At 37.1% G+C, this 288,358-nt stretch overlaps 6 protein-coding genes and 2 pseudogenes across 13 annotated transcripts in view; 4 read left to right on the forward strand and 4 right to left on the reverse strand.

Annotated features, from left to right (window-relative positions):
- The window catches only part of LOC140148520 (solute carrier family 23 member 1-like), a 13,857-nt gene extending 9,355 nt beyond the window's left edge, over positions 1 to 4,502 (forward strand). The window contains exons 9-12 of the mRNA XM_072170504.1: positions 1 to 103; positions 423 to 566; positions 1,715 to 1,810; positions 3,806 to 4,502. The exon at positions 1 to 103 is cut by the window's left edge and continues 27 nt beyond it. Coding sequence (XP_072026605.1) covers positions 1 to 103; positions 423 to 566; positions 1,715 to 1,810; positions 3,806 to 4,083 — 621 coding nt within the window. The 3' untranslated portion in view covers positions 4,084 to 4,502. The remainder of the gene's footprint in view (positions 104 to 422; positions 567 to 1,714; positions 1,811 to 3,805) is intronic.
- Positions 4,503 to 16,141: 11,639 nt separating this feature from the next.
- On the forward strand, positions 16,142 to 26,051 carry LOC140147694 (solute carrier family 23 member 2-like). The gene is made up of 9 exons (XM_072169461.1): positions 16,142 to 16,366; positions 16,845 to 17,026; positions 17,660 to 17,777; positions 18,528 to 18,684; positions 21,852 to 22,105; positions 23,129 to 23,258; positions 23,621 to 23,764; positions 24,418 to 24,513; positions 25,165 to 26,051. Exons 1-9 carry the CDS (start codon positions 16,184 to 16,186, stop codon positions 25,440 to 25,442), a joined length of 1,542 nt encoding a protein of 513 aa, XP_072025562.1. The 5' UTR covers positions 16,142 to 16,183; the 3' UTR covers positions 25,443 to 26,051.
- Positions 26,052 to 27,919: 1,868 nt separating this feature from the next.
- LOC140147264 (solute carrier family 23 member 1-like) lies at positions 27,920 to 40,844 on the reverse strand (annotated as a pseudogene).
- A 3,303-nt stretch (positions 40,845 to 44,147) lies between these two features.
- Positions 44,148 to 59,397, forward strand: LOC140147265 (solute carrier family 23 member 1-like; annotated as a pseudogene).
- Positions 59,398 to 72,047: 12,650 nt separating this feature from the next.
- On the reverse strand, positions 72,048 to 77,741 carry LOC140147695 (U6 snRNA-associated Sm-like protein LSm8). The gene is made up of 4 exons (XM_072169462.1): positions 77,602 to 77,741; positions 74,885 to 74,925; positions 73,714 to 73,841; positions 72,048 to 72,781 (listed from the first exon to the last, which is right to left on the reverse strand). The coding sequence occupies exons 1-4, from the start codon at positions 77,630 to 77,632 to the stop codon at positions 72,691 to 72,693; spliced, it is 291 nt and encodes a 96-aa protein (XP_072025563.1). The 5' UTR covers positions 77,633 to 77,741; the 3' UTR covers positions 72,048 to 72,690.
- A 4,320-nt stretch (positions 77,742 to 82,061) lies between these two features.
- Positions 82,062 to 179,179, forward strand: LOC140148521 (membrane-associated guanylate kinase, WW and PDZ domain-containing protein 2-like). Of its 8 annotated transcripts, XR_011858493.1 has the most exons (27): positions 82,062 to 82,261; positions 89,170 to 89,604; positions 109,393 to 109,509; positions 124,983 to 125,102; positions 126,320 to 126,632; positions 128,031 to 128,113; positions 129,554 to 129,611; positions 130,650 to 130,837; positions 133,800 to 133,991; positions 135,304 to 135,899; positions 136,805 to 136,970; positions 142,491 to 142,546; positions 151,531 to 151,624; positions 154,005 to 154,793; positions 157,156 to 157,307; positions 159,614 to 159,646; positions 160,461 to 160,656; positions 162,501 to 162,944; positions 165,416 to 165,580; positions 166,870 to 166,901; positions 167,212 to 167,348; positions 168,912 to 169,080; positions 169,658 to 169,816; positions 170,479 to 170,614; positions 170,939 to 171,035; positions 174,335 to 174,372; positions 178,538 to 178,612. XR_011858493.1 is itself a non-coding variant. In XM_072170509.1 (26 exons), exons 2-26 carry the CDS (start codon positions 89,277 to 89,279, stop codon positions 178,541 to 178,543), a joined length of 4,767 nt encoding a protein of 1,588 aa, XP_072026610.1. In that variant the 5' UTR covers positions 82,062 to 82,261; positions 89,170 to 89,276; the 3' UTR covers positions 178,544 to 178,667. The 8 variants fall into 8 exon arrangements, 7 of the variants coding, with proteins under 7 accessions (XP_072026610.1, XP_072026606.1, XP_072026607.1 ...); XM_072170509.1 differs by lacking the exon at positions 170,939 to 171,035 and having other exon boundaries at positions 178,538 to 178,667; XM_072170505.1 differs by lacking the exons at positions 170,939 to 171,035; positions 174,335 to 174,372 and having other exon boundaries at positions 178,538 to 179,179.
- Positions 179,180 to 200,062: 20,883 nt separating this feature from the next.
- On the reverse strand, positions 200,063 to 218,745 carry LOC140148524 (uncharacterized). Its single transcript, XM_072170512.1, has 7 exons — positions 218,633 to 218,745; positions 212,072 to 212,279; positions 209,859 to 209,998; positions 207,853 to 208,034; positions 205,964 to 206,065; positions 204,938 to 205,010; positions 200,063 to 202,712 (listed from the first exon to the last, which is right to left on the reverse strand). Exons 2-7 carry the CDS (start codon positions 212,257 to 212,259, stop codon positions 201,886 to 201,888), a joined length of 1,512 nt encoding a protein of 503 aa, XP_072026613.1. The 5' UTR covers positions 212,260 to 212,279; positions 218,633 to 218,745; the 3' UTR covers positions 200,063 to 201,885.
- An 11,255-nt stretch (positions 218,746 to 230,000) lies between these two features.
- Positions 230,001 to 238,342, reverse strand: LOC140148525 (ubiquitin-like protein 4A). Its single transcript, XM_072170513.1, has 4 exons — positions 238,152 to 238,342; positions 232,944 to 233,049; positions 231,901 to 232,100; positions 230,001 to 231,029 (listed from the first exon to the last, which is right to left on the reverse strand). Exons 1-4 carry the CDS (start codon positions 238,203 to 238,205, stop codon positions 230,919 to 230,921), a joined length of 471 nt encoding a protein of 156 aa, XP_072026614.1. The 5' UTR covers positions 238,206 to 238,342; the 3' UTR covers positions 230,001 to 230,918.
- Positions 238,343 to 288,358: the final 50,016 nt, after the last annotated feature.

The raw sequence follows: 288,358 nt of genomic DNA on the forward strand, positions 1-288,358 counted from the left end.
GCAGGTGTAACAATGGTTCTGCTTGGTTTATTTACAAAGTTCTCTGCTGTTTTTACTACAATTCCTATACCAGTCGTAGGTGGTGTGATGTGCTGTACATTTGGTAAAACTTACTTTTATAACAATTAAGAGAATAAATATCTCACAAAAACTCTCATTGGGAACTTGAAGTTATATACAATTAGCTAGAATAAGCCAACCATATTATTATGATTACTGCGTGATACTTTGAAAGTTGATTCAACGTGCAAGCCGTTTTTTCATGGTTCATATAGTTTGATATGTTCCATACTTTATGTTCTTATTTTTTATTTACACTAACTCTGGTCATGAAAAAACGAAAAAACTTTCTTGAAGTCTGTCATTTCGTATAAACTGTTTGGGGAATACATTATAATTGTTGCTGATTCTGTCTTTTACAGGTATGCTCACCGCAGTTGGTATATCTAACCTTCAGTTCGTGAATCTCAGGTCATCTAGGAATCTATTCGTTCTGGGTTTCTCAACACTCATGGGTTTAGTAGTACCACATTGGATTAAACGAAATCCAGGAGCCATATCTACAAGTGAGTCCGTCAATCTTATATCTGGATCTGTATTATTTTATTTTTATTTTTATTTGTTTTATTGTTCTCCTGGTCTGTATCTTCAGGTAGAATACTTGCTTCTTGTGAAGCATATATTCTCACAATACTGTTCCATCTTGCTTTGATCTCTTTCTCCTCTGTAAGGATGTTGCTAAATACGCCCTTCACAACATTTAACCGGCGAGTTGGTTTGTTGGTCAGTAACTTGATGTTTCTGTACATGTCCCTGGTGTTATTATGGTGTCTTATGTGATGAATCTTTTACTGCATGCCTGATTTTTCCCACAGTTCCTCTAGTGAGGACTCTTCAAGATCATCTCCTAATAGTTTTGGGAACTTGTTTCTACTCTATAGCTTTCACTGATCTTGCTTACATGATACATCATATCCTGTTGGCTTTTTTAAATGCTTGATTCTTCTCAGCTTCAACTGCGTGGTTGATACCAGTAGTTGGTGGTATGATCCACAATTTCCTCTTGAGTAGGTATTTGCAGCCATGAAGCTGGATCGCCATTTGGTTCCGTATGCTATTATTTCCTAATTACTAGGTGTAAAACCTCCTTGGACATGTTGGATGTTTCTTGAAAAAAACAGTGGCTTTTTTGAACGGGAATAAACAAACTATGATGCAATTTTATCAGTTTCGCCGTCGAGAATGATTGTTGCTTGATTCCTTGCATGTTGGATGTTGCTTGATCATTCCTTGCAGTGCAGAAATCAACTGGTATTTCTTCTCTTTCATTCTTCTCTCCTAAGTCAAAGTTTAACATTAAGACATCAATGATCTTAGTATAGGCCTCGTCTTGTACCTGACGTATTAAACATGGGAGACTAATAGCTGTCGATAATGTATTAAAACTAAACCCATTTTTCATGGTTCACTGAAACGCTCATAAAAGCGCGCAAATAGCTCGGGCTAATCCTAACCATCCTTTGTGCTCAGTGTTTTTTCTTTTTTTGAGCTGCCACCTTATACACACGGGGGTATAGTGGTCGGATTATTGAGGCCCAGTGGCTTTTATTTTTGTCTTACAAATTTTTAATTTATATAATTTATATAAAAAAAGTGATTTCTACTCTTTTTTTATGATTTTTTACGATTTACTTTTATTTTTATATTTGTATAGCCATTCCTGAACTGAATCAAATAATAACCGTTCTGCTGTCAACTGGCATGTTTGTTGGTGGTGTTATAGCATTTAGTTTAGACAACACAATACCAGGTACGTTGCGTGAGGATTGTACAAATCACAACTATATTATGTTGCCTAAGGCTGAGATTTCTATTCCTATTCCAGAAAAATACAGCATTAATTTACTGCATCAGACATCAGTAATCTCAGTACAGGCCTTTTCCAAAAATTAGAATGCATAAATTGAAGTACGCGTCTTTAGACTTGATCATGTTGATTGTCACAACATTTTTTGGCCCTTAATTCATAATTTTGGCCAAATAGTGAAATTTAACTTTTGTTGTCCGTTAGAACTAAGTGAATGATTAGGATTCAGTTATGTTTCACCTTGCTTATATTATTTTAATCCCAAAAATAGTGCTGCCGGAATGGGGAATAGTTCGATGCTTTAATACGGGCGTTTTTAGTTCGCATGGGAGAAGCTAACATCTCTGCGGAGAACCGAATGTCTGTCGCAGTTGAAAAACGCCCGGAAAACGTCGGAATGACCTTTATAATCGTCACAATATAATACAACCAAGAAATGTCAATCGCGTCAATCCCCACTTTCATCGACTAATAATATGTGCCGGTCCGATCAAATTTCTTCAGAACAAAGTGCCCGTCGAGCATGGTTCCAAAATCAAAACAAGAAATCCGAAATATAAATAAATGGCAAATGTAGAGCTAAAGCTTAGCCAATTTCTTGAATGAAGTATCTATAGAAAAAGTCTAAAAAGTAATTATGCTGAAAAAATGTGGAAGGTAGTATATGAACAGGGTGTATCAAATGATTGATACCCATCAATGTTGATTTTTACTAAAAAGTCTGTCTCCCCAAAGACAACATTGGATACTCTTGACATGTCCAAAAAGTATAGTTACAATCACAAATTTCCAATTTGCGAGTGTTCTGTTTTTGGTCAGTTCTTCTTTCTTTCTTTCTTTCTTTCTTTCTTTCTTTCTTCTGTCAAACTTTTAACGAGCCATTGTAGCCATATGCTTTAGGCCAATGTAACCATATTTGGTCACAAGGACCATTGGGTAGGGGCACAAATATTACATGACCAACTCGAGGTCAAAGGTCATCCAAAGGTCATTATGGCCAAAATGCTTCTTCTTCCACAAATTACATAATACAATGACGTCACTTGCATACCTGCATCGCCTTTAGCCAGTGTCTAAAAGTTGTACAAAGAATTGGTGTCAACGGTCATTAAGGGGGTAAAATCTTACAATTGCATTATCTCGACATCCATAAGGGGTATGGGGCTCAAACTCGTTAACAACAAATCTCATGACCATGGGGAACATTTTACAGGGGTCAGGTCAAAGGTCATGCAGAGGTCATATTTTAGAAATGCATTTTCTGTACATCTGTAAGGGGTACGGGACTCACACTCTGTGACAACAAACTTGATGACCAGGGGAATATTATATTTGAACACTTTGCAGGCAGGTTAAAGGTAATCTGGGGTCAAATCTTATAATTTCTTTTTCTGGACATCTGTAAGGGGTATGGGGCTCAAACTCAGTGATAACAGATCTCATGACCAGGGGAACATTTTGCAGGGGTCAGGTCAAAGGTCATGCAGAGGTCAAATTTTAGAAATGCATTGTTTGGACATCTGTAATGGGTACAAGGCTCAATTTTGATGACAACAAACCTCGTGACCTGGGAAACATTAAGGTCAAAGGTCAGATCAAAAGGTCATTAAAGGGTTACATGCCTGGCGATTGTCTGCGCTCTGTGAGCGCAAATTATCTTTAGTTTATGACTTGTTATACAAATACAATTAATCTTCAAATTATCAGGATCTTATCATGTGATGAATTTTGATGAGACGCATCCATTAATAAAAAACTAATGAGTACCAATCATTTTGATGATTGTATCCAGAATGAGCGGTGATTGAATGCCGGGATTGAATGCAACAGATTCTTAGCCATTTGAATACGAATAAAATGTATGCAACCAGAGAGAGCTTTTATTTATAACATTATGTGTGTAATCTTACATTACCCTATCGTTAACAATCATTACAGGAACCCCTGAAGATCGAGGACTTCTCGTGTGGCGAAAGCAATTCGAAGAGAATAAAGGTGAAAGGTCAACAGATGACCTAGATGACGAGCAGAATGACCAAATACCAAGGGAGGCTAACAAGCCAACCTTTGGCAGTTATGATCTGCCATTTATTTCCAAATATATATTTGCGTGGAAATGGACCAAATATCTGCCATTCTGTCCGACCTATCAGGAAATTAAGTTTAAAACAAACAGGTGCTTTGTTTGTAGGAAAAATAACCATTATGATGCGTGAGACAAAATAAACTTATTGAACCTGCATAACTGAACAAATTTGTGTAAAAATTATATGCCGAAGGTCAACCAATGGGATTTTTTAAGCCTTTTGCTTAAAACTTACAATGATGTAAAAATTCAGGTCGTATTAATTTTCATGTTTTTATCAGGTTTTTATCCATTGTGTCAGGGAACAACATTTTTAAATTTTTGTATAATATTTCAGGTCTTTGTACGAACATGTTATCTCAATTATCTGGATCTAAACATAAGATTTTCATCATGCAGTTATGGCTGGAAAAATCACGGTGAATTTGCCGTGGACGTAACTGCACTATGTCAAGTTAGTCGTTTGTAACATAATTTCTTTAACTCATTTACTGTTTACTGTAAATAATCCATACAATGTGTAGCTTTTAGACAAATTAAATAAAGAATGTCGAGTTCATTATATAATGTTCAAACATTGTCAAGTTTTTAATACTCGTGATAATTCTATATATTTATCCACATTTCTCTAATGGTTTCAGTCGTGGCTTTATGAGATCACACCACTAAATCAGGTCCAACCCTATCTGACTGAAGAAAAAACAACCATTGTTTTTATACGCTGACCATACTAGGTGCATTTTAATGGAGAAAAGGTTTGAAATGAAGGCTGATGTGTCCTTTTTTTGGTGATAGTTGTGCTCTGTGGATGTTTTTCTTATCATCAGAGCATAAAATAATAAAAAATATTACAATTCTGACATTTTAGGTCAAAAAGTTTTGTCTGTCGAAAGAGGGGGGTCAAAAAAGTTTAGCGGTCTATTGAGGGGGTCAAAAGTTTTCGAGCGAAATTTTGAGGAAGACCAGCCCCCTACCAAAGTATTAATGAACACTCCCTTAGAAGCATAGTATGGTCCCTAATGTTCGTTAAATCGGTTCGCGAAACTATGTCGTAGATATTCGTATGTCATGCATGAATAGACTATTAAAGCAGTATGCAGACTCCGAGTATTAGACGTACAATATTGTATGTAACATATCTACGTTATTTAATCTATTGCCATTCTATTTTCAGTAATGTTTAAATTATAACGAATGTTTGATGACGTAAAATCGATAATATGTTACGTATAATATCTGGTAGAAATATATTATCGATTTTACGTCATCAAACATTCGTTAGAACTTAAACATTACTGGAAGAAATAGAATGGAAATAGATTAAATAACGTAGATATGTTACATACAAATTGTACGTCTAATAAAAAGTCTGCATACTGCTTTACAATAAACATCTACCAAAAAGTAATCACCCCCGTAATGAATGAATATTATTACAAAACGGTTGGTCGTATGCCAAAATATGGAATATGCATTCGAAGCATAATTTATTTCTGCGCATTATGACACCTCATTTGTTGCAATGGTCCTAATATTAAACTATATCGAAATAAATCAATTCAATGGTCAACGATGAGCAAGATTAGATAATGTGGTCTAATTAATGAAATTGCTGACAGTAATTACACGACTTCTTACTCTTACAGATCTTTTTTCTCACATTCTGGTCACTATTGATGCCGTGTACAATCTTCCGTGAATCAATTAAATCAGTCATCAAGCAATCAATCAAGCATTTGTATAACGTCAACAACAAGCGGTTTGCTCTAAGGAGGACGAAGACAAACAAAAAATATTACTGACAGTCATCTAAGTCATTTATGGCCACCTAATCGCCGCGCTGGCCAGGGAAATCCCCGTGGCATGAGGTCGGTGATCGTGTGCGTGGCACCCGAGGGGTCCCAGGGTCAATTCCCGGGGGTGCCAAGTGAAATCTTTCTTCATCTTCTCTCCTTTTTCGTTCCTTCTCAGCCTTCCGATAGCAAAAAAGCATGTTCCTTGTTAGGGTTAATCAAGACGAATTTTCCATTATAAGGCCTATATAATAATAAACATCTACCCAAAAGTAATCACTATAACCACCCCACCCCCTTTAATAAATGACTATTATTACAAAACAGTTGGTCGTATGTCAAAACGTGGGATATGCATTCGAAGCAATATTTATTCCTGCGCATTATGACACCTCATTTGTTGCAATGGTCCCAATATTGAAGTCGCAGCGTACATTTAAATGAAAGTAACCTGGATCCGGATTTGAAAGTTATAGCAACCTCCTATTTGCCTTGTATTTGTGCCCATGGAAGGAAAACAAAAAGGTGCATTTGTCTTCATCTAACAAATGTTGATATATTAAAATGATTTTTCGAGGAAATGATACATATAATCCTTTTCAAGTTATTCTTTATTATATGCCTACCTTAGGCCTGCAATAAATTCGCGAATTTTGAGGCCAAACTGTTGATAAATAATATGGGTTCATTTCTTTCGAGGTCGTCGCTAATTCCTTTCGTAGAAAGTATTCCGGAAGACCGACCTTAAGGTATTATTATTATATATTATGTAACATTTATAAAGCTTTAAAAAAAGATTACTAATAATCAGAGTACATGCATTCATAAATGCAAATGAAGCGAACAAAATTAAGCATTATTATTTTGGCAGAAATTAGGCTTATTGTTATGATAAATAAGTTTCAACTATACTCTTCACGTGTCCGGGCACGGTTCTTTTAATGTTTCTTTTACTCGTGACATTGTTAGCCATTAGTCTTGTATATTGTTACTGCAATATGCTGGCTGGTATGATAGTCATTTGATACTTTTCTTTATATACATAACCCGGAATACATGATGGCTGACACCACTACAAACAACGGAAGCGTAGAATACAAGAAGGTACCAAAGAATGCTAACGCGCTGACCCCCGATGATGACGACGAAGAAGATGCAATTAGTTTGGATATAAGCAAGAACTTGAAACAAGTTAGTGCAGCGAGACAAGACGCCAGTGTGTTGTATTCCATAGATGAAGTACCCCCATTCCAGCTCACCGTTTTACTTGGGATACAGGTAAAATTATTACATGAAGGATTGGTCAGGTTCGGGAGAATCTGTTTATAGTTAGACTTCTTGTATGAAACGTAACTTTAATGAAATAATAAATGGCAATTGAAGACATTAATTGCTGGCTTGGTATGACTTTCTGTGTGCGGAAGATATTCATGTTATGGCTTTTTTGATATCGTAGAGTATTTTCGCTCGCTACCACAGAATTTCTGCTAATCTAGTAAGGAATTTGTAAAAGACTCACTTCAACCATTACTCTGAAAACTTTCACAGCGCATTGAAAACATTGTGCGAATTAAGGGTATACGAGGTGTTGGTCGAAGCAGACAAAGAAATCGATTTTCATTATCTGAATCAATATATTATTGAAAAATAATACTTTGGTGTTTTGCAAAAGTTCATTCTACAAATCATATACTTTGAAAACTTACTTAATTTATTGTTGTATAATGAGTTATGTACGTTTTACAAAAGTGTTTTTGTGTCAGCCCTATTTACAACATAACTCAAGAACCACAGGACCTACAAAAGTATATCTGTGATATTTCAATTCTTCTACACGCTCGCTATGAATTGAGCAATGCAATTTTTGCTAAAGCTCACTACCATTCGCAAGATGCTGTGAACTACTTTTTTCTGCTGCTTCGACCAACAATACATCGTATAACCTTAAATGAACAAAAACTATAAACCTGGATTAATATTCCTTGTAATTGTGTTGAATAATCATGATAAATCCATTGACATTTTCTTGGCTGATATAACAAAAGAACGTACCCACATTGGGCTATTCCATTTGAAATCCATACTACCATTTAAGGGTAGACGAGGTATTGTTGGTCGAAGCAACCTAAAAATTTATTTTCATTATCTAGATCAATATATTATTGAAAATTAACACATTGATGTTTTGCAAAAGTTCATTCGACAAATCGTATACTCTGCAAATTTGCTTAATTTATTGTTGTTAATTAGTTATGTACGTCTTACAAAATAGTTCAATTATTTTCTTACGATCCGTGACCATTCATAGCATACCTTTGTTTCTCTGTGGATTTGACTAGACGGACATATTCTAAGAAAAAGTAGCTCCTATGTCCCTCCCAAAAATGGCGGGAAAATCTATTTACAGCTCATTTTTCAAAATGGCCGCCGGTGACATTTTGAAAAACATGAATATCTATATACCATGTTCTGGATAGGCTATAATGACAAATAATATGTCCTTTTCCACTATCTTTGGCATGCCCAACCTTTTAAGATAAAATTCAAAGTGTTGAGAGGTCATCTTGACCCCTAAATCCAAGATGGCCGCCAGTTCCATATTGAAAAACATGAAAATCGCTATATCATGAAGTGGATAGGCTATAATAACAAACGATGTGTCGTTTTCAACTATATTTGGCATGAAAACCCGTTTAAGATCATATTCAAAGAGTTTGGGGTCACATTGACCCCTATATCCAAGATGGCCGCCAGCGCCATATTGACAAAAACATGAAAATCTATATACCATGAAGTGGATAGGCTATACTGACAAACAATGTGTCGTTTTCCACAATTTTGGCATGCCAAATCTTTTTTTACACTCATTCACTGTGTTTGGGGGTCCCCTTAAACCCTAAATACAAGATGGCCGCCAGCGCCATATTGAAAAACATGTAAATCGATATATCATGACGGGCATTGACTATAATAACCAACAAATTGTCGTCTTCAACTATTTTGGGCATACAAAACCATTTAAGATCATATTCAAAGAGTTTGGGGTCACCTGACTCCTAAATCCAAGATGTCAAAATTCTAATGAAGGTTCAGCTGATGACTAAACATGTCTAAAGGTCTGATCAAATTTCATGTCATGAAATCTTAGAGAGCAATCGTTATTTACGACAGAAAAAGTTGCACGTTGGGAATGGGCATTTTGAAAAATACAGGTTCAGGGAACCTGATCAATCTTAGAGAGCAAATCGTTATTTACGACAGGGGAATGGGCATTTTGAAGGGGAACCTGATTTTTTTATCTTGAAGGGGGGTCTTGAAATTTTTGTTGAACCAGGAGGGGGGATTGTTAAATTTTAAATGGAGAAATTCGTGAAAACAAGGGCGGAATTTGAAACTTTGCTTTCCCCCCTCGCGTCCACTCAAAATTGTCAGATTCCCCCTTTTAAACTTAACAAGCCCCCACCTGGTTCAACAAACGATTTTTCGTTTCCACCTCAAGAAAAAAAAGGGTTCCCCTCAAAATGCCCATCTTGGCCCCTGTCGTAAATAACGATCTCTCCCTAAGATTGACGCAATCGATCGGACCTTTGGGTTGTCATCAGTTAGACCTGTGTTAGGTTTTTTCAACCAGGTAATGAACTTTAGTTGGAGCTCACTCAAGTTTTCAGCTTGCTCCACCTCATGTATTTACGGGGGCCAAGGAACAGTGGTTGTTTTGATTACCTGTTCTCTAAGTCGTGTTGCGACATTGTTGACCAACTGGTCATCCGTTACTCCCAGTGATAACAGCGGGGCCTCGATGTATGTATCGGAAGTGCTTGTATCATACACAAGCTCACTAACTTTTTTCACGTACGTGAAATCCTATGTCTTTTCCAAATTCTTTGATCAGAAGTTCCCTGAGGTAGCTGGACCTTACTTGGGAAAAGTGCCCGTAGTTTGAAGTAATGCGAATGTAATCTTGGAGCAGTCCTTCAAGGGTGCGTATTTCACGATCTTTAAATATGACTTGTTGGATATGTTGAAAGAACAAAGCTTGAGCCTCCCGAAGGTTAACATGCTGTAGATGCTCTGCATTTTTACTGAGATTATCTCTCGCTTGATTGCTGACATATTGACGCCAGCAATGACCGTGGTATCTGATTTCCAAGCCAAAGGCTGTTTGCCTGTCTGGGATTGACGTTATAAACGTATCTAACCGCTCTCTTGTATCCTCATCTGCAGTGTGTGCCTTGAATCTTCTCCATGCATCTTGTGTCAAAAGTAACAACAGTATTTTTGTCCCGGTTACCAGACTTTTGTGGACGCACAATGCCTTATCATGCAGAACACCTATACTTGAACGAAGTTTCTTGGGAGGAGGTCCTGAGAAAGATGATTGCTGACCGGACATCCCAGCCTTTTTTTTTTTTTTTTTTTTATTTCTCAGATTTTTGCTTGCGTTTTGTGGCTTGGCAGTGAGCGTGTGTGTTAGACATCGTGGTACAAGTAGCATGCATATGATAACCCTTAGGTCCTTTATCCCATTCAACTGTTGTATTGACATGTTGAAATTTATCAAGGCCCTTCCATTGTAAAAATTTGTCCTTAATGTTCTCCCATTTCTTTACTTTTTCTAAACTATCTTTTACAGGGCAATGATCTTTCAGCATGCATTCTATTTTATCAGTCTCTTGGTTGCTCTGTAGCTCTTCAGTGTCTGTTCTGTTCTCCATCACATGCTCTTAACGTGCAACTTTCCTGAAAGAACAAAGGTAACACTTTCAAAATCTATAGTATAAGTAATTGAGTAAAAATAAGTATTGGCCTCATGTGTGTCACATCTTAAATATCGTTCGATCATGTTTTTCGACATGGCTTAGACAGTCATCTTGGATTCAGGGGTCAAGCTGCCCCAAACACTTTGAATACGACATGAAAAGGTTTGGCATGCCAAAAATAGTGGAATATTTGTCAGTATAGCCTATCCACTTCATGTTTTTGTCAATATGGTGCTGGCGGCCAACTTGGATTTAGGGGTCAAGGTGACCCCAAACTCTTTGAATATGATCTTAAATGGTTTTGCATGCCAAAAATAGTTGAAAACGACACATTGTTGGTTATTATAGTCAATCCACTTCATGATATATCGATTTTTCATGTTTTTCAATATGGCGCTGGCGGCCATCTTGGATTTAGGGTTCACGATGACCCCCAAACACTTTGAATATGATAAAAAAAGATTTGGCATGCCAAAAATAGTGGAAAACGACACACTGTTTGTCAGTATAGCCTATCCACTTCATGGTATATAGATTTTCATGTTTTTGTCAATATGGCGCTGGCGGCCATCTTGGATTTAGGGGTCAATGTGACCCCAAACTCTTTGAATATGATCTTAAACGAGTTTTCATGCCAAATATAGTTGAAAACGACACATTGTTTGTTATTATAGCCTATCCCCTTCATGATATATCGATTTTCATGTTTTTCAATATGGAACTGGCAGCCATCTTGGATTTAGGGGTCAAAATGACCTCTCAACACTTAGAATTTTATCTTAAAAGGTTGGGCATGCCAAAGATAGTCGAAAAGGACATATTATTTGTCATTATAGCCTATCAAGAACATGGTATATAGATATTCATGTTTTTTCAAAATGTCACTGGCGGCCATTTTGAAAAATGAGCTATAAATAGATTTTCCCGCCATTTTGGGAGGGACATAGGAGCTATTTTTTCTTAGAATATGTCCATCTAGTCAAATCCACAGAGAAACAAAGGTATGCTATGAATGGTCACGGATCGTAAGAAAATGATTCAACTAAAAGTGTTGTTGTTTCAGCCCTTTTCACAACGTAAATCAAGAACCGCAGCACCTATAAAAGTATATCTGTGATATTTTAATTCTTCTACACGCTCGCTATGAATTGAGCAATGCAATTTTTGCCAAAGCTCACTACCATTCGTAAGATGCTGTGAACTACAAATCACAACAGTTTAAAATAATTATTAACCTTAATGAAGACATTATCTTAATATCCCACACAGGGAGTGTGCATTTCAAATAGAGTCATCCATTCAGGTAACCCCATGTGAAATTCACACTCCCTGTGAGATTATGGTCACCCTTAGGGGGGTATATGGACAACTTTATTGAGGAATAAATATCAAGGCTAATAATCAGAACCACCATAAGAATTGGTCAACCCTTTATGTCTCATACTCCAGCTTGACAAAGGTGGTTTTATAAGCTGGAAAGTTTGTGTTCTACTACGATTCCAAACGGCAACACTCTCCATACAAGGGGCGGTCAAAAAGTTCGTAGAACTCGGTATGCTACTTTGTCGCACGGTATTTAATTTGGTCTCATTTGAAAGCTTGTTCCTTCAAAACATTACTGCAAAGATATTAGAGTTTTGCATCACTGTATGTGGGCAGGACACTCTTCAGAGGAAGCCTACCTCCATGAATTTCACAGGTACTACCAGAAGTGAATACAGGGTCATTATGGAAATTTCTCCGGACGGCGGTGAAAACTCAAATGAAATTTAACAATGTACGATTGCTGTAAATGGTAATAAAGTCCTTGGTATTCAACAGCAACGAAATTGTTCTTAGAGTTCAAGAATGGAATGAGCGTCCTTGAAGATCATCCAAAGTCCAAAAGACTTGCTGACATCACCACTAATGATATACGTGCTGGTACAGTGGCATTGATAATGAATAAAGAGCCAAATAAAAAAGATGAGAAAGCCACAAAATATGACAACTTTGATGAATGTGCTTTTAACATTAATCCATTAACATTGGGTATTTCAGGGTGTCTTCTAGATGGGGTCCCAGAATCTTCATGTACAAAATTGATACTAATTGACATATTCAGGTCTACACCTTCTATACACTTAGAATGAGGACCGAGGCAAGTTTAATCTATATGTGGCTAAAGGTGACAAGACATACATTAATCACTGGAACTACGAGTGCATTTAGTGGAAGCATCTGGATCTCCCACCACTCAGAAAATCATCACTCGGTCACCATAGTGCAAGGTCTTCATCGCTGTTTCTGAGATCCAGGGAGAGTCTTGATGACAGATTATTTGCCAAATAAAAGTACAATCATAGGCATATATCATACAATTTTGATAGCAAAATTGAGGCAAGCCATCATGTGAAGAAAGTTGATGGTAGGAATGTGAATGTTCTCGGAGTGTGTCCTGTATGCTATTCTTTAGTTTGTCAAGCTGTCATTCACGACAGAGGGGTCATTTAACTAAAGTAACCACATTGTGGTTCGGGCATGGCCTCCAGTTAGTGAAACCTATTTTAGAATTTTAAGTCCTACCTTCATAATATCAGGTTTGCTGGTGGTCAATGCTGGTGAGCCTTCACTGAAGAGTGGCTCAAGGAGCTATCGGAAGACTTCCATTTTGTTGACATAGAAGGTTTCAAGAAAAATTGCGACGGGTGCATTAAGGTTTGTAGTGACCATGCTCAAGAGTGAGATAGAAATAATTTGGCTATTTTTCAAGTACCTTGTTCTACGAACTTATTGACCGCACCTCGTACTTTAATTCCCGAGAAAATCTAAAATACACATTTTTAGCCAGTGACTGTAGACCATTGGATTTATGCTAATAATATTACCATGATTACATAATTAAGTGTGTGATATCATTTTTACCACATGTATTGTTTGAAAGACAAAGCTCATCATGGTCCTTGTTTATGTGATCGTAGAGAAATGCCATGAAAATAATCCATATATGGGGTCATAAGTCAGCTTTCATTACATACTGATCGACCCTCGTATTTCAATACAGCATTTTCTGACTATGTTCGGCGGAGTGGTATCCCTGTCACTTCTTGTTGCCCAAAACTTATGCATGGAGGAAAACCCAGTGGCGATAAGTCGGCTTCTAGCAACATCTTTCTTTGTGTATGGCCTGGTTACATTGCTGCAAACTACATTTGGTGTCAGGTAAACTTAACTTTCGTTCCTTGTGTTCGATCCGTCTAATTCTATAAGCATGCAAGGTTCATGATCAGAGGATGATTTAAGTACTACCAACCACCCCACTGGGTTTACTGTGCAGCAGGCCAGCAGTGTGAATAACATGACACCACTGCTTTGCTATGCTGCATAGAAGTGCATGGTTAAATTTGAATTTGTACAGTTATATTTACATAAAAAACGATGTGAAGATGCTAGTCGATTTCACATTTTATGTTATCTACAGAAGGTGTGAATTATCCTTTAAACACATATCACTTTTGTTCTGAAATCGACCAAGTAATAATGACACACGCACAATTCTAAAACAACATCTTTTGCACAGAGTTCAATGGGATTTGACAAGTAAAGTGTAGTTGAAACTCTAGTGATAACACATTCGCAGTGCATGATGGGGCTTTCTTAAATCATCCTCTGATGGTATAAGCATGGAACAGATAACTGATAAATCATCATAAATATTTCATATTTCATAAAGCAGCTAAAAAAGTAATCTCTAACATGTTTGGTTTAAACTAAAGTGAATTTTCGAAATATGTTTGCTGATATTTCATACTAATGTGATACTTGAGTGATATCCTTAATGCAAGCTGCGCTGCATAAGTTCAACATAATTTGTTATGAAAAATATTAATGCACTTGCTTGTTTTTGTTTGGTGAAATTTAGTGTTTCAAAACTTTTTTAGTTTAGGTAAAAAGCCACGACTGACATATGCCTTATTCCAATGTTTGTTTTCTACCATTTTCCTTCACATATTTTGCCAAAGATATACTTTAAGAATACCGTTGGATATAATTATAAATTTGTGTTAACAGTAGCTTCTAAAATAGTGTAAAACGAGCTTAGCACCCTTTAGGCATACTGGTATATATATACGGTTGTTTATTATCTACAAATGTTTGTGCATTTCATAGGCTTCCAATTATTCAAGGTGGTTCCTTTACGTTTGTTGTACCAATCTTTGCTATCAGTAATATCCGAGGAGAGTGTCCTAAAGCAACTGGTGCTAATGGTAAGAAAATAATCCATGTTCACAACTCTATTTGCAACCATATTGAAGTGTCTCGTACTTCTACGTTGCAACGTTGCAACGAAACGAAGCATACCATTCACTTTGCTCTCACGTTAAACGTAAGATTAGTGCAAATAATCTTGGAACCAGCAGAAAGGCAGAGCCGTATAAACTTTAGTACACGACAAGATTGTATTTACCATATCAATTGCAATTATTGGAGGGTTATTGTTAAAGATGTTGTATGATTTTAAAATCTGACAATTTTTCACTTTTTTGAATATTTTGGTGTAATTGGATGCCCACCGGTGCTGGAAGTTTAGGTCAGGGCAATTTCTTTACACTACATGTAGGTTTGGTCGTTTTTGGTTTGTTTTGTCTTTTTAGTTTTGTTCTTAAATTTTGCAGTATTTTTGTATGCACAATTATGTGGGTCATTTTTGTGGTAATTGTATGCAAAGTTGTTTTTGTTTGTTTGTTGTTGTTATTTGATGGTTTTTACTGGTTTTTACGTGTTTTTTTTTTTTTGGGGGGTTTTTTGCTCATCTAGTGGTGATTATGTTTTCAGCCCCATCTTGACAATCTAATGTATAATCTGATGTATAATGGTGCGTCCCTATACTACAGGGTGTCCCAGAAAAAAAATTACCTAGTGAATAAAATTGAACGTAAGTTGAGAAATAGACATCAGAATCAAACAATCTAAAATGTAGCGCATAGCCTATTTTGTTGTGCATCACATATGAAAATTCTATTTGATTCGGTTGACTGGATGCGAACAAATTACCGATTACATAATGCGCGCATCAATGCAGTTCATTCCAAGTTTGATCAACAGGCGCTCACCGCTTCCTAAAGTTTGTGTTTCTTGCCAAGAAGCAAGAATGACAATGATCAAGTGCTTACAACTTTGTGTGTGAATTTTGATACCATGCAACATAAATGTTGAAGTTTTAAAAGTTTTGCAAAACAATTTCTTGGAAACATTCTAAAACATTCATGTGTGTGAGATTTTTTAAGCCAGCTGGAATTCTTTATGCGATAATTTTTGTGCAACATTTATATCAACACTAACGAAAAAGGATATTTACAAGTACCGAGCATCATCTTACATGCAAGCTTTCATTTTCATTATAGGCATGCAGATTTTCTAATTTGAACACAACCTAATTAAATGTTTTGCAAGAAACAGATTGTTTAAAAAGAACGAAAAAGATTTCACCGAACAAAATATGAAGCCCATTGACAGTTAACCACTAGTGCGCATTGTGTGGAATGATCTTTCTTTAAAACTTGGAATGAAGTGGATTGACGCATGCGTTATGTAATCGCTCATTTCTTCGCAATCAGTCAACCGATTCCAATAAAATTGGCATATAAGATGCAGAATGAGATGGGCTACACGCTGAATTTTAGATTTTTGGATTCTGATGTCTATTTCTCGACTTCCGTCCAAATCCATTCGCCCGGTAATTTTTCTGGGACACCCGGTACTTTTGATATTGTTCTTTTTAGAAACGCTACCTTTGGAAACAACGACTGAAATGTATTCTGCAGAAACTATGACTTCAAACATATCTTCACCAAGAGAGTACGAGATACGAATTCGTGAGGTAATAAATAATTGTAGGGACATTTTGTCTGTCGGTGTAGGGTGCACTAGTGCGTGGTTTGTGTCTGGTGTGAGTCCAGGGGTGTGCGCGAGTCGTGTAATTAGGCCAATTCATCATTTCATGATTGTTTACATTGTTTGAGTGTATGCCTGATTGAATGTCTGTTCATTATGTGAGAGCCAGAATTATCTAATTATGAAATACCAAGCATTTTTAATATAAAAAAATTAATGATAATCTAAATCACCTTTTAATCTAGGACACATTGTACGATTAAAGACGTATCTAGTCCGGAAACACGCACTGGTATAATTGAATACCGAATTAAAAAGACTAGTTTGCGTCTGACGTCAGGGCAATGGTGCGTTGTGATTGGTTGCTGACCTGCGCAGTACGGCATTTTTGGTCTGGTTGACAGTACGTCAGACGCAAACTAGTGCTGTTGATAATATTGCAATGATGTTTGTTCCTTTTTCAGATCCAAGGGGCACTTATGATAGCTTCTATTGTCCAGGTCGTTGTTGGTTTTACAGGCATCATGGGATATTTTCTTCGCTTCATTGGGCCCCTATCCATTGCTCCAATAACAGCGCTGATTGGCTTATCTCTCTTTGAGGCTGCTGCCTATGAATCTGGACTTCATTGGGGTATAGCTGTTCTGTAAGAAATTTTTTATCCGTTAACACTATCAAATCCATGTTACATTTCCACGTAACTTCATAAACTCTTTATACCGAGAGGGGGTAGGTGTAAAAGACAGCAAATAAAAATGACATAGAAGACAAACAGGTTTAGAGTTCTGAATTAGAGAGTTGAGAAGTTGTAGAAACTACTGTGGTTACGGTTTTATTGTTTAAGGGCATTCTCATCAATGCATGGTCTGTTGGAATATCATATTCCCGTATGAATATCAACACACAACTTACACCATATAAGAGGGGTCTTGTAGCAAAAAAAAACAAGAACGAAAATCGGAATAAACCCGGTGTTTTTCAAAAACGCGCAATTTGGTCACAATTGGCTCCTGAAATTGGCTGTAGAGTTTAACAACATACGTGAACAAAATTCAGGTTTAAAAAAGACCTGAACTAGCCATTGTACTATAACAATTAACATAATTTTAACATAATCTTTTTCATAGACTTATATTTTTCCTAAGGTATAAAGATAACCACTGGTTCTTCCATAGAATTACACAAGTTCGCCAAACAGGTGTTCAAAATAATATTGTAAATACAAACACTCTGTTCAGCATTATCATTTTATTTTTCCGTTATTACATTCTCATTTCAGAACAATCGGATTAATCATACTATTTTCACAATATTTGTCCAATGTGCCCATTCCATTTATTGCCTATTCGCAGAGGAAATTTCACAAGATAAAGTTTCCGATATTTAAACTATTTCCGGTAAGTGTTTATGGCGATGGCCCATTGTCACGCTGATTGTATTTTCATATATTATACACCCTTTATATGAACCAGCTTTGTTGATTTCAAGCCTTCTTAAATCAAAATATAAGATGAATATTTTACATTGTTTTCAAATGAATCAGAAGAACAACTCACCAAGAACGAAGAAAAACATTGCTCATACATGAATATAAATTCGTAATTATCGCATACGGACAAATGCCTGATTTAACTAAAAACCGATAGGTAAAAACCGTTACCGACGTTGTAACGTGTAGAATCGGGTTTTTTGTTTGTTTTTGTTTTTTGCCATTGTCGCTGTCGCTGTCCGCGCTCGGCGAATCGCGCAGGGTAACATTTTGTCGTTTTTAAAATTTTGACCCGAACAGATAAGGCAAAATGAGGAAAGTCGTTATTTAATACCAGCGCATAATGTCGCCAATGCTTGTCACTCTGTGTACGTACAGTGTTATGGACATCGCGTACGCGTTTTACTAATATTTCTATTGTAATAATTATTCAAAATCTCGGATTTTGCTACAAGAACAGCACCAAAAGCCTTTATTTTTGCTGGGTATGTTAGCTGACTAATGTAAATTACAATTGCGTAAGAATGTTGACAAATATTGAGGGCGACCTCCTCAGTGTTATGGCTTTAACGGTTTATGGTTATCTGGTATTATGGTATGCATAAATATTTTGATGCATTTATTCGGTTTTGATCAACAACACTATTTCATGTTGCAGATTATCCTTGCCATCATGACAGCATGGTTAATAAGTTTAATCTTAACCGCTGCCGATGTTTTCCCGAATGATCCTAATCAATATGGTTATGCAGCACGGACAGATATAAATGCGCATGTGTTACGAGAAGCTCCTTGGTTTGCTGTGCCTTACCCTGGTAAGTAGCCACTATACTACATCTAAGCCTTTCACCATCACACACCCAATAAATTAACATGTATTTGGTATTATCTTTAGTGTGTTATTAGGCAATATGTTACCTTGGACACGAGAGTAATGCCTCTGTCACACATGGACTGGGTCAACTAACAGCGCTGTATATCTGGTGATCTGGTGGCGAAGTCCGGCAGAAGATTTGGAGTAGGGGCCTCCCAGGAACGTATTTGCAAAGAACATGACCGTTTCTCCCTATTTCCGTTCGTTTCTCTATGCGTTGTGGCCGGTAATAATCCTGTAGGCATCCTATGTATGTCCGATATGTATTCGTTTAACCTCCGGCAAATGATCCGGGGCAAATGACCGACGAATCCTTCCCATGACATGCAGCATGTAAACGAAAGAATATGGAACAGACAATGACAGAAGGAAATATACAGGATAATACCATCACACATCTGACAACTATCGAACATGTGTATTCGGCCCAGAACGGCCCAAATGAGATTCCCCCATCCCAGGAACCGCCTCTGGACTTGAACCCATCCAGCTGGATCAACCCTTGCACAGTTAGATCACATTCTAATAAACAGCAAGTGGGTAAATTCTTTCCGTCGAACATACAACTCAGTAAAACCTTGCAAGAGACCAAAATTTAAATGGAAGAAGTTGCAAGATTTGATGCAAAGGAGGAATTTTAGCTGGAGCTATCAAACAGATTCCAGGTCTTGAGCATGGATGACGCCAAACCCATCTCTGATAGGTATGAGACAAGCTTGCTACCCTCAATAAGCAAATGGAAGACCTGAAGCTGGCCGACGAGATGGAAAATAACACCACCACCTGGAAAATCTTACACCAGCTTTCTGGGAAGAACTCAAGGAAAGGGGTGAAAGTCAAAAAGCGGGATGGAACAGCCCCAACCAGTGACCATGAACTGCTTGAGGAATGGAAGAAATATTTTAGCTCACTCCTTAACAACGACAATGACACGGCAGCTTCAGAACTTCCTGCACCGGCTGTTGAAGATCTTCCTAGCAACACTGAGCCCCCAACTCGTGAAGAAGTAGTCGAAGCAATAGCAGCCATGAAGACCAACAAGGCAGCAGTATTGGACTGTGCTATAACTTCTGAAGCACTTCAGGGAGGAGGGGATAGCATGATTAATATCATTCTCGAATTCTGTATGGAAGTATTCTCAACGCTGACACCGCCACGTCAATGGGTCAATGTAATCATTCCTCTACCAAAGAAAGGCGACCTCTATCTCTCTCATGACACACTACCGTGGTATTTCGCTCATGTCCATTGTCGCAAAAGTGTACAACAAGATCCGACCTCATCCGATCCTTTACTGAGAAGCAACCAGGCTGGCTTTAGATCAGATCGCAGCTGTGCTCGGCAAATACACATTTTGAGGAGGATCATGGAAGGCTTCAAGGAGTACCAACTTCCCTTGACAGTCACTTTTGTGGACTTCAAAAAAGCCTTCGACTCCACCAACAGGTCCGTCATGTTTTCAGTGCTGCGGTATTATGGAATATCAAAGGTTGTGGTGAATGCCATCAAGGACGGAAGATGGAAGTATATCAGAGCCTTTCCAAGTAACTGGAGTGCTTCAGGGTAATGTGTTGGCATTCCTGTTCATTATCCTGGTAGACTACTTTCTGAATAAATCAACTTCTGGAATTGACGCTGGAATTGTTACCTACCCACGTCGGTCAAGCAGATACCCTGCTAGGATGCTGAACGACCTGGATTTTGCTGATGATATTGCCCTATCGGAATCTTCCATAGCCCGACCCGGGCCCAGTCGCAGATCTAGGTCTTGTCATCAACGCACCTAAGACAGAATATAATAACTGCAAACTGTAACGCCTAACCAGCTCTTAAAGTCTATGGTAGTACCATCAACCATGTCACAGACGTCAGGTACTTGGGTTCCAAACTTCCAAGATGGTGCTGGAGACCTAAAAAGAAGAAAAGCACTAGCCTGGACAGCATTCTGGAAACTGGAACGCCTTTGGAGAAGCCTCCATGCCAATTGAAACAAAAATCAAGCTGTTTGAGACAACTTGTGTTACTGTCTTTCTGAATGGGTATGTGTCGTGGGTAATCACAAGGACATGGAAAACAAGATCAATGCCTTTGTAACATCTTGCTTAAACACCAACCGTGTGGATCGGATTCCAAATGAAACCATTTACAATCTGACCAACACCACTCCACTGGTTGCCAGAGTCAAGATTCATCAACTCAAATTTCTCGGCATATACTGCGTCTTGAAGATGACGAGCCTGTGAAGAATATGCCTTTTATATTCCACCACATGGGAAATGGAAACCGGGACCGCCGCGCACACTGTACTTACAGTATGTCCAGCACCTCCTGGCAGATACTGAAGGGATGCTGCAGTCAAACAAAATTGTTTCGCTTGCCCAAGATCGCAATAGTTGGAGAAAGCTTGTAGTCGCCTGCCCCGCAGCCGACTGATGATGATGATGATGATGATGATTCGGCACACTCCGTCTTAATTTTGTGCATGCACAAAACTTGCCGACAGACTTTACGAACATCACCTGACACGAAACGCATTTGGCAGATGATAGCAGGACATAAAAAGAACACTACGAACATTGAAGAACAACAACGGATTTATTTTAATACCACCCGTTTCTTGTACGTAGGGCTGATATGGCGCTGTGTGACAGGGGTATTATAATCAATCCTTAAGAACCAAATGTTATTCACACAATGGACAACAATATAGAAGATGGAAGACCAATGGAAATTTAATATTGTGTATTATCCATAGGCCTTTTTCACATGCTAAAATCAAATCTTCTTGTGTTGAGCCAAAACTTACACATACAGTACTAAACCCGTTACAATATTTTGTCATTTGAAAATAACAGATCCAGTTGACCATACCAGATTTCTTGAAAAGTGTCACAAAAGATAACGCTTTGTCTTTTATAAAATACTGTGTTTTAGTTACAGTTAACAGAATCGGTTAGTAGAACAACCGATCCATGGATTTCCCATGGATTAGCATGTGTCCCTCACGGACCAAACTGGGTAAACAAACAAACAAACAAACAAACAAACAAACAAACAAACAATAGAAAACAATATACGCATTTCGTCACTTTTTTCAAATATCAATAGGTCAGTGGGGTCGTCCTACCATTTCGGTAGGTAGCGTATTTGGCATTATTGCAGGGGTATTTGCATCTATGGTAGAGTCTGTTGGTGATTACTACGCATGCGCACGTTTATGTGGTGCTCCTCCTCCTCCTCAACATGCTGTGAATAGAGGAATAGGAATAGAGGGAATAGGATGTATCCTTTGTGGAGCCTTTGGAACGTCATCAGGGAGTACTTCATATAGTGAAAACATTGGTGCCATTGGTATTACTAAGGTATGTACTATGTTATTTTGATTAACATAGTTAAATATTCTCCCCATTCCGAAATTTGCCTTTAGATCTTCATTGTTTTGTCCCTATGTTTTTAAAAGGATACCTGATAACAGGGAGGGCGAGTTGGCGCAGCGGTTATTCCCTCGCCTTGCACCACTGAGGTCCCGGGTTCAAGCTCCGGCGCGGCCCAAGGACTCATGTGCACTTGGTTTATCCCGATTCCATGCTCGCTCTCGCAGGTGTTCTCCGGGAACTCCGGTTTCCTCCTGCTTTAAAAATGGAATTTGGGGATCTGCATAGATAATTGGTGGATGTTACAATCTAAGTGCGGATAGGTTTGCGCCAAGTTCGGCTGCAACCAGCCTAGTTGATGCGATCTGATTGTGATGATCCAGCATGGCAGCGGAATTACAGCGCTTTGATCCCTCTAAGATCCGGAAAATTAATAAATCAGCATTGTTTACACAATATTAATTTTTAGCCGGGCCAGCATTGTTCAATATTTACTGGCCGGCGAAATATCTACTGGCATGGAGCCACCGCTTAAATCCGACCGTCACTCTGTAGCTTTGTATTACCCCAATCTCCTTCCTCTCTTTCTTGATCAAATCTTCAAACATACATTGTCTTTCCCGGTTCCACATTTCTAATGAATCCTCCATAGCTAAACCTTTTGGGTAGTGTACAGCCTACTTCATTCTCTGTGTGCACACTCTATGTTTATTTTTCTTTATCCCCTTTACCTTCTCCTTGGTAATTGTCATCATTTACTTCGTTATCATCATCATGTTTTGTATTACTGTCGTCTTTTTTTGTTCCATCTCCTCTTGACTTACCAACAAAAGGTTTAACAAACCGTATTGCATTTAATGTGCATTTCCCATGATCAGTTATCCCATTCGTCTGTGTTGTGTTCGTTTTTATACATGTTATACCTTCCTTCGTAATTTACCTGTTCACCTTCTCTTTACGAATTCATACCAAGTGGGAAATATTATTAAGATACACTCGTTTATTCTTCAGGTCGGTAGTCGTGTTGTCGTACAAGTTGCAGGCTTAACAATGGTTCTGCTTGGGTTATTTACAAAGTTTTCAGCTGTTTTTACTACAATTCCTATACCAGTTGTGGGTGGTGTGCTCTGCTGTACATTTGGTAAACTTATTTTATAACAATTGCGATAATAAATATCAAACAAAAAACATTCATTTAGAATGTAGCGTTAAATGCAATTAGTAGCCATAATAAGTCATCCATATTACCATGATTAGTGCAATTATTGCGTGATACCTTGAAGGAATGCTTCAATGTGCATCACGCCGTATTTTCATGTTTCATGATGTTCAACATCTTTCAAACACTGCATACTTTATGTTTTATCAAATTCACAACAATTTTTGGGATGAAGAAAACTCAGATACACGTCTTTGCTTTCTTGAAGTCGGTCATTTCGTATGAAGTTATTTAGGGGAAAGCATTATCATTCTTGCTGTGATTCTGTGTATTTTCTGTTACAGGTATGGTTACCGCAGTTGGTATATCTAATCTTCAGTTCGTGAATCTCAACTCATCTAGGAATCTATTCATTCTGGGTTTCTCAACACTCATGGGTTTAGTAGTACCACATTGGATTAAACAACATCCAGAAGCTATATCTACAAGTGAGTTCGTCAATCTTGGGCTTGCACCTGACGTAACATGGAGATTAATAACTAACAAGATTTTTCCTGATGAACTAAAACGCTTGACTCCAAAAAGTGCTAAAAGAATACTTGTCCATGATATAATACTGTTAATACCGCACTGAGGGAGGGCGGGTTAGTGTAGTGGTCTTCTCACTCGCTTCTCACCGCTGTGGCCGGGGTTCAATTCCCCGCGGTGCCACATGTGAGTTTGGTTACCGACCCATGCTCGTCCTCGCAGGTTTTTCTACTGGTGCTCCGGTTTTCCTCCTGCATCTAAAATCGGGCCTCTTCCCATATCCCTGTCCCGTCATATCCGGATGGCATCGCTTAAATTTAGTAGCCTATGAGCACTATTGGGTTAAATGAATAAATAAATAAATACATAAATAATTCGACAAGAAACATAACACATGCCTACATCCTTTGTGCTAATTTTAAAGATTTTTATGACCTGCCAACTTACACGGACTTAGGGTGGTCGGTTTGTTGAGGTGATTTTTATATTTGTTCTCACAACTGAACAATATTCCAAGTGATATTGATTTCAAACTTAATATTTAAATTACAATAGTAATTTCCGTTCTAATGATTTTTACGATTTACTTCTCTTTATTTTTATATTTATATAGCCATTCCTGAATTGGATCAAATAATAACCGTTCTGCTGTCAACTGCCATGTTTGTTGGTGGTATCCTAGCATTTTGTTTAGACAACACAATACCAGGTACGTTACCTTATAAGGGTGAAGGCTGAGATATTCTAGTAGGACGTCTCGTGGGCGTTTTTGCCGTTGAGAACCTAAGTTTGCGGTGGCGATCCAAAAATCGCTTTGAAAAACCGAGAACACAACGTCTTCCGCAGTGAAAAACGCTCAGCAAACCGTTGGACTCTATAGACCATTCCTACGATTGGCACTTTCCTGCCGATCAGGTGAACATCGATACCACGTTTTACAAAATAACGAAAGCTTTATAAGTGATATCGATGTTTACCACCTGAACGGCAAGAAAGTGCCAATTGTAGGAATTGGCTGTGGCAATCACTGAAATGTCAATCCTCTAATCCTCCAAGACAGGTGCTTGACGAGCCGATTCATGCAGGTTGCCGAGCATGGTTCCAAACACAAAACACAAGTTACAAAATATAATTGAAATGGCAAATAATGCAGGTCAATTGCAATATCTTAATTGCAGTATATCGAATAAACCGGGCGAATAAACAGAAACAATATCGTTGATTGAATGTAACAGATAACCATTTGAACGGGAAAATGCATGTTTAAAGTATATCAACCAGAGATAACATGTATTTTAAAGTGTAACATATGTAATCGAGAGATTTTTTACCCCATCGTAACGATCATTTCTAATTGCAGGAACACCAGAAGACAGAGGACTTCTCATGTGGCGAAAGCAATTCGAAGAGGATGACGGTGAAAGGTCAACAGATGACCTAGATGAGGAGCAGAATGATCAAATACCAAGGGAGGCTAACAAGCCAACCTTAGGCAGTTATGATCTGCCATTTATTTCCAAATATATATTTGCGTGGAAATGGACCAGATATCTGCCATTCTGTCCTACCTATCAGGAAATTAAGTTTAAAACAAACAGGTGCTTGGTTTGTAGAAAAAATAACCATCATGATGCGTGAGACAAAATAAACTTATTAATTTGAACCTGCATGCAGAACTGAGCTAATTTGTGCAAAAATTATGATGCAGAAGGTCACCTTCTTCTGCTTAAGTACTCCTGAACGGTACAATTGTAACCAGACGAGGAGGGGTCTAAAGGGATGTTTTAAGCTTTTGTTTAAAACTTACAATGATGTAAAAATTCAGGTCGTATTCATTTTCAGGTTTTTATTATCCATTCTGTCAGGGTATAACAGTTTTTATTTTTGTATATTTCGGGTGTTATTTCAATAGTGTATATAAATCATGGTGTAGATTTGTCTATTCCTTATATTGCAGGGAAGGTATAAGGTGTTTAAGTAACTTAAAAAATTAAATAAAGAATGTCGAGGACATTAATAATGATGTTGAATTTTTCAGTCGAAATGAATACTACCACAACGGGTTTTCGAGACACGTAATGATTCCGATATAATCCATATTAATGGTTTCAGCAGTGTTTTTACAAATAACATTTAGCGAAACCAATCGAATGTGCAATTCAGCAATTATTGTTCACCAAAATAAGAACAATTCTAATGGCAATGGTAGAGTTGATATAATAGGCGGCGAGACAGTTTAAGGTGGTACTACACCCCTGCAAATTTTGTGCCTATTTGTGCATTTTTCTCACAAATTATAGCGCGTTGGTGACAAGTAAGATATGTATATTATAGGGGCAAGGACTACAACTACTGCACTGGAAATTCAGCAACTCAAGGCAAGTAGTTATTGATTTATTGATCAAATATTGGTTTTCCCTCATTTTTGACTGTAACTCCACAACTGTTGTCTGTGCTGAAATAAAATTTCCAGTGCAGTAGTCGTAGTCCTTGCCCCTATAATATACATATCTTACTTGTCACCAATACGCTATAATTTTGGAGAAAAATGCAAGGGGTGTAGTACCACCTTAAGATCAAGAGCTATCAGGTTATTAACTTTTAAGGTTTAGGGTATGGATTCTGAATTCAGGTACGTTACAACCATCTAAATTTGCTCCAAACAGACAAAACACACCACTTTATGGTTTATGGTTATAGTTAGGTGAAAAAGTTCAATTTGGTGACCACTCTCTGGCTAGTAAGGTTTGACGATTGATTCGACTTCTATGGACCATAGCCAAATGTCAAAGTAATGTCAAATTTGAAATCCTTGTGGTCGACTTATCCAAAAAAGTGTCTTTGTACACGATTTTAGGTCCTCTTGTTCAAAACTAAATTTTTCAAGATGGTGCCGGCCACCATCTTGGATTTCTGGGTGAAAATGATGCCGTAATGTCAAACTAATGTCAGAATCGGAATCCTTGTACTCGACATATCCGAAAAAGTGTCTTTGTGCATGATTATAGGTGCTCTGGTTCAAAACTTAAATTTTCAAAATGGTGGCGGCGGCCATTTTGGATTTTGGCCTCTAACGAAAAATGCCGGGATTTTCGCGAGGGACATGGTGGCTATTTTTTTCTAAATGGTCCATAGAAGTCGAATCAATCGTCAAACCTTACTAGCCAGAGAGTGGTCACCAACTTGAACTTTTTCACCTAACTATTAAGAATACGAGAATTCCATTACTGGTTCTGATGGATTTTGGGCAAAGTTTAAAATTAGTTTGGCCACAGTCGTTCTCCTTCGTAAAGCTGCATGTATTGATCAACACTGGTACTTTTTTCCAAACGTTTTCTTTGTTTTAGTTTTCAGTCTTCGTGAATGTTGTCCATTGCATTTTCCACATCATGTTCTGAAATTTAAACCAAAAATATATATACAGAAGTCCTTGTTATAATGTCAATTTTGTTGTGATTGAAAGTCTATAAAAGAGTGCATTCATGAAGATTAATTAAGTTGCACTTGAATATACTGTGACCTATTGAGTTTGAATAATTATGGGCTGTCAAGAAATACCTACATGAAAAGAAGTGACTTTAAATACCCTCGAATTTATTTACCTCCTGACCGCTGTTTGGTCCGATGGTAATGCCCGTCATTATCAACTGAATTGGAACATTGAGGGTGCTCTTTATTTTAAGACTAATTTGCTTACAGGTGGTAAAGACTTGTAAACTGCACATTTACTAAAGGAAATGAAGAAAATGAACAAATGGCTAAATCATGAAACAAGTGAACAACAATAATAAGATTATTCAATCAAAATAATTAGCGCCCTCAAATTCTATACAATTTAATTTGTGAATAAATAAGTAGATTAATATAAATGAAGAAAATTAGCATCATAAATAACACAAAAAATATTATCATTAGCCAAGACTGAAGTTGACAATTAAATAGTGATTTTTAAATCATATCACCTGGTTATAACCAAACAGCAGTACCTACCTTCTTTTTTCTTTTTACGGCATCCCTCTCTAGATTGACAAAGTTGAAATCCTGTATATGTCGGACTAAATGGCAAGTACTGAGTCCACTTGTGTTTTCTAATGGTATCCATACCAAATGGGAAGTCATATACGCTTAATAAAGGGGGCATCAACTGAATCCTCGGAGCTGTACTCCTCACGCCACTTGAGTATGCCTCTTTCTTTTGGTGTGCCTGAATTTATAAGAGAGCAGGAATTAATACAGGTACTACTAGTACTTAAAGCCATAATGTAACATTTCCATAAGAAATAGAATTGTAATTCTTTTCCACAGAAAGTTAATTTTGGCACGAACAAATGAGGCACTACAAAAAACGCTATTTTTATACCAGCGCATAATGTCGGCAATGTGAGCCACTCCTTCGAACATGACTGACGTCGGTCCTTTGATGTGCATATGCTTCCCTAACGCCATGTACCGGCTAATGTACGTAAAGTGTTCTCTTTTGAACATCGTATACGCATTCGACTGATATTTCGATCGTAATAACGTCTTGCATGTCTTGTTCAGACGTTTTATTCAAAATCTTGGATTTTGTCAAAACTACAGCACCTAGTTTTGATTTTTGCAGGGTATGTTAGTACATTACAAAATTGGGTAAAAAATTTTACAATATGGCTTTAAAACCATATTGTATCATTTTCTCACGAACCCGTCCTAGATATCTAGATCATTAATTTATTTATTTCGATGAAGTAAGAACCCCTACAAAATCAAGACTAATATGCTGTTTTTTGACCAAATCTAATATTTAATAATAAACCGTCGTATTCCGTCGGTTTATTATTTTAATTCGAGGCTTTGGGACCAGAAGGTCCTATCTCCAATAGCTGCCAGGTGTCAAAATGTCAAAAGATATAGAATGCAAAAATTGTCAAAATGTTTTTATAGCGAACCCTCGTCCTGCCTCGTCCTTGGTGAGCCATGAAATGGGAGAGGGATGCCATACGTCGTTACATTTGGTAAAAATATGTAGCTATGTGTGTCCTCTATCTAGTGATACCAAAATAAGTACAAACATTACCCACATGATATCGCTATGACGCAGGGCTGTCAACTCTCACGCATTCGGCGTGTGTCTCACGCTTTTAAGCTTTCTCACGCTCTCACGTCAGGGTAGTGAAATCGTACCATCGTCAAAATATAGTTTTCCCCCCCCCCCCCCCCACACACACACATACACATTTTAAATTATTGAGCGTCATTGTAAAAAATAGGGGTTACTTAAAAGGCAATGTAAAACATAAAGGCAATTAGCGTGTGACCTACCAGGCATGGTGTTGTCCAAGATCAAAGCAAACACACCACCTACAAACATTCCCGACGATAACAGTACGGTTATGAGCTGATCAAGTTCAGCAACACCTATTGGTGAACAAAAAAAGGTCAATAAGTCAGCATAACCAAAATTGTATTCATTATGTCTGTAAGAAAAGTATCTCGTTTTAGTTTAGGTGCAACATTGTTTCAGCGGACTGAACTGGTAGAAAAGCATCACTGAATAAGGCTAAATGATATAGATATTATGCCGTCGCGACCTAAGCCAACCTATCACAATCAAACCTGACTTCTTTAGCTTAACTTCTTGACGTGATCTAACTTATTCCATGGGTACGTCAGAAAAATAAGTCCGGAACGTCGTATAATGATGGTGGGATGGTTGTATATGACAGTTGATTGGTTACGTCAATGTTGTAATAACATAAACAATTAAACAACGTTCCGACGTTCCGACGTTGTATTCGCCAGCGAAGTGGTTACATAACTCCCTGGTAACCATGGTAACTGGATCACGCACCTTTTGGAATTGATAGTACATGCCATAGACTTTGTGCTGCGATCATTTCGATCGTGGTGCAGAACTCAAAAGCGTGATCCAGTTGACATAGTGATAATCGGATTACACGTAACACTTCGCCGGCGAATTGACGCAATTTTTCCTTACATGCCGACCTGGAAGTAACTCTACAATACTTACTGTTTGGCTTACTAGTGTACTATTCCACGGTACGTATTCTGTCGGTCGGTATGACTCATTTGCGATAGATCGCTTCTTCCCATTGGTTGCTTTTGCCGATATTTGGCTGTTCCATCTCGCCCCACCCCCACCCCGGGCACGCAGGGGACACTTACAGTTTCACTCAATGGGGAAATCACGAAACATGCCATACCTCTTGATGAAATCAACTTTAAATATTACGAAAGACAAGACAAACTGGTATTTTCCATGAGAAAATTTACTTGACCTGAAAGGCCCTGTACAAACCAGTAGAGATTGCGCGAGGGTGTCTCCTTTTACAGACGTGAGAAGTGGGCAATTAAGTGCAATAGATGGAACAACCGGCAACCTCGACCGAGAGAAAATTCCACAGATTATTGCTTGAAACCAAAAATAGCAGCAAAAGAATATCAAAATATACAAATTATAATCATGGTACCATCTCCATTCACATGAAATAACCTCAAATGCATACGTCAATAGGATCTCAAACATGCTCATCTATCGCGACACAGTTCGTAACCCACTTTGCTTGCACGGTCATAGAGCAACCTTATGTGTTGGGTACGCGAACTTCCTCCACAACTTGATGTCAAATTTTAAGCTATCGGTGTTGAATGAAAGTCAATGAACTGTGCCGTTTGAACAGATCATTTTGACTACCAGCAGACTAGTAAGAGACAGTGTGTGTTTACCTGTTGAAAGGATACCAGGGTTTTCTCCCATCCAATAGGGAAGCACTAAACCCATGAACAACGAGAAGCCAAGAACACAGAGATTACGAGTTGAATTCATGTCAACAAATTGGAGATTTGATAGTCCAACTGCTGCAACAATACCTGAAAAGTTACAATATATAAAGCAAAAAAATGTAACAGTTCTGCAGGAAAGGTGTTATAATTTAAGTATTGTATTGTAATAAATTGCAGAAGTTCTTTAAATCTGAATTATTACATTCACAAGTGTATGCACTGAGCAAAGCCAACTCATCAAGACGCGTTGATGGAGTAGATATTTTGCACTTTTCAAATCATTGTTTCAAAGAGCTCGCGTATTTTGGTGCTACCCGAACATGTTCTATATTTTCCCGTTTCTTTATCATGTTTATATACTTACCAAACATGACACAGAACAACCCACCGACTATAGGATCAGGAAGAGTCGTGAAGATGGCACTAAACTTGCCGAAAACTCCGAATATGAGCATTAAGCAACCTGCAATTTGAACGACGAGTCGACTTCCGACCTGACAGAGGAACAATGACGCATGAGTTGTATTGTTATTTCTAAAGGGTGCATACATGCACGTGCGGTGATATCGATTTACTAGATTGAAGGCCAGAAGACTATCGCTACTTTCCTAAAGTTATTTAGAGACTCAATTCTATTTCGTATAAAGTTTGAGTTTTGCCTTCATCATGTTACCGTTGTCTCCTTGAAGAACAACAAAGTCTCACTGGAATATCAATTAAAGCAAGTTTTAATTCTTTTTTTAGAAGCATATTTGTGTTACTGTAACTGATTACATGTTAACATGAAGTTCCCAATTTAATATTTCACGGTTTCAACTATATAAGGTGATAGATTTTAAAATAATGGTCAAAGAGAGAGGAGTCAGGAGACAAAAAAGTGAGATTGCCCAATGTTAAGGTTATTACAGTAACAACTTCACAAACACAAACTAGTTCTAAGATTGAAGTGCCAAGGGTTTTCATGTAATAAACCGGTATTATTCAGTCGGAGGGAGTTAAACAAAATGTGGGCTCTTCCAAATTACGGTCCCTTTTCAGCTTGGGTTTGAATACGTGAATACCTTTGTGATTCCAATGACTCCGATATTCTCACTAAAAGAAGTACAGCCGTTCCCAGTACCCCAAACGCCTGCAAGAAGACATCCTATCCCCTCCATTCCAACTCCCCGATTAATGGCGTGCGCTGGCGGAGGAGGTGCTCCTGATAAACGTGCACATGCGTAATAGTCTCCTAATGATTCAATCATCGAAGCAAGTACTCCAGTCATCATCCCTAGGGCACTTGCTATGGATCCCGGGGGGGGGGGCACTTCAATTTGAAATGGATATAGGTGTAGGGCTGGCGCTTTCGCACTAAGGGGCATTCGGTGAGAGCAACATGTAAAAAATATAGGGTCATTGGGTGAGAGCATGATTTTTGGCATTCGGTGAGAGCAAAATGTAAAAAATATGGGGTCATTGGGTGAGAACATGACCTTTTTAAATGGAATCTTTGGGTGAGAACCAAAACAGCGCCACAAAAACCTCGAAAATCGAATTTCTAGTTCTAAATGGCTTCAAATTTCTTTCTTTTTTCGAAATAAGTAACAAAATCAGTGATAAATGAAAGTTGCTGTTCAAATTGAACTTGTAAGGGTCTTTGGGTGACAGATCAAATGGAAAAATAGGGGGTCTTTGGGTGACAGAGCGCGGAGCGGCATGTATTCGTAAAAAATATGGGGTCTTTGGGTGACAGCGATGCTGAAAAGGGGGTCTTAACAGCCCTACATACGCGTCACCTCCAAAGTTGGAGTGCCCCCGGGCTATGGATACAGTCGGTAAAGCCCTGCAAATAAGACAAATGAAAGTGTTACCTTTGACACGCTCTTTCGACTAAATTTGCCATGCCCACTGCTGGGTGCACTGAGGCCATTGCTCATAGGCACAGGTATACAAAAGATGCAACAGCTTTTTATTAAATCACTCTTGAATATAAACTTTTCATTAACGTTAAATGCAAGAATTTGATTCAAAATATAATGATAATCAGACTGGAGTACGTTTTATAACCCTTTGAGCCCATTAAGTTTTAGGCCTATCTATGTTCCATTCAAGAGTCTGTGTCTCATTTCATACATACATACAAACATAAATAAATAAATGTAGACATTTATATAGCGCTTTATGCCGTAAACAGCCTCTAAGCGCTTTACATTTATTCCGCCGTCATTAGAATATGTCGGAACCACGTTTGCAGCCTACAAGTGGCGCAGGGTCCATCAGTACAACGACTGTGACTACCCCTAACAGCTTCCCATTGCACCTGGGTGGGGTGAGGCAAGCGAGGCAAAGCGCCTTGCCCAAGGGCGCAACACGGTGGTGGGACGGGGAATCGAACCCACGCACGTCGAGCAAGCTCTCAGATTATGAGTCCAAGGCCGTAACCACTGAGCCACCGTGCCCTGCAACATGAGAGCTTTTGTTACACGCCATTTCAAAAGATCACAGCGGGAAAAACCAAAACATATGCAAATTATATACAAGAAACAATTGAAAAACAAAAGAAAAATGAAGCAAGCAAAATTATGTTTGCGGAAACAGGTGGGTTTTGAGGCCTTTTTTAAAGGCAGAGACTGTTTCAGCACTTCGCACAGATGACGGTAAATTGTTCCAGATCAGAGGTGCATTGTAGGTAAATGCCTTGTCGGCAGCGGATTTGAAAGTCCAACTGCGTATGATCGGCACATTCAAACGAGTGCGATCTGAGGCGGATCTAAGGCCCTCGCGAGGATTCTTAAGTTCCAGACATGATGACAGGTATTCTGGTCCAATGCCGGCAAGGCATTTAAAAACATACAGCATGGCTTTGAATGTTATTCTATCCTCTACAGACAACCAGTGGAGCTGATGTAAAAGCGGCGATACATGGTCCCTTTTCTTCGCACAAAAGATGATTTTAGCAGCCCAGTTTTGGAGGGTCTGAAGGCGAGCGATATCAGTAGTGTTGGCACCCATGAGGAGAACATTGCCATAATCAAGCCTAGATAAGATAAGTGAGCGGATAATGTCATTACTAGTATCAAAGTCCAAGAATCGTCTAATGCGAGAGATATTGCGAAGGTGGAATGAAACACTGCGTGTGAGTGAAGAAATTTGGTTACGCATGGTCATGCAGTTATCGAAGATAACTCCAAGATTTCGGACTGTTTCCGATGGTTCAATGGCCTCATTTCCAATTTGGAGTGTGACAGCAGGCATCTGGTTCTTAACATGAGATGAAGCGGCGATGAAGAATTCAGTCTTCTCACGATTGAGTTGAAGCATATTGCACGTCATCCATGATTGAATGTCACCAATGCATGATGTAAGAGAGGAGAGTGCACGATCAATGGACGACTGACATGCCGGGTCAAAGTTGGTATACAGTTGCACATCATCTGCATAAAGATGGTAAGAAAGGCGGTGTTCGCGTATGATTCTTCCAATTGGGATGGTGTAGATGCTGAAAGATATGGGACCAACAATTGACCCCTGAGGGCAGACCGTAGTCGAGGGCACACTTCGCTGATTGGCAACCATTTACACATACACTGGTGGTTCGTCCGCTGAAATATGATTTCATCCACTGAAGGGCTATGCCACTGATACCAAGTTCTTGATGCATTCGCTGAAAAAGGATGTTATGGTTGACCGTGTCAAAGGCGGCACTCAAGTCTAATAACACAAGAAAGACCCCTTGTCGATGATGAAGAGATGTCATAATATCATCTTTGACCTTTAATAATGCCGTCTCTGTGCTATGTGCTGCACGATACGCCGATTGCAGTGGCTCGCCCAAATTATTATCTTGCATATGTTTGGTAATGCTGTTTACAACAATTCTCTCAATAACCTTAGATAGGAACTTAATGTTTGATACAGGTCTATAGTTCTTTAAAATGTTCCTCAGGACAAATTTCAACAGGACAAATGCATAATACATAATTACCTGGATATGGAAATCTAAACCATGGCGCTTCTTTCAAAGTCTCAGAGCTCAGATCTGTTCTAGCATAGTAGCCATATGTGTCTGGGTTACTTGGGAAGACACCGGTAATGGTAAAGATATAGGCTATCAACCACGCGGTAAGTATACCCAATATTATCTGCAATTATCATGTGAATAAAGGAAGTTACAACTAGTTTTATGCTGCTAATATACGGAAAATAGTAAACGATTACGGATAGACTAGGTATTGTTGGTCAAAGCAGTCAAACAATCGATATTCATTATCTAAATCAATATATTATTAAAAAATAACACTTTGATGTTTTACAAAAGTTCATTCTACAAATCATATACTCAAGAACCATAGGACCTACAAAAGTATAGGTCTATTAGTGATACTTGAATTCTTCTACACACTCGCTATGAATTGATCAATGCAATTTGTGCCAAAGCTCACTACCATTCGCAAGATGCTGTGAACTACTAAATCGCAACAGTTTAAAATAGTTGCTAAACTTAAAGATTTATCCTTATAGTAATAGAAAAAGTTGATTATGTTTGGCGATTATTGAATCTTTTATTCCTCAGACCCCTGCTGTTGAATTAAGATTTACAAATGTTATAGTTTAGTATATAAAAATAGTGAATATTCTCAGTCATCCAGTCGTTAGAATCACAAGGTTTTGAATTAAATCAAATACTGCAACTTACATTTTTTGCAACTTGCTACGTTGCGTCTGAAACCATCAGACTTCATCAGGCAACTGACCCGCTGGGCTGGTCATTTGACACCTTGAGTTATAGTTTAGTATGTTCAGTGTTCAATATTCAGCATACAACCTCTTAAGGGGCTGTCATTTTCTTCGGAATGGGGGTCATGAATATATTGGGGGTCATAGAATTTTTAGACCAAAATAAGGGGGTTATAGTTTTCTAACACCCAAAATAGGGGGGGGTTATAGAATTATTAAGGGCTGGCGACTCACAATTTTTGCGTGCGAGCTTTCCTTAACTTAAAAATCAAAATGTGCGCACAATCTTTAGTTACATAACGCAAAATTTGTGCGCGCTCCGCTCGCCTTCTTTGCACTTGCGATCGAAATTTCAACGCGCTCCGCACACTTCGCTCTAAAGTTTTAGCCCGCTCCGCGCCTTAGTTCCGGCAATAAATAGTAAGTCTGTGTTGGCGGAAAGAATTTTTAAAAAATCGACCCAAGATAGGGGGGTCGTAAAACTAGCCCGCGATAGGGGGTCATAAAAATTGAATCGACCCCCCCCTTCCAAATAAAATGACATCCCCCTAAACCGTTAATTGCACGTCATTCTAATAAACGGGTACGGCCGGCTATTATATTTTCCCTATACATTATCTAAACCACTATGCCTAGATTTATAATTAGCAAGGGCGGCCTATCTGCTGTGTCCTGGCAGAACATCAGTCAATATAAGACATTAAATATTAAATGCGAGGATCCAGAGGATACATGCCGTGAGACATTTACGAGAGAATAAAATCATTACATGTTCAATTCGCCGGCAGATCCGCGATGAGCTGTTGTGGCGTGTGGTGGTGAGCTGAACGACATCCGGTTCGAATCCGAACGGTTCTGATTTTTTCTCTCCTTTATTATAATGCCAGTTTATCTGAGCTCCATTTCTTTAATGGCTAGATCTAGTTAAATAGCAACATAACTTACTGGAAATAATTTGAAGATAGGAAATTTCTTGTTCCATTTCCACTTTCCTGATAGCTCGTCGCGCCCACAATATGGAATTTGTACACTGGGTAGATACTGCGAAAATCCTAGGATTAATGCTATGGTTCTGTAAAACAAAATGTCATTGTGGTTTCACAAGGATTTTAAAGAGGTATTTAGGAGCTAATATGCGATTTCATGAACGAAATGGTAGCCCATGTCGTCCTAGATTTAACATAATTATAAACATAGGTATTCAGTTTGTCCACGAGACTAACTTAAAAGTCTTCGAAAGAGCATCACAAAGCCTACCTCAATCCCTGTTCCATAGACCCATAGATCTTATATATAGGTCTACGGTATTGTTGTTCCCATGTTTAAATAAATTAGGGAATGCGGGAATAAAGAAGTAGTTTGTGAAACTTTGCGTGAGCCGCTCCGTTGAAATGGAGACACCCGGGCTGTGGTCCCGGGCTGTGGTATGAGTAATGCAATCTATTTACTGAATTCGAGTGAAGTGTTCAGAAATTGTTGGGTGAACCTGAAATGCTTCACAAACTTACATTGCAGCCATTCCCCAATGGAGTCCAGCTCGATCAGCAGCAGCATGAAATAAAGTAACCCCAATGAGAGCAATTGTTGGGGCTATGGTAAGAGGGCCAATGAATTGTAGTAACCACCCAACTGTACCGGTAAAACCAATGAGAATTTGGAGGCACGAAGCGATCATCACAGCACCCTGGATCTAATGAAACAAAAACAATAATGATACAGTGTTGTAAGTTTTAGTTCATTGAGGATATATGTCAATGAATCGTTTGAGATGTTGGCAAATTGTAGCTAGCAATAGCCTACGACGTTGGGCCTACTGGTAGTCAAGCTAGCAGTCGATTAGCTCAGTCGATAAGGCGTTCGACTATTGTGCGAGAGGTTGCGGGTCCGAACCCTGGCGGTGGTTAGTACGCTCTCGTTTAGGAATTGAGTTAGCTTGAAATTCCCTTGGACAAGGAACTTACTGCTGATTGTCTCGTTGCAACCGTACGGAACTCGGGGAGCTGATCCTAGCTGCGAAGGTCAATTGTGGAATGTCTAGGGTGTGCGCTTGTGAGCTGAAAGTCTTGTTTTGTTGTTTAATAGTTTGTGGAACTATATGGGGCCATAGTGGTCAGCGACAACCTTAAAGTGTGCTGGGGCTTGTGGATCAACGTCTATTGTGCCTGCTCGTAGCGCTCTAAAATCACTTTTAATATTGAGATTTTGTTTTTAAAATAATATGTCACAAGAAACTCAAGTACTTATAAGTACTTATCTACTTGTTGCTCTCTATGGTATAGCTAATTTAATCGGCGAAGTCCGTGGAACTGATGGAAGCACTCAAGACTTGCAGATTAATGTACAGATTGCTTTAAAAAGGACAGACCAAAATTATGAGGAGTCTCGTCCTCCTCGCTCGTTCTTACCTCTCGCATTCTTATCTCAAACGCTTCAGTTGCATTTGACCGTTCTTCTTGCGTTGAATTTACTAGAAAGAAGAAGAAAAGAAGGGAAATGTGGATGCAGGTAGTGTGTGTGCTACGGTCACTGTGTGTTCTGGTGAAATAATTGAACTAACTCCTGGACAAGGGACTAATGCTGGTTTCATACTTTCCTGCCGCTTGCCGCTTTGCCGCTCTGAAGATGATTTTACTTCACTGCGCAGTCGCCCCAGAAACGCAAGCGGTGACCAGCGGCAAGCCTATATATCGATCACCCCCATCGCTTTGCCGCAGCGGCAGCACCGCTGAGAGTTGAATTCAAATCAACTCAACTCAGATCGGTGCCGCTCTGACGTGTGAGAACAAAATACGATTTTGGAGCAGTGCTGACCGCCAAGAGTGGATTTCAGAGTCATACCGCTGCCACTCAGCGGTGTGTCGCTCCGCTTGCAGTTAAGTGCAAGCGGTATGACTTGATGAAGCGTCATGCCGCTCAGCGGAAAGCGGTAGAAAGTATGAAACCAGCATGACTGCGTGTTTTCTCGGTTACCGAATGAGAACTCGTGGAGCTGACCCTAGCTGCAATTATTTGTGGTATAAATAGATATCTAAAATCCAGCAAAATATATGGCTATAAATAATGAAAAGGGGGATTTTTGGATTAAACATATGGTAGGAAATTTTGAGTAAAGTAGTGTTCTCAATATTATGTCGTAAATATCGTAAATTTACATATGAATTTATGTAATGTTAATAAATTAAATGTTTCTTTAGAAAAATAGGGGAAAATAATTAAACATAATGAGCTAACGACTGATATTTCAGAATTTAGTTGTCGCTCGTATTGCGTACCTATTTATTTACCTACCTGTTATTGGTGAAGGACAGTCCCCTTTCAGGTCTAAAATTACAAAAGTCGGCAACAGAAAGGCAAATGATCCGCCTTGTATTATCGGTAATCTGAAAAATTATGATGTCGGACCAACAGAAAATCATCCCGTTTTACTACAAATAGGGCGAATTTGACAGTTTGCTCATAGATTTAAGTTGGAACATGTGTAAGTATTACAAATATGCCAAAAAATCGGGTATGAAAAAAAAAGGTATATTCCGAAAAAAGATTGTACATTAAGGCTTTAAGTTTGTCGTCTACAGATGTATCTAAGTTGAACGAAATTACCCACCACATACCTGACACCAAATGTTGACTGAATGATTGTTACCAGACCCATGACAAAAATGTTGTACCAATAAGCTGACTCAGCAGTAGTATATCGTTGCCAATACAAAGTTCTGGCGCTAACAGAAGTGGTATGGATACACATCCACCGAACACAGTCAGAAAATGCTGCAATTTGAGTAACACGTGAATGGTTATGTAATATTTCACTTTTGTTTCCTTAATCGTTTCATTCCGTTTGAAAATGAAGAGCTTATTCCAAACCGTGTTAAGTCCATGGCACAAACCCATGTATCTGATTTCCCTGTGTGATATTGCAATGCTATAGGTATTTATATAGTTTCAGTTGAATGCACCATTACAAAGCAAACGCACAGTAACAATACTGTGCGGGCCGTTGTTTCCCAAATAAGAACAATCGTCTGCATATTGTTATGCAGCATTATGGTAAATAAAAGCTTGTAGAGGGTACAACTCATTGTTGCTAATATCAAGGTAATTGTGATTGTATCACACAAGTAAATGAGACACATGGGGTTGTGGACTTAACACGGTTTGGAAATAATATAGTCGTATGTGTTCATAAAGGCCAGTATTATAGTCGAACGTCTGACGTGCGGTTTGCTGTACTGTTTTGAACAATGTTGAGGGCGTCCTCCTCAGCAAATATTACAATATAGCTTTAATCAAATGGTATAAAAATATTACCTGAAAACCCAGCACAAATGATGTGTGCCATGGGGTCTATCGTTAACCCCATACGTTACGAAGCCTTTCTTTCTCTTGCTTAGAAGTGGTCCATCTGATACATCGGGGATTTCATGATTACTTTTTGGGGTTACTCCATCGTCAGTTGGTTTCTCATCTCCTTCATCATGACCCTCTTCTACACCAAATGCACCGTTTCTTGCTCCGTCAAGTTCATCACCTTTTTGAGATATCTCCTGATGAAAACAAAATATTATGATAATAGCTGATAATTGAGTAAAATTATCAGCTCTTATCTACTATCCTTTTCCTTTTCCATAGAACTTGAGGAACAGTTTGCATCAACTTTTACGAGAATCGGAGCAACTTTAATTTTTCACCCTGAAGGGGTTGTGGGTCTTTTTATTGTCACGGGGTTCAAATAGAACTTGGCAGAATTTTCAGCATACTCGAATTAACAAAAATAATTTGGTTGCAAGCTTTTACGCGAACTTGTGCCTCATGCTTAAATAACCACGCATTTCCAAAATAGAACCAGTCTATATTGATTGAATCACAAGATATTCAAATTAATAAAGGGGTGGGTGTAATATAGTCCTAACCCTCCCCTTTTTTCGGTGCACTTGTTACTGGTTTCAAATCAGTTACAGTTAAAAATATATAGATTGGACAACTACTTAATCCATTTTTATAAAAAGTAATCCTTATATTGTACTTATTAAAATAATGTGTCATTTTTGCACCAATATGAACTTATTGGCATGATTACAGCTGTTATGTTCCCTGTTTTTCTTCAAAAAAGAAATGTGGGTTAGCACTATTATTGCTACCGACTTTAAAGCTGGGGTCCTAGATTTTCTATGAACAACAATTTTGATCTGGAATCATTGAGAATGTATTTCTTACATCAACAACGACTAGATTCGATATTTTTTCAAAGAAATATCCATCTCATAAATAGTTCTAGAAACTAGTGTGGAATTCTTTCAACAAAACAGTTAGTCTGTTGAAGAAATCCTATACTTTATGCTTGTATACTTTATTTATGGAAATTCTCATGTACTTGGTCAAAAAACAACTTATCGCGCAACCAGTAACATGTGTTTTAGGTGGGTTAGGACTTTATTATACCCACTCCTTATTATTGAATCAATCCTATAATCATAATTTGTTAACAATTGTACGAACCTCCAGAGGTAGATTGGTCGCATTACCGTTGTCGGTAGACATGACTATTATGGTAACGTTGATCTTTCAGTACGACATTCTACATGCACAGTGGATTTTGATACACTATAAAGCAAGTAAACGACTTTGTATTGATAAACATGATACAAATCGCATGTTAACATAATACTTCTCTTAGATGAACATATTATTTGCAACGGCGTATCATAAACGATAAAATCATTTGTTTTAAATGATGGGATAGTTACATACTTCAATTACCACAATTCACCCCGTTTATGTTAAAAGAATCATATCTCTTTTGATACCAAAATCTCAGTTTTGATGAGGAAAACCGAAGATGAGGCTGTCGATTGGGTCACACCCCTTTAATTGCTGCATTGATTCTTTAAGGTTCAATATCTTATATTTAAACGCTGTCAGTTTAATTACCTGGTATGCTGCTATGTCGGGATTGTTCATAGTTCAGAGTTATTTTTTTTCTATCATTAAAAAACATACAAAATAATAGAAAATAACAAAATACAATAAGATGGATGATAATCAATCACTGCATCGAAGTATATCAATGGTTACCGTATTGAAAGACATCAAAATACACGTTTCTACTTAAAGTAGTATTTCTAGAATTTGAGTGTATACTTACTCCCCCTCTTCGAAGCTCCGAATAATATCTAAAACATAGAGGTTATTTCCAAAAAAGAGTAAATACACTTTTGTCGGAATTGAGTTTTGTGCAGAACATGAAAGATGGTTACAAAATACACATATTTTAACCTTTGTTCCACATCTGTAGCATGTTCGGTTCCGAAGTTCGAAGTACGGTTCGTAAATTTGAATATAACACACTATTTCTAAACCAAAATTGTACATAGAAATGTGCTTCATTTTTCGTGTAAAACATTGATAGGAATGTTCTTAATGAAATGAAATCAAGAAAACGTAACATCTACGGGATTATTTTTTTAAGAATTGCACACGAATGAAATTTGTGTTGTTTCAAGAAATATGCACAATTGTCAAAATTGCCAGTTTTCTCACAAAATAATACAAAACTATAGTACAAAAGTTTCAGAGGTATTTAAATGCAGTTTGCTGGTTTCGGCGTGATTTGAAACTGTCTTCAAGTGCACCTTATTTTTTAAATAAACATATTTTGGTCAAGGGAAGGGGTATGAACGTTTGGACAGTATTTATTGTGGGACATTGGAGCACATCAGACATATCGAATTGCATTCTGAAAACGAAGAATGGCCTTCTGATTTCAAATAATTTTGATTTTTGAAATTCGCAATGTAATACACATTTTATGGCAAATCATTAAAGATTGATATTTTTGATATTTAACAGTACTCGAAGTAAACTTTATAAATCTGATGATTTCTACCTAAAGTGTATGTAGGTGGGATGAAAAGCCGACGATCCATTGAAAATTTTGACCTTTCGTTTTGAAGATATGGATTTTTTTCCTAAAACACCAAAAAAATTAGGTCTTTTGGGAAAAAATCCATATCTTCAATATGAAAGGTCAAAATTTTCAATTGATCGTCGGCTTTTCCTCCCAGCTACATACACTTTAAGACTATATCATAGTCATATCAAAGTTATAAAATTTACTTCGAGGACTGTTATATCTCCAAAATGTCAAAAATATCAAATTTTAATAATTTGTCATAAAATTTGTATTATATCGTGAATTTCAAAAAATGAATATTATTTGATATCAGAAAGACATTCTTCGTATTCAGAATGTAATTCGATATGTCTGATGTGCTCTCATGTCCCACAAATCTGTTTGTTCCCAAAAGGGATTAGATCCACTTTGTCGGAAAATAAAGAAATACATAGAAAATACAGTGAAAATAAAAGAATGAAACCAAACCAGTTTATATGCTTTAACATATGATAGGCTTATCTTTCATTGGACATAATAAAATAAAATTGATCAAAGACATGCAATATCCATATTTTAAACAACGTTGATTTTCTCAGAACTCTACAAAACCAGAACCAGTATTATAATAGCATCGCTATATAGGGTAGTTCATAAAATTTGTAAAATAAATTCGTGGTCATAGAAGGATCCAAAAGCTAACCTCTGCCCAATAATCCGAAGCTATTGTCTGAAACTGCTCCACGGCGGATGTGTGATTCCGGTAAATACCGTTTGAATCAAGTTTTTTATAACTGTTAAAAAGTTCCTATTATTTTGTATGTCTATAGTCCATCATCTGTCACTCGGTAGACATGTAACATGTCTAATGAGTTGTCTAATAGCGCTGCTTAATTCGATATTATAGACTAAAAATTGGAATCATATCATTTTAATGGTAAGCCTAAATGTTTACAAGATAACAGATATGGAAAAATCTTACCACACCACTTTAATTTCCTACTGCTATATTATAACCGATGCACTCATAAGTATATGATGGATAACGAAGCTCGTGCAAAATTAATGTATTTGTCCAGATAATCGCACCGGGAATCGCACTTGTCATGGAGTTACTGTATAGCTCTGCATTTAGGTCAATAATTAATAACATTTTATGGAATGATGAATCAATTTATATTGCCAATTTCAGAATGTTCTTTTGTTGTTGCGTCGCGTAGTCGAAAGGTTCCCGTCTTGTTGGCTTTTAATCAGGCAATTTTGTTTTCAGTTCGTCATAGGTGCGATAGGTCATCGTATTGGATTTTAAACAAATGATTTTATCGTTTAATATACGCCGTTGTAAATAGTATGTTTATCTAAGAGAAGTATTATATTTACATACACGATTTGTATCATATTTGTCAATACAAAGCCGTTATTTGCTTTATAGTGTATCAAAATCCACTGTGCATGTAAAGTGTAGAACTAAAAGATCAACGTTACCATAATAGCCATGTCTACCGATAACAGTAATGCGACCAATCTACCTCTGGAGGTACGTACAGTCGTTAACAAATCATGATTAGGCCTGATTCAGTAACTGAATATGTTGTGATTCTATCGATTTAATAACAATATATTTTCGAAATTATGACGACAATTAATGGCTCTGATATGGGCAAACTAAAAGTGCTGGTACATGGAGAGTTGAAGACACGACCTACCCCAAATCACAGCGCCAGATAATGGTCAGGCCACCAAGTGCGAATGTATCGTGTATGCTCGTGTTTGTTTTAAATTTTGTAGCATTTCCCCCTAATTTGATATTTTTGGGGATATTTCAAGAAAGCGACATCCCAAAGACAAATCTTTGGGCACATTTCTTGTTATTTGACGTATTGGAAGAAGAAAGCAGAGTTGATGATGGCAAGAAACGCCTAGATATCTTGGATAGAGAGGTAATAGCGACAATGGTGATAGAAGAAAGCAGAAGGGGCAGGAGGTATACCAGCAAAGATGGTAAAGAACATTTTAGGAATGGACGGTAGTCTGGAAGCAAGGTTACCCATTAGGAGACTGGCCATGGTTTATTCCACGGCAAAAGAAAGTAATGCCACAGTGTACAAAGTCCACAGAACCATCAGCCTGATTCCGCATACATCAAAGATTATTCTAAAAAGCCTTACCCAAATGGAACCAGGTTTAGAGAAAACGAGTTCGGCTTAAGACAAGGCTGTTTCACCGGGGAAGCAACTGAAGTGATGAGGATGCACCGAGAGAACCCTGGAACATGACAATGAATTGTGTGTTTGCTTTTTAATAGACTTTGAGAACGCTTTTGACACAATGGAGCTGTTAGGCTCCTGAAGATGATTGGGGATGAGTAGTGGAGAGACAGAAGATTGATAATTCAACTGTGTACACGGGGCAAGTGGCATAGGTAAATGTTGCATATAGCTGGTGAGGGAGATAGATTTCCAAATCAAAATGTAGTTGGGAGTTGAGTGCGTCAAGGATGTCTACTGTCACCGGTGATCTTTTCAATTATATGTGGTGGTGCTGATGATAGCATGATAGAAGCTATGGAAAGAATAAGTAATGGTGGCAAGTACTGAAGTAAGTTTACAAAGATTAATGGACACTTGAATGAAAGAGTAGAATAATATGATATGAAAATTCGTAAAGGAGACCAAAGTGATGAAGATTATGATCAAGAAAGGAGGGTTAGTTTTTTAACAATTACCATAGATGGACAAAATGAGGAGCAGGTCAGCACATTATTTGAATGAAGATGATTGGGATGAGTAGTGGAGAGACAGAAGATTGATAATCCAACTTTGTACACGGGGCAAGTGGCATAGGTGAGTGTGGCATATCACTGGTTTGGCAGATAGATTTCCAAACCAAAATGTAGTTGGGAGATGAGTGCGTCAAGGATGTCTACTCTCACCGGTGATCTTTTCAACTATATGTGGTGGTGCTGATGATAGAATGCTAGAAGCTATGGAAAGAATAAGCAATGGTGGCAAGTACTGAAGTAAGTTTACAAAGATTAATGGACAGCTTGAATGAAGGAGTAGAATAATATGATATGAAAATTCGTAAAGGAGAACAAAGTGATGAAGATATGATCAAGAAAGGAGGGTCAGTTTTTACAGGTTTTAACAATCACCATTGATGGACAAAATTTGGAGCAGGTCAGCATATTATTTGAATAAAGCTATAAATAAATGTTATTTGCATGATTTGTAAGAGGTTGATTGGTGAATTTTACTCAATTAACACAACATTTTGTTTTTATCAGGATATACCTCAAAAAGGTGATGAACTTGACGGAGCAAGAAACGATGCATTTAGTAACGAGGAGGGACATGATGAACGAAATGAGAAACCAGCTGATGGAGTTATCCTAAAAGCAAACTTGAAAATACCGATGTACCTGATGGACTACTTCGACATGTTCTGAGGAACAGAAAGAAAGCCTTCATAACGTATGGGGTTAACGATAGACCTCCATGGCACATGTCATGTTTGCTTGGGTTTCAGGTAACATTTTATACCATTTTGGGATTAACATCTTTATCATTTTTGTTGGGTGGGATTTCCCACCGTCCCATCACCTTTGAACGATTCTAGGTATCGTATCATTTGCGAGGTTCTCCCACCATGTTGAACCATTACCCGGGACCATTACTTATCACCATCATTCCCTCCACCTTATGGAACGATTCTACGTGTCATGTCACTATCATTTGAGAGGTGTCCCACCACATTGTGGAACGATACTATTTATCACCATAAATTTCGAGGTTTCACCATCATTTGCAAGGTTAAACTCAGGGAACAATATTATTAATGTCATGATTTGTTCGTAGAATCGCAAGATGTCACAAGTTTCACAACTGGGCAGTTGGAGTGAGGATTTCTTTTATGACAAAGATTGCAACATTTCCAAATCGTCCCACCGACCCACTATAAAATTATTTTACTGGGAAAAATGCGCACTAAAATGTGCAACTTCAGTGTTAAATTAGCCAAAATAAGGATAAATATAAATGGCTTAAAAGCCCCCCTTTTCCAGGCGATTCTCAACAAGAAACTAAGTAACACCACAAAATTCCGAGGGAGACTCACCAAAATGGATGATGTTTCCCCGTCCGGATTGTTCTCCTTCTAGTTCTCGACGTTTTTCGTCGCAAAACTGCCTCTGTCGTAACAGTAAAACGCACGCAAGACGTCCAACTATAGTTCTGACCTTTATAATGTACACGTATACGACCATGTTTAGTCCAAACGTAATGAAACAATGAAGAAAACAAAACTTGGGAATAATACCTGACAATTTATTCTCTTGTGTCCTTTCAATTTGCAGCATTTTTTAACTATGTTCGGTGCCAATGTATCCATACCACTTCTGTTAGCGCCAGAACTTTGTGTAGGAAACGATTTACTACTGCTGAGTCAGCTCATTGGTACAACATTTTTTGTCTCGGGTCTGGTAACAATCATTCAGTCAACATTTGGTGTCAGGTATGTGGACAGATCTAGAGTTTTAAAAGTTAAAAGTTCTATCGCATCACATTTGCATCTCAAAATATGCGATACGCTTTTTCACTTATCTTTGAACAAGCTCATTAGGAATGCTAATTTCAACTTTGGATTTTGTTAATTTCTGTGATAAATGCAGCTGTTTTACTCACATTTTCCGTTTCACCACTACCTTTTATGGGCAATAGGAGCCATCGTAGAGGGCTTGATAAGTTAGTTATGTAGGGCTATAACCAAGATAACTCAATATATCTAAAAGACACTATAGTCCTTGCAGAAGATGAGATCCTTACTTCGCACGATGTAGTGGCGCTTTTACCCCTATTGATATCACTCTTCGGGTACTCCGTCAGTCCATGAAAGATTTTAGTGAGGATAAAGACCTCAAAAACAGAACACTCCTCACCATCAATGACATTACTGAACTTACCAAGAGCTGAATATTTGGTTATGTCAATGCCTTATGTTTGGTTCTCAGATTACCGATAATACAAGGCGGATCATTTGCCTTTCTGTCGCCAACGTTTGCCATTTTAGCACTGAAAGGGACTGTCCTCCACCAATATCAGGTAGGTAGATAAGTAGGTATGTCAAGTTAACTTTGTGGAGAGGTACATTAAGTATTTCCATCCCAATACCCTGGATCAAAGCATCACCAGCTGAACTATCCTCATTAAAGGGCAAAGTTCCTTCCAGAATCATAGACCGTGCACAACACGTATCTCGCACAATCTTAATGGGCTTTGGACTACTATTCTCAGCAAGTGATACTACTCCCTCTAACACAAATGGTTCAAATTCTTCACACACCTTGTCTGTCTCACCTCCCTTTTGTGGGAATTCTTGTTTCTTGATTTGACTGACATTTTTCTTTGACTCAAGTGACACTGCACATCCCACAGTATTACTAGCAGTTTGCTGCTGTTTTTGTGCGTCTTGTCTGCCTTTTAAGAAATAACACTGGGTCATTGTATGCCCTGGTCTCTTACAATGAGTACAAGTTACTTTGGATTTAAATTCATTCCCAAATTTTGCTCTGTTACCTGAACTCCCTGGGGTCCCTCTACCACCAGCACTATGCTGTAAATTAGACTGAGATCTCCCTTCTTGTGTACCACCCTGATGTGCTCTAGGCTGATTATGGCTGAACCTGTTTGAATAACTTCTGTTATGACTAAATTTACTTGAATTCAACTTGTGTGTCAAGCCATAGTCATCCGCCATTGTCGCCGCCTCGTTTAGGGTCTTAATTTTGCTAGCGCTTTCATCCAAATGGGTTTTAATGTCAACGTGGACACATCTCTTGAACTCTTCTATAAGAACCAATTGAATACATGAATACAAAAGCCACCTAAGTCCATGCGAAGTTATTTTGAGAGAAAAACCCGTGTATCATTTTAATTCCTTCAGTTAGATTTACCTGGTCAATATGGTAAGTTTTACGTGCAAATGAGTGGATTAACCTGTATTAGGTATGACGATTAGCATTTCAGGGACTTCGTGGGGTTCATTTTAAATTTTGGACTTAGGTGGTTTTTGAATCATATACAAAGACAACAATGTTAGAATGAGATTACCACTAGTAAGATAATACAAAATAAAGCACACAGGTATGTATAATGTTGATAAGCATTCTGCCATGTAATATAAACCACACACTTTCCTTTATTAAACCCATTTTTTTTTCAAATGTCATTCTCTAGCAATGAATGTGTTACAAGTGGACTTTTGTACATACTGGATTTCAATCAATGTGTTACAAGGCTCAAATCATGGAATTGGGTGATTCTTTCATACATGCTATTTTTCACATGCCCAATAGACACAGAGAATGAATTTGAGTTGTTCTTTCATGCATATGACAGGCCTATGTATAGCAACAATTTCCCATGCTTAACTCAATTTGGCCAAAGTATGGACTTAGGTGGCTTTTGTATTCATATATTCAATTGCTTAAGTTGGCCAAAATCATCTTTGACTTCTTTTGAACCAAGCCACCTGTCAAACATTTGTTCTTTTACTCTAGCAAATTCTACATGGGTTTGATCTGCTTGCTTTCTTGAATCTCTGAACTTTTGTCTGTAAGCTTCAGGCACCAGTTCATAGGCCTTAAGGACTGCTTGTTTGACTTCTTCATAATTATTACACTTCTCTATTGGTAGAGCTGAGTAAGTTTCCTGGCCTTCCCCACAAAACTACTTTGTAACAGTAGGGTCCAATGCTCTGGAGGCCATTTCAAATTTGTAGCTACCTTTTCAAAATGATGAAAATACTCGTCAACTTCTTTTTCTTTGAATTTAGGCACAAGCTTTACATACTTTGTAACATCAAACCCTGACTTTGAGGAGAAACTTGATGAGTATTTGTCACCTAGCTTTGCCAACTTCTATTGTTCAAACTTGTACTTTTCCTCAATTTCTTTTTCTTTCATATGTGCTTCTATTTGCAGCTTTGTTTGTTTTTCCTTTTCTTCAAGTTCCAACTTTTGGTGTTCAAGCGCCATCTTGTCTTGGCGAGCTTTGTCTTCCATTGCTAGTTTTTGTTTTTCAATGTCTAGCCTTTCTTGTTTTTCTTTATTTTCATTCTCTAACTTGATCATTTCCAGTTTTTCTTTTTGGTCCATTTCTATTTTCTTTTGGTCCATTTCCATTTTCCTCAGTTCTAATTGAATTTCCAACTCTTTCAATTTAAATGCTGAGTCCCCACCGATTTCAGTTTCTACTTCAAGTTTCTCTTGACCAAAACATCAATCAAGGCATTTTTGATTGCCTGCTTTCTTGTAGCTTGCTTTACTTTCAAGTTATAATGTTTGGCAAATGCCAATAAATCAGGCTTCTTCAACTCATCAAACTTCTCCCAATTTATAGTTTCAAGAAACTCTTCTGCTTTGAACTCTGCCATACTGTACTTTCACTTTCAAGACTTAGTAAATGAATGTTAACTTTTTTCACAGTGTATTTCCCGGACGAGCCCCCAATTTTGTTACGAGTGGTACTGACTCAAGGCCAAAATCACCTTTTACCCGAACTCACACGAATGCACAACACAAATACACTGTTTGATTACGCTAACATAATCTAAGTCTTTAATTGAAAATAAAGTATGCTTGGTACATATAACAACAATATACACTAAAATCACACAATCACAGTTTTATTCTATCAGTACTTAACCAGCGGTCTTCTTGTTGGTGATCCTAGAGTTCTTGCAATGTTAATGTTCTGGACGACTGATGTAATATATCCTTATTCACTTGTCCTGCGAAAATCTGCGAAGTCCAGTGTACTCTTGCATTTATAAATATCCTTGCGTATGAAATCCTCACACGAAAATGATGCTGCTTGCTCCTATTACTTGTCTTCTTGCGCTGCTTTCTCCGCAATATATCTCCTTGCGCTGCTTTCTCCAATAATGGTGTTTCTTTCACCAATCACTCTTTTCCAGGGAACAGGTTTCTTTAACACAGCTCCACTGTTTTTTGACAGATGCGTGGCCTTCACAAACCCAGCAAACTCCAGCAATTCGACAGAAGAACTTTAATCCTTTGATGAGGAAGAGCACATTTGTTTGCTCGCTATCTCCTTCGTTGCTGTATTAAAATAGCTCAATTATTGGCTACATAAACTGGTTAAAATGTGCTTCTTTTTTGAAGCACGAAGACCATCACACACATGTGGAGTTTTTCAATCTCCCATGGCATTCTGTAAAGTCCAAACAAAAGCCTCCAGCTTTTATATCAGTACTCATGCAAAAAAAACCATCATCTATTAATAACCCATTACTTCAATCACATTTTCACAACATTGCTGCAATCTTGGGATTTCCCAAGATTAATTATACACATTCACCTTTCACATTACATCACTTCCTGGGGTTTTTTTTCTGATGGTGCAATAATGCTGAACTGGGGATTTCCAAGTTCCAAACATAGATCTGACTTTGTTTACAATAATTTTGGGGGAATTCCAAAATTACTTTCCATACCATTATCTTGCACGTACAAGGGGGTTTCCCATCTCATGAAATACTTTCAGCTTGTAAACAAAGTTAAATAATTAAATCAAATCAAATTACACATCACAATGCCTATTCTTTTACAAACAATGGTGCAATACAGAGCGTACGTCTAGTGCACTAGTGCAGGGCAATGCATTCAAAATTAATTTCACCTATCACTATGGGAATTAACCCAGTTACATCACTACTTCTACAGCGAATAACTGCAAAGAAGGACTGTACATACTACGACCATATTTTATTACCTTTTTCTAGTGAATTCAACGCAAGAAGAACGGTCTAATGCAACTGAAGCATTTGAGATAAGAATGAGAGAGGTAAGTCGATAAGATGACGACTTTACTCCTACACCAGGCATCTGTACACCAAGTATAGTTTTATAATCTTGAGTGCTTCCATTGCTATTGAGTAAGTTTGCATTAATGAAGTAGGCTACTATGGCGCGCTAGCCAGGAATTTAGTATTGGTGGGCCAAGCATTTGTAGTGAATCGACAAAATATTAGCGTTTAACGGGTGAGGTCTAGGGTCCGCCTTAGGGACCCAAGTGGAAACTCTGGGGTTTCGCCTTTTTTCTATGATTCAGGAGGGTCAATTCTTTGTCATTTTGTACATTATTTGTCAACTAGCAAAGCTAATACATGACATGTAAAATGATATAAACAGTAGGCTTACTTTTATTTGTGTACCTTCATGTTAAACTTAGGTATACCAAAGGTCTACTATACCCCAAGGACATTCAGTGTGATTATATTATAATTATGAATTAGGTGTTAAGGTTAGCAATGATTAGGAACTATTTTGAACTGCTGTGATTTGGTAGATCTCAGCATCTTGCGAATGGTAATGAGCTTTGGCAAAAATTGCATTGATTATTTCAGAGAGAGAGTGTATAGCTAAGAATTCAAATATCACAGATGTACTTTTATAGGTCCTGTGGTTATTGAGTTATGTTGTAAAGAGGGCTAAAACAACAACATTTTTGTAAAACGTGCATAAGTCATTAACAACAATAAATCAAGCACGTTTTCAAAGTTTGTACTTGTCCTTTTAAGTTCTTAGTGAAATGAGATCAAAGTCAAATCAATCTAAATGAATCAGCAGTACCAATCTCAACAAAATATTGGTGGGGCAACCACCCCCTTGCCCTCTTCTGAGTCGGAGTGAGTTTCTTGTTATCTATTACCAGTAAGCCTATAAAGCAATCAGTTACCATCAGTTTATGGGGTTCTAATAGATTATCATATCCTCACTTTACTGGAATTGAAAATATTGTCTCATTGTTTATTCCCATTTATATTAATATTGTTTTGTTTCATTAGATCCAGGGTGCTGTGATGACCGCCTCGTGCATCCAGATTCTCATTGGTTTTACCGGAATAGTTGGGTGGTTACTACAATTAATTGGCCCTCTTACCATAGCTCCAACTATTGCTCTCATTGGGGTTAGTTTATTTCAAGCTGCTGCTGATCGAGCTGGACTCCATTGGGGGATGGCGGCACTGTAAGTTTGTGAAGTACTTCAGTTTCACCCGAACTGTTTCTGTACACTTCACCACTTAAATTCAATGGAGTGCATTACCCATACCACAGGATGTGTGTCTCCATTCAGCAGAGCGGCCCACACAGGGTCAAAAAATAACAACGCGAAGAGCACAGCTGAAGGTACCCCCGGGAAGGTACCTGGTTGAATAGAACCTCGCAATCAAGAGTTCTTCTGCTGAAAATATTTTAATCATAAACATACTGACAAAATTCTGTTATCTAACCGCTTATTGAAACAAGTGCGAGAAAGCGATAGCGACGAGCGCAGAAGCTTGGTAAAGACTTGCTTGTGATGTAAGTGTAATTCTAGAAAAGCCCCGCAGGGCTAGTAAGCCCAAATGACATTATAAAAAACACTTGGCAGTGTTAGGATTAAGGGAGAACATGAATATAAATGTACAAGGCCATCTTAATTTAATAGTTTCCCTCAAAACCCTTGCGCCCAAATGTAAAATCCCGTCACACCGTCAATTAATCTTCCCGGATTTTGCAATTGCCAGAGAGTTGGCGACAGACTCGCCGTGGCATGATCCTGGTTGCGCTCGTGAAGTTTTTTCTTCTTCCTCCTCCCCTTTGTACCTTTCCCGCTACGACCGCAGGCACTCCTGGATGGGTAAATGAAACTCACTAACTTTTTCCCGCACCCCTAATACTTGCCACATGGTAACAACCTTGGACCTTATACGGTCTATCGCTCTATCATGTCTATGGAACAAGGCAACGCCACTACGGGGATCAAGCTACCTCGTGATGTTGTTTCCAAGACTTTTTTTTCAAGTTAATTTAGTCATGGTAGCGGACAAACTGAATACCTATGTTTATAATGATGTTAAATCTAAGACGTAATGGGGGCACTATTTCGTGAAATTACACTCCTAAATATCTCTCTAATTTCCTTGTGAACCACAATGACATATTTCTTTCACAGAACCATAGCATTAATCATAGGATTTTCGCAGTATCTACCCGGTGTTCAAATTCCATGTTTTGGGCGCGACGAGCTATCAGGAAAGTGGAAATGGAACAAAAAATTTCCTATCTTCAAATTATTTCCAGTAAGTTGTGTTGTTAAACTAAATCTAGCCATACTGGTTTAGATAATGTATAGGGAAAATATATAGAGGTCTTACCCGTTAGAATAACGTTAACAGGTTATATACATTGAACACTGAATATGAGCATAATAAACTGTAACATTTATCAATCGCAATTCAACTGCTGGGACCTGAGGAATGAAGATGTAATAATTGTCATAAATAAATAAATGCCATCTCTCTATTTTCTCCAACATGGGTCAATTCAATTTCAATTTCTTGCTTTATGACCTTCCATGGCTTACATTTTTATATTTTTGCATGTGTAATTTATATATTTATGTGTAATTTTGATATTGTGCAATATTTTATATGTATATGTGTCTTTTTGCTGGCAAATAAAATGATATGATAAAAAAAAATGATATCAACTTTCTATTACTATAGGGATAAATCTTGAAACCGTTTACTACCGGTATCCTCCGTATATTAGCAGCATAAACCGAGTTGTAACTTCCTTTATTCACATAATAATTGCAGATAATATTGGGTATACTTACCGCGTGGTTGATAGCATATATCTTTACCATTACCGATGTCTTCCCCAGTAACCCAGACACATATGGCTACTATGCTAGAACAGATTTGAGTTCTGAGACTTTGACAAAAGCGCCATGGTTTAGATTTCCATATCCAGGTAATTATGTACATTTGTCCTGTTGATATGACACACAGACCCTTAAACGGAACCCAGATAGGCCTAGAACTTAAAGGGCTCAAATGATTATTCCGTCAGTGAAAAAACCCTCCATAATGTGACCTTTTAGCTTTGGATTTTGAATTGTTCAAGAGTGATTTTTTTGTTTTATGTTTTGTACCTCACATTGAGGCCTGTACCAAAATAATCCAATTCCCAAGTTTTGAGGTAAATTTTACTAGCCGTTTTGATATTAGAAGTAAGAACGTGTTTCACAATGGCCCAAAGAACAAGAACGGTATGTGCACCACAATTGGGGATGATGCTATCACTTTTTCGTTCATAACATCTAAACGGAATGAGGCCTAAGATATCACTGGGATTATAAGAAATCTTCCCATGCCAAAATCTCTAATTTGGTAGGAAAAAGCGGATAGATGAGGCTGTCATGTCGATCAGGACACTTAATGAGAAGCCGTTGCGTCTTTTGCAAATTTGTGCCAATGAGCAATGGCATCAGTGCACCCGGCATTGGCATTAAGTAGTAAAAGCTTGTCAAAAGTAACACTTTCATTTGTCTTATCTGCAGGCCAGTGGGGTTTACCGACGGTATCCATAGCAAGTGCCCTAGGGATGATGGCAGGAGTACTTGCTTCGATGATTGAATCATTAGGAGACTATTACGCATGTGCACGTTTATCAGGAGCACCTCCTCCACCAGCCCACGCCATTAATCGGGGAATTGGAATGGAGGGGATAGGATGTCTTCTTGCAGGCGCTTGGGGTACTGGGAACGGATCTACTTCTTTTAGTGAGAATATCGGAGCCATTGGGATCACAAAGGTATTCACGTATTCAGACATGCAAATCTAAGCTGAAAAGGCACGGACATTGGGCATCTTGGGAAGAGCCCACTTTTTGTTTAACTTCTTCCGACTGAAAAACACTGGCTCGGTGTCTTTTTTTCTCTTATCTAATAACCCACTTCAATTCTTAAACTTGAAAAATTTCAATATTAGACCTAGTTCAAAGTTTGTCAAGTTGTTACTGTAATACCCTCAACATAGGTCAATTCTCACTTACTGTTCTTTTGACTTCTTGCTCTTTGACCATTCTTTTCAAATCTCTCACCGACCTAAGTTGAAACCGTACATCATCGTTACGTGCACAGTAGAATGCACCCTAATATTAAATTGGGATATACAATAATTGTTCATGTTAACATGTAATCAGTTACAGTGACACAAAAATGCTTCCTAAACTGTTAAAGAACACAAACTTGCTTATTGATATCCCAATGAGATGTGGTTTTGTTACTTTTTTTGTTGTTCAAGAAGACAACGACAATTTATCACGGCAAACTCAAATTTTACACAAACTTTGAAGAAAATTGAGTCTCTAAATGACTTCAGGAAAGTAGTGATAGTCTTCAAGCTGGTAAATCAATATCGCCACATTTCAAATACCATTTATTTACTCCCAATGACTCTTCATTATTCTTCAATCAGGTTGGAAGTCGGCTCGTCGTTCAAATTGCAGGTTGCTTGATGCTCATATTCGGAGTTTTCGCTAAGTTTAGTGCCCTATTCACTACTCTTCCTGATCCTATAGTTGGAGGGTTGTTCTGTGTCATGTTTGGTAAGTATAAAGAAACGGACACTGTGTCGACCATAGTCCACTTAGCCAGAAAACTCTTAAAGATCAGTCTTACCATTGAGGAGGGTAAGGCTATTGTTATATAAAACGTGATTATTTGGGGTCCCAAAGCTAAGAAACACTAAATATGGTGAGGATTTGAAACAATCAATTGGCAATTGAAAAGCGCAAACAAATCTACTTTCTCAACGTCTAGTTGTTGATTTGGCGTTTCTCAGTGCATACGTACACTTGTGAATGTAATAAATCAGATTCAAGGAACTTGTGCCATTTACACAATACTATACCCGAACCATTTAAAAGCCCTTTCCAGCAGAACCATTATTGAGTTTGGCTTTATACATTTTAAATTTCAGGTATTGTTGCAGCAGTTGGATTATCAAATCTCCAATTTGTTGACATGAATTCCACTCGTAATCTCTGTGTTCTTGGCTTCTCGTTGTTCATGGGTTTAGTGCTTCCTTATTGGATGGGAGCAAACCCTGGTATCATTTCAACAGGTAAACACACACAGTATCTTAAGCTGAAATTTATGATATCACACCACCAAATAAATCCCCATAGAGATATGTACTAAATTCGCCTCAAGAAAACGTCATTTTTTCTTCGCAAGAGCGACTCAGTTCTTAGCGACAGATATTTTTTTTTTTTTTGTATCTTTGACAAATAAATTGTCTAGCTCACGCCTTTATTACTGAAATTCTATATTCTTTCTTTCTCTATTTCTTTCTTTGTACCATTATTTTAAATATAGTGTCATCATTTAATATTCCAATATATTTTGCTATAATTCCATTTTTCTTTATCTATAGCGACAGATATGACGGTTGATCCCTCTGACTGGATTAAAATATAAGTTGACCGTCATTATTTTTTACGACTGCCCTTGAAGTCTATGATGTCCGAGAATTACCTAATTTACCCCCAAAATCATGCCAGTGTTTCTGTACAGAAACGACTGCTTAAAATCATTAAAAAAATACTCGATCTCTCCCATCTGTGGTACACTTGTAGGAAGGATTTGATATTACTAATCATGACCAATCCAAATTTAGCCAAAGTTATGCAAATATCTGCTCATTTTAATGCTTACTTTAGACTTTTTCTGAGAAATGCATTCAGTGCATACGACCGTATAATACTATTTGGTGGTGTGAAATCTGAAACTCCATCGCTACGTGAAAAGCGATTGGTATTTAACCAATGATGTAGCGGGCTTTTCCCGACGCAAAAAAAAATGCGCGCTACCTCATTGGATAGAAATCAATCGCTCATCGCTCACCGATGGAGTATAAACTTTACTAGGAGTCAAAATGGTCTCAGTTCAAATTGCGCAGTTCATTAATCTTCATTCAACTGATAGCTCAGCATTTGACATTATGATGTGGAGTTCGCATACCCAACACATAAGGTCATTCTAAGATTGTTAAACGCCAAATAATTAAACAACGCTCCACATAGGTTGGCCTGAGACTTTTATGGCAGCGTACCTTCGAAACTAAAAGTTACATTAAGGTTGGGTGAATATAAAAACCGATGCCGTGTGGATGAATTTTGGTAATATTTCAACAAAAATATCACATAATGAGAGAACATATACCATTTCGAGGCATCAAAATGTACTTTTTGGCTATTACCTTCGTCAAGTTCAGTAGTTTTAAAGTAGCCTTTTCAGATGGCCCACAAACAAATAGTTCCTGTCGTATTTATATGCATCGCTCATGCCTTTTAGTGGTATATAACCTAGGGACGCAAGCATCTTTAAGGATGAGGTTATTTCATCTCTACGGACCATCTCTACGGTACGATGATAATAAGTTTGTAATCGTTTGATATTCTTTTGCTATTATTTTCACTGATATATGAGTTTCAAAAAATAATCTTTGGAATAGACATATCGTGAAAGTTAATGAAGAATATAAGCACTTTCGAAAATACTACTGTTATATACGACAATATACCTATATTTTAGCCCTATTTTTTTTCTACCAGTCCGTTGAACAATGTTGCATCTAAACTAAAATGAGGAATGCTTATCACTGCGTCATGTACCTTGAATGAATACACTGTTGATTATGGTGACTTGTTGCCTTTTTTGATCACTAATAGGTATTGCTGAAATTGATCAGCTTATAACCGTGATGTTATCAACGGGAATGTTTGTAGGTGGTATGTTTGCTTTGATCTTGGACAACACCATGCCTGGTAAGTCACACAATTCCAATTGGCTTTATGTTTTACCCTGCTTTTAAAGTAAAAATAACAAAGGCATTATAAGCATAGTATTGGATTGTGACCGTCCGTGGCCGTTTGGATAACATTAAATCCTCATCATGATGATTTATGGAAATACTGTTGATGTACGGCGGAAAATCGAATGTGTGTACTTACATCCTCTTGAATCGTGCATGCCATTTTCAAGTCTGCATCTTTAACCCTAGCACTGAGGGGTAGTGTACAACCCCCGTAAGTCTTTTCATCCGGCATAAATCAAAACGCTCGTGTTTACACCTAAACGACTTAAGCTAACCGTTGATCATCCTTTGCGCTCATTTTATTGATGATTTCTTTACTCTTGCGCTTTACCCAGGGTAGGACCGACCATCACAAATTAGTAGGGTGTGGTGAGGCCCACCATATGTTGCTACAGTAAATGGTCATTTTTTTCACATTCAAGAGAACATTTTTTATCAATAGTTTTGCTATACTTCTGTACAATTTTTCCCAAATTTGCGAGAGCGCGCTCACATTATGACATCATACTGGGCTGGCAACCTTTTGGAATTGCTTGGCGTGAGGTATTTTCGAACAGGAGCGTACTACGATGGAAATATTGTTTGTCAACTAAAATGCTACATTTTCGCACATCGCTCGAGAATTTAAAAAATGTGTGTTGGCGGCGGTGGAAAACTTTTCTCAAACTATATTTTAACGATGCGTGATATATTAACTACCTTGGCCAGCGAGCGTGAGAAAGCCCAAAAGCGTGAGACTCGCGCCGAAAGCGTGAGAGTTGAAAGCCCTGCATAGCGACATTATTATGGGAATTTCTGTACTTGACTGGATAGAGGACACCTATATAGCTATACATTTACCAAATATAACGGCGTATGACGCGTTCCAAAAATGGCTCAGTAGAACGAGGCAGGATGTCGAGGGTTAAAGCTGGGTAACTTAAAAGTGCCAGTCGTCCGAATCATCTTACCAGTCTGGATTACAGAGAATTATAGCTAATGATAGCGGAATTTAAAAGAACGTAAATTCGTGTGCTCACGCTATGACTACCGTTAATTCTTGTTCTCAGGCACACCAAAAGAAAGAGGCATCTTAAAGTGGCGTGAGGAGTACAGCTCTGAGGATTCAGTCGATGCACCCTTATTAAGCGTATATGACTTCCCATTTGGTATGGACACCATTAGAAAACACAGGTGGACTCAATACTTGCCATTTAGTCCAACATATACAGGATTTCAACTTTGTCAGTCCAGAGAGGGATGTTGTAAAAAGAAAAAAGGTAGGTATGTACCCCAGCAAAACACAAAAAAAAAAATTTATATTTTGGGTTTGGTAAAAACGTTTTAATAACATTTAATGTCGGATTATATAAAAGTCATGGAAATGTTTTTAAAAAAATTTAAGATAAAACAAAACACACTCTACAACAACATTTTTTAAATGTTGTTCAAAATGTTATTGTAGAATATTTTTCAATACCGATCTGGTGATTTGGTATTGCGATTGTTTCTTTTGTCTCAAAGTTTGTCATAAACTGTGTTTTCTTTTGTGCATTTGCAGGCCAACGTGTATACTTTCATTGCATAATCTGTTCAGTTGATCTTCCATATCCTTCACCGATGTTGTTGTTCGGGAGCTTTAAGGCAACAACGTCATCTGCAAATCTAAGATCCGTTAACATCTCCCCGTCAATGTTGATTCCTTTTATGTTGGCCTTTTTAAAATCCTCTAACAGTGCTGTTGTGAAAATCTTTGGTGATAATGTATCTCTCTGTCTCACTCCTCTCTCTATTCTCACCTCCTTGGAAACATCATTATCTATGTGTATTTTGACGATGGCATCTGTGTATATATCTTCTAGGATGCAGATGTAACTTTCATTTATTCCGATCTTCCTCAGTGCATCAAACGTATCCTTATGCTCTATGGAGTCAAATGCTTTCTGGTAGTCTATAAAACCAAGACATAAATCGAGCTGGTATTCGTTTGATTTTTCAATCAGTTGATTTACTGCATGTATTCTGTGGTTGCGAATCTTTCCCTAAAACCTGCTTGCTCTCTAGGCTAATTTGGTCCAACATAGCTTTTAATCTGCTCTGGATGATTTTCGGGAATATCTTATACACGTGTGAAAGAAGGCTGATTGGGCGGTAGTTTTTAATGTCTGCCTTGTCCTCCTTTTTGTGAAGTAAAATCATTTTTGCTTCTTTCCATTTCTTTGGTTTTTTCTATGTTTCCACTAAGTATTTGATTGTAAAGTTTTGTGAGCTGTAGTATTAAGTGAAGGATAAATCACATTGTCATTTGAAACAGCAGTATTTACGAAGCTGAAGCCCCATTCAAATACATGTAGCTAATTTATATACTGACGTTTATTACAGATGCCATGTAAATGCCTTATTTTGTCTTAAACAGAGGACCGCTTCGGCTGAACCACTAGCAGGCTATGTTAGCACATCTATGACAATGACAAAGGTACCAACATCTGAATTTTGATGATTTTTACGATCGTCCGGTTGAGCAAATCACTGAATGGGCCTTTAAGGCCTCTTCTACCTCATTCTGTAGTATTGGAGGTACATCTGTTGCTTCAACGCTTGTATTAATGTCTTTTGGTTTGTCTTTCTGTTGAGTTCTTGTTCAAGTTAGGGCTTGGTAAAACTCTGCACATAAGTTGCAGAATTTCTGACCTGTTTGATGTAACAGTTCCATTTTTGTGTCATTTATATTTATTGACTTTTTGCGCACTTGTTTTATGATAGTTTTTAGGCCTTTTCCACTTTGCAAAATCTTGAGTATGCTTGCATGCTTTTTCTTTCTTGTTCTTTGTCGTTTCTTCTTCCTTACTGGTTTTACAAGCTTTTACAATTTCAGTGTACTCAGCTCTTGATTTGGTTGTTATTTTTCTGAGAGCTTTCCTTCTTGTACAAGGTCTTCAATTTATTGCAAAGCGGTTCTTCAACTTCAGTTGGAATTCCTCTTTCCTCTCTTTCAACTTTAGAATGTCAATTCTTTTCTTCTTTTTATTTATTATTGATAAATTTAAGCCTTGCAAGCTTAGTGTTGATGCATATTGTTGCCCTGACCATTCTATGGTCACTAGCAATGTCTACCTTGGTGATAACTTCAGTTATTCACAATTCCTTTTTGGCTGCATAATATGTAGTCTATCTGCTTCCTGGTTATTCCAATTCAACTTTCTCATGTTCAATACCTCTTTTTGTCTTTTTTGGAAAATATGTTGCCTATCATGAGTTTCTGTTCTACGGCAAACTCGAGCATTTCTCCACGTCTATTCCATTCTCCAACTCCGAATTTGAAATCAGTTGATTCTTCTCCATTTTTACATTCTCCAAAATTGGCGTTAAGATCACCCATAACAATGATGTATTTGCCTCCTCTATTTCTACTTCTGGAAATAGTGTCAAAAACTTTTTGTGTTTGCTGGATGGCATTGTTTGTTTATACAATTATTTAATTTGAAAAGCAAAACACTATTTTATTTTCAACTTTTGTTTCATGATTTAGCCATTTGTTCATCATTTCATTTCTGATTTTGTCCTTCAATGGGCAGTTTGCAAGTCTTTTAGAAAATAAAGAGCGCCCTTAATATTCTAATTTAGTTAATAATTACATACATTACCATCGGACCAAACAGCGGACAGGAGATAAAATCCAGTGTATTTTTAAAAGTCACTACTTTTCATGTTTGTATTCCTAGACAGCCCATAATTATTCACACTCAACAGGTTAGATTGTATTCAAATGCAACTATTTGAACTATCTTCGTGAATGCGCTCCTCTTTTACAGACCTTCGATCACGCCAAACTTCACATAAATTATGACAAGGCCATTTGTATTTTTTTCCATTTCAGAACATGATGTTGAAAATGCAATGGACGGCATTTGTGAAGATTGAAAACTTGTCAAGATTGACAAAGATATATGAATGACAAAGATATAGTCGGGAATAACTTGCTTGTGAGTGTAAAGTTGGGTATGACTAACATGTTTTGCTTTAATATTGACATCTGAGGTGTGCTCTGAGGACCAGACTGAGGTGTATCATAGAATATACCTTTGAGCATTCCGAGAAATGCAGGTTCACATACTCAAAATTGTTCCGATTATTTGGCTTTTCCAAAATATTCCTTAGGACAAAAGGATTCAGAAAATTATAAAGTTTTATACGATTAAGCAGTTTGGAGTTATTGGCGAAAAGGTCAAAGGTTGAATTTTGTCAAACATAGACGAATTACCCAATTTTGCTGAAAATGGTCTCAGAATGTTTGTCTTGTTATAATAATTCAGAAAAGAAACAGTTTGCACTATCTATGATGTTCAGTTTCGTTACCATGGGAACACATCAAAAGTCTTTTTCTAAATTATTATACCAAGACAATTTAATACCATCAAAATCGGATATATGTCCTGTGTTTCAACCTTTGATACCTTATTGCTGATAATTCCAGACTATATTGGTCGTAGTTAAGTCAAACTATATATAAACCCATCCCAAAACGAAAGTTTCCAAGAAGGGGTATTAAATCAAGATCTACCAAAAGTATGTTATAGATAAATTTATTCCGCGCAGTTTGATACCTCATTTTGTCCAAATCGATGCAGAATTGATGACACAAATTACCTTTTGAATGCAATCACCTCAATTCTAAAAGTTGCGGTAATTGCTATTGATTTGGTTCTGCTGCTCAATATTCATTTTGTTTCACTGAGAGCATGCACCGCAGATGTCTGGCAGTCATAGATGCAGCAGGAGGACATGCCAGATATTGACTGTGAAGAGAGAAGGGTAAAATATTGAGGAAGGAGTAAAAGAGTATCTGTATTCAACAAAACACATGGAAGTGAAGTCAAACAGTCGAAGTCCGTCTCTCATGGTATACCTTTACGAAGAATCTTGAGAAGCAGGAAAATAACATCAATAGGAATTACTGCAACTTTAAAATCCTGGGTGCATGCAAAAGGTCATTGTGTCATCAATTCTGCATCGATTTGGACAAATGAGGTATCCAACTGTACGGAATATATTTATCTGTAGCATACTTTTGGTAGGTCTTGATTTAAGATCCCATCTTTGACCAAAATCAAACTGGATACTTTATTTTTGGGATGGATTTATATTCTGAATCCTTGCGCAGTTGTGACATGAAGAATATTTTGGTAATGCCGTTTCCACAAGCATCAGCTTTTTTACTTGGTAATTTTCCGTAATATATCCTGCTGCTCATTTATGTTCATATAAAAATCTTAATGGCCATGAAATGGTCAATAAATATTTAAACATTAAATTTATTTTGTAAGATGTAATGTTATTACCTTACCCTTCCATCCTTATTTAAAGGACTTCTAGAATAAAGAGTGGTTACTGTTTTTGTGTATGGTTTGCATATCCGATATTATATAATGAAATATCCCTGTAATATCAATCTCTGTCAAGGTATTTGTTTCTAGGAACAAGATAATGTTACATAGATAATAATTCAATTCAATTGAATAATGTGTTTGTAGGTTCATTTTGTGTTATTAGTACTTTATTTGGGTGTGCATATTTGTATGTTTAGATAATATTGTGTAATGTTAACTCTAGTGTTTGATCAAATATATGGACATAATGGTTGTTAATAATTGATTTTTGCAGCTCAATCCGCACATCCACATCAAAAAAATATCATTCCCCAGTCCCCAGCTGCGAGTTCCCTTCATCTTCAGTAGCAATTAGGGGTGAAGAGAGTTCCTCTCGCTAGGTTCAGGTTCAAAATATCAGTGTATTCTCATAACAGAAAGTTTTCATGGAGTTAAAATTTTGATTTGTTGTTCCGCAAGGTTCAATGCTTGGTCCCTCTTGTTTGTTATTTATATTTACTGCTTGGAGAGCTTGTTTGATCTGAAACTGCATAATTATATATACCTGCATGCTTGTATGTATACTTTTTTTAAAGACAAGAATAGTGTTAACTTTCCATTTCCTGGTTTTACAATATATAATTAGTTGTTAATTACAAATCAATTTTGTCCATTGTGGGTGTGACTGACTAATGCATGTATATGTGAGGGTATGGGTGGTAGCACATGTGGGGAGGTGGGTGGGGCACATATGCACATGTATATGTGTGATATTGTGAACACAGTTGTTGTACTGTTGTTTTCTGGCATGAAACTTAATTACTGAATCCTGGGTTCTGAGCATTTTAAGAAAACTTTTGTATTTGATCACAGAAATACTACTGTATATTGATATGCTACACTTAAAATAAAAGATAACCAACAGACAAATTATTTCTTTAAAAACAACTTTATTGTAAAAATTATATACAATCTATTTACTCATTTCTACATTATGTATGAATGTACATAATGTTGTAGGTTTATCAATCAGAGCTGCCACAAATGTTCAGACCAAGAACAATGTCAACGCAGTTGCAAAGTGGCACCCAAGTAGCTCAATTTCCATTTTATTTGGACGTTTTACTGAACACAGATCAGTGAGCTGGCATGGTAATGAGATTATGATATTTCATTATTTTGTGAAACAAACCATGATCTGTACCTTATGAAATGGCTCATTTTCATAAATATTTGAGTAACTTTACATTTCTAGATTTCACAAAATGTTAATGATCCTGACAGTCTTTACGGGTTCCTCAGCCCTCAGTCATTATAACATACACCAACATTTTAATAAATGTGTACAAAAAGTATTATCACACCTTTAGAAGCAACAATCTCCTGATGTAATTATCAGGAAATGTGAAAATTATTAAGGTCCATGGCGGGTCTCACTCATATGTGGCATTGCCCTAAAAAGGTAGGATTTCAAAAATGACAACATTTAAGCTAATCGCTTCTCCCGTCCCACTTGAAACAGATTCTCAATCACATTAGTTTAACAGACTTTGCGCTGTCATTTATTATTCAGACATTAAAAACTGGTCATAACACAAAATACTGAAAAACCAGAAATAGACAAGATTTTCACCATTTTCTGTTAATTTGTGATGAAATGAAAAGTCAATGAAAATGTTGTCATGTTTGAAACTCTGACCATTTGTCAATCAAATAAATCATATCGCATTGCCAATAAGTTAAATCAAAATGTACAGAACACATTTATCTGTTCAAAAAATTCAAAAATTGTCTCACTGAGAGTTAATTTCATCAAGAAATTGATCTATTTTAAGTGTAACAATATTTGTGTGCAGTTTATAAATGAAATATTTCATGATTTTTCATTCACAAAAGCATTCAATTTTATACTTATTATCAAATAAAACAGTACAATTATGGTATTCCCTCTGCACTGAGAACCATAAGGGTGTGATGCCTCGTTGTAATTAAGATATAAATTCCACACACCGGGTATGCTGTGTAATGTGTATAGGGTATAACATAATTATTCCAGTAAAACACTGTGTAATGTTCCAACATTTGCATACATGTAGCAATAATTGCTATACAATCTGTAGACTGTTTTGTATAGCAATTCCCAAATAAACTGACCACAGCTTTTGATTTCCAGCTTTTTTTGATAATTTGTTCTGTATAGCAATTCCCACTGTTTGCAAAGCATTTTGATATGATACTCCAGATAAATCAAACACTGATTCTTATTTCATACACATACATTGTACAAGTACAATGTACAATGTACATGTATGATACATGTACATATGTATGAAAAATTTAAAAACAGAAAAATCAATGTACAAAATATTCCCCACATAAAATAAATACATATATGTGTACAACATCCATATCAAAAGGATGCACTTGTCGGCTGCTACATGCGTCTCATTTCAAATAATAGCTACATGAATAAATACCAGACTCAACTCAAGTGGAGGTCACTTCAAATCATCCCAAGTCACATGGTTTGCAAAATACAAAGAACATTCCTTAACAATGTGACTTGAGATGAGTCTGGTATATATTCCTAGCTATTATTTGAAATGAGACACATGTAGCAGCCGACAAGTGCATCGTTTTGATATGGATGTACACATATGTCCCTACATTTTGTCTGTACAACCAGTTTGAATCACCTAAATTACCAATTGAGTGTGTTGGGTGATGCCAATAAGCCCAATCGGCATTGTAAATTCTGGTTTTTGAAAGCAGTTTTGGGACACTTTGACCTCTGAAAATGTTTGTAATTATTAATTTATTAATTTGTTATTGTAATAGTGTTATCAATTAATTTATAAAATAAACATGTTTTTTTTTTTGTTTGTTTTCATTCTTCTGAAACAATTTAAATTATATTTTGTATGCACAAAACCCAATTTTTCTGAATTTTCCTGATAGGTCAGAGGGCAAAGTGTCCCAAAACTGCAAAAACTATCCCACGATGCACTGCAAACTTCCAATGCCGATTTGACTTATATACCCCTTAAAAGTTGTGTATCTGGATTCAATACCACCCAAGGTGAAAACAATGCCACCAGGTACAATATTCTCCCAGTATAAAGGGAACAAACCAAAAGATCAAGAAGCCTTGTATACATGTACGTATAAAATTGTTTCAATATGGAGGGAGGGTTCAAAATATTGATTTTGTATGAAAAATATGGCACTTTTAAATCCATTGTTACAGTCTTTTGACTTGCTTACAGTTGTCAGGGGTGTGAGTGACCACAGATAAAAAAATCTGAAAAGTCTGAAATTTGGAAAGCTCCCATACTTTTGTACAGAGGATGTGCAGAAAAAGAGACAAAAATCAAGATCAAAAAATCTGAATTCAGATTTTAATCTGAACTCTCACACCCTTGAGTTGTTACAGATGGGAAGGCAATGGGTTAATTCTGTAGTCTGAAACAACGTTTATGTTAATATGTGACCATACATGACGAATGAGCTGTAAATTCCTCCGCCATTCAATTTTGTTTTATTTTGTGTTTAAAAAATTTATATCATAAGCTTTAAAATGGTATATAATTTGACTTCAAACGATATCCAGAAGCGGGGTTATGGTTTGTTGAACTTTGCTCCTTCAACAAAATGGTACCTTTTTTCGTTTCTACATGTGTCTCTGTTTCATAATCGGCAGTCATTGAACCCACCACTTGAACAGGATTTAGCCAAAGCAAACAAAGACCAGAGCTATTAAGAATTCTATAGACATCTAAGGTAGAAGCTTATTATCCTCTTCAACAATAGGATTATTGACTGTTTTAAAAGGTGCTTGACTATCTAAATGAGATATTTGTTGAAGCAACTTGAGGTACCAATGAATACGACCTTCGTGCACATTTTACACTGTCATGCCAGGAAAAAGTGAGTAATTCGGTAATCTCATTCCCGGGAAATGTGTACTGCTCGTATATCTCGGAATATAATTTAGGACATTTATGGCTCATTTGTGCTGTACGGTCACATATGGTTTCAGCAATCTTTTGGTTTTTCCCTTAAAGTTAATCAATTCTTTGTTGAACATTGTTGAATATCACAATTCACACAGTCGATATTTTTAACTTTTTCAATACACATAGCAGCACATTGTCTTAAAAGTAGCAAAAACTAATTCCCAATTTTAGGTATACAACAAACACAATACAAAAAGAAAACATTCTTCAACATTTACTATAAAACAAGTTTTTGAAGGCAATTAATGTTGCAAAAAGACTTTACACAATTATATGTAAAGGTATTTCATGTTGGAACGACAAAATTCACACAAAAATCACTCGCTGCAGCATTTGCACAATTTTGTACAGATTGCCTCAAGAATTTGTTTTACAATTTACAATAATGAAGGGGCAGACATTGTCTTGCAACATAGAGCAATTACAGTAATTCACTTTTCACTATTTTTGGGAACAAGCACACCAAATTATTCCTCTCATTGCAAGGATTCGGAAAAAAAGTATAGTTTAACCTAACTGTGACATACCGTTCTTGAGTTATAAGCAAAAAGGTCAAATTTTGGAAGGTTGGTCAGTTGTTGTTTTTTGGCCACACAGGGGCCAAATATTAAAAATGCTCCGATTTCAATGCAAATGGTCTCAAATTGCTCGACATGTAAAAACAAGTCTTTGAGCAAAACTACATGAATGTGATCACATGCTAATGTCCTCAACCAAACAACGAATCAATTGATCTTTTTGGAAAATTCCATAAACCTTTGCGTGTAGAAATGAGATGTTGTCATGCCGATGCGCACATCATTGCTGTGCAATTCACAGCTTGCAATGCGCAGTAACAATGTGCACATTGGCATGACGTCAAATGACAACATCTCAGGTCTAATTGCAAATAATTATGGGAATTACCGAAAAAGTCAATTGTGTCACTGTCAGTTTGCTGGTTTCTAATGTTAGATGCATTTTCATTACAATTGCATGCAGAGAAGAGCACTTTTTGGCCACGTTACCATGTACACAGGCCTAACACAGTGCAAACATCAGTCCTCGAATTAAGGATCTGAAGGGGCACGGCAACTTTTTTAGGGCAAGTTGATAATTGCCTTGGATTTTCACTAAAAAGGCAAGGCAGCACCGCAGTTTGTGATATTTCAAGAGGGCATCATGGCAACTGTTGAAAATTTGAGAAGGGCACCAAGGCAATTTCTCAAAAGTGAAGAAAACACACACAAACATAGATAGATGATTTTATAATGAAGGGGCAGGGCTGGGGCACCGACGGCAACTTCATTAGAGGGCACGGCAAATGACTGCCTTGGGTAAAGGACATATTTTGAGGGCATTACGGTAGTAGATGGGCACCCACGGCAAAATGCCATGGGTGCCATGGGTTAATTCGAGGGCTGGCAAACATGGAAGTTGGGTTCTGATTGGCTGATTGAATCACATCATGAAAAGATTTAAAACATTGATACCTCATTTGCTAACCAAGCTGAGTAACATCAGTTGATCAGCTGTGATCAATTTTTTAATGCGAAAAACAATGTGCGACATTGGCCAGTGTCATTCTCCCATGGAAGCAATTGCACTCTATGGATGCTATAACATAATCATTGTCAAATGTTCTTGTTCAGAGCAGTTTACAAGCTAGGACAGCAAAATATAGTGATTTGCCTGATTGATTTGTCATTAAGTAAAAGGCACCTATCATGCAAACTTTAAGCTCGCAGCATGCGATGGACCCATTTTCCATGCTGAAATGGCTGTAAATAGAGAAACGTGCACATGGCAGCTATTATTATGACTTCAAATTATGTCTGAAAATAGCTGCCTTTTTGCTTAGTTCAAATGGATTTGCATTTTATTGAGTATTGTCTGAGATATGAGGTACTATAAAAACATTCACTAAAGGCAGCTATTAATATGTATGTATAACTGTATATATAATTCAATAGCTGCCGGCCGGACTTTTACTGGTTGCCTCTGTCCGAACTTTAAGCTCACGGTGAACCCCCTTCCCGACCTCTGATTGAATTTAAATTTGGAGGGGATGATTTTCTAGTTAAGTGGCACAGTTTGACACTAGGTACAAAAAATATGGTTGACATGAGGGGCGTTTGATGCACCCTACCAGCTCCTTTATCTTAGTCTTAGAGTTGTACAGTGCCAATGGAACAAGTTTGTTTGTGAATTGCACCGTACCAATAATTTTGGATTTTGGTGTTTTTTATGACTTTTAATCGTTAGGTAATTTGAAAATTCAACCTGTATTCAAAGTTCAAAGTAGCACTACTTTTGGGCTCTGTTACTTTTATATACTATCTAGAGAGGTTGCGTCGCGCTAAAGCGCTTCGGTTGAACGTCACGCGCTACACGCTCGCTAAGTCTCTGTCGAGGAATTAAATCAAGGACTATTGTCTGGAATCAAAGAAACAGTTTTGGTCCTTTGTGAAGAGCATGAAGAAAGACTCATCTGGTATACCAGCGTTGAAGGAGCATGGAAACTTAGTGTCGAACTCATAATATGGTCGGAATTTGTACTTCAGCGCCTGTGACTGTTTCCGGTTAAAAGTAAGCAAATACTTCAGCTAAGATACATAAATGTTAGCCAAGCTAAATTGAAGCCAAATTGGACAATCTAAAAAATTGTTTTAATGCGTTTTAAAACTGAAGACGATATGATGACTGACAGTGTTATACTAGCACTCTCTATCTTCTATCCACACAGTAACTATCGTGTCGTCGTGGATAGTAGATAGATTTCTCGATCAAGTCCGACTGGACGCAACAGGTTGATGAAATTTGTTGAACATTGCGTCCAGCAATACAAAAATGTGTCTGGACGCAAGAATTCGCGTCCAGCGGGAGCCTTGGCATACGCAATAATCCTGCTTGTTTGTCTTCCACCTGGAATGTATTTACTTAAGCAGTATCCAGAAGTAGAAGAGGGCCGGCCACAAACTGTGGCTAGTTCAAAGGCAAGCAGTAGGTATGAGAGGGAAACGTCAGTTAACACATTTGCTAGTCAGCCAAAATGGCCTAAACCGGCAATACAAATTTACTTTGAAATTTAAAAGAACCGCTTGCTTAGTTCACCACGTAAACTTGTATGGCTCAAAATTCAGACCGCTCAAGTTTACTGCTTTCTGTGTTTTGAAATTTGTTGACGTTTTAATGATCCCCGATTTCCGGTCGATTATTTTAGCTGTGTCGCGTCACATGCATGACGCTAGTGGGTACCAGCCAAAAAATCACGATCGCCGATAACGATGTGATACGGGACTTACATAGGATTACACAGAGATATTTCTTGCCAAAATTTGACCATTTCTAGGTAGCTTGGCCCTACTTTGTCTGCGTTATATGAAAAAGGACAGTCTTAAGTAAGTAAATGTGCAAGAACCGCTTGCTTAGTTCACCACGTAAACTTGTATGGCTCAAAATTCAGACCGCTAAAGTTTACTGCTTTCTGTGTTTTGAAATTTGTTGACGTTTTAATGATCCCCGATTTCCGGTCGATTATTTTAGCTGTGTCACGTCACATGCATGACGCTAGTGGGTACCAGCCAAAAAATCACGATCGCCGATAACGATGTGATACGGGACTTACATAGGATTACACAGAGATATTTCTTGCCAAAATTTGACCATTTCTAGGTAGCTTGGCCCTACTTTGTCTGGCGTTATATGAAAAGGACAGTCTTAAGTAAGTAAATGTGCAAGAACCGCTTGCTTAGTTCACCACGTAAACTTGTATGGCTCAAAATTCAGACCGCTCGCCAAGTTCACTACTTTCTTTGATTTGAAATTTGTTGACGCTTTTAATGATCCCCGATTTCGGTCGATTATTTTAGCTGTGCGTCACGTCACATGCATGACGCTAGTGGGTACCAACTTCAGCAGAAATCACGATCGCCGATAACGATGTGATACGGGACTTACATAGGATTACACAGAGATATTTCTTGCCAAAATTTGACCATTTCTAGGTAGCTTGGCCCTACTTTGTCTGCGTTATATGAAAAAGGACAGTCTTAAGTAAGTAAATGTGCAACGCTTTTGATGTTTTGGGCTGAAACGTGTGATTTATCATTTGGACTTGATGGGGGCAGACTAGTGTTCAAACTGATATCAGCAGGGTTGTAGCTACAGTGGGCGGTGGTGGGCAGCAAATCTTGCAATGCGCAGTAACAATGTGCACATTGGCATGACGTCAAATGACAACATCTCGGGTCTAATTGCAAATAATTATGGGAATTACCGAAAAAGTCAATTGTGTCACTGTCAGTTTGCTGGTTTCTAATGTTAGATGTATTTTCATTACAATTGCATGCAGAGAAGAGCACTTTTTGGCCACGTTACCATGTACACAGGCCTAACACAGTGCAAACATCAGTCCTCAATTAAGGATCTGAAGGGCACGGCAACTTTTTAGGGCAAGTTGATAATTGCCTTGGATTTTCACTGAAAAGGCAAGGCAGCACCGCAGTTTGTGATATTTCAAGAGGGCATCATGGCAACTGTTGAAAATTTGAGAAGGGCACCAAGGCAATTTCTCAAAAGTGAAGAAAACACACACAAACATAGATAGATGATTTTATAATGAAGGGCAGGGCTGGGGCACCGACGGCAACTTCATTAGAGGGCACGGCAAATGACTGCCTTGGGTAAAGGACATATTTTGAGGGCATTACGGCAGTGGGGATGGGCACCCACGGCAAAATGCCATGGGTGCCATGGGTTAATTCGAGGGCTGGCAAACATGGAAGTTGGGTTCTGATTGGCTGATTGAATCACATCATGAAAAGATTTAAAACATTGATACCTCATTTGCTAACCAAGCTGAGTAACATCAGTTGATCAGCTGTGATCAATTTTTTTAATGCGAAAAACAATGTGCGCACATTGGCCAGTGTCATTCTCCCATGGAAGCAATTGCACTCTATGGATGCTATAACATAATCATTGTCAAATGTTCTTGTTCAGAGCAGTTTACAAGCTAGGACAGCAAAATATAGTGAACTCAAATTCAAAATATCAGCTTAAGTGATATGATATGAAGAATCTTTTCTTCTTTACTCTCTGGACAACCATTGACAATTCCAAGTTAGGCTCTACACTGCAGTTACAATACATTCTACACAGTGTGTACTTATTCTCTTCATATCACCTTACATGATTCCTGAGTATAATAGATGTGTACTCTTGGCAGCTTTGATGTTGACAGACACAATGTAATGTGTCCAACACACATCACACTCATTGTCTGCACGCGTCGAAGGGCATCTCCCATGAACCACCTTATGACAAACTAGTCAGTCATCTCAGTACAAATGGAATGTATTTTTGGATACCCTTTTTAACCTGGCAGGTTTACTTTGATCTTTAAGAGTACTTGGTTATCATCAATGTGTAACAGGATTGAGGGGCTCTGCTTTTATATTAGCTAAATCCAATGCGCTATCTGTATCTTCATCTACTTCTCCAATAATTGCTCTGTAAATAAAAACAAATGAAAATAAGAAATAATTATTTTGTTAGTGGTACTTATTGTTTTTGATGAATGAGGACAATGTGAATTTGGAGCAGTGAATGCTTGTAATTTGTTATATTTTGGCTGATGTGATACAATGGAAGGAATACAGGAATATGTGGAATGTCTCTTGACTCTTCTGAGCATAATGTTAGACAATTTATAACCCTTTACCAGTAAACTGAAATAAAAGTTGTACTTATTTTTAAAATAACTATTTCTTATGATCTACCATCAATTGGCTACCAGAATCTACTATTGCAAGCAACTAATTCTTTCCTAACATTCTTGCCAATTGGCTTGTGGACAGGCTAAGTAGTACTTTCATTAAAAATTCCCATGAGGACAGGCTCTACACACTCAAAATATTGGTAAGAATGTCTTCCAAACACCACAAATTCTTTTAATCTTTGTAAATGGGTCATGAATCACATCAAAACACACACAAAGCAGAATTGGTTGAAAGGAGCTGCTACTCGAAGTCTACCAGAAGCTTGATACAATCTAATTATGGTGAAAACTTGTAAAAAGATCTAGTTGGCGACAAACCTGTTCTACGGGCGGACAGTCCTTTCAAGTAGGGTCGGTCGGGAATTACCCTAAGATTTTTTTGCAAACATATTTTCTAAACATTTTCAGCCAAAATTAATCAATTTTGGCCCCAAAATGCCTGATTTTACATGATTTTAGCAAAATTAAAACAAATAAAATTCTCAAAAATCCAATTTCTGGGTCGGTATGTGTAAAAGCCACACTTGTTATTGCTTTATCATCAGTAAACAATGGTGAGAAAGGAACTAATGGCAAATTGTTTTCTATCAAATGCTTATTTCACCCTTGACATAATCTCACATTTTGTGAAACTGAAAATCGCATCCTTAATAATAATACTCACATATTGTCACCTCTGATGATGTAAAGTCCCAATACCACTTGTTCTACTCCTGACACAGAATTGTACACTCGTTCATGGCTCTCATCCAATATCAAATTAATTGTCTGATCGAACCCTTTCAGTGTTCCCTGTTTATAAAAATATGACAATTTCACATTTTTAACAAAATAATTGTGACTTCAATTTATAATGAAACATCTTAATAATATCAATTTGAACACTTGTCTTCCCCCAGCAAGTCCGAATGATTTACATTTTTGTATCATACGTTCTGTTGACATTAGGGGAAATAAATGCTTGTTTCACACAATATGACTGTGATAAGACTACATACATACTTATTACTAATTCATAATTGTTGGGTCTTGTTTTGGGCCTCGGTATTTTTCCTCAGAAAAATACCTCATCCCAAAACAAAACCCTCCGATTTCACACAATGACCTCAAAATAGATGGTGCAAAGTTATTATTGTTTAATCATTTCTGTCTTGTTATTGCCATGGATTTTGACCGCATCAAAAAATAATTCATTCCATTTGACATTGCAGACCTATATAAATTCAGCCAATTTTATACTTATATTAGCCATCTATAGTGGCCAATACAAACAAACTCCAAATTCCATCTCATGGCCATCATATTTCCCAAAACAAACACCAAAATTGTCCCAGCAGAGACACAGAACACCGCTAAGTTCAGTTAAATCCCAGATTCCGATGTATTACAATTAGAGAATATGGTGGTTTTAGGCCAAGAGTGCATTGTCTCATATAACACATTATTTTAAGTAAAACAACTAGGCGAAGCTAAGTTGTTTTACGCTAAGCGGCAGCACGACAGCGGCTAAAAACAATACCTTTATTCTCATTCTTAAACACTTCAATTCAAATAGAAATATCATAAGTATTACCAATTTTAATCAAATTAAATCCTACATTTTACAAGGAACTACCTAGGCCAGGCTTAAAATTGATCAGACCCATTGTTGCTATGCGCCTCTGATTGGTTCAAATAGCGAGTATGCATATCGCATTGATGCACACACCCCGACCCGTGTGATATTGTGTCATATCACATGGGTAGTACCAATAAGATTGCATTCATGAACATTCTCAAGTGTTTAAGAATTACACATAAATGTATACAAGTTTATATACGGTTTTATTCCTTACCACTATTTGTCTGCCATCATTGGTAATTACTGATACAGTATCTGATAAATTATGTTAAGGAAATTCACTTTTTTTTTCATTGTTTTGTAGTCAATTTATAGCTAGCTCAGACACTGGCCCAACCTATATTATCAAGCTAATGTCAGTTTATAAATTGATGTAAAGTAAACACAGGTTAATTTCGTGGAGCGGAAGTACATTGTACAGGGTGTCCCAAAAAAAGGAGGCCCCTCATTGTGCCCTCTTTTTCTCTTTTTTCTGAAAGATTGATAAAATATATTTTGATATGTAAAGAAACCTTTAATCGTTAGCTTTAATAAACCAAAACAATTATTTCAATCGGCTCACAACTTTTGAAGATATGCCCTTTTGAATAAAAGTACCTGTTTATCACTCTGTCCACGGATAGCAAACAGAGTGGTTGTGATGGCTCATGCTGTGGAGTGGCCTGCATGACCCCAGACCTCACACCACTTGATTTTGTTCCTTTGTGGAAAAATCCAAGATCGTCATAAACGTATTACTGAATGCATTCGCAAGTATCCGGCGCACAAGGATGGTCCGCAACGCAATTGATGCAATGAGGACCAGGGCTGAAACCTGTATTCGCTAAGGAGGCAACCAGGTAGAGGGCAGAGCAGCATAGTAAACTCACTTCAGAAGAACCAAAGACAAACCAAACAGCTTTTTAGGGCTACCTTTTATCCTAAAAAGAGAAATGACTGATGTGGTAAATAAAAAAAAAAAAGCAAGAAACAACTAAGTAAGAAACATAAATAAACAAAAAGACATAAATAACCTAGAAAAATAAGTAATTGCAAGTAAAGCAAAAGAAGTCATCCATTTTACCCACATATTAATGACATATTAACAAAATCCATTGCCCATAAACCCACCAGTAAAGCCCATTCCATAAGTAAAGTTATTTTATAAAGTTATCATTGAGGAATGTTTGATATTCATGCATGGTATGTGTACTCCTTTTTAATCTTTAAAGTAGCCAAACCTTCTCCGTGGACAGAGTGAAAACGGGTACATTTCTTTAAAAGAGCATATCTTCAAAAGTTACGAGCGATTGATATAATTATTTTGGTTTATTACAGCTAACAATTCAAGGTTTCTTTACATACCAAAATATATTTGATCAACTTTTCAGAAATAGGAGAACAAGAGGGCGCAATGAGGGGCCTCTTTTTTTTTGGGGGGGGGAACCCTGTATAAGCCCTTTCGCAATTTCGGAAAATTGCAACTGCGCATGCTCAGACATCGTCACACAGTTCTTCAACGAGAGATAAACACGAGGAGGTTGCAGTGCGTTTGCAATGGTGGCGAAACTTTGCACTTCCTTCAAAAACATATTTTTGTAAAACACATTTTATTCATTCCTACATGTTAATATTTCCTGTGAAATACAAATATTGTGAAGGAATAAAGATGAAACAGTCAGCGAAATTCCAGTACGAAACGTTTTTATGCAAACGTCAAAGTTCACCCCATTGAAAATGTACAGTAGCCTCATCGTGTTTATCTCCAATTTTATCGGCAAATATTACCCATGATGCACCATGATCTGAAATTGCGAAAGGGCTTATTTGGTAGCCATTCACTCGGTCGGACATCCGGGAACATTGTCCCCTTCGTCCCCCTTTGGCTTTGCACAAGCGCGCGCATAGCAACCAGCTCGAGAAAGGGAACTGCACATGCGCACACTGGTTTTACAAGACTATTTCCCTTTGTAACGCCAGTCCGACCAAGAGAATGTCACTAGGCTTGCAGGACTATCAATTTTACAAGTCAGCTAAAGTTTGTTTTTTTTAACTTCCGTGGTCCGGGTACGCGCTGGTGAATTGCGATCACGTAGAAGTGACAAGGTCGCCTACTACGCGCCGCGCCGAAGACCAATGGGTCAGCCGGCTTGTTGTTGTCAAGTGCATTGATCAGCCAATCAGCGTGATTGTTTATTGCTTTTGCGTTTACGCTCATGTACGCGATACGCACAGCCTCAGCAGGCACGACCACAGAAGTTTAAAAACAACAACTTTAGTCACTGACTGTCGAATGGATTAATCTTGGATCGTCGGATTTCTGACCCAGGGGTAAGGCCCCTGGCCCTCTCCATGGACCATGCCATGTAACTTGAACCCAAGTGTCCTTTAGAGGCATTAAAAGGGCATTTCGTGATCCACAAAAAGTTGAGATTTTTATATTCAATATTGATACTGGAAACCTCTGCTCTGGCTACATGTTTATGTACAAAATATTTCTTGCAGATTAATTCGTTTAGCAAAGATATCGTGAAATTTGAATTTCGTTCTGGTGCACCAGACCGAAATTACAACGCATTGTCTATGCTAGCAGTGTAATACACATAATCATGCATAACTCGCGCCGCGAACGCAAAATCGGAATCAACTGAAATTTTGGGAATAGGTTTTTTCGTGGATATCTAATGAAAAATGACATAAATAGAGGGTGCTAGGATCACAAAGTGCTCCTTTAAATAAGCTATGTTTTAAGTGAAAAGGCAGGGTCAAAGCCCGTAATGAGCTCGTTGCTGCCTCCCATGTTTTGTGAACTGCAAGTCTGCAGAATTCTGCATTCTGAACATGCTGACATGGCTGACGAATTCGATAAGCTTTTCATTTTTGAACTTTGATTGGAAAGTAAAGAACAAAATCACATATTTCACTAGATAAAAACTGGTTTTAAAAGGATACGATTTATGTAGCCTTCGAGTCCTGATGCCATAGTTGCTCTTTCAGTAGTATGATCAAATCAATTCATTCACGAAAGCCACGATAACTGCAATCGATCTTTTACCGTTTTGCGAACGCACGAACCTGCAAAATTCGGAAACCTGGACCAATGGAGCGCTATGATAAAATTCCCTTTAAAAAGGAATGTGCAAAGACAGAACAACCACGGCCAATAGCAGTTGTAACTGGAGTTACTTTCACTTCAAGGTCTATAATACCAGTGGCGTGCGCAAGGGGGGGGGGCAGGGGTTATGCCCCCCCACTGTTCATTCGGGGTTTTGGGAAAAACGTTAAAAACGTCAAAATTTGTTCCTAATCAGACTCCATTCGGGGGAACTGAACAACCTGCCCCCCCCCACACTTTCAATGTGCTGCACACACCACTAGTCTATACATCAAAATGGACAGAAACCTCAGTGTCCTGGCAGTTATTAGGCCTAGCCTACTAGCTGTTATTACAATATTTACGGTATAGTGATAATGGTCCGTTCGCAAACACTTGTTGGGTGGGGGGGGGGGGGTTGATGCAAAACGGGGGCCTTTTGGGGGGCATAAAGTTTTGACTAGTGTTATTTCAATGCGCATTGGAATAGGAATTGAATTGAATTTGATTTTGACCATTTTTCAATTCAATTCAGTGAATTGAATCGAAATGTTTGGTTTTTTCATTTCAATTCAGTGCATTGAATCGAAAGGTTTTTATTCTTTCATTTCAATTCAGTGCATTGAATCGACATGTGGTTTTTGTCCAATTCAATTCAATTCAAGCAATGAATCGAAAATGCATGCAACATATAATTTTTATTCTGCCATTTCACGATTGTCAGCTTATCAGTTAGAATAAAATTTCTCCCTGAAATGCCCGGTAAAATGTATAAGTGTTGGTAACAAGAATTGAATTTGAATATGAATGAATTCAAATGCTGTGAATTGGAATTGAAATTGGTTAGCAGTTAATTTCAACACATTGAATTGGAATTGAATCAAAATGATTTAAACCAGAGAAGAATTGAATGAATTGAAATTGCATCAAAATAATTTTATAAAATAAGAATTGAATCTGAATTTGGACCTTTTTTGTCCAAAAAAGCGTAAAAACCCTGATAATTCTGAAATTTTGGGAATTTTTGTATAATTTTCCCAATTTGGGGGGGGGGGGTGGGGGGCGTACGGGCCTGAAGTTGGGACTGTTGGGTAATTTTTGAAAATAATCTATTCAATTTTTAAAATGGCAAGACAATATCAAATGCGATATAGTCCACATCAGAATAGTTTCCTAAGCTTAAGGTCAAATTTCACAAGTTTCTGTTAAAAATGAGCAGTTCGTTTGAAAAGTGTATCTTCAACCACTACGGAAAATTAAAAAATGTTTGAAATTTCTTCCCTCTGTACAAATAAAACTTTGATAGGCTATACTTTCACAAAAATTATAATTACATTTAGCTTTCGGAACTCAATGAGGTGGCACTTTTTTACCTATATAGTGCAAAGTTTGAAGTTTTTTAGGGACCGTTCACAAACACTTGTAAAGTGGGGCCTGATGCAAAATGAAAAATTCAAATTTTTTCAGGCCCCACCCTTTAGGACATGAAAAATTTAAGTCAACCCCATAGGCCTAAACTCATGTTCTAAGAGAATTTTTTAAAGCCCCTCCCCCCTTCAGAGGAAAAAATTTCAGGGCCCCCGTTTTGCATCAGCTGGGCCCCTCGTTAGTCTTACAAGTGTTTGTAAACGGTCCCTTAATTAAAATTTTCAATGGGAAATGAGAAGTTCTCAAGGAAAGACCTGGCGGACATACCGTACCAATACCATTAGGCCCTATAAGTGTCCCTCACAAACCGTGAAAGACTCTGTAAAACACAAAACGTTTTGCAATAGCTCAGCTAATTTCTTTTCATCTTCTCTGGCTCAGTGGGGCAAACTAATTTGCTAGATTCATATAAAAATGTTGGGTTTAATAGAATAATCATATAGGCCCTAGGCCTAAGTCTAAAAACATTTTTAAAGGTAAAAACATTTTTTTTTTTTTTTTAGTCCCCCCCCCCCATACAAAATGGTTAAGATTCCCAAACCGGGCCCATTTTTGACATTTTTGTGTTTGTTGTGCAGCTTTGTGCTGTCCGTCCAAGAAGTAGTGAGAGCCCCATCACACCGTCGACATCCCTATATCTTCGTGTTAAAAATTGCCGTGGTAGTACGATAAATCCTCACGTTTTTCAACAACTACGCATGGTGATTTTGAGCTATTTTGTTTGAGATAGGCCGTGCGACTCAGGCTATGCATACAATTTGAGATTTTGAGAGCCGGCCACACTGTTTCTATTCTATGTTTTACGATTTTCGCATGATCAGTATATGGCTGGCCGTAACCGCCACAACGTGGAGCTGCTACGCGTAGCTTACTTTTCGCTTCGCGGAGCTAAATTGACCAATCATGTTAGATCTTTTCATTACGCGGAGCCAGTTGATGCATCATCGTTCCAGAGAGAAAACTCTTGCCAAAATTAATGTTTACTATGTGGATTTTAAATGAATCGAATGTAAATAAACCACAAACAGTTGTACAGGATCAATACCATTGTTTGATTAGTGTATAGTCAATGTTACCTTGCATGCATGTGCCATGTGTGTGGCGTGTTTGTTTGTTTGTCTACTGTGTCAGGCCAGGATCACTGACACCCACGGTACTGATACTGTCATACTATCACGGTGATCATATTGTTGAATGTTGTTGACTTTAAAATAATCATGATGCAGTCATGTCTACAGTAGAATTCACCACGACCTTTGAAGGACTTAAACCCCATTAAAAGCTATTAAACCAAGATAACACTCAATGAAAACAGCTCAACTATGTTACATCAGATCTTCTCTGGTTAAATACACACTGCACTTGTGTCTGTTTTACCTGTGCAATGAACAATGAGCTGGTATTATAGTTTCAGTTGGGTGAATGATTATAAAGCGAACGCAAGGTAACAATACTGTCTGGGCTTTTTGTTTACGAAATGAGACAATAGTCTGCTTATTGTTAACCAGCGTTCTTGAAAATGAGAAGCATAATGGTTTGCAGACTTAACACGGTTTAGAAATAATTTGTTCATATTTTTTGGTGTTATCTGTCGTTTACATATCCTTCCTAAAACACAAAAGTACCAATATTTCCAAACACCTAAATTAGCTAAAATTTAGGAAATGTTACAAAACTATATTTTCTAGAATTTCAGAGAATACTTTAAATATTGACTGGTTATTTTTTACACAGTGACGTCATATAGGCAATGGCATAATACTTCTAACATACACTAGGTCACGCGTCAATGGTGAGCGCACTGAGTATTGTGTATAGGAAAACGGGCAGTATCGTAACTACAGTATGTATGGCCTACTACTAGTATATAAAGTAAATCCGAACTGGTTTGCTGAAGGTCGAATTCCGCAGGCCACGCCGCGCAAGATGTACAAATCAGCCTGAATTGTGTGCATGGTTTACCACCACTCTGCCTAGCTATATAGTTGTGTACAATACTGTATGAGTTTCTTGTGAGTGCATGTCCATCTTAATAATAAGTCGGTTCGTACTTTTCATAAATTACTTTTTGAATCATAACTATCGTGACCGAGGATATCTTGCAACTACGTGAAGCTCGTCTGGCAAATTCTTAATGACTAAATTCGCTTCACGTAATGAGTAAGTCGTACTTGATTGGTCAGTTTTACCTCCGAGTAATGAAAAACTCTAACATGATTGGTCAATTTGGCTCCACGGAACAAAAAGTCAGCTACGCGTAGCAGCTCCACGTTGTGGCGGTTGCGGCCTACCATATCAGTACCCCATATGATATTTCTATTGTAAGAAAATTTTATTTGTTGTCACGTAAATCACAGGTTTCGTTTAAATGTACTAACTGGAAATTAAATGTACTAATTAGTGAGGACCGGTATTTTGCTGTGGATATGTTTAACTGCAATTTGCGGGTAAAAAATTTGAAATCCTGGGTAAAATTTTTGATAATATTCAACTCTTTGAGAAAATTATTTTATAAAGGAATGCTGGTAAAGCCAGGTGCAATACAATGTACATTATTGACACACTATCACGCTCTTTATCTTCGTCAATAATAGAATAATCGATTTCAATCGAATTGAATGCATGAGTTTGTAGTTGACTACTGAGCGACCTAAGCGATCGATTGCTAGCCAATCAGATAGAACTCCTTTTCTTGCGTTCAGTGAAATACCACTCGCCTGTCGCTCACTACCACTCGCCCGTCGCTCACCAACGGAGTATTAAATTTATATTTATCGTATAGGACGTCGACGGTGTGCCCATCGCAATTCCTCGAAACAGGTTGATCAACCTGTTTTCGGGAATTTCTTTCCACTACTCAGCTGCTGGTTGGTCACAGTTCACTACGCATGCGCAGACTACCCACGCCTTATGACTATGTCAAGTTTACATTTTAACGCATTTTTGAATGGGGATTAATCGGTGAATCATCTGACAATTTCAACAAATTTGTGTTATGATTTTAGCCAAGGAATGGTGCATTAATTACTCACTACTTGTTGGAGGTAATCAGATAAGGAGACACGTTGTCCTGAGGTGGAATACGTAAAGGTATGTAACCTTTTCCTGGTCATCACACTTGCCGTGTACATGTATCTCGCGATCACCATTATTTATCAACACACTTGCTCAAGTTTCAGTGACTGTCTCAGTGACTTCGACAACAACATAGCTCCAGCACAGTGGTATCGTAAATCAATTGATTGGCAATATAAACTAAGCTTATACTATTACTAGAACGGGAGATTAAATCAACAAGTGAATTTTGTTTTAACTACATGTAAGAAGAGACACATCAAGAGTCATGATTGAGAGTAGATTGTAACTTACGTAAGTTTTAGTTTTAAAACCATTTAACATTTGCTGAGGAGGACGCCCGCAATATTTTTCAAAATTCTGTTTTTTACATGATTATATTGTACTTAATTATTAAACTAACATACCCTGCAAAAATCAAGACTATAGGAACCGTCGTTTTATTTATACGATGGAAATATTATATTTAGTTGAACGCATGTACACGACAGTCACACAGTACGTGCATGGCGTGCGGGACGGATACACATCAAAGAATAATACCATAACACAACCGACAGAGTGATACACATTGGTGACATCTTTTTACTTGCACCATGTTTTAAGGTATCTGCACATTTCGTTGAAATTTGTTCCCGTGACCAAGCACCTTTTGCACCCAAGTACGACTATACTCCACTACGGAGGGATGTACCGGTACTCATGGAAGAAGAAGAAGAAGAAGACATCTGCGCTGGTTGTAAATTTCCATTTTCTTTGCAGTTTTACTCAGTTGTTCGGCTCAAAATTAAAAGGGACATACCATAGCCTAGACGTAGATCCCTGGAGGATGGGGGATAAATCCCCCAATATTTTGCCAGGGGATGGTCCATACAATCACCCCCCCCCCCCCAATGTTGACGCCTGAATATGGGTTTCTGACCAAATTAACCTCATATTTGCCCATTTTAGCCCTTGCATCAAATATCATCAGTTTAGCTTCAAAATAGCAACATTTTTCGTGCGTTTTGTCACCAAAAGGTACTGGATTCACTTTACCGGGGTACTTCAAAAAAAATTTCCAACCTCATCCCCCCAATGTCAAAAAGAAATATATATGCCACTGGGACATGTACATGTATACCGGTATGTATCTGATAATAATTTTAAGGGGGTACTACACCCCTACACAATTTTGTGCCTATTTGTGCATTTTTCTAAAAAATTATAGCGCATTGGTGACAAGTAAGATATGTATATTATAGGGGCAAGGACTACAACTAATGCACTGGAAATTTTATTTCAGCACAGACAACAGTTGTGGAGAACTTTTACAGTCAAAAATGAGGGAAAACCAATATTTGATCAATAAATCAATAACTACTTGCCTTGAGTTGCTGAATTTTCAGTGCAGTAGTTGTAGTCTTTGCCCCTGTAATATAGGCCTACATATCTTACCTGTCTCCAATGCGCTATAATTTTTGAGAAAAATACAAAAATATGCACAAAATTGGCCAGGGGTACTAGTACCCCATATGGCCCATAAGCTATCATTTTATGGCAAAGAAATACTAATTATCAGATTTAAGTCAAATAAACGCTCGGGGCGTTACATTTTACCAAGGGGGGGGCATTTATAATAGAGGTCATTTTTAGCACGACAATTCCCGTTAAAATCATTAGGTAAGCTTAAAAGTCACGCTAAAATGACGAACTATGAACTTTTGACACTGACTTTTGGTTCACTTCCGGGTTGCCAATGCAGATTTTTCGCCATTTATTGCTGCTATTATCAACCACTAGATTTCGCGGTTCTCGGGTCGGGCAGTTCTTGTAATAGTAGGGTGGTCACATGGAAATTTCAAACCCACCCCTGGAATTACTTTTTCTGTCAGGGTTGTTCCTGCTGCAAAATGATTTTAAAAACCTCTTGAATCAACTTAATCGAACAATCCGTTGCGAAGATACAGCCTTTTAAATATTCACAAAATTGGCCATTTTTACCCCATTTTTAGGAAAATCATGATTTTGTCATAAATTTGCATATTCACGGAGCGATAATTGTGGGAATAAAGCCAAAGAAGGCACAAGATGTATTGTTTTTATTTATTTAATGTTCATTTATGCAAATATTAAAAATCCAGGGTCATAATTGCTATATTTGCTTCTTTACAACATTTTTAAAATGGCTGAAATCACAAAAATAACTCTTTTGCCAGGACTATATGTGATTTTCACCATTGAGGGCGCTATTATGTGCCAATTTTAACCTTCAAAGGCCTGTATTTCCTAAACTACACAACCAAATTGTCTGATTTTTGCACAGGATTTTGCTCTGAGGGTCTAGATTGTAAAACTGAATATAGCATAATTGTACATCTTTGGGAAAATAGTTTTATTTGATGACAAAAATTATTTTGTGCGTAACTTTTTTATGCGTGACCGTACAAAAATGCTATATTCACCTTCATTACGAGCAGAATATTTTCTATCTAATTAGGTAGTCGGGTTTGTACAGAAGTTACTGGGAGACAAATTATATGGAATTCAAAATGCCCAAAAGTTTTCCAACTGTTGCAGAATCTGTTACATTTTCACCATACATTTGTGTATGTAGGCAGAGGTACACACAATAGCTAGCATTATGGCCACCCTAGTAATAGGCCTATCTCTAATTGCCCAACACCCGTTACCAATATACCTGGCCTAGCGCCTAGGCCTACGTCTTCCAAGGAGGATCCCGAAAATACCCCGAAATTAGTAAACGCAATAACGCCTAATATAACGGGTTATATAAATGCCTTACCATAACTGATTATTTTAATGTTAACCATTCTGGATGACCCCGGAAATAGTCATGTTCTACTGAAATAGGCCTATGCATGCGTTCCGTATTGAAATATGTGTTTAAAATAGGCCTATTGGTCCGATGAGATGCACCTGGTAGTCACACTGTTAGGCCTAATGCTTTCAGTTGCACACACTGCGCCTGCTGGTACTCAGCTTAAAGCGATCCGTGCATAGCGATAGCGCCATGGACTCAGCGAAGCGATCCGCGCGACGCAATAGCGAGCGGACTCAGCGAAAGCGGTCCACGCGATAGCGCGCGGACGGACGGACAGACACTCTGTAAATAGTATTATGATGTGAGCAACTTGGTAAGCTTACTACACAAGATAGCATGGAAATATCGGAATTTTTGAAACATCTTGGTTGAAAATAATGGTGGGGGCGTTTATTTGAGGGGGGCGACTATTTGACGAAATACGGTACCGTAATCTATTTGTATGGAAATGTTATACATTGTAATAATATGGCTTTAAGTTTACATTCAATTCAATTCATGTACGGTATGCATGACATAAAACAATAACATCATTAACAATCAAGATGATGGATTCACAACTTCATTGATATGCTATAGCTAAAATAATAATAGTTCTCGATCCTGAGAGCTCAATCGGCACGCAATGACAATTGCATCTTGAAGCGTACAACGCCTACCACATACGCTTTGGGTAGCGCTGCATTTCCAAGTTTTCTCTTCTTCTTTCTTCCTTACTTCTTTCCTTCCCCCTCGCCAAAAATTACGCAGTGCATGCATTACGATTACGTTCATACTGTCAAGATCAAGAAATAATATTTTCGGTATAGTTGCATGCTTGTCAATTAGTATTTATTTATTTTATATTGTTAACTTTAGAGATGAGATGTAATGAAGCTTTTTTCCAATGGTTTTTTTTCCACAAATTATCCATTATTCGTCTCTAGGTCCAGGAACTCTCCAAACACAAAAATAATATGAATGTCCAACAAAACGGGAAATCTCCAGATTTCTTCCCAAATCATATCAAAAAACTGGATTATGCAATACGCATGTAAAAATTGCTAAAGCGTACTGCTCATACACTCTACAGAATTTCTGTCATGCAATCTATGAGCACTTTGCATCTAGCTAAAGCTTCTCCCAAGTGGAGAATGGCTCACAGTCACGCAATTACGATGTTGAATTTTCGTATTCGTATCACAACAGCAATTTCGCCCACGCTTATATTGATAATAAATACAAAAATAAATGGGAATGAAGACCGCTGACTGGGTTCGATTTAGAGGGGTTTTACATGCACAGAATGCATGTAACATTGGTTCTGCGTATATTAAAGGTCATCAACTTCATTACATCGTAGCTAGACGGGTAGGTCCCTGCACAGCCAGCTGATGGCGTCTTCATCAAGCTCTTGAAATCCAGGGGTACCATGTGGGGATTTGTTGATGGGACAGACAACTGATATGCTCCATTGTTTGAATTTTACCACATTCACAACTTGAGGCGATGACGCTGTACCAATTGATCTTTTGTAAAAGGTGCTTAAGTGTGTTCGACTCCAGTCCTGGTCCTATTTACATAATTTACCCAGGCCTTCCTTGGAAGGTCCCAACCACTTGAATTAGAAGAGGGCTCGGTGATGAATGCCTTTAGGTTGGTGGATGAGGTCTCCCATTCCTTAGCGCAGCATTCTGCTATCCAGAAGGAGTGGCTGAAAGGAGGTAACTGTAACGCCGATCTGCGACTTGCGTTGCAAAGTGTCTCCTGGGAAGATGCTGCTCTACAAGGGTGAGGACACAAGGCTATCATCCTAGTCATGTTTTGGGGCTAGCTTCGGAGTCTGCAGGTCTCTTCTCAACTTTGCTGGAGGGATGCCAGACAGAACTGAGAGTGAGAGGTTGCTGACAGAACCCTACATGTATGCAGTATATTTAGTACACAGTATACAAAAGGATCTGATATTAGAAAAGCTCTAGGCATGTAGGGAAACCCCATTCTATTGCTAAAAATATAAAAGCTGGGGACAACAGCAATGTCAGAAACATTTCATGATATTGTGAAAGGATTCTGTAATCTGTAAGTACTCGCAAAGCAAAGTGCTTGGAAGATTGATGTGTAGCAGAAGCACTAATTGTACAGGTAGGCCTACCATTCAGCAGCAACTGTGCAAAGAAAGATTGGGATTGCTCCAAAAGTGGGCAGTTTCCCAAACAGGGATAATTTACATTGGTTCTTCTTCAATTGTCAAGTTGGCTCTACATGTAGCTATAAAGGTGCAGTTCTGTCAATGTGAGTAGACCAGATAGAAAACTGTTCCTGAAGAAATAAGTGAATGTGAAAGTGACATCATTGTCATTGTGTGTGTCATCATTGCCTCAAAAGAATATTCCAGAACTTCAGTCTACAGTGGACTTCATGGGACATAAGTTTGGAGTAGGCCTATACTTCATTCGTCTGGAACTTAATGAATGAAACTAATCAACAGCAAAAACAAGACTACCCGATGTGTAATTTCATAAGATCATTGATTGCATTGGCTCCTCAATCAGTTTTTGCACAGTACAGCACTAATGAAATGTGGCTTGAAAACATCAGGTAAATCTGGTCAATGTTCAAGTTTACATTGACCAGAGTTAGTATTATAGTTGAAACTTGAATGCATCCTTTCCCAATCATACACAGCCCTCAAATTAAGGATCTGAAGGGGCATGGCAACTTTTTAGGGCAAGTTGATAATTGCCTTGGATTTTCACTGAAAAGACAAGGCAGTATGGCAGTTTGTAATATTTCAAGAGGGCATCATGGCAACTGTTGAAAATTTGAGAAGGGCACCAAGGCAAAGTGAACAAAACACACACAAACAGTCTGAAAGATGATTTTATAATGAAGGGGCAGGGCTGGGGCACCGACGGCAACTTCATTAGAGGGCATGGCAAGTGACTGCCTTAGGTGAAGGACATATTTTGAGGGCATTACGGCAGTGGGGAATGGGGATGGGCACCCACGACAAAATACCATGGGTGCCGTGGGTTAATTCGAGGGCTGATCATACATCATGTCTAGCCAAATATTATTCAATCATGAGGTGATGATGATGAAGAAGTAGCTGAATAAGAAACCTTTGTAACATGTATCTACTTGTCATCTTTAAAAATTATTTGTTTTTTGTTACCGCATGTGTCAATAAAGTCCCAACAAGGCAACAAGTCACATACATTTTACACTTCACAGGAGTTCATGCATTATGCAATGCTCAACTAGCGTAGGTGCTGCGCTGAACTGATTGCACGCCATTCTATATTATTTTACACAGGTTGATGATTTCTGAGTCATTTTTTTTCACCAATTATAAGTCAAACAAAGTATAGTGTAACTACGTAGGTATATCTGGAGAGGGGGATCTTCAGTCAGATAAAGTATGGTATACATTAATTTGTAATGTTGTATGACTGTAGAATAGACGAATCCAATTTCACGCATTCCTGCTCCTCAATGGCAGCCATTAGCCGCGACGGGTATGATGCGGCCTTGAAGGGTATTATAAACTGCATTCTATCACCCGTGTAACACGTAGACAAAAGAATGATGACAGTTTACAACACAAAAGAATCTAACATCGAATTTTAAGTGGGTTTAATCCACCCAATTGGGTACTCACAACACCTGTTTGGTGCATGCGGGTAGTACGGGTACCCAAATATGGCCGACCAAATCCTGACCATGACTTGGCTTGTTGGATTCATCTATAGTCAAATAATATTCCTTCTTGAAAAAGAGATTCATGAACACTTGCTTGTTATTAAAGTGTTTTCAACAACTTCACACAGTTTATGTAAGCACAGCCTCAAGAGAAATGTGAAAGTTGAATGAATTATGATTGCCTTGTGTGATGTGATTTTTGTTTCATATAATATAGGGGCCTAGCTATTTACATAGCTACATGTATCTGTTACTTTGCAATGGCCATTAAACTAATAAACAAATAATGTGTTGATGTTGAATTAACAGTAGCCTACAATATCTCTGAAGTGGATGATTTGTTTGCTACATGTATATATATTTTACAACCAATGTTCTTTATATAATTCAATTTGCATGAATTTCTTTCTTGTTGCAGATTTTCAGGAGATCTGTCCAGAGATGATGGATACATACGGCATCACATTTCACCAATTTCAGGAGAGAGATTAGTTCTTGTCAAAGTACATAATTACAACACGCTAGATGCCTTCTGCAACCATGACCAAGGACAACAAGAAGGGTTCCAAACCCCCAAAACATTGGACGCAAAGAGCGCATGAATGCGTCATAACTCGCGATGATAATGGAAGCATCAACATCGCGGTCAAAGGAGGCGCAGAGAACGGAGCTTTCCCGTTCCTATCGGATATTCGCCAGGATCGTATACAGCTACGGAGCGGCAAACTCCATGTGGATGAGATTTTGTTGGAGGTGAACGGACACAAATTAGCTGGTTATACTCTCTGGGATATTGAGGCACTTTTCAAACACCTTGGAGATGTAGAATTTCACTTGAGGCTTGTTAAACCAGGTAAGAATTTAAAAGGCATAGTCATGAAATGTCGCCAAAAGTTAAGAGGGGGTAAAAACTAAATGAGCTCCAACAGTTGGCTGATATCTGCTCTTAGGTAATACAGGCTCTGTGCTTGATGATGATCCAAGATATTCCACCAATATAGCGAGAGCTCCATTTGCTCGCTATTTGATGGGTATTGCGGGCTGCGAACAGGGCTAGGTCTACTCTTAGTCTTATCTTGTCTGGATTTTGGTGTATTGTACATGTACATTGCCAAGTTATCATTATCATATCAGGCAACCTAGTTTAGTATAAAATTCACTTTTACACACACAAAAAAGGACTCTCCAATGCAGTAAAATGAAAAGAGAGTGACAAGTGTACACTGCACAAGTTTACATTATCAGGCATGTCTGCTTGGATAAATCTATTCTTTGACTGTAAGTAACTACTGTATATAGGCCTATCTAGACAAGACACAGGTTGACTTGAATGTGTATTTTGACAGTCAGAAGATGTATTCATTCTTCTTATTGTTTATATTGAACAGGTCAGTAAGTACACACAATCCTTAGATTCAGCTAGGTTCAATGGGATAGGGTTCAGATGACAGGTATACAAATTGAACAGGTCTGTAGTTGTTGTATACTGAATGATATATTATCATAGGAGAATCCAGGGTTCAAATGCAGTGCAGTGGTTTCTGTGATGAGCACCCAGTCTTGACAGCATTTAGACAACCTGAAGTAATTGGGCTTATCCTATGTTAACACCCTATCTCCCTTATCTAACCTCAGTATTTTAGGTCATCAACCAGGGTGAATCAATCCATAATGAACGTTTTATACTGACACTTGGAAAAGAAAAAAGCTGACTGACTCTGTTATCCCAAAGGCTTGTAAAAATGAAAATTGAGAATTTTGGAACATGAATCTAGTCCGACGAGTAGGACCTGTTTTTTCTTAGTTTACCAACTATACTCTAACTCTGATCGCTCAAGAAAGATTAACCACAAAAGTCCACTAGCGCGGTCACTGGACTTTCGCGATTCGTCTTTCTTGCGCCATGTGAGATAGTGATCATAGTGTGAAAAGTGTATAGTCTGGTAACTTAGAAATAAAAGGTCCTACTCGTCGGACTACATGAATCACACATATTTTACCCATAACCCTGCTGAACCCCAGGGTCTACAATGTATCTATGCTTGAACCCACGATGTGGTTCAGTACTATTGAAGGCCATACCTAAATCATGTGAATTGGGACAGACAGTCAGGTGAAGTCTGGGGTGCATAAAGCAGGTTTAAATTCTTTCCCCCAAATGCTTTACAGCATCTATTTTTAGGGTAACATAGGTCAATAGGTTTATTTTTAGGCCTGTGATGTGTATTCCATCATCAGGTATGTTTAAAGCACTCACTGATTACTAGCAAAAAATTTTGAAAGCCTTCTTATCATCTTGTTGTCCGGTTTATATTAGCTGTCCTGTTTACATGCACATACATTTTTGTACAAACTGTACCTTTAGGTCATCTCAACTCCTGTAATACAGGATGCTAGTTAAGATGTGACCTTTCACTTCCAATTAGGAGCCTTAGAAGTTACTTGGCTCACAGATCCTGGAAGGCTGGAGCCTGAAGAATAGCTAGACTGACTCTAGATACATGGGAAATTGCATAGCTCTGCAGTCTGCATGGAGAAAAATGAAAATTTTAGGTAAAATAATAATAAAGTTTGCTTCAAGTGGTTTATTCTTAAAATGCTCTTAACCCAAACAAATTAGGCTAAGGCATATTTTGCCTTCAAACAAATTGCAGTATATTATTTTATTGTATTTAGGACAGGTATGTAGGCCTACAGGTCTAGGATTAGGATAAATTTAATATCGTGTTTTCATTTGTTTTGTTTTTTTAATCTTTACAACCTTATCGGATGGTTTCGAAAAAGCTTGTGAATTTTTCCCGGGATATTTTTTAAGAAGACTGCCAACGCCCCCTTGAAAGCTCGACTGTGATTGGCTCTGATCATGCGACCCCTCAATCAGTTCCGCCCTTTTTAATGACCTAATGATCTCAAACAAAAGGGAAAACCCTTGAAAACTTGAAGCCGGGAATTCATTGCACCAATGACATTTGCCTCAGTAAAAACCGGTTGATGTGACAACTTGAGATGAACAAGTTGTTGTTTAGCCTTGCCACCTTTCAGGTATTCTAGTTTTATCATCAGGACCATAATATTTTAGAATTGCTTATTTTTTAAATTTTTAAACTGATTGTCTGGAACAACTTAGTAACCAGGAGGATGTCAGTGTCTCTTTGTTATTCCAAAATGTAATGGGTACGGTATTCAAAGCAATGATTTGGTATCAGCATTTAACACAATAACACCTCGTCATACTGATGACAATAGCAACAGAAAGTGCAATATAGACAGTATCAATCCAGCATTGAAATTGTTATTGAGCACGCTGCTTATAATTGCAACATCTCCCATACCCAATTGAATTTTAAAATTTGATTACCAAAGGCCACCTGAGATTCCATTTGACATCACCTCCAAATTTTTCATCATGAAATATTCATCACACCGTCTTGTTTCCAGAAAACCAACACACAGATGAATATCACTCAAAAAGTAGAAGTTGATTTGGTATTTTTAGCTGGGGGACAGTAGGGATGTGTGCACTTTTTTCATACTGAAAATTGAATTAAAAACGTGCAGCATCAATTAGTCTGGTTAATTTGTCTGGCCCATATATGTTGTTATTGGATGATTGAGGCCAGACTCCGATGTACAATATTATAAACAAACAAACTAAAACAAGTAACAACTTAAAAAACAGCAAAACATATATGTATGCAAGCAAACAAATTTAGCAATTGTACCCTATAGTGACTTTGCATCTCAAAAAGAACACATTTTAAACTCTTGTCAAAAACACACAACTATACCTGAATTTATAATACCTTGAAAACAGTATTTTGTAAATTAATTAAGTACTGGAATTAATTTGCATCATCCGATACATGGGACGCAAAGCAACGTAGGCTACGAAGCAAAGTGTTGCGTCCGATACCATCGGGTAGCTAAGTAAAGTGAGTCCATTGGATGCAACATATCAAAAGTGAGTTGCAAATTTTAATTCCAATATTTTGATATTTTTACGGTACTGGATGAATCATATTTATCTTGAAAAATTCTCATGTTAATTGATGGGTAAGATTGCTAACTTTTAATTAAAAAAAGGAGAATCTGCACACGACCAGACAACACATTTGCAGTTTACTTTTACTCCAAAGATGAAATGTCCATGCAATGTTTATCTGTTAAAAGACAGGTGCCAGCACTAAAATATCCATTGCTCTTTAATAGTCCATGTCAATAGAGATAGGTAAGGTGTGATAGCAATATGTCATCTTGGGGCATCGTTGAAATCACCATGGTATCCATGGGTTGCCGTAGGAATTGCACTTCACGAATGTTTGCATCTCACCTATTATTATTTGTGTGTGTGCATTGTAACCAGATGCTTGCAAAATTGTTTTGATATTAAAAAAAAATATTTTGAAGTGAATAAATTTGAATAATCATACATTTGTAAATATGGGGTAGTCATTTCAATAGTAAATCAACATGATCATTTCTAAAATAAAAGGTAAGGTGGTGCCAGAGGAAATTGCCGGTCACTTTTTCCTTGGTATTTAGGCCATACTACATGTACTCTAAATTACCTTGAGGTGGAGGATTCTCCATTCCTCCGGCCTCCTGCACTTATCTTGTCACATTTATACACCTGGGTCGAGAGCTAGACAATTTATTAAAACCTTAGAAGGTACTAGTGATGTGGTCGACATGCCTTATGTCGACATAATGTCGACGTCGGCACGTATGCCGACATGTCGACATCAAAAAATCATGTCGACAAAAAAATTTTTTTTTTTTTTTTTTAGTTTTTTCAAAAAATATTTTTGGCCAGAAAAGCAAGTTATAGGCCCAAACTGACTTGTTATTCAGGTTGAAACCAGAGAAATACTGCTACTAAAAAAAAAAAAATTGCCAATTTTTTTTTACAAAGTTGATGAACTTGTACATTTTGATTACCTTTGCTTCTATTGAACAGTCAGGACACATTGAATTAGTATGCATTGCTAGCTGTTCAATAGAAACAAAAGTAATTAAAATGTACAACTTTTTCTCAACTTTGTAAAAAAATTGGCATTTTTTTTTTTTTTGAGTAGCAGTATTTCTCTGGTTTCAACCTTGAATAACAAGTCAGTTTGGGCCTATAACTTGATTTTCTGGCCAAAATATTTTTTGAAAATTTAAAAAAAAAAAAAATTTTTTTTTTTTTTTTTTTTTTTTAGAATTTTTTTATGTCGACACACTGTCGACGTCGGTATACGAATTATATCGACATGTCGACAATAAAAAACGGTGCCTAACAAATCACTAGAAGGTACTCATCTTAGAAAATTTTGCATAACTAGTGACATAGCTAGGTGATAGGGAGGATGTGTGCCCTGAATGCCGTCTTGGGGGGGGGGGACTGAAGCAAACAATTCAGCATTGATACTGTCCAACCGGTGAAGTCAAAATTTCCATGTGCTTTGGGCACATTTCAACATAAATGGTCATTTGAAAGACCATTTTACATTGTAAGACCGGAATTCAACAAATATTTGCAATTTTGCACACTCTGTGCGTAATTGTTTCTGGAATGGGGGGGGGATGGGGTGTCATTTTGTATTCTTGCCCCGGGCGCAATTCCTAGCTACGCCTCTTGTAATTGATCAGGGTTGGCAATTTGTTTGTTTTTTTAAATCGAAAAAATTTATTTGATCGACATGGGGTGCTGTGCATGTTAGTTATAATATTGTATCAAACCTTTGCCGAGATATAAATTGTATCACATACAGACATGGAAGAAGGGGGGGGGGGTTTAAATTGTAATGAATCCAACAAAATAATATAGATGTACATAATGACATACCATTTGTACTATCAATTGAACAGTCACCATGATGAATGTTTCTTTTGTGTTCTGATATTTACATTACAATTCCCCAAGAGTACTTGTGTCATGAACCATGAATACCTAAAAATCCCAATGCTTGCAATGGTATGATTGAAATCTAATCAGTGACAAAAAATTGTTCAATCTGATGTTCATTGTACACAATATAGTCAGTAAATCATGTAACATTGATGCAAGAAAATTGCAAATCAATGTGCAAATGTAGTGGCGTTTCTTGAGTATTTTCAACAACTCAGCAAATAGGCCTATGTGTACATGTATGTGTTGGCCTACACTTTTCAGTTTTTGCATCATCACAGTTGGTTGGAATGCAACAATTAAAATCTGCACCCTTCAGTAACATACAATGTACATTGTATATCTAGGCCTATAAAATGTATGTAAATTTTGCTGGCAGCTCATGCAATTCAATTAGACTGTTCCTCAGTGCAGAAACCTTATACATGTACTCTGATCAGCTCATAATAGGCGGGACTCATAACATAGTGGATTGATACAGAATGGCGTACACACAGCTAGGCGCAGCACTTACGCGAATTGCGTTTTGCGTGAATGATGCGTGCGTAATTCCCGCCTATTAAGAGCTGATCATAGTATATACATTTTGTACCAGTAGCATCGGCAAAAGTATAGTCATCCTGCTGTCCTGCTCTTAGAATTAAAATTGCTCAATAAATAGCCAGATTTATAAATTTGGTCTAAACAGGCGAAAAGAAAGATTCGTATTATACTTTGGTCACTATGGCTGCTAACTGTGTCCTGACTGTTACAATACATACATTTGCAGAGTTGTGTATAAATTGTATAAAGTTTGAAAATAATGTTTCAGGTTTGGAATTTTTATCTAAAATAAAAGTACGTAATTTGATTTGTTTATAGGAGGTTTTGTACAGAATATGGTATTTTTACCAGTGCTATTGTGTTTGTTTGTGTACAGTGGTCCTGTCCATACCACCAGCCAGCAGCCTTGACCATGACCTGAGTGACCTGAAAGTTGAGCAGCTCTGCATAATACAGGTGTCACTGAAGCAAGAAATTTGATATTTATCATGTCAACATTGATTTCATGCAAACCCATGAAATTGGTTGTTGACATGGCAACCAGTGGCGCAGCCAGCACTTTGTAAGAGGGGGGGGGCAAGACAACTTTTAAGGGGAGACTTTGGCGAAATTGGTCATAAATGTGCTATAAAGTACAAAAAATGGTTAAAAATCTTACATGTCAGGGCGGCTAGCATTCCACAGGGTGGGGGAGGACTTCTCACAGGGGGGAAGCTTTGCCCCCTGGCTACGCCTCTGATGGAAACTGGTTTGCTCTATCTGTGTTCAGTACCAAGATCAAAATGATCACAACACAAAGTCAATTGGCTTGCTAAAGTAAATAGACGTGCAAACCATTCAAACCTGGCAAATATACATCAATAATTGAATGAGCATTGCTTATTTCAACAAAAGTTATTCAAATAGCCCCCCCCCCCCCCCAAGCATGTAGGCTTAGTGTATTCCCTGGGACGCATACCCAAGTGTGCCTCCGCACAGATCATCCATTTTTAACAAACAAACAAACATAGCTTCTCTGTTATTTACTGTATAATACTATAGTATCACTGTGACTGTGTACTCTGATTTAAACTTGTGTCTTCGATGATGGAGTTTAATAAATTCCTCTTCTCCTGCTGAGGCTACGTTTTCCCTAGCCTGTGTCTCTCATTATTATGTCATTATTACTTAGAGTAAAAATAGACTGTTCAATTTCAAACTTATGTAATCATTGAACTGTAACCTTTACAGGCTTGTAAAAGCATAACATAAGTTCTGAGTGACAATATTTTCCTAGCCCTTAGACCATGTCATCTTTGATTTTTCAGGCAACAGATTCAAAGACACAACCTGGCGTGATACACATAAAAGGCAGTATCCTAATCAAAAGAAAGGAAAAATGCTTGGGAGATATTTATATCTTTTATCACACAAGGTGCTGTGCCGATATGGTTTTCTCTGAACCTTCAGATTTTTCTCAGGAACATTTATGAATACATTACGTATATAGCCCAGTAGCCAGAGGCTTTCAAAGGGTTCAATCAAACCCCCTAAAATTGTCAGTCTCTATAAACATAATAATTAGAGGTAAGAAAAAGGGAAGAGGAGAAATCAAGGAGAAAGGGGAAAATACAATAAAAAAATGAGGAAAGAATCAATATCAGATATACCCGATATTATGGGCTCGGAGCACCTCTAAGATTCCAAATTCTGACCCAGTACACTCCACTTCTATGCAATGATTATCTGCCCCATGATACATGTAGACAAAAACAGGAGTGGAGCGGGGAAGAGATTTTCGGGAGGTCAAAGGGGGGTGAGGCAATAGATTTTTGGTGTGCATATTCATGGGTACCTTTTAAATGAAATGCTCTGTAAGGAAACGGTATGAAAATGTTCAATACACTCGCATTATATTTGCAGATTGGGTTCACAAATTTGGCACATTGCAAAGGGGGAGGGACGAGGGTTTTGGGCAGGCAGAGGGAGGGGGGAGGAAAAGATTTGCTGTCAGAGCATTTAGAAATTTGCCCACCCTGGGTACCAGGTAATTGTTGCACAAACACCTTAACTGGGAAGTCTGGCTATGACTGGTAGTGTTAGATGGGTGTCCTATTTGGTATTTCATTCATATCATGAAATTGAAGAAACCAGAATTTATAAGGGATACAAAACAATGTGAGAGAGGTTGAACATTTTAATCAAATAGGAGAGGTAGGAGAGGAAAGTTACTTACTTGAATATGTTGGTATAAATTTGTATATAAATTTAAAAGAAATTGTAGCTAGAGCTGCATATAAAATGCCAAACTGGTCTGTGGTTGCATATGACTATGACAGTCTATGAGAAAACGCTCTTTCACCATTTGATGAGATTTCCCCCCCCCCCCCACATTTACTCATAAGCATAAACATTAAGGGAACAATCCAAAAGTTTGATGAAGCCCTATAAACTAAAGTCCCCCCTCCCCTCTAACGTAAGTGTCAAATATCGAAAATTCCAACCCATATTCATTGGGCACAGGGCCGTCGCTATGGTCTATGGGGTTGTGGAAGGGTGCGACATTGCTAGGATATTGATCACATTTAAGAAACAATAATTCTATTTTATTTTGAAATATTTTTCTTCAAAAAAAATTAGGACTTGCTGGATTTTCAAATAAAAAAGAATCAAAGTGCGGTACAGCTGCTTTAAAAAATGAACTTACAAGTTACAGGTTGCGAGTACTGCACTCTATATTTATTTGAAATCATTTTGAAGCAACCACTGTAAAATGTCAATATCGTACTTCAGAAAAGACTAAAATTTTACAATTATATATAATATTAAATCCTTAAAAAAGATCAACTTTAACTAATTCTTTACAAACGGTGAGCAATTGAAATCAGGAAATTACCATACTGATGCGAGTACTCAATCTTTGAGTAAACAAAATTCCAGAAATTGAAGAAGAAAAAAATGTGTTTTTTATATATGCATGTATGCAGACTGCAGCAGAGTTATAATTGGTGTCCATGTCATACTCTATTAATGATTTCAAAATGGATACAGATCCAAAATCATTTCATACAATGTAATATATTAAAAAAATAAAAAAATTGTGTATAGCCCCCCCATGTTGACAATATTTCACAAAAAAAGAGGTGGGATTATAGGGCCTACTTGTCAGTACGTTAATTGCTGCAAGTATGTTACTGGGTATAAACCAACAAAATTTACAATTGCATCAAATAGTATTTTACAGACTACAGAGTGACTTAAAAAACAACACAATTATTTCATCCCTCTCAGGACTGCACCCCACCCATGTGTTCTTATGCCCACCCACCCATAACATGTATATTACCCCCCCCCCTTCCAAAATCTGTCCCTGACCCTCCTACTGTTTTCCGTAGTTGCTACCCCTTCCCCAAGGCGCTCTAATTATCGCACTGACTGTCTGATTCTTTGCATTGGCAAATTAAATTGTGCAGCAAGAAGCCGCGGAAATTAAAATGCAAGATTGTAGCGGGTGGGCCAATCTCTCTGAAGGAAGGAAATTAATAGGGAAGTTGTTGATCTAAACAAGCGAATGTTGCTTCCTCAAGTGTTTTCCACTAACCAATATGCATCAGAATCTATTATTTCAGCTCATGTGGGGGAGCACTGATTTTAAGTGGAAATTATCCCTGCAGTATGTTTTATTGAAAATAGTAATGTGATATGCCTGTCTAGAAATTCAACTCAAATCTGCTTGTAACTTGTTGGGTTTGATTTGCAAATGTGAAAATCTATGCATCAGATACCTGATAATTTAAAGGTCAGATTGAAAATGGGGGAAATCAAAATGATGTGTCTTGATGTAATGTTTTTATTTCATGTGTTTCTTTTTAAAGGTTAGCAACTATTTTAAACTGTTGCGATTTGGTAGTTCATAACATCTTGCCAATGGTAGTGAACTTTGGCAAAAATTGCATTGATCATTTCATAGCGAGTGTGTAGAAGAATTCAAATATCACAGATATACTTTTGTAGGTCCTGTGGTTCTTGAGTTATGTTGTAAAGGGAGCTGAAACAACAACGCTTTTTTAAAATTTATTTCTACATAACTCATTAATGGGGTACTACACCAATTGTATTTTTATCGTTTTTTGCATTTTGTGAAGAAATGAGAAAACAAAATTGGACAAAGTGGTATGCAAAATGAAGGGCAAATCTTCTCGTTCTGTGGTGGCATCGGTATCAATGTAGCTTACATACTTTTCAAGGTAGAAGGCAAAAGAGGTACATGATTGATGTACCGCTTTTTGGCTTCTACCTTGAAAAGTATGTAAGCTACATTGATACCGATGCCACCAATAGATCAAGAAGATTTGCCCCTTCATTTTGCATACCACTTTGTCCAATTTTTTTCCTTATTTTTTCAAAAAATGCAAAAAAACGCAAAAAAAATGCAATGGGTGTAGTACCCCCTTAAAACAACAATAAAGCTAGCCTATATTTTGGCTGCTTCAACCAATAGTACTGTGTTTACCCTTAGCACTACAAAAAAGGGGAATTGTACAAGTACAAACAAGAATGAAATGAGAAGGAATAATAAACAAGTTGCTGATTAATAGGTGTTTATCAAAAATATGCAAAATGTTAACAATTTGAAAAAAAAAATGGAAAAAAAGTTATATGCATAGATATTATATCAAATACTAAAAATGCATGCACAGCTCCTTTGTACATAAATGGATATACACTATACATCATATAAATGGCCAGATATTTAATGCATTAGTACATGTATTATAATGATAACGTTACTGATTTAGAAATCAAAGCAACAAAAATCTTAATTTGCATTAAAAAAAAAGAAGCTCATTGTCTGTCATAAAAACAAAATTGTTTGTCAGAAGACAGATATCACACATGGTATGCTATGGAGTTGATGTTTCTAGATGTGGACCATTAAAAGATCAACTTCAAAGAAATCACAACAAAAGGAAATCAATGACTTTGACTGATTATTTATTGATATGGCTTTTACCGGCATTGAAAAAGATGACTTTAAATAGTCTATCTATATATTGTGTGCAGTGACTCACATATAATTTCTGAAAAAAGGAAACTAAAATTTCAAAGCCTTGGCCTATAAGCTAGTGCTCATAATTAAAGAGGCGATGGCCTTCACATTTGTATAATTTGGCTTAAAAAAATGTCAATTACCATTTTCTAAATTTTAGTGAATTCATAAAATTGATGAAATACAAATACAAGTCAAATTTTTACACATGTATGTATTAAAATCAATACAAATATATGCAGTGGATCTTCTGAAGGTGAATTCATCTGTGTTGAAAGTTAGGATGATAATTATTTTGATTTAGAATTTGACAGAATTTAGCTGTACAGCCTGTGTATTGCAAAGGGGGCTCTTAGCACTGGCTTCGGAGCTGTACTCTGATACCTGTATGATGATTTTCCAACTGTAGGGGAGGGGCACTAAGTTCTCACTAACTAGGTTAATCAGGTAATTAACTAGGTAATGATAGGGATATACATGTACCAGCAATCTCTATTTTTAAATTCATTTTACAATTAATATTATAACCATTAACATAAAGTAAATCAATCAATCAATCAATTATATAGAAATGAACAATGCAAAAATAACAAAAAGTGTAATGGAATTACAAAAGGTTTTTTGTATTAACCTCCTTGTTTAGTACAATTCATCTTCTCTGGTACAATTTACATGTACACTACAAATTTATGATCATATTCATAAATACAAAATGTGTAACATGTACTTTTTGATTATATTGTTGATTTTAAATGTACAATATATGTACCAGTGCTGCATCAAAATATAATAAAATCTGTTATGTAAGCCTATGTGCATTTATGTACAATATACATAGCAAGTTGTAAGATTTCTCCATAATGCTGTCACCTGCGCACATCTTTATTCCCAATTATCTGAGGAAAGATTTTATTCAAGTTGTGTAAATCACTCATTGGAATGTAAACATACTGGATATTATACAGTGATTCACAGAGAGGTGTCAGAGATTGTTATTATATTATTAGCCTTGTAAAATTGCAAACAATATTTGAAATGGCTATTGAAAAGAGATAATAACTGAAATTTGGTGAGAATTTATTGGTGTTTACAGTGGATTGTAAATCTAAGGTTCTGGGAGTAATTTTCTAATTTATAAAAAACAACAAGATAATTGGGCCCATTGAGGAAAAGCTGATCTATAAAATAATAGTACATTGACAATACTTGCTCCTGTTGCATTTGTGCCTGTGATTGAAAAACAAGATTAGCAGATTTTAAAGGATATCAACAGAGCATGAAGTTTTTAAGAGGATTTCATATATAACATGCAGACAAATCTTTATAAAAAATAAATCAATGATACTGTGACTATTTTCTTCAATTTACAATGTTGTTGAAGGCCTATGGGAGGACCAATCAGCTCGATGGTAGAATCATGGAGAGTACCAATTTGCACATTGTATTCATGATATTGATAATAGCAGTGTACATTGTAGTGTTCATTTAGAGCTAGACATTATGGTGTGTGTTTCTCTTCTTTGCTTGGCAAACCATTATTTCATTTCAATGTACCATAATGTTTTGTTAGGCATATCATTATCTTTGTAAGGGTTATTATAACTTATTAGCTCTCTATAATTGATTTCAGTTTTCATGAAAATTCATGAGATAAAATGATACAAAATTGAAAAGCCTGTTGAAAAAACATTACTGTAGTACTTGATGTGGTTGAAGATGAGTCAAGATAAAAGTGAATAATCTCAAAATGTAGCTACTGTAGCCATCATAGCAGAAAACTTCTTGATTATATAGACACTTTCAGCAACAAGAGCTCTGGAAGAGTATCATCACAGAGGTAAGAAAAGTCGTGGAAAAGGTTGTCTGGAGCACAATATTTGTCCGTATAAATTATACATGTTGTTGCAAGTTTCGTAGAGAATTTTGTGTGTTGGATTACCCTTGTGATTTCTCTTTCGCTCTGTTGTCTTCATGTTTTCATGTGAATATTAAAGAGTACACTGGTTGACATTCCCAAATGACATGACACTGGCGCTGAAGATGCAGATATACACATTTCCACAATTTTACTAAGATTTGAATGCAATTATCATTCATTCATTCTAATTTCAACAGAATGTTGTTCTCCATTTGGGTTGTGGTTTGCTTTCCCCATAGAAAATATACAATGTACCTGTGCAATCTGGTGTTATGTTGACCCCGATACCTGTATGATGATCTATTAAAGATATCTCGCTTCGCTCGCACTATTCGAGGTGCGCACGGTTTGCAAACGGGGCTAGTTCTAAGCTAGATAAAAAAATGCCTAGATTGCCCTTCCTTGGTGATTGGTTCCAACCTGCAATTGAAACAGGAAGGGGTCTTACAGCAGTAGGGAAGACCTTATTTTGTGGAACAGATTGAGGGCAAGAGCCAAGTATTCAGTGTAACCCCGAGTGTCACCAGGAATCTGTGGTGTCACTGACCTCGCATACTCCTAGTTGTATTCATCAGCATTCTATTTGAATGAATACATCACTTTAACATATTGCATGTTTCAAATAATGTCAGAAAACAGAGTAGTGAAGCTAGAAGCAATTCAAATAGCCCCCATTTCCATTAACCTGTGACTCCTTGAGTCTGATAAAAAACATGCACAATGGTACAAACTAGGCCCCCTATAGAATACAAAATGTAGTGATCATGATGATATGGCTTTCTAATTTACTTTGATATCCCTTGATACTTGTATTGTGATGGTGAGGATATTTGGACTGATGAACCAAATACTTACTTGACCTACATGTACCCTTCTGTAATTAGCTCCCATATTGACTTTCCTAACCATGCTAACTTCTCAACTTTTCAATGCACTTTAGCATAAAATTGGGTAAAAAAAAAATTACAGGTAAAATCATCTCCAGTGTTGACTGTTGGCGCGAGGAATTTTTTTGGGGGACATTGAGGGGAAAAGTGAATTTTGGGGGGGCAAAATCAACAAATTTTATGCAAAATTACCGCATAAAAAGGTGAAATTTGTATAATTTTGGGGTTTTGCTGGGAGGCAAACAGGGGTGGGGGGGGGGAGAGTTCTGACTGGGGGCATTTCCCCCTCATGTGCCCCATGGCACCACCACTGATCATCTCTCAATATTGCATTGACATGACTATGATGGTGCTGTGTTGCAACAATTTAATTTTGATTAATGAATTTTTGTATAAATAGTCAATTCCCCTTTCTCAAATGTATATTTATTCACACTTGCAGGTATTCGGCACAGAAATGAAAATTCAACTTATTGCTGTGGGATTTGCCCCCTTTAAATGATGTACATTGGAATTTAACAGCCTAATTAATAAGACCTTACATTTTCTAAAGTCTGCTTGTTGGTAAATTACCGTACATTATTTTTCAGTGGCAGTAGGGCCTATGGTACATGTACTTTCATATTGAGCTCCGAATCCGGCTCTCTAAAAGGAAAATACAATCATTTAATTAATTAAGTATTATCACTAATTAGTAATTAGGTTTGGCGTATCTCACTCAATGGAATTATTGTGTACAACATTCCCCTTGTTTTGGACGACATAGTGGCATATCAGTGACATACACTACTATGTCGTGAATATGTGGCATACACCACTATTTTGGTATATCATGGCTGTGTGGCCAATATGGATATGAATTCAACTATTATTCGACATACTGGCGTATCACGTGTCGTATGTCAATTTTGAATGGAGAATAATTTTTCAAAAATTTGACATACTGGCGTATAAGTTTAATGACTAATTACAATTAATTGGTGAATGACAACAATGTATTTTATACATTAAATGTAACTTTAATATTTATATTTTCATATCCATTCAAGAAAAGGGGACATTTCAATCAAGGCAATGTATGACAAACGGTTAAAAGTGGCAAAAACTTCAGCTGCAATTATCTCACAATGACCATTTTCGTGATACGCCACTATGTCTTGCGAGCGACGAATTATAATTGAAGTCCTGGGAAAAACATAGTTGTATAGTTTCCTGTCCATCAAGTAGCCAAAAATATGTGGGTCGATGTTCATCATCAATATATTTTCAAAGAAAACATTGCCCTGTACACATGTTCTTGTATTAGACTGTAGGACTGTAAGGGCTGGTTTCTCAAAGCATGGCTAGTGGTCAGGCTTCCTGAGCCATTCTGCCCATTAGTCCTACATACCGGTGCTTACAATTTCACATTGTACATGTATGTTCACCTAGAAAGATAAAAAAAAATGGATCCACATTGGTAGGGCTAGCCTGCTGACTTAGGAAGCCTGACCACAAGCCAAGCTTCAAGAAATCGGACCTTAGAGTTTTACATGTATGACATAAAATTATAAAGCACTGCAATTAATTAGTGCTTAAACACATTATGTAGAACATCTATAACTGAGAAAAAAGGGTGGGGGAAATAGGCAATTATTAGGTGACTCCTCTTTCTTCTTAGAAATTGTGTAATTTAGTGTAAAACAGTTGCCTGACTTTAGTTCTGTCTATTCTTTCATGTATATCTACTTGCTGATCCTGGAAAGAAACGAACAGGAGTAAATCGTCGAGAGAATTTGGTGCAGTTTTTATGATAAATTGACAAGAAGTATACTCCATGCAGTAGATTTTGTAGTGTCCATAAAAATTATGATATCCAGAAGGTGGATAGGCTGATACTGAAAACCTCACTCTTTTTGCACATTCTCTGAGCCTATCCTTTTTGCATGAAGACTAACAGTACACTTAGTTTTATATTGAACACCAATTTCGAAATTTTGTGCAAATGTTATTATAAAATCATATTCACATCACGTATTGCCTGATGATGGTCAGTTCAACTTGGACATTGAGTTCCAGGCCATCCTCACTTGCAAAATTCAGACCTGTTAAAAATCAATACTTGAGTTATTCATTAATTATATCTGATGTGCTAGTTTGTATTCAGGATGCCTTGTTATTATCCAATATAATAAAGGCAGTGTACGATTGGTTACAGCACTCACTTCAACTGTTCAGCATCACAGCAGCTGAAGGGAGTATCCCATTATGCTTTATGTACCATAATGGAACTGAATGTGCCATAGAAAATGTACACAAAATCCCACACTTCAACTTTCAATTACTCGCTTAAATCAGGAAAGCTTAGACTTTTGTTTGAAAAAAAAGTATTGTGAATCTATCAATAGCTTTCAATACCTAAGCGGCTCTTGTTTATATTTTGTATACATTTGCTAAGGAGCATGCAGATATACTGCAATGCATGATGGGATACTCCTTTCAGCTGCTGTGGTTCAGCATGGATACAGGTAGTTGACCTGAGAAGATTCCCTCCAGTCATTATTGATTCAGGATAATTAGGGGTTTAATACCTCTAGGTGTTAATTTGTCATTAGATAGATAACGAAGGTGTCTATTTCGTAAGCCCTATAATTAGCAGGTGCAGCGATTATATCTTAATTAAGTGACACTGATTGTTTTGCTGTAATTATGTGTACTGGGTGATGAGTTCCGTGGGCAGGTCGGAGAACTCGGGAAGATGAGCATGCACATTCTAGGGATATCCAAAGAAAGACCTATAGGAGCCTAGAGCAGGGCCTAGAGAAAATGGCAAGTGACTGTATCACAGATTGAGGTACATATAAAATCAAATGCCACAGTGAATTACTAAAATACACTGGCTATTATTTTGTGTGTGCTTTCTAGTTATAATCTTAAAATTGTTAAAAAATTTGAAAACAGATTGTAGCTGAAGGCTTTGTATCTAGATACATGTAGACAGATACCTGTAAATGTGTCCCCCCACACCTTTTGGCAAAATTACCTATTTTTTGTTCTTTTCAGCCACTTTTCAACAATTTTGGTTGGGTGTCTGTCCCTCCCCCACATTTCAAGCTGGATTGGCGTTAATGGTTAATATAGCAAGGACAGATAAAGCATGCAATACCATATTTCGTCAAATAAACGCCCCAGGAGGGTGTTACATTTTCCCAGGGGGGGGGGCATTTATTCAAGGTCAATTTTAGAACGATAATTCCTGTTAAAATCATTAGGTAAACTTAAAACTCGCGCTAAAATGACGAACTATGAACTAGAAACACTGACTTCTGGTTCACTTCCGGGTTTCCAATCCAGATTTTCGCCAATTATTGACGCTATTATCGACCATGTGGGCAACACAAGATAGCATGGAAATATCTGCATTTTTGAAACATCTTGGTTGAAAAAAGTGGTGGGGATGTTTATTTGAGGGGGGCGACTATTTGACGAAATACGGTAGCATTATTTTGCTAAAAAAAGTCATTGTCAGGCAGGGCAGGATAAAATGTTTATTTCCTGGGAAGATACCCAACCAGTAGTGTAGAAGTACATACAGTAGTGTAGAAAGACATGTACAGTCTCTCTAAAAAAAACTAAACCGGTATATGTATGTATGATGCAACTGCACCAAGAAAGCTGGCTACGCCCCCTGTACCCAAATTTCACTCCAAGATAACACAGTGTTCAGGCATGGGATTTTCCAGTGGAAACACTGGAACCAGTCTTTTTTGATGTCAAAATTCCCGCAGTTTTATTTATTTTCAGCCCATTTTCAGGTGTTTTCGTCCAATTTTACACGCTTTTCCAGACTTTTTCATAAATGCGTAGTCCCATGCCTGAGTGTTCCATGAATTCTAATTGTATTTCTTACACAGGGAAGCAAAAAATGTCAAAATTCCAAAATGTCCCTACAAATCATGAAATGTCCAGGCTACAAATCCTGAAATTTCCCTGCAATAAGCTTTGCTGTAAAGTGACGGTACATCATGATTCAAATGATATAGTCGTCATACATGTACATGTAGGCTATATCTTTTGTTAATATGGCAAATATTATGCACTGTGCATTTATTTTATTTAAAATTCAGGGTTGTGAGAAAAGTGAAGTAGACCTATTTTTTTCATATTGAGAGCATACCTTTATAGCATGTAATATCTATACTAATAAAATAATAAGCGGTCTCTATCTGTCTGTCTATCTATCTGTCTGTCTATCTGTCTGTCCAGCTATGCGTTCCGCTTGGCGCTCGACGCATCGAGGCGTAAATTTCGGATATGGATAGGTGACGGAAAAGCATGTTCACCGGTGGTTTTCTAAGGGCCCCTCGAGGTCAAAGGTCATCTAGGGGGAAAATACCCCAACTGGATAGCAAAAGCAGCAGCAAGTGGATACAAAGATGTGTAATGGGCAACTCTGGACAAGTGTCATTCAGCTTTTGGCTGTTTGCCCAAATTGAAATGCACTGTAATGTCTACCCAGAATGCATTGCTGCAAAGCTACAGGTGCACTAGTCTTATAAACAATTTAACCCATGGAGAAGAAGATTAATTGTAGATCTGTTTCTTATAGATTTGCAACCTGCATGGCTATTTACATTACAAGTGTAGATGCAAATATAATTATTATCATCATATGACATTGAATTGAACAGGGGAAGTACACATTCCAACAATATTAATCATTTTGATCAAACGATGTTGCTGCTACTGCTATATAAATGTAAATACTGAAAAGATGTGTAGACTCTAAAACAGGATAGGCCTCAGTGTACAGTAGAATCTGTGTACATAATCAAACATGTACTATTGTGTGGGCGCCATCTGTTGTCAACACTTCATCTATATAATGTTATCATTATACATGTAGCATCACAATGATTATATGTAAACATGTAGGTTGGGTGATGAGGTAGCTTTGGTGAGTGGTTGGGTGGGGTTGACCAAAGATGACAAGGGAAACAGTGAAATGTGGAACACACCTGCAATTATCATACTGACTCATTCTATATTAACCTTCATGTGGGGATTCCTAACCAAAAAAATTGATTGGAAAATTTATGTGGTGTGGAATATGTTTACATTGGTAGGGCTTTTTATCAGATTGAAAACCAACATTTAATGCTCCATAGCATGCTTCGTTAGTGAGGTGGTATGGTGTTAACAAACTAGTTGATATTTGGGGATCAGTATACCAACAGGTTAGTCACTTGGTCATTTGGGATTTTAAGGGGTGGTGCAATAATTATGTGTACCCCCTTGTGTGGTGATTTACAGGGGTAAGAGAGAAGATTTTTTGGCATGCTGTGGCCATCGTATTCCAAGGCATTTGAATTGTATCAGAATATTGCATATAAGTTTCCAATATCTGTGGTGATACCCTCTATCCATATCACAGGAATTCCTCCATCATCTGAAGCTGTCCCATATGGCGACAATGTGTTGCCTCTTTTGATCTCCTTGACTATATTCTTTGAGGAAGACTTATTTTAATAATATCATAAGTATGTGTGGCATTGAAATATCTTTCCAATAAGACTTCTCATTAATTTGATAAGTTTGTATGGCTCATCCCTATCAAGCTCCGGTAAAAATAGTCCAGCCAGTAGACTATTAATATGCCATTGCACCTGTTCAGAAAGTTAGCATAAGCCTTAGGGTGATTACAGTGTATTCTATTAGTATTGAACTTCACCTATGACAGACAAACACAGGAGGGTGCAGTCAACCAAGCAGCTAGCAGTCACTGAGATTGCTGCTGTTGTTGTTGAGTTCATGGGCCTGGTGTACCTACAGTACAGTACACAGCAAACTGCCTGTATACATTTGTTTTGGTCAGAAACTTTGAATAGGGAGTTCACTCTCAATGCTTTATGGTTTAGAAAACCTTTTAAGCCTGGGCAGTGGGCATTATTCCATACATCTGAAGTCATATTCAATGTGCCAGGTTTATTCGAGCTTAATTACAGTTTTATATCTACAAATTCTATCCCTATCTTTCTTTGCTTATCAGCAATTCAGCATTGACACCCAATTCTTTAAGTCTACCCTGGTGTAGCTAGAAAGTGGAGAGTGCTTAGAGCACACTTAGCGGTGTAGATGTATGCACTCTGCATCACAATATCAATTTCAACCTAAAGGTGAATGAAACAAACAAGATGTGTTTTACCCCGGTGTTTTAGGTTGACTGACTTCAATCCTCATGATACAGCCGACTTCAAATTACAAAATAATATTGTTACACTCAATTTTGTTTGCGATACAAGTTCATTATTCTAGTTTAACTGTAAATTGTAATTTACAAAGTCATGGGTCATCACTAATTATATTCTGTGGCTCTTCTTCTTTTTCTTTTTTAGGTCAAACACTGAATAAGGATCTTCGTAGATACCTCAACATGCGATTTCAGAAGGGATCAATTGACCATGACCTACAGTCCACAATAAGAGAGAATCTTTATGTACGCACTGTCCCATGTAAGTATAGAAATTATAATTGATTCGCTTTATTCCTTTGATTAGCAACAATTCCATTTGCGGAGTACAATTTCATTGACAGGCTTGTGTGTAAGGAGTGACATGATATGGTGATGAAGGTTTGTATTAATGCGGTGGTCATTATAGGCTTTGTGTCTTTAAGCAGATGCTTTAAGGTGATATCATATGAGAAGAATTTGGGACACAAGAATTGTACATGTCCGAGCTGCATACAATTTTTAAATATTAAAATTTAAAAACTTTAACAGTTTAAAAATTTAACGGTTTAAAATCTGTTAACTAGGCCTCCATATTACTTCAATTCATTATTAGTGAGCCTCAAATTGATTTAATTACAGGTTAAACATTATACAGTTGTGTAGGTTAGAACTGTGATTATTACTTGTTGAGAGAGAAATAATAGACAAATCAATGAATGTGTGCTGAGATGTTGATGCGGCTAATGCAAGGCAGCCTCACAGCCTGTTTACAGTTTTTGAGCAAAAAAGAAACATGTAGATTTTAAACCTGAAAATAATTCATACATTGCAAAGAAAAGCCATAATTTTTGTTATTTTTATATAGCCAAATTATTAATATAAATTAGCATCCACATTCGAGAATACTAGTAAATCCTATGTGACGAGTCATGTTTAAACCCCTAAACCCGATGCAGAGCCATTGGACACTTTCAAGACACTGTGCACATTTTCTAGCTTCTTTCCTGGTTGGGTGCTAGCCCAGGGAGTTCACTCCCATTGTGGCCTGTACACCATCCGCGATAATAAAAACAGGGTAGTTTTTCGTGGGTACACGATACGTGCATATCATGTTTAGGGTGTCAAAAACATAAAAAATTGGAAAAAAGGGTAGCAAAATTGCAATTGCTAATACGCGGAAATGAAATTTGATTATCGCGGATAGTGTACAGGCCACAATGGGAGTGACCACCTCCCCGGGTGCTAGGTTCTTAAGCTTCTTTCCTGGTTGGCTACTTGGTTCTAAGAATGTATTTAGTGGATGTATTACCTCAGATATCTTTATCTTGATTTGAAAGTGAAATTTCAATGCATATGCTATACATATGTGATACACAATAACGCTAAGCAAATGCTTTAATGCCAAATGTGTAAACCTTTTGGCATTTGATGTTCATTTAAAATGTATGGGAAAATTATTTAGGCTTATTTTGCACGTCCAGTAGAAGTGTTAAAGCACATCAAGCCAGAAACTCCCCCATGTGTTGAACTCACATATAAGGCACGGAAGTAATTTTATATAATATAAAGCTTATAGTGGTGATTACATCAGTGAAGATGTGGTGAAATGTTGAAATGTTTCATCTCAGCAGTTGTTGCAGAGGAGGCTATTCCAGTTGAAATCCATACATCATCTATGGACGACATAACCTTAATCTTCTAAATTGTAGATTTCAAATGGAGTCACCCATTCAGGTAACCCTAAATTTGAAATTCACACTTCCTGATTAAGGTTGTGTCTTCCATAGGGTGTGTATGAATTTCAACTGGAACAGCCCAGTGTGTCAGTGGTGAGAAAAACTAGAGAGAAAACTTGTATACAATCTTGTCTTCATGAAATGTCAAGGCATGTTTAACCAATACATTTCATTTTGGGTAGCTTTCTCATCATAGCGTCTCAAAGAAACGAGAATAATGCCCGTTCATACACATCTTTCTCCCATCTAGTTAAACCCGACCAGGCATTATTTTGATAGCTACAATGCTCAGACCAAATGATTGTTTGAATAATACTTTTCTCAGCAGTTAGAGACTTCTTGCCAAAGGTCACCCTTTCACAAGTTCTATTTTAATCCCACCCCAAGTGTTGTCAAGAGTTATTGGCCTGTTTTTTCTCTGTCAATAATGGCGCTGTTTAAACGCACTCATTCCTATTTCAACACTTGGAGAGCACTTTTCTTCAGGAGCGTCTGCATCCCAAACAAGCCCTTTAAAAGCTCAAATAATATTTCTTGTTTTCCTTACCTACATATAACCTCAACACATTACAGTTCTTATTTTATGAAAATAGAATATTGACTCCATAAACATGATAAATGGTAAATTTCTTTTGTGGGAACCCTGTGCCAAGTCTGTGCATAGTGAAGTAGTGACAAACCATCTAGTTTGCATAAACTTTGTGAGGTTTGGACTACTATTGTTTACTCCTCAGGTGTGCAGTGCAGCAGAGAATTTTAGTCTTCCCATCATCCCATGCAACAACAGTACTCATATAATTATGTCCCTGCCTTTGCCAGTTTGCTTTATCCGTACAGTCCAACCTCTCTTTATACCCAGACATGATAGGACCCAACATTGGCCATATAAGTGAAAAATCTGAATTTAGTGAATTATGTAATTCTATATTCAACATCTCTTCCTATACCTTTGTACAGGAGCAAAGCATTGTTAATCGGTGATGAATCCACAGTCCAGCAGCGTATACGCGAATGCAACGTTACGCATACGCGTTACATGTGAGCGCGTAAAATTCATCATGCTTGGAACGTAAACTCTCTTATACCGCTATTATTAATGCTGATATCAACAGAGAAATCACTGTAAAGGTTGAGTGGCAATGATGAACGGATATTCCGAATGAAAAAAATCATGTGAATTAAAAGATCTTTAGCTTGTTTTTGTTGTTGAAAGGGATTCAATCATGTTTCACCATTATTCATCACCGATTAAGAACTCGCGTCCGGCGCATCAAACCACACAGACGACACGGACGCATTGTTGTTAATCGGTGATGAACAACTGTGAAACATGATTGAATCCCTAATTGAATGTCTGAAGTGCTAACATTGAGATAGGTTGGGCAATATAAATCAAAATTGGGTGATCATACTGAAAAATAATATTTGAGCCGGGATTTGAGCACTATTTGCCACATAGTTATGTCCCTCTAAATGCTTCAGTGCATAAAATCAAACTCTATGAGGATCCATCATATGTCCGGAAACAGAGATCCGCATAAAAGAGGTATGAATAAGGGATGGTTGGACTGTACTTTGTGTATGGTTCCAATGATGTTTCCAATGCAGTGACCACCCTATTCACCTGATCCACCCAGAATTAATCCTTCAAAAATGACTATCGGCTGAGGTTAAAATCTATATAGCGAGGCTCGGCCTTCGGCTTCGCTGCTTGGCTTCATTGAACCTCCTCCTCCTACAATAGCCAAAATTCATGCAGAAGTAGAAGCGAAGGATATTAAGGTTCTTTAAAATAGGATGTGGCGTAATCTCAAGCAAAGCTCTCTGGGAAGGCAATGTTTTCTACTGTGGGTGTGCAGTGAACCTGTACACACCTTGTGCCTGCCACACTTGTTTATGTTTGGTCTGCTTTTACAGAGTTGTTTTCAGGGCTACTCCAGAATAATTATTTGTTGTGTGCCATGTTTGGTTGTGTTTTTTGTGTGCGGGTTGTTTTCTTGCCGATTTTGGAGTGTGTTAGGTTTTTGTACAAAAATGTACCTTGTAAACTGATTTGTCCATATTTCATGTTTCCAGGGAAGCAAAAGGTGGAAAAATCAACTTTCAAGATGTTTTGTTCAAACATTTTGAATCTTTACCCGAAGCATACAATTGTTGATTCCTTCCATGTGTTATGATTTTGTTTCTTCATTGTTTGTGCTTCATGTATTTGCAAAAGTATAAAAGCTTCTTAAATGTTATTAAAGATGAGGGAAAACTAAAAAGTCAAGTGGCATGACCAACTTGAAAAGTTTGGTACAAACAACAAGTGAAAGTTTCAGTGATGCAGGTCAGTCATGCATACAGTCATTCACCCACTGTGAGGTAAGGTTGAGGGCTCTCCTGATTGGGTTTAGTCTCAGCCACTAGACCCAGGAAGCCAATCTTAAGCTGTTTTTGGATAATGGATAATGACGCTTTTTGAGCCCTAACAATAACACTGATCCTGTGGTTAGAATGTTTGCTAGAGGACCATACCAGTAAATAAAGTTGACCGGCCATGTACATTGTATGCTGTAAGACTGTCCCCACGTACATGGAGAGCATTTTGGCCAAGAGGAAGCTTATATTTTGCATCTATCATAGACAGTACATGAATCTGGTAGTAGTCCAACAATCAACAGTGCATTTAAAGGATCGTGTGGAACATAAAAGAGTCAAGCAAGTAGGACTAGACTAATGTTTGCGACAAGACCTGCAATATGAACCAACTGGATGCAAACATTATATGACTGAACCTATTGTTTAACCACATCATACCCTCACCACCAGTTGAAACTTGGTCTTTGCATGCACCTCTGTGGCTTCTTGTGTATCTTAACACCAAGATGTGGAAACTTGTAATGTGTACACAGCACATAAAAATGAGTGTCATGTTTATTGAATGACCAGTCTAATATTAACTTTGTGGTACACATTATCAACATGGCTTCTGCAGTGATGTACTATCCAGGTATGTTCTTATTGCCGAGTCTGTCGTCTTCTTGATCTGAATCAGAAACTTGGAGACACAGGGCTTTCATTTCAGAACACATTTCATAAAATCACAAAGTGGCTTTAGCCAATCTGAACTTTGTAGTAAAAGTGGTAACCTGAGTTATTCTGTCATTTACTGTATACAATTAAACTAAGTCATAATGTACGATCTTTTTTCAGAATTTACCTTTATTTTTTTCAAAACCGATTTTTTGGCATATTTGTAATACTTACACATGTTCTAACTTAAATCTATGAGCAAACTGTCAAATTCGTCCTATTTGTAGTAAAGCGGGATGATTTTCTTTTTGGTCCGACATAAAGTCATAATTTTAGATTATGACTTTATGTCGGCCACGATCGCAAACCGTAGTCTCCTACAAAACTAGCAGTTACGCTCCCTCCACATGTGGAGGAGCGTAACCAAACTGGCCGCGTAGGAGACTAACTCTGAGGCCGCACTCGCTGTCCTAATCCAAATAGTGCGAGATGTTTGAGTGATAAATGTGAAGTTTATGATGTTGTTTCTTTGCAAATTCCCAATGTTTTTAGCGTCCAAATGTATTGGGAACTTTCATAATGATTGCATATTATCATTTTAGAAGAAAAAAAGAAAAATCTAAAAATTTAAAAAGATCGTACACTAAGGCTTTAATTAGTACAAGTGTGAAGAGTGTTTGGTCACTCCTGGGGTCTGTTCAAGGAAGTGCCATTTCGTTAATTGACCTGCCATTATTTCCTCTATTGGTTTGTTGCTTGTTGGACTGTGTTTCTCCTATGTAGGCCCCTATATTGTTTGCTTAATTTGCCATAATAATACCGAGTGAACAGGTGTACTTGGTATTGAACACAAATCTCATCATAAGTAATTTGTGTTTATACTTGAGAAGTGATCAAACGTTGTATTCATTGTACATGTAGAGCTTTATTGAAATTACATTTTGTAAAGCCTAATCAAGTTGTGTGTTGGATTGGTATGAAATGCAAATGTGACACATTAATAGCTTTTTGAGTACACGGAGGAAATTAAGTTATTTGAAGTTGCTATTTTAATGAAAATGTTCTCAATAATGATTACATTGATATGTCACTTATTGTATTATCATATTATTTGTTGAATAATCACTGAGGAAGTGAGTTTTCTTAAGCATGGATCAGTAATTCAATGAGTTAGGTTATACAATACAGTCTGAGTATTAACCTATTTATGACGCTATGAAAACTGTCGATGTTTTCGTAACACATTTGTAATGTAGCTGGCAGGTAGACTGAATTCAATGAGTAGCAATATTAGTATCATAAACATTATTATATCGTATTAGCGTAGATGGCAGACATGGATTTGTACAATCAAATTTTAAATTAATTTTAATATAACTTTGAGATCATCACAGTGTGCCCTGAAGTTGGTTGCTATTATAATGCGGCTGTCAGTTGCAGCACTTGCCCCCCGGGACCCGGGGATAGCGAGGACTTAGGCGGGGATGTAATTTTGGAAACAAAATTATTTTTAAAAAAGCGCAGTGATTTATAGTGCGCTACGCACAGGCACAACGCCTAGACGTTGATCCACAAGCCTCAGTACACTTTACATGTAACAGTCCCAGCTGAGTCCCAGCGGGGCAATATTTTCTTTTACATCCCGGGCAACTCCCTGTCCCCTAACCCCGGGGCAACCGCCGGAATTATCACAAAACGTGTATGAATTCTGAGATTCAAATTATAATATCAAAGAACCTGGATTCCCCTGGTAAATGGATAGAACAGAACAGTGTTTCCCCCCGCTTTACGACCCTGCACAGTTGAGAGTATTCTTTTATAATGTCCTGGGTATATCCCCGGCCCTTTCAAGATGCATTACATCCCTGTATATGTCCCAGCAGTGCGGGGACCTAATGAGCTGTTACATCCCAGGCTAAGTCCCCGCTATTGCCGGGGTCCCGGGGCGGGGACTGCAAATGACAGGCGCATAATGCCTTTGAAAACAATTTGTATTTTCCAAGAGAAATCAATTTCGGCCCAGAAGCTCAACATGTTGTTTGAGACTTACCAGTTAGATATGGATAATTGGATGGAGGGAGAAATGTGATTGGATATCCAATTAGAAGAAACGTCATGCAATCAATGGCCAATGAACTTCAACATTGTGAAGGTGATAGAACATGATGACTTCTGGTACTGTTCAATTCAATTCAATTTTATTAAAAAATAACCTTGTGGCCCTAAGGCCAAATTGCGTATTCTTTTACATGGTATAAAACATACAAAATCAATACATGTATAATCAAATTACAACAGGAATAGAAAAACACTTTTTGATAAAATAAATAACACAATTATTGTACAAGAATCAAGCATTATGATTGCCACAACACTTGACAGCTAACTTAATTAAAATTATTCACGCTGCAAAAAAAAAAAACCCAAATTAGAAATCCTCACTCACTTGCTTACATAACTCAAGCACTAAACTTCCTACAAGAAAACGAGCAACATACATAATTGCACTCACAATCATACTCAATGCAGAAACAAATCAAGCACCTAACAAATCACTTCTAAAATATACTCACAGCTAAGCTTCCTCACATAAAAACAGAGATTCATTCCCTAACTTCCCAGCCTCCCTGGTACATGAATATATATTGCACTTTAAGAGCATGCCAAACTTTAAGAAATACACATTAAATAAGCAAATTATATCTTGAAAACAAACCTAAAAAGGTAAAATTTTATATACAACCAATATTACACAAAAGTCAAGCTATCAGGAGAAATTTAGTGAAAGCAACCAGAAAAAAAGTGCCTTTTAGTTATCATTCAAAAGATTCACAAAATAAGGCAACAGGATTTGCTGGAAACAGTTTATTTTTGAAGCTATAAATTGAGAAATATTTATACTTAAGATGTCAACTTAAGATGATACTAGTATATGTATCCTTATAAGATGTCAAATTTTGATTTGCATTTAGATGCTGTATTTATTAACTTGGTTGCAAATCTGGAATCATTTGTATTGATTTATTCTATCACCAAGATGATAGACCTAAAACTTTGAAATTTTACTAAACAGGCTATTTTTGTGGATAAGCAGTTTACAACAGCTCACTTTTTAACCAAGATGCTAATTGTGTGACCCTTAAGGGTATCCGTAGGGAGAACACTTTGTTTTACGGCCAGGTCTGGCCAGATGCATGTTTGTTCGCAGTCTACAGGTGTAACTAGGTTGTTGTATATTCTATAATTTTCCTGGTGTGTTAACTGTGATTACATCTAGACACCAGTTTATTTTTTATTTGAACGGGACCCTAATTTAATGAGAAAAACGCCGAAAAAGAGAGGCCCGGCAAAAGCCGATTTGCAGACAATTTTGTAGCTACAGACAGCTCGTATTCCATATAACAACTACGGAAACCAATCAGTGCCAGAAGTGTTGATTTATATTTCATCCACTTAGGTTTGGCTTAAGGAATCTAAAATGAGCGTTTATTATGCGTTTCGACAGTAGTTTTTTGTGGGACATGAGAGCACCTCAGACCTATCGAATTGCATTCTGAATACGAAGCATGTCTTTCTGATATCAAATAATTTTCATTTTTTGAAAATCACAATATAATACAAATTTTATGACAAATTATAAAAATTTGATATTTTTCAAATTTTTGATATATAACAGTCCTCGAAGTAAATTATATAAATCTAATGACATATTCTTAAAGTGTATGTAGCAGGGAGGAAAAGCCGACGGTCAATTGAAAATTTTGACCTTTCATATTGAAGATATGGATTTTTTTTCCCAAAAAGACCTAATTTTTTTGGTGTTTTGGGAAAAAAATCCATATCTTCAATATGAAAAGGTCAAAATTTTCAATTGATCGTCGGCTTTTCATCCCACCTACATACACTTTAAGTATAAATCACCAGATTTATAAAGTTTACTTCAAGTACTGTTAAATATCAAAAATATCAATTTTAATGATTTGCCATAAAATGTGTATTAAATTGCTAATTTCAAAAATCAAAATTATTTGATATCAGAATGACATTCTTCGTATTCAGAATGCAATTCGATATGTCTGATGTGCTCTAATGTCCCACAATAAATACTGTCCAAACGCTCATACCCCAGCTCTTAACCCACTAAAAGGTAAAACTTTAAGGCTGATCATTTTAATTATAAATGTAGTGTGTGTGTAAAAGTATATTTCTCAAAATGGAGGAGAGCGCCTATGACTATTGTCCGTTCTGTCTACATGGTCTATGATAATTATTTTCTTACCGAAATATATTCACTTAACACAGACCACGGTTGCCAAACAAATGAGGGCAAACCGCGGGTCAAATCATTGAAAAAGTCGCCAATATTTTTTTTTTTATCAACCGTTGGTTTCTATGAGATAAAAACTACCAGAAGTCGCGTAAGCCAATGTTGAGAAGTCATGCAATATTTTTCTTAACCATCAATTGGTGTCTATAGGACAGGAAATTGTCGCGAGGAAAATCTTCAAAACTCATCCTAGTGACCTAGGCCTATTACATCGCAGGTTTGGCAACCCTGCAATATATACAGTTATATAACATCGCACCGCATTGCGAGGTGAACGAACTGAATGTTGACATTGTATTCAGTATTTAAAACAAGAACTGTCTTTAACCAAACAATGCGGTTGGTATAAAACATAGCGTGTGATATCATGATATCAACTTCAAAATCTAAAAACAAAAGTAAAGAAATAATTTAGGCCGAAATAAATAAACAGCGTACAGCAGGTGCTATCTTGTCAATAATGATAAGAGGAACATGAAAAAAACCAGCAGAGAGCATGCACCCCAGTAAAGAGTTAAATAAAGCAAGGAAAAATCATAATGTGCAGAAGGCCTACTTTTCGGATGATATTCACAGAAACAAAAATAAAGAACTAAAGATCTAAAAACAAAAGTAAAGAAAATGAGGGCGAAATAAATAAACAGCGTACAGCATGTGATGACTTGTCAATAACGATAAGAGGAGCATGTACCTCAATAAAGAGTTTAAATAAAACAAGGAAAATCATAATGTGTAGAGGCCTACTTTTCGGATGATATTCACTGAAACAGAAAAAAGAAATAAGTTTAAAGAATTATATATGTTAAGATTAGATAATGAACAATCATACATAAAAATGTGACAGGTGTCTGATGATATTTATACACTTCGAGCAAAAAATAAAGAACTACTTAACACGCGACATAAATAAATAGCCATATTTTATGAACGAACTGAATGTTGACATTGCGGACCAGGATTTGAAACAAGAACTGTTTTCAAAAAGAAAACGCGGTTGGTATAAAAACATAGCGTGTGCTATCATGATATAAACTTCAAAATCTAAAAACACAAGTAAAGAAATAATTTAGGGCTAAATAAATAAACAGCGACAGCAGGTGCTATCTTGTCAATAATGATAAGAGGAACATGAAAAAACCCAGCAGAGAGCATGCACCCCAGTAAAGAGTTAAATAAAGCAAGGCAAAATCATAATGTGCAGGAGGCCTACTTTTCGGATGATATTCACAGAAACAAAAATAAAGAACTACGTTAGTACGTTTAAAAAATTATATAATTTGAAATTAAATAATGCAAAATCATACATAAAAATGTGACATGTGTCTGATGATAATTATACACTTTGACCAAAAATTAAAAAAATACTTAACACGCGACATAAATAAACAGCCATCTATCAAGAATGACAAGAGGAACATGAAAAAAAAAACCAACCTAATATATGAGAGCATGCACCCCAATAAAGAATTGCTTTAAAATAAAACAATGAAAAATCATGACATGTGAAATGTATGTTGATACACTTATAAATAATACTCAAGGGTGAAATAAAAAACACCTTATCTACCGATATTTCCACAGTTAAACATACTCAGTGATCACTTGTACTAAAACAAAAATAAAGAAATACTTCACAAATGATAAGAGGAACACATAAAAAATAAATAAGCGAGCATGTCCCAAAAAAATTAGTAAAAGATAAAATAATGATAAAACGTACAAGAAGGGCAAAATATTTGTCGTAAAAACTTATTAAATGCTCATTTGCTCTAAGATATTTAATGTTTGCAATTTACTCCTAGTTTATCATTTATTTATTATTTATCTAGGCTTATATATCTTTTATTTATTTAGCGTAAGTGACAAACTGTCAGGAGAAAGTGCTCAATTCTTTATTGAAGAGCGTTCTAGTAGTTGTACAGAAAATAACAGTTAAATGTTACATGTTTTTAGTAGTAACTGGCAGTTTCATGCTGCACACGTCCATATAGGATGGCAACAATCATCAGACTGATAAAACAAGTTCATTTTAAAACAAAAAACATTATTGATCAAGAGAATACATAAAATCAATTATTGATTACAACAAATCAGTTCTGTGCTGGAGGTGTTGCCAGGTGAAAAGTTGCTAGGTGATGCTGAATTGTTCCAGTTTGTGCTTATTTCTGTGCCTGCAATTGGAGATGAGTTCGAGCGCTTGTTAAGAGTTAAGTTTCTTTTATTTATTTATCTATTAATTTATCTATTTATCAATTTATTTCAATATCATTATTATTAAGTGCCTATTTATAATGATATTTAAATCTATCAACATTATGCTTACGTCATCCAGGAGTTATTATCCCACTTGACATCGCCATATAAACACAAATTAATAAAGAAATACCCAATGGGTGAAATAAAAAGCATGATCTATCTTTTCAAGAATGAAAAGAGGATATAAAAATATAACAGAGCATGTCCTATAAACATGATAAAGAATTATTTAAAATCGTACAAATGTGAAACATGTAATATGACATATACTTAAGGGATCTGGAATGAGCGTTTTGAGCGTTTCGACAGTATTTTTGTGGAAATGAGAGCACATCAGACATATCGAATTGCATTCTGAATACGAAGAATGTCTTTCTCATATCAAATAATTTTCATTTTTTGAAATTCACGATATAATGCAAATTTTATGACAAATTATTAAAATTTGATATTTTTCAAATTTTTGATATCTAACAGTCCTCGAAGTAAATTTTATAAATCTAATGACATATTCTTAAAGTGTATGTAGCTGGGAGGAAAAGCCGACGATCAATTGAAAATTTTGACCTTTCATATTGAAGATATGGATTTTATTTCCCAAAAAGACCTTTTTTTGGGGAATCCATATCTTCAATACGAAAAAGGTCAAAATTTTCAATTGATCGTCGGCCTTTCCTCCCAGCTACATATACTTAAAGAATGTATCATTAAATTTATAAAATTTACTTCGAGGACTGTTATATATCAAAAATATCAATTTTAATGATTTGTCATAAAATGTGTATTACATTGCTAATTTCAAAAATCAAAATTATTTGATATCAGGACATTCTTAGTATTCAGAATGCAATTCGATATGTCTGATGTGCTCTAATGTCCCACAATAAATACTGTCCAAACGTTCATACCCCAGCCCTTAACATAAAACAAAATAAAACGGTCATGATAATATGACATTAAGGGCGAACACCACTAATGAAGCGTCTTGGTTGAAATGCACGTGAAAATTAATGTCTTTCTTTGCTCAATTTGAGGCCTTTTTGGCTCTCATAGTTGCCTGATGTACCCGTTACATTTTATTAAGAAACAAGGTAGTATAGTTTCTCTCCATTGATTTTGCAATAGCGTCTCCAGGAGGGGGCTCAGAGGGGCTTTCAGATTTATGCGGCGGGGGGGGGGCTTAATGGCTAAAATCGCCAAAAGCCGCCTGATTTTACATATCCCTCTAGCGTTGGTTGTCAGTAGATTGCAGTCACTCCTCATCAAGTGTTGACAAAGACAACAGTGGTTGTTGAAACGTACACAGTAAGTGCATTTTCTTGGATCAGATACTACGAACTCTGGTTTACTAGTTTACTCTACCGATCCTGATGAATTTGTTCAATCAATAACGATATCTGGGGACCAATCACAAGCCAGATTCATTTAAAGATGCATTACATCATCATGACCAATTTTAGTTAGGCCAGAAATTGGCCTAACTCTCCATAGAATCCCGTGTTAAAAAGTTATCCGCAATCCAAAGTCAGTAGTCCACTTGGGAAACTAACAAACAGAGGAGTACGGTGACTGAAAAGATTAGATGTGAAAATCTATCAATTGTGCACAAATAATAATCAGAGTTTTAAGCTTAAATGCAATAGCCAGAAGCACAATTGGCAAGTGGAGGACGGAGAAGTCTAGCTACACCCTGGAAGGGAAAAAACAGTATTTGAAACGAGGAAATGTGCAATATGACTTAATGTAATACATTAGAAAAGGCTTAAAAGGCAACTATTAGGCCCTGTAAATTAGATTGTCTGTGTAAATTTAGCAGGATCCGACTTTTTATGACGACTTTCAAAATGTGTTACATTTCAGAAACACCAAGCTGTTTGTGAGGTGGCGTTAGCTGTATGGGTTATAGGTTGAACTTTTTACAATATTTCTGGAAAAAAATCCTGAAATCGATATATTAATTGTTACAATGGATGTCGTCATCTGACCTTCTGCTTGCAGAAAGGGGAAGTTTTGAAGAACTGAGTAGTATTCCCGGCCCCTGTCTGTACAGAAAGTCAGTGGGGTTATTTACTGGTGTGCACCCTAAAAGGCCCTTGTCATAACCAATGGTGGCGGCATGATTTTTCCCGTGCATGAGGGTTTAGGGAAAATTAAATTATATGTCTAAACTTGAGGTTGCATGTGTAAAACATGGTCTTTTTTTAACGCATGTTTGGGGTATTGAAATGATATTTTTTTGGCTTGCACAATCATGGTAAAGATCCATGTCATACATAAGAGATTATAGCCTTTATAGGACATACAATACTTGGTAGGCCTAATGATAATGCGTAAACTTTGTACCTGTTAGTAGGGATAACCCCTATTGCTACAAAAGATTGTTTTCTGGATAGAACTCATCAACAGAAGTATTTTGGTGGTTAAATGGTCAAAATCGGTCAAAAACTTTCTGAATTATGAATTTTCAAAGTTTCCCATTCTGACCGGTCATTGGAACGAAATAAAATGACAAGGTCCAAAAATAGCAATTGGGAGCAAAATTGGCATAAGCATATATTTACCTTTATATATTTCTTTATTTTAACATATATGCAAACATGAAACAAGCATATTGTGAAAGTATCAAAGGGTTTCTTATGAAATGGCACTTTACTAGTCAATGGCATAAATCATTTTTTCAAACCGAGGCATTGAAATCATGCATTTAGAGAACATTTGCCAAAAATCATCCAAGATGGCCCATATGGCACAAAATCAAAATTGCACTAAGTCCAGGTGAACTTTTTATTTCACAACCAAAAATTTCAATGTTATTGGGTTTAATATGACCAATTAGTAGGTGTATGCAAACAAAATCTTAATTGTCATTGAAGGTCATTGACTCATTCACAACAATAGAGGTTATCCACTTTACTCATCATGCTCATGTATGACTTCTAACAAAAGGTGCTGGTTAACGTAGTATTATTCATTCAAACCAATTCAATGCATGACCTCGGAGTCACCTGCATGACTTTCATGGGCTATTTTGAAACAGTTATGGTTGCACATTCAGGTACTTCTTTTGAAAGTTCTAAACAAGGTATAGCCAGCAGCAAGTTGTAGATGGTATAGGCCTAAATATAAGAAAAGCGTTTAGGGTTGAAATCAGGTGAAAAATACATCGAATGAGCACAAAACTTCGCATTTATGCTCAGAAAGGTGTCTTCTTAGCATGATTCGAAAGAAAAGGAGTATGGAAATTCCAAAGGGAAGCTGGTGATTTAATTTGTAACTCAAGATCTACTTGTTCATTTTTTTTTTCTTTTTACAGAGGGTATGATAGAGGTATTACTGGCAACTCTGCCAAATTACAGCTCAGTAGGCCACGTTTTTCACCTGAAATTATTGACATGAATATTTTGTGCCATTCTTGAGCAGTGCTGAACTCGGCCACTGGCAATTAAACGCACTGTGGCGATGGACCAATTTTGACTCGCACTTACAGGAAAATGAAATAAGTTGTGTTGCTGTAATTTGCAAGATAGTTACAAAATATAATTGGTATTCACTTCCCCAATTTTTACAGAAAAATATTGAAAAAATCAAAGAATAAGATCAATTTAGAAATGTCTGTGCAAGCAGTGCACAGTTGAGCTCCCTGCATGTCTATGGGAGCGTTCTAATCAAGTTGATGGTTCATTGGTCATCCCTACTGTTAGGGAACTGAAATCAGACTGAAAACACAAACTTCATTCGAGGCTCTGTCTCACCTGTTGCATTTACAAGGCCCTTGTTATAACCAGTGGTGGCGGATGATTTGTTTCTGGGGGGGGGAAGGGTCACACAAGGTTCTGAACAGAAACGTCACATACGGACCAACCCACACTACCGAGAACCGCGAATGCCGAGAACCGCGAAAGCCGAGAACCGCTCTAGTTTAGAGTTATGATACCTTATACGTTCCATTAACTGCCCAAACTGCCCATGCAAATCTGGATCATGGCCCTAAACATATGGCACACTGATGATGATGGTTGAATAATTAGGGCCATTTTTTATGTATTCAATTATGTAAGCAATGTAAAAAATAAGCGCCCACCCAAAATGACTTTGTTAAGCACCCTGGGCGGTTAATGGAATGAATATGTTACTTAATATCTGTAGAATGATGATTTCTGTTGCTGTACTTGAATCAGTTGCATATTTATGCATACATTATTTACCTAACTGCCGGGTTCAAATCCGCAATCCCCCGATTATGAGGAGGAGCATGTAGCGCTAGGCCACCGTGGTACCTAATGTGGGTCAGTCACTGGGACTACTTAGTTGCCAATTTTACAGTGTCTCTCCCTAAATTGATTCCCCGTAACATACATCTCTGGGTGATAATGATATTCTAACTTTGTGCACGTCTTGATTTTTATCTGTGTGTTGTAGGCACAACAAGAGGACCAAGAGATGGAGAAGTAGATGGTGTAGATTACAAATTCTTATCGGTTGATGAGTTTATGGCGCTGGAGAAAAGTGGGCATCTCTTAGAAAGTGGCATCTTTGAAGGTAAGTTTGGTTATCAGGTCTATACGCAGGTTTTTGAAGTGGACCTTCTTCTCAAAATTGTTTGAGGTGATTCTGACTTCAATATCGTAAATGATGGCACTCGCCTAAACGGGCCATAGGGCGCGCTAACTGTGAGTAACTAAATACTATCAAACGGTAATTGATGACAATTTAACAATGTAAAATATAAGCGCACACCCAAAATGACTTTGTTAGTGCCCTGGGCGGTTATTGGAATGAATACGGTAGGTGTACATGAATGTGAGTAAGTGGCTAGTTTACACTTACAGCGATTCTGAATGTGAATCTGATTGAAATGTTATTAGGTTTGTATATTTGGAACACATTAGCTTAGCTTCAGAACTCATGATCAGATGAGTCCTCAATTAAGTTGTTATCTTAAAATCATGACCTACCCTCTTTGATGTGTACTAAACAGACCAGTGAAACTGGCTGGACAGCAGTCACTGGACTTAAGCGATCAGTGGACTTTGCGACACGGTCACTATGTAGGAAGGAGCAATTACAGGACTTTAGCGATCAAAGGGTTTGTGACTTATCACCCAAGTCACCAGATTTTAGCTATCACTGGACTTTCATCTGATAAGGGCTCTCAGAAAGAGCTAGAGACTATGACACCCATCACATGAAAAGGTTTTGTGTTCATTAACATTGCAGACAGTTGTCATAATATACCGGCTTATGACACCTGTAAATTCATTTCACATGAATGAAGACCCAGTCCTCTAAGTCAGTGACTTTTGAATTAAGAGCAATAACCAGTGTACCTGTTTACATTGATAATAGAAGTGAAATCAATATCCCAATCAAATTCAATTATGCCTTTTGCTTACAGAAAAGCGGATGTAATCGCAGTGAGAATGATACATTGAAAAAAAGTAAACTTGTAGGTGAAGGTGACTGCTTCAACTCTTGTTTTATTTTAAAGCAAGTTTTAGGAGAAGCAATTAAAAAGAATAAGAGATCAATTTTCTTGTAATTTGTTGTATTTATGGGGGGAGAAGAAAGACTTGTACCTAGAACTCCCGTTCGCAAACCGTGATGCCCCTCGAATAGCGAGGGGAATATCTTACATGTAGATCATCATACAGGTATCAGATTCCAATCTGTGCTAACTTGTACCATAAATTGTATAGAAACATTCACAAGTAGATTAGTAACTATATATAAAATGACATATTTTCTTCCATTATCAGGTAACCATTACGGAACTCCAAAGCCCCCACAGTATCCCCCAAACCAAGGCCCTCACCCTCACCACAATGAGGATAATGACGACAATACAAGCAAGAGATCCAATGACCACCGACCCGGTGGCAGACCGTCAGCACCAGGGAAGAGAGCCAGGAATAAATCCACCATCACTGCCACAACATTGAATGCTTCTCCACTAGATGAGGAAGAGCAGAGGAGGAGGGAGCAGATTGAGAGGCTGGAAGAGGAACTGGGAGAGCTTCCTGGTAATTGGGAAATTGCCTTTACTGAACAGAGTGATATGTATTTTATTGAGTGAGTATCGAGTAGAGTAACATCTAAATTTGAGAGATAGAAATAATTGGGTCATAAAATTACAATGTACCAATATACCATATCAATACTAGTAGTTGGAACGAGTGACAGAAAAATTATTGGTGATCAAACGCCAGAAGCGATTGTGCAACACTGACGATGTCAGTAGAAAGTTGCCTTGAAGTCAACTGGTTGTGATTAGATGCTAAGGGCACTAATGGTAGTGACTTCTGATTGATATATTGGCAATCACTTTACCCATCAAGCAATGGATGTCGATGCAGAAAAAAATCCTTAAAAAATGCTACGCTCATTGCGTGTGCCTAGATTGATAATATGGGCATTATGAGTTTATACTTTTAGCTACCGTACATGATAATATCTCAATAATGCATGACATATTCCTTCCAATATTTCATTAATTGAACCATGCTTTATTTTTGCAAATATCTTCGAGCCCACCTGACTTGAACAGTACAATGTATTTATACATAGTACTCCTAGCTATATTAATTAATTAGTGCATGAATTCTCATGTATGCACTACTGTGCAGAAGTGGGTCAAACCAAAATGAGCTATTCAGTTGAAATCCATACACCCCCCCTATGGAAGACATGACCTTAATCTCCCACACAGGGAGTGTAGTCATCAAATGGAGTCACCCATTCAGGTTACCCCATTTGAAATTCACATACCCTGTGTGGGAGATTAAGTTCATGTCTTCCATAGGGGGTGTATGGATTTTATTTGGAATAGCCCAGTATTCCCTGGATATAATCAAAGAAAACAAAGATGTTCATGTAGAGATGAATAGCTGGTAATTAGGTAGAATGAAAAGTAAAATAAGCAAAGAATGGCTTTCTGGCGGGGTACAGGTAGATAAGATTCAGGCATCATTAGAATCACTATTGTTGATGGATGGGGTTTGCTGGTTCAATCATTGCGATTCCATTAACCACCTGACCTCCATAAGAGGCAACTTTAATTCCTGATTAATTGTAGCCTTCCTATCTCGTTCTTTAAAAATACGAAATGCACATAGTATGTAATGGAAAAGTTGAAGTGAAATGGCTCCCGATGGCTCCCCTGTAGTGGAGCACGTTTTGCACTCTCTAGTTGTCAGCACTTATCATCTTAATAGTTCATTCCTTAGGGTTACTACATTGGCGCATTATTTTTTTTAATATGGGGGAGGGATCAAATTTCAAGTTGAACATACTTTGTGTGCTAGAAGAGGGTGCCAGCCAATATTGGTTGGCAGGTCATTCAAGATATATTAGATGTTGAGAGAACAGCTTGGTTCTTCTTATATTGACTAGGTGTTATATATGGATTGAATTATATGGTTGCAGCGATTTAAAAAATAACACAACAATGTTTTGTTCTTGTATTCGTAGTCACGAGTCCGCTGCCACGCAGTGGTTAGATCCTAGGCTGGAGAGTAAGCAGAAACAGGAATTGTTGGAATGTGAAGATGATGGTAAGTCCAAATAAAAATAAATTGTAATATCAAATGTTATCTTAATTCTGAACTACAATTATAGCTCTACATTCAGAATTAGTTATGATGTTATGCATGTATTTTTCTGTGATCAGTTGTTGACACTATGGATCACGATGGCCTCATCTCAACGGCATAGTTCAATAACCTCAATTAAACACTGATAGTGCAAAATTTGACCTCAAATTGCAGAGTATGAGTTTTTGTACCCAAATTTTCAAAGGTCATTCAATGCATGTACAAATGTATTGGGGTTAAAGAACTGTGCCCTGATAGATGAGCATGTTGTGGATCCTAGTGTGACCTGCAAGTTTTGTTTTGTGTTTAGAAGGAAAGGTGTTTTTGAGAGATGTTGGCAAGGAAAATGAAAAAGTTGTCAGATAATATACTATAATTGCCATGTACCTGTGTTCTGACATTCACAAAAATGCACCACATTAAATTGTCATGCTTGATGTGATAATAACAGGTAAATTGTATGCATCGGTAATGTCACGGTTGACAATTGCAGTCGGTATTATTTCACTGAAATTATCTTAATTAAATCTTCAGCTGTACCAAGCAACCCAAATTTACATTAATAGAGCAGATATAAATGAAGACCTGCGTATCTATTGTATGATTAGAATAGGGTTTTGTAAATATTTGGATGAGTTGGAAAAATTGATTGATTATTGTCAGTTTGCCAATTAGTTACATATCAATATTTTGCACTGTGAACATTATTAGAATCAGGAGCGAGTTGTAGTACCAATTTGATTCTAATATTATATAGAAATTTGTTGTAAGGATAATAAATAATTCTAATCATTTGAATAATTTTCAAACATGAAATGACAAGGCCCGTTACATTCATTGTATTTAACCGGAGTATTTATAATAGATGATGTACACTAATGTAAAATGTCAGAAAAAGTGTGGTTTGTAGAATATAAGATGGAAATCAAATACTCTGCCTAAGAGTAATCTAATATTACCGGTTTGTGTGTCTTATTAGCAGAATTAAGGGGGTACTACACCCCTGTCCAATTTTATGCCTATTTTCGCATTTTTCTCAAAAATTATAGTGCAATGGGGACAAGTAAGATATGTATGTTATAGGGGCAAGGACTACAACTACTGCACTGGAATTTTATTTCAGCACAGACAACAGTTGTGGAGTTACAGTCAAAAATGAGGGAAACCAATATTTGATCAATAAATCAATAACTACTTGCTTTGAGTTGCTGAATTTTCAGTACAGTAGTTGTAGTCCTTGCCCTATAATATACATATCTTACTTGTCACCAATGTGCTATGATTTTTTAGAAAAATGCAAAAATAGGCACAAAATTAACCAGGGGTGTAGTACCCCCTTAATGTTGATTATCATGATAACTGACATTTTTTGCTCATTTACTGACATTCTTGTTTTGATAGAATTGCCTTATGGATGGGAAAAGATTGAAGATCCTCAGTATGGAACATACTACATTGAGTGAGTACTGACTTGTTATTGAATGCAAGATCAAATATAGATATAATATGGTGAATATTATTTGCCTACATCCAAGAAGTCTAAGTCAACAGGCATAGCAATTGAAGCAAGCATGCCTCAGACATTGAATTGTGCACGGTGTTGGTTATTTAAGGTTGCCAACAATTTTGCGGATGTGACACTTAAAATGTGGAATGCATCAACAAAAATCCACCCAAAATTTAACTTGTCAGAATCAATTGTAGGGGATATTTTGAGACAAAATTGGTCTAAAATTGTATTATTTTTGTGGCTTTTATAAAAAATCATCACAAACTTCATGAAATTTCAAAGGGGCTAAATTGAATGTTTTTCCGTTCAAGCTCCAAAACGCAAAATTACTGGGGCTATTTTCAAGTCACAGGATGATAGTTCAAAGTCACCCAATTGGGCTACCAAATCGCAGATGTGGCAACCCTGTGGTAATGTTGTATTTTACTGCTGGTAGTCTATTCAATATCACTACTTAATGATCATAATATGAGGCTTGCATGTTATCTTTCGATTAAGCTATACTTGAATGCATCAGCAGTGAAACTGTTATTCTTAACCTGAATAAAACTCCCTTTTCATAAAACATGGTGTGGTTATATCTTCTTTTATAGTAGGGACTTATAATAGAACAATATGTATTGAATATGCAATTTTTTTTACGAAACACAAAAACCTTGTAAAGGGGGTATTCATGGGTTTTGTCATTCAATTTGTATTTATTTATTTTTTACTTTATTTTTTAATTTTTTTGACTTTTTTAAACTGGCGAAAGTTTTGTTCGAGCTCAGATCCAGCATTGTAAGTCAAGAACCGACCTTCTGGCGAGTGCTGAGATTTTTTAACTTCATGGTGCTGCTGGAGTGCAAATGTACATCTTTCTTTAATGATTTGATACAATATATAACTCTTCATGTTGTACATTGCTTATAATAGTAACAAATAATAGCTCACCAACCACCTGTTTACCTAAGAGCTAATAAATGAAAGTCACATCTATCTTTACAGTCACATCAATCGTAAAACTCAGTATGAGAACCCAGTGGTACTGGCCAAAGCAGCTGCAACACAAAGTGCCTCATCATTACCTCGTCATGGCAGGAAACCACCTCCGCCACCAATAAGAGCGCATAGTGAATCCGATCTACCTAAACATGGGAATGGGTCGCCTTCGGTAGCGGTCACCACCACCTCTGGTAAGTTCCAGTAGAAGTGACGTTTTGTCCTGGATGATTTATGTGCAGTTGAATAGGCTCAATAGAGGGAAGAAACATTTTTGAAGGAAAATGTTGCTACATTAAGCTAGGATTACTTACCCCAAAGTCATGTTGACAAGAGAAGGCAAAAGGTTCAGTTAAAACAAGAATGGTGTTGTCAAATTAATAAGTAAAAATATGGTGGTGCTGAGGAATGATTCAAGAATTTGTTGAAAGGTTGGATCATGCAAACGAGGAGAACAAGATCGGTTTTTGGATTTCTCGTTTTAGAGAGAATTGGAAGAAGAATGCAAAAAAACCTATTTGCTGGATTCTACTTATAATTGTTATACTTAAAGGCCTATTCAGTGATTTGCTCATCCGGACGATCATAAAAATCATCAAAATTCAGATTTTGGTACCTTCGTCATTGTCATAGATGTGCTAACATAGCCTGCGAGTGGTTCAGCCGAAAGCTGTGTATTTAAGACAAAATAAGACATTTTACACGAATCTGTAATTTAGATACTGACAGTATCTAAATTAGCTACATGTATTTGAATGAGGCTTCAACTTGGTCAGTACTGCTGTTTTCTTTGTTTTTTGTCAAATTTGTCATTTCAAAAATACCAAATGACAATTTGAATGACTTATCCTTCACTTTTAAGCAATTTGTAAACAATTATATTTTTTTTACACTTGGGCTGGGATCACTGAACAACTTTAATGTCAATTATTTAGTCATGGAAGTATCAGAACTTTCACTAATTTGTGAAAAAGTTCACTTATCCTTGGTGAGAAAAGGTCATAGAATTTTGTAAATTTTCCATGGAAAAGTCATGGAATTTAACTTCTCAGAAGTTGCTCGAATCCTGTTGAACAATGACGAGAAATTAGATAATGTTTTTTGTTTCAGCTTTAAACTGCCATTCATGCATGCCTATCAGGCATCTGAAAGTAATCAAATTGCAATGCAAGCATTATCCGGGGCACATTGTCTTTTCAATGAACAAATAGAGTTATTGTCTATCATAACTTGATGCAAGCAAGTACTCTTACCTTTGTTCCCATTATGATGCACCGTGTGCTCAAATCAGTACATTTATAAGTCATATACACTGAAAACTTGAAATATGCAGGGCATTGACATAAATTTTTTACACAGACAACCAGACATGGCCTGGTGTAGGAAAGAACTTGCTGCTAGCAGAAAAGTGTGATATTCATGTATTTGTTAAATTATAAATTATCAGGGAATAGGCCACACAGAGCTAAGGGGAAGGATAGTCAACCAAGGTGTTATCCATCGTATATTGAATGCAAATTGTTTGGTGGGTACAAAAAAGGTGTATGTATGCAATGGCTACCTTTTGTTGTATTCTAAAATTTTAGACTGAATGCAAATTGATCACATAAATCAATAGTTGTTAGCTGCAGACTGAGATAGCTTGTAAGAAGTAATAATTGGATGAGTAAGGGAGGAATAGAAAAAGTGCTGAATCTAGAAAGCTTCCTCCTGGAAAATGTTGGCATTTGGAGGAAATTTTGACAGTACACTACAAAATTCCTATTGTAGGTGCCTGCACAGGTACACTGTTGTCAAGGTACCTGACTGGTACACACAGAGTACCTACACGGTAACAATGATGCTTCTGCACAGGACCCACCAGCAGCGGTACTGCCCAGGTACTACACAGTACCTGACCTGTGCAGGGGCCACAATAGGAATCTGGTAGTGTAAATACAAAATCGTAAGAAGTGGTTTTTTTTTTAAATAACACTTTACTTCCCAGGAAATTAAACATTTTTCCAGACCTGTCCTGTGACTGAGTTGTCCCAGGTAACATTCTCAAGAACCACTTCCTGTACAGACTAGACATGGTCATAGTAATGCAAAGTTTAATTGACAAATACCAGCTATTGGACGATGTGACTATTCTTCACTCACATAGCAAGACATTGTGTTTGTAGTATGTAATTGAAAAAGTGTTACAAGTGAGGTTAAAACCTGTCTGTTGCCAGCTCTAGCCAATTTAAATGGTGTAACATGATTCGGTATTTGTTTTGATCTTCAACACCTCGAGGATGGGATGTACTCTTAAACTTTATTGGAACATATTGAACAATGATTAAGTCAACTTCCAGAGTGACACAAGTGCACTAGATTGCAAGTTGGCAATTTTTGTGTCTGCTGCAAAGCTGATTATGCCTTACATCTGCTCACTTTAAGGAGTAAATCAAGAACAACGCTCTATATTTAAACTTGGAAAACGGAAAACTAGATTAGACCTGCAATGAAGAAGGGTATTTTTTTAACAATTGGTAGAAGTAAGCTCCGTTGTAGAATGAACTTCCAGTATTATAAAATCATTTCTTGTACATAATGAAAATACCAAGGAGGTGTACACTAGGTGTTTATAAGTTAATTAATCAATTTGAATAAAATCATTGAGTGTATCACATAGTGATGCATGTCACATTTCAACTTTATGAAAAAGTTGAGTAGGTGAATTTTATTGGTCACTCATAGATTATAACTTGCCATCAGTGTTCAGCAATTCATATGTCTTTTAAAGTAGGCCTTTGGAAGTTATCTTCAAAATGTAAAACTGTTGTAAAATCATCTCACATATGTAATAATAGATTGCCAAAGTGATAACTATTTTTCATGAAATCTTAGCATCCATTCTTATGGATTTTACCTGATTGTAATATCCATCAATTTGTGATACACCCAACAAAGTGGTTTAGAAAAAATCTTTGTTGCACAATATCGCTTTAACATTGTGACAAAACTATAAGGTGCCATGATCTCAACATGTCAATTAATGGTTAAAACCCCAGACCTCTTTCACTCATATCTGTGAAGTACAAAGTGCATAAAAAGCACTTTAGAACACACATGGGAATGTGTATTTTCTGTCTAACTAAAACCCCTTGTGATTTACTTTGATGTCCACAGATGAAGAATGGAAAGCAATGTTTACCAAGCACCCGGAGGAGTTAAAAGGAGAGAAAATAGTGACCACTATTTGCAAAAGCACTGTAGGTTTTGGCTTCACTATCGTAGGAGGTGATGACCCAGAAGAGTTTCTACAGATAAAGAGTGTGGTTCCTAATGGACCTGCATATAGTGATGGCATACTAAAAACAGGTAAAGTAGAAACGTCTTATGTAAATGACAGTTTTCCAACCTGTTTTCAGTCTTCTTTACTCATGGAGAAAAAGCACATACATATAGCCTACATTTAGACACATTCTTGGTGAAAATTTGTGGATGATTAACAGGAATGCAAGTAGGGACAGTGTGTATTAGGCTATTACAGTTTAAATACATATACCATAATTTGGAAGACATGGCCTTAATCTTCCACACAGGGAGTGTGAATTTCAAAGGGGGCTACATGCATGGGTGATTCCATTTGAAATTTACACCCCATGTGTGTGGAATTAAGGTCATGTCTTCCTTCGGGGGTGTATGGATTTCAACTGGAATAGCCCATTAGTATATCTATAAATCAACTTACCGTTAATGCTTTCTGACATTTGTACTTGAAAGTAGAACACATGTAAAATCTGCAGGTGAACATGGGTCTTTGCATGTTCTCATTTTCATGCCCGTTTGGCAGCATTACCCACGCGTGCACCGCACACACGCCTACATCTTGAATGGTGTGTAAACTGTGTTAATGCTTTTATGATGGTTGGCCTGAAAAGGAAGTGTTGGACTGCTCAATTTCCAATATGATTGATTGATTACTTACTGTCTTGAAGGGTTGTTCTGGTCTAGCAATGATTAACATTATGACTGCCTGAATAATATGTCATTGCATCTGTAAATTGCTTGCTTGTGACATTTGAGGTGCAAAGTCCTGAATGAAGCATATTGATAAAAATGACAATGAAATGCCATATCCGACCTAATTATTGCTCTGGGCACTTACGTCAGTCATTTCCGGTAGAGGGACTTTTTTGAAATGAAACATACAAATGGGAATTTACATGCATGAACATTCAACATACAGTGTATGCTGTGTATCTGAAGTCAAAATCATCATAATCCTAAATTGCCGGTTCAGAAGATGATTTTATTCAAGACATTTGATGGAATACTAGTTATACAAGTCATGTGCATTGAAAATGGGTGCTTAAACAATTATCACTCCAAATATTCTGCATGGGGAACTTATTAGGGGAGAGCAGGGCTGCTAATGAGGCAGAACAGTGTACTGTGCGCGTACAGATATTTTCGCGTACAGATATTTTCGCGGTTTCAAGTATTCACTGACAATTTCGCGAGATGTTAAATTTGCGGTTGTTGGCAACTTATAATAAAATACATAAACATATTCGCGGGTACATATTAATCCGCGAAATTCGCGAAAATAAAACCACTGCGAAAATGTCAGCGTATACAGTATGTTATAACTGTTTTAAAAGTTTTCATTTTGTCTTTTATTTTTCAGGTGATGTATTAGTTCATGTGAATGAAACACTTGTCCTAGGCTACACGCATCATGAAGTAGTCGCCATGTTTCAAACTATCAAACCAGGTCAGAAAGTCAGACTCGAGGTTTGTCGGGGCTATCCATTGCCTTTTGACCCCGACGACCCCAATACAAACATTGTTACATCATATGCCAACCTTTCCTTGCCTGCGATGCCTGCATCACCCGGATCAGCATCCATCAAATCAACACAATCATATCCAGAAAGACTGTCCAATCATGTTAGTCCGATGCCGCACTCGGCGTCAAACGACTTGGAGACAGCTTCGAGAAGCAGCCATCACAGTGGGGACCATGATAGGCATGCAACAAACCATGTCAAATCTATGCCCGAATTGACTCCTCAATCATCACGAGATAGTGATTATAAAGTGCCTGTGTTAGGTGTGAATTTAAAGCCTGGATTTGGACTGCCTAATGATAGAGGGAGTATCTCCAGTGATCAGACCAGTGATTCACAGACTAGTAACCAATCTGAGATGCATGCTATTACATTTGTGAAAGGAACTCAAGGATTTGGATTTACAGTGGCTGATAGTCCATATGGCCAAAAGGTATGTACCAGAGAATCGTACCTGTCACCTAGCACTACTTTCAGGCTTGTTTGTTGCGTTAGTACACTATCCAGAGAGCTCACGCTACGCGCACTCGTTAAGTGTGCGACTGCCGCAGACTGCTGCTACCTGTCACCTCTTTGTGTTTCAGATCTTCAAAGGTATCATGGTTGGAAATTAAATTGTTGTTTGTATTTTTCAAGCTCATCTTAAAATTCTGATTGCTGTAAAAAATGGTTGAATTTCAACTTCTCAGTTCCCTTTTTAAGGGAAAAAATTTTATAATATTGATTGGTTTCTAATTACCTAAAAGATGGAATTGCAAAACAACATTGATTGGGAATTGAGTAAAAGTAATTTATTAATATATATTCCAGTTCAGATTAAGAATGATTGCAACTTAATCAAATATATGTAGATCATATCCTTAATATAATTATAAAGCAATCTGTGTCACATTTCAATTACCTGTAATTTCAACTATAGTTCAACCACTTTTATACAATTGTCTGTTATCCATCTAGTAAAGTTCTAAAATAAACATGCTTTCAAGAGCCTTTTTCCTATTTATATGCTTTAAAACAGTGGAAAGCCAAGTCTCTATTGTGTCCAGTACTGTGTAGAATTTAGATCTAAATAGTATTTTTTTCTTATTCTTGTTATCAATATTCAGAACTTGCCTGAGGTCGCAAGTTTAGCACCTTGAATAATTAATACAAAATCATAGATTCATTAACTGTTGTTTGTATCTTCTAAGCTCGTCTTAAAATTCTGATTGCTGTAAAAAGTGGTTGCATCCCTTATCCAGATTTTTCACTTAGTCCCATCATGGCTGAATGCACGTATCTGAATAAAGCAACTTTTGGAAAAGATAAAAAACTAACATTGTTGATGTTTTATTGCAGGTAAAGCAGATACTTGCCCCGCAGCGATGCAAGACATTGCGTGAAGGAGACATACTAATGGAGATAAACAAGGAATACATACGAGATATGCCTCATAATGCTGTAGTACAGAGGTTGAAAGAGTGCCCTCAGGGTCAGGAGACAATAATTGTGGTGCAACGAGGAGGTATGTTGCTATATTTTTCTATTTAAGTGTCTTCAATTGAATATACACTAACTGTAGATGACATTGTAGAGTCTTATTTAATGGTTGTTTTTTTCGGAGCTATTTCATTATTCTCAATTTGCTGATGTTTGAAAATGGAGACTATTTTATTTGGCAACTTGTGTGTAAAATTGAAAACAAACAATAGAAAAATACAGAATCTTTTAAATTTGAACATAATAAGGTTAATTTGCCACTTGACAACAATTGGATTTGTCCCCATATTGGTTTCAATCCCAGGTTGCTGTAGTCTGTATAACAGACCATGTAACTAGAATTTTATTATTCATAGCTAGAGAAAAAGACTGGGCCTCAGATACTGGCATAAACCATAGTACCCTAATCAGGGTTCGAATTCGGCTGTATCGCATAGCAGTTTGCTCCTTATTTTGAAGTAACTGCTACCCAATTTTGTATTTGTATAGCACTATTTTATAGCACTTTTTATAGTGCTTTAGTATATGGAAGTATCCTGATTATGATGAATTAGCCAAAAACTGCTACGCAAAATTTTTTAACAAATTCGAACCATGACCCCAATGCCTGCAGCAATCATCCAACTGCTTTTCAGCCTTTGGCGGCATCCAGAGAAGATATCTTGCACTTCCCATAATGCATTTCTTCCATTTTAGTTTTCTCTACCAATTTGCTATCTAGTGCAACATGGGTTGATAGTGACAGAAAGTACTTCAATGAACAGAGCACATCCAGATCTTGCAAAATATGTTTATTTCATGACTATTGACTCATGCTTAGCCAGTCTATTCTCAACAGGAATCATCAAGGGAACATCAGGGAAAGGGTACAATTTACAAAGCAATAAGAGTGCCCTTCAGTGCCCTTCACTATAATAAGGTGATGCATCATGTTGCAAAGGATTCTGGGATAACTTCTCTGGGCATTCATGATTTGTATTCTCTTGTGAGGGGTCTTTGACAAACACTAAAATTGCTGTCAAGTGGAAGTTTAAATTTATTTTGAAGTTACTGAAGTTGAAAACCCTGCTTTTAAAACCAAACCTTTTATACAACATAGATTTTTATCAGAAAAAGATTTTAAGTACTTAGGTCACATTCTCCCGGTAGCGTTTTGTGCAATTTGTTTATTTTTGTTATGTTTGTATAAGTTTGTGTTAAGTTATATTTATTCATTTCAATGTATTTTTTCAACACAATTTCTTGAAATGACTGTAGGTGCATGATACAATTGTAGCCCATGATGTTTTTCACCTCACAGAGAGGCCTATCACCATCCCACATATACTTATTCCGATTGTTTTTTGTTAGATGGCTCCGAGGGTTTGGGATTCTTGAAGCAAAAATATCACACACAAATCTGGAGAGTGCTAAAAATGCTTGTATTAGCTTGAATTAGTGACAAATTTAAGAAGTATTGGTAAATCTACTGTATTTTTTATTACTACATTACTATAAGTGATATTTATAAGATAATTATATTTTGTTTATTGTCTGTAAAATTATTTGGTTGTCCTTTGATTTTTTTTTGTGAACTGACAAAATACACTAAAGTGAATCTGAAATGTTAGGCCATAGAGGGCAGCAGCATGTACCTTGGAGCTAGTAGTATAATGTAGATGTTACTTTCAGTATCAAGAGAATGAAGTCAGCTAATATCTACTTTGATTGGAAATTACAGCATACATCATATGAATTTGTGCAATTATGACTGCTTGACCTACTATGAGAAATGTTGTTGCTAATGTCCTACATAAATGAGAAACAATGCTGTCTTTTGTTTATGTCAATAATTTGTCGACCGGTATTATTTTGCTCATCCTCTGGTCATGAACGTATTCAGTCAGTGATAAAATACATGAGTACAGCGTAAATAAATATTTATGCTTTGTTTTGAAAGTATGTGAGACAAAATAGTATCTTATCAATAAGTTCTTACATTTCCAATGTCAGTTAATTAGGGATTCAATCATGCGTCCTCGTCGTCTGTGTGGTTTACGTCTGCGTGGTAAACCATGCAGACGCACCGGACGCGAGTTGTTAATCGGTGATGAACAACGGTGAAACATGATTGAATCCCTTTCAAGAACGAAAGCAAGCTAAAGTCTAATTCACATGATTCTTTCATTCGGAATATCCGTTTGTCATTGCCACTATTGATATCAGCAATAAAACTAAAGATTAAAACGGTAATGTTTAGCTTTAATAACATATTAAGAAAGTGTTTACGCATAAGTTCCAGGCATGACAAATTTTATGCGCTCACGCGTAACACGTACGCGTAACCTTGATTGGATCCTTTATTACTATCTTATTCCTACTTACAATGGGTGAGTTTACACTGGAGCTTAGATCCACATTAAGGCGAATCATTGTATACTTTCATGATCTACAGCAAGTAATCTATAGTTTTTCCATCTATATTGCACTTACCCATTTCTTGCATCTGTCAAAGGGGACATCCTCGTGAAATCCCTGTCGGTTTATACAGGTCCTTTCAGTTCCAGCCAATTTTCTCCACATAGAAATACCAATTTGCCTTTCTTTTGTAATTAAAGAGAGTGGCACCAGGAATTTGGGGGGGTTGCAAAGTGAATATCAGGGGCAAAATCAACCAATTTTGCACAAAATTACTGCAAAAAGTGGAAATTTGTGATTTTGGGGTTTTTGCCTCAAAAGGGGGGAGGGCAAGAACCCACACGCCACCACTGGCAATGGTGTCTACACGCACAAGTCCACTTTGATCCACATGGATGCGGATCTCACCTCCAGTGTGAAGTCCGCCATTACTATACCCTTGGTACCTCCCTGGTACAACCAAAATGCTATATTATTGGGTTAAGCTCTGTGAAAGATAACATTAGTGATTGATTACTTCCATCACTTCATTGTTGATGCTCTTGTTTACTTGCTTTGTATCTCTGGTTTCTTAATAACAAATGTTGCTTGGGGTTTTTATTGTACTTTAAATATTAAGTTCTTAAGGGGATTTAATTAAGGACACGCTTTAATTAAGATACCAAATTCATACTTCAATGTACATTGTGATTGTTAAACTTCTTCTGTAGGCTAGAAAGAAGTTGAGTATTATGTCATTTAACTAGCTAGGGACTTTTACAGCCTTTATTGCTAACTGGGAGCCTGCTCCTTTTGCATCTGAGTAATGAGCAATGAGAAACTGAATAAAGAAAACATAAATTGGGCTGCCTGAAAACATTTTCTAATTTGTGGCAGGTCATTAAGTATCCACAACATGAGTGGGCAAACTGTTTAAATTATAAGGTAACACTATCTAGCGGACCCTGATACCCTAATCCCTTCTCTCTGCACTCTTCGGTCCCATTGTCTAAGTTACAATGGCGCATTATAAAGCAGTACTTATGCCTGTTAATTCATCTTTGCAATTAAAATCCTGTCATCATGCAGATGATTCTGATACCCAAATCCCCTTTCTTCTGAGTATTAATTAATGTGTGAGGCCTAAATCCTACCCCATGGCGATGGCACCAACAGAGATGGATCTAAGCAGGAGCGCACCCAACCTTCTGACCCCTCCCCCCTCAATACTAACAGTGTAAAAATGGTCCATGAAAAGGTGGCAGCAAAACAATCAAGTGTGCCCCATACTCAAATTCCTGGATCCACCACTACCCCCTCCCCATGGCAGACCAGTTTTCCAAGCTAGTGGCCCAATTTTGTGAATTTACCAGCACAGTAATGGCGTAGTGCAGTGAGGCTGTAAATGAGTAAATAAATAGATTTAAACACACTGTCTTCCTGTGTGATGATGTTATCATGTGTAATATTGACTCTAAACCACTCCATGGAAAACATAAACTGATTATATCATTATCAATGGTCTTGAAGAGATGACTGTTTGTATTTCCTACTCAAGAAGATGATAGATAATCATGTTTGTAATGTTAGTCTTTACAAGTGTTAAATTGTTTTGAATTACATGATAATTTGATCAAATTTGAATAACTATCTTCCTTTTAATGGTAAATCCTGAAATCACAATGTAAATTTGGCTTAAATTTCCAGCTAATTTGGTGTTCAAGAAGTATGTTTGAAATTGAAATTTTAATGCTTGTTTTTGCTGAACCATGAAATGGTATCAGCCTATATTAGTGTATGTTACTTACTTACCAACCTTTTGGTCTGAAATGGACATATCTTTAAATGCCACGAAGGTATGAACCCCCGAGTGATGTCAAATGAAAGAGGAAGGCGTAAAGAATATAATAAAAATATTTCCTAATGTCAGAGGTCATCCATGGGGTCACAGGGGTCAAAAAAGGTCATTTTAACCGAAAATGCTCCGATTGAGCTGAAATTTATATGCAATGATCCTTTTGACATTCTAAACATGTTTAAAATATTTTAATATTCATAAAAGGGGTCATAAAGGGGTCAAAGGTCAAGTTTCCAAAAATGCTCCGATTGAGCTGAAATTTATATGCAATGATCCTTTGACATTCTAAACATGTTTAAAATATTTTAATATTCATTTAAGGTCATTAAGGGGTCATAAAGGGGTCAAAGGTCAAGTTTCCAAAAATGCTGTGATTGAGCTGATATTTAAATGCAATGATCCTTATGACATTCTAACCATATTTAAAATATTTCAAAATTCATTTAAGGTCATTAAGGGGTCATAAAGGGGTGATATATACATGTACCACACTATACTGCCAAAGCCCCATGGTTCAGCTATGGTGTGGTAACCGCTCTAGTTAAGCTACTAATACTAGGGAGTTTTATGTTATAGGAATGTCACACAACATATAATATAAAATACAATTACCTTTTGTTATTGTTTTGTTTTGTATAGTTTTAAGTTATTATGGTATTGATTTGTTTTGTAAATTTTGTTGTATATTTGAGTTAACATTGAACATGCCCATAAAAGGAATCAGGCTTCCATCACCCAAAGGTTTAAAGAGTTATTCCTCTCAAAGAAGTCAAGAATGTACAGGTGATTCCACTTTTAACCCCAGCCATCTATCAACACATCTAAACAAATCAATGTTGTTATTAGGACTTACTGCTAGGGGAAACCTAAAGCAATCAAAAAACAAATCAGAGATGGCTATTTGTTTGTACAATCTTCCTTGTGCTTTTAATATTCATAAAATTTGAAAAAGTCTGCATGTTGTTGAGTTTGCAAGAATATTTGTTTTTCAAATGTGATATAAACAATGTAGAAACGTTTGTTTTCATTTAGTATTTTTTATGGCATGTTTCTATGACTCTTGAACTTTCCCCTAGTCAAAAATACCAATTTGTCTTCCCATCCTCCCACTGGGGTCATGACCTGGTATCACCCCATCAAAGGATGGTTTGGAGACTATAATTGTCATCATCTTTTGTGTATAAAACTGTGTGTCATATTCGATATAGTTGTGTTGGATTGACATGGCAAATATGCCGTCCTCATATGTTGATGTGTCCCAATCATTGTGCTCTTCATCTAAGATTTACTTGGATCCTGTTTTTGTTGCAGGGATGCTGAAGCCTGTACGCGGTATCAGCAAGAACAAGTCACCATCAAGCAAAACGGTAAGTCACTATTTTTATAAACTTACGTTGCTTTAAGTCAAGTTAGCTCAATCGATATTAAAGCATTCGACTATGGTGTGAGAGGTTGTGGGTTTGTACCCTGGTGGTTAGTATGCTCTTGTGTTAATATCGATTTAGCTTGAAGTTCCCCTGGACAAGGAACTTGCTGTTATAATAAATTGTCTCATTGTAACCCATACGAAACAGGAAGCTGATCTTGGCTGTGAAGGTCAATTTTGAAATATCTTGGGTATGTGCTTCTTAGCAGCAAGTCCCTGTATTGTTAATGGTTTATGGAATGGTATGGGGCTTTAGTGGTCAGCGGCATCCTGTAAAGTGTGCTGAGGCTTGTGGATCTATGCCTAGGTGTTGTGCCTATGCATAGCGCACTATAAACCAATGCATCTTCTTTTTCCACTTTATCTTGTTTTCAAGTTCAGTGTGAAATGCTACTCAATAAAATCTTGTCTGTTTAATTGCATATTCTGCTCTCCTGTAAAGCATTAGTCCCTATGTAAGGCCGAGTAAAAAAAATACATGTTTCTCGTCCGCGCCCTCCTCATTTTTTGAAGATTTTTCAAATTTCTTTTTATTTTGTAAACTTTCAGTTATAACATGTTGAAAAAGATGTTTCAGAAGTTGAAACTTATTTTACGGCTTTGTAAATGCATAATACATCATTTAAGAAGAGTTTTGTGATCACTAAAGGGGTCTACCTTTCAAAACAATAAAATAAAAAGGGCCTCCTCCCTTTTCTCAGATATCAATCTGTATGTTGAATACCCGAAATATGGTGCCAAATATAGGTATTTAGCGTTGTTTTCCAATAAAAAATAGAAAATAAAAAGCCCCTCATTCTCCTAATTTTTTAAAACCCGGACGAGAAACATGTTTTTATTTTTACTTGGCCTAACCTGTTTTCATGCCCTTTATACCGGTACATGTATAATCCAACATTTAAATGAGAGATATTCAAATACTGTATAGCAGAAATTTTGTGGGGTTTAATTTTGGTGAAAGTATGTATTAATCAAATAAATTTCAGTATTTATACAGCGCCTTATCACAGATCTCGGAGTGTTCAAAGTGCTGTATGTAAGCGAAAATATGTACACATAGTACTTAATGTGAATATATTTGGAAACAAAAATAAAACACCAACTAAAATATCCAGAATTGATAAAATTGTGAAAAATTAACCCAGCGAAAATATTCCACTATACAGAATCAGCAGAAAACTATCCATTCCTGGTATAGAATTAGCCAGGAAGGTGGTATATTAAAACACTAAAACAGTTGAATCAAAACTATACATTTTTTAAATGCAATATATAATGCAAGGAAAATGTGAGAGGAAATATTACTCAATTATAAAGAATTTTTTTCAAAATATATAATTTTCTCCAACATTTTTTAAAACTTAGTTACCTGTATGTTTATGTTGTTGTATGTTACATTTAAAAGGATGTTGGTGAATGCATAGAGCAGGGTACCCCAGTGATTTGCATATCGGAAATCAGCTAAAGAAACTGGGAAATAAACCCTTTGCTGAACTCTTGTTCATCTGATTTTAATTTATAAGCTGGGAAGAATGTGTATACATGGTGTGTTATTGCAAAGTTGTCAGTAAATTTGATGGGTTGTTATAAACCGACCTCTGACCCTGTCTAGAATTCATAGTTTTATGTTTCACACTTTGTGCAAATTGGTTCATTTTGTGGCCCAAAGCGATCAGGCTGTGAAAGAATGAAGATTTTAATATTTTTTTAAACATGTGTCATGTCTTATTTGTGCTGATAAACCTTTTCAATTGGTTTGTAACTTGGTTAAGGTATTCCTGAATGTTTGAATCAAGAATTTGAATGTATTAGAAACCATATTACCACAAATTTAAAGAAAAATAAGGTAAGTGGTGATTATCCCATGGTAATTCAAAGTGAACAGAATAAATATCGACACCAAGGATCAACCATAAAATCAAAATTCTTACATTTAATACACCAAAGTATTTTTTTGGCAAAGCTACTGTTACAAATCCACTGGTTTTGTATATCACATGTGAAACATTTTACTTGTCAAACTGTATCAATAGATTTCAAATTGAGTGTCAAAATTTGTAATTGAAGCGCTACCTTTCCTTTGCGAAGAAGACAAGTTAACAGTATGACTCTGCAGGCATCCCATTTTCCCCGCTGTGAACCAATTCATTAGACAAGCATATCCTACGAAATGGCAATGACGGGGCTATGATTTGAGTGTGTTGCGAGCTTAATGCTCTGCGTGCTAGCCATGCACTTCAACGGAAAAAGTTCAAGTTTTGAAATATTTTCTCAAAATATCAAGAGTTATCTTAAGAACTACTGAACCAATACTAGGCTTGTTTGTACTCATTTTAATGCATTTTTCATGCTGATTCCAAATATGGTCATGACAATTTATAATTCTGAAATATTTGAATTTTAAAAAAAAATTTGAAACATTTCATCTGCAGTCGACACCCGCGTGAAGAGAATTAGGTAATATGAGATGTAGAATCATCCAGTTAGTGACATAGTCTAATTAGCTGGCATGCTTTAAGCCATACTGAAGACTGATTGATGGACAGATTGGAGCTGAAATGAATCATAAGAATATGGGTGTGTTTCATCCCTGAATCTGAATTTTTATTTTGAATGCATGATATTGATTGAATTGATGGAGTAATTAGAGTTATTAATACTCTGTGTGCTAGTCATACATGTATAGGCTTCAACTTAAACAGTCCTAAGTTTTGAGATGTATCAAGAGCCATCTTACGAACCACTATACCAAATTTATACTAGACTTGTTTGTACTCATTTTAATGCATTTTTCATGCTGATTCCAAATATGGTCACAAAAATTACAAAAAAAAATTGAAACTCATCTGCAGTCAACACCAGCTAGCATGGCTAGGATAGAGTTAAAAGAGTATTTGTAGTGTAAATATTCCTGAAAAGACAGATAATATTGGAGATAATACTTTCATTAATTGCATTTGTATCTTTCTCGTTACAATTATTATCCATTTTGAAAATTGCACACTTGACAGTATATCATAGAAGACATCTTACACATGATCCTCCCACGATGCATTTCTTCCATTTCAGTTTTCTGTACTGATTTCCTATCTAGTGCAACCAAAATCTATGGTGCAACATGGGTTGATAGTGACAAAAAGTACCCCAATGAACAGAGCACATCTGAATCTTGATAAATATGTTTATTTCTTGACTATCAACCCATCTTTAGCCAGTCTATTCTCAACATGAAAGTAAAGGGAATGTGTATAAAGTAATAGGAGTGTCATTTGATATAGTGAGGTGATATGCACCACATTGCAAACTGCAAAGGATTCTAGGAAGGGTAAGATATATTCTCTGACAGTGCATAGGCTGTCAAGAATATGAACTGCTTGCAAAATGCCTCCTTCCAAATCACAACTTGTTCGTTTTAGGCTTTACAAAAAGTGGGTACATCTAGCCGGACTAAATATGCTGAGGTTAAAAAAAAAAGAAAGATTTAGCTTAGTTCACAGCTGTGGCATATCCTTATTTACTCTGGTAGGCCTATTGTGGGCCTATATTGTATTTGACCTCATCAGGGTTAAGCCATTGGTTGTGTTTCCAGCACCATAATACCAAACTGAATACCGTATTAAGTTTGTGTTTTCAACATTCAAAAGTCACTATTTCTACCATTCTTCCCAATTTGAGAAATAGGCTGGCAAAAAAACTACAAGTAGCAATATTTTAGCAAGTTTGTTCTCTGTGCTACGCTACAGTTATGTTGTTTGGGAAAACATAACATTATTTTGTTGTTGTTCATGTTTGTTTCTTTGTGCAACACATTGGAACTTGTCATCCATGCTCAATGTCTGTTTGGAAAGGGTTATTAGAGTTTGGTAGTTGGATTACTTTGGGCGCAAGCCAACATCTCTACGTGATAGGTGTGTGCGTTTTTTAGTAAAAACTTGAGTTGCATTGTGAAAATGCAGAACTTTACAAGTAGGCCTATGTCCTAAAAATGTAAAAGTCAAAACAGGGAAAATGTGACTCTACATCCAAAGGGAATTATACAAAATGTACAAAAGCCCAAAGTTTAAAAATACAACATTTCTTTTTCTAGGAGTAAAAGACCAGCTCTCAGTATACAACAGGTAAAACCAACTCTAATCATAAAATAAAGGGATAAAAAGCCACACACATTGATCAGGCAATAGAGAATTATAGAAATCAAAAACCAAGGAAAGTATGGAAAGCCAAATTGGGAAAAAAAGACTGAAGTGGCAAAAAATCGCAATGGATGGCTAAGCTGGTCATAATGAATGGCAAAAGAGGCAAGGAGAGGGAAAAACTAGAGATAACCAAATTCCTAATGAAAAGGAGGACCACTGTCCTATAATCAAACGCTGTGAACAACATGGCCCATATTGTTCCACATGTCCAATTTGACTTTCCATACTTTCCTTGATGGTGTGATTTTTCAAACATTTTCTTTGCTTACTCAAGCCTTTTCCTATATATATCTTGAATTCTATGCTGCTTGATCAATTTGTGTAACCCCCTATATGTAACTTTTTATCCCTTCATTTTATGCTTTATACAGCTGGCTTTGCCTGTTGTATACTATTTAAAGAGCTGGTCTTTAACCCCTAAAAAAAGAAAAACACTTTTTAAAGATGCATTTTTTCGAAACATTAAGTTTTTAATTTTATTTATACCTTTTGTGTCATATTTTCCCTGTTTCTACCTTTATCCACTGTTAGAGTGACATGGTTGTGTCCTCTTGGATCCATCCTTTGGAACAGATTTTCCCTGGATATTTTTATTATTATGTCCCAAAATGGTTATTTAGATTTGACAAAGTACATGTGTTTTTTGTGTGCATAAAAAGCAATTACAACATTTTATTCACCCTAAGCCTATTAAGATACTTTGCATTGATTACCAGTTCGTGTATAAAACAATTTTTAAAAGCAACAAATAAACCCAACAGGCAGAACTACACTCTGTAGAATGAACGAAATAAAGATGTTGATTTAAAAAACATATATGTGATGTGATCAAGCAAAATGAGTCGGATGTCGGGAATACTGATTCTGAGATATAGCTAATAATAATAGTATTCAACTTTCTTTGTATTCTATTGTTCTGAGCAACACTAAAATGGCCAATAATCTCTGGAACACTAAGTCTAATTATGATGGGGTTTTCAGCAGTGGCTCATGTAATGCAGTTGCCAACTAAATTTGATTTTGATCGACATCAGACTCATTTTGCTTAATCGCATCACATATGGGTTGCGGTATAGACATTTAACTCACCCTAGACAAACTTCATTATGCAGTAGGCCTACGCATAACATAGTTCTTACATGTGGGAGTTAATTATAAAATAATTTGTAAAAAGTTATTTACAAAGATAGCAAAACATGAAAATTCATTCATCCATGCATCAGTCATCACAGAGTACGCTTTTCATGCTGAATGGAAATCACTGTCATGTCACTCATCTTCTGCACAAATGGAGTCTACCAAATTAGGAATAGTTGATTTTGCAAACAGGTATTGTTCAAGTTGCATTTTATTGTGGCTGTAATGTATTCTCTTGTTCTTATATGGCGTACATGTTTCATAGGAGAGGAAAAAGAAGGCAGATGTTTTTCTAAATGATTTTGTGCATCAGGAAGTCAGTGGAAGCAATTACGTTTTTCCTCCCCGATTTGTGAAGTAGTGTATTGACCTCCCCTTTCTTTGTAGTGGAGTTGGCCGACTGTAAACAAAGCTGTGAGAGGTTGTATATGTTATCTTGGGAGTCATGTTTTATATAGTCTTCTACACAAGCAGGATTGTTGAGAGGATAAGTGGATGAGAGCATTGTAGACTGTGTAAGAGACCAGTATATTTTAGGACAAATTTATTCCCTGAGGGAACAGACCTGTGGCCTAGCTAACTTAGCATCTGCTGTCTCACTCCCAAGCATCATTGTCAACAAGAAATGCAAATTTGCTTGCCCCAGCCAGCTTGGTACACTACATGTAGGATGGGCTAGGCTTGTGCTGGGTTAGCAAAGTTCACTTTCACTAGCAGGTACTTTCTGCCTCCATTGGTTCACTGCAGAGGCTGTTATATTCACTGCATAGGCTTTGGTCTTTGCAGGATAGGACAGATTTATTACATAGGATGCTGACACAACCAGGAGTATAACCAAAATTACTTCCATGGTATAACTTGGTACTACATGTGCTAGGCGGAGTATTTTGTGTATGAGAAAGCTTTGGAAGTGTGGATAAACTTGTGAATGACCTGCCAATTGAGGTGACAGAAGTGTACTAGTATTGGTATTGTTTGGTGGAAGTGGTCTATTTGCACATGGTTTGCAAAGTACATGTGTGCTGTAATACACATCACACCTCTATGCTGAAAGGCTACATAAACTGAAGATTTATCTTGTAGCACCATTTTACTGACTTGTTACATACCAGGAAGGTCAACAAATTTGTAGGTGATCTGATGTACAAGCATATCCTGGTACAAGACTGTAAGTATTATATGGACTGATGTGTCAAAACATCTTGATAAGAAGATGATGATAAATGTATTGTTTTGTCATGTTTGAAGGCCAATATCCAGTCAAAGGTTTTACAATAGAAGTAAGATGCAATATTGGTCCACACTGGTTGCTGGTTATCCAGTGTGGTGATAATACTGGTAGTAAATGGAGCACTTGGTATCATACTTCCTGAAGTGTTGTAGCTTGTTGTCATGATGAGACCTATGATGAGACTGACATTTTCTGTACTTTTGCAAGGAACACATGAATGAGTAAAGTATTAAATAATGTTAGCAATATTTCACTCAGTGTGCAAAAGATGAATCAATTTGTACAAAGTTTGTTATGTTTGAATTATGAGTGTCAAAAATTCCTCATGAAATCTGGTATTTTAGGTCACATGTGGTAAACTATAGGCCTATAAGCGAACTCAGCGAATTTTCAACCACTTGAATAAAGTTTCGCTATCTGTATTGTGACGTTTGAAATTGGTAAAAAATTACATTTAAATTTCTCTTTGGATCTTTGTGAATCATATCTTCATTGGTTGATTTGACTGTCATTGACCTGGATCATGTGCATTTTACATATGGATACTGTTAATAGTCTTAACTTGACAATGACCCTGGTATCAAAAGGTCATTAGACATGAACATGTAGCCATAGGGCAAAGCATGCTGGAGAACTTGGTAAATCTTGGCCACCATATTTAATCCTACAGATTTTCATGACATGGTTTGGAGTGATAAAGCAGAAGTGAAGGTAATTCTGAGATGAAGATACAGTCTGGTGTAATGGTTTTCCAGTTTGACTTGACAATTTCTGTGCAACATCAAAAGTTAAAAGCTCAACCACTAATTTGCCTATTATTATGAGGAGGTGACATCTGTTTTTCTTAAAATCAGTAACTTAAAAGAAAGGAGTGTAAGGGGAAAGTTGTTGGGGACATTCTTTCTTTACTTGAAACTTTCCAACTTTAACTCTGACAACCCAATAGGTTTTTTTGCTATTGGAAGGGAAAGAAGAAACAAAAAAGGAAAGAGGATGAACAAAGAAGTCACTTGGTATACCCAGGATGTGAACCTTAGACGCCACAGTGTTTTGCTATCCCGGTTAGCGATTCCGTACATATTTATGACTTCGTGATTGTATCATGTGTCATGGTATCATGTGGGATGCATGCATGCGCAGTAATATGGTTTTCCTTGGGTTTTGTTAGATTTGGCAGTATTTGATTTGATAAAACACATCATGTGAGAGCCCTTTATTCTGCGATAATGGGTCAAAACGTTTGCACGTTGTCGCTTGCGCTGTCAACATTTGTACAGGCTTTACCTTGATGTAAACAAATTCAAAATGTTTGGGGGAAAAAGTAATATTTTCTCTTAAATCGCACTATTTTAGCGCTAAAAGAATCGATTACTGCCTTAACGTTTACACCCAAATGTGTCCTTGGCAGTAAAAACTGTGCCTCACTCATTGTTTATGTTTTTACTGTCTGGGACATTACTGCATTCCCCTTTATTTCCTAATGAGTATTGAGTAGGCGTAATTCTGGTGTGTTGCCTGTTTAGTTTCAGGATTATGGTACAGGTACTTCCAAATCAATTATTATTATTTTCTTCCCCAAGTTTCCAAAAGTCAGTCCCAATAGGACCAATTAAATCTAAACCAACTGTGTGTATTCATGCTATTATGAAGATCAAAAGGGCAAGCAGAAAGGTGTAAGGTTTGCTTGGTATCCTGTCAAGCCAGCTTATATATGTGATGCATTAAACCCTGGTGTATTGGATGTGACATTCATTGTTGAATGCATTGCAAGCCCAATGACTTGCAATGAAGTCCACTGCCTGGTCAGGATTCTGGTTGCATTCACTAGGATCCACAACATGCTCATCTATCAGGGGAACAGTTCTTAAACCCCAATACATTTGTACATTCATTGAATGACCTTTGAAGATTTGGGTACAAAAACTCATACTCTGCAACTTGAGGTCAAATTTTGCACTATGATTTATGTAATTGAGGTTATTGGACTATGACATTGGGATGAGGCTCTTGTGGTCCATAGTGATTGTAATGTTCGCATCCACTTTTTGATCTTGAATGGATATTTAATATTGAATATAATTTGTGGTTGACTTCTCTTTTGCAGGAACAGCTTACAAATAAGTATTAGCACAATAATTGGCATTCAAATTATGTTGCTTCTCATTTACAGCTGTGCTCGTGAAGAATATGAACCACCTACTCGAAGTGTGGAACAACAATGCATGGAGCAATTATTTTTCTACTTCATTGATCAAAATGTTGAGTAGGAATGGTGTTTTGTAAATATGCAGAATGTGTATCCCTAGAATCGTGTATAAATAGTAATAATAATGTTGTTTGTTTTCATTTTTTGCCTTTCAGTCCCAGTCCTCTGATGTGCCTAAACTAGAAAGAAGTACCAGTGACCACAGTCTTGGGAGCGCAAACAAGAATCATCCAATAGCCAATCGTGATGGTAAGAAAACATACTGAAAATTTACAGGGAGCTTGAATTATTTTTTGATGGATACTGGATTATTTTTTGACTAGGTATGCCACCCAAGCTTCAAAACCATAACCCATTTGTAGGGTAATTTTTACTAAATAAACAAGCAAATTTATGCTCTTTTAGGGTGATTGTTTTCAAAACATGGACCTATACCGTATTTCGTCAAATAAACGCCCCGGGGGCGTTACATTTTCCCAAGGGGGGGGGGTTATTCAAGTTCAATTTTAGAACGATAATTCCCGTTAAAATCATTCCCGTTAAAATCATTTTGGATTTTCGCCAAAAAGTGACGCTATTATCGACCATGTGGGCAACTTGGTAAGCTTACTACACAAGATAGCATGGAAATATCTGCATTTTTAAACATCTTGGTTGAAAAAAGTGGTGGGGGGGGGGGGCGTTTATTTGAGGGGGCGACTATTTGACGAAATAGGGTATGTATGTCTAAAGATTTTATGTATGCCATTTTTTGACAATTTTTCAAAACGGATGTCTGAGGATTTTCTGTAAAAAGCCTACCCTTCTAGGGATTTGATGTCCAGCAGTATACTTCAACATTTAAGGAAAAATGTACCAATTGAAATCAGCAGTTGTATAGATACAATAGTTAATACTGCTCACAAGATGTAAAGCGTGGGTTAATTAGTTCAATTGCCTAATCATAGTTTGGTATCTTGTCACAATCATTTCCTATGACTTATCAATCATTGCTTTTCAAATAATATTCCACACCATTGAGTACAAATTGTCATCCCACTCAGATTTGTTTCAGTAACAAACCACTTTGTTTATTTTCCTATGGTTAATTTAGCATATAAGGTAAAGTAGAGGTCACTTGTTAGAGCATTGTGGACCATTACAAAGGACACTGAATTTCACCTCATTGGGTGAAGATAAAATAGTGAATGAATAGATCAGTTAATGGATCTGTTTGTTTCAAGTCTGAGATAGATACATGGGTAGCTAGCTACAAGGAATTTATACATTCCTGACGCCCCTTCTGGAATGATATAAAGTTTGGAAAAGATTGTCATTTTATTAGATAAGTACAAAACGGGAAAGGAGTAAGGAGTGGTGTTTCTGTCATTTAATACAACAAGATAGTTTTTTCCTGGTGAACAAAATGAGCAGCGGTGTAATTGAAGGTAATGTCAGTGTTTCACTGAGTATGGTATACTTAAGGCTTAGGTATACTGTACTTATAAAAAGGGTGATGGTTTCAGTATTCCAGTGAACTTGGCTTTAGCTGTTAAGGGTCTGACATTCTTTGATAGAAAATGTTGATAAATTTTGACCTCAAAAGTATTTTGAGATAGGTGGTGGCAAGCAACACTCAAGGGCTTTTTGAGGTTGGTCAAGCAGGTATGCAGATAATATTGCTTAAAATTGCAATTTTATAAGTTAATGATGTACTCTAATACACATACTGGAAATTGTTACAACTTGCAATCATCATCATGTTACATGTGTATATAGTCATAGATAATAAGTTAAGTAAGTTGCATTGCTGTGCTTTTTTAGAAAATTTAAGATTTAAAAGAAATTGCAAGAAATATGGTAAACCATAAATCGGCATCTAAGGACAGTTATTGTTTCCCCTTCACCGATGACCAATATTTGAACTTTTTTATTTTATACCACCTAATTTCAATATTCAGATTCAAATTGCGCTTCATACTGTTGTGGTTGCTGCTTAAATGCATTTCAATATGTTTAATGATGGGAGTCTTTCTGGCTCATAAAAACTACTAAGGGTGTAAACTTTAAAGAACCCTTTTAAAAACCAGCAAGAGAATTACTGTACAGTACATAGTTTTATGTATCATTAATTTTACATTTACCTCTGGGTTTGAAATGTGAATCACATCATGATTTAGAGCGGCGGCTTTTATTATTATGTTGGCATTATCAACTCACAAACTTTGTATTTAGGTGAAATCAAATTGGGGCTACATTTTAATGCACAGGGTGGTACTGAATAACCATATGTAACATTTTCAGCAGAGTTTGCCAACTTAAAGGGCATAGTGGCGCAGCGGTACGGGCTCTGCCTGGCAATCGGTGGATTACGGGTTGAGCCCCGGCAGTGCCATCGTGTTGTGCACTAAGGGGCAAGGCCACTTTACCTTACTTTTCTCTCTCTACCCAGGAGTGAAACGGGGAACTGTTTAATATTGTCCATTGAGCGCCAGCCAAAGGTATGAGCATGCCTTGGGCATTAGGCCTATTTCGCAGCTGACTTCTAAGTTTCTAACAACAGCAGAATAAAATATTTTGATACACTTACCGGTATAAATGCGAACTTTTTTAAAACTTTTATCATTGTTATCCTTCTTGTTCTTTACAGATGAGTTAAGGTCTTCAAGTGATGAGTTTGAAAGAAGAAGCCAAGAAGACATGAGGAGACTAAAGAGAATCCGAGGAAAGGATAAAGAAAAGCTGAGTCCAGCTCACGAGAAATCAGAACCTGAGAAGGAGAGAAAAAATCATGATAAAGGCCATGATCGCCTGAATGGACGATATCAGGATTCCGATAGGGAGTCAGAAGACAGACATAGTCACCACAGTCACCATAGTGACAGAGACAGGCGTCACCCACCTGAATGGGATCATGTGTCAAAACGAAGTCCCGATAGGAGGATACAAGAACCCAAATCTAATCATATTCATAAACAGGAGGTAGACCTTCAACATGCATCACCTCAATCTGATAGGGATAGAAGGCGAGATCCTAGACAAAATGACTATCAGAGGCAAAGTCCACAAAGAGACCCAAGGGGTGGTGGACATGACAGACGAGGAGGACCACCAGACAGGAGACCTAGGGATGATTATGAACACAGGGATGATCGACGAGTGAACGATTATGATCACAAAAGCCTTGATAGGCATAGAGGGCCTGGGCCTTCTGATCCCCACAGGAGGGGTGAACATGAACCTAGGACTCGTGAAACGGACAGGAGGCGACCCAAAACGCCAAATTATGACAGTAGGAGTCTCCCTCCTGATGAAATCAGGAGACATAACCCTAAATTTGCTAATGAGTGGCATGACGATTTGAGGGATCACAACAAAGGTGAGAAAGGCAGACGTTATCACAAAGCCTACTACAAAGGGGGCCCTTCGTCAGTACATAGTAAGCTCAATTTTCTTGTGCAATCTGCACGCAGAGCATGAGGTGCATGACATGCAAGTAATCCATGAGCTTTTGCAATGCTTTAAAAAGTTGTTTCCTGTAGTTTTCCTGAACATGAAAAAATGGTGTCTCACATAGTCTCACACCCCTTGATCAGACTTGTTCTTACATTTATAGCAAAAAAATAGACTGCTCCAATTTATTGACAATATTGCTCTTTGCTTGTACAAAATAGTTCCTTGTTCCAAGTGTAAGGGTCTGGTGTCATTGTAACTTGTAACAAGATTACATTTTCAATCTTGAATCTGTCTTTTATTTTGATGGATTTGGAGATGCACAACAGCTTTTAAAAAGCAGTTACATTTCTTGGCAAAGTTGACTCTAGGACTCAAAATTCTATTCTTGGAATCAATGATTTTTTTTAAAGAAAGAAGTGTAAGAGAAAGTTAATGGAACGTTTAATGTTTAAACATAAATCTCTATAACTTGAATTGAAGCCCCTTACAATTACCAACCTACAGGAAGCATCATTTTAGCATACAGTCCATATATAGAGCTACATGTACTAACACATTAACTGTAATGTACACTTTAGGCTATTCCAGTTGAAATCCACACACCCCCTATGGAAGACATGACCTTAATCTCACATAGAAGGATTGTGAATATCAAATGGGTTATCTGTGAATGGGACAATGGATGATTCCATTTGAAGTTCACAACCCCTGTGATGAAGATCATTACGGTCATGTCTTCCATAGGGGGTGTATGGTTTTCAACTGGAATAGCCCAATTGATGAGGCAGTCCATCATACATATGAATAAAGGGAAACAATACATCCACCGCATGCTTCATTTATGGGAACATTGTGAGGAACATAACGAACCTCAGTGACACCTGTTGAGAGAATTCAAATTGAATGGGTGATGGGAAATTGGTTATAATTCATGTGCTATGTTCAGCATGCATGGTTACCAGACTATATGTTTGATTGCCTTGGGTTAAAGGGTAGCATCAGTGGAAACGGTTGCCTAGCAATGTGACTTAAACATCTTGGCATGGTGGTATTTGGTTAGCATGAAATTCGGTCGGTGATTATGGGTTATATTATGTGTCTGATTAAATGCTATGTTACAAGTCGGTGAAACTCAAACAGGCTTAAGTTATAATATTATATTCAAATTTCAGTGTTATTATTTTAGGCACAAAAGTCGTGACTTGTCAGTTGTCAATAATGTCAACTGTTTTGAAGAGTTGGAAAACATGATGTGTGAATCTTGACGTCTTTATTTTTCACTGCTTTTCAAACCAATATTCAATGATGCCTAATTCTAATTTGTGAAAAATGTGTTGATCAAGGACAAGGTAGTTATTGCAACATTGTGGCCAAGGCACAACATTAGGATGTCCCCTCAATAGTAGCCATATAAGTTGACCCATTTCAGACTGGGCTAGGGTATTAAACCTACATACATGGGGTTGTAGTTGGGTTCCTTCGGGGGAGGGGGTCACTTAAAACAAATAAACAATCTGTAGTTAGTATACTAATTTGCATCATGCCTCAGCCTGACAGTTATACAAGGAACATGTCGTCTAATCATATATATATCAAGCTTAGGATTATTGATATTGCTCCATTCAAACAGCTTTATCATTGCATAGCAACATGTTTGGAGTATTACAAGAACTTCCATGCACTGTTTCTTGTAACTCATTATTAGTAACTATGCTACACATACCGTAGAATTCGTCTAGAAGCATATATGCCTCTAAACGAGGTTTTTTTTTAACGAAAGATATAAAAGGCCAATACCCTTCTCAAAAACATTGCAATAGATTGGTCTTACAAATATACATGTTTGTACAGCCGCCTTTATCAGTAATATAGTTGTTCAAACTCCAAATAACGTTTTTGTTGAGAGTGTCTGCCTCTTGTGTCAAAAAAACCTCGTTTAGAGGCATATACATGCTTGTAGACGGAATTTTACGGTATATAACACAGAAAGCATGATGCATGTTAAGTGAACAAAATGAAAAAAACAATACAGGTATTATTATTCATTAATCTCCTCTAATGTTCTCAATTTAGAGGTCGCTGGATAATATAGGGCAATTTGCCATCAAATGCTGCAGATCAAGCCAATAGTTCATTTAATAGCATATTTCAAAATACTTAATCACTCAGTGCTCCATGCTGTAAATCAGTAGCCATCATAACTAATTGCTTGTATATAATAATATATATTGATGACTAACCTTGTTAACAAATTTATTGGCCCGTTAAAAATGCCATTTTTATCTTATTGGATATAGTATGTAATTATCATCATAATATTCTATTGGAATTGTTTATCTAATCAGAGCAAGATGATTCGTTATCAAGGAGACCACCTTCAAGAGGACAACCTAAGGAAGATGCAGATGGCAGCTTCATAGAAACTACAGTATTCCTCAAGAAACACGCTGATGGCTTTGGCTTCAGGATTGTAGGCGGACACGAGGAAGGATCACAAGTAAGTATTGTAGGAAAAGGGTTTATTTTTTCTTAGTGTGATTCACAGTACACCATCTAAAATTAACCCAGAAGGATGCAGGACACAGGACTTCTCTTACAGGCTGTATGAAAATGATTTTGATGTTTATTGAAGAGGCTGCCTCTTCCAAAGGCAACAGTGGATCCTCTTGAAATGTCTAGAATGTATAGTTAATGACTTGCTATACAATCTACAAATTATTTGGATCTTTTGTTGAATTTTGATGCATTAGACTCATTCATTTTTAATGAAAATTGTACCAATCATTTTGATACAGCTTGTATTCACAGCATCTTATAAAAGAGCGCTGAAATATTATGTCCCAGAGATGCACATTTAAATTAAAGTGACATTCATATTCATTAGTTGCAGATTTTTGTCAAATTGTTTCTATAAATTCGTCCTTGATTACTTGAGCAATTTTCCTACCCAAATTCAAAAATGTCAAATCATATCCATCCAAATACTAATGGTTGAAGTAAATACTTTTATAAACCAAATATGAAGCAGTATACCCATGCACAATTAGTATTCAACCTGGCCTCAAATCGTGTCAATCATCTGAATAATCAGAATAATTTGCTACCCAGTTCTGTCAAATCTGCCAGAGATCATCTTACCAAACAACTTCCAAGACTACCTTCCAATTATCATTGAATTTCATAATAAGCTGTCAGTACCTCAAATACTAGAGCAATTTCATGCATGGCTCTCCTTGTTTGCCAAATCTGTCAAGATTCAAACATTTACATAGTGCAAGTCTTATTACTGCAAACTATTTATAGTTAACGATTTGCCGTGGAGTGACAGGGGCACAGTGAAAGTCCTCATTTTACAAAAAGCTGTGGAGATTTTGCCATTTATTCTTTTTAACCAGCTGGACACTACTGGTCATCTAACAGCATTTTTGATTGGTTGATAACTTGAAATGCTTATTTCAATTGCCAATTATGACTATAATGAAAGACAAAGATAAAGACAATTTATCGCGTCTGACGTCGCCTGTCAATCAAACTAGAGCACGGTTTGTTTACAAGTGTCGTGATGATGACTTGCTGAACGCGGATTTATAACCGGGCGCCTTATTGTTAGTTTTGCACCTTTCGACATGCAAACCATCTCAAAAGTTAGGTCTTTATTAATAGTGGGAAACTTTCTTTGGTGAAGGCACCATGTCCACAATGCCTAGAAAAGCTGCTTTTTGCCTTGTAAAAGTACAAACTTTTTCGCCATTTGCTGCTATTCCTTTTCTCCGATCAGCACCAGATAGATCGGTTTTCCTTTTACGCGCTGATTAACCTGTGTAAACCAATCAAGGATCGTAATTGACAGTGACATCAGACGCGATAAATTGCTTTTATCTCTGTCTTTAATTATAGGCATTAAACTATTTATGGTCAAACTTGCATTTACAGATGATCTTATTAATACCCTTCTTGATTGGTTCAAAATTGGGCACAATATTCATTTTGGCCAATCGGCAGGTAGTTCTCATGGGGTTAAGATGCATATTCCATGCAGCAATTATTTTATTATTATGATCAATTTCCTTTTACAGAACTTCTGAGCTGTGGAGATTTTACCATTTTATTCTTTTAAAATGCTAATTCCATGCAACAATTATTTTATTATTATGATAAATTTCCCTAGATACTTCATAATTTTCCTATATTTGTTCATTCCAAATTTGTTAAACTGTGAAGCTATTGATTTTTCGATTGAGTTGTGCTCTTTGTTTGTCCTTCTGATCCCAATTCCTACACAGAAGCTGCATTAAAAAAATGCAACTTAAAAGTTCAAATCAAATCTTGTAAAGTCTACTCTCTTACATTACAGACTATATTTAACCCAAGATTATCTGTGATATGTAGAAACCTGTGTTATATGAGATAACCCCTAGAAGCAGGTCTTGAAAACAATCTTGTGGGAAGGTACCTTTATCTTGTTTTGTACCTTTCCACCCTAGAGGGAAAGACATAAAATATTGTGAACTTCTCAACTTCAAGTATATTACATTTTATATTTTTCCCAGTGTGTCAAGCAGAAGAGGAAACTGATCTTTTTCGTGGCAATATTACCGTAAACAATATTTTGTTGGTAGTTGTGTATGCCTCTTTATGTAACTGTAGTGTGAAACTCTCTTATATAATGCCAGTGTGTGTTTATGTGTGTGAATATGTATGTCTTTCTCTTATTGTGGACATATTAATGCATGTGATTTTGCATACATATACCTGGATTCTCATCTAAACTATTCTATACATCTTCTACAAATAATCTTGTAGCTTCCATGGTCTCCGTATACGGAACCACCAAAGGTATGTCAATGGAATGAGCATGGAGTCAGTCGATTATCACAGTGCTGTAGTGCCTTCAGTAGAGTGTGAAGTTGTAAACCTACTTTTTGTTGGAATTTCTTTCATTATATATTGTGTAATATTGCAAATTGTCACATAGCACGTCCAAGATATATTGTTTTGTGGCCCTTTGATGTCATGCATGCGACAACTTGGTTATTTTGTTTTATCGTGACACACATCGTGGTGTTTTAACATATTAGGCCAGGAGTATGGCCATGGCAGGAAAAAGTGGGCAATACGGGAAGCTCATTGCCAGGAAATTTTTGGTTTTTGACCTAAAAAATAAAGAAATACATAAGGGAAATATGTCATACTGGAGGGAAATTTGGTAAAACTGGAGGGAAATTCTGGATTGCTTGCAGGGAAAAAACATTTTATTCAGCCTCTGACTGTATGGCACACAAAGCAAAATAGAAAATTAATAATAGTTTGAAAATATGTCATTTAAAGAATATACCCAATGGGGTCAATTGAGCAAAGGTTGATTTTTCACATAACGGTTTCAAACTTCTTTTTATTTGGTGTGCTCATTCACAAACAAAATGTAAAATTTGTTTCCTTTGCACAAATCCCTGAATTGAGTGTTCCCTATGGAAGTGTTTAATGTACCGCAGGGGATGTACCAACTTTACCACTCACAGCGCATTTCCATGACAGTTGTATCATCCCTGTGTTGCCTGCATGACAGGGTAACACATTGTGATCACAGTGTTTAAAGTAACAGCACAGGTTCATGAATTAATCACAATTTTCTCTGTGGTCTCTTCCTAAGGTATCCATTGGTACTATCACACCAGGAGGTGCCGCTGATGTAGATGGCAGGTTGCTAACTGGAGATGAGTTACTGTATGTAGATGGTCAGACAGTAGTGTCAGCATCACATAGGAAAGTAGTGACACTAATGAAGAATGCTAATGATGCTGGCAGGGTGTCATTGGGAATAAAAAGACGATTAAACCCACAACAAGGTGAGTTGGGACCTACCAGACAAGATCAATATCAATCAGTTTTATTACTTGTCAACTTCATAATTTCAGGAAATATCCATACCCAAGTGAATTAGAAATTGTAGGTGGCATCAGCATTCATAGCAGTAGCATAGATTTCTTTTTGACATTAGGGGAATGGTGCTAAAAAAATTTCATGAAGTATAGTGAATCCAGCACCTTTAGGCGACAGATTAAGTTTATGCTACAAAGGCACACACAAATTTTACCATGTTGAAGCTAAACTGATGAAATATGGTACAAAAGTGGAATAAAATTGGCTCTTTTGGGACTAAAATGGCCAAATATAAGGTTAATTTGATCAGAAACCCATATACAAGCATCAACATTGAGTGGGATGATTGTATGGATCATCCCCTAGCAAAATATTGGGGATTTATCCTCTCTCTCTCCCCCCGATCACGCTTATGATTCATAGATGCCCACACCTCTTATCTGATCTGAGCTATTGTGAGATTCCTTCAATGTGTAGAGGAAAATGGTAGTGTAGAAATTATCCAAGGTCTGATGAAGATACCACTGAATGGCTTTTGTTTGATTTGAAGTATGTAAAAAAATGGTGTACATACAACTGAAATTATTTATTTAGTTCCATGTCTCTTTACGCTAAGCAATTTTGTATTTAAAATATATACATAAAAATTTGCTATGAGAATCTTGACAAACACATATATAACCAAGTTCAAATTTACATTGATATTTGAAATTTGAGAATTATTTGATATCACTCTTGACAATTTTTAACTTGAAAACATCCCAAGACAAGTTACCATCCTCACATGGATGAAGAAATCAGTCGTCAAGAAACAATCATGTCTGACTAAATCTCAGCTATTGAGTTCACAGATCCGGTACTTAGGCTTGATAAATACATGCAATCACTGAAATGGGATTTTGTTAGGAGGTACATGAAAGGTTGCATTTCAAATGAAAATATGGATGGATGTATGTGCACAATATCTGAAGTGTTATCTTTAGACAGTCATCCGTTGTGTCAGTTCTACGGAGAGGATCACTTTTGTTAAAGGTTGACTTGAATTGCTTAATAATATTTTTTATTGAATGTAGCAAAAAGGATACACCCCTTAAATCAGTAATTTGGGCGAATGTGGCATTTTATCTATAGTAAATATTGAAGCAATCGGATATAAATTGAATTACTATTACTTCCCTTCAAACAGCAAATTGAAATGCATTTGATTAATATTGACATAGTAAACAATTTACTGCCTAGTTAGAAAATCATACATCAGTTGTGTAGGTTGAGGATTACAAAGGAGACGGTAATATAATGGTTCCTGACATAGAATAACATTGATCTGTGTCCTTAAGCCTGTAAACCATATCAGAGATACCACAAGTTATTTTGATAAAGAAAATGAAAACATATCCTTACAGTAACATGCAAAACAAATACAATACAACCAAGCAAAATGAGTGGGATGGATGGCAGAGATATTTGAGGTACATCTGAGGGAGTTAGAACCTTCTTTGTATAAAAAGAATCAAATCTGAAGAACCATAAGCCTAATTTTGATGGAGTTATTACTTTATTGTAACATGTAAAATGAACTTAAATATTTATGTTATAAATTGAATTAAAGTCCTGTTTTTCTTGATTGCATAAACTATACTTCTGATAGCCAAGTAATATATCGGGAGTTTGAATAGGTGAAAATCTTGGAAAATGGCATGCCATGGATATTTTTATTTTCATTTTAACTGAAGTTGTCATATCACATCAATACTATTTTTGTCCTAATATGATATAATGATTAAACCATTTCTTATATCTTACATTACAGCCCAAGAAAGGCCTCAGCAACCACCAGTACAACCATTATCACACCAACCACAGCAACAGCAGCCTTATCATCAGCAGCAGCAACCCCGTCAACAGCAACCTGTCCAACAACAGCCTCATCAGCAACAGCCTCATCAGCAACAGCCTCATCAGCAACAGCCTCATCAGCAACATCAGCAACAGCCTCATCAACAACAGCCTCATCAGCAACAGCCTCATCAGCAACAGCCTCATCAACAACAGACACATCAGCAACAGCCTCATCAGCAACAGTCTCATCATCAGCATCAGCAACACCAGCGTGCACAACCCCAAAGACTACCACCTCAGAATCAAGTTCCCCAAGAGTCAGGCTTTCCATATGACATAACACTATCAAGAAGAGGGAATGAAGGTTTTGGTTTTGTTATTTTATCATCCACGCTTAAATCCGGATCTAAAATCGGTGAGTACATGACCTGAGAAAGTGCAAGCAGCTTTCAAAAGACTTCTTTATGATGTTCATGATTAATCAAATCAAACATTTTTGTGGGATATTTTTTTATTGATTTATAAGCATGCAGTCTTAATTTACTATATTTGAGGTATTTGGATACAATTATTATTTGAGATTTGATTTTCATTGTTGGTAATCTGCAAGACTTTGACATTTCATTTGACTCTAATATGCATTGATATTATCTATATTTAGAAAAATAATCTTACTTTGCAGATTTTTGTTAAGTAGTATTTGACAACAAGCCTAAAATGAGAAATCAAAGAAAACGTAGTGTGATATTTTTGAATATATCAAAACAAGTTATCAAGTATCACATTTAATTCAATGGAAGCAAGCTCGTCAAGAGTCGTATTGGAATCTAATAGCTTACGACTCTCAGCAGTTGGGCAAATATTGCACTATCGTATCCCTCTGTCAACATCCTAGATGATGAATTGAAGACAAATTTAGCATCAGCTGTTAGATTTCTAGTACAGCAGTGGGTCTGGTTTCCAAGAATGGGCTATTCCAGTTGAAATCCATACACCCCCTATGGAAGACATGCCCTTAACCTCCAACGCAGGTGGTGTAGATTTTGAATTGAGTCAATTGAGGTAACCCCATTTGAAATTCACACTCCCTGTGTGAGAAATTAAGGTCATGTCTTCCATAGGGGGTGTATGGATTTCATCTGGAATAGCCCAGTGTCTGGAGTATGTTTATGATTCCCTACCAAGACTTCCAACCTTGGGTTCACAAGTTACTCTGTGACTGAAGTTAATAAGCATACTTATTTTTGTTGCTCCATGCTGATGTTGAACAGCTCATAGACATATTCTTGTCTCAGCTGGGCAGCTGGTGTCTGTTCTTTCATGTGCAGAGCATGTTCTGTCTGCACTTTCATTTTGATCTACTTTGCTCAGAACTGATAGGTTTTTATACTTTGTTCAAAGATTTGAGGCAAGACTTGCTATATATTGTTCAGAACTGAGAGGTTTTTATATTTTATTCAAAGATTTTTGGCAAGACTTGCTATATATGAGCAGCAATGTGCTATACTTTGCTCAGAACTTTTTATGCTTTGCTCAAAGACTTCAGGCAAGACTTGTAGTAATTTTACATACTGGTACATACTTAATAAGTATTACTTATGTATAACCACAATTTTACCCAAATCTAGTCCAATTAGCTTCCTCAAGGCAAATGATGTCAGTACTTTGTCGTAGACACTTAGTGCCGTCTTTGGTTGCATGCCAGTTCTTCAAGTCAATGCACACCATTCAATACTGTGTCCACAGGAGCATGTACTGATGTAACTGCCTTGAGGAAACTAAATGGACTATAGAGTTGCAAACAGCATGTATTTATTATTGGTGACATTTCCCTGAGCTCTGTGATAATTGACTACTTCTGTTGGATAGTTTAATGCTGGTTTCATACTTACTGCCGCCTGCCGTTGTGCGGCGTGACGGTTTGCCGCTGGTCACCGCTAGCGTTTCTGGTGCGACTGCACAGTGATGCAAAATCGTTGTCAAAGCAGCAAGCGGCAGGAAAGTATGAAACCAGCTTAAGGGAAGGGTATGAACGTTTGGACAGTATTTATTGTGGGACATTAGAGCACATCAGACATATCGAATTGCATTCTGAATCTGAAGAATGTCATTCTGATATCAAATAATTTTGATTTTTTGAAATTGCAATGTAATACACATTTTATGGCAAATCATTAAAATTGATATTTTTGATATTTAACAGTACTCAAGTAAACTTTATAAATCTGATGATTTATACTTAGCGATGTATGTAGGTGGGATGAAAAGCCGACGATCAATTGAAAATTTGGACCTTTCGTATTGAAGATATGGATTTTTTTCCCCAAAACACCAAAAAAAAATTAGGTCTTTTGGGAAAAAAAATCCATATCTTCAATATGAAAGGTCAAAATTTTCAATTGATCGTCGGCTTTTCCTCCCAGCTACATACACTTTAAGAATATATCATTAGATATTTATAAAATTTATTTCGAGGACTGTTATATATCAAAAATTTGAAAAATATCAAATTTTTATAATTTGTCATAAAATTTGTATTATATTGTGATTTTCAAAAATGAAAATTATTTGATATCAGAAAGACATGCTTCAGTATTCAGAATGCAATTCGATACATCTGAGGTGCTCTCATGTTCCATAAAAAATACTGTCGAAACGCTCAAAACGCTCATTCCAGATCCCTTAAAAGAAAGTGATTGTAGTTGAGAGTAAATACATTTGCATTGATCATGAGATGAAATATACTACATTTTCTTTCTACTTACAACAGTGTATATAATCACTTCATATATGGTATCCTTCAAATTACATCCAAGATACAAAATAATAACTATATTTAATCCCATTATTTTCATGCTTTCATTTCATCTCACCATATATATATAGGTCGCATCATTCCTGGTAGCCCAGCTGACCGATCACCTAGTGTTAATGTTGGAGATAGACTTATAGCAGTTAACAACATAGATATTACCATGTTAGATCATAAAGATATAGTCAATATTATTAAGGATACAGGATCAACTGTTACACTCACTATTGCTGCACCAGGTAATGATCACATCAGTTAACTCTAACTTGGGAAAAATTGTGATACGGAAGAAGTTTTGATGTTTTTCAAGAGAGATTTTTATGTTGGGTAAAATGTCTGTACATGGCATATCCACAGACTTGAACCAGTAAGCACTATAAGGACCATTCCTATAATTGGCTTTTTCCTGCTGTTGATGGGATGAGCATCAATATATAGATGAAAGCGAAGTCAAGAATCACATGATTATAAAATACAAATATACTCATGTGATAGCTGCTTGACCTCGCTTTCGTATTTTGTAATACGAGATATTGATGTGATACTGATGTCCATCCCATCAACAGCAGGAAAGTGCCAGTTTTATTGTTTCTGCCAAAGAAGAGCGGCACTTGTTCACATTTTGAGAGCATGCACAGCTTAAAACATGGAAGTGGGGTTCTGATTGGCTGATTCAATTGTCTGACAATGGTAACAACAGACGCAGTTGGCCGATTATGCGTCAAAACGTTGGTCGGCGCAAACAAAGTTCCACATATGTTGCTCATTAACAGGGCGCTTGCGTCAATCTGAGCAAGGTACTGCCGTTCTTCTCTGAAACCGAGTGTAGGAATGGTCTATAAGAACACGCAATTTAAAATCATATGGCACAAATTGATTAAGTTAAACAAATACAAACAGACATGTGTAATTACAATCACATTGTACTAACTTCCTTCATGTCATCCTTTGGCGCAAGAAGTCAAAAACCAGGAAGTAAACCAGAAGTTCATAGTTGGTTATTTCAGTATGATCTATAAGCTTATTACTGAGTTTTTTGGGAATTATTGTTGCAAAAAAGATGTCTAATAAATACTCCCCCTTTCTAAAATGTCATGCTCCTGGGGGCGTTTAATAGAGTAAATACAGTTTATTAAATATCTGTAATAAGTTCCATGTATAACATTCACCATGTATAATTGATTAACCCTGTAATTCATGTGTGAAGTTTGTCAGTTTACACTGGACAAGTAGCTACTATACTATTATACATTGGTTCACCTCATGTTCTGTAGTGATGTAGGTGCATATTTCGCTGGTCTCAGTATCAAATCACACATGTAATGTTAATCGCTCAGAACATACATGCAAGCTTGCAGTGCAACTGTGAAAATCATTGATGTCACTACCGAAGTTGAGGTGAACCAAGGAATAGCTCAAGAGAAGTTCTATATTGAGTTATTTGTTGCATTAAATAACATATTGTACAAATACTGATTATTTGAATTTCTTGTAACATACATTTCATTTGCATTTTTTCTTTCTCCAGAAGAAGCCGCCACATCTCCAAATTCACCAAAGGTAATTAATTGTATTACATTTTCACAATTTACTTATTGTGTGGTGTGTAGTGTAAATGTAGAAGTTTCCTTCAGATTAGTAAATATTCGTATGTAGTATTAGAAACATAAAAAATGAAACAACTTTTAAGTTGAACTTAGCTTTTAACTTTTAAGAATCACAAGAATTAAAATTCTTGTGATTTTACAGTATTTACTATGTGCTTTGAATAGGGTTTCATTTGCTATTATTGATACAGATTGATAGTGTTAAGTTGTGTCCTCTAATCTAAAACTTAAAGTGTATTTTTTGTTAATTTATTGTTATTCAGGGTTCTGAGCCAATGTTCAGTGCAATGGCGATGCCAGCGCATGTGAAGCACAATGATCAGCAATATGCACCAAAGCAACCAGAAAACCCATATATCAGCCATAATGCAATGGCACCACAGTCACCACCAAATAACAGGTAAGACAATGACAAGATGTAGTATTTCGGCAGGTGCAATCAATATTGTATATATTTATGTTGTGTTGCAGCCAGGGGGGTACTCAAGTTTGGTTTGGGTAAAGTGGACCCATCAATAAAGCTGAATTTATACTCGATCGCCGAGCGATGCGATTAATCGCTTTTGAAAAAGCGATTTGCAATCGCCGAATTTTGCGATGCATCGCCGTCGCTTTTGCATTTATACTTATCACGGCGATAGCGATTGCAGAGCGACAATTAAAATATTCTAAATGCCACAAAATACATTTTAAAACATCAGTTGCTGTCAATAATTATTGCTTTGAATTAATTCATCATCAAAAGTTAACAATCGAGAAAGGTAAATTAATTAGTAAAATAATAGATCCAGTTGGTTGTATATGATTGGTTGACGCATTCACGTGTCAAGCGATATCGCTGGGAAGTTGAGATTTCTTCAACTTGCAAAAGCGGACGTCGTTTTGCCTCCGCGATTTGAATCGATTGATCGCTTGACGCTCTGGAAATGTAAGTAAACATTGAGCATGCGTGAAAATCGCCTTTCTGCAAAAGCGATTGAGTATAAATTCAGCTTAACAATATACCAATTTTTTAAGAAATTTGTTGATTCATCAATACACCAAAAGCCAAAATTGTTAGCCAAATTTAATAACTTTTCTCAAAAATTTAGGAAATGTTTCAAAAATTTTATCTACGAGGCAAAGTTTGGCTATTTAACAAAAAAATTGAGAACAATTTGTAAAAAATGATCCATACACATACCAAAAAAGGAGTCGTTAATATACCAGGCCGAAAATGAGACCCATGATTGCTGCACATCCCCTTATGGTCATTTGTACTGAATAACCCCTCCCCCTCCCTCGGGTGTTGCTGTCAATCCGCTACTCAAAGCAAAAGATCTGTGTCTCCTGTATGTCACAAGAGTAAATAAATAGTGAAGACAAAAAATATCCAATGATGTATTCTGTAATTGCAAGGCAGAACGAAATTTAACGATAGTTGGTGGTTTTAGTAAGACAAAGGTGTACCTGCTGAAGTTTTGAGGGACTCAGTGAAAACATTACACAGTAGTGAGAGCCCAAAGATGGTAACAAACATACCCTAGAAGTTTTTCAATCAAGCAGATACATTTACTTGTCATGCAACGAGTGACAATCTAATAAGAAAATTGCATGGTGTTGAAGTCATGGATGTTGATGCTCTATGTTAGTTGACATACTAATACTCATTGATTCTTATGTTTGACAGTGATCTGGACATAATGATGATGGATGTTACATTAATTTACAGACTTAAGTCTCAAATAATTCAACAGAACATTTGTAGCATAGATTCTAGATCTGTATGCCTATATTTGGACATTTCGGGAATAGCTTCTGTTGAGAACATTTCAGAACCAAATATTTCTTTGGTTACTAGACAGGTGTGTGAACGTACTCAATTATCCCACTTGTGCTCAAGTATACTCAATGACGGCTAAAAGCTTGTGTTTCAGACAAAAATTAACAATTCATTTATTTATTCTTTGCACACCACCAACAGACGAGCTGAAATCCTGTATGCCCAACCAGCCCAGTGGAGCAGACCAGTTCATGAAGCAACAGAGCCTAGGAGGTTTGAGAACAGACAGCAGCAGCAACCCACTCCTATACCAACACATAATACAATGCCACCGCAGTCATCTAATCAGTTCTATAGGCAACCAGTACAAGTAAGTAATCTGTTGGCTGTAGCAAACAAGCTGGATACAGTTTTTCAAAAGAACAAGGTTCCATCCAAGGCCAACTTACAAAATGTGCAAGACCTGCATTCTGATTAAAGTGCTAAAAGCTTTGTGAGATTAACACCCTGCTTTGATTTCTTTCTCACTTACAAGAAAGAACAAAGAAAGAACAAAAAACGCTCTATATCTTATGTAATTTTATTACACTCCGACAAGTATGAAATAATTTATGATTCAAGTGCATTTTTAAGTGCATTAAGCAATTAATGTTCAGGCATGAGAATTCTCAGCCTGAATTCAGGCTTTTTATTGGTCCAAATTTCCGCACTTTCTTTTAATTTCAGCCCGTTTGTAGCCTAATTTCACTTGCTTTTTCAGGCTTTTTCAAACTTTTTAGGGTTTTTTTTTGGATGATCATTCTCATACCTGGATGTTTGATATTTTGTCACAGAAATGTCACAGCTTTGAAACTACAAAGCACTCTGTATAGCTATGTATAAAGCAGAAGTTAAATAAAAAGTAACACACATTAACGAGTGATTTTCATTTTGACTGCCTTGTACAGGATCAGATAGAGCCAGGAGAGTACTATTCTGTTGAGTTAGGCAGAAGTCCTAAAGGATTTGGTTTCAGTATACGAGGTGGTAGAGAATATCAGAACACACCATTATTTGTACTACGTATGGCCATAGATGGACCTGCAGTCAAAGAAGGAAGAATGATGGTAAGTCTAGTATTATCTTATTGTGCAGAATATTAGCATAATTGGATCAGGTAAAATATGTGTTCCATTGATAACATACAGTGTATAGTATTTTTGCTCTTAGTGAACCAATGACCTCAATACTTATTTTATTAGGCACAGCTTCATACTGGGAGTATTTGCTCAAAACATTGGTGTTCACATGCACACATTTAAAGACACTGCCTGGATGGGTGCAAAACAGTTGCATCAATACATTAATGTCTCTGACTTGCCGAAAGGAAAAATACTATAATCAATTTTTGAGTAGACAGGGTAGCCAACTTTTGAACAGAAAAGCCTGAGATTTTTCCCATCTAGAAAAAATGCTGTCAAAAAGGTGACACTATAATTAGTTTCTTCAATAAGATATAACTGATCGTTACCACAGTGCAATATAGAAATCTCCCTTGTCTTATTGTGTGATATTTTATTCACAAGCTTGATATTTGGGACAAAAACTTGAAAATTAAGCTTAATGTGTGTTGATTGACTAGCTTTGACTTTCTCTGGGTCCCATAGATGTTCTTATCAAGTTCACAGCATATTGCATGTATGTTAGTGTACTCAAATGTTGTTACTTTTCACCCAAAGCAAGTTAACTTTTTACTTACAAACATTAATTGATGAATTTGACCATGTAGGTTGGTGATCAACTAATAGAAATCAACGGCTACAACACGGATGGTATGCTCCATACAGAAGCGATTGCTGCAATCAAGAGTGGTGGGTCAAAGGTCAGACTGTTGCTACGACGATCAGGGAAGCCACCTGTAATGGGTAGGTATTACAGCTATATTAATTACTCATTTTTATCTTGTTATGCATACCTTATATGAAAAAATATATACGAAAAAAGCCTTGATTTCCATTCCACTATCAGTGGAACCAAAATTTATCTTATATGCCATTAAATTGAATTTTTAGTGTCCTTACTGTCAAAAACTATCAAAGTGTTATAACAACTGAAGCATGTAATTTGCCATTATCCTGGCAGGTTTGCATCCTCGGCCTCCAGAGTTTGTATGATTCGGCAAAATGATAGCATGGAACCTTTTCCAAATTGTGCAGTATGTAATATTAATTACTTGGTTTTTCTCATAGACTGCAAATACATCCATGTATCTCACCAAGCTTTAAATGCATACAGGGATATGAGATTGGTCAGTCATGTCCAATTATGATAGGCCAGGCAAGATTGGTAGGTACGGCATGGATAGCATGCTGGATGCTTTCAAATGACTCCTACTTGCATCCAAAATGCATTGGAAATGTTTAGTTGATCAAATTGATTCTTTTTGCATCAGATATACATTGGGAATGTTTGATTGAATTGACAATGAATTAACAAATGTTAGTCAAAACTTTGGATTAGTGTAAAAGAATTATTATCATCAACATGTTTTGAGGATTTCTTGGTTATTACTAATACTGAGTAGGGGCATATCAAACTTAAAGTGAAATATGCAGGAAATGGTAGGTAACAGCTCAACAAGGTTTTGAAGAAAAGTTGAAAATATTTGCCAAGATATTGTCAGGTTATTGCATGCTGGGCGGAAAATAAAAAATAGGGAAATAAACTTCGCATCATACATGCCATCATCATTGCTGCGATATGAATGATATATCACTAACTGCCATAATTTTGTGCAGGATGGATTTGTATATAGGCCTATAGTCTAATATATCTACCTCCGGTCAGCAGCACTAGCTTTGAAGTTCAGCGAGCGTGTTCTAAGTTAGCTTAGCGTTACTTGGTGCGTGTACATACTTTTATGTGCGCGATCAAAGTGGCGCATATGTACATGCAAGAAACAACGCTAGATCAACGCAGCACATGCTGAACTTCAAAGCTAGTTCCGGTGACTGGAGGTAGATATATAGACTAAAAGACTTGTTGAAAGTCGATTTTGTTATAACTTACTTAGAGTTATTGATCACAAGCAGGATCATCATCCTTGTGAAGGTAACTGTGATCGTGTTCATTAGTCAAAAACCAATTTTCTATTACCAAATATTAAAAATTCCATCCTGCATAATCATTTTGAAATTATTCATGACCAGCATAAGACAAGCTGTAATGCACATCTCATGCATGAGACTATTACACAAGTAACATCATTTTATCATTTTCTAATTCACTTTGCTTTTACTTAGTATAAGACAAGGACATTTATAATGACAGACAGGTATTTTCTTCTAGTTTTAAGCCACTATTTATTGGATTTGATAGCTTGTTTTTTGATTCCATAGTAGAGCTTGATGTCATTCATGTGTTTTAAGCTATGTAAGTGCAGACTGCTTGATGTGTGTTATCATTTGATGGCTAGCCTTTTGAAAATGATAAACGATGATCTACTCAAAATATGTTATTACAATTTTGTCAGAAGGTTTGAAATCAATTAGTGTATTCTCAAATATGAAGTAACTAGTTTATTTTCTGCCTCCTCCTTTTTTAACCATTCATTTGTTGACATAGTGGCATTAGAAATGGAGGTTTAATCACACTAAAAAAGTGTGGGCAGGTAAATGTGTGCTGTGCAAGAATGGAATTCAGTCTGAAGTGACAGAATTTACAAACCTCTTTTGTTTATGATGAATAAAATAACCATTCAAAGTCTGTCTGCTGTGACAGACGTAATAAACCCTCTTCTTTCTCTGTGTGTGTGGTAACTGACATAACTTTAATTGTCAGAGAAGGATGGATAGTTACCAGTTTTAACCCTTAGAGGAAATTTGAAAGTTTTTTTTTAGTGCAACTGTAGTTTTTGGCACAGAATCTCTTAACACCTCAGGTTGATCGTAGTATAAAATAATAACAACCACAAACCAACTTATATAGTATGACATGTGTGACTGATTTTATTTCAAAATGTCGGGTATTTTGAAGACATTTCAGAATTTCTAGCATAATTCACATTTCTGTTGTAGGTTTTGTTGAATAAAATTGCACTTGAGAATAATTTTACCAGTCTTCCAAACTAAATTTGTGTCACAAATGAAAATTTAATAAAATGTTATTGGAAAATTTCAAATCCCATTCACGATAGTATGTGTGGGTGATGATATTTTCTTTATCGTACTAGCATAATCTGAAGGATTATCCCAGCAGTTGAACCTATTACCTCTACACAATTTATAGCGATTGCTTGCACTACTTTAATACTAGTTTCTTTTCAGCATGTTAATCTCTCTTTTAAGGAATGATTTTAATCTTCATGGAACAGGATCAATCTTGCAACTTGCATCGCTGTTATTAGTCGAATGAAACCTGCGACCATAAAACCAGTACAAAGTTTGAAATTGTCATTTTGGAATTTTTCTAAAATGTTGCAATTACAAGAGCTTTATAAAATGGTGTATCACATGTTCGGATTGCACTATCGTTTGTCTTTCTTAATTTAGTGGCCATTGCTCTGGTGACTTTGTGCGTGGTTTTGTGAGAGCAGGTCTCGAATAATCTCTAGGTAAATTAGGTAACTCTTGGACAAACTGGAACTTACATGTTGCATCCATGTAACATACTAATTGTGTATGCAGTGTGAGGCGTGTGCATGCAATCTTTTGGATCGCGTTATACGTATGTGTATTTGATCACGGAGCTACAAGCATTAAAATATTCCAGCTTGGCTAAGAATTACCTAATATTCCTTTTGACAAAAACTTAAACGATCCAGGATAGTTACAAATGAGCACTGGTATGGCATAAACTGATAGGAAAATGTCTTGGTTGATAAGGTCAGAAGTGCTTATTACTAATAAAAGAAAATAAAGCCGTGCATCCACCACTTATCTGCTTTATTATATCCAACATCACATTGGTACATACTCACAGAAGTAGACTAATATTGAACAGAAGTTGGTACAATAATGTGGAATGTTTTCGTTTTCCTATTGTTGGATTAACACCTTTTTTGGGACAGGGTTCAAAAGTTGGTTTCCTTTTGTGAGTTAGCACCTATGAGTCTTGTGACATGTTACGGCCTGCATGCATGCGTAGATGATAAGTTGATCTTTTGTATGGTCGCGCATATTTAATGGTACAAGATTATAAAAAGTGGTGTTTGGATTACCAGTGGGACAAAGTATAATTTTCTACAGTTTGGTCCAATGAGCTCAGGTCACATTTATGTAACTATAATACTTTGGACAATTCTGCAGCATACATTAACTTGTTTTGTATTTTGCAGTCCTGATATTGCCATATCATACATTGTATTTATGAGAAATATGTATGCTGTGCCAAACATGTTACATTGTTGTGCTGTTTGAAGACCTTTTTATGATCAAAGTATGCTTGAGAAATTATTCCCAGTTTATGACTAGCCAGGTTGTATTTCAATCATATTGTCTGAAAACACAGCAAGTGAATGATTGTGGTGTAAGTTGCAGATTCACCTGTTTCGTGAGAAATCTTTGAAAATAAAATTTATTTCTTTTTTATCTTTCATCTCAAGTATTAAATAAGTGCTTGCTTTTTCTATCTTTTTGCTTTTGAAGAACCTGACCAGCCTTTGGCCACAAGTATATCGGTTTGGGTAAGCCACGCAGCCAGGGGATGGATACTTTTGTGGTCGGCACTGTGTTCACTAATCACTAATAATTGCATTTGTGATTGCTGTAAAAAAAATGTCAAAAAAAAGCCAAGATTTTCCTTTGTTTTATGTCTTTACTTGCTATCCAAGAAGCTCCTACAGCAGCAACACAAATGAGAATGAAGTATATAAAGTAGAAGCCTTCCAAGTATTACAGGCCTACTTTGGCTAACCAAAATGGAAACAACCATTGGTCCATATTTCTCGTATGATCTCCACTTCTATTCTGCTAATTTTCCTTGTAACCCCATTCATAACTCTATCAGTCCAGTAGCTTACTTCTTTCATAAACATATGTAAACTCGGGAAAGTGTTTAATGCTCTGCGTGCTAGCCATGCGCTTCAATGGAAAAAAATTCAAGTTTTGAAATATTTTCTCAAAATATCACGAGCTATCTTAAGAACTGCTGAATCAATACTAGACTTGCTTGTACTCATTTTAATGCATTTTTCATGCTGATTCCAAATATGGTAATGAAATTTTCAATTCTGAAATTTTTGAAATTTTGAATTTTTGATAAAACTTGTCGTCTGCAGTCGACACCCGCGTGGAGAGAATTAAGCATCGCCAACCTTTTGCAATTGCCGATAAGCACCATGATCCCACAAAATATGAGATGCTGATCATTTACGGACTGGTTCAACAAGCCGATCTAAACCTGGTTGTTTAACTTGAAATGTGTTTATATGCTGCATTAGCAAATATTGTGACCGAATTGTAACAGGGACTAAAGGCAATATGAATCTTGTTTGTTTGCAGTTTTGGCACCAGTAATTTGCATTGTTGTGAATTTTGACCATCACTGAATTGCACATAGAATTCCAGCTATACTTTGTGTCATCTTGAGTTTGGTAGTGACATCAGTGCTACGACAAATCGCCCATGTACAAGTACACTTTGCGGGATTAGGTTAGCACAATCGACTCAATGGGGTGACCATTATGCACCTGCGTCGCTTCCAAACTCAAGGTGAAAGAAAGTATAGTTTGTTGTGGTTATTTTGTTGACTTGTGATTGAACCCAATGTCTGGCATAATCAAGTGTTTCTAGAGGAAAAATGCTGTGTTGAATAATCGGAGATACAACGAAACTTGCAGATTTCCTCTTCGTATGCTGCAATTGTACATAAATCCAAATACTATCAAGAAACAGATGAACAAATGCACATAGATAGATACATTGTAAATGTGGATTCAAGACTACATGCAAATAAAAGCACTTGCATTGCACTGCTTTACACCTGCTATATACACTGCTTTTTGTCGGCTTTGCAAAATATCAAAAATTCCAGCCATATTGCTTCCCCACACATCAACAACATAAAAAAAATCAACTCATGAATTTACCTATTTTGGTTTATTTCTGATTTGAGAATGAGGATGTAAATCTTTCCCAGCTATTATTACCACTAACTGTTCCATAATGGGTTATTGCCTCTTTAGCTGAACTTTGGATCACATCGTGTTCAGTAGTGATGTAGGTCCTTATTTCACTGGTCGCATGCATGCGTAAAGTTAATCGCACAAAGCGTACACACGGGCATACAAAGGTGGTCTGTCCGTGGCAGAAACCACAAAAAAGCATAGTCGTTACTACCAAATTTGAAGTGAACTAAAGTATTGTTAAATGTTCTATTTAACCTGTCCACAAAAACGAATAGTGAAGGCTTGTTTTCGACACTCCCAAATATTCCAGAATTATACAGCGCTATAATTTGGTTTAGCATACATTGATTCACATTGAATCACACTTTTGTCTTATAGCTAATTGTGCAGAGTGTACATTTGTGTTTTGTCGTCACGCTTGGTGCGCAACTGTGAAAAAACATTGCCATCACTTCCAAACTTGTATTTTTGGTATACGTCAGCCTAACAGAATGAAAGTTGCATGTCAATATACTTGGCATGTTTTAGCAATAACAAGCATAAAGACTTGAATGTGGAATTTGAACTTTGTTACAAGTTTTGTCAAACTAAAGAATTACAATTAATCTATATTTCAAATATTTTAATTCAAACAAAAGTGCTGTATTATTCTGACATTGGGAGTAGGTGATTGGCTAATTTATTAGTGCTCTCTGCCACAGACAGCTGATTGGCTACCAATCAGTGCTCTCTGCCACAGACAGCTGATTGGCTACCAATCAGTGCTCTCTGCCACAGACAGCTGATTGGCTACCAATCAGTGCTCTCTGCCACAGACAGCTGATTGGCTACCAATCAGTGCTCTCTGCCACAGACAGCTGATTGGCTACCAATCAGTGCTCTCTGCCACAGACAGGTGATTGGCTACCAATCAGTGCTCTCTGCCACAGACAGGTGATTGGCTATCAATCAGTGCTCTCTGCCACAGACAGGTGGTTATAGGATCAGACAAGTCGCATTCCAGATGAGATTTACATCCACTTTCTTAGGGTCTTCCAAACAACCACAACACTAAACATCATACCAACCAACTATGCTTTTGCTTTGCTTCAATTCCCTAACAAGTGACACATCTAAACTAACTGATTCATAAATCAATGCTATCATATCATGAAAATATCATTGCCTTCTTTCTTAAAAAGGTTACAGTAATATCATTCATTCATTTTTGGCAGACATTTTGTAGACTCTGTTTGGATTGATGTATGGAGTAACTTAATTGCATTTGCCACACCAGTTTTTAGTCTGTTAATGGTTGTATCGTTCATGAATGACCTTTGGCATAATTAATTATACATCTGGTCATGCAGAAATCAACCAAAGACTGATCAGGACACAATCATTTTGAGTTTTTGTAAAACTGGTATAACTGCTAGTATAGCTAAAACCATGACCGATTTCAGTGTACAGCTATATCTTTGGTCTGTGGTGTGGTCAGTTTCAATTTCCTTCCTACATCAGTTCAGATGGAGTATACAGACAAACTGCTTTTGTGGGTAAGCAGGTGCAGGCTATATAGCATGAATTCTGTGAAAACAAGGAGGGGTCATGTTTCTTATTTCAAAATATGCATTGCATGTAGAATTTACAGTGAAAACAATTTGACTGCACTTTTTAAAGCAAACATTTAATAAGTCATCTTGAATGTGATTCTTGCATTTTGAATTGATTAGGTTTGTATCAGCATGGTCAGTTTCTAACACACTTTACTGACCCAAAATTAATATTTACATAATGTCCTTTTTGTAAAGAATGGTTCTAAACAGTCAGCAAACAAGCCAAGTGTATCTGTAAGATATCAACTTTTATCAGAATTGATCATTACCAATCAAATTTACTTGTTCATTTTTCTTGCTCTTTATTTCAAACTTGATCACAAATTGTATGCTCTAGAAATGTTCCAAATAGATAGTAATTATGCCATTTAATGAAAATGTTTCTCTTTTCTTAATATAAATTAAAACAAGTAACTTGTAGATGAAGAGAATAAGTTAACACATGCATAAGATACAGGCATGTTCATTTAAATTTGTACCCAATGTACAACTTAACTGCTATATCATTAAACTGAACTTGTAGCGAGTACTTACCTAACTTCTAAATAACACTACTACCAGTACATGTAATAATTCATTTCTCATACGTAACAAAAATCTGGGATTGATAAATAAAACTTACAAAATGCTTTCATCTCAGAAATGATTCCTGTGTCTGAAGTAAAAAAATGTTGTCAAAATGAAATAAAGTTTGTTACCAATGACCAGGTAAATACATTGAATCATTTTTTTTTTAAACCAATGAAATAACATGACGTGTTCCCCTGTGTCTTCGTATTAATCAGCTTGTGTTGACAATTTCAGATGAAATGACAGAAAACAGTTGGTATCAAAAAGTTTGTTTGTGTGTGTGTTTTTGTGCTTTGTGTCTGGTTGCTTTAATACTGCAATCTACCAAGCTGTATAAAACGTAGAAATCAGTCTTGCGGTTAAAATTTGATAGCTACGTCCTGGCAATAATTGAGCGAGAAGTGGCTTTATTATTAATATGTGAAATAATAATTACAGCTTGATCGATTGTTGTTACAAATGCTGTGTTGTGTTGTTAGCCATGGTGATCTTTCACACAAATCATAAATGACCGTTAACTAACCAATGTTCTCTCCATTCTTATCACTTGTAAACAGACGTGAATATCAACCCAAGACGTTACACCCAAACACCGCCACCAACGTTCATGGGTCATCGCACACCATGTCTGGGTCTAACATTCGCAATTATTATTACGATACGGCATCGGTTGGGTCTGGTCATCAGGATACAGTTGATCACAACTGGAGCTACCGTAGTCTTCCAAGAGGCATGAAGTACTGATCGGCACTTGGATGTGTGTCTATGACTGCAGAAGATACATCTGCCCTAGGTAGGGTTGTCTTACAGATATGGGTAGACCCAGGAGATGATGAACAGCAACATTATACACAAAGGATGGACACAGGTGTCCAGATTGTGAAATTGGTGCAAGGGCATTTCTGGTCAGTTAAGAGGTGGAAAGTAGATTGGTTGTTTGAGCAATATCTGGCCCTCAAGAGGAATTCAAAGCCTGAGGAGGGATTACACTCTTGTCAAGTTCTATTGGACTGCATATATTACAATTTATATTTTACGTCAGGGATGAACCTCATCAAAATTCTGAAATGTAAAATAATGGATATTTATAAATTGCATAAAGATACTCAGTACTGTTTTGAGTTGATAATATGGAATTGGATATTAGACAATGTTTTACTGATGGCTTTTTAAGTTGTTGGTTTTTTGTTTTGTTTTTTGCAGTGCATTTTAACAAATTTTGGAACTTAGTTTCTCCCTCCCCCTTGATGGGAGCTCCTTTTGGTGGTATACATACATGGGGTATGCATCTGCAGCCAGATACATTGGAGCAAACTGCAGTGTAATATACCTATTATGTGGTATTTAAGATCATTGATGCATTTGTGGAAGTCTTTGCACCCAATAGTCTTATGCAAGACATCTTAAGAAGGCACTTATTATTTACTGTAAGTTAGGAAAGTCCTTGCCACTTATTATGGAAGAGAAGGGCTCTTTAGGTCAAATCAAAACCCTGAGAAAAGATTTTCAGGGTCTATGGTCAAATAAGGTAGATGGTTGCCTAGGTTGAACGTAAGCAGCAAAGTAATTTATGTCTGCTGCAAAATATGGCCTGTTATTTATAAAAACAATGGAGAGGGGAAAGAGAGAAAAGATGTTTTTATCAAACTGAATTAGATGAATTGCTTCTCTTACATTGACTACACCGAATGATGTCCAACAATATTGTGTTCATGTAGCATATTTGTCTTACCACTGCTCATCAATGTCTTGCCTTTTCAGTTGCTAATTGTGCTTGTCTTGTCTTTTCTATTTTGTTTTGTTTGGAGATACATAAAACATTCTTGCAAGTGAGAGTTACATGTGAATCTATGGTTCACTAAAATCGTAAATTAGATTGATCATTGCATCTTTCAAAATTGTTGCACATTGTTGCACGCTGACTCATACCTTTATCATGTTTATATCGAAAATGATATTTGATTTGGTAGTATCACAGAATTGGAAAAGGAAAATTGGGACTCGAAAGCCATCTTGATACAGGCATGGAGCAAATATTGGGGATATTCGGTTTCCCTCGGAATGCGCTCGAGGCTTTCATTCTCACACATGGATGATGGGCTCATTTGAGAGATGCACTTGATGCGACATGCACACGAGTACCAAGGCACTTCAGATGAGACGCAGAATTGCTTTCGTTCGTCTCCGCGCACCGTCGGTAAGGACCCGAACACCCCCAATTTTCTTTCTATACTTGACGGCGTGATTGTATGTGGCCGTATAGGGAGTCCCAGGTCTTCTATGGATAATACTTAGGTTTTCATATTGGCATTTACTTCATACAATTTTTCAAATAATCTGCAAAGTGTGATCCCATTAATGCTCTGGTGACATAGCTACTTAATACTTTAAAAACTTTTTGAAGTAGATATCTTCATCGCAGCCATATTTATGATTCATACATGTCTTGCCCTTTTGATGTGCTGCTATGGTGGTGGTATGTTCTGTTGTGGTGAATTGTGTGTTTATGACTGCTAAGTAACATTCTTCTGTTTATCCCTTTGTGTTCATTTACCAAATTTAGTTCAATGTTTGTGTAATTTTTTAATTGGTGAATAATATACCTACCTGTTGGTGATTTTTTTTCCATTTCTGTTTAGTCGGGTAAGAGATGCAAAACATCTTCAGTTTGAAACTTACAAGATGAAATTAAATACATTTAAAAAATTGTTAGTGATGGGAAAAATAATTCCAGTGGATACAAACATGAATATTTTTAAGTATTCTTTAAATGAAAGTAATAGAAAACTTGGTTGTATATAAATGGATTACTTAACCAGGTGGTTAATGGTGATTGAAATAGAAAACAATCTGGAATACTACGGTTAAATGGTAAATAACTTGGATTATGATGATACATAACTTGGTTTTGATCAAAAGTAAAACTAACCTGCGTAGGTGATTGACATGGCTCAGCCCGTGGCTCAGCTCCAGGATTGAGTACCAAAATAATTGTGACTATTAATTTGGGAAATATAAGTCATTGTATTCAATGAAAACATGTTTTTATTATCTTGTATGCATTCCAGTACATTGCCGAATTAAGTAATTATTCAGAGTCAACATGGGTGGGAGATTATAAAATAATTTAACAGGAAGTGTTGAATGTGTCACCTTGCAATAGATTTGGGCCTTTGTGATGCATTTCTATTATTATGCCCAAAACTCTTGATGTTTAAATAATATTAGATATACCCTATTGGTTTATACAATAGAAAAAAATATCACAGGATTGATATATCACACAAGGCTGACATACTAATAAGGGCAACCTGCCAGTTTGTGAGGTGAAAATGAATAATATATTATAAGCAACCTTGACTGAAACATTAACATGTTTATTAACTGCAGAGTGGCTTAAAGCACAATAATTAATTTGTTTTTGTTTTTTATGTTTAAAAATATACAAATTGTGTAATATAATGTAATATATAATATAAATAGAAACAGTACTTGGTTCAATATAAAAAGGTACATGATTGGGTCATATCAGTTTTTCTTTTTTTAAGATCTTATTGTGAATATTGCAATTTATTTAAAATTTGAAATTCAAAATTATTCACTCAAACATCTTGTTAATTGCAATGCCATGTTTTAACTCTTAAGAATTTTGGTCATGATTGTAAATATTATAGTCTTATGCATATTATTTGATATCTTGCAAGTGAAGGCGTATATTCTACAAGAATTACAGTCACAATAGCCGTAAGGCTCACTGTTTTTGATCCATTTGGGTCTTGATGTTTGTACATTATTACACCCATCACAGGTGTAGTCGTGTGAATTTGACTTTGTTTCTGAACTCTGTAAATAGCTTTCTTCCTTGTGGAATATAAGCCTTTCAATACACCTAAAAGGTTGACATTGGTCTGGTTGATCGATGGATTCTTATGTTGTTGTATAGTATGTATATATAAGCAATGCAATGTGAGTACATTGTATATACGATGGGATACTGGGGGATTGATATGATTCATTGATATGTTGTTATTGCATTTATTCATCTATGTACACATGTAGACAGATATATTACTCTTTATCATTTAGTATTCCAAATTTGTATCATTACCGCTGCTGAATACCTCAGACATTTGCATCAGAAGAAGTAGAAGAGTCATTCCATGGTTTTTGGACAAAAGGAGGTAACATGAATAACTAACACTTTTTCCTTTCTCCCTGACATGCAGCAAGTCATAAGTCTAGCCTTGTCATGATATTCAAATTCTAATATCATGCCAAGGACAAGACCCAAATTATAGACTTTAAAATTATTAAATAGTCTCTGACTTACTTCATGTACAAGAGAGAAAATACAGTCTTGGTTACTCATGATGCCTACCTTTGTGTCAAAAAGATGGAATTGCCCAGAAGATACTTTGAAATTCTTAGATGCGTGTGTTTGAAACTTTTTGAACACATGTAGAGAGAGTGATCGAAGACTTAAATATTTAAAACAGAGTTACATTTGTGCCCATCCAAGCAAACACAGAATTGTTTTTAGAACATTTTACAATTTTGCCAAAATGTTTAATGACATTTGATGTTGTGAACGAAATGGAAGTTACAGTATTTTATTTTATTTTTGTACAAGATTTAACTTTTGTGTTATACAAAGATCATAACATTTTGTATTGCTTCTGAAACAATTCAACATTGAAAGTTTTCTGGCAACCTTTATTACAAAAATTTGATTAGATTTTTTTGATTGCCAAATCCAAAAATACTTACTTGTTTCAGACTTCGCCATCTTGGCTGATGGCTTCTTCATAATGACCATTGGGCTCCACTTTTCCCGCAGGTTTGGCAGTTGCTTCCGGCAATTTTCGAAACCCTTGGAGGTTTAGTTCTTATAAGTGGATCGTATACAAAAAAAAAAAATTTGTTACAAAAATAATTTGTGTTTGATGGGATGCTCATTGTTTACATGAAAGCAAGGGTTATGTGACTTAAAATGCTGAAACAAGTGATTTAAATAAACTCAATAGCTTTTAAAGACTCGGATTACCTACCTTGTGACAAGTTAATAAGAATTACCTTGATCATTCAGAAACTTGCTTTTGAGGCAGTGGTCCATGTCTTCTAATGGGCTATTCCACACACTCATATGGAAGACATGTCCTTAATCTCCTACAAAGGGAGTGTGATTTGTAAATGGGATTACCTGAATGAGTAACTCCATTTGAAATCTACACCCCCAGTTTGGACGATTATGGCCATGTCTTCCATAGGGGGTGTATGGATTTAAACTGAATTAGCCCTGTTGCTCAAACATTGTAAATTGTGTGTTGGTTGGTCAGTTCAGCAGTATTCAAAATCAGCGTAAAACATCAAGGCATGATTTTGAAGACTCAACAATGCATTGGATGTTCTCAAACTCATCGTAATTATAATCCTCGAACAACTTGAGCATAAATGCTTGTTAAGTCTAAAACTAAATCAAGTCTAGATGACATAATATGTGTATACACCTTGCAACTGTCCATAAATTATGTACTCATGAGGTGTGGTGGTGATGATACAGCAGGCTTTTTTTTAATGGCCACAATTCTAGTGCCTTGTACTTTTTAAACAGAGTTTGCATACATATTTTTCATGTGATGATGTTGTTATGTTTGTATTAGGGTCCTTATACTAGACAACTCTGCCCATGTAGTTTTTATTTTGATATTTTGTGAATATTTTGTTAGAAAATACCATGCGTTCAGTCTTTTCATGTGTGTACTGAGGGGCTTGTACAGTTTTAATAATGGTTATTCTTGCAAGTGGGAAGTAAAACAGTGTAAAAATTTCACTATGTCATGTATTGTCAATATCTTTTTCCCCCTTTGCAATTCATGGTTTGTTTTTTTGACTGATTCAATACTGAAATTTTGTACTCGATTAGCATGATTGGAAAATGTAGAGGAATATTTAATTACAAATGGGATCAGTATTTTTACATTCTTTGGAAGGTGTGTTTAATGGTGTTTATATACTGTATTTCCAGCACAGGGAACCATGGGCACAATTCTATCAACCTACAACAAAAAGATTAGCAGCACAAAAATATCTCTGCTTGATGTGGCAGTTCCAGACGTACCTCCATATCATTGGGCTATTGTGAAATTGATACACCCCTATGACAGACATGACCTTAATCTCCCACACAGGGAGTGTAGATTTCAAATGGAATCACCCCTTCAGGTAACCCCCCATTTGAAATTCTCACACTCCCTGTGTGGAAGATTAAGGTTATGTTTTCCATAGGAGGTGTTTGGATGTCAACTGGAATAGTCAATTATCAAGGCATCTCAAAACCGCCCCATATGGAATGAGTAGGGCTTGGAAGACCTTTTGGGTTCACAAATTACTGGGGTTGCATTCTATAAAAGGTAGAGAAACCAAGAAATGTTGCAATGAATACAGTTCATAATTTTTTACTTGACACCTTTCATATGTCACACAGCACGTGTATTGTATTGTGACAGGTACACTTTCAGTAGCAGAAAGCTGTATCTCCATTAGCTGCTGTATGTCCATTAGTTGCTGTATGTAAAAATTCCCTGCGATATGACACAGGTACTTATGCACTCCTATGCATTAATGAGTGCATGCATTTCACAGATAATCATACATACAGCAAGCAGCTAATAGAGATACGTCTTTCTGTCGCTGAGCATATATGATATCAGGAGATTTTGGTTTGTGCAAGCAATTACTAAAGCATCCCAAAGCATTGGTGTAGGAAATAGGCAAAATAATCATTAAGTTAAATTTGTTATGCCTGATGTAATCAAGCAATATGAGTAGGATTTCTTCTTTGTTAATAGATACACTTTTAACACTACATTTTGTTTAACAACTTGTAAGTGACAGGTGTGGCATCAGTAATTTCAAAGATAACACCGCATTTGTCTCATCTTCATTTTTGAGGAAAATGCGATTTTGATATTAACATTTTCTCAGAAACTAATGAGCTTTCCAGTGAGAGCATAGACTGATGCCCATTAAACCCTAAATGAGTGAAATATTGCTTTAAATACAAAGCCCTATAAGGCCAGTATATGCATTTTTCTCAAAATGGAGACAAGGCAGCATTTCATTGATATCTCCTACCCCAGTCAAAGAACTAGTAGTATCTCAGAATTGAATATCGGTGTATCTAACTTGTTTTGCTAAATCACATCACACATCAAAAATTGTGGTGGCCTATTTCATGATATAGTGCTGTTACATCAACAATACGTAAGCACTCAATGTGTTGAATTTTACATTATATACCTGATGCATATGTGTGATTAAAACATTTTTGTGTGGTTGGTTGGTGATTGATTGCATACCTTGATGTCTACAATACCATAAGCAGTCCTGACTTCTATACATTTTTGTAGATCTATGTGGTTTTTTTAAATTAATATACAGGTGTACAACAGAGCTTACTACACAATTACCTATTATCTATGCACTTTGACTGCCTTGTAGGAAATGTGCAAGTAGTTGTTATAATTTCTTGCCCGTATTCGGTGATTTAAATGTGTAAATCGCCTGTGCTATAAGTATATCTGTTTATCATGGCAATCTAGTATAACACCACCTGTTATAAGTAAGCTTATAACTGTTTTGATAGTACTCTGTGATTTTATGATGTCACAGGTGGTATAATGGGCTATTCCGGTTGAAATACATACACCCCTATAGAAGACATGATCTTAACCTCCCACACAGGGAGTGTAGATTTCAAATGGAGTCACCCATTCAGGTAACCCCATTTGAAATTCATACTCCCTTTGTGGAAGATTAATTTCATATCTTCCACAGGGGGTGTTTGCATTTCAAATGGAAGAGCCCAAAATGAGATTGCCTTTATCGCTATAGTAAAGTTGTTGTTGGCAACCATATTATTTTCCAAGTATTATTTTGATTGATTTTCATAAATTTTGATACTGTAAACAATTCTGTGTTAAAAAGTATTGATGGGACAGGGAACTCTTCCAAAGAATCAACGTTTAGCTAGTCTATTTATTTAGCTAGTCTATTTATTTCCTGTTGATGGGATGCTGTTTTGAAAATGAAACCCGGGCCTGTTTCGCAAAGATTTACAATTTATCTTATGATTTAGGGGTTTGCATGTGGTAAATTAATCGTAAGAAATTGGCAGGTCTCACATTCCAAAGCCTTGCCACAGATAATGATTTGATTTGATTTGATTTGATTTTAGGTGCCTATTATTGTGAATTTTACTGAGATGATACTAAAAATGTCAACATTTGAAGCTGGCCAGTTTTGTCCTGTACTGAAATTGCAGATCAAGACAATAGTCGCATTTAGTTTCCTGGAGATAGTAGAGTCTGCCTGTGATACACGCACGATCAATGGTGTTGTATTTGTATGCTGCGCGATATGCTGTGCCCTACAGATACACCACCTTGATTGTGTGTGCATCACACACGGAAGGTACTGTCTCAGTGAAGCCCAATGGACTAGAGAGGTGTTGCTATTTTGAAGTAACTTGGCTTGTATTTCAGTGTTCCAGTAAGATAACACTGGTAATTTTTTGTATTGATTTTTAGCTACTTGTTCCCAATTTTAACCGAGTCTGGCATGCAACCTTATTTATCAGCAATACATACACATGTAGATACCATATATGAAATATTTGAATCATGCACACATGCAACTGCATTTGACAGATCTGTGAATGCACATTCAAGATCTAAATACAAATGTTATGCACCTGAAGATGTCACTGTACATTTATATTGTTCACACTAAATTTTGGATTAAGTCTGTTTTGTCCCAGGTTTTATAATCTGCATGAAGAACAAGCATGTTATTTCAACTTTTTATAAAATCAAAATAGTGATCTGTGAGAAAGTTTCAACAAATTTGTTTGCCATTATATTAGATACAGATGGAAGTTTAAAACGGGTTTAATATGGGGGAACTATCATACAGCTTTCCACATTCCTGTCATGTGAAGAATTACCTTCTGGTAAGCCTTCAGAGTTGGCCTAGTATCAAGACCCATATTATACAGCTTACGGAATGAAGCGGTCTTATCTCTCAAAGTCTTGACAATCGGCTTATTTCGTGTAGGCTTACTGTTACATGATAGAATTTACATCAGATAAATTATGCTAATTTCTTTATATTTGAAGAAAACAATTTTTGAAACTGCTGAAGCATAAGTATTCAAAAATTAAATGGGTCAGTATTTCAATGTTCACAAGATAAATTGAGCAAAATTTAATTTCAATTCATTCCCTGTTACTTGTACAATGTAACCCTTGCATTCCCATACTTCTCAGTATTTATGTGTAAGATTTTACATTTTATTGTACTTCAATTCTTATTTTGAAGTAAAAGCGTAATAATGCTTTGTATTCATATGACACTGGACACTTGATCTTGTAGTATTCAGATGCCCTATATGGTCTTGAAGGGATATTTTGGTGTGATTTCATTTTAAATTTTCAATGTGGTTGCCAAACTGATTAAGTTTATTATTAGATGTTGGGCATATGCTTGGTTATTACTGAACTATTGTATTCATATACAAATATTTAATAAAAACCTTACACAATGTAACTTTCTTGTTGTCTGTGAAATTTTCTGCTGTAGTCATAATTTTGTAACCCCTGCACACAGAGGTCGGTATACACAAGAGTCGCATTAGTTTACATATTCACGTAACCGCCTGAACTCATTTGCATAAGTTTGGAGGTGGGCTGATCGTATTTTGATTCGTCGAACACCTAATTTGCATAGGTTTGGAGGTTTCCATATTTGGGTTTACCTAACGACCGGACGTTGTTTACATCATGGCGTCATTAGAGCTGGTCACCGTCAAACATCCGAATTTAACTAAGCGTTTGCAGTTTTCTTTTTATTACTGTTATATCGTGAAATACCATATAGCTGAGGTGTTAGTCCAATATGCATAGGAAAATATTTCTGGCGATGACCCATGTTCACATTGGCTAAATAAGCTGTATTTTCGCTGGAAAGGGGCGGGGACGAGTCGGCCATTTTGTTTGCAAAAGGCATGTTCTTCTCCCGCGTTACCCGGAAGTGGCAGCACCAGAACAAAGGACGTCATTTCTGGATTTCAGCCGGAGCAGTTACGTTCACTGCCGTGCATCAGTATAGGCATCAGCTTATCTAGGTTTTACTAAAGTAAAACATCTTTGCCCCTGCATCTTTGTTTCTTAAGCCCATATGACCAGTCCAAATTGGCAGAAGTCCACTAAGGCCAAAAAAAAAATTGTTTGGTTGCCCTTCCGAGACAAAAATTTGGAGGGTCGGTAGGTCGATCCTTTTTTTTTCCTCCATTTTGAAAAGGCTAGTATTGACAAATGCTTGATCATTTTGTGGTAAAAAAATTGTGTGTTTTTGGACTGGATTTAAATGGAAATACTTCTTGTTTTCAATCAATGCATTTAATAAATGAAATGAGTGAATAACAAATAAAACTAGAAGGCTATATATTTGTACACAAATACGGCTATACCCGCATGTTATCGGTGTACCCAAACTTATAGTCCTTATTTGCTGAGGATTTGAAATAAAGAAATTGTAAAAAGTCGCCCAATTGGGCAGAAAATGTGTAAAAAGTGAAAGTCCAAGTCACAAGCTTTAATTGAATGTAGGTTGCACTGTCGTAGCACTAAAAATTTAAGAAATTGTAAAAAGTCCCCTCCCAGGGGAGTCGTCTCTCTTACTCTCCATATGTTGCTGTTGTCAGTATCTCTTACTCACGGTGAGGCTATGTTATATGATTAGGGGAAAACTATTCCAGAGGGAGTATGTAAATTAAATGGAACAGCCATTTCAGCTGGAGTATGCAAATTAAACGGAACAGCCTATTTTGGGGTCATTTCAGAGGGAGTATGTAAATTAAATGGAACAGCCAATGGGTATGTAATTTAACTGGAACAGCCTTAACGCTTCACGCTGGTATTTCCAATTATTATATTATAATACGGAGCTGTCTATTTAGGCCTATGTGTGTGGGGTGTGTGGGTGTAACAATATAATTCTAAGGTGCTATCTGTGTACAAATTCTGAGCCCGGAAGCTGCTTTATTTGATGAGAAACGGCCGGCCCTTTGTTTTAACATTTGGGACCCTGGGGCCCATTATATTTGACTTATGAAGTCCATGTACATATGTTGATGTATAATTCTCTAGTGCTATCAGGCGACTCAAGCTGGGCATGTAGCTGCTTTATTTACTGAGTAACGGCCGGCCCTATGTTTTAGCGTTTGGGGACCTGGGCCCATATTATGTGATCTATGGGGCTCATAATTATGTACATATAACAATGTAATTCTCAGGTGCAATCTGTGTACAAACTCTGAGCCCTAAAGCTGCTTTATTAGATGAGAAACGGCCGGCCCTTTGTTTTAACATTTGGGGCCCTGGGGCCCATAATATTTGACTTATGAGACTCATGTACATATGTTGAGGTATGATTCTCTAGTTCTATCAGTAGACTCAAGCTGGGCATTGTAGCTGCTTTATTTACAGAGTAACGACCGGCCCTATGTTTTTGCATTTGGGGCCCTGGGGCCCATATTATGTGACACATGGGGCTCATATATACATATAGCAATATAATGCTGAAGACCTATTAGTGTACCAAATCTGAACCCTGTAGCTATTTTATTTGCTGAGAAATGGCCAGCCCTTAGTTTTAACATTTGGGCCTCTGGGGCCCCTAGCCGTGAACATCTGGGGCCAAAATGGGCAAAAGGCACATTGACAACTTAGGGCTCATACATGTACCACATATGAGCCATAGTGCCCTTATAGTTTTAGAGCTAGCTTTGTCAATCTGTTGCCCCTTATTTTAACATTTGGGGCCCTGGGGCCCATAATATATGACATATGGGGCTCACGTAAACTTGTATATATAGAGTTCCCATAGGGCTATCAGTGTACCAACTCAGGGCCCTGAGGCTGCTTCATTTGATGAGATACGGCATGCTTTGTGTTTTTACATTTGGGCCCCTAGGGCCCGTGACCTTTGACCTCTGGGGCCAAGATGGGCAAAAGGCACTTCTATGGGGTAGGGCCAATGAGTGTACCACATATGGGGCCTGGGGCCTTTGTAGTTTTAGCGCTAGCCTTGACAGAATGATGTGTTTGATAGGAAAAGAAGGAAAACTAGAAGGCTATATATTTGTACACAAATACGGCTATACCCGCATGTTATCGGTGTACCCAAACTTACAGTCCTTATTTGCTGAGGACTTAAAATAAAGAAATTGTAAAAAGTCGCCCAATTGGGCAGAAAATGTGTAAACAGTGAAAGTCCAAGTCACAAGCTTTAATTGAATGTAGGTTGCACTGTCGTAGCACTTAAAATAAAGAAATTGTAAAAAGTCCCCTCCCAGGGGAGGCGTCTCTCTTACTCTCCATATGTTGCTGTTGTCAGTCTCTCTTATTCACAGTGAGGCTATGCAATATGATTAGGGAAAACTATTCCAGAGGGAGTATGTAAATTAAATGGAACAGCCATTCCAGAGGGAGTATGTAAATTAAACGGAACAGCCTATTTTGGGGCCATTTCAGAGGGAGTATGTAAATTGAATGGAACAGCCAATGGATATGTAATTTAACTGGAACAGCCTTAACGCTTCACGCTGGTATTTCCAATTATTATATTATAATATGGATCTGTCTGTTTAGTCCTATGTGTGGGGTGGGGGTGTGGGTGTTAGTAACAATATATATAATTCTCAGGTGCTATCTGTGTACAAATTCTGAGCCGGAAGCTACTTATTTGATGAGAAACGGCCGGCCCTTTGTTTTAACATTTGAGGCCCTAGGGCTCATTATATTTGAGTTATGAGGTCCATGTACATAATATGTTGAAGTATAATTCTCTAGTGTTACAAGCGACTCAAGCTGGGCACTGTAGCTGCTTTATTTACCGAGTAATGGCCGGCCCTGTGTTTTAGCGCTTGGGGCCCTGGGGCCCATATTATGTGATATATGGGGCTCAGATGTACATATAACAATGTAATTTTCAGGTGCAATCTGTGTACAAACTCTGAGCCCTAAAGCTGCTTTATATGATGAGAAACGGCTGGCCCTTTGTTTTAACATTTGGGGCCCTGGGGCCCATTCCCATTGTATTTGACTTATGAGGCTCATGTACATATGTTGAAGTATAATTCTATAGTTCTATCAGTAGGCTAAAGCTGGGCATTGTAGCTTCTTTATTTACTCAGTAACGGCCGGCCCTATGTTTTAGGGTTTGGGGCCCTGAGGCCCATATTGTGTTACACATGGGGCTCATATACACATATAACAATATAATGCTGAAGACCGTTTAGTGTATCAAATATGAACCCTGTAGCTGCTTTATTTACTGAGTAACGGCCGGCCCTATGATTTAGCGTTTGGGGCCCTGGGGCCCATATAATGTGATATATGGGGCTCACATGTACATATAACAATATAATTTTCAGGTGCAATCTGTGTACAAACACTGAGCCCTAAAGCTGCTATATTTGATGAGAAGCGGTCGGCCCTTTGTTTTAACATTTGGGGCCCTGGGGCCCATAATATTTGACTTATGAAACTCATGTACATATGTTGAAGTATGATTCTCTAGTTCTATCAGTAGACTCAAGCTGGGCATTATAGCTGCTTTATTTACAGAGTAACGGCCGGCCCTATGTTTATGCGTTTGGGGCCCTGGGGCCCATATTATGTGACACATAGGGCTCATATATACATATAGTAGTATAATGCTTAAGACCTATTAGTGTACCAAATCAGAACCCTGTAACTATTTTATTTGCTGAGAACTGGCCGGCCCTTTGTTTTAACATTTGGGCCTCTGGGGCCCCTAACCTTTAACATCTGGGCCCAAAATGGGCAAAAGGCACATTGAAAACTTAGGGCTCATACATGTACCACATATGGGCCCTAGTGCCCTTATAGTTTTAGAGCTAGCCTTGTCAATCTGTTGCCCCTTATTTTAACATTTGGGGCCCTGGGGCCCATAATATATGACATATGCGGTTCATGTAAACTTGTATATATAGAGTACCCCTGGGGCTATCAGTGTACCAACTCAGGGCCCTGAGGCTGCTTCATCTGATGAGAAACGGCATGGTTTGTGTTTTTACATTTGGGCCCGTGGGGCCCGTGACCTTTGACCTCTGGGGCCGAGATGGGCAAAAGGCACATCTGCGGGGTAGGGCCCATAAGTGTGCTACATATGGGCCCTGGGGCCCTTGTAGTTTTAGCGCTAGCCTTGACAGAGTGATGTGTTTGATAGAAGAAGGAGGAGAAGGAGATGGAGATGAAACCCAAGGATGGCAATATACCCGTCCATGCTTCGCATGCGGGTATAAGGAGAAGAAACCACAGGATAACAATATACCCGTCCATGCTTCGCATGCGGGTATAAAAGTCCTTGATTCTGTCCAAATTTAAGGTTTCTGCTAAAAAAGTGATTGAAAAAAACAACCACCCGACCCAAGATTTCCAATTTTTTGGGTTGAGGGCAACCAAACATTTTTTTTAGCCTAATGTTAAGGATGTGTCCTCTGATTCCTTTTGACTTTCTATATTATGTGCATTCAGTAGGTTCGGCATGACGTCACTTTGTTTTTGCTGGGATTCGGCTGTTCCATCGAGCGCCCTTGGTCATGAAGGGGATACTTAACATTGCACTCAATGGGGGAAATTACAAAACATGCTATAAAATAAATACCTCTTGATCAAACAATTCCAAAAATTTGATTTTTATCAACTTCCAAAAATTACCAAAGTCAAGGCAAATTGGTATTTCTGTTTTGAGAAAATTGACTGGAACTGAAAGGCCCTGTACAAACCCATGCAGATTTTGCGAGGTGTCCTTGACAGACGTGAGAAGTGGGCAAGTGCAATAGATAAAACAACCTGAGTGAGAGAATGGCCAATGTTAATCATTTGAAAGGTGCATGGTGAAACAATAGGTAGGCACTTATTGAAATTAGGTCAATATCAGAATTTACATCCACATTGAAAATACAGTGTATGAAGTCAAAATTATAATCTTAACCACAGGTGTAGATGTTAATTTTAATATTTAAACATTTGATATACTTCAGGTGTATTGAAAAGGCAGCGTTTTGATGGTCACTTGAAAAATTCCATTCCGGGGTGCTTATCAGGGGAGGGGCACTTATCAGCAGAGGGGCGCTAATCATATTAAATACGGTACACACTATTAAGAGCAGTTCAATATTTTCCTCTGCGCCAGGTTATTGACCTCAAGACATTATGATGAGGTAGGTATGGCAAGCCAGGTGTTCAGGATTTTAATAAACTTTGTTAAAAAAATGTTTTTTTCTGAAATAAGCTGTCCTGTGGTAAAACTAAGGTTAACTAAGAAAAACCAAGTTCATCTTGAGTTTGATAAATTTATGTTTTTCTGAATTACTGGACATCTGGCATTGATATCAGATATTAGTACATGTATGTCAAAAAATACTAAAATTATGTGAGAAAAAATAAGTTAATCGAATTACTGAACACTTCCATAGTTCTTTTTTAAATCCTGGTAAATCTAATTAGCCCTTTTTATTTGTTGCAGGCTTAACCCTAACCCTACCCGAGGTTTTTTGGCTATCGGAAGGGAAAGAAGGAACGAAAAAGGAGAGAAGATGAAGAGGAAAGTCACTTGGCACCCCGGGATTGAACCTCGGACCCCTCGCATGCCACGCAGAAGATCCCCAGCATGTAGCTACACAGGTGACGTTGGCCCGCCAAGCGATTCCCTGGGTATATATGACTTGGTCTGATGCGTCATCAAGTCCCGTGGAATGCATGCACGCAGAGCGGTTTTAATAGTGAGCTTTAGTGAGTCCTAGTTCTGTTAGGGTTAACAAGGCATATAGGGAAAATATGCATGGTCATTAACCCTAACCCTACCCGAGGTTTTTTTGCTATCGGAAGGGAAAGAAGGAACGAAAAAGGAGAGAAGATGAAGAGGAAAGTCACTTGGCACTTTTGAGATTGAACCTCGGACCCCTCGCATGCCACGCAGAAGATCCCCAGCATGTAGCTACACAGGTGACGTTGGCCCGCCAGCGATTCCCTGGGTATATATGACTTGGTCTGATTGCGTCATCAAGTCCCGTGGAATGCATGCACGCAGAGCGGTTTTAATAGTGAGCTTTAGTGAGTCCTAGTTCTGTTAGGGTTAATATACGATGGTCCCAATATGCAAATGACTACCCTAACCCTAACTTCATTTGCATCTTTGTGAGTATCATGTGAGACCTTTACCATATATTTTCGATTTCAAACTGCCAAAACTCTTGAACTTTGCCTTGCTAACACAGTTATCACAGTTACCTGACTGATGTAATAATGGTATTTACACAGACCCAGTTTTATTTATAGAATTGAACTATTTTGGACTAAAGATTGAATATTGTCTATAAATCATTCACATACAAGCCTCAACCTTGTGAATTTATCTTAATGAAATAGTATGTTGAACTCAGAACAGTCAGTGTTAATGAATTTGATGTACACCCGGGATGTACATAAATAAATCGGGTACCCCTAGAATGTTTGCATGATCCTAACACGTGTAAATTATGAATTCAACACACTGGATGACAGTTTTATTCTTGGCTTGCATTATGGCTTGCATCATTTATTTCCATATATATTATTTGTGTTTCGCCATGCTAGGGTGAAGCATAATAGGCCTCCTTCATATTATTCTTCCATAAATTTAAACATGCAATTATTCATAATGCCAGCAGCTACCAGATGAGTCAAAAATGAAAGATTATTTTTCTGTTTAATTTGTTAACTTATAATATATTATTTTAATATTTAAATTATTTAATAAATATTTGAAGGTGGGTAACCTGATTGACAGCCTCAACCCCCCCTTTACCCCATCAAAATGCAGATTATGGTATCTGGTGAAAGCTCATATTTTTCTCATTAACATATTGAAATTAGGCGTTCCAAATCGGTATATTTCCGAAGAAATCATAAAAAAATGTTGAATTGGTCTCAATTGTGGTATACCAAGTTTGAGACTAATTTAACAGTTTTTTGATGATATCTTTGGAAATACGCCAATTTAGAACTCACAATTCCAATATGTTAATGAGAAAAATTGGATCTTTCATTTGATATCAGTTTACTACAGGCCTACAGGGTCATGATGGTTATCATTAATTTAAAACACTGTAGACTACATATACCAGTATCACTCTGTATGAATATCAGTAATACCATTAGGAATGAGTCACATTTACAAGAAACATTTTCATGTTCTTTTTGCATGAATGATTGAAAGGGACAACATTTTATGTTTTAAAGAATTTGATTTTCCAAATATATCAGGTCACCTTTAATTAATTGCTTCCAAGAGAAAATTTTCAATTTGAGCTTAAAATGTGGTGTGCATTTACCTATTTTCATTAGTAACTTCATTTCTCACAAAACGTTCCTACAATGACCAGAAGGCAAGTATCATCAAACATACAACAGGCTTTAACTGTATGGCTCACGCTCAAAATTATTAGGGGGCAAACTAGTTTTTGACAAACATATCCTTATGAATGCGACACATGGCCGAATCCAGATTTGTCTTTTTGATTCGCATGAATTAATTTGAATTAGAGAACAAGGGATCAAGTGCTTTAGCTCAAGATGGCAGCATATTAACTTTTTAACAGTGTTCAGCATGATAATTAAGTGAAAGAGGGTGGCATACTGGGTAGGCTAGTAGTGCAGTGCAATACGGTCGACGATGATCATCATTAAAAAATTGATATGCTGCCCTCTGGAGATAAATCGTTGATCCCTTGTTTGCCAGTTCAGAAATAACTCATGCGTAGCATGAATTTACCAAAAGCCGAATATGGATTCGGCTGTCTGCCAAATTCATGACAATATCATGAATTGTAACAAAAAGATACCATGAAACATTACATTTAGGCATATGAAGACTTACATCATAATTGTTTTTTATTGTTCACATTTTTATATACATGGTATGATAATTACATAATTAATGCAAGGTTTACATACTATCAGATATTTCTAAAAGCAAACTTAATACAGTGGGCAGTTTTTTGGAATGACATCAGTGTTTATAGTTTGTTTTTCATTTTAGCATAGTGTTTTACCAAGTTTCTAATCACTATTATTCAGCTACCATGTCGTCCCATGCATTATTGTCCTTGATATGATGTTGGCCAAAGGGCATGTAGGCCAATTTAGATTCACTTTAAACACCCCTGCCACAAGCACAGGAACCAAGATCTGAGACACGGTATTCATATGGAATGTATGTTTTAGACATTAAGATATATGTGTATCATGTAACTCATCTGCATATAAGATGATCAATTAAAGGGGGTGTTTGTGATCCACAGCCTCATCCCTCAACTCATTAAAAAAAATTGAGGCTTTTTATACCATTGTGTTCATATTTTTTTTTGACAAAGACACCGCCCAATTTGAATTTTCCATCTGTTGACAAACAGAAATTACAACGCAGCAGCCTATGGGCACTGTATTATGTGTAACTCACAAATCAAATTTGAAGTCCAAATAAACTGAAATGTTGGATATAAGCTTTTTCGTCTGTCTGTTGAACCTTGTCATAAAAAGAGGATGTTAAAATCACAAAATGCTCCTGTAAATAAATATGAAATTACAAACATTTAGTTTGTGAATACAAATCTGCAGAAACCTTTACAAAGGGTCGACCACATCGGTAATACATGTACCCATGCCCGGGCCCATGCCATAATAAAAAAAAATCAATATCTTGTCCTTAAGCAAATAAAAACTTAAGCAACTCACATATATTGAATTGATGCGATATCCAATATATGCTCTTTGCATGGACTGAGGTAAACAATACATGTGTGTTCATTTCACACTCAACAAATTATGTGGAACTTAAAATAACTATTCAAAATACAATAAAAACAGGTTTTGTGCAGATGGAGATCATATTTCTTCCCATGCTCTAGGTTGACTGAAACATATTATAAATATTATTTGAGATACATGTTAAGGAGCATTTTGGTTAAAATCTAACTGTTAAAATGCTATGTTAACATTCCTAACAAAGTTCCAATGAAAATGTTTAAGGGCTCATATTGAAATTCCCTTACACAGGAAGGTGTGCGCCATCCTGCAGCTTTCATGTGCTAGCCTTCTTTTGTTAAAATCCTGGGCAGGGTGTATCACTGATGCATATAATCCATCCGTTTTATGACCGAGCTTTCCTGAGGCCCGCGCTTAGCGTAGGGAATCCTGCCTTCTTTCTGTGTGAAAACGTGGTAGGGTATTTCAATATGAGCCCTAACAGATATATTACTGGCCCCTGGTGTTTGGCTATTCCAGTTGATATCCATACACCCCCTATGGAAGACATGATCTTAATCTCCCAAACAGGGAGTGTGAATTTCAAATGGGGTTACCTGAATGGGTGACTCTGTTTAAAATTCACACTCCCTGTGTAGTAGATTAAGGTCATGTCTTCCATAGGGGGTGTCTATTTCACCTGGAATAGCACATTTTATCCTCATAAGCCTACAATGTCAACACACAATTTGATATTGCACTTATTTTTTCATTAGCATGTTTTTCTTTATATTATTACCCAATAAAATATAAATAGAGAGAATCAAATGATCATACTATTTCATCACATGCCATCATTTTCACCTTAACTGTTTACCATGGTCTAGACATGACTCACAAAATGCAAACAAAGCATGAGTCTCCAAATTTCAATTTGATGAAAATTATGTAAGCTGGCCCCTGTAAAACATATATCACATGTCAAAAACTTAAATGGCTAATGTTTTATAACATGTTTTCTTCTTCATAAAATTTAATATGATAATATTATGTAGATTCTGAGGTACATGAAATTGGTCATGGTTTAAGTATAAATAAATCACATAGATCACACACAAACAGATAAAGACTTAGTAAAAGCCAAATATTCTTCTTTTTAAGCATAGTCCTCCCTTAGTGCAAAATAGTATGTGCTGGACGGTTAGTAGTATGCTTAATTTCTAAAAAGGATTCGGCATTTTATATATACAAATTTGTTATGAGGTCATGAGAATAACTTTCTGCAATACTTGAGGCTTGTATCTTACTGCACATAATTATGTAATAGTGAGGTACCACAGCATCTGGAAGTTTCTATATTTCACAGTTAAACATCAATATGCTAATATACTATATCATTAAACATATGTTGCCAAATACTTTGAGCTATATATAAAATAAGCCCCTTATATTTTCTGCTAAATCATGCTATATTCAAACCATGGTGTTTACATAGCAACAGTGTTACTGTTGACATGTTTCACAATATATTGACCATTTCTTTGCAACTCCATTGAGTTAATACCAAAGCTATGTACCACTGAGCAACCCTCTGCAATTAGGCAGAGTACAATGTACATTGTACGTAGATAATTAGATTATTCACCTTCGTAGACAAATACAAGGAATTCCCACAATGTACATAAAGGGCTATAATTATCATTCAGCCCATTTGACACTGACGACAATTTCACTAACAAGGTTTTTGCTTTTATATAAGATTCCTATTGCGGCCGCCTCCACAGGTACACCATCGCTTAGATATTTAGCTGGTACTTTGCAGTACCAGGTGAGTACCAGTGCAGTACCACTGTTGGTGGCAAGGGCTTAGGCAGCCAGCTGCGCTGGGAGTGTTTTGCATGGTCAAATTTCTAAATGCACACCCAGTTTTTGCCCACTTTTCCTATATACTTTGTACACAAATCCTTGGATTTACACACCCAATTTTTTGAATTTACACACCCAAACCTTCAAATCCTGCCTAAGACCTTGGTTGGTGGGTTATGTGCAGTAGCAGAATTGGTACTGTGTAGGTACTCTGTGTGTGCAGTCAGGTACCTTGGCGATGGTGTACCTGTGCAGGCGGCCACAATAGGAATCTTGTAGTGATACATGCACATACATGTATTGAGATCTACAATTCTAACGGTAGGTTTCAAGTGTTTATGTAAGCTACATACATAAACTACATCACAAAACTGCAACAGAAACAAATCATTAACACTTATAAAAAAGATATATAAAGACCAAGCACATCAGTTAAAATATCTTTGGTAAAAAAAATACTTTACAAATTAATATATCTATATGGGTTACCAGTGCACACCTAAATGCCAGTATATACATACATGAACAAATAATCAATCACATATGTTATTAAATATCACAAAAAGCAACACCACATAATGTATATAGTCCCACCCCTTTGTTTAGGTGTTTAGGTGAAAAAATGAGCAGTCCTAGCATTCAGCTCTAGGTCCAAGGACACTCCAAATCCAAAAAAAAAATAATAATAATCTGTAAAAAAGAATTTTGAAAAACAAAAAAACCCATTTTTTTACAATTTCTGGAATTTTAGAAAAATTGGGGTGGGACTTTACTCGAAGGTGGGACTACATTTTGTATACTCTCATCAGTATGGAATGTTTCTATTCAACCACATAATCCTCAAAATGTTCTAAGGACTCGTTCTACATCTGTTACCCTACAAAGTATTTCCTATCATAAAAATCTAGTAACTAAGAAATTCCTGAAAACCTTCAACTCTGCATGATAAAAACAGTTCATGGTGTACACTCATGATTTGACCCTTCACAGGCAGGAATATTTTTGCAAGTATCAAGAACTAAATTCACCACGATTGTGGGTTTTTTTTTCCAGAATACATAGCACGGCATATTAAAGGGGACAGTTATACAGTATTGAGTTTTGAAAAGATGACAATTACTGTGAAAAAGGTTAGCTCAAAGCAAATTTGGAGTTCTTTTGTAGTTTCACAAAGATATAATCTTAGGGAAGTTACAGTCCCCAAGTTATACAAGGCTCATTTGGGTTCACTTAGGCAACAATAAAAACCCAATTCTATGAGCTCGACTGACTCGGTTTTGCGTTTTAAGGATTTTTTTCTTTGTATGCATATACCTTACCAAGGTATAAAATCAGCTGTTTGACTGAAAAAATAATTAAGAGTCATTTCCTTACAAAAAAATTTAACATTAAAAAAAAAAGAAAAAACACCCCACCGATCAACTCTCTTGAAAGGTCCATCTGCCCGCAGAACAGGTTTCTGTTTTGTTTTTGTCGCCTTAGTTCAAACTTTAAAATTTTGGAGAAAAAAAACCATATCTACATAAAAAATGTATTTGTAATAAGTAACAGTTTAGGTATAATAGATTTTGAAAAAATTTGATGATTGATTATTACATAAAATGGACTTGAATTTGCATTATCAACAAACCATTTGGAAGATGTTCTTTTAGAAAATAAAAATACAAAATATAACTATAGTTTAAAACTAAATAAAATATTCAACATAATTAGCACCCGTGCCCATAATCTATCAGTCACTCTGCTGTATGGTGAAGGGAAAGGAAATAAGGATGGTAGAAAGAAAGAAGATAAAGAGAAACATTGTTTCCTTTGATTATTAATTACTATACGCTGGCAAAGTTACGAAATAAATCAGATTAACTACCATAGCAAATAGGTGGAAACAATTTTGAATATAACCCACTGCACTACAAGCAGGTTGCACTCATCACATGTGTAAGTCTGCAATCATAAATTGAATACAATACCGGTCTTTCAAAGAAACTAATCTAACAGGTGCAAGTGATCCTGAGACGAATATACCTATTAGGTATATTCGTCTCAGGAGTGAACGACATGATATGGTTCAATGCAGAGGTACCGTGTGAACGTATCAGTGCAGCTTGGTATATTCAAATATTGTTTTCACCTATTTCACCTGGTAGATAATCCGATTATTACATAACTTCGCCAGCATATAGCAATGTAGAAATTCTGCAAGATACCATATAATTCAACCTACAAACATATCTATGCCTCAATAAATGGGTATTTTTGACGAAAGAGACAAAAGACAGATGCCCGCAATGAAATTGTGACTGGAGTTTGAGCAACTATATTACCAGTACAGATAGCTGTATAAACAAGTATAATTGTAACACCAATCTATTGTATTGGCATATTAATAGCATGAGACTTTGGTACATGAGAGCCTGAGTTTGAAATGGTTCTTTCTTTTATACTCTCTCTTTTCTCCAACATCAAATCTACTTATAGGATTTCATTTAAGGCTTTTTTGTTTGTTGGTTCTGTTTTTCTTCTGTGTTCCTTTTTAAATAATTTTGTGGTTTTAAATAAACAAGTAACATTCTAAGATCAACCTATTGACATATTAAAGGCTGTTTCATATCTCACAAGCATATAGCTGACTTGGTACGGCATCAGACTTTGGCACAAAAGAGACTCTAGTTATAGGTTAATACATGCATGTCACTTGTTGGGAGTGAAATTGTACAAAATAATGCACGCGTACTGAGATGTTGATGCGTCTAATGCACGAGCCCCGAAGGGGGAAGTGCATTAGACGCATCAACATCTCAGTGTAAGTGCATTATTTTGTACAATTTCTCGAGCAACAAGTGATATGCATTTGTTAACCTATTTCATACACAAGAAAAAAATCCTGTGATTTTTGCATTTATATATAACAAAATTGTCACTAAAAATGTTGGAAAATGCAAGCAAGTATAAATGCATCAACCCGCAAGTAAAATGAACGCGTCCGAAAGCACTGCGCGTACTATGCAGAGTGCGCGCCCATGCAATTATACAACATTTATGCATGGCTAGTAATTTACTAACGTTTGCTCTGATTGGTTCCCATTATCTAGGAGTGTATGAATCAATTGCACCATATCTAGTTTTCTATATAATTCACACATTATAATTATTATTCTATTATATAGTTATTCAGAATTGGGTATAGGATCATCTTGTTTACTATCCTCAGCACATACATCTTGTTGACTAGTACACTCTTGCTGTTCTACTGAAATTTCACCTAAATTCTCTACCAACACATTTTGTGATTCTTCTTTTGCTACACATACATCCTCCTTAGTACTAGTTTCCGGACTACTTTCTACATGTTCTGTATTGCCTTCATCATCTAACTTACTTGAATTGACAAAAACAAAGGAATCTGAACTAGCTTGCGATGACGGAGAATCGTCGTTCTCCAATTTTGATGTGGTATGATCATCTTTATTATTTACTGCTTCTGAAAAATCAACCAGCAATTCTGATTTACTTAAATCTGAAACAGTTTCACCTTCTGTGCTTGTTTTTGTTTCATTGGGTGGGCTATCAACTGACTCTTTGTCTTCATTTTCATCTGTTTTTAAACCTTCATTGTTTTGACCTAATTCAGAATTATATTCATTTTGTTTTTTAGCACCAATATCATCTGAATTTTCACTCTTAGTCTGCTCCTGATCATAAAATTCCCCTCCTATATTTTCATTTTCTTTTTGATCGGAATCATATATTTTTGAGCTTACTGTTTCAATTTCTTTTGCCAATTCATTACTTTCATTATCTTCTCTTGATTGCAAATCTTCTGGTGTTTGTGGCTTATCTTCCATTTCCATGGCAACTGGTCTTTCAACATGAGGTGATGTCTTATAGTAGGTCTCCAGCATGGCATCTCTGACGCGATCAGCGAGGGATGTAACATCATCAGGTTTTAAACCTTCAGTGGATATTTTTGGAAGTACTGTTATTTTAAGATCAACTGTGAATGAATAAAAAGAAACACAAAAATTAATCTACAAATACCTTAATAACTTTATGTCCAAACTCAATTATAAAACCAAAATTAACTTTAGTTTAATTAAGTTACAAAAAAGTTCTTGATATCTGAGAGGTTACGGGTTCGAACCCTGACAGTGGTTAGTACGCTCTTATGTTAAAATTGAGTCACTTTAAAATTCCTGTGAACAAGGAACTTACTGCTTATTATCTTGTTGTAACCCGTACGAAACCTGGGAGCTGATCCTGGCTGCGAAGGTCAAATTGTGGAATGTCTAAGATGTGTATTCCATGTGGGATCAGGATGTGATGTCATTTTATTGTTTATTTGACTCACAAAAGTAAATGCAGTTCAACAGAGCGAAAAGAAGATAATACGTAATACAACTCTACAACACTATGAGTGTTTACTTATTATATATTATAATCTAACTTATTATATTATTGGCAGGTTTACATGTATGACCCGAGTACTGAGACTGAATTCCCAGAAGCATAACCTAATCCATTACAGAGCTTCCTTGCACAAAGCAAGTAGAGTCCCCAGTATTGGGTCATCCCCAGTGTTCGAATTAAGCAATTTTTTGAGGTTGTCCGCCGGACAACCTCAACAAATTTTTGGTTGTCCGGAAATATTTTTGGTTGTCCGAAATTTTAATGAACTTTTTAAGCTTAAATTTGCAAGTTTAAAAACATACAAAGCCGTAAATTCACACAGTCACACACTTTCCCCAAACTCACCTTGTTGCTAATAAAATATCAAATATATCCAAGAAAATACAGGTTGTATGTTCATCAATTATTTATCATCAATAATTCCATATTTGTGCCGTATTTTATGCTTAAAAGCCATCAGAATTCATGATTGTTTTCAAGAAGTCAAGATTTTATATATGTACGCAAAAATCTCCATTGAAATATACCTCATTAATTATTCATGAGTTCATCGGGAAATCCCCCGAAAAACCAATGGGTGTTTTGAAACTGATCTGATCTGAATATTTTTTATGCACATTATAATTGACCTTTTCGGTAAATCCCATAAGCCTTTGCGAGTACACCTAAGAACTCGTCATTCTGCGTCACGCCACTCTGCGCCGATGCGCACATCGTTTATCGAACATCGTTACTGCGCATTGCAAGTCGGCGTGACGTAAAATGACGAGTTCTCAGGTGTACTCGCAAAGGGTTATGGGATTTACCGAAAAGGTCAATTGCCACGGTGTGTCTTGAAACTTATAATAATCATGATAATATCATCATCAGTAATCACTTAGCAACGGTCAGAGGTCAGATTTTTTGCCTGGGTTTTTGCTGACAGCCAGTTTTTCTTTAGACATGATTTTACTATTGCAAGAGCTTGACAGATTCGGGAACCATGCTAGCCCTCGACCGACCATGTGTCAAAATGCCCAAACCGGCTGTTTACATTTACCGATGCATATGGCCAGGGTTGGGTATTTATAACATACTGGCTACAAATTATGGGTGTTTTTTACTACATTGGTCATGATTTCTTCTGAAAATTTCAAGATAATAATGCAATGCATTTTATGTTAAGCTTATTCAGTAACAGTGGTGCACATTTTATGGTTGTAACTTGTAATCCAGACTTGTAATCGAACGCAAAGGACTGAACTTCCCCCATGCATAAACTTTTTTTCCGGTATCGAGGGGCTCGATAAAGTAAACAGATAATGGCTGCGGTTGAGTTTCGCAGCTCATGGGTTGTGGAACCACCTTTAAATTCATGTTTATTTTATTCAAAAATAGTTTCACATTTTAAATATTACCATCTGCTAAAAGATACTCGTACAAAAGGTGAGTTTTGGCTACAGATTTATGGTTGTCCGGCGGACAACCGAATCAGAATTTTTGGTTGTCCGGAGACTTTTTTAGTTGTCCCGGGCGAACGGACAACCACAATTTCGAACGCTGGTCATCCCAGTTGAAATCCATACCCCCCAGGACTTCAACTTCTCACACTGCGGGTGTAGATTTCAAAAGGAGTCACCCATTTAGGTAACCCCATTTGAAATTCATACTCTCTGCCATGGAAAGTTAAGGTAATGTCTTCCATAGGAGGTTTATGGATTTCAAGAGCTCATTTTATTCCACTACACCTGAAACCAGACTTGGGTACTCCAGGAAAAAGATGGCAACATAATGCCATAGAAATATCTTGTGTAAAAAGTTGTAAATACTTACTGTCACTGAATATCTTCTTTCTGTCCGAGTACATACTCTTATATGCAGACATAACCACAGGAACTATAGGGACCTATAGAAGTGAATTAAACAAGAGGACATAGTTGATTAAGTTAATAATAACAAGAACAATCGTTTGATGCAGCCTGTATCTGCTCCACTCTACCAGGAAATAAAACAATACTCAATATGAGGATGCAAGCCTAAGAATTGGGTACTGGGGTATTACTACAAGCCTAGTTAGTTGTTCAGAATAGATGCTTAGCCCTAACGCCCCAGGCCTATTCTGGCAAGGAGGAAGGAAGGACGTAAAAACACAGAAGAACAAGGGAAAACTTTTCTTCTCTGGTGCAGTTTTGAACCAGGGACCAGGTGCCACACACACGCATGCCCCATACCTTGCCATGGAGGTCTGCCTTGGCTGGCCAAGATTTCCGTGGCCATATGACTGTTCGCATGATGATGCAATTGCATCACGTGGGATACCCATGCTTGCAGATGCTTTGTGAATTGAGGTTTTTTGCTGTTTGATTCGGTTAAGGTTAAAGCTCTGCATGCTAGCCATAGACTTCAATGTAAAAAGTTTTTCTCAAAATATCAAGAGCTATCTTTAAGAACCCCTATGAAGCAATACTAGGCTTGTTTGTACTCATTTTGATGCATTTGTCATGCCGATTCCATTATGGTGATGAACATTTTTGAAAATTTATAACAAAATTTGAAACTTGTCGTCTGCAGTCGACATGGAGAGTTAACATGTAGGTTGGTGAAAGAATGGAGTAGGGAAAGTCTGCTGTAGCTTTTCTGCTTGCAGACATGTGGCCTAGGGTTATGAAATGGAGATAGGCGCGCCTAATGGGCCGAAAGTCTTGGGAAGGATTTAACTTTTTTAAACTTTGGTGATACATGTTTATACGTCCCATGTCTATATACTTGATCAAGCTAATTACCTAAAATTTACTCATAAGTGAGTAAAGCAGTGTGGTTCAAAAATATATAAATCTTAATCAAAAGTATTAAACTAACCTGTGCTTCAACTGCAATATGAAAAGCACCTTTCTTGAATGGAAGCATATGCTCCTGACGATTGCCTGAGCGGGTTCCTTCTGGATACACCCATAATTTACCCTATCAAGAAAACAAAATATGTAAGATTCAGTTTATTTATGAATATTATCAATCATCCAGGTAGATCAAATAGTTGACTAAATTATAATTCTATTCAACTGGACTTACTATTTATGATGGCTACGGTATCATGTCATATCCATGACGCATCATCAGGCCGACTGATCTTTGATTGGCTCATTAAAACCCTGCAACACTCTGAGACAAAAGTTAGTCCATCCGAAGGATAAGATCCCTCAACGCAAACAAAGCAACATTGTTTATGCGATTAACTGCCAGGATTCGGACTGTGAGAACTACTACATAGGAGAGACAAAACAACCTCTCCACAAGCGCATGTACCAACATCGTCGCCCCAGTTCAACAGGGCTCAATGACTCCGCGGTATACACGCACCTCAAAGCAGCCAAACACAACTTTGAGGACAAGGACGTTATTGTGCTTGATAAAGAACATAGGTGGTATGAAAGAGGGGTGAAAGAAGCTATATATGTTCGCAGGGAGGAGCCAACTTTGAATCGCGGAGGGGGACTACGCCACAACTTGTCCAAGAGTTACGAACCGACCATCAGGAAGACCCCTCGACAACTCTTGTGTCACTTCTACCACCGTGACGTCACAGGTCAAGAATACAGAGCCAATTCAAGATCAGTCAACCGGATGATGCGTCATGGATATGACATGATACCGTAGCCATCATAAATAGCAAGTCCAGTTGAATAGAATTATAATTTAGTCAACTAAGATTCAGTTTACTTACAAAGTTAACACACTCATTTTATCACCACATTTGTGACCGTACGTCCACTACAAATGGGCTGTAATCTCTGCATTTTCATTTTTGTAAAATTGGACCGGCAACTTTTCCACAAATAAAAATAAATTGATATATATATATTACAAGTCCATGTTGCTTGTTTGCATGGTAATAAAATCAGTAAGAGTTGGGAAATCCATGTGTAAACATTACAAATAATTATGCCTAAAAATCAGGTTTGACAAAAACTAACCAAATTCATTTAAAGAGATTGTACTGTATGGCTTTAATTGATGCTCAATCAAAGGAGTATGTAAACAAAAGTTCTTGTTCTTAAATTGTGAAAAAAGAATACAAGCAACTCAACCCTATATCCTAATCCTATAACGTCCTACCATAATATCTATCCACTAAACTCTAATCTAATTACCAGTATTAATACAAGCTGTATCAAAATATTTGGTACCCAATCAATTTTGATTTTTACTTAAATGCCTGCCTCCTCCAAATGCAACACTGGATACTCTTGAAATGTTAAATTTTGATGCATCAGACTCATTCATTATGCGACGAAAAAAGAAAACCCTGTTCTACGGGCCCGCTTCCAAATGCAACACTGGATAATCTTGAAATGTTAAATTTTGATGCATCAGACTCATTCATTATGCGACGAAAAAAGAAAACCCTGTTCTACGGGCTCGACCGACCCAGATTTTGAACAAATTGGGGAAAAAAAATTTCCTGTACAAATGAATGCCGACCCAAATTTCGGAAATTTCAGGAACAAATTTCTTTTTTTTTCGTATTTCTCAAATTGCAAATTATTTACCGATTATGGTGATTTTTTGGGTCATTTCAAAAAAAAAAAAAAAAAAAAAAAAAAAAAAAAAGGCCGACCGACCGACCCTACTTGAAAGGTCGGTCCGCCCGTAGAACAGGGTTTCTTTCTTTCGTCGCCTTATCAATAAAAAGTGATGAGTACCAATCATTTTGATACAGCTTGTACTGAAATTGTGCCCAATTCAATTACCTTCTTCACATTGAGATAATCTATGCACTCTTTGGTAGTGCGTGATTTTGCTTCTGCAGTGTTGTTTCTGTCTACAAATATGAGTCCTGATAGCATGCCAGCTAGCCCAAAAGTCCCAGCATATTTCAATGACTTCTTTGCCATAATTGTGCTGCGTCCACTTGGCCACAACTCAAGAACAACTGAAAGACAGATACAACTATTAGTACTTGTATTACTATATTCATCATCCAAATCAAGAAAGGGAACTTCATCATTAAATTTATCTTTTGCTTTCATGCGCTGCTTTTAAATTTATGTAAACTTCTGTTATATTAAATGGATGTTGCTAATTGTTACTCAGGGTCCCCTTGGAGATCAGTAACAGATACTGAAAGGGCTAATAATATATTTTGTAAACTTCTGTTATATTAAATGGATATTGCTAATTGTTACTCAGGGTCCCCTTGGAGATCAGTACCAGATACTGAAAGGGCTAATAATACATTTTTGTTAACTTCTGTTATATCAAATGGATGTTGCTAATTGTTACTCAGAGTCCCCTTGGAGATCAGTAACAGATACTGAAAGGGCTAATAATAAATTTTTTGTAAACTTCTGTTATATTATGGATGCTGCTAATTGTTACTCAGGGTCCCCTTGGAGATTAGTACCAGATACTGAAAGGGCTAATAATACATTTTTGTAAACTTCTGTTATATTAAATGGATGGTGATAATTGTTACTCAGGGTCCCCTTGGAGATTAGTACCAGATACTGAAAGGGCTAATAATACATTTTTGTAAACTTGTGTTATATTAAATGGATGTTGCTAATTGTTACTCAGGGTCCCCTTGGAGATCAGTACCAGATACTGAAAGGGCTACAAATGTAATTTAATAAATTTTTGTAAACTTCTGTTATATTAAATGGATGTTGCTAATTGTTACTCAGGGTCCCCTTGGAGATCAGTACCAGATACTGAAAGGGCTAATAATACATTTTTGTAAACTTCTGTTATATGAAATGGATGTTGCTAATTGTTACTCAGGGTCCCCTTGGAGATCAGTACCAGATACTGAAAGGGCTAATAATACATTTTTGTAAACTTCTGTTATATTAAATGGATGTTGCTAATTGTTACTCAGGGTCCCCTTGGAGATCAGTACCAGATACTGAAAGGGCTACAAATGTAATAATAAATGTTTGCAAACTTCTGTTATATTAAATGGATGTTGCTAATTGTTACTCAGGGTCCCCTTGGAGATCAGTACCAGATACTGAAAGGGCTAATAATACATTTTTGTAAACTTCTGTTATATTAAATGGATGTTGCTAATTGTTACTCAGGGTCCCCTTGGAGATCAGTACCAGATACTGAAAGGGCTACAAATGTAATAATAAATGTTTGCAAACTTCTGTTATATTAAATGGATGTTGCTAATTGTTACTCAGGGTCCCCTTGGAGATCAGTACCAGATACTGAAAGGGCTAATAAATAAATAAATAGATTCAGATGTCTGCTTTTGCATAATAGTCCTAAACTATTCACATTTGGGAACGATTACATGTGGATTTGTGTGCGGGGTGTGTGTGTGCGTTTGTTTTCACTGACAAACATGAACCCACCTTTGACATTTCACTCATAAAGTGTGGACACACAGCAACCGTGAACATCCACAGTCGCAAGAGAACAGCAGAGGGCGCTACATGCCGTAACAATGCATATGGGGTATATATAGGTCCCCCTTCGTAGGTGTAATACCAGTGCCATGATTTGGCGATTAAATATCATATGTTACCAAAAAAAGTCCATGCTTTCAATAGTGAAATGTCAGTGCGTAGAGGTCCACAGTTACGCTGTTAACTACATAGGAGGCTCAAAGGGTCCATGTTTGTCGGTGAAAACGTGTAGAGGGGTAGAGGGGTGTATACATGTGTGTATTTACTCAGGAATCTTGTAGCAAGAATGAAAACCAAACCAATAGCTAACAAACCGACAAACAAACAGAACCAAGCAAGCTTACCCACTTGATCCATAGCTGTTTGATGGTTGCAAACAATAACACAGGGCCCGTCAAACTGTAACCCTTCAGCATTTTTTGTCTTTACGCTTACACCAAACATCCAGGTAGTAAATGTGTATTTCACCCAGAATGCCCACCATCTGAAATAAAAGATCATAACAATTATTTGAAAATGAAAAAATTAAAGCACATACATGAGCATTGTCTTGTCAATATCAACACCTAGTGACTCACTTTATGTGTTACTTCTATTCTTACTTCATGTACATGTACATTATGATATGTATTTTGTATGTGCAATAACATTAATTTTTATTAATGAAGTAGACAGATTGAATGAAATAACAACAAATGCAGAAAATGTGCCAACAATTATAAAAGAAAATCAAAATGTCTGGGATGAACTTAAGGTTCATTTGAATATACTGTAATAAGTTATACATAATGTTTTGATAATGTTAATTTACATGTCGTGGCTTTTGAGCCGCAATATTGTGGAATAGCAAGTTTTTGAGCTTGATATATAAACTAAATAAAATAAAGGCGTTTCGCCAACCTCACTGAGGTATAAAGAAGAAAAAAACATTAATTTTTAGAGTTATTGGAAAGCAAAGAGGCAACACACAATGCTGCTAAATGACTGGTGCATATGAGGTTTGATGTCGCAAAGCCCACTTCTTTGAAATGTATCATTGGATCCTCTTGAAATGACCAGAATTTAGAGATTTATATTTTTAACATTATGTTATAACCTTTTATGACAATTAGTTATAAATTATGTGTATTTAATGTTGCACTTGGGTACCAATCATTTTGATACAACCTGTATAATAGCAACCGTCTTGCATTGTTATTATTAAAACAGTGGATTGTTCAGCTTCCAAAGCCTATAATTATATGAGTTATATTTTTGTATAAATAAGGCATATAGCACCAATTATTTTTAATTCTGAATAAGATCTACACAAATAATTGGATCAATATACATGTATGACACTAAATTGCATACTCCTGCATCACATGTATATATTCATTTTTACATGTAGAATTTCATTATTATAGAGGTAGACACAGTCACTCATACAGAAAAGTATGCATAGTATCAAGACTGAAGTCCACAGATTAGCTGTATTTGTTGACATTTGTCAGCTGATGTCAAGAAGATCAATGACCTTGTCTTGGGTGATGAACCTTTTAAGTTGGGTTCATTTTTTTCAAACATGGTTTTTGGCATTATTTGCAATGTTTACACACGTCCCAACTTAAGTGGAATCAGTCAAATTTGTTGCAAATTTGTTGGATAGCAAAGCAGTTTTGAATTAATTTCTTTAAAATATTAAAGACATTCAATCTCCACAGAACTCCACAATTTAGCAGCCAAGATAGTAGTAAGGTTTCTTTCATTTTATCCCACTATATCAGTTTAAAATTACCAGAAAGCCTTACTAAACAGTTGTTCATACATACTGCGCTATATAACGGTAGCGTGATTGGTTGAGAGCCGGGCATAAACAGCGTTTATGCCATGGATTGTTCGAGTGGCCCGGATGTGCGATTGCAGTGGTAGGGAGAACGAACAAAATTCATGGTTTTTAATGATGTTTCTTGTTATTTTTTGTTAATATTTTGATGAAATAAGAATCACAAAATGTTCTGGTATGACGGGAAGCGGCCCCTAGGGCATAAACAACCGTTTAGTCATGAAAATATACTAATGGCAGATAATAACAAAATAAAAATTTGGCTGAAATCATGAATTTTAAATTATATTATTTAACTATCAATTGAAATAAAACCCTAAAATCCCTTTTATAGAGCACATACAATGTACACAGCAACAGAGAAGATATCGGGGGGGGGGGTGTTACAATTCAATTTTTAACATTCATGTCCAACATAATGAAAACCTGCACTGCACATGCATGAAATGGGAATTGTCATAAATTTGAGAATTGTGACCTGTAACAAATTATGAAAGTGGGCAATTAATTAAAATATACTTTTAAACTTTTAAAAGGGTCCACAATTTTGGGACATGTGGCACATTTGTGAAAATTTCAGAATTCTGACATGCCACTCAGTCAACTACATGTACATGAAACCTTTTTCCAAAAGGTTAACACCTGTCAAATTAGTTACTTCCCAGAAATAGACACAGCAAATCTCATATGTATATACATGTACATTGTACAACAGCTACTGGTGCTACCTACCCCATATTAATTGAGTCTCCCGGTCTGAAGATAGCAATTGGTATGACTAATGCCGCAGTGCCCATGTACCACCAGAAGAAAAAGAAGTTCTTGATGTAATATTGTGCCTTGCGATCACGTTGGCATATTGTTGATAGTATCGCTCCTATCAGCACCAGGATAGTTATTGCCCATGGCAAAAACGCCATCTCCAAAGGTTTTTTATGATCTGTTGAAGAGACACAAGAAATACCATATTACTATGTGCATGTGCATGTACATTGTACATGTAACATTTCAATTTACATGTATTGTCAGCTTCTAGTGATTTTTTAAACATAATATGAATTCAATGTATGGCATAGATAGACTTAAAACTCTAGCATGGTACATGCCCCTCTCCCAATTTTTCTTCTGCCCACCATCCTCGATCTGGAAATAATCACAGAAAAATCCACTTTTTGGGACAAAAATCAACCTATTTTAGCCAATAATCACACAATTTTGGGCAAAAAGCATGCTTGCATGGAATGCATGCTCACGCAATCAATCGCGGGAACCTGTTTAGATTCTCGCTAAGGGCTTTTGCGATAACCTTCGGTTCGTGTGAACGTTGTAGTGCAAAAATTGTATTCATCTATTGATATGGTAGTTAATCCTGTTAGGGAACAAACCAAAAGATCGATGACGTCCTTTAAACGTAACTGGTTTCGTTTCTCAGCTGACCCCCTCCCTCCCTGCCAGTAACGTAATAATAAAATTTTGAAAATTTTGACATAATAATAATAAGGACACATTTTTTCAGACAGATGTTTTTGTACAAACGTAATCGAGTATTTTTACCCCCTCCCCCCTAAACGAAACCAGTTACGTTTATAGGACGTCATCGATGTTTTGGTTTGTTCCCTTACATTATCACTTCTACGGCGAATAAAACCAAAGGAGACACTTGGATTGGTCGAGTAATATTAACATTGAAAGTACATACATGCATGCATCATCAGCATGGGCCATGGATACCCATTCGTGATTGTACAATAAATTGACAGCCACATGTAAAATCTATATAAATAAAAGGAAGTCGCTAAATCTTGTCCAGAAGCAGGCTCCGAGATGCTTTCACTTTCAGCTCTGATTTTTTCGTACATTGATCGGGTACATATCGGGTACAAAAACGCGTCAAATGCACGCGCGCGATTAGTGGCGTGTCACGCACCATGGCACGTACTGCTTCTAGGTTTATAGGTCGCCGTGAGATAGGTCGCTTCGCTGCAGATGGTTGTCTGGGGGGGTTGTGTCCACTCAGAATTGGACACTTGATCAAAATAAAGGCCTAGGCCTGATTGAAGCCATTTCGGGGGCCGTTTTTGTTGTTATCATTGCTTTAAAGTGTACAGGTGTCCAAAACAGAAGCCAAAACGGACACCTCTTTATCCATACGCAATGGTTGTCTGGGGGGGGGCTGAGTATTTGAAAAGAAAATCAAAATAAAGGCTCAATTGAAGTACCATTTATGTTGTTATCATCGTTTAAAACGTAAGTGTATCTGAGGGGGGAGTGGGATGTGGCCCCCTTAGTAGGCCCTATAAAGAAAATTCAAAATAAAGACCCAATTGAAGCCAGTTCGCGATTACTTTGATTATTGTTATCGGATGTCCCAAAGTGGCACTTCTTATCTATACGCGGAGGGAGGGTGTCTGATGGAGGGTGCACCGTGGGGGGGGCACTCGAATATGAAAGTATCGTACCTGTAACTACCGGAGTATGACACTAGGGGTCTATCAAGGCGATTATGGTCAAAATGGGGTCAAGTTCAGTGGGGCTCCAAGAAAATGTGTGAGAACGCTAAAAGTGCCATTAACCGTAAAACTTTCTGAGCAACGTTTTGTAAAAATTTGCCTTTTTGCAGATTTGGTGTAAATTTCTATTTAAAAAGGGGGTAATTAGGTGTAAGCTGGTGAAAAAAAGGGGTAATTGGGTGACAGAATTGCAAAATAAATGTGACGGGGATTTAGTGAGTAACAACATTATCATGCACAGATCTGGATATTCACTTAAATAAACGTTTTAGCTTCTATACTTTTAAAGTAAATGATTCTTGTATTACTGATGCTACTGTCATTGCAAATGCGTTCAATGATTTTTTTGCCTCAAATTTCACTACTTCAGATGACCCTGACCTTTTGGATACTTGGTGTGAGGGTCATCAAGGTTCTTCTTTTTTGACCAATGTTTCCACTAATTCACATGAGATTTTTAAACTTATCCGGTCTTTAAAAATGGCAAAGCACCTGGGCCTGATGGTATAACATCCACCATGCTTAAGCATACTGCAGCCCAGGTTGCATTTCCTCTTTCATTGCTTTTTAATATTTCCTCTGTGAGGGTAAAATCCTGATGACTGGAAAAGAGCAAATGTCGTCCCAATACACAAATCTGGTAACATTAGTAGCATTGAAAACTATAGACCGATATCTTTGTGCTCCGTGGTTGGCAAGCTGTTGGAAAGGGTTGTTACAAGGAATGTTGTTGAGTATATGTACACGCGCGGGCTCATCTCTCCTCAACAACACGGTTTTATATCCGGTCGCTCTTGTACCACTCTCCTGACTACGGTTTGCCATCACTGGTCCCAAATTCTTGATAAACGATCTCCCCCTGATGTTGACGTCATCTTTCTTGACTGGAGTAAGGCCTTTGACAAGGTCAGTCATTCTATTCTTTTAAGGAAGCTTCATCTGTATGGCATTTGTGGTCGCTTTGGCACTGGATCGCCTCCTTTCTTTTAAATCGTTACCAATGTGTTAAGTTCAGAGGGGCATCCTCTGAGTGGGTCCCTGTTAAATCAGGGGTCCCACAAGGGTCTGTGCTGGGTCCTCTTTTGTTTAATCTTTTTGTTTTAGATCTTCCAAATTTTGTTCAGTCTCCTCTTCCACAATATGCAGATGACACGCTCCTTTATAGGCCTCTATACTCGGAAGATGACGTCAATATCATTCAAAATGATTTAAATGAAATTGTTAGCTGGTGCAATATTAATAAGATGGCTTTAAACCCAGACAAATGTAAGGTCATGAGGTTATCCAGGAGAAATGTTGCTGGTCGACAGGTCCCATCGTATGTCATTCTTAATAAGCCCATTGATGTAGTCCAAAGTTATAAATACCTTGGTGTTTTAATTTCCTCTAATATGAAATGGGTGATCATGTCAAGTATGTTACTTCAAGAGCTTCAAGACTCTTTGGTTTTATTAGGCGGCTGGTCCGTTGTAACGATCCAGATATTCTCGTCAGATTATTTTCCACCTTATGTAGACCCATCTTGGAATACGGAATACCAGGGTGGCTCCCTTACCAAATTGGTCATTTAAAATCACTTGAAAAAACTCAAAAACTTCTGGCTCGTGTTTGTGTTCCTGCTCCCCGGGGGGGAGCTTAGTTACAATTTCAGATTAGAAGTGCTTGGTTTATCTTCAATGCGTAACAGATATATTTACCTTGCTTTGTCTTTTGTTTCAAAATGTTTGTATGGGAGGTATGACATCAATCCCTTTAAGTTTATCTCAGTGAATCCCGCCACAACGAGAATTTAAAATTTAGTCACACCTATGCTCGCTGACAGATGGTTTTAAATTCACTGTTTTCAACAGATTTCCTGCTTTTTTGATCAACTTCCTCAAGATCTCCGTAATCAACTGCTTTACAATTGTTATGGGTTTTTAATAAATTCCAAAGAGCACTTCAAAAATCTCAGCTGGAATTGATTTTTATAGAGTGTTTCTTATGTAATATGTTTAGTTTATTCATTTACCCCACTCTAGTTCATGAGGAGAAATCCTGTCTCCTTCGGTGTGATCTCTGTTTTGATGTGTTGTTTTGCAGAGTTTTTAGGTTTAGCCACTTTGAAAGTGACTTTTGTTACTCTTGGCTATCCCTGCCAGAGGCTCTGTGTCTTGTTCTCCTGTTTTTGCACACCGAGGGAGTCTTGGATTCCTCATCATGGACTGGAGTCTTGCCTTTTAATAACTATATGAAAATAACTCATGTTAATTGCTGGTCAATTGAAAATGTTATATACTTTTAATATTGTGCAATCATTGTATGTGTTTTACTGTATGTTTAATGTTTTTTTATCTGGCAAATAAAATGAAATGAAATGAAATGAAATACATGACAGGAGCTAACATGTGGGCTAACATGATTATCAACATCTGATTATTACTGGATGAATAATCTACACCAAGAGAGCATAATTATCATCACCGTTTACCATGTTTACTAACCAGTCCCGTTTACTAACCAATCCCGTTTACTAACCGCTCCCGTTTACTCAACTAGCAGGGACCCGCGCGAAGCGCGGGTCTCCCGCTAGTGAAGAAAATAATTCAAAATATTGCCTTTTTCTCAACATTTCAGAATTAATTTTTGGATTATGAGATCAAGCCTGGAAATAAGCAGACTGGAACCAGGAGCAATTTGTTTTTGAACATTGCTCCTGGTTCACTGGGATTTTACAAGCATATTTGAAGAAACAGGAGCAATTTTCAAATAGTAAATCCTTTTCTGCATAGTATTCCAGCACTACTGCATCCCCGGGACTGCATCAAGTGCAAAAACTGGAACCAGGGGCAATTTTCTAAAATAAATTGCTCCTGGTTCATATCATGTGAATTTTACAAGAACCAGGAGCTTTACAATTTGCTCCCCGCGCCCACTTATTTCCAGGCTTAGATAAGATTATTTTACATATTTCCACTGCAGAAAAGTAAAATATTACGCAACATGCGATCTGAGACTTGGAAACTTACGAAAACCAATTTTGGTTCTCCTAGTTGTAATCCAGTGAGAACCTTCATTAGAACCGGTTCTCAGGTTCTCCTCGAATTTGAATCACTGGTTGATTTTGTACACTGATCATGCATGCGATGTATAATGCATCTTTAGAAATGACCGACTTGTGTTCTCAAGTGGGTATTGGTGACCTGACACACATTGGTTCGATCAAGCATTGAAGTGCTTTCAACTTTTGTAGTACTGGATCATTCAAGCATGCGCTGCTAGTTTTTCAATGTAATTTGTAGTGCCTCTGGCCTTAGTAAAAGAAAAAATGGTTACTCTTTTTTAAAGGGGCTGTCATTTTCTTCAGAATGGGAGGGGTCAAGAAATCAAGAAAATACTGGGGTCATAGAATTTTTAGACCAAAAATAGGGGGTATCATTTTTAACACCCAAAATAGGGGGGTTATAGAATTATTATAAATTAAAGTTGCACTTTCTGTTTTATTCCTTTTTGGACTTTTAACTAAATTTTTAACATGTTCTAGCAGCCATAACTGTGACACTCGAAAGGCCATATTCTCTGGAATGGATACATCCGATTAAGATGATTTAAACGCCAAAATGTTTGTTTCATCAAGTCCCAGCCAATAAATTTGGTCTGAATCACTTTTAAAGTACTTCCAATTTTTAGTGGACATGCCTATTTTTATGGGCCAAAATTTGTACGCACATTCTTTAAGTTAACTTAACAATCAAAATGTGCTCACAATCTTTAGTTATATAATGCAAACTTTTTGCACGCTCCGCGCACCTTCTTTACACTTACGGTCGAAATTTTATCGCGCTCTGGGTAGCTTTTTTCACCCTTATATAGCTTTGGGCGAGCTGCGCGCCTATAGTTCCAGGATTACTCGAGAACTCTAGCTTTGAATTTGCACACAATAGTTACGCATTCGATGCTAGAGTGCTTTACTATCATTTTTTGGTCGGATAGTGCTGCAATTTTTTGCACCAGAGGTTATTTATTCTGTTAATGTTGAAATTTGGATGAAAGTTATTTTGATGAGTCAACTGTATCTTTTGAGCAAGATTTGCCTATTTTGGACAGTATAAAATTTTGCTGTGTTATTTTAGCAACATTTTTGATGCAATCGCCTGTCGTGATCGGCTGTGTTTATTCTGAACTTCCTTCCATTGCTTTGTAAACACAGTGTCATGCAATGGTCTCTATCCTAGTAGAATGTGATGAAGCTATCAGTGTGTTTATGATAAAGACTGAAGTCTTGCTGGCAAGACTAGATCTGTAGTAAGTAAACCCAGTTTAATTTCTGTATTCTGTAGTGTATTAATATCATTAAAGGAGTATTTCGTGATCCTAGCATCCTCTTTTTATGACATTTTTCAGTACATATCCACGAAAAAAGCCTATTCCCAAAATTTCAGTTGATTCTGATTTTATGCGTTTATGAAGTTATGCATGATTATGTGTATTACACTGCTCCATAGGCATAGTCTAGACAATGGCAATGCGTTGTAATTTCGTTCTGGTGCACCAGAACGAAATTCAAATTTCACAATATCTTTGCAAAACGAATTAATCTGCAAGAAATATTTTGTACATAAACATTATGTAGCCAGAGGTTTCCAGTGATATAAAAATCTCAACTTTTTTGAGAAAAGTGGGGGATGAGGCTGTGGATCACGAAATGCCCCTTTAAGTAAGTAAAGCTTACATCATGACTCATGTTGTACATCATATTTTATGTTCTCCACACTCCAGTACTTATTATAAAATGCACACTTACGTGATCATCCGTGGCAAAAATGACAGATTGTAGGTGAGAGCAACCGCACTGTATTTGACTTCCAGTAACCCACGAAGACAGCACAAAATATGACTTCACAGTTCAAAGGGTAACAGCTACAACAAACAGTACAGAGCAATGAATAAACATGTGGCAGCAGTGCAGCAAATGGGAGCGCAGCTATTGTTTTGATGTACCCAGACGGTGCTGGTCGCAATGTACCAGTATAATTTTATTGAGTAAAGATTTTCTTTTTATCTTTCCCACTTTATTAGCTTTTATTGAGTAAGGATTTTAAATTGAGTCATCAATAAAAAATATATAGGGGCTGTGCAATAATTATGAGCCCTGGGGGGAGGGTTAAATTGGGAGGGGGGCAAGAAATTTTTGGCGAGCCGAAAGGGGGGCAAGCGATTTTTGGCCAGCCGAGAGGGGGGGCAAGCGATTTTTGGCACGCATTTATGGGGCACGTTTTAAATAAAACGCTCTAAAAAAAAATACGGAAACACTTTAATATGCAAATTTTCCTGCTCGCTGCGCTCGCAACATATATCTAGACCATATAAGGTTTGCAAATTGGGATCCCAAAAATTTGGCATGTGCAAGGGGGGGGGCAAAGATTTTTTGGCGGGCCGAGAGGGGGAGAGAAAGCGATTTTTGGCAGGCCGTTCGGAAATTTAACCCCGGGGGGGCTCATAATTATTGCACAGCCCCTAATTATGAAGGGTAAAATGGGAGGGGGAATTTACCCCCGAACCTAATAGTTATTGCACAGTTAAAAAGAAGGGAACAAAAAAATGCAGAGCTACACAGGAGGGGGATCCTGTTAGAACATAAATATGATCTCCCAAGTGCCCACAACTTGATCATCAGTCCTCCATCAAAAGCAATGTGAAAGAATGCGATCCATTCTGCAGTAGGCCTAACTACATTCTGGAATGACAAGTTGAGAAATGGAGCCATGAGAAAGTCCTCTCTGAAATATCTCAACATTGCATACTGCGGCATCGGTGTAAGCAACCCAACATGGGAAAATGTGGAATGCAACCAGAGATCTCTACAGAGCTTCCATCAAGACAAAACTACTGACTGGTACTTACAACCTGCAGGGTAATTGTGCCAAATTTAACCAATTCAACATTGACCTAACTTGCCTGCTGTGTAAAAAAAGACGCTGAAATCAGAGAGCACTTCCTTGTTTGCTGCACAAACAGAGAGACCCCTTTGCCAAGCAGCTGAAAGCTTAATGCGAAAGTCTGTATCCGGGTAGCTAGCTGGTCAGTGGTCACTAACTGCTGAATCTAACACAGCACTTACTCAACTCATTCTCGATCCAACCCGCTTTGCTTGCTATCCCAACCTGCATGCTCACACTGAACCCATCTCAAGACTACTTGTGTACAGACTCCATGTCACAAGATCTGCTATCATCGCTACTCTGCCTACCTAACGACTTCGTGAATTCCCTAATTATGACTTTTAACTACATAAAAGGACTTGTATATAATGTGACTTTTTACAGAATTGATTTTCTGGTGCTCCTAATGCAAAGGAGGGAATTGCGCCAACCAACCATAGCCATAGAGGGGAGGGGGCCAATGGCAAGAGCAAGCGGAGGCCAATGAAGAAGAAAGAAATAACATATTTCAAGTGCCACTCTTTTTGAAGAACAATTTTGATTACAATTTTTACCCTTTGGTCAAGGGGTGCTATAAAGTACATAGGGTCGGGTCAGGGGGTGAAGCATTTCTGGCAAACCAGAAGGTGGCGGAAGTGATTATGGAACCTTTTCAAAATTACCTTATTATTAAGAGCTTGAAAAAAATTGAACCTACTCAAATAGATAAACATAATTTTGCATCAGCCACTGTTTTTCCATGTACTTCTCAAATAGGTTGATTAACATTTGACAAATACAAATAGACTCACTGCCTAAATTACATGTACTTATAACATTTCTTTATTAAGTCTCTTTTCATTATGGAAGAGTCATCCCTTAAATATAAATTTACAACAAGCTCACTGATACATAAGCAGGAGAGAGAGAGACTGATCATAATCAGTCTTGAATATGTTCCATCTCAATACAGTAACTTCAAAGTACACAAGAAACAAGCATCCACATCAGAATGCCATGTTTTTCTCCATTTTCATCCTCTTTTTCTGCTAATAATGAACCCAAAGTAATATCAATTAATGAACCAAAATCTACCTGCAACATTTCTTTGAAAAGAAATATCACAGTAAATGTCACAAGAATGCACTGTTTTTCCATCCATACACTACCATTGTGAAACTGATGGTTCCCATTTCCAGTGGTTCAAAAATATCAAGATGCTATTATTTTAAATTAAGATTACCAAAATGTTAGTAATTGTTTAAGTTGCACAGATAATTTTACATGTGACATGATGATTGATCAAGGGGAATGAGTCAGATGTCAGTAATGTTCAATTACTAGAAGTTTTTACCCCATTTTCTGGCAGTTTAATGCTACATTTTGATGCAAACCCCATCAAAATCGGACATCTGGTTACCAAGTTATGAGCTGATAACAACATAAAACAAAAGAATTTGAACACTGGGTTTGCCAATATCTCAAAAACAATATTAGCAACATCCGACTCATTCCCTAGATCATTTATGTCACATATATGTATATTTGAGATTTCATTGCTATTTAAGATTTAATCATAGTATAGCAACTGATATTTACATTATGAAATGCCAGTCCCTTTTATCCAGTGACAGATATTTAAATCATGAAATTTCAGTCAATGCTACCCTAGGAAGAATCTCTTGAGCATATTTTCTGTACATGAGATCCAGCACTGTTTACTGCTATCTGATATCTTCTGGAAATTGCCCATCGAGCTGACGCCACCGGCCCCTTCACAGCAACTTGATTTACTTGCGTGCTTTTTAAGGGTATCATGGTCCATTAACTGAGCAAATTGTCTTTGCTACTTGTGTTCAGACTTACATGTGCAGTCACACCGGACGATGAAGTATACAAATGTATTCCCGTAATCATAAAAAGGTATTACAACATTACTTATGAATAACAACCACCACCCCAAGAGGAAAGGAATACGGTAAGCCTTTAGGGTTATGATCCGGGTTGTCAGATTAGGGTAAGGGTTAGCATACTGGTTGGTGTGGCAACCACTATTCTAAAGTTGGGTTTATGATCCTTCAAGAAAAAGTGCACAGCATAAGGTCTAACTCATGAAAGCTGCTTTTCCTTAATGGAGTCTTTTACACTAGTCTTATATCTTATGAGCATCTAACACCAAGGATGCACTTATGTTGCTGCCAAATTACATACTGTACAAATGCAAGTTAATTGCTTGTGATAATTTAATGCAATGCAATAAAATCTACTACCGTATTTCGTGGGGCGTTACATTTTCCCAAGGGGGGGGGGGGCGTTTATTCAAGGTCAATTTTAGAACGATAATTCCCGTTAAAATAATTAGGTAAACTTAAAATTCACGCTAAAATGACGAACTATGAACTAGAAATAATGACTTCTGGTTCACTTCCGGGTTTCCAATCGATTTTCGGAAATATCAGCATTTTTTTAAACATCTTGGTTGAAAAAAGTGGTGGGGGTGTTTATTTGAGGGGGCAACTATTTGACGAAATACAGTAGTTTAACATGAAAAATATTTTAATCCTGTCTGTACTGGATACTAATTCTAAATTGAATCCTGAACCGAACCTAACCATAAAGGATTTGGGGTGATGGCCCTCATTCTTTCTGGAGTGTGTCCAGGGGTCCATTTCATCAAACTTTTAACCCTTTGTACCCTTCGTAATTCAAGTAACTGTTCGTAAAGTTACGAATACTAGTATCCAATAGCCAATACTAGACGTAACTTTACAAAGGGTCCCTGTAGTAAATCCCGATTACTTACGAAGGGTACTTTTCGTAAGTTTAGTCAAATGGAACTTGTCGTAAGTTACGAATAGATTTACAAAGCTTCGTTAAAGTTTAGTGAAATGGACCAATGATTTAATTACCATACATAAATAGTAAACATGAACAACTAATTTAAGTTATCATCTGGTATTAATAATATAACAATTAAAATGGTAAAATCATAATACTACAAAACAATAAGTTAAAAACAGTTCCACCCATCCGACTGGTGCCATATTATAACAGGCCAGTAAGTGGAACCCTGAAAATAAAACAATGCAACATGGACTGCTTGCAAGGCAAAGAAGCTAGGCTACTAACTGTTTGTAATATTCTAGTGAGTAATGACCTATTTAGAAATTGACATCATATTTTATTGTAAAATCAAATGACAGTAATCTCTTCCTTAATACAAACTTGTTCACTCTTATTCCACTTACTTTCTTCATTCACCTGTTTTGACTATGGAATCAACCTACATGTAGTAAGTATCCTCCTGGTCTCCCCTAATTAAAGTTTGTTCAGTTAATATAAAGCGGAAGAAATTAGACGCTATTAACACTGTGTATTGATATAGAATGGCATGCACGCAGTTGGGCGCAATGCTTATGCTAGTTGTGCGTTGCGTAATGCCTGACTGGCGCACGATTATTTGAATTAACGCCAGCGTGAATGGGGACTTTATTGATGTACGCAGTAACAAAAGCCGAAACATTCCCGCCTTATATAAGCCGAACAAACTTTAGCGATTGAACTTATCTAAATTACACCCTAAGCACCTCCTTTCTGTGCACTTAATAAGCTTACAATTGGGTGAACTGGTTTTTTTACCTTTAGGTGCACAGATCTACATTTCTTATTTTTGAGTTCATGTGAATCAATTACAACAATGTTTTGCATGGGAAATGTCCGATTGCATGTAAAATGTGATGTATTTCAACATTTTCTGGCACAGTAGATAGAAAGGGGTTGGTTGGTCCCTTGAAATTACTTTTATGCACACACGGTGCTAATTAGGGCAAATACCGTAATCAAGTGCTTAAATACATATCAGTATTCAATGTTTGTTGAAACATATAATTTATAACTGGGCACATGCGCCTAAAATGTGTAATCTGGTCCAGTTTTCTGGATAATTTTGTGACTACATTTTATTTCACCTCAAGTGCGGCAGTGACATAGGTACACATTTCGCTACCCACAGTAACAAAGCATGTATGATGATACCTACAATGTAATCCGCAATGCGTATTGCAGCAATAATGACTAAAAGCATTGATGCCAAACTCAAGATGAAAATGTAGTGCAATAACTATTCAAGATTGGTCCTAAATTTGAAGACTTGATGATGAACTTCACTTATCACATTTCAAATGAAACAATACAATATAATAGTATACAAATATTAACTGTCTATGAGTGTGATGGTCGAAATATAATCACTCGGTGAAAGATGGATTGTTCCATTCCACTGCCGTTCTCGTGGAATGGAACAATACATCTTTCACCGAGTGATTATATTTCGACCATTACACTAATTTAAGACAGTTAATATTTGTTTTATATCACTCATGCATAAATTCTATTACTAAAATACTATTTAAGGTAGGAAATACATTTTTTCATCAACATAACACCATGTTTTGCCGTCCACCCCATAATTAAATCGGCGAATCCAAGAGTCAGCGCACGGCTTGGCGCAGGCGCACTACGGCAGAGCACTATGATAGTAAAGACTATCACACGGAGAGGGTGATGGTAAAAATGATAAATGGTAATCAACCAATGAACTGTCTAGAATTTATGTATGAGTGATATAATATAATTATGGTTCATATATCATAATCATATCATAAAAACTTGGGTATTCTGAAAGTAACCTCAATCCAGTAATTTTGAAGTACACTGTGTGTGAATATCGCATACAATGTAATCAGGGATGCAAGTGGCCTGAAGTGATTTTGCAGGAAAAGCCTGAAAAAGCGCGTAAATTCCCGCGTAAATTAGTGTTATAAAGCCACAAAACGGGCTGAAAATAAATAAAAGTGCGTAAATTTGGAGTAACAAAAAGCAGGAATTCCTGCAAAAGCAGGAAAACTTGCAGCCCTGGTAATGTTAAGAGTGAATCAAGTGTTCCACCATACACCCTTTGACCATTCGCCATTGTGTTGCTGTTGAAACTATATCGTAGAATTTGAACATTAGCTAGAGGTTTTACAATAAGGTACACCACCCACAACCTGTGCTTTATTCTGTGAGTATTTACCGCTCTCAAAATAATCAGATGGTGTGTGACACGAGTGGCAGACCAGATTACAAAGTTGCACCAGAACATCACTGTGGCTAAGTGCAAGTATCTTAGCTATTCGCTGTAGAAGTGACGTAATAATCAGATTAACTACCATAGCAATAGATTAATACAATTTTTGACTAGATCAACCTGCACTACAAGCAGGTTGCACTCATCTGTGTATGTCTGCAATCATAGATTGAATACAATACTGCTCTTGTCAAAGATACTAATCTTATTACAGGTGTGAGTGACTAGCATTTCTTTGACATCTATGGCTCAATGCATATGTACCATGTGAACGTTTGTTCAGGACAATCAATTCAAAAATGTATTCATCTATTGCTATGGTAGCCTTACGTCACTTCTACAGCAAATTAAGCCACCTGTTATTTAGGATGTGTAGTTTGCTATTGGGATAGACAAACTTCAGAGATCTTGCTAAATTACATCTTATCACTCACGTAAAATTTGTAATAGTAATACATATTTGAACTCACTAAAAACTCCTACATGTATACTATGATCAGCTCTTAATAGGTGGGATTTATTCGGTTTTTGTTACTGCGCGAGTCAATAAAGTTCCAACTTACACACGCGTAAATTCACAAACACGCGCATCATTCACACAATACGCAAAGCGCAGTTCGCGTAGGTGCTGCACCCAGCTGTGTGTACGCCATTCTATATCAATCCTCGATGTTATGAGTCCCGCCTATTACGAGCTGATCAGAGTATAGTAGGCTGCTGAAATAGATCAAACTTTAATTTGGGTGGGTCATTTTATTCAAATGAAGGACAAAGGACAATGAATGGCCAAATGGTCAATGTTACACAGATGTACACCACATCCAAAGTTTGACAAACTTATTCTTAGATTCTTCAAATGTCAAAATGAATTACCTATGACATCTATTAAACACCTAATTAAATTGTTACAATGAATTTCAAACTAACCTTATAATTTAAACCAAACTGTTTTTGTTCTTGATAGGATAGATGCTGCACAGTCCTTTCTTGTTTGCTGCACAACCCTTCACAAACAGAGAGACCCTTTTGGCAAGCAGCTGAAAGCACAATGTGAGAGCATGTATCCGGGAAGCTGGTCACTAATAGCTTAATCAAACGCGGCACTTACTCAACTCATTCTTCATCCAACCCCCTTTGCCTGCTATCCCAACCTGCATGTCCACTCTGAAACAATTTCAAGACCACTTGTGTACAGGCTACATGTCACAAAATCTGCTATCATTGCTGCTTTGCCTAACTAATGACTTTAAACAAAAGAACTTGTATACAACTGACTCTTTACAGAATTGGTTTTCTGGTGCTCCTAATGTAAAGGAGGGATTTACGTCAACCAACCGATGGCAAAAAAGTTAACAACCAACATATTTTTGTGTCATTCATCTTGCCTTTTAATGTATGCTCTGAATATCTATTTGATAGAAATTGTGAAATGTAGGCACAGTAATTTACTGTAAGAATACTATACAACATTTAAAACTTAGCATGTATACATGTGTAACCACTCATATATAGTCTGTCAAAACAGACACTGATGACTCAATGATCAAATTCATCATCAAGTGTATTCACAATTTGTGTTTTCAATGTCCTAATAGAGAGCTTGTAATTTCCAAATGTGTGTATCATACGCCTGTGCGTCTATTCAAAAATCACTCTCATAGGACGGGATTTTGAATAGATGCACGGGCATTTGATAAGTATGTTTGGAAATCGCAAGCTCTCCATTAATACCAAGCACACACCCAGCATTTTACAAAAAATATTTAAATGTCTGGTTATATAAAGTCCATAAAACATTATAATAACATTTAAAAAAACATTTTTGTAAACTTGCTGGAAAACATTTAAACATAATATTTTCCAAACATGTTTGCCAAAAACTATTTTTTACAATAATATTTTAAAATGTTGTTATATCAAATGTTTTAAAAACATTTTCATGACCTTTATTATAACCTGACATTTAAATGTTATTAAAACGTTTTGGATAAAAACCAAAACGTGTTTATATCACGATTATGACGTTTTAAATACATTTGTGAGTTTGCTGAGTAGACACCCTTTTGAAACATCGTCTCTGGTGCGTAATCTCACGACTATAACAATAATCTTCAGTCCAAGTGAAAAAGACATATTGTAATGTACAAACACTTTGTCCCAACATGCCCAAAGTGATACCTTTACGTATGCAAGGTCAAGGGAAGCACTGGGCTATTCCAGATAAAATCCACATTCCCCTATGACAGACATGACCTTAACCTCCCACACAGGGAGTGAAGATATTAAATGGAGTCACCCACTCAGATAACTCCATTTGAAATTCACACTCACTGTGTTGAAGATTAAGATCATGTCTTTCATAGGAGATGTATGGATTTCAACTGCATGTAAATGACATACAAGGAAATAAACCATAATATTGATGAAGCAATATGTCACACTACTCTGCAAAGCTAATATAGACAGCTCCCATCTGTATGGAAACCAGCAGTGGATCAAAAATCATCACACTTTTTAAGTGTATCCAAGAAATGTCATCAGTATTTTTAATCCTAATAATGCTAAAGTATAATTAAGTATTTCTTGGCCAAACTGAAACATGTGTGTTGCGTCCATGTAGCGTACTAAGCGTGTACGCAATGTAAGGCGCGTGTATGCTTTCTTCTGTACCGCGCTATGTTTGCGTGTGTTTATCGCGGAGCCACTAGCGTTTGTAAATGTTCCATTTTGGCCAAGAAATACTTAATTTTACTGTAGTTTCCTTGATTATAAGGCTTCAGAGGAAGCAAAATAACATCAACATTTTAAAAGTGTATGCAACTAATGCAATTATCAAAACTAAATTACTTTCCATCACAGGGCTTTTTAAGTCTTCTGATATGTTCCATAACAGCAATGTACCAGGCAAAATTTTCAGAGGGAGGTAAAATTGCCAAATTGTCCCTGTGACTTGCTGTCATACATGTATGTATATGATTTTACTGGGACCAATGTACGCAAAGCACAAGAACATGTGCAATATGCAATTCTAATGAATCCCTCCCCCAAATATTTTGATAAGGGGGGATGGTCCATACAATCATCACCCCCCACACACTGACCAAATTAACCCCATATTTAACCATTTTAGCCTAAAAAGTGCCATATTTGGCCATTTTAGCCTCTTCGCCTAAGTTTGTTCCACTTTTGAACCATATTTCACTATTTTAGCTTCAATATAGCAAAAAATTTTGTTTTTGTATGCATTTGTACCATTAACCGACTCTGTCACCAAAAGGTGTTTGATTCACTTTACTACAAGACATTTCTTTCCAACCCCATCCCCAACCCCATGTCAAAAGAAATTTCTTTTTTACTTACTATGCCCCCATGTTGCTTACATTTATTATTCTCATGATCCAGAGAATATGAAATCTGGACATAACTCATAATAAATGTATGGGAACAGGTCTCATATATGGGTAAATGAATGTTACATAACACACAGTTGAGTTTGGGTGTATTATTCTATATTATATGATACATACCAAATGGCATGAGTCCACACTTTTCAGTATGCAATGGTGGGCACAATAACTGTAAAGCTACATTTCTATATAACAATTACAGATTAATTAAGTAATTCTTGGCCAAGCTCAAATATACCTGTTGCATCCATGTAGTGAACTAAGCATGTACAAATTGTAAGGCATGTGCATGCTTTCTTCTGTACAGTGTATGTCCGTGTGTGTTTATCATGGAGCCACTAGCGTTCTGAATGTTTGAGCTTGGCCAAGAATTACCTAATTAACCTGTAAGCCTATGTGTTTCCCTCTTTAGTTTGCAACACAAAAATAAGCTACACTAGATATTTCTAAAAAGGCATGTAATTACCAAATTTGTTAAAATAATAAAAGAAAACACAGAACAAAAATACAAATACATTGGAAAAGCAAGAACTTTGCCATATGAAATACAGTACACATTAATTTGTGACAAAATATGCAAATGAGTCGCTATATGCATATTAGCTTGACAGGAAACTAATGCTGTTGCTTAGCTTAGAAGTGGGTGGTCTGACTGTAAAATAAAGTGTCTTCTACCTCACCTTGAGACATATCTCAAAATATTTTTTTAATTTTGGGGGCTTCTTTTGAAAAAAATACCCCCGTAATTGAACTTTCGGAGACTACTTTCAGGATTTCAGGGGCTAAATACCAAATCCCCATTTACTTTGAGCCGCAAGCCTCAAATTAGTTTCCTTTCAGGGACTACTTTCTATTTATTCTATTAACCCCCGCCCCCCAGTAATTTAATTTTTGAAGGCATTTTCGGGGGCATGTCACCTTTATCCCCATCTATTTTGAGCGCTGCATTTAGACCCGTCCTACCCATCATCCAAACATTTTTATTCCAATCTTTGGGTTACATTGCTCTCAGCGATTGGATTCTACAAGCAAAAATAGAACGACGACTTCTGGGTGGTAACCACCAAACTACCATGTTTTTGTTCACACCGCCTAAATCAAAACATATTCCAGGCCTAAAATTTCACTGGGGTTATGTGAAAAATATGAGCTTTTACCAGATGATACCAAAATCTGCATTTTGATGTGGTAAAGTATAAGGATGGCGCTGTCAATCAGAGTCACACAAATTTAAAGGTAGGACAGAATTTATCTCATTTCCATCATTTCTGTCAAAATATGAGCTCATTTGTATTCACAAATATACTGATGACTTGTCATAAAATATACAGCACCAAAACACATCATTCTCTGTAGTCCATTTCACCTCCTCAAGAGAGTGACGTCATTGCGTGCTTCAGTGCGCATAGTATGAAAACGTGCACTGACTCAAATGAAACTGGCATGTTTACACACATGATTAAAGGCGCTCATCTGGTCTATACACAAAGTAACTCGGACGTCACTCTCTCAAGGAAGCAAAATGGACTATAATCAACCTAACCACTCTGAAGTGCATTATGTTTAGGTGAGAGCGGATTACATGTATACACATTTCTTCTGTCCACACAACAGACAGACACCATATAACCAACTAACCAACCATGCATGCATATCTTTGTGATCATGGCATGTTGCCAAATAGTATCCAACTAGAAACCTATGGTATTATATTGTATCATTTTGTATCATTATGGCCAAAGAGGGTAACATTACCAACTTTTTTATAGTGATAAGCCATTTTTGCCTTGGTCACTACTCACCTCAGTGAATCGCATTAACCCATGAGAACTACCTGCCGATTGGCCAAAAAGAAGTTTTCATTATCAATTGGACCAATCAGCAACATTGTTAGAATAATTTCACCACACAAAAAAATTGGGGTGAATTGTTTGCAAAGCTCCATTCTGATTGGTGATTAAAGTGAAAATATCATGTAATTGACCAATCAGAGGCAATGTTAGATTGGCAGGTAGTGTTCAGGGGGTTAAGCACTTCATGTGCGTGATAGGGACGGTTTATAGTAAACTGGAATTTGGCATACTACAAAAATCACAACGATATGAATAATAATACACCCTACACAACTTGTGCTGTTGGGGTAAAAAAATGTGAAGAAACATATTATAATGTATCTGACATTAACTAAAAGCCATCAGGATAAAGATTGGTTTGATGTCACACATAAGGTAGATATTCATTGGACAATGATACTCAATGCAATACATCATCATATTGTATGTCTTGGCATAGATTAGCCTGATTTAGCCAATCAGTACTCATGTACCATGTACTCACGAAGTCCTCCATCAACATACTGCATCTTTCACATTTTCAGTGACAAAAAATGCCACAAAGTGGGATTAGTTCTGCAGTATAAAGTCTGATAAATAAGTTGGAAGTCTTGGTACACTATATTCACCAAGTCTTTGTAAGTCAATAGTTTATAGTTCTTTCATAAGTTAAATAACCCAAGTTTTGCCGTGTTCTAGCTTGATGGTCAGGCTACTTGGTACACTATATTCACCAAGTCTTTGTAAGTCAATAGTTTATCAGGTTTTTTCTTAAGTTTAATAACCCAAGTATTGCCATGTTTTAGCTCGATGGTCCGGCTTCATCTGCTTTGTCTACTTCGCTATTCATTCGTGACATGGCGATTCTTTCAATGTCATCCAAGCTAAGATTGCTAACACCTGATGAAAATTCCTGTGTAAAAGGAGAAGAAAAAAAGGAAAAGAAAAGAGCTGATTAATAGGGCGCTTGCACGAAAGGTTAAAAGGTTGATAAAAATGACCTGCATTGAGAGTCAGTCAAGTGCGGTGGAGGACAAACAAACTATTATCATCCTCTGTGAATCTTTGGCGCGTTATTCAAACACATGCTTTGTAAGGAATATTAGCACTCTGTAGGTGATATTTCATTTTCATGTGCTCCAATATCGTTGTTGTGCCTCCAGGGCTAGTGACCCGTGGCGTACATGAAACCTCCCTATAGAATAACAATGGAATGATTAGAGATATGATGAAAGAGAGGTGACTTTTATAGTGTCATACTGTACTGTGTGATGCTTGGCAAATGCCGCTAGTAGTTCTAAGCCGTCGCTGCAAGCAGCATTTACCAAGCAGCATTTACCAAGCAGCACATCCTTACATGACACTCTGAAACCAGTGTGGTGGCCCTTTGCGCTTTGGTCAATAATTATGTCCCGTTCCTATCACAAGTGACAGCAATACTGAATTAACTTGGAAGTCAATTCTCAGGGATTTGCAGTTTTGAGCAAAGCAGTGGAGTGAGATGCATCTAGAAAATGCTGCTTGTCACTAGTCACAGCTGGTGTTGCTGTCTTGAATGCGTACTGACATAAATAAAAAACATCATCAGAGCGCCAAAAAGCAGATGAAACAAGCATCAGGTTGCTGAAGTCACCACATGAGTTAATTAGAATTCATACTTGTGCGACAAAACATTCAGGTTTATTTTTAGTCCCCCCCTCTCTCTCTCTCTCTCACACACATACACTTGATTTGAGTGGATTTTTCAACAACAACAAAAAACACACTGATCATGTTTTACTTACTTTCTTAAACTGTTGTAAAACCTTTTCTGCATCTGATGGTGTGAAATGTTTTGCTAAGAATGTACGTGTCTGGTCCCATAACACTGTGCTACCACCTATTCTGGCTGTGCTTACTACATCTGAATCTGTTTCCGGTCTTCTCACGACTAAGTGGATTTTTGTGTCTGGTCCTATGTTGTAATCACCTAGGTTCTGTCCATCTGGCAAATCAAATTACAATGAATTGAACTCAAAATAAGTCAGTGACCACCTCCACCTAGGATACATTTCACTTGATGACAGTCTTATACTACATGTACTACAAAACTTCCACACTGATAAGAATTAACAAGTTCTAAATTGTCTGCAAGTCCTGTGTGATTCCACACTTATGGGGTAAAGTGCATTCATAAGAGACTGTGCAGAACAAAATAAAATCTGAATCATTATTTAAAATGAATTAAGACTGTTACAACCATGAGCTAGACTGAAAGGTCAAAACTTGTTATACTTTTGCCGTGCGTCAAGCCTATACAAGCATGAACACAAAAGTGACTTTAAACGTTTACACTGATTAGCTGATCAACAATCATGTCAAGACGGTTGACCCAAATAGTCAGAACACCTACATGTAGAACGGGTGCAGACCAGGGTCTTAGCTAGTATTTCACAAGTGCCCGTCATTTTCATCAAAACTGCCTGTCCAAAATTTGACCCTGAAAACGTACACCACTGGACCTATGCCCCTTCTGGGGGTTCAGTCAGTTCAATTAGTTTGTTATAGCCTTCATTTGTTAGTCTGGTCTTGTTTTGAGTTCACAGAACTTATTCAAGCATAACTTGTACAATTTAGCATATATGTCACAGCCATTAATTTTGCCTGTCATTGGAGCAAACTTCCCGTCCGAAATGACAGGTGGACGGATGTCTAGCTAACACCCTGATAGAGACCTTGCCTCTTTTACACACTTGATCATCTCCGTCCCATACCTGGAACAACTACAAACTTTAGAATACTGTATACCAGTATAAACCATCCTGCCTGATTCTCCTGTGTTTCTTACCTGCTAATGTTTTTCCTTTGAATACTAGTCTCTGTAGGTGTACTGGTACATCTAATTCTTTGGCTACCATTCTTTTCACTGATAAAATTGGTTCTGCTGCTGTGACCTGTCAAGGGCAAAATATTTTAAGAAAACTTTGTTTAGAAATCTACTAACTCATCTGTTGCACAATTCACCTTTCAGCTCTGCTTCATCCCAATTTCATACACTCCTATCAAAACAGCCAATCAGGAAAGCGGTTAGAAAAGTATGCGGAGTATATTACACGCAGTGCTTCCACACACATTCGTGTCACGTAGGATTGATTCATTTTTAGGCAGGTTGATGCATTTATATTTGGTTCTATTTTCCAACATTTGTTGTGATAATTTGTTATAAAAACAGCAAAATTCATGTGTTTCTTCTTTCTTGTGTATGAAATAAATGAATATTACTTTCCCGGCCATGTCGTCTAGATTTTAAAGGCAAGTGGTCAATGACTCGCAAGCATTATGCTAGACGAGTGGTCGAATCCCTCTTAGAGCTGAATCACTCTCTACATTTAGAATGAAGAGCGTGTCAAATCACTCTCTAGGTCTGAAAGATCATTCATACCAATACACTTCCGCACTGTTGACACCCTCTCTCTCAATCGAATACTGGTATACTGACAGTACTGAAACTTGAACGTAGTTCAATTTTGGGTGATTGGCAGTAAGCGATATTTAGTGCCTATGGCGAGTGGAAAGTCGCTCACTATTAATTGTGTTTGGGCGAGTGGTGGCAGCGAGAGCGCTCGCTCTCACAGGCTCCGACGGCAAGGCCTGACTTTCATGCATTAGACGCATCAACATCAGTGCGCGTGCATTATTTTGTCTAATTTTTTTTTCTACCAACAAGTAATACTAATTAGTGTTTATTAACCTATAAATATTGTTTATTATGTTTAACATGTACTGTATGTAATAGGCAAGACTTGTAACATTATGTACCGTATTGATATACATGTAAGTATGGTGTTATTCATAAAGTTATCATTATTTTTTGTAAGATAAGTCTTTGTGGGCCTTATTGGTCATTCATACACTCCTATATCAAAGCATCCAATCAGAAAAGCGGTTACAAAAGTACGCAGAGCTCATTGATTGTGTATAATGGCACTCCGTGTACTACGCGCAGTGCTTTTGCAAGCGTTTTGCGTTGCATAGGATTGATTCATTTTTCGGGCGGGTTGATGCATTTAGAGCCAGCAGGCCTACATGTGCATGCATATGTACAATGTATAATTGTACATGTAGTTTAATTATTCAAAGAAACGGTTTGAGAATAAGCATCTAAAAATAATCTGATATCATGCAGGTCATTACCAAATGTTATATTATTTTTGCACACAACTCAAAACCTGCCCAATTTGTTGCATCATTTTCAACCCCTGAGGGTTTTTTTATAACACTTTTTTTGGTGTGACCCGTGTTTTATGTAACCGCAGTCTTAAAAATGCACTTAAACCCTTTTGTCATAATAACTTGACGAATAAAAGTACATTGTACCACATGTAAGGACCTTTTCTTTGAAGGAAAGCTTTTTGAACCATTTGGTGCCCCATATTGCATTGCAAACTATTAATTTTGATCAAAACAAAAGATACTATATTCTTAATACTAGTAGCAATCAATCTCATTTACTATGGTATAATAATGTATTCCAGTATTCCAAGTAAAATAACATTGTCTGAAGGAAACCTTTTGATTTTCTAACCATGCATCATGTTTCTGAGAACTATTAGCGATCAATCTTATTTAAGTAAAACAGAATTTTCCGAAGGAAACCTTTTGATTTTCTATCATCATGTTTTAAGACATCTCAAAAATATCTTTTCCTTTGGTGTCTTTTACCGAATTTTACGGTAAATTATGGTATTTTACTGAAAATCACACAGTAAAATACCAGAGGTTTATTTTACTCACCGATTTAGAACACTGCATCAGTGCATCACCCCATGTACCCGTTCTGACAAAACCAAGAACAAGTCACATTTTTGACATATCATGACAATAAGCTTCAAAATGATACCAAAATTATATATAGTATCAATTTTTTTAAAGATATGGATAATTTTGTAAATGATACCTTGATATTTTTGCCAAACTGATAATCTGAGTGATGGGCTAATTAGTTTCCTGCTTTACACAGGATTGAATAGGGATTATCATAGTTCAACTATAAGTACCTTCAAGGATTTGAAAGTCCACTCAGTCCCAAGGTCAAATACCATGAAGTTAAGAATTCCAAAACTTGATTTTTTTTATGGGAATGTCACCTTTAAAGGCCTATAACTCAAAAACATGCCTGGCGACTTGTTCCGGGTTTTGTTGCAGCTGGTCACATATGACATACATTGTACTTTCGGTCTTTCAATATTGAAAAATAACAAGTAAAATGTTCCCAACACATAATGCAGAAGTGATGCGAGAGCTGACAAGCTGAGAAGATGGCAACTTTTGGCAAAATGAGTTGGTGTAGCATAGAAAATCATCAGAACTGTAATTGTGACATGATCAAGGGGAATGAGTCACATGTCAGCAATTTTCAATTAGAAGTTTTAAATTACATAATTTTCTTGCAGATTACAAATACTTCATTTTGATGCAAACCCCATCAGAATCGGACATCTCGTTACTGAGTTATGAGCAATTTATCAATGGCTAAAACAGTATACAACAAAAGAATTTGAACACTGTTTTTGCCAATATCTCAAAAACAATATTAGTGACATCCCATCTCATTCCCCTTGATCATGTCTAATGTTGGCCGATACCGATCTGTGAATCGGAGATCGGTGCCGATATGGACTGCATCGGCCTTGAATCTGAATCGGCAGATGAGCTATCAGCTGCCGATCTAGCTTACCGATCTCTGAACTTGACAGTAATAAAAGTACACAACAATTCTTTAAGCTTACCATTACTTTCTTATGTAACATTACTACTATTTAATGCCAATATATTTCCAAAAAACGTTGTTACCACCGCAAGAATCATGTCGTTTCATACTGTATTTTATGTATGTATCCATCCACCCTTTGATAGACCGAATTAAAATGTAAACAAACAATCACATGTCTCACTGTCTTGTGCTTGCGCTTTTGTCGTCATGACTTGTTGCTGTTTGACATCTGTAACCTTTTGCACATACCGCAAACCTAGCTGTTGTAATTATCAATTGAACTTGCACGCTCGCGGGCAAAGACTAATATTTTCGGCCGAAGGGATCTGTGAATTGCCCAATATAATGAATATACCTACCCCCTCCAGAATAACTGAGCATGCGCGATCATTTATTTATAAACAGTCGCCACATTGTCAATATTAAAACTAAAACTAGTGGCATAGAACTTTAAACGTGCATGCGATGGTACATCATTTAATGGATTAATGATTAAACTTCCGACAATCGGAGGCACTGAGTGAGTAACGCTTCGGACTTGGGGTGTAAAATGGTATTTTATTTGGGTTGATATTGACATGAAAAACCTCTAAAAACGGTCATCATATTACATAGTTACAGGTTTGGGGAATTAAGCTTTGACTGTTAACATTACTGGGGCCCGACTTGAATGAACTTGTACTGGTTGTAAAATAACATTTATTAGGAATCTGAATCGGGATCGGATCGGCCCGATCTGCTAATTTTCAGATCGGAGATCGGCAGATCCGATCTTGGGTTGGATCGGCCAACACTAATCATGTCACAATTGTTCAACCACATGGAAAATACGACATCTATGGCCCTACTATTAGTGAAATCAATCAATATCAATTGATCAAGAAATATTTATTGTGCATACTAAAAACAGGTGGGTAGATATCGTGGTTGGTAAATTCTTCCGCTCTACCTATATTCATGATCTTATTCATCAGTCATGCATTGTAATTAGCAATGCATTGTGGGACACTTTTTGCAGTTTGGGACACTTTGCCCTCTGACCTATCGGGAAAAGTGTTTTTTGTTCATACAAAATATTATTTTAAATGTTTTACTAGAATAAAAATTGTTTTAAAAAAACATGATTGTTTCAAAAATTAATTATTTAAAATATTGTTAATGATAAGGTCCTTCGCACTTGATTATTAATTTCCTGTTTACCGCCCGCGTCCAAAATTGAAAATCTCAAAATAATTAATTATTTTATTTTTATTTCTAATTTTCTCCTTTAAAATAACTTTCAACTACTTCTACTTGCCATTATCTGACTTTAATAATATCAACAATAATGATGAATGAACAAAGAGTACAACTCCACCTTCACTTATTTATAAAATCAAATATTGTTGTGAAATAATTAAATGCCCGCTCTAGTCAAAACGAGTCAATAGTTGCTTGTAATAGTTCAAACTAGGAAAATAAAAGATAATTAATAATTAATAATTAAAAGCAGTGTTCAAAATAAGTACTTATCCTCTTGTCCCCTTGTCCAAAAATCACTGGGGACAACCATATTGAGCTATGTACTTATCCCCTGGACAACCACTATTTGGATTCTTTGCACTCAAAAACATGACTTATATATTTTGGGGACAACCAAAATGTTTTGAGGACAAGCAGAATTCATGCTTTAGTTATCCTCAGGACAACCTCCATATTTTCCTTATTTCGGACACTGATTAAAAGTCACCTCGTCCCTTTTTCAAAATCTTTTACAGGAAACTAATAATCAAGTGCGAAGGGCCTAGTAATAGTATTACAATAATAATGAATGAATAATCATGATAATAATTACAGCAATTTCCCCGATATGTCAAGTGTCCCAAAACTGCTCTCAAAAACCGGAAGTTACAATGTCGATTGGGCTTATTGCTGATCAACTACCTCGTCAAAGGAAGGCTAAAACCACAGTTTTTTTCAATACATCGCTGCTTCTACTTCTACTGGATTTCTGAGACCATTACAGGTATCACATCCAGTGCCGTGGTGCAGGACAAACACAATTACTCCAGTCACTTCACAAAACGGCTAGTAGACTAACCATGAAACTGATAATCATGATAATAATATGGACATGAATGCTGTAACATAATACATATCTATTCTAATTAAAATCTTTTATCAATTATAATTTAAAACTACAAAATACGCCCTAATCTAGACTTTTAGTGATTTGCATGATGTCATGCCTGTTGAATTCAACAGCCACAGCAAGTTCAATACCTGATTTTGCCTTAATCTTACCTCTATACTGCACTCTTTACCCGGTGTCTGGAGAAATTTAACGTTAATTATCATCTTGAGAAGATGAAGAACACTATCATGTCACTAAATATGGGAAAATATGTTAAATTTATTGCCTACAATACAAGTATATTTTATGTTCAAGAACTGTTCCGGAACAACAGAAATCATGTATGTCAACTATATAGAAACACTTGATTGACAACACATTTTCCTAAAATTATTAAAAATGTCTTTAAAAAAGACATATTCATTTTTCATTAAATTATCTTACACTTTGACTACTTTGAAAATCTACTTCTTTTTTCAGACAAACATATTTAACACATAGGCATGCTGCTTGCTGATTAGGCTGATTAGAAGGAACAATTCTTTGTTATAAAACACTGCGGAATTCCCGTGACGTCATGACGTCAATGTGAAAAGACTGGCTGAACGAACGTTCAGGAGAATCGGAGAAAAAAATGAATCAAGTTGATTTGTCGAACCATGGTCGAACCACCAATGCTTGTGAACTACGAGAAAAATGATTATCTTCAATATAAATTATAAAATTATGATGAACTAATAATGTAATATACTTCAAAAGCGTACTAAACTTACACCAATGTTTGTGAACTAGTCAGAACTACGAGAAAAATGATTTTAAATATAATACATGTAAAATTATGATGAATTAGGCTATATAGGCCTAATGTAATATCGCCTACTTCGAAAGCGTACTAAACTTTTTTTTTGGTAATAGGCCTATAACCAAAAGTAAACGTTTTTTGTTTTGTTTTTTGTTTTAAACCAACAGTTAAAAAATTTCACTAAGTTTTTGTTTTGTTTCAATCGATTATCAATCGGATTCTGAAGAGGAAATCTTTTCAATGATCTTGCACATGCCAAATTTTTGGGTTCCCAATTTGCCGATATGGAAAACTTAGGTGCATCTGCTCGTACACCACTTTCAAAAGGTCTTCTTAACACACGCAGGAAATTTTGTTAAAATATTCGACTTTTCTATCTATCTTCAACCACTAGGCCTACAGGAAAACTTAACTTATAACTCAGTTTAGTTTTGGGAAAAGGAGGCACTTTTTACTTATAAAGTTGTACGTTTTTTAATGAGAAATGAGAATTTTTTTGAGCAAATTATTTGATAAATAATTTCAGAACATTTCACTGAAACATGCTAACATTTTTCTTCGCATTGCAATAAACACTAGACAAATTTATCTTTATGATGATACAAAATTCATGTTTATAAGTGGATCCAATAAACTATGTGTCCAAAAATTGCTTTCCGCCAACCCACCGCTCCCTTCTCGGTTTGCCAAAATATTTCTACTCACGCCCCCGTAACAATTAGGCCTACGACGGGATTATAGCACAAAAAATCATACATTTGTATTTTGATCAGCCAATTATTATAACCCTGAAGCGCATCTCTTTTTAATATATCAATCACATTTTGCATTTTGCATTTTTGTCAATGTTTTTTTTTTGGAATATTTTTATTTTTCATGTTTTTTGCTTTCCTATCTTCTGAAGATAGCATAATAGGGTCTACGAAGAAAATAATTATAGGCCTACCTTTAGCGGAAGGTGTTAAGAAATTATATTGATGCTTATGTTTGGTTATTTTTGTGTTGCTATCTACTGAAGATACGTAGCAACTACGGCGGATTTATAATACAAAAGATATAATTCATATTTTGATCGGCCAATTATTTAGCCACGAAGTGTATGCCTACTGAATCATTATCAGTCAGGGTTTGTACTTTTGTACTCTTTGATATTTATTTTTTACCATCACGTTCCTGATCATCTCTGCTATTTAAATCCCGTTTTAAATTGTTATTAAGGTATATCACCCCAAAAATAAGCGCAGCAGAAACATGTTATTTGACGCTTTTAATTGAATCATCGTTATGAATGCTTCAAAAAACAAAAAACAGAATTGAAATCGGACAATGCAAAGTGATGTAACGTCAACTTGAAGATACCCGGAAATCGGGTGAAAACCTGCCACAAATTGCTATAAATGGCAATATGGTAATTTTTGGGATTTGTAATGCTTATTCGGACACTTACTTGAAAAGGTAGCATTGATTTAAGTATCACAGATTAATTGCATATCTTTCCGGACTTCGTTAAAGAAAACAAGATTAAAAATCTCTCCTCGAATAAATGTAATAAATCCACCAAATATACAATTTTAGCCATTTTGACCAATCTGCAGACAAATAAAAGCTTAAAAAATGACCAAGTCCAGCTAATTAATATGCAAAAATAATGCCAACAGAGAACCGTACATGATATGAGGATGCGGTTTTTTTTGCACACATAAGTACCCAAAGTTCTTTCATTTGGTAACAAAAAATACACAAAAGTCATTAATTATGCAAATTAGCTAATTACATCTAATTATATATTTATGCCATTCTTATGTTAATTAGGCATATGTAATTTTTACTTTTTTCAATGTTTTATTTATGTTTTATTCATACAGCATGATTTTGTCAAATATGAACCTGCTGTGATGTTGAATAAAGAAACTGCAGTTAATTGCCTAAGTGCACCGAGTTTTCAATTGGTATAGGTAAGTGTTTCACTCATTGTCCAAGGGAAAAAAATACATGATAACAAACACTGGTATTTCAGACCGGTGGTACTAGGTCCTCTATTTCGAGAGACCTATATTTATTGATTTATGGACGATCTAAAAAATTCATAAAACAGGTCTTAACTCTTAAACTAGGCAGTGTTTAATTTCGGCGGAGTTGATAGTGATTTAGGAAATGTTTCACCTACCATATATTAAAAAGACAAATTATTGTGATCAATGAAACATAACGAGGAAATCGTTTTTTGACATGTATGTTTTCAAAAATTGGCCAACTTTGATCCGCGCGCTTTTTGATTCACTGTTATGTATGCGTGCACAGTATGACAGAATTATTGTGCAGCCACTGTGACATACCTAGACTCACTTCACTCACTCATCATCATTAAATTAGCTTCGTCATTTTAGCATTTCTTTATAGCTTTGCATTCGGCCAAGCAGTGGCTATTTTTATTCTGGGCGTACGCCTAACTAGACTACCCAGTAGTCCACTTGCCCATTGTGCATACTCTGGATATTGTATTTAAGCTTAAAACTCTGATTTAATTAATGTGTGCACAATTGATAGATTTTCACATCTGCTCTTTTCAGTAACCCTACTCCCTCTGTTTGTTAGCTTCCCAAGTGTTAACCTGGAATTTCGCGATTAATAAACTGGCAGATCAGAATTGTTCAGTATTGAAGTGCCAATACAATTATGACATTATGATATGTTGCATTCAATAATATAAGCCTACGTACACTTTACTTTTACTGTCACTAATATAATTATATAAACTTTTTCATAACAATTTTATATTAGCATTTTGATGTAATTAATATCAGTATAATTTCGAGTTCAACTGAATGCTTTCATCATGATTAACATCAAAAATAGACTATGGCATAGTCTAACGCCTAACTAGAACGCGTGTTAGGCAATGTTTTTTTCTTCTTCTAATTCTTCTTGGAATGTTTTAATTTTTATGATATTTGCTTTGCTATCTTCTGAAGAAAGCATTAAGAGCCTACATGTACGAAGAAAATAATTAATACCGTCAGCGGAAGCTGTTTCTTTTGGTATATTTTTATGTTTGATGATTTTTGCGGGGTTATATCAAACAAAAGATAATTTTGTTTTTGGAATATTCTTATTTTTAATGTTTTTTGCTTTGCTATATTCTGAAGATAGCATTTAGAGCCTATATGAATCAAACAAATAAATACCTTCAGCAGAAGTTGTTTCTTTTCGCATACTTTTATGTTTGATGACTTTTGTTTTGCTATCTACCGTACTGAAGATATCAATTACGGCGGGTTTAGGACTATAAAACAAAAGATAATTTGTTTTTGGGATATTCTTATTTTTTATGTTTTTTGATTTGTTATATTCTGATGATAGCATTTAGATCCTACGAATAAAACAATCAGCAGAAGTTGTTTCTTTTCGTATATTTTTATGTTTGATGATGTTTGTTTTGCTTTCTACTGAAATTATAGCAATTACGTCGGGTTTATAATACAAAAGATAATTTATACACTTAGTATTTTGATCGGTCAATTATTATAGCCCCGAAGCGTTCTGAATCTTTTTAATAGATCAGTCACGTTCTGCATTTTGTATCTTTATTTTTTTACTGCTTTCAATTTTTATCATCTGCGCCATTTTAGCATTTCTCTATAGCTTTGCATTCGGCATATTGTGTTTTGTTTTGATGTCCTTGAATAAATTCATCTGGTCTGTAAATTATCCATGACATTAAGAATTTCATCTGATCAAGACCAGTTATATTTTTGTTTGTCTGTCTGTCTGTCTGTTTGTTTGTTTGTTTTTATCTACTCAAGATACCATTTACGTTGACATTTGCAAATCACCCGTTGCGACATCCATCATCTTCTGTGAACACGCGCGAGCCCACTTACGTCCTGCATCATTTACGATCTGCATCATTTTCTCGCAACGCGCTCGAAAAAAGGCTATCTTCTGAAGATAGCATTGGGGGCCTAATAAAACAACAGAAAATATTTCACAAATTTAGAAAACGTCTGTTAGCAAAGTTTGTTTTGATGTTTTTTGTTCGTTTATTTGTTTGCTTGTTAGTTTTTTCACTATCTACTCAAGATAGTATTTATTTGTAAAATACAAAGAAATTGAGAAAGATTGAATATATTTTGTCAGCCCTATCTACTGATGATAGCATTTTTAAACCTAATGAAATAATACAAAAAGAAGGAAATCATTAGACTTAGCATGACACGAGTCAGAAAGATCATTTGGTATATTTTTTTATATTTCATGTTTGTTTGTCTGTCAGTTTGTTTGTTATCTAGGACTACTCAAGATACCATTTACGGTGCAATTTGCAAATCACCCGTTGCGACATCCATCATCCTCTATGGACACGCGTGAACCCACTTACGACCTGCATCATTTACGATCTGCATCATTTTCTCGTAACGCGCTCGCAAATGGCTATCTTCTGAAGATAGCATTGAATATTTCACAAATTTAGAAAACGTCTATTAGCAAAGTTTGCTTTGATGTGTTTTGTTTGTCTGTTTATTTGTTTGCTTGTTAGATTCCGCTATCTACTCAAGATAGTATTTTATTTGTAAAATACAAAGAAATTGAGAAAGGTTGAATATATTTTCTTAGGCCTATCTACTGGTGATAGCATTTTTAAACCTTATGAAATAATACAAAAAAGAAGGAAATCATAAGACTTAGCATGAGACGAGTCAGAAAGATCATTTGGTATATTACTTTATATTTCATGTTTGTTTGTTTGTCTGTCTGTTTGTTTGTTTTTATCTATACTCAAGATACCATTTACGGTGCAATTTGCAAATCACCCGTTGCGACATCCATCATCTTCTGTGAACACGCGCGAACCCACTTACGACCTGCATTTACGATCTGCATCATTTTCTCGCAACGTGCTCGCAAACGGCTATCTTCTGAAGATAGCATTGCGGGCCTAATAAAACAACAGAAAATATTTCACAAATTTAGAAAACGTCTGTTAGCAAAGTTTGTTTTGATGTTTTTGTTTGTCTGTTTATTTGTTTGCTTGTTAGATTTCCGCTATCTATTCAAGATAGTATTTTATTTGTAAAATACAAAGAAATTGAGAAAGGTTGAATATATTTTGTTAGGCCTATCTACTGGTGATAGCATTTTTAAACCTTATGAAATAATACAAAAAGAAGGAAATCATAAGACTTAGCATGAGACGAGTCAGAAAGATCATTTGGTATATTATTTTATATTTCATGTTTGTTTGTTTGTCTGTCTGTTTGTTTGTTTTTATCTATAGGGCCTACTCAAGATACCATTTAGGCCTACGGTGCAATTTGCAAATCACCCGTTGCGACATCCATCATCTTCTGTGAACACGCGCGAGCCCACTTACGAAATGTAAAAATGACGAAGCTGTCCCCCCTTTTTTTTTTAAATAGCGCCGAATGCCGAGTTTTTTATTCGCGCAGAGTAGCCTACCCGTGCGCGTTTTAGGATTTTGTTTTCGCTATATCTACTGAAGATAGGCCTAGCATTTAGAATCTCATATAGTCCCAAATTAACGCCAATAGATAATAGTCTAGTCCCAATTAAACCAAAACAAAATGTCGCAACATTTGAAATTTTAATTTGATCTTCAGAAGATAGCACATGATTCTATAAAATATCACTTTAGGGTTCATATATCACTAAATCCGCCTGTGAATCGGTTTCCGGTAAAAGTTTATCACGCCTATAGTCCCAAACTTTGCATAAAAATTCTAAAAAATCGGTACAATATTAACAATTTTAGTGTTGAAAATAGTGTTTTACTAGAACTTGTGAATGTGATCTCTACAAATTTGAAAAGAAAATGCGAAAATTTGAGTGATATTTACGATTATGTGCGCATGAACAAACGAGGTCAGAACGCGGTTAGCAGTCGGATGTAAACACGGGAAAATATGGCCTTTTTAGGTCTATATAGCACTAATTTTCTCACAAATTAGTCGGCCCTAAAATCTGTAGTCATTTTCAGAAATGTTATGCAGAATTTTGTTCTAGTTAAGATGATATCAAATATATATTTCAAAGTTGGACGTAACTCGACTTATGGCCAAAACGCGAGCTCTATTTAGCACGTAAAGTCTCTGGAAAGCTTTTTTTTGTGGTATCCTTTATCTCGTTCAGCAGACAAAATCGACAACCAACGGGCATTTAAATTTGAGCTCTCTGCAGTTGATAGTAAAATCACACGAATCCGACAAACAACAAAATGACATAAAACAAATAGAGAAATGTAAAAGCTTTATTTCAAAGTTTGTTTCAGCGTCATACGGTATTCGGTTCTTGAGATATTTCAATTTTAATATTACCCATGTAAATCAATGCAGGAGCTCTATAGACACCGGCACCAGAATCGAGCAAATTACGGCATGTCTCGCCACATTTTCTTTTAGTGTAAAAATTGGCACTAGTTCGAATGCAAAGCTATAAAGAAATGTTAAAATGACGAAGCTGAACAAAATTGCTATATTTAGAAGATAGCAAGCAAAAAAATAATAATAATAATATTAAAAAAAAAAAATAAAATAAAAACATTGCCTAGCACGCGTTGTAGGCCTAGATGATGATTCAGTACGGCGCGAAACGGCAAAACTACATTGAACGGGTTTGCGCGCTCAGAGATAAATCGTCATTAGGCCACAGAATTCTAATGCCGACTGCAGAGCTATAAAGAAATGTTAAAATGACGTAGCTGACCAAAATTTACAACGGCACTTATAAAGCAGAGATTATCATCTGCCTGTTTCTCTAGTTTACCTCTTTTTCCCTCTTTTTTAATAGAGAGCATATAGGCCGAATGCCGATTTTTTAATTCGGGCAGAGTAACCGTGCGCGTTTTAGGATTTTTTTCGCTATATCTACTGAAGATAGCATTTAGAATCTCATCCCGATTCATTGCATCTTTCTACTCTAGAAGTAATATTTTACATTATTTTCTCTAAATTTTTACTTCATCATGTAGCGGCGAGTTTTTTCTTTCTAATACATCAGTCCCTATCAGAAAGTTTAAAGCGATATTACAGACTCATCACTTTCCGTATCTGCCTGTTCTCTCTTTTTACCTCTCCACCACCCCCATTTTTTTTTAAATAGCGCGGCATATAGGCCGAATGCCGATTTTGTTTTATTCGCGCAGAGTAACCTTGCGCGTTTTTAGATTTTTTTCGCTATATCTACTGAAGATATGCCTAGCATTTAGAATCTCATATAGTCCCAAATTAACGCCTATAGTCCCAAATTAAACCAAAACAAAATGTCGCAACATTTGACATTTTAATTTGATTCTCAGTAGATTTAGCACCAGTAGGCCTCATTTTCTCGCAACGTGCTCGCAAACGGCTATCTTCTGAAGATAGCATTGCGGGCCTAATAAAACAACAGAAAATATTTCACAAATTTAGAAAACGTCTGTTAGCAAAGTTTGTTTTGATGTTTTTTGTTTGTCTGTTTATTTGTTTGCTTGTTAGTTATTCCGCTATCTACTCAAGATAGTATTTATTTGTAAAATACAAAGAAATTGAGAAAGATTGAATATATTTTGTCAGCCCTATCTACTGATGATAGCATTTTTAAACCTAATGAAATAATACAAAAGAAGGAAATCATTAGACTTAGCATGACACGAGTCAGAAAGATCATTTGGTATATTTTTTATATGTTTGTTTGTCTGTCAGTTTGTTTGTTATCTACTTAAGATACCATTTACGGTGCAATTTGCAAATCACCCGTTGCGACATCCATCATCATCTGTGAACACGCGCGAACCCACTTACGACCTGCATTTACGATCTGCATCATTTTCTCGTAACGCGCTCGCAAACGGCTATCTTCTGAAGATAGCATTGAATATTTCACAAATTTAGAAAACGTCTGTTAGCAAAGTTTGCTTTGATGTGTTTTGTTTGTCTGTTTATTTGTTTGCTTGTTAGATTTCCGCTATCTACTCAAGATAGTATTTATTTGTAAAATACAAAGAAATTGAGAAAGGTTGAATATATTTTGTTAGGCCTATCTACTGATGATATAGCATACAAAAAAGAAGGAAATCATAAGACTTAGCATGACACGAGTCAGAAAGATCATTTGGTATATTTTTTATATTTCATGTTTGTTTGTCTGTCTGTCTGTCTGTCTGTCTGTCTGTCTGTTTGTTTGTTTGTTTGTTTGTTTGTTTGTTTGTTTTTATCTACTCAAGATACCATTTACGGTGCAATTTGCAAATCACTGGCAAAAGTTTATCACGCCTATAGTCCCAAACTTTGCATAAAAATTCTAAAACATTGGTACAATATTAACAATTTTAGTGTTGAAAATAGTGTTTTTCTAGAACTTGTGAATGTGATCTCTACAAATTTGAAAAGAAAATGCGAAAATTTGAGTGATATTTACGATTATGTGCGTATGAACAAACGAGGTCAGAACGCGGTTAGCAGTCGGATGTAAACACGGGAAAATATGGCCTTTTTAGGCCTACATAGCACTAATTTTCTCACAAATTAGTCGGCCCTAAAATCTGTAGTCATTTTCAGAAATGTTATGCAGAATTTTGTTCTAGTTAAGATGATATCAAATATATATTTCAAAGTTGGACGTAACTCGACTTATGGCCAAAACGCGAGCTCTATTTAGCACGTAAAGTCTCTGGAAAGCTTTTTTTGTGGTAGGCCTATCCTTTATCTTGTTCAGCAGACAAAACGACAACCAACGGGCATTTAAATTTGAGCTATCTGCAGTTGATAGTAAAATCACACGAATCCGACAAACAACAAAATGACATAAAACAGATAAAGAAATGTAAAAGCTTTATTTCAAAGTTTGTTTCAGCGTCATACGGTATTCGGTTCTTGAGATATTTCAATTTTAATATTACCCATGTAAATCAATGCAGGAGCTCTATAGACACCGGTGCCGGTGTCTATAGAGCAAATTACGTGAAACGGAATTGACGCGATTCCAAATGAATCCTACTTTCGGCAGCGGAAGAACCTGACGTCATCTGCATACATTATAAATTGCAGGGATAACAGCCAATAAGCGATGTGCTACGGGCTGTATCTGCCGTGTGTACGGGCTGTTGATGGTACACGTGGATAAAGGGCGCACACCACTAAATAATCTTCCCATTGAAACGCGTGTAAAAACACCGGTTTTCTTTGCTCATTTTGAGGCCTTTTGGGCTCGTTTTAAAATATTTTATGATGACCAGTCGATTGCAAATCGATGAAAGTTTAACATATGTTTCAATGTATGGGGTTCTTCCATCTCGTTTTCCCGCTAGGAGGCCGCGAACAGCGCCCTCACTGTTTTTGACATGCTCTCAAGACTGCAAACCCGATTCTGCCATTTTTAATTCGCGGACCTATTTTCTCAATAATTATAAAATGCGACTTTTTTGGCGACTCAAATTTATGTATAGGCTTTACACTTTAATTTAAGCTATAATTCGCCACTCTTTCTGATTAATAAGTCTAAAGACCAGCCCAAAATACCTCAAAAAGTTTCTGTTTTTTACCGGAACTCATTAGGGTTACACAAATGGCGCATTGATTTAGTGGTGTGCCCCCTTCAAGGAAAAATGATGTTCATAAAATCGAATTTTGTTATATTTTTCTTGAAATATAAAATGTTTTGAGTAAAACACTCAAGGTTTGAGTGCTCTGTGACATCCACATCAAGAGAAATGTCCTATCAAAGATTCATGGTGCATTCCAAAAATGTGCACATTTTCAACATTTTGACCATTTGTGCTTATTTCCCTAGATTTGCATTAAATACCAATTCTCAACATATAGTTTTTGACCGTTTATCTGCTAAAAACCGCTTTAAAATGAAAAGAAATTAGGTTTCATAATGGCAAAGGTCTATATATTAATGATTTTACAACAATCACCCCCCTTATAAATTAATTAAGATTTGAGAGGTTTAAAGACTTGTGCCGATTTGTCACCTTAAGACAATTTTGCTTCAAATCTGAGAAATCTTGGTTTTCTCACAATTTTGACAGTTTCTTTAACTTTGAAGGCCTCTGAGAGAATAAACTTAGCGCGACTTGCATCTAAAACGCATTAAATATATTCACTAACATAAAAACTATCTATTAAAATAAAAAAACGCAACTTAATCGACAGAAAACTTCAATTTTGGCTAAATCTCTCAGGAGCACGATTTTACGCCTAGGCCCTTCGAAGGGCGCACACCACTAAATAATCTTCCCATTGAAACGCGTGTAAAAACACCGGTTTTCTTTGCTCATTTTGAGGCCTTTTGGGCTCGTTTTAAAATATTTTATGATGACCAGTCGATTGCAAATCGATGAAAGTTTAACATATGTTTCAATGTATGGGGGTTCTTCCATCTCGTTTTCCCGCTAGGAGGCCGCGAACAGCGCCCTCACTGTTTTTGACATGCTCTCAAGACTGCAAACCCGATTCTGCCATTTTTAATTCGCGGACCTATTTTCTCAATAATTATAAAAATGCGACTTTTTTGGCGACTCAAATTTATGTATAGGCTTTACACTTTAATTTAAGCTATAATTCGCCACTCTTTCTGATTAATAAGTCTAAAGACCAGCCCAAAATACCTCAAAAAGTTTCTGTTTTTTACCGGAACTCATTAGGGTTACACAAATGGCGCATTGATTTAGTGGTGTGCCCCCTAAAGTGTAAACACTCACTGAACAACCAGGTCAACATGGTCGTTTTGCAGGTAATTTAGACATAATTCCTAATTATAAAGCAATAATTTTCAAACAAACTGAAGAAGACTTTAGGAAGATATTTATTTTTGTCGATCGAGAAATCTAACAACAACGATAGTGTGTGGAAGTTCTCGATATTATTTAAGCTTATCCGGGAAGCTTATAAATACATAGCCTCAAAATCATGAAGCAGCACTCAAGACTTAGACTTAGAGAGCACTCCTTCTCCAACAGAGTAGTAAACACCTGGAATGACCTGCCAAACGAGACAGTAAATGCTCCAACAATGAATTGCTTCAAGACAGCAGTGGATAAAGCCCTAGCCAAGAAGTTCAACAAATTTACATTTGGAGTTGGATGTCTCTGGCAACAAGTTTCCATTTAAAATATTTTCCATGGCATATATTAAGTTATCATGCAGTGAATAATAGGATGAAATTGGGTGGGCATCACAGGGCAACAACCCTATTTCCAGAGCCCGAAGAACAGGTGAATACAGGTGAATGCAGCATGTATATATTTAACTAGAGTAAGGATAAACACTTGTGCTGAACGTCAAATTGGTCACTTATCGCCCACTGTTCAAAATGTGACATCTACACCAATTACGGTCCCCGAAATGGTCTACTTTTTAGCCGACCTCAATTCCGAAACATTTAGTGATAGTTAAAAATGCGATCCCCAACCCTTTGGTTACCTTCCGGACGAATTTGTAGAAATCTCTGCGGAGTCTCTGTGTCTGAAATTCCCTGGTACAAACATCGAAATGTCGCATTGCTCAGTCCCGGTGATAGCTCAGCATCATGTCAGCATGTTTTTGTCATGTTCAAATTGTTCATGTGTTGAAGTAAGTATGCCAAATACAGCGCGCCACCTACGATCACGCTGGCTGATCTACTTCGCGCAGAGCATCATGGGTAAAAGTCGACATCTCAGAGTCGTCGACGCGACGATGAACCATCGACCCTGGAAACGGAAACGAGTGTTGCAGCTCAGTATCGATTACTCACATTTGTTTATTTACGTTGATGATGATCAGCTTTTTTCATTTCTGCCTCCTTTTTAAAGTTAATTTCGACAGTCATGGTTTAGGCCTACCTCTGTGAATGTTCAGAGTGTTAGGCCTATTCCCACACAAAATAATGGGCATCAATTAAACCCTTATTTTTTAGCTTTTCCGAACTTTCCGAGGCGCTTGGGAAAATACTTTAGGCTCTCGTTTACAAGAAAAGAAAACACTTGTAAGTAGGCCTATAATAGACGGATTAAAAAATATGATTGGGATAGGCCTACTTAGACCCTCATGCATATATCCTTTAAAAAAAACCCCAATTTTTAAACCTTGTTTGTTTTAAGTAAAGTAGGCCTAATTCTCCAATATTTAGAATAACGAACTTTTTTTAATACGATTAAAACGTTTTCGAATTTCAAATGTACTCTATTCCTATTCAACCATCTACGGTTAAAACTCGATGTCAAAAATGTTGATGTCTCTGATCGACCATCTAGGCCTATAAACCCGATGTCAAAATGTCAATTTTCGAGTTTGGGTAGGCCTATAATAGCAAATGCTTTTGATGCAAGACAATTTCAAGCAGGAAATTTAATCTAAAACGCAAATTCGTGCCTCTTTTATTTCTTGTTTGGATAACCTTTCCCATAATTATTACCATGCGTGATACATGATTAAGATAAAAGCTTTTGGTTTTCATAAATGTTTTGAACGCTTGTCTTATTTTTATTTTTATTTATTTTTTCCTAACCTAGGCCTATAGATGTTTTACATTTATAACCTTTTTACAAACTTGAATAGATATGAATTAATTGTTTTAAAGCATTTTTCGTGTGACGTTTTGAAACGCTCTATGTAGCATGATGTAGGCCTACTGTATGATCACGAAAGGTCGTAAATTTAGAAGCCATTTCCTTCTTTATAGCCCTATAAACAAAACACTTTAGCCCCAATGTATAATGTCGGGAGAAAATATATAGGCCTACTTGCACTAAACAAATAAATCCGTTAATTTTTAAAATAAACTCTCGTGGTGCAATTCTGTCAACAAAATTACATAGGCTTATGAACCGGGGGCTATAGGGGCTCAGCCCCCTCAATAAATTTGGTGCGGGGGCTCGAATAGGCCTACCCTTCTGTATGAATAGGCACGTTTTCATTTTCATTTAGGCCTATAATGGCCTCCAAACTACATTGTTAAGCATGTTAAGTTATCTTGTTTTTGTGAGAAACGTCAACTGCAAATTTTCCCTTATTGTACAGTATATCCTTCACCGTAAATCGGTGTGTGTGTGTGGGGGGGGGGGGTGTCCCGGTTCGCCCCTTCAGTCTCAAATGAAGCAGGCCTAAACAATGCGTTCACCCCTCCAATAAAGTCCATCCCCAGATTTGACCTCTTTACTTTGTAGGTTGAGTTCTTGATCCATGGGCCTGATCCATTATTTAATATGCAAGAAATGCCGGGAAGGAATGTCGACCCTCCGAATTTAAACCTTTCCAATTTGGCCAAAGTCCACAATGCCGTAAAGGTTGGGCTACACTACAGTTCAGTTCTTTTCAGTGTTGACTTATAATTTCATGAGAAAGAAAAAGAAAATGGGAAAAATTTTAATCTTTCCCCTTTTTAAAAAACATGTATATGCCTAGGCCTAGGTGTTTAAAATTGTCCAATTGAATATTTAGTCGAAAAAGTTTTTGATTTTTCAATGTTGTGCCGACCAATAATATGACTAAAAAGAAACTCATTCCAACCAACGTGTGCTATTTGGGAGTAGGCCTAGGCCTATACATTAAGAGTAAATTTCCTTGGGTTATGAATTATTAAAGGGGAAAGATGAAATAAAGATGGTATGACATGCAAGAAAGCGTAAGTAAAAATAAAATATGAAAAAGAAACATGAATTAATATTAAAATCGGGCATGACAATTGTCAAATTTAAACCTTAATTGTGACACGATCTGGTTCATGGGGGCCAATTAAAAGGAGGCATTTTTGAAAATTGTGTTACTGTAATTATTATACATTACACGTACAATAGGCTATCATTTTAAACTGAAAACACCAAAGGTCTAGCATACTTGGTTCTAAAGTTATGAGGTTTTTTCATGCATATTTTCTTGATATGCCTTAAAATAATGATCTTTAAAAATTCATGTACTCTTTTGCAGTTTGAAACTTTCTTCATCTTTATTATAATGCTAGAACTCTATGAGGTATTGTTGAACTTATGCATTAAAGTCTCAAATTGAAATATTAACAAAAAATAAATGTTATTTTTATGCGGTAGGCTATGCCTACAAAGTGTTTTTATTGCGATCGTAATTTTTTTAATGTTTGATAGTAGGCCTAATATAATTAAAAATACAAATTTAGGCTAAAAATAAAATAAGGACAAATCAAACAATTACAATAATAACAAAAACGGCAAACCAATGTGATGCATGTTTATAAGTAATGAGTATTAAGAATCTTTTTAAAATTTACTTGAATTTCTTTTCTGTAGGCCTATCCCGCGCGGCGGGCCGCTATAAGCGCTTTTTAGAAAATGTAGTATGGATGTTCTTAAGTATGCTGGTGTTATATTATTATCGTATTGAACAAACAATAAATTCAGAAAGAATTAAAACAATTTATTCTAATAACCAAAATAAAACCTATGCGTTTTCCATTTTAAAAAAAAGGACAGGCCTAGGCCTACTTCGCATTGACTAGGCTCGCGCGTATCGGGCTGAAAAGCATCGTAAAGTTTAAAAACAAAAAAGGGCGGTTTTAGAAAATGGGATAACAAAAAGTTAACACCTAGTATCAACATCAAGTTTGCGGGTTTTAGAAAAGGACATCTGTGAATATCAAACTGTAATATTTCACTTCAACACAGAAAATCTCAAAAAATTTCAAAAAGTACTACAAAACATTGTGTTTTTAAAGTAATAATCACAAACATGGTCAGCTATGGTCGATGAAAAAGGATGTCGACCCCAGACACGGGAAATGCCAATTTTCACTGCCGTCGTTGGTGGCGCGCTGTATTTGGAATCGCGAGAATTGGGTCACCCTGTTCACCCTGTATGCTTTCACACGTTTTCGCGGGCCAATTTTTCCTGCCCTTATTTGGAAGGCATGCATACGGCATGTCAGCCAATCAGCGCGATTCCCGGCCGCGTGATCACTTCGCGCCACATGCACAGCGCACCAGAACGTGTGCTAATTTCAATTAGGTAAGTCGCATTTTTCAGAGCTCTCGTCAATAATTCACTCAAAGTCCTCGAAAATGCACTGTTATGAGCTATTAATTATATGATATTGTCGGGAAATATTACGAGCACTTGCAGTAGATGTTTTGTTATATTATGTCGAGAAGAAATGGTTTAAATAGAGGATTTTGTGTGTCAGTTTGTCTTAGTATAGCGTGTATAGCGTTTCATGCATGTGTAATGTGATCTCGCCGCAGCAATTCCTTTTTGGCTTCAAAAGTCACAGTTTGCTTTTAGATGTCGCCAAAAACATGCACCTATGCAATTCAGCAGCTATTACTGGTCATTTTGAGATTAGAACCAGTCTCTTGCGTTTTGCGGAATGTATTGAAAGAGTGTGTATAAAATCATGTCAGTTTATAAATTAATTGTCTTGAGTTACTGTGATAAAGGTATTTTAGTAACTTTTTAGGCATACCGTCACGTATTTTCTAAAGTGAATCTAAGTAATTATGAGGACGATCAAGGCGAGTTATCAAATTAAAGAGTAGAGTTATAATAGGCCTAATTAGTTTATGAGGAGTATTAATCAAGGCGAGTTATCAATTGCAGATTTGGAGTTGTAGGTTTATGTGCATTTTATGAGGACGATCAAGGCGAGTTATAAACTAAAATAGTAGAGTTATATTATGAGAAGTGAAGAATCTAATTAGGCCTATACATTAATTCACAAGATAACTTTGGTGAGTAAATTAATGTGAGTTATCAATTACCAAAGTGGAGTTACAGGTTAAGGTATACTATTACCACTTATTATTATATGTCCCATGAATGACTGACTCCAGCAGACTACATCAGCATCAGGAGTGGTTGCAAGACGGAACGGTAAACGTGCCGGGGGCCGTTACTGTGTCTGGCCACGCACATCAGTACCAGGAGTGGTTGCAAGACGGAACGGTAGACGTGCCGGGGGCCGTTACTGTGTCTGGCCACGCACATCAGTACCAGGAGTGGTTGCAAGACGGAACGGTAAACGTGCCGGGGGCCGTTACTGTGTCTGGCCACGCACATATCAGTACCAGGAGTGGTTGCAAGACGGAACGGTAAACGTGCCGGGGGCCGTTACTGTGTCTGGCCACGTACATCAACTTGAAAGTGAACAGGCCGGGGGCCGTTGGGCTGCGCATTTGGATGTCATCAGTCTGTTGGAGCTCAGTATTTCCCCTAATTGTGTTAAATATATTTTAGGCCCAAGTAATGTAAAAATATTGTGTATATATAGTAGTAATACATACAAATACGTGCTCTGCACCCCATTTGTATGCTATTACGAATGCTGGTCCGCACTTAGAGGGGGGGGCCATGCTGCCCAAATTTTCATTCATTAATTACATAGGCGGAAATTGGGTAAATGTTTTCATAAGTATATGTGCGGAAATTGGTTATGTGATGTATATAGTAGTAATACATACAAATACGTGCTCTGCACCCCATTTGTATGCTATTACGAATTTCTGGTCTGCACCTAGAGGGGGGCCATGCTGCCCAATTTTTCATTTGGATAGTTAGAATACCAAATTCTCCTTATGGAGCCAAAATCGTGCAGGTGCAGTAGGCCTAAGTTATGTATTGTGTAAAACATGTTAAACTTTGTTATGTATTATTAATGACCAGAACGTGTGCTAATTTCAATTAGGTGGAGGTGACGGAGATGAGGTGACGGGATGCAGGGAGGTTGTGTAGCTAATGTTGCCAAAGACGTAGTAATGTATGCCTGGAGTGTGGTGATAAATAAATCAGTATAGAAAGTAACAGCTACCGCTTTTTGAGATACTCATTAGAGCTCATTAGTTGCACCGAGTCAAACGTGGAGTTCTGCCCTCCACACGATACCTACGCCTCTACCCAAAATTGCAGTGCCCTCTTTGAGGGATGGTGTCACCCCGGTCGTCCTGACATACAGAGCCAACCTTTCCGAGACTTCCGGGTTAATTTTATCACATTAGTAGAGGCTCAGTGGTGTCGACCTCACGTAGATAATTCGAGTTATTTGCCTACACCCCGAGTCCGCTACAAATTGGTGTCAGAAGTGGGATTGAATATGGTGCAGCTAGGCTTGGAGGAGTAGAAAAACAAGGGCGGCGACTGGGATTGAGTGTGGTGCAACTATGCTAGGAGGAGTAGAAAAAAATAAGTGAGGGCGACGACGACTGAGATTGAATTTGGTGCGACTAAGCTTAGAGGTGAAATAAAGAAATAAAACAAAAGAAAAAAAATGGATTCCTAAGCTTAGATGTGAAATAAAACAAAAGAGAAAAAAAATGAATGCCTAAGCTTAGAAGAGAAACAAAAAAGAGAGAGAGTGCAAAAAGAGAAAAAAAAAATTGTGGGACGGCTAAGTCAGAAAAAAAAATGACGGAAGGAGGAAGTCCTGGTGATATTAGTGATGTGCTGCTACCATGGTCAACAGATGTCCAGAGGAACCGTGAAGATGGAAGGCTATCAGATGATGGAGGGAGCTTTATATTGTGTGTGAAGTACAGTGATGGTGAGATTAGTGACATGGATATTTCAGAAGGCATAGAATGGGATAGTGTAGATTGGAGGAAGATAGGACCGGGAGACATTTCTTATGCGAATCTTTTGTCCTTCTCTGTCTTGGGAGATGGGGGTGACCCTGAGAGCGATCTGGAAAGTAGCACTGAGAAGGGGGATAAGTATAGAACCGACCACGTGGACCCTAGAGATGGGAATGTGCATGGGAGGTTTGACCAGGGTGATGGAGGAGGACGGAGCAGTAGTGACGAGAGGGAGATAAGAATGCGAAAGGAGATGGTGATTGACCCTGATAGTTTGCTAGTAGTAGAGCCTGCGGACTCCGACAAGGAACTTGGACATGATGTAAAAGCTACATTAAATGACCATGATGACCCAGACTCTGGTTTCAATGATCTAAGCAGTGAGGATGCTGAGGGAAATAATGGGGAAAGCTACAATTGGGAAAGTGGCAGTGACTGCGATACAGATTACCCACGGTCTGATGACGATAGTGTTGGGAAGGGGAGACAGTGAGAAAAGGGGGTAATATGAGACGAATGACGAAAAAGCAGTTGGAAGAGAGGAATCTGGAGCTGGAAAAAGAAGTTGATGGTCTGAAGGAACAGTTATTGCATTACAGGCTTTATGAATGTGTAGACCAGAAGTTGGAGAAAATCCAGCAGATCTGGGAAGAGCACCAGCTTGCGATGAAAAGGAGAGAACTGGCTGAATTAGAAGCATTCTATAGGAGTCGGGTAGAAACACTGAATAAGCAGATGGAATCGTGTAGGGAAATCATGCAAGAACACGATATGTTGGTGGCAAGGAACCGAGAGCTAGCTAGTCGTCAAGGAAATGTGGTATTGTGGGAGATGGAAATTAAAGAAAGAGAAAGACACGTATATGCTCAAACGGTAGGGAATGAACGACAGAAGGAGGAGTTAAATAGGGAAAGGAGTACTCTATCTGATGAGAAGGCTGAGATTGAAGCAAAAGAAAGCACAATTAGAGCTTGGGAGACGGAAAGAAAAATTGAAGTCGATGGATTCGAGAAACAGCGAATTACTTGGGAAGCAGAAGTACGTGTATGGGAAGAGATCAAGAGTAAGGAATCCAAACAGTTGGATACACTGAAGATAGAGTATAATCAACGGAATAAGGACATAAAGGAGAAAGCTGTCGAGTTAGATGGTAAAGAAGCTAAGCTTGAGCGACGACTAGCGAAGTTTGAGGCGGAGAAGAAACTTTGTGAACAACTTCTGGGAGAGAGGCACACGAACCTAAAGAAATGGGATGCTGAATTGGGGGCAAGGGCACATAGAGTGAGGGAGCAAGAGGGTCCGGTGAATGAGAGATGTAGGTCAGCGGTAGACCATCTAGCAGTGGATGAAGATTATGGTCCTACTGCCCATGGTAAAAAGGGGTTACAAATAGGACAGCACACTAATGTTGAGAAGGGTGAAGCATTACTTCCGAATCTAAAACGAAATGTGGAACCGGCTGGGAGACAAGATCAGGGAGTTCACAATATGGGATATGCTGTGTCCAGGATGCTGAAAGTGGAGGAGTTAAAAACGGATGGTAGAGTCGGTGCAGTGCATGTTGAGAAGCAGCAGGCTGAACAGAACCCTCCGAAGAGTATGGAGAGGACGGTGGTTAGTGATAATGGTCCATCTGGGTCTTCAGCATTTGAAGGCACCACAGAGAGTAGTGGCTACAGAGGTAGGTGCATCTCCAGTCAGTTGCCGACTATAAGGACAGGAAGGGTGGAGGTGGTTGAAGAGAAAGATAAACCGAGTCAAAGTAAGGAATGGGAGGGGACTATGGCGAGCTAGGATGGGAACGCAGTGCGGTGAAAGCGGTGACTATGGAGAGTATTAGGGACATGCAGATGAAAGATGAGGCAATTGCTCCTATTCTGAAATGGAAGGCAGCAGGTCTAAGGAAGCCGTCTAGCGGAAAACTATCAAGATTTTCTGCCGACACACGCTCATACAGCCGGCAGTGGGAAATATTAGCTGTGAGGAAGGGCGTCCTGGTTAGGAAGTGGGTGAGTAATGATGGTGGTTCAGTGAGGTGGCTGATTGTATTACCAAGGGGGCTACAGGAACAGGTATTGGAGGAGGTGTGTGTGGCTGGTCCTGGTGGAGGATTAGGAATTAGGAGTGTTCTGGCTGCGGTAAGAGAGAACTATTATTGGATTGGGCTGGTTCGTGATGTGCAAGATTACTTACTGAATCGGGGATTGGATTATCGAGGAGTGTGGAGGGCTGGTGCCTTCGGTACTAGAAAAGGCGGACCAGGTGCTCGTGTCAACCCGGGCGATTTTGTGTTTGTGTGGGATGGGCAGGAGCAGGGAGGTGCTGATGGAGGTCCAGGAATGTGTTGGCACGGGCCATACATGGTGTTGGCTAGATTACCAAGGGGTGCTGTTCGTGTGCAGAGGGGTAGGAATAGTACGCCAATTGTTGTTGGTATGCGCAGGTTAACTTTATGCCGTGGGCTGCAGTTGGTCCCATGGAAGTATACAGTGCCGGTTGTGAGGTGTGAGGAAGGACCGTTTGTACATAGACGATAGGTGCAGGGAGCCGAGTAGAGTAGAGGGGTTTAAAAAAAAAAAAGTTTGACAGTAAAATTGTTCAAAGTTGCGTTCGGTTGATGTGTTACTGTGTCTTCAATGGAGACGAATGTTGTAGTTAGTAATTTAGAGAGGCCTTTTAGTGTGAGATGCGTGTTGTTGCGTGTGTAAAGCTACAAATTGGTGTTAGAAAGCTACAAATTGGTGTCAGGAGCTAGCAGGTTAGCAGCTTTGGAAGAATTTGGTTCCTCAGAGACGTCGACAGGGAGTGTGCGTGTTCTAGGGCTTGTAATACTCATTTCCTTGTAGAAGTTATGGAATGATGTGGAGGGCTGGAGTGGAAATAAAATTCCTGGAGATAGAGTATGTCATACCAGAGATAGATGCTGATGACATCACCAGCCCCCAGTGGCAGCTTGATAGATACCGGATCGAAGTAAAGTTTCGACCAATAGCCTATCAAGCCAACGAGCGGAAGATTCAAACTCCCTTGATAAGGACCTGCTACCGCGAAAATAGAAGAAATTTTTCACTAGCTAGCTACCTGCCCAGTTGGTAAGAACATACCAGTCTGAAGGAGTGGAGGAGAGGGCGTGCTCAGGATTAACGCAGAGCCATTATTGTTGAGGCGGATAGTTGGAAAGCTTAATTTGGAGGGTGGTTAGCAAACACGATCGGGAGTATGGAATGATGTGGAGGGCTGGAGTGGAAATAAAATTCCTGGAGATAGAGTATGTCATACCAGAGATAGATGCTGATGACATCACCAGTCCCAAAGTTGCAGCTTGATAGATGCCAGGATCGAAGTAAAGTTTCGACCAATAGACTATCAAGCCAACGAGCAGAGGATTCAAACTCCCTTGACAAGGACCTACTACCGCGAAAATAGAAGAAAACGTTCACTAGCTCGCACCTGTCCAGTTGGGAAGAACATAGAAGTCTGAAGGAGTGGAGGAGAGTGCGTGCCGGGGATTAACAGAGACATTGTTGTTGAGGCGGATAGCTGGAAAGCATAAGTTGGAGGGTGGTGTTAGCAAACACGATCTAAGAGCATGAGCAGAGAGTAAAAGCAAAAGAAGCAGAAGAGCAAAGAAAAGGAACAAAAGAAACGCAAAAAAAACACTGAGGAGGCGGAAGAGTAGAAACCAGACGAAAGAAAACAAGGATTGAAAGGGGACAGAGGCTAGCGGAAAATAAAAGAAACAGAGGAGGGGACGGAGATGAGATAAGGATGTGCGGTTGAAGGCGTTGAATTTAATGTTGTGGTAGTTGAACGTATCAGGATGCGATTATAGAATAAGAGAACCAATGGTTGAAGGAAAAAAAATGATGAGGACCGCCGAACTATGAGAAGAAAAATGATGAGTAACTAAAAAAAATGAGGACAGGCGAATTTGTGATTGTAGAATGTGGACCCTGATGATTAAGAAAAAAATGGTGATGCACGTACGTTTGGATCAAGGTGTTTAAAATTGTTCAATGAGTGAAAGATGCTGTATGTAGTATCATTGATGAGTGTGTTCTTTCTGGCGGCTTCGACAAGTGGCTGTTATTCTCAGCGGGAGGTGTTTAAGCGATGTAGCTGGTATATGTGTTACATTAGTGTGGTACCTTTGGCGCCCGTGTAGCTATTACTAATGAAAGGAGAAAGAGCGGGCGTGAAGCTAATGGTGAAAAGAAAACGCAAAGCAACGGTTTAAAAAAAAAATGGTAAAGGAAGTGCAGGAAAGCAGAAATCAAACGTAAAGGCTGTAAATAAATGTAAATATTTGACGTTGGTTCAGCATGTTTTGTCCTCAACGTATCCCCATCATTGGCATTGAAGGAGCGGCAAAAATAGAGGCAGTCGTCGTGTAATAGATTCGAAGTGTGGTTCCTGACAAATAATGGGATTTCATGGCTGCGGGCGATGTGATTTGATGGGTCAACCGAGCTGCAACCTGATATCTCTTAAACGGCTCTTTTCAGGGCCACCACGACTAATAAGTTGGTCGTACCAAACGGCTCTTTTCAGAGCCACACCCTAGACGGGGGTGGTAGTGATGTGTTCGAGTGGCTACGCAGTCGATGAAGGACATCCAGCTTCAGAACAGATGGCTCTCAGAACTGACAGACTGAGCAAACTACAGCCTGACAAGAAGAAGACGGATGAAGACTTTAGGCTTTCATTGTAGTATTAAGGATAATGGTGTTGTTGTTGGGCGATGCTCTTCCCTCAATTCCGTTTAGTGCGCATCCGTGTGCCGGGACGGCACACTGTGGGAGGGGGGCTGTGAAACGGAATTGGGTCACCCTGTTCACCCTGTATGCTTTCACACGTTTTCGCGGGCCAATTTTTCCTGCCCTTATTTGGAAGGCATGCATACGGCATGTCAGCCAATCAGCGCGATTCCCGGCCGCGTGATCACTTCGCGCCACATGCACAGCGCACCAGAACGTGTGCTAATTTCAATTAGGTAAGTCGCATTTTTCAGAGCTCTCGTCAATAATTCACTCAAAGTCCTCGAAAATGCACTGTTATGAGCTATTAATTATATGATATTGTCGGGAAATATTACGAGCACTTGCAGTAGATGTTTTGTTATATTATGTCGAGAAGAAATGGTTTAAATAGAGGATTTTGTGTGTCAGTTTGTCTTAGTATAGCGTGTATAGCGTTTCATGCATGTGTAATGTGATCTCGCCGCAGCAATTCCTTTTTGGCTTCAAAAGTCACAGTTTGCTTTTAGATGTCGCCAAAAACATGCACCTATGCAATTCAGCAGCTATTACTGGTCATTTTGAGATTAGAACCAGTCTCTTGCGTTTTGCGGAATGTATTGAAAGAGTGTGTATAAAATCATGTCAGTTTATAAATTAATTGTCTTGAGTTACTGTGATAAAGGTATTTTAGTAACTTTTTAGGCATACCGTCACGTATTTTCTAAAGTGAATCTAAGTAATTATGAGGACGATCAAGGCGAGTTATCAAATTAAAGAGTAGAGTTATAATAGGCCTAATTAGTTTATGAGGAGTATTAATCAAGGCGAGTTATCAATTGCAGATTTGGAGTTGTAGGTTTATGTGCATTTTATGAGGACGATCAAGGCGAGTTATAAACTAAAATAGTAGAGTTATATTATGAGAAGTGAAGAATCTAATTAGGCCTATACATTAATTCACAAGATAACTTTGGTGAGTAAATTAATGTGAGTTATCAATTACCAAAGTGGAGTTACAGGTTAAGGTATACTATTACCACTTATTATTATATGTCCCATGAATGACTGACTCCAGCAGACTACATCAGCATCAGGAGTGGTTGCAAGACGGAACGGTAAACGTGCCGGGGGCCGTTACTGTGTCTGGCCACGCACATCAGTACCAGGAGTGGTTGCAAGACGGAACGGTAGACGTGCCGGGGGCCGTTACTGTGTCTGGCCACGCACATCAGTACCAGGAGTGGTTGCAAGACGGAACGGTAAACGTGCCGGGGCCGTTACTGTGTCTGGCCACGCACATATCAGTACCAGGAGTGGTTGCAAGACGGAACGGTAAACGTGCCGGGGGCCGTTACTGTGTCTGGCCACGTACATCAACTTGAAAGTGAACAGGCCGGGGGCCGTTGGGCTGCGCATTTGGATGTCATCAGTCTGTTGGAGCTCAGTATTTCCCCTAATTGTGTTAAATATATTTTAGGCCCAAGTAATGTAAAAATATTGTGTATATATAGTAGTAATACATACAAATACGTGCTCTGCACCCCATTTGTATGCTATTACGAATGCTGGTCCGCACTTAGAGGGGGGCCATGCTGCCCAAATTTTCATTCATTAATTACATAGGCGGAAATTGGGTAAATGTTTTCATAAGTATATGTGCGGAAATTGGTTATGTGATGTATATAGTAGTAATACATACAAATACGTGCTCTGCACCCCATTTGTATGCTATTACGAATTTCTGGTCTGCACCTAGAGGGGGGCCATGCTGCCCAATTTTTCATTTGGATAGTTAGAATACCAAATTCTCCTTATGGAGCCAAAATCGTGCAGGTGCAGTAGGCCTAAGTTATGTATTGTGTAAAACATGTTAAACTTTGTTATGTATTATTAATGACCAGAACGTGTGCTAATTTCAATTAGGTGGAGGTGACGGAGATGAGGTGACGGGATGCAGGGAGGTTGTGTAGCTAATGTTGCCAAAGACGTAGTAATGTATGCCTGGAGTGTGGTGATAAATAAATCAGTATAGAAAGTAACAGCTACCGCTTTTTGAGATACTCATTAGAGCTCATTAGTTGCACTGAGTCAAACGTGGAGTTCTGCCCTCCACACGATACCTACGCCTCTACCCAAAATTGCAGTGCCCTCTTTGAGGGATGGTGTCACCCCAGTCGTCCTGACATACAGAGCCAACCTTTCCGAGACTTCCGGGTTAATTTTATCACATTAGTAGAGGCTCAGTGGTGTCGACCTCACGTAGATAATTCGAGTTATTTGCCTACACCCCGAGTCCGCTACATACGGCATGTCTCGCCACATTTTCTTTTAGTATAAAAATCGGCACTAGTTCGAATGCAAAGCTATAAAGAAATGTTAAAATGGCGAAGCTGAACAAAATTGCTATATTTAGAAGATAGCAAGCAAAAATAATAATAATAATAATATTTAAAAAAAACAAAAAAAACATTGCCTAGCACGCGTTGTAGATGATGATTCAGTACGGCGCGAAACGGCAAAACTACATTGAACGGGTTTGCGCGCTCAGAGATAAATCGTCATTAGGCCACAGAATTCTAATGCCGACTGCAGAGCTATAAAGAAATGTTAAAATGACGAAGCTGACCAAAATTTACAACGGCACTTATAAAGCAGAGATTATCATCTGCCTGTTTCTCTATTTTCCCTCTTTTTCCCTCTTTTTTAATAGTGAAACGGAGAGCCAAAATGCGATTTCAGATTTTTGGCCTGTTTTTAAGCTTACCTCCCGTGTGTTGTCAATGGCCGAATTCAGCTCTTGTCAAATTCATATTTAGAGAAAAGTCACGATGCTCACGTGTTCGTGGTAGTTTTTGATAGTTATTATACATTTAAAAATGATTGCATGGCTCTGCACAAGGTATATTTTTGTAAATATTTGGATTTGTTTACCTGTCGATCGTCAGTTTTTGCCGTGGGTTGAAAATACGGCAGAGAAATTTGTCATGTCGTACGTGCGAAATTGGCCTCAAATTTCACTATTTCAGCTATACACCAATCCGACTTCGCCATTACTGCGGTGTCCCCGATGTAAAACTGCGGTGTCCCGAGGTCGGGGGTTCCACCTTCCACCCATTATTTATTGCGTGCTACACAGAATTGTATCCGGGAATTGTACACAACAGTGATATTCAATACACGATCATAAGTATTGAATTACGAATTAAATCTCCCGCTCTGGTACATCTGTGTTACCGTCAATAGAGGGCCAAATACAGTAAACGCTTCTCGGATTGGTGTATATTAGCTTATATTGTACAGAGATCTTATAATGTTGTGTAAATAATTTTGTCAGGAAAACAATAAGGTATTACATACCGTCCATGAGTAAATATTGAGGACAAAATTCAGGTTTTTCATGTGTTGTTTCAAAGAATTTTAGATTTGTCATTTTGAAATTCCCCGGCCAGCAATCGTCTGATCGTAAACAAGTTTTTCCTAAAAATTGTAAATTTCCTTAAAAACGACTTTTGTTGATCAAACTTTGGATTATTTAAGATGTAATTGTTTAAGGATGTAGAATTTTAAGATAATTTTGAGTATTTTCACGTTTTACATGGTCAAAAGGGGTCATCAGTTTGATTCCCGATTTAAAAACACTAGCAGTTCTAGTTATTAAATTTCGTCATGTTCAAAATCTTTTCGGAAGTGAGCGCCTGACGCGGAGTGACTGCGCGATATCCATAGTAACGGAGCTTACGCTTTGAACGCAGCCGCCAAAAGGTTCCATGAACGCGTTCAGGAAAGTATATAAAAGGCCGTGCACGACGCAAATTAATCAGATTGCTTGGTCAGGACCGCGACACTCCGGAGGACAGCAGAGGACAGAAAAATGTGACTCTCCTGCTAGTCTTCTACACAACCAGTTAATTATGTTTTTGTTCATACCGCATACAGTCTGGCCCGCGCCCGAGACTAGCAGGAGAGTCACATTTTCTGTCCTCACATCGGTATAGGCCGTCTGCACGTTAATTGTACGGAGTGTCGCTTCTCTACCTTTATTTTCTCTGGCTTGGTGGACAATCAGGACCGCGACACTCCGGAGGACAGCAGAGGACAGAAAAATTTGACTCTCCTGCTAGTCTCCTACACAACCAGTTAATTATGTTTTTGTTCATACCGCATACAGTCTGGCCCGCGCCCGAGACTAGCAGGAGAGTCACATTTTCTGTCCTCACATCGGTATAGGCCGTCTGCACGTTTAATTGTACGGAGTGTCGCTTCTCTACCTTTATTTTCTCTGGGACAATAGTCCACCCAAACCTTCACTCAGTTTGAAGGTAAGCACCGCCAACCAAAGCAAAAACGCCCTACTCTGGAGCTCAGATTGAGCTAGGGGCAGCTTGGCTATCACAATAGTGGCAACACCCGGGTGGTTATGCACTCCGGTGTTTTGGCCTAGCGCCTATGCCTATTGTGCAAGTGACTTGCCGCACACATGCACAAGTCCAATGGAAAATTATGCACTGTATTTTGTGTGCATTCATTGTTGCATGGCAAGTTCGTATAGGTGTACAGGCATGGATACTCTGTGGTGTAGTGGCCTACTAGGCCTTGGCCTAGCCTATGACTATGTCATGTGATGAGAGATTCTGTTGATTAAATTGTATTTTTATGCTTCTTGATTATTCAAGCAGATAGTATATACTTTTCGGCAGCATTTATTAGTAATTTATTTGGATTTAAAAGAGATAAATAAGGAAATATCGTCATGATCAACAACAGAGATTGTGTATTTACCAGTGTTTAGGCCTACTTGTATTTATGAATTGTGATGTGATAAGACAAATATGAAAGCAAAATAACAATACAAGATATAACAAAAGAAGCAAATATAAAACAGAATTGTCAAGTCTCATTTTTACCTGTTACTTCTCATTTCATGCATCACTGATTCAACATATCTTGGGGAGAATTCTAGTCTTTGATACTACGCTACCACTTGTATGTTTAGAAGGCTAGTCTTCTCAATCAGTCGTTTATAAAAGTATTAGGGGCAAGCTCGGTCCCGTTACAACTGGTGTCTGGCGGTAGGATAATTTTTACCTGTTACTTCTCATTTCATGCATCACTGATTCAACATATCTTGGGGAGAATTCTAGTCTTTGATACTACGCTACCACTTGTATGTTTAGAAGGCTAGTCTTCTCAATCAGTCGTTTATAAAAGTATTAGGGGCAAGCTCGGTCCCGTTACAACTGGTGTCTGGCGGTAGGATAATTCAAAATTTTAACAGATTTTGGCTCACGATTTATTATGGCAGCGACTGAAGATAGTGTTGATACTTCTCCAACCGATACCAGCTCAGAAATATTAGCTGGTGATGAATTTAATGTTCATGAAAGTGATGAGTCAGTGAGAAGTAGGCCTAAACTTTCTAGCAATGACACTCAGCCTGGAGTAAAAATAAAGCCTCAAACTTACGATGGGACCACTTCCTGGTCAGACTATTTGATACAATTCGAACTTGTTGCTGAATGGAATAAATGGAATGAGTATACCAAAGCCATTTGTTTAGCAACTAGTCTGAGAGGTGTTGCTCAGAGTGTACTGGGATATTTGGATTTGACTGAACGGCATGATTACCACTCACTTGTGGCCTGTTTGAACCTGAGGTTTGGAACCGAAAATCAGGAAGAGCTATTCTGGGTGAAACTCAATAACCGAGTAAGGCACCCAAAAGAGTCATTGCCTGACCTAGCTCACAGCATCAGGAAGTTAGTCAAGCTAGCTTTACCAACAATACCAAGTCCTTTCTCACAGGAGATAGCAAAGAGATACTTCATTAGTGCTATCAGAGAAAGCGAGTTGAGGTTAAACATCCTGCGTGCAAAACCTGCTACTTTTGATGATGCAATCAAGTTTGCAGTGGAAACAGAAGCTGTTTACAAAGCTGAGAAGTACAGAATGCATCAATATGATACATCTGGAGATAGTGCAGATGGAATTGCTGAATTTGTAGATATCTATGTGAAAGAGAAGACTGGGAGATCAACCAGAAATAACCGGAAGTCTCCCTCATCACAAATGCGAGCCAGGAGAAGGTTAGCTTTCTTGAAGATCCAGAAAGAGTTAACCAGGCCGCATGCTCCCGTAATTGGGAAAGACTGTGATGATCTACCCTGCCAAATGGCATGCTCAAGCAGTTCAAAGAAGAAAGGGAGGAAGACACGGAAGTCTCCATCATCTAGAAGGCGAGCCAGGAGACGATTAGCTGTAAGGAGACAGTTAACTGGTGGTCAGGACACTCCCTTGATAAATGGGGAAGACTGCCAACCAGCAGGTACCCCGAGTGATAATCAGACGGTATTAGTTGACCGTATAGGCGTAGGTGAATGGAATTCATCTGGTCAATACGCCGACACTCTGAGAAAGTTGTCATCTCAGATGAGTCTTTGGAAGAGGTCAGCTATGCTACTTGATGACGGTCATGATGGTATAGGCACACGATCGGGCCTATGCACCAACTCATTGGCAACATGAGACTTGCCATCATCAGAATGATTCTGGAAGAGTGACCAGTTATCATGCAGACATGCTATAATGTCTGATTGTATATAATTTGTAAATAGCTTTACAAGGAAGATTCAAGGAGACGAAAGTTATCGCGTTTATGGGATAATGATATGCGGAAAAGCCCTCGCCGTATAGTTATTGATCCTTGTGGTGTATATGAAGTCTGGAAAAGGGCTCACCGACGTCTTGCACTGCCTGCTCACAACTCCTTGCCGCTAAAATATGATATTACTGTTTTATGAAGTTGAAGTCGGGTATAGGCCTTACCGACATCATCATCATCATATAGACGTGTTTCATAGCGGATTGTCTACTCTGCATGTAGACTCTGTATATAAAATTGTTTTCATTTGAAATTGTTATTATGTAATCATAATAACTTGACTCTGAGAGGAACAGCCTCCAATAAAAAGAACTTCATGAATGAAATTTTATTTCAGCCAAGGCGTGACTAGAAGTTTGATATGACTTTACTGACTGCAGCGGTATTGTCATGCCAAACTTTTGACCAAGTTTTGTCTCTGTGAAATTCTTGTTCTTTTAAAAAGAGCAATATTCTGGATTTCTTAATTTAGATAAAGTGAAAGACACCTCACTTTATTTCGACACAACTATTCTTACAATCATTTGGAATGATGGATATGCATGGAGACATCACCATGGACAGTGTTGACTGTCGGGCACTCATGTTGTTTTACATGAGATTTCATGCCTTAATTCTGAATTGAATGTCAGATTTTGAAGATTACGAAGACAGATGAAGCAAAACAAAATGGAGATGGAGATAGCTACAGTTAAATAACAGACATCAAAGCCTACAATAATGGTTGCTTCATTGAATAGCCATTAGATCTGTACGTGCTATCTACTGAAGATAGCTAAGTTTCGTCGTATACGGCATGTGCTCTTAAGAAGATTAACGAATGAAAATCAACTAGATCTCATCTTATTTCTTTCTGATACTGTTGAGGCATCACCACGGGCCGGTTATGCAGATCTTATGATTTTGGAACTCTGGTTGGTGCGACGGTGACTCACTGATTGCAGTCATGATGTTTTCAGAGCAATGTCAGGCTATGTAAGCGCATTGGTAACAGAAAATCAAGTTTCGCTCTTGGGTGGATTGCCAACTGAGAAGTCTTCAAGGACTTTTATAGAACTCAGGTGCAAGAGTGAATGGCAAAAGTGATATTTGACTAGTCAATGGTTATTCTTTACCAGGTCAAATGTTTTATTGGATGATATATGGTTTCTTTACACCTTGCATAATTGATGTAAGGGCGGCGCAGTCAACATTTCCTCTCATGATCGACGGTGAACCAATCTGGCGGTTTCTCATGAGAGTTGCGAAAGAGGTATAATAATGTAGATTCTCAGATGTTGAAGATATCGAACTGAAGACAAGGTCCATCAGAAGAAAGGACGCTGAGGAATATAGAACTTTTATAATATCTGAACTTAAATATTGATCATTAATTGATGGCAAAAATGTTAAACTGTTATTTTATGTAACCTGATGCAAAGACAGACTTCTGTTCATTAGCTCGAAAGTCAAGATTAAAACTGGTATTGTTCATTTGAAATGAAATTGATGGAAATGTGCACCAAGGTGAATTAAATGGTTCTTGTAAATTAATATTTTATTGGTGAAGAGAAGAGTATGCATAAAAACCAGATGCTTATAAATGATTAATATGCTAGAGATACTTTGAAAGATTTGTATAAAACTTGTAAACATAATAATATAATTTGCATGTGAAATAGAGTTGCTTTTATAATGCATGTATAGTTGTAAATCGGCAAAATAGCCAATTAATTTTGGACAACTTTTGGAGGTCACGAGGTCACGACAATGTTATTGTCAGCCTGTCACCAAACAATGGTTGAGTGAATTTACCTATGTTACTGCTAAAGTTTGTCAAGGAAATGCTCTAATTTTTTTTAAATTGTAATGAAGTTAAATAATTATATGCATGTTACATTTCGGGACGAAATAGTCTCGAAGAGGGGGTAGTGAAACGGAGAGCCAAAATGCGATTTCAGATTTTTGGCCTGTTTTTAAGCTTACCTCCCGTGTGTTGTCAATGGCCGAATTCAGCTCTTGTCAAATTCATATTTAGAGAAAAGTCACGATGCTCACGTGTTCGTGGTAGTTTTTGATAGTTATTATACATTTAAAAATGATTGCATGGCTCTGCACAAGGTATATTTTTGTAAATATTTGGATTTGTTTACCTGTCGATCGTCAGTTTTTGCCGTGGGTTGAAAATACGGCAGAGAAATTTGTCATGTCGTACGTGCGAAATTGGCCTCAAATTTCACTATTTCCGCTATATTAGCTTATATTGTACAGAGATCTTATAATGCTGTGTAAATAATTTTGTCAGGAAAACAATAAGGTATTACATACCGTCCATGAGTAAATATTGAGGACAAAATTCAGGTTTTTCATGTGTTGTTTCAAAGAATTTTAGATTTGTCATTTTGAAATTCCCCGGCCAGCAATCGTCTGATCGTAAACAAGTTTTTCCTAAAAATTGTAAATTTCCTTAAAAAACGACTTTTGTTGATCAAACTTTGGATTATTTAAGATGTAATTGTTTAAGGATGTAGAATTTTAAGATAATTTTGAGTATTTTCACGTTTTACATGGTCAAAAAGGGGGTCATCAGTTTGATTCCCGATTTAAAAACACTAGCAGTTCTAGTTATTAAATTTCGTCATGTTCAAAATCTTTTCGGAAGTGAGCGCCTGACGCGGAGTGACTGCGCGATATCCATAGTAACGGAGCTTACGCTTTGAACGCAGCCGCCAAAAGGTTCCATGAACGCGTTCAGGAAAGTATATAAAGGCCGTGCACGACGCAAATTAATCAGATTGCTTGGTGGACAATAGTCCACCCAAACCAGAGAAAATAAAGGTAGAGAAGCGACACTCTCTGCAAACTGCCTATACCGTGCTATACAGCGGTTGAAGACAGGCGTCACGTCCGAATTGACCTACCTTGACCTATAATTTATGAGGAGAATCACATTTTTGTACCGCTCACAAAACAAAGAGTATAAAGTCCGCCCACCGCTGTCTGTGAAGCTGTCAATCATTCTAATGAACAAATGAAACAAGCTCTGGCATTCTGACAATGACGTAATCCTAATTATAAATTAGAGAATCACATTGTACATGTACTGTCTGCTGTACTAGATGTCTTCCAACAAGTGCCGGAGTGTCGCGGGCCTGCCCAAACCTTCACTCAGTTTGAAGGTAAGCACCGCCAACCAAAGCAAAAACGCCCTACTCTGGAGCTCAGATTGAGCTAGGGGCAGCTTGGCTACCACAATAGTGGCAACACCCGGGTGGTTATGCACTCCGGTGTTTTGGCCTAGCGCCTATGCCTATTGTGCAAGTGACTTGCCGCACACATGCACAAGTCCAATGGAAAATTATGCACTGTATTTTGTGTGCATTCATTGTTGCATGGCAAGTTCGTATAGGTGTACAGGCATGGATACTCTGTGGTGTAGTAGGCCTACTAGGCCTTGGCCTAGCCTATGACTATGTCATGTGATGAGAGATTCTGTTGATTAAATTGTATTTTTATGCTTCTTGATTATTCAAGCAGATAGTATATACTTTTCGGCAGCATTTATTAGTAATTTATTTGGATTTAAAAGAGATAAATAAGGAAATATCGTCATGATCAACAACAGAGATTGTGTATTTACCAGTGTTTACTTGTATTTATGAATTGTGATGTGATAAGACAAATATGAAAGCAAAATAACAATACAAGATATAACAAAAGAAGCAAATATAAAACAGAATTGTCAAGTCTCATTTTTACCTGTTACTTCTCATTTCATGCATCACTGATTCAACATATCTTGGGGAGAATTCTAGTCTTTGATACTACACTACCACTTGTATGTTTAGAAGGCTAGTCTTCTCAATCAGTCGTTTATAAAAGTATTAGGGGCAAGCTCGGTCCCGTTACAATAGAGAGCATATAGGCTGAATGCCGATTTTTTTAATTCGGGCAGAGTAACCGTGCGCGTTTTAGAATTTTTTTTCGCTATATCTACTGAAGATAGCATTTAGAATCTCATCCCGATTCATTGCATCTTTCTACTCTAAAAGTAATATTTTACATTATTTTCTCTAAATTTTTACTTCATCATGTAGCGGCGAGTTTTTTCTTTCTAATACATCAGTCCCTATCAGAAAGTTTAAAGCGATATTACAGACTCATCACTTTCCGTATCTGCCTGTTTCTCTATTTTTACCTCTCCACCACCCCCCATTTTTTTTTAAATAGCGCGGCATATAGGCCGAATGCCGATTTTGTTTTATTCGCGCAGAGTAACCTTGCGCGTTTTTAGATTTTTTTCGTTATATCTACTGAAGATAGGCCTAGCATTTAGAATCTCATATAGTCCCAAATTAACGCCTATAGTCCCAAATTAAACCAAAACAAAATATCGCAACATTTGACATTTTAATTTGATTCTCAGTAGATGTAGCACCAGTAGGCCTCATTTTCTCGCAACGTGCTCGCAAACGGCTATCTTCTGAAGATAGCATTGCGGGCCTAATAAAACAACGGAAAATATTTCACAAATTTAGAAAACGTCTGTTAGCAAAGTTTGTTTTGATGTTTTTTGTTTGTCTGTTTATTTGTTTGCTTGTTAGTTATTCCGCTATCTACTCAAGATAGTATTTATTTGTAAAATACAAAGAAATTGAGAAAGATTGAATATATTTTGTCAGCCCTATCTACTGATGATAGCATTTTTAAACCTAATGAAATAGTACAAAAAGAGGGAAATCATTAGACTTAGCATGACACGAGTCAGAAAGATCATTTGGTATATTTTTTATATGTTTGTTTGTCTGTCAGTTTGTTTGTTATCTACTTAAGATACCATTTACGGTGCAATTTGCAAATCACCCGTTGCGACATCCATCATCATCTGTGAACACGCGCGAACCCACTTACGACCTGCATTTACGATCTGCATCATTTTCTCGTAACGCGCTCGCAAACGGCTATCTTCTGAAGATAGCATTGAATATTTCACAAATTTAGAAAACGTCTGTTAGCAAAGTTTGCTTTGATGTGTTTTGTTTGTCTGTTTATTTGTTTGCTTGTTAGATTTCCGCTATCTACTCAAGATAGTATTTATTTGTAAAATACAAAGAAATTGAGAAAGGTTGAATATATTTTGTTGGGCCTATCTACTGATGATATAGCATACAAAAAAAGAAGGAAATCATAAGACTTAGCATGACACGAGTCAGAAAGATCATTTGGTATATTTTTTATATTTCCTGTTTGTTTGTCTGTCTGTCTGTCTGTCTGTCTGTCTGTCTGTCTGTCTGTTTGTTTGTTTGTTTGTTTGTTTTTATCTACTCAAGATACCATTTACGGTGCAATTTGCAAATCACTGGCAAAAGTTTATCACGCCTATAGTCCCAAACTTTGCATAAAAATTCTAAAACATTGGTACAATATTAACAATTTTAGTGTTGAAAATAGTGTTTTTCTAGAACTTGTGAATGTGATCTCTACAAATTTGAAAAGAAAATGCGAAAATTTGAGTGATATTTACGATTATGTGCGTATGAACAAACGAGGTCAGAACGCGGTTAGCAGTCGGATGTAAACACGGGAAAATATGGCCTTTTTAGGCCTATATAGCACTAATTTTCTCACAAATTAGTCGGCCCTAAAATCTGTAGTCATTTTCAGAAATGTTATGCAGAATTTTGTTCTAGTTAAGATGATATCAAATATATATTTCAAAGTTGGACGTAACTCGACTTATGGCCAAAACGCGAGCTCTATTTAGCACGTAAAGTCTCTGGAAAGCTTTTTTTTGTGGTATCCTTTATCTCGTTCAGCAGACAAAATCGACAACCAACGGGCATTTAAATTTGAGCTCTCTGCAGTTGATAGTAAAATCACACGAATCCGACAAACAACAAAATGACATAAAACAAATAGAGAAATGTAAAAGCTTTATTTCAAAGTTTGTTTCAGCGTCATACGGTATTCGGTTCTTGAGATATTTCAATTTTAATATTACCCATGTAAATCAATGCAGGAGCTCTATAGACACCGGCACCAGAATCGAGCAAATTACGGCTTGTCTCGCCACATTTTCTTTTAGTATAAAAATTGGCACTAGTTCGAATGCAAAGCTATAAAGAAATGTTAAAATGACGAAGCTGAACAAAATTGCTATATTTAGAAGATAGCAAGCAAAAAATAATAATAATAATATTAAAAAAAAAAAAAAAAAAACATTGCCAAGCACGCGTTGTAGGCCTAGATGATGGCGCAGTACGGCGCGAAACGGCAAAACTACATTGAACGGGTTTGCGCGCTCAGAGATAAATCGTCATTAGGCCACAGAATTCTAATGCCGACTGCAGAGCTATAAAGAAATGTTAAAATGACGTAGCTGACCAAAATTTACAACGGCACTTATAAAGCAGAGATTATCATCTGCCTGTTTCTCTAGTTTACCTCTTTTACACAGCCGTGACGTTAGTCACGGCTGTGTCTTTTTTCTTACATGTTCTTAGTCTAGCCGAGCGGCGGCTAGACTCCTGTTTCCCAGTAGTTTCTTTCTTCTTCTTCTTCTTCTTCTTCTTCTTCTTCTTCTTCTTCTTTCTGTCAACATTTAACATAATTTGCTCTAGCTCCTTTATTATTTGACCGATTATGACCAAACTTGGGCACAAGCTCCACTACCCCAGCCTTTACATTTGACATGACCCATTTGGGGTCAAACGTCATGCATGAGTAATTTTGGCTAAAAATGTGATTTTTACCAAAAATGCTTCTTCTCCTACAGATTACATGGTACAGTAATGAGATTTATACATTGACCTTAGCTATAGCCGGGGCCTATGGGGTCCTCACAGATTTGGGGTCAAAGGTCATTAAGGTGGTATTTCCGGCACATAACCAAATACCTTCAAAATGCTTCTTTTCCTACAGATTCTATGGTACAGAGATGCGACTGACACATATGCATTGACATTAGTTGGTGTCTATGGGGTCCTCACATATTTTGAGTTCAAGGTCATACAAAAACAAAAATGGTTGATTACTGAAAATCACTTTAAAATTCAATATTTTCTGCATATTACGTGCTGTGATCATCAGAATAATGCCAAAAGGGCTCTAGCATTATGTTCATATACGACTGTAATCAGATTTGGCTTAAACATGGAGGAGGGGTCTGTTTTGGGGTCAAAAGGGGTAAAATTCTAAAGTTTGTCCAATTTAAATGAAAATTAGTATATGTGATCTTGATATGATTCAAAATATATTGGAGGTCATTTCAAGGTCACCAGAGGTCAACGAAAGGTCAAAAGGGGTCAAATTCTAATATTTGTCCAATTTAGATGAAAATTAGTATATGTGATCTTGATATGATTCAAAATATATTGGAGGTCATTTCAAGGTCACCAGAAGTCAACTAAAGGTCAGAAGGGGTCAAATTACAAAGTTTATTCAATTTGAATGAAAATTAGTATATGTTATGTGGATATGATGCAAAATGTGGTGAAGGTCATTTCAAGGTCATCAGATGTCATTTCAAGGTCACGGCTAGACTTCGCAGCCTTACTAAGGATGCAATATATCTAGTTTCTTCTTTCTTCTTAGTCTAGCCGAGCGGCGGCTAGACTCCTGTTTCCCAGTAGTTTCTTTCTTCTTCTTCTTCTTCTTCTTCTTCTTCTTCTTCTTCTTCTTCTTCTTCTTCTGTCAACATTTAACATAATTTGCTCTAGCTCCTTTATTATTTGACCGATTATGACCAAACTTGGGCACAAGCTCCACTACCCCAGCCTTTACATTTGACATGACCCATTTGGGGTCAAACGTCATGCATGAGTAATTTTGGCTAAAAATGTGATTTTTACCAAAAATGCTTCTTCTCCTACAGATTACGTGGTACAGTAATGAGATTTATACATTGACCTTGGCTATAGCCGGGGCCTATGGGGTCCTCACAGATTTGGGGTCAAAGGTCATTAAGGTGGTATTTCCGGCACATAACCAAATACCTTCAAAATGCTTCTTTTCCTACAGATTCTATGGTACAGAGATGCGACTGACACATATGCATTGACATTAGTTGGTGTCTATGGGGTCCTCACAGATTTTGAGTTCAAGGTCATACAGGGGACAAAAATGGTTGATTACTGAAAATCACTTTAAAATTCAATATTTTCTGCATATTACGTGCTGTGATCATCCGAATAATGCCAAAAGGGCTCTAGCATTATGTTCATATACGATTGTAATCAGATTTGGCTTAAACATGGAGGAGGGGTCTGTTTTGGGGTCAAAAGGGGTAAAATTCTAAAATTTATCCGATTGAAATGAAAATTAGTATATGTGATCTTGATATGATTCAAAATATATTGGAGGTCATTTCAAGGTCACCAGAGGTCAACCAAAGGTCAAAAGGGGTCAAGTTCTAAAGTTTGTCCAATTTAAATGAAAATTAGTGTATGTGATCTTGATATGATTCAAAATATAATGGATGTCATTTCAAGGTCACCAGAGGTCAACCAAAGGTCAAAAGGGGTCAAATTGCAAAGTTTGTTCAATTTGAATGGAAATTAGTATACGTTATGTGGATATGATGCAAAATATGTGGTGAAGGTCATTTCCAGGTCATCAGAGGTCATTTCAAGGTCACGGCTAGACTTCGCAGCCTTACTAAGGATGCAATATATCTAGTTAGTCTAGCCGAGCGGCGGCTAGACTCCTGTTTCCCAGTAGTTTCTTTCTTCTTCTTCTTACCTAGCCGGGACACCGGCTAGGTCTTGTGATGCTATCGGATCTTTACACAGCCGTGACGTTAGTTACACAGCCGTGACGTTAGTCACGGCTGTGTCTTTTTTCTTACAGGTTCTTTCTTCTTTCTTTCTTTCTTCTGCCGACCACTACATTTGCTCTAGCACTTACATGCTTGCACCGATTTTGACCTAACTTGGTCACAACCATCATTGACCATGCCCCTACATGTCACATGAAATTCGTGGGGTCAAAGGTCAAGCAGGGGTCATAGGGGTCAAAAACGTGATTTCAACTCAAAATGCTTCTTCTCTCACAGACTACGTAGGAGAGTGACATCACTTGCACACATGCATTGTTATTATCCAGTGTCTATGGGGTCCTCACAGATTTGGGGTCAAAGGTCATTAAAAGGTCACTTCCGGTATAAAACGAAAAACCTTTAAAAATTTTCATTTGCTAAGAAAAACATAGGACAGTAACGGTATGTTCACAAATAAATTGTATTTACTCTGTGCATATATGGTATTTTTTTCATTTAGGGTCAAAGGTCATTAAGGGGCTACTTCCGGTATAAAACGAAATTCCTTTAAAATGCTTCTTCTCCCAAAAATTACGTATGACAGTGACGCTACTCGCACACATGCATTGTTATTACCCAGTGTCTATGGGGTTCTCACAAATTTGGAATCAAAGGTCATTAAGGGGTCACTTCCGGTATAAAACGAAAAACCTTCACAATTTTTTATTAGCTAAGAAAAACTTTGGAGGGTGATGGTATATTCACACGTGAATTGTGTTTACCTATTGTACATGTGGTATTTTTTCATTTGGGGTCAAAGGTCATTAAGGGGTCACTTCCGGCCTGAGACGAAAAACCTTCAAAATGCCCCTTTCTGCCACAAATAACATAGCAAAGTGGTGCCACTTGCACCCATACATTGACATTAGCCAATGTCTATGGGCGTTTATATATTTTAAGGTCAAAGGTCATTAAGGCGTCAAAACACGGCTGTGTTCGTGGTCTTAGACCACAGCTAAGTCTAGTTCTTCTTCTTTCTTCTTCTGGCAACAAATTTCAAAATGCTTCTTCTCTTACATGTTACATCCTACAATGACGTCACTTGCACATATGCATCGGCTATATCCAGTGTCTATAAGATGTTCACAAATTTAGGGTCAAAGGTCATTAAGGGGTCATTTCCGGTATAAAACCAAATATCTTCAAAATGCTTCTTCTGCCACAAATTACATAGTACGATGATGTCACTTACACATATGCATCAGCTATTACAGGTACACAAAAGTTATTCTCCGATTTTGGGTCAAAGGTCATTAAGGGGTCATTTCGGTCTGAAAGCTAAAAATATTCAAAAAATCACTGTTTTTACAAAATACATAGCAGAGTGTTGTCATTAGCACACATGCATTGCTACTAACCAGGGTCTTTGGGGTGTCTACAGTTTTGGGGTCAAAGGTCATTAAGGGGTCACTTCCGGTCAAAACCCAAAATCGTCAAATATGTTCATTTTTTTTATCTCAAAACGTAACCAGACCAGAGTAACATAAACTTCATATATGCATTAGTGTTACTCGATGTATGCACGGTATTTTTATTATTTTGGTCAAAGGTCATTTAGACGTCATTTCCGGTTTGAAGCTAAATAACTTCAAGAATTTTTATCTCCATAACTAAGCATAGTAGATTTTTTTATTTAAACTGTAACAATGCATTTTCTCGGTGTATATGAGGTTTTTTTATATTGGGGTCAAAGGTCATTAAGAAGGTCAAAACATCAAATTTGCACAAAAATTTTAAAATTACGGAAAAGTAGCTGTATCTCAGCCTATGGAAGACGGATAAAGCCCCTACATGCTACAGTGATGCACCATTAATGGTGTGAGATGTCCATAATAGCCGGTCAAAGGTCAAACTTTAAGACAGGCATTTCCGGCCCCGGCTAGGTCCAGATCTGTAGCCAGATCTAGTTCTTCTTCTTCTTCTTCTTCTTCTTCTTCTTCTTCTTTCTGTCAACATTTAACATAATTTGCTCTAGGTCCTTTATTATTTGACCGATTATGACCAAACTTGGGCACAAGCTCCACTACCCCAGCCTTTACATTTGACATGACCCATTTGGGGTCAAACGTCATGCATGAGTAATTTTGGCTAAAAATGTGATTTTTACCAAAAATGCTTCTTCTCCTACAGATTACATGGTACAGTAATGAGATTTATACATTGACCTTGGCTATAGCCGGGGCCTATGGGGTCCTCACAGATTTGGGGTCAAAGGTCATTAAGGTGGTATTTCCGGCACATAACCAAATACCTTCAAAATGCTTCTTTTCCTACAGATTCTATGGTACAGAGATGCGACTGACACATATGCATTGACATTAGTTGGTGTCTATGGGGTCCTCACAGATTTTGAGTTCAAGGTCATAGAGGGGACAAAAATGGTTGATTACTGAAAATCACTTTAAAATTCAATATTTTCTGCATATTACGTGCTGTGATCATCCGAATAATGCCAAAAGGGCTCTAGCATTATGTTCATATACGGTTGTAATCAGATGTGGCTTAAACATGGAGGAGGGGTCTGTTTTGGGGTCAAAAGGGGTAACATTCTAAAGTTTGTCCGATTGAAATGAAAATTAGTATATGTGATCTTGATATGATTCAAAATATATTGGAGGTCACTTCAAGGTCACCAGAGGTCAACCAAAGGTCAAAAGGGGTCAAGTTCTAAAGTTTGTCCAATTTAAATGAAAAATAGTGTATGTGATCTTGATATGATTCAAAATATAATGGATGTCATTTCAAGGTCACCAGAGGTCAACCAAAGGTCAAAAGGGGTCAAATTGCAAAGCTTGTTCAATTTGAATCGAAATTAGTATACGTTATGTGGATATGATGCAAAATATGTGGTGAAGGTCATTTCCAGGTCATCAGAGGTCATTTCAAGGTCACGGCTAGACTTCGCAGCCTTACTAAGGATGCAATATATCTAGTTTCTTTACACAGCCGTGACGTTAGTCACGGCTGTGTCTTTTTTCTTACAGGTTCTTTCTTCTTTCTTCTTTCTTTCTGCCGACCACTACATTTGCTCTAGCACTTACATGCTTACACCGATTTTGACTTAACTTGGTCACAACAATCATTGTCCATGCCCCTATATGTCATATGAAACTCGTGGGGTCATATGTCACGCAGGGGTCATAGGGGTCAAAAACGTGATTTCAACTCAAAATGCTTCTTCTCTCACAGATTACGTAGGAGAGTGACGCCACTTGCACACATGCATTGTTATTATCCAGTGTCTATGGGGTCCTCACAGATTTGGGGTCAAAGGTCATTAAAGGGTCACTTCCGGTATAAAACGAAAAACCTTCAAAAAATTTTATTTGATAAGAAAAACATAGGACAGTAACGGTATGTTTACAAATAAATTGTAGTTACTCTTTGCATATGTGGTATTTTTTTATTTAGGGTCAAAGGTCATTAAAGGGCTACATCCGGTATAAAACGAAATTCCTTTAAAATGCTTCTTCTCCCACAAATTACGTATGACAGTGACGCCACTTGCACACATGCATTGTTATTACCCAGTGTCTATGGGGTCCTCACAAATTTGGAATCAAAGGTCATTAAGGGGTCACTTCCGGTATAAAACGAAAAACCTTCAAAATTTTGTATTTGCTAAGAAAAACATTGGAGGGTGATGGTATATTCACACGTGAATTGTGTTTACCTATTGTACATGTGGTATTTTTTCATTTGGGGTCAAAGGTCATTAAGGGGTCACTTCCGGTCTGAGACGAAAAACCTTCAAAATGTCCCCTTTCTGCCACAAATAACATAGCAAAGTGGTGCCACTTGCACCCATACATTGACATTAGCTAATGTCTATAGGCGTTTTATATATTTTGTGGTCAAAGGTCATTAAGGCGTCAAAACACGGCTGTGTTCGTGGTCTTAGACCACAGCTAAGTCTAGTTACACAGCCGTGACGTTAGTCACGGCTGTGTCTTTTTTCTTACAGGTTCTTTCTTCTTTCTTTCTTCTGCCGACCACTACATTTGCTCTAGCACTTACATGCTTACACTGATTTTAACCTAACTTGGTCACAACCATCATTGACCATGCCCCTACATGTCATATGAAACTCGTGGGGTCAAAGGTCACGCAGGGGTCATAGGGGTCAAAAACGTGATTTCAACTCAAAATGCTTCTTCTCTCACAGAGTACGTAGGACAGTGACACCACTTGCACACATGCATTGCTATTATCTTGTGTCTATGGGGTCCTCACAGATTTGGGGTCAAAGGTCATTAAGGGGTCACTTCCGGTATAAAACGAAAAAATTTCAATTTTTTTTATTTGCTAAGAAAAACATAGGACAGTAACGGTATGTTCACACATAAATTATAGTTACCCTGTGTATATGTGGTATTTTTTTATTTAGGGTCAAAGGTCATTAAGGGGCCACTTCCGGTACAAAACGAAATACCTTTAAAATGCTTCTTCTCCCACAAATTACGTAGGACAATGACGCAACTTGCACACATGCATTGTTATTACCCAGTGTCTATGGGGTCCTCACAAACTTGGGGTCAAAGGTCATTAAGGGGTCACTTCCGGTATGAAACGAAATACATTCAAAAAATTTTATTAGCTAAGAAAAGCGTAGGACAGTAACAGTATGTTCACACATGAGTTGTGCTTGCCCAATTCATATGTGGTATTTTTTTATTTGGGGTCAACGGTCATTAAGGGGTCACTTCCGGTCTGAGACGAAAAACCTTCAAAATGCCCCTTCTGTCACAAGTAACATAGCAAAGTGGTGCCACATGCACCCATGCATTGACATTAGCCAATGTCTATGGCCGTTTTCATATATTTTGGGGTCAAAGGTCATTAGGGGTAACAACACGGCTGTGTTCGTGGGTTAGACCACAGCTTAGTCTAGTTACACAGCCGTGACGTTAGTCACGGCTGTGTCTTTTTTCTTACAGGTTCTTTCTTCTTCTTCTTCTTTCTTCTGCCGACCACTACATTTGCTCTAGCACTTACATGCTTACACCGATTTTGACCTAACTTGGTCACAACCATCATTGACCATGCCCCTACATGTCATATGAAACTCGTGGGGTCAAAGGTCACGCAGGGGTCATAGGGGTCAAAAACGTGATTTCAACTCAAAATGCTTCTTCTCTCACAGTTTACGTAGGACAGTGACACCACTTGCACACATGCATTGTTATTATCCAGTGTCTATAGGGTCCTCACAGATTTGGGGTCAAAGGTCATTAAGGGGTCACTTCCGGTATAAAACGAAAAACCATCAAAATTTTTTATTTGCTAAGAAAAACATAGGACAGTAACGGTATGTTCACACATAAATTGTAGTTACCCTGTGTATATGTGGTATTTTTTATTTAGGGTCAAAGGTCATTAGGGGCCACTTCCGGTATAAAACGAAATACCTTTAAAATGCTTCTTCTCCCACAAATTACGTAGGACAGTGACACCACTTGCACACATGCATTGTTATTACCCAGTGTATATGGGGTCCTCACATATTTGGGGTCAAAGGTCATTAAGGGGTCACTTCCGGTATAAAACGAAAAACCATCAAAATTTTTTATTTGCTAAGAAAAACATAGGACAGTAACGGTATGTTCACACATAAATTGTAGTTACCCTGTGTATATGTGGTATTTTTTTATTTAGGGTCAAAGGTCATTAAGGGGCCACTTCCGGTATAAAACGAAATACCTTTAAATGCTTCTTCTCCCACAAATTACGTAGGACAGTGACACCACTTGCACACATGCATTGTTATTACCCAGTGTCTATGGGGTCCTCACAGATTTGGGGTCAAAGGTCATTAAGGGGTCACTTCCGGTATAAAACGAAAAACCTTCAAAATTTCTTATTTGCTAAGAAAAACATAGGGACAGTAACGGTTTGTTCACACATTAATTGTAGTTACCCTGTGTATATGTGGTATTTTTTATTTAGGGTCAAAAGGTCATTAAGGGGCCACTTCCGGTATAAAACGAAATACCTTTAAAATGCTTCTTCTCCCACAAATTACGTAGGACAGTGACACCACTTGCACACATGCATTGTTATTACCCAGTGTCGATGGGGTCCTCACAGATTTGGGGTCAAAGGTCATTAAGGGGTCACTTCCGGTATAAAACGAAAAACCTTCAAAATGTCTTATTTGCTAAGAAAAACATAGGACAGTAACGGTATGTTCACACATGAATTGTGGTTACCCAATTCATATGTGGTATTTTTTTTATTTCGGGTCAAAGGTCATTAAGGGGTCCTGAGACGAAAAACCTTCAAAATGCCCCTTCTGCCACAAATAACATAGCAAAGTGATGCCACATGCACCCATGCATTGACATTAGCCAATGTCTATGGGGTTTTCATATATTTTGGGGTCAAATGTCATTGGGGGTTACAACACGGCTGTGTTCGTGGTCTTAGACCACAGCTAAGTCTAGTTACACAGCCGTGACGTTAGTCACGGCTGTGTCTTTTTCTTACAGGTTCTTTCTTCTTTCTTTTTCTTTACACAGCCGTGTAGTCACGGCTGTGTCTTTTTTCTTACAGGTTCTTTCTTCTTTCTTTCTTCTTTCTTTCTTCTTTCTTCTTTCTGCCGACCACTACATTTGCTCTAGCACTTAGATGCTTGCACCGATTTTGACCTAACTTGGTCACAACCATCATTGAACATGCCCCTACATGTCACATGAAATTCGTGGGGTCAAAGGTCAAGCAGGGGTCATAGGGGTCAAAAACGTGATTTCAACTCAAAATGCTTCTTCTCTCACAGATTACGTAGGAGAGTGACACCACTTGCACACATGCATTGTTATTATCCAGTGTCTATGGGGTCCTCACAGATTTGGGGTCAAAGGTCATTAAGGGGTCACTTCCGGTAAAAACGAAAAACCTTCAAAAATTTTTATTTGCTAAGAAAAACATAAGACAGTAACGGTATGTTCACACATAAATTGTGGTTACCCCGTGTATATGTGGTATTTTTTTTATTTAGGGTCAAAGGTCATTAAGGGGCCACTTCCGGTATAAAACGAAATACCCTTAAAATGCTTCTTCTCCCACAAATTACGTAGGAAAGTGACGCCACTTGCACACATGCATTGTTATTACCCAGTGTCTATGGGGTCCTCACAGATTTGGGGTCAAAGGTCATTATGTGGTCACTTCCGGTATAAAACGAAATACATTCAAAAAATTTTATTAGCTAAGAAAAACGTAGCACAGTAACGGTATGTTCACACATGAATTGTGGTTACCCAATTCATATGTGGTATTATTTTACTTTGGGTCAAAGGTCATTAAGGGGTCACTTCCGGTCTGAGACGAAAAACCTTCAAAATGCACCTTCTGCCACAAATAACAGCAACGTGGTGCCACGTACACCCATGCATTGACATTAGCCAATGTCTATGGGAGTTTTCATACATTTTTGGGTCAAAGGTCATTAAGGGGTCACCACACGGCTGTGTTCGTGGGTTAGACCACAGCTAAGTCTAGTCTTTCTTTCTTCTTTACACAGCCGTGACGTTAGTCACGGCTGTGTCTTTTTTCTTACAGGTTCTTTCTTCTTTCTTTCTTCTTTCTTTCTTCTTTCTTTCTTCTTTCTGCCGACCATTACATTTGCTCTAGCACTCACATGCTTGGACCGATTTTGACCTGACTTGGTCACAGCCATCATTGTCCATGCCCCTACATGTCACATGAAACTCATGGGGTCAAAGGTCACGCAGGGGTCACAGGGGTCAAAAACGTGATTTCGACTCAAAATGCTTCTTCTCTCACAGATTACGTAGGACAGTGACGCCACTTGCACACATGCATTGTTATTACCCAGTGTCTATGGGGTCCTCACAGATGTGGGGACAAAGGGCATTAAGGGGTCACTTCCGGTATAAAACGAAAAACCTTCACAAATTTTTATTTGCTAACAAAAACATAGGACAGTACCGGTATGTTCACACATAAATTGTAGTTACCCTGTGCATATGTGGTATTTTTTTATTTAGGGTCAAAGGTCATTAAGGGGCCACTTCCGGTATAAAACGAAATACCTTTAAAATGCTTCTTCTCCCACAAATTACGTAGGACAGTGACACCACTTGCACACATGCATTGCTATTACCCAGTGTCTATGGGGTCCTCACAGATTTGGGGTCAAAGGTCATTAAGGGTCACTTCCGGTATAAAACGAAAAACCTTCAACATTTTTTATTTGCTAAGAAAAACATAGGACAGTAACGGTATGTTCACACATGAATTGTGGGTACCCAATTCATATGTGGTATTTTTTTATTTGGGGTCAAAGGTCATTAAGGGGCTACTTCCGGTATAAAACGAAAAACCGTCAAATTTTTTTATTTGCTAAGAAAAACATAGGACAGTAACGGTATGTTCACACATGAATTGTGGGTACTCAATTCATATGTGGTATTTTTTTATTTGGGGTCAAATGTCATTAAGGGGTCACTTCCGGTCTGAGACGAAAAACCTTCAAAATGCCCCTTCTGCCACAAGTAACATAGCAAAGTGGTGCCACATGCACCCATGCATTGACTTTAGCCAATGTCTATGGCCGTTTTCATATATTTTGGGGTCAAAGGTCATTAGGGGTAACAACACGGCTGTGTTCGTGGGTTAGACCACAGCTTAGTCTAGTTCTTTCTTCTTTCTGCCGACCACTTCATTTGCTCTAGCACTTACATGCTTACACCGATTTTGACCTAACTTGGTCATAACCATCATTGACCATGCCCCTACATGTCATATGAAACTCGTGGGGTCAAAGGTCACGCAGGGGTCATAGGGGTCAAAAACGTGATTTCAACTCAAAATGCTTCTTCTCTCACAGATTACATAGGACGGTGACACCACTTGCACACATGAATTGTTATTATCCCGTGTCTATGGGGTCCTCACAGATTTGGGGTCAAAGGTCATTAAGGGGTCACTTCCGGTATAAAACGAAAAACCTTCAAAATTTTTATTTGCTAAGAAAAACATAGGACAGTAACGGTATGTTCACACATAAATTGTAATTACCCTGTGTATATGTGGTATTTTTTTATTTAGGGTCAAAGGTCATTAAGGGCCACTTCCGGTACAAAACGAAATACCTTTAAAATGCTTCTTCTCCCACAAATTACGTCGGACAGTAACACCACTTGCATACATGCATTGTTATTATCCAGTGTCTATGGGGTCCTCACAGATTTGGGGTCAAAGGTCATTAAGGGGTCACTTCCGGTATAAAACGAAAAACCTTCAAAAAATTTTATTTGCTAAGAAAAACATAGGACAATAACGGTATGTTCACACATAAATTGTAATTACCCTGTGTATATGTGGTATTTTTTATTTAGGGTCAAAGGTCATTAAGGGGCCACTTCCGGTACAAAACGAAATACCTTTAAAATGCTTCTTCTCCCACAAATTACGTCGGACAGTAACACCACTTGCATACATGCATTGTTATTATCCAGTGTCTATGGGGTCCTCACAGATTTGGGGTCAAAGGTCATTAAGGGGTCACTTCCGGTATAAAACGAAAAACCGTCAAAAATTTTATTTGCTAAGAAAAACATAGGACAGTAACGGTATGTTCACACATGAATTGTGGGTACCCAATTCATATGTGGTATTTTTTTATTTGGGGTCAAATGTCATTTAGGGGTCACTTCCGGTCTGAGACGAAAAACCTTCAAAATTCACCTTCTGTCACGAGTAACATAGCAAAGTGGTGCCACATGCACCCATGCATTGACATTAGCCAATGTCTATGGCCGTTTTCATATATTTTGGGGTCAAAGGTCATTAAGGGTAACAACACGGCTGTGTTCGTGGGTTAGACCACAGCTTAGTCTAGTTCTTCTTCTTTCTGCCGACCACTTCATTTGCTCTAGCACTTACATGCTTACACCGATTTTGACCTAACTTGGTCATAACCATCATTGACCATGCCCCTACATGTCATATGAAACTCGTGGGGTCAAAGGTCACGCAGGGGTCATAGGGGTCAAAAAACGTGATTTCAACTCAAAATGCTTCTTCTCTCACAGATTACATAGGACGGTGACACCACTTGCACACATGAATTGTTATTATCCCGTGTCTATGGGGTCCTCACAGATTTGGGGTCAAAGGTCATTAAAGGGTCACTTCCGGTATAAAACGAAAAATCTTCAAAATTTTTTATTTGCTAAGAAAAACATAGGACAGTAACGGTATGTTCACACATAAATTGTAGTTACCCTGTGTATATGTGGTATTTTTTATTTAGGGTCAAAGGTCATTAAGGGGCCACTTCCGGTACAAAACGAAATACCTTTAAAATGCTTCTTCTCCCACAAATTACGTAGGACAGTAACACCACTTGCATACATGCATTGTTATTACCCAGTGTCTATGGGGTCCTCACAGATTTGGGGTCAAAGGTCATTAAGGGGTCACTTCCGGTATAAAACGAAAAACCTTCAAATTTTTTTATTTGCTAAGAAAAACATAGGACAGTAACAGTATGTTCACACATGAATTGTGGGTACCAAATTCATATGTGGTATTTTTTTATTTTGGGTCAAATTTCATTAAGGGGTCACTTCCGGTATAAAACGAAAAACCGTCAAAATTTTTTATTTGCTAAGAAAAACATAGGACAGTAACGGTATGTTCACATATGAATTGTGGGAACACAATTCATATGTGGTATTTTTTTATTTGGGGTCAAATGTCATTAAGGGGTCACTTCCGGTCTGAGACGAAAAACCTTCAAAATGCCCCTTCTGCCACAAGTAACATAGCAAAGTGGTGCCACATGCACCCATGCATTGACATTAGCCAATGTCTATGGCCGTTTTCATATATTTTGGGGTCAAAGGTCATTAGGGGTAACAACACGGCTGTGTTCGTGGGTTAGACCACAGCTTAGTCTAGTTCCCTCTTTTTTAATAGAGAGCATATAGGCCGAATGCCGATTTTTTAATTCGGGCAGAGTAACCGTGCGCGTTTTAGGATTTTTTTCGCTATATCTCCTGAAGATAGCATTTAGAATCTCATCCCGATTCATTGCATCTTTCTACTCTACATTATTTTCTCTAAATTTTTACTTCATCATGTAGCGGCGAGTTTTTTCTTTCTAATACATCAGTCCCTATCGGAAAGTTTAAAGCGATATTACAGACTCATCACTTTCCGTATCTGCCTGTTTCTCTATTTTTACCTCTCCACCACCCCCCATTTTTTTTTAAATAGCGCGGCATATAGGCCGAATGCCGATTTTGTTTTATTCGCGCAGAGTAACCTTGCGCGTTTTTAGATTTTTTTCGTTATATCTACTGAAGATAGGCCTAGCATTTAGAATCTCATATAGTCCCAAATTAACGCCTATAGGCCTAGTCCCAAATTAAACCAAAACAAAATGTCGCAACATTTGACATTTTAATTTGATTCTCAGTAGATGTAGCACCAGTAGGCCTCATTTTCTCGCAACGTGCTTGCAAACGGCTATCTTCTGAAGATAGCATTGCGGGCCTAATAAAACAACAGAAAATATTTCACAAATTTAGAAAACGTCTGTTAGCAAAGTTTGTTTTGATGTTTTTGTTTGTCTGTTTATTTGTTTGCTTGTTAGTTATTCCGCTATCTACTCAAGATAGTATTTATTTGTAAAATACAAAGAAATTGAGAAAGATTGAATATTGAAACGGAGAGCCAAAATGCGATTTCAGATTTTTGGCCTGTTTTTAAGCTTACCTCCCGTGTGTTGTCAATGGCTGAATTTAGCTCTTGTCAATTTCATATTTAGAGAAAAGTCACGATGCTCACGTGTTCGTGGTAGTTTTTGATAGTTATTATACATTTAAAAATGATTGCATGACTC

This window comes from Amphiura filiformis, chromosome 3, assembly GCF_039555335.1.
Source record: "Amphiura filiformis chromosome 3, Afil_fr2py, whole genome shotgun sequence".
Lineage (NCBI taxonomy): Eukaryota > Metazoa > Echinodermata > Ophiuroidea > Amphilepidida > Amphiuridae > Amphiura > Amphiura filiformis.

What these genes read in the sequence shown, in the direction of transcription:
- LOC140147694 (XM_072169461.1), top strand. Translation starts at nt 16,184, where the DNA reads ATGTCTATTTCTCGACTTCCGTCCAAATCCATTCGCCCGGTAATTTTT. An exon ending in GTTTGCTGTGCCTTACCCTG is followed by an intron (nt 18,685 to 21,851) that starts GTAAGTAGCCAC and finishes AAATATCAATAG; the next exon opens with GTCAGTGGGGTCGTCCTACC. An exon ending in TCCAGAAGCTATATCTACAA is followed by an intron (nt 23,765 to 24,417) that starts GTGAGTTCGTCA and finishes ATATTTATATAG; the next exon opens with CCATTCCTGAATTGGATCAA.
- LOC140147695 (XM_072169462.1), bottom strand. Translation starts at nt 77,632, where the DNA reads ATGGCATCAGGACTCGAAGGCTACATAAATC. An exon ending in ACTCGAAGGCTACATAAATC is followed by an intron (nt 74,926 to 77,601) that starts GTATCCTTTTAA and finishes ATAATTTATCAG; the next exon opens with ATACTGTATCAGTAATTACC. An exon ending in ATCATCAGAGGTGACAATAT is followed by an intron (nt 72,782 to 73,713) that starts GTGAGTATTATT and finishes TTTTATTTACAG; the next exon opens with AGCAATTATTGGAGAAGTAG.
- LOC140148521 (XM_072170505.1), top strand. Translation starts at nt 89,277, where the DNA reads ATGCCTTCTGCAACCATGACCAAGGACAACAAGAAGGGTTCCAAACCC. An exon ending in TTATGTACGCACTGTCCCAT is followed by an intron (nt 109,510 to 124,982) that starts GTAAGTATAGAA and finishes TGTGTGTTGTAG; the next exon opens with GCACAACAAGAGGACCAAGA. An exon ending in AGTGATATGTATTTTATTGA is followed by an intron (nt 126,633 to 128,030) that starts GTGAGTATCGAG and finishes TTGTATTCGTAG; the next exon opens with TCACGAGTCCGCTGCCACGC.
- LOC140148524 (XM_072170512.1), bottom strand. Translation starts at nt 212,259, where the DNA reads ATGGCGTTTTTGCCATGGGCAATAACTATCCTGGTGCTGATAGGAGCG. An exon ending in ATTATCTCAATGTGAAGAAG is followed by an intron (nt 206,066 to 207,852) that starts GTAATTGAATTG and finishes TTTTCTTGATAG; the next exon opens with GGTAAATTATGGGTGTATCC. An exon ending in ATATTGCAGTTGAAGCACAG is followed by an intron (nt 205,011 to 205,963) that starts GTTAGTTTAATA and finishes TCACTTCTATAG; the next exon opens with GTCCCTATAGTTCCTGTGGT.
- LOC140148525 (XM_072170513.1), bottom strand. Translation starts at nt 238,205, where the DNA reads ATGATAATTAACGTTAAATTTCTCCAGACACCGGGTAAAGAGTGCAGT. An exon ending in CAAAGGAAAAACATTAGCAG is followed by an intron (nt 232,101 to 232,943) that starts GTAAGAAACACA and finishes TTGATTTGCCAG; the next exon opens with ATGGACAGAACCTAGGTGAT. An exon ending in TTTTACAACAGTTTAAGAAA is followed by an intron (nt 231,030 to 231,900) that starts GTAAGTAAAACA and finishes CCTTTTACACAG; the next exon opens with GAATTTTCATCAGGTGTTAG.